The following is a 216,460-nucleotide window of genomic DNA, read 5'->3' as shown; positions in this document are numbered from 1 at the left end:
AAAAATTATCATGAACCAATGTTTCAAAAGTTCCTGTGTCCATTAACGAGGGTGTGTGGTAAACATTGGTCTACGGATTGTATATCACTACTTTTGTGAGAAGAGGGTTAACCTCCGATCAGTCAACTTATTTCTTTAAGCTTGAGGGGAACAGGCTGTCTTAATATCCCCGTGCACGGTAAGGGTCTATGATATGCGAGCGGATTCGGTGATTAATCATGCAAAATAAATAAGACTGCGTCTTGGCTCGAGATTCTGACCATTCAGCGGGCGCCTTCTATCGGGTCTTCGGTAACCCGTTTTTGTGTTACAAAAACAAGGCAGCCAAATCGACCAATCAACTGCTAAGTCCACATTTCTAATCGAAGTTATACGTCACAATTTCTAAAATCGTCTCCGATTGGCTGGCGCGTGGAGTCGCATAAAATATGCATGCTCACATTATATCAGACGTTGGTTACAGGGAGGGCTCAACGGTTAAACACCGCGGCATGATACTCAGACCATAGGGAACAGGGGTCTTGGTGCATTTTGACGAACCTTTAATTTGGTTTCAATTAGCCTAATAAAACGATAAATAATACGCAAAACAGTTCTTAATCGGCACTTAACTGTGGAATATTTTTATCTGACCATTATTCTATCTATATGCATTTCCACCAAATGTATTTACAATCTTTCCCTCATACTGCTAAAACTAAACATTTGTCATCATATCTTTCTTCGGGCTTTGAATGACTCCTTTGGTTTGGTGAAGATTAAATAGAAATACAAATGGATAACAAACAAACTAGACGCAAAGGCACTTCTGAGAAGTTCAAGCGCCTTAGATCGGAACGCCTGTCTTGCATGACGTGGACGGAGATTGCCACAGACCTGCCCGGGAGAAAGGACGAATTACCTGGGAAGTAAACTGTCAGACAAAATCACAAAATGTGACACACGTGGGAATCCTTCGCTATAGATATACAAACGCGTCGTTTCAAGAGAAGTTGGATAATTTATCGCCAACATTGGACGATATTGACTTCTGAGTCAACGGTATTCTGTAGGGTATATGGGTGCAGAATCACACGGTACAAAGACATTGGAGAAAAATAGGCCCATCTTGTCCGGATGTTACTACAAAGTTTGAAACTGAACCATGTTTACAGTATTATTTTTTTATTTTAAAACACCCGGATTCATCTGCGACCTATTTTCCATCTTCTTTTTGATGGCAGAAAAATTAAAATGCCATGAGATTCGGTTACCAACTACCTCCATAGACTGATTTCCAATCCTGTCCCCATTGTCCTTTGGACAGGTAGCTAGCAGTGAATCTTGAATGCACTAGGATGTAAAATCATGTATGCAAATTATATGCAGGACGTGCTAGGTCTGAATATCGCCTCCTGCATTCAAAATCACAACGGTAATGTTTGCGCGCAACCGGTCTATTGCTAAATGGCAATAGGCCACGAATGTGCAATTTCGGAGGTGATGAGCTTCGATTTTTGCTGAATTCGAAAGTGTCTTTGGCAAATATCAATAAAGAGAGGGAAATTACTGTGCAGAATTTGAAACATAATGCAGTTGAAATGCTTGAAAGATGCCTTCATGGAGACACTGGAGGTTTTGCGTACTTTTTGTGGTAAGACTAGGGTCATTATTTTTATAAGTTACATTGTGTTCAATTATCGTCCCCGCACAAAGATGAATAGTGATTAGAAAATAAACCATCGTGATGCGCGCGCAGACGTCATCCAATCAATGGCTTTAAATGCAGGTCCCCATATTTTTAGGCGGGGGGGGGGGGCGGAAACAGTCTACTACCTCCATGGACTTTTATACTGAAGTGAAAATCATCAGATCTTGACACTGCGTTCAAATGTGGAGTTGGAATGCTGAACTGACTTTACCAAGCATTGAATGTGTGCAGTGAAACGAGACATCCCTGTTTAATTAACGAGGAAAGAATCAGTGAGGCACGTCTGTGTTTCACCTGCACGATGCTACTCGGCCCGTCAAGTTAATTACCACCGCTTCAATGATACAATGAGAAACTGTCACTTGTTCAAACACCGCGCCGGCCCTGTCATGTCAATATTGAATTTGGAACCATTCCCCAAAAGGACGCTCGGAATGTCGTCACATTTATTTGCCTTATACAACCAAACTATTAATTATCTATTAAATTCCAATTTTCAGCAATTATTGACCGAGAAGCGATCGGACTCGGTATTTGTTTTAGTTGTAGTTTCTCCTTTTTTCTCGACAAATACAGACTTTGATTCTGTACATAATAAAATGAGTAGGCCTATACCGTTTGAAATCTATAGGCCTATGTTGACATCTTGTACAGGAATTTTAAATTGCCACTGAAGCCGAGGGCCTCAGCGCTGTATTTTGTTGGGAGGATTAAAACAAAAGAAAAGATCATTAATTCACAGAATGGCTTAGCACTAAGAGCCTCGGTTTCACTTTCAGTGCTAAGTTGGGATTCGTCTATGAGTGTGAGTAGGGGCACGGGGCAACCTCGTCCCCAGGGTGTCGAGCAGTACGCGCCCACCACTACCTGCTCTCTCACCCTGGTATTGGATCATTTGCATGTGCAAGATTTTTGAACACGTATGCAAATGAGGAACAGTCTGGTGCCTGGATATGCGTTACACATTAGCGTTTGTTTTTGTATGCGGTGTCTGGGGTAAAAACAGAGTCAATTCGTAGCAGCGCGAGCACGGCGTGAGTTACGAAAACACGACTTTTGAAATCAAACTGTTACGATCTTATCGAGACAACATGCAGTATATCATATTTCATATTAATATGAGCAAATTGGAAAGGAAATTAGTATTTTCGAGAAGGCGTGGACGAATGATCGCGAAAACACGTACTGCACGTTGTGAATAATAGCACCAAGTACACGATAAAAAAATCCATTACTAGCCAATTGCGGTATCCAATCAGGATACAGGATGAAAGTTTCCTATCCAGGGTTTACTATTGGAAACGCGGTTGGAAATAAAGTAAGCACTGGGGACGAGGTTGGGGCACGGGGTGGGGCAAAGGCTTCTAGCGGAGGGGGAGTCCCCGCTCCCTTATTTACGCCTTGTGATTCTCGTCAAGACACATCAATATTAAAAAAAAAAGTTCTGCCTTTTCATTAGTGGAGCAAATATCTACACTCTTTGTGTTATCACCTTCATCCGATTATAAATCCGTATACCCATTAAATGAAATGTACACCCATAGCATTTCAGTAAAGTGCGTGCTGCTTTCTATACAAATCTACAAAAAACACCTCCCATTACCTCAAAGATAATGCAATATAGTCTCCATTGAGTGCAATATTTGAACAGATTCCCTCCAGCGCTCCAGATATATCAAGGGTACAATTTACCCGATCCACCCACGCACGCACAAACAAACCCGCCATCCGTCCCTTTTGTTTGTTTTATACCTTTGATAAATGTCACGCAGCTCGAGCCCAATCTTAACCTTTTTCTTTGCTTCTGAGAGGAAAAGGGTAATGCCAACCCTGCCACCCATATTTTAATAAAGGGGGGGGGGGGCAGTGTTCGATGTTTCTGAGAATTATTGATTTTTGTCTAGAGTGTCTTGGTCTGGGTAGTTGTTCAAAAAAGGGATACATAGTTTGCTGTGGTTAATGAGTTTCAGATTCACATTTCTATGAACAGTGACTATTTTCCCTCGTTATTTTGAACCCTGAGTGACATTTACAATAGCATGAGCATGCAAATTGTGTTTGTCGGCTTTTTAACCAGAGTCAGAGCACAGCATACCATGCATTGATTGTACCAATAATGTCAGCTTTCAGAAAATAAATGACTAATATTTGACCCACATTTTATTGACTTGGGAACAAAATGATAGGCCAACTCTTTCTATTTGATATTTCAGCAAATAAGTCGCACTAGTATCTTTTACTGCAGACTGACTAGGGAAATTTCTCTAGTCAATTTTTAATAATCTGTATTTAAGAAAGACGACCATTTTTGGCCAAGGGCCATAATCAAATACAATATTTTACTTCAATGTACCATAATATTACTCCTGGGTGGCGACATTTAATCTTGGCTAGAAAGTTTCTGGCTAGACTGTAGCAAATTGTCTTGATTCCCAGTTGGGTTCGAGCACACAACAAAATTGGAAAAGGTTATTGATAGCTTCAATGATGTAATGTTATAATATCTGTCACATAACTCATGGGCTATTTTCTGTCCCACTTAAGCCATAATACATGCAATAATGAGTGTGCTTTTGTGAAGCATAGAACATTTTCCAAGAATAGAAATTAACAACACTTTCAAAACTACTCTATTTTTTTTTTGGGGGGGGGGACTTTCAAATGTCTCCTAGCTCTTCACAGTCATTAGCCCTGTTCATTAGGCTCTAAGACCAGTTTATGAAGCAGATTGAGATATATACCGTACTCTCACATAGTAATCCATTACAATTATAGTAAACTGCCTTGCCCAAGAACACAAGCACATGCATTAATCCATGTTTTGAATCCCTATACCATTGCGCGAGTAAGACACCCATAGCCATGGTTGCACTGTGGCGATTTTTCGGTGATCAAAAAGAAGATCGCCAAAAGATAAATTAATAATAAATCCATTTTACTCCCACTGAAAAATACATCAAATTGGTGTTTGCACATGAAACGTTCCATGGCATCCTTAAGAGTGTCCGTATTTCTAATTTCATTCATTTATTTATTACATTTCCAAGGTATGCCCAAACAGTTTAAAACTGGTTTCCATTTGGCCTTGCATACATTGCAAATGCAAAGTAACCACTTAAAGAGAAAAAAAATACATTGGTGACACATTCGACGAACTTTGATACTTACAAATACAAAGTACAGGGTGAGTAAAACTAAACGAAACCCAAATGTCGGGACTATTGTTTTATTGAAGCACTACATGTAGCACTTTCAAAATCTAGGACATGAAAGCCCAATTTTATAAGCTTTCTTTTAGTACAAGAATAATTCACATCACTCATGTACTTTTCAAGTTACGGAATTTTAAACACAACCACCGTTTAAAGGTTCTGTCCACGGATCACCAAAAAAAGGTGTGTGTTCTTTCAGCAAAACAAAAGCAATTCACACACATCCCTATGTGATTTGTTACTTGAAAAGTACATGAGTAATTTGAATGATTCTTGTACTAAAAGAAAGCTTATGAATTGGGCTTTCATATCCTAGATTTTGAAAATGCTACATGCAGAACTTCAATAAAACAATTAATCACCCTGTACAAGTTCTTTAGACATATTTACACAAATAAAGCTATATACACCAGTTCATTTTAAAAATGTAAGAATAAGGCATGAAATGCTGATAACGAGTTCGGCGAAAACGCCGCAAAAACCCTGCGGGAAAAAAACCCGGGGATTTCCCCGATCCGGCTCGAAATTACCGTGGCAACTATGTTAAAAGGTTTTGTTTTTGGAAGTGGGGAACTTATGAAAGTCACCAACTACCTTGTAATAGAAATTACTGAAGTGTTTGCTCCTTGAGGATAAAAAAAAAATCAATGACTTCAATCAAGCTCTGTCAAGATTGTGTTAGATTCTGAAAACGGGGTCTACCCGATGTTCCCCAATACCTATGCTCCCCAATACCTATGTTCCCCAAAATCCTCAGGGTTAGGGTTAGGGTTGAGGAACATAGATATTGGGGAACATAGGTGTTGGGGAACATAGTTATTGGGTAACATAGGTATGCACCCTCCGAAAACACCTAACTGGGTGTTTTACTGGGGTAAGACATTTATTTGGGAGAGGCAAGTGGGTGAAAATTTACTTGGGGCACTCTCACCTGGACATCCTGAATCTGGGTAATTGAATAGGCATTGAAGTTGGGGACACCTCAGGTGAGAGTGGCCCAGGTAAAATGTACACCCTTTCACTTAGTTGATAGTATTTCTGGATCTAGGTAACCCAAATGGAATGGGGTAAAAGGAGTGGATTGAGAAATAGTCAGGCTTTAATGTAATATATACTTTCATTGAAGAAAAACATTAAACAGTTTTAATTATTTATTTTCTGAAGGTTGCACTTTTTTTGGCATACTATGTATGATTGAGAACCTCGCACTATAAGGCTTTGGTAAAGTTCAGTATGGAGGGAGTCGAACCAACTTTCGCGAAGCCTCAACTACAGGCATGGAAATTGGCAAAACTGCAGACAATTCCATTGTTAAATCACAAGTCAACCAGAAGTCGATCACAAACCTATGACAGTTAGGTCAATCTACAAATGTAACACAATTCAAATTGCAAGCCATGGTCAGAAGTAACAGAGCATTAAAAAATGGCAATGCAATCTCTTTGTCACAATTAATTGTCGGTTTGCTTTGAGTTGTGACTGACTTGTGAATTACTTGTGATTTGACTTGTGACTAACTTGTGATTTGACTTGTGACAGGCGTGTGATTTGACTTGTGACTGACTTGTGATTTGAGTTGTGACTGACTTGTGATTTGATTTGTGATTTGACTTGTGACTAACTTGTGATTTGAGTTGTGATTGATTTGTGATTTTACTTGTGATTTGACTTGTGAATGACTTGTGACTAATTTGTGATCGACTTGTGACTAACTTGTGATTGACTTGTGATTTGACTTGTGACTGACTTGTGATTGACTTGTGATTTGACTTGTGATTTGACTTGTGATTTGACTTGTGATTTGACTTGTGATTGACTTGTGACTGACTTGTGATTGACTTGTGATTTGACTTGTGATTTGACTTGTGATTGACTTGAGACTGACTTGTGATTTGACATACGACTGACTTGTGATTTGAAATGTGACTGACTTGTGAGGACTTGACCTCAGTAAAGGGAATCACTCACCCTTAAATCACCATTAGACCACAGCTCTCAATACATGGTATGGACAGCCAGGTAAAACAAATTAAGCGAATGCCATGTGTAGACAAAAAATTGCAAACCATGGGGAACTCAATTAATAAAGCAGTCCATCCAAGGAGACTGGGTTTCAGCTGCTGTGACTGTTTTGATTATTTATCAAAACAACATTCAACTATAAATTAATGTCTAGGAGGCTAGCCATTATGTCAACATTGCAACATTCCACCCCCACATGTTCTGTCACTACAAGAAATCACACCACACATTATGACCATGCAGGATTATGAAATCAATGTCGCCAAGGATTTAGACTTTGCACAATGGAAGTCCATACCTCTATCAAGACATGGAGGAATAAGATAATGTGCACAGGTATTGAAAGAAATTGTGAATGATTGAGTCCACGTAAACATAGCGAGAGCCAAGGGAGAGTAAAGCAGAGACTTAATGTCGAGAATCGAAGGAAACTATTTTGAAATTTAAATGTGCTGTCGTCATTTTAAGACAAAACGATAGTGACAGACTGACCTTAAGAAATGTTGAAATAGTCAGCAACCTCCCCTTCTAAATTTAATTAATAAAATTTTAAAAATTAATATTTAACATTGATTTTTTTATTTTTTTTATTATTTATGCCATTATAAGCAAATTGAGTGCCTTTATTTTCAATTCTGTATAGTCTGGTTCCCAGACCAGAAAATTCCCTGACGACTCTTCATTGTATTGCAAGTTTGCAATTTATGATATAAACACAATGAAATTAACCATTAATTTGTAAAAATTACCATACTATCAATTCCATAATTTACAAATTCATCATATTCACAGTTTTTCTGAAAAGTACGACTATAGTGTAGGCCTACATAGTACAGCGGTTATCGCTCGATAGTCCGAAACTGAAGGTTCGATAGTCCGAATAGACGATAAAGTTCAATAGTCCGAATCGACAATACGGTTAAAATTGACAGCATTGAACCATAGATCACTTCGGACTTCTGAACTAGTGTGCTTTCGGATTAATGAGCCTTCGGACTATTGAACCTGGTTTTCATTTCGGACTATAGGCCTATCATGTTGCGGCCATCGTGATTTCCCCCACCCAAATCAACGTAACCAAAGCGAGGCTGGAAGGTGAAATAGTGCGGTTCCTTTTTGCACAAAAACCATTAGCATTCAGTACTGTTATTGGATACAGGGAACATGACTAAAATAGTGGCAGCATGATAAAGGTCTATTGAACCTTCGGACTAATCAACCTTATTCTAAATTCGGACTACCGAGCCTTCGGAAATATTAGGGCTAACGAACTTTCGGGCTAACGACCCTTCGGACTATCGCATGAAATGCTCGGATTTAACGAACCTTATGTGATTTTTAGACTGATGAATCCCTGGTTATCGGATCAATAAACCTTCCGGGACTATTGAACCTTCGGACTATTTAGCGGACCCCAAAGTACAGCATATCGTATTTTTAGGAACATGTCAATGACCACGTGAAATTTACAATTTAATGCAACAAACTTGCGTAACAAAAAAAATGCCTCAAAGATTAAAATTTAGTGTATACAGGATGCTTAATAGCCATGCTCGACAGCGTGTGAAGTGGGAGACTTCAACGGTAATTCACATCGACGGTGAGTTTCAATATTAAACCGCAGGCAGGTGCCTTGTCAACTTGTTAAACTGTAAAGGCTTGGCGAGCACAGGTGCGAAAACATAATTACCAAAAATGTGGCACGGCCACACAATCGGTGTACGGTATCATTTCGTATTCCCACTTTCGGTTGTTCAACCGTGGTTCGACCTGTTTTGAAGCAACCTCACAATATCCGGGTAGTACAGGAATGCCGTTTCAACTTTGTCCAAATCTAAAAAACCATTGTGATATGAGTAGTAGAAAAAAAGGAAATGTATCAATAAATAAAGGTTATCTCGCGTTCACATCCAAAAAAACCATTGATAACTTTGTTTAATTTTTTTTTTTAATATCTACTGGAAAATTACCTAATTGTATTCCTCAAACATAAAGTAATTTCATTTCAAATTAAGCAATGACAACCAATTGGATCATTATCAACAAGAAAGCAAAAAGTGCGATGTCCAGTAAAGCTGGATTCTTTTGGAAAATGTGTCAAAAAGGAACATTTCGGAGGTTTCTTCCCACACTCTTTTTCGCACTCAGTAGAAAAAAAGTGAACATTTAAGAAAACTGCTTGTAAAACTTGAACTGTGACCTCAAACTACTTAACCAGTGAAACACTCTCATTTAAAATGAGAATGCCTGACAGGTTTAACAAGTTTCTACAATCATCAAATCTATATCTCAGTCTGGGTATAGTCCATAGATGAAAAGACAATATGCCTTCTTAAAAATTCCAAGCTCTACCACGTCTTTACCAGGTCAGTGCTATAACAGTTTACCAGGCATATTCACCCGGGAGCCCCGATACCTTACAATCCATGCAGCAACATGAGATGAATCCATCCAGCAACATGAGATGTAATACCGCTTGCAATGATGCCACGCAGCACGAGCACGAGACCCTCTCGTCTTGTGATGCCTTGTTACATTCTAATGCCCCGGGGGAATTAACCGGAGAACTGATGTTGCGAAGCCTGCCGGCATCATGTGTTGGACAAAACAAACATCATCTGGTCTTCTGGGAATGACATTTGCAAACTCGTTTTTGTTTTTCTAAAATTACTGTGTGTCATTGAACCCGAACTAGTTGATTGGATGTGTTAAAGTCATGTGCGTGTTTGTAAAAAACTAATGATGAATCTAGTGGAAATGCTCTCTTGTTTTTTTAAAAGGGAAACTTTACCCCGTCCAATTGAAACTAATTATAAGGACATAACAAAAGTGAAATTCACTCGGTCAAATATATCAAGTTTTCACACGAGTTTTGATTTGCAGCGCGTCTGTTTCAACGTATTGCGACCTAAAAGTCCCTAGATTCACTCTGGAAAAGTTGCACTCATTTTCTTTGAAGATTCTAGAATTCATGTGATGCGACAGACTCACTTGTTCCCGCAACCCCCTTCCCCTCCTGCCCCACCCAGGCTCAGTGCCCCTGGGTGGGGATTTGTTATAAAGTGACAATCTCACCTCTAGAGGGCTCTGTAGGGTAAGGTAGCCCAGAGCCGTATATAGAGAGAGTTGCGACCACTTCAGACTGTTGAAGCATAATGGCCGTTCATCATGTGTACAGCGCAGCATGCGACTATTGAGTACGAATTATATATATGTACACTGATGCATAATCCGCCATTTTGGTTCCAAACAGTGCGACCCTTATGTCGCAACTCTCTATATATACGGCTATGAGGTAGCCTGGGCGGGGAGATAATTTTATTGAAAGGTGCAAAATCAAACAGTATTCTTGGAAGAGTACCATTCCAGTGGTTTCAATTTAGACCTTGGGCTTACAATTTTAATATTATCATTCAAGAGGGAAAAAAAGTTGTTTGCCTTTTAAAAATTATGTTTTTAGCTAATCAGATGGGTTTTTGTGTGAACCATAATAAAACTCATAATCTCGTGTGTTGGGAAAAACACAGATGGCTGCCATTATGACTAAAAGAATCCCCCAAAATTCGCCGTAAAATCTACGCAGTGACTCATTTCAGTTCTTGAAAACACTGGATTAACCCGATCCTCTATGACATGATTGACTGCCCTGCGGTCTATTTTTTCACCGAAACCTCACCGGCACAAAACGCCGAGTCCCCAAAATAGACACCGTCTTCTGTTAGTTGGTACACCGAGCACGGCCGGCCAAACATAGCACCTCCGCGACCCGCGTCTGTCATCAGATTTAATTACTCACCCTTCTCGTCAGCGGCACGCTTAAAGTGATGACCACGTGCTGACAATGCTATAGATCCTAACCAGTTCAGTTCGTTTTTGGGGGTTGTTGATTTATAAGTCTCTACTCTCCTGGAAGAAAAACTGTTATATTTCAGAAACCAAAAATGAAACAATGCAAGTTAAATTCTTCATGCAAACCATCCAACAATTATTCTACTCTTTGCAGGGGAGATGGAAGTTGGAATGAATTCTGCATCTAGACTTCATGATTTTAGTTATGCTGGACATGATGCGGGAGTCTGATATTTTCTAAATTTAAACTCTATTCTGTGAGTTGGCAATCACGGTTTCTTCTTTGATCACAGTTTGGATCTGTGTCGTACAACTGCATTTCAACTGAAGACAATAATTAGTTATCCCGCAAGCGCGAGTGGAACACGGAATAATGTAGTGCGTCTGTGTCCCACATATCACGAGGCCGAATTCCTTTTGGTTTACTTATTTGGAAAGGAGTAAATTATCTCAGCTTAATGTTTTGGCTTTGATATTCGTAAGGAAAAAAAATACTCTTAAATGTAGCAGAAAATATAATGCGGGTTCTGAGGTTAACATAATTGACCTCCTGTGCATGCACGCATCCCATAACAAAGGATTAAAGGCATATAGATCATTTGCATTTTACCCCTAAGGTAACCTATATACCGAATTATTATCAAACATATTACTTCCATTAAAGATAAAGTACTTGTACTAAACACCCCTTGAAATCATTCCGTCTGGCTTGCTGTCATTTAGAAGAAATCAAGAAATGTATTGGTGATTTCCAACGACCAGTCAATTGACTGATTTTTTTTTTAGAGATAAAGAGTGCTGCAGAAGAAATCGTGTTTCGTGATCAAAAGGTTGTGCATGGTTTTTCAGTGTTTCCTCGAAGAGTGTAGCATCCATCCACTGAGCTGAAAAGTTCAACGGGTTAGATTTTCAACATTCTTCTTTGGATTTTGGATGGTGTTATTATCGGAAAATGAACAAAATGCATGGAACGCAAATGATCATATGTCTTTTAATTGGAACCTGAAGCCACATTTATTATATGACATAATGTATGGCATCACTGAAGCCTTAACCTCGTTAACCATGATGTTTCTTTCAACACTTCGCAACTCTTCGTCAGTTTTCTCTTTAAGGTTCCGTTCAAAGCAATTTGGTTTACTTTTTTTCCCATGGATGCTAATAAACCACACTAATTGGAGAGGGGGTGGACTTATACAGCGAAGCAACAAATTAAAGGAATCACTGTCAGCTGTAAGAGAGTCTTTGGGAGATTGTTACATTAAAGCAACAAGAAGAGATGCCATGTCTTCTCTTTGAATATAATAGTAATACATATCTGTGTTTGAAATAATTTGCGGGAGTGTGGCCTAGTGGTCAGGGTTCGTGACACACTGCAGGATCAGCGAGTCAGGGGTTCGAATCCAGCCGTTGGTCATATGTTGTGTCCCTGGGCAAGCCACTTTACCCCCACTTGCCTCCTTCTACCCAGGTGTATAAATGGGTACCGGCATTTGCTGGGGAGTAACCTGCCATGGACTGGCATCCCATCCAGGGGGAGTAGAAATATTCTTAGTCGTTTCATGGAAAGGAAACTGGAGACAAACGCCGACCTGATGGGCCACATTGGCTCGTGACAGACTTGACTTTTACAATTGTGTTTGAAATAACACTTTTTTTAGGGTCGAACAAACTCAAGACAAACTACTTTGAAATAACAGTCTCTGATGATCAATCACAGTGTACTGGAAGAATATACATGTATATACTCCTCTCCAACCACCTTTAATTCGTTCCTCATCAACTTCACACAAAAGAAGTGCATCTTTGGTCCCCAATACATCATCAACTTGAATGGTTTCCATTGTTCACCCATCCAAGTATAAAAAATATAGGTCCACACACTTCTGGGAATTGGTCAACTTTAAATGCCTGTATAACTTATGGCATGAAAATCAGAGCTAAAGTTCTTGAAACGGCGTGACTTTTCACCAACATAAGCTAGCTTTTACAAAGACTACATAAAAACACATTTTTATTGGTTTGGTAAGGCAAATGCAAAGTTTAAGAAATGTGTCTTGGTCTTAAACCTTGCTTTTCTTCATTAGAAACCATCACAACTTCCCGTCTCAACCCAATCCTCATGCACCAAGCATCCTTATCAAATCCCCCCCGGTTGGACAAACCAGCTCTGATTGCCACACATAACGTATTTACAAAGAAATTCTGTCGCAGCCAGCTGTGAAGAAATTATGTGCCAAGGTGAAATCTAAATCTTGCTCCTAACCATCCCTGAATGAGTTACCGGCTTTTCGCAGACAAGGTTGCCGACTGATTATTAAGTTGTGTCTTTTTGCTTTTTGGGATGGCCAATAGCTGGAAATTATCACAGAGTCATATCACAGAGGTCGCGAGCTGCCTGTCGGTCATGACGGAAACGCAACTAACCAACCAACCATCATATAATTTGAGCATGGAAATACAACAACCCTTTGGTTTGCTTTTACTGGTGTAAAATGGGGATGAGTTTGAAGTTTGCAGGAGGATTGAACCATATAGAGCAAGGAACAGAGGTGAACACCCCACCCCCCTCTTTTGAGTTGGTCATTGTGTTACCAGAATCTCAGGAATTCTTTTGAGATATTTAGGGGGATGTGTTAGGTAACAATAGTCTAGGGTGTGTATAGGGTGTAGGGCGATTGGGGGTACCCCCCTGTCACATATCGTGCTGGGTATACTTTTCACGCTTCAAATATCGCCAAAGGGGGAAAAAAGAGAAAATCTCAGAAGATCTTGGCATAAATAAGGTGCATGGACAGAACTGCTTAGATTAGAACTTTTTTTCTCAACAACCACAATGGAGCATTCTTCATATAACTACAATTAAATACAAGCACACAAATTTAAGCACAATAAAAATTTAAAACGCTACACTTTGCTGTGGTTACATACAAAGCATATTGAATTGAAATTAAACTACGAATATAATATTACCAAGGCTGACATATGATCTAAAAGCCGAGTATTAGATAACAGCATGGCGTGCAAAATGCAATATATATATGTGCAACAATAAACGCGCAAGGTCTCAACAATTGCATAATATTCCATATGGTATCTCTTAGACTCTTTGCAGCATAAACTTGACATTTATACAAAAGTGAACATTTTTAGCTTACTAGCAACGTTGGCATGTTCCAGTAACATGTCAACATGAACAGAAATGTTCTGGCAGACTTTTTAATTTTTTTGTTCGAAGTTCAAAGTCTGAACAAGCGTTCAGAAAGGTTGAGGTAAAAATAAACAGAAGAAAAACACAAAGATGTCTAAAAAAAATGTAGACATGTCCGTGTGAAATAGACTAATCCGTTTTCGAACCAACCAATCATGATCATTAGCATTCCATTGCTTTTAAAAAATAATTTAGGCTTTTTCTCGACATAAAAACTACATTGGTTAATATAAATATATATATTGCAAAGCCTTTGAAGCTCAATGCGCCCCAGACTTCCTGTAGCATTTTATTATATTTTTTTTTTACAAAGTGTTAAAAAATCTTCAAAATGTGCAGATACAAAAGCTACTTTTGTTTAAATATGGAAAACAAGGGGATTTGAATAGACTAAAGTTACAACAAATCCACAAATTAAGGTAGTTGAACTTTCTTTTTTCTACACATAACTTCAAATACACAAAACTACAGATAACAGGAGCACATAGAATCAATTACTACTTATACAAGCTAAGCTTTTTAACTGCTCCGATAAAAATACCATGTTTTTAGTCTTGCATATTGTTTTCAGGCAATGTATACAACGGTATTCGAAAAGCAAAAATTCCCATCCCACGTAAAGTACTAGCTTCACCATGAGAATTTTGACCAACTTAGCCTTGGTCAACACAGATGATATAATTATCATTATAATGATTCATGTTAATGTACATTAAGGAGACATTTTTTGTCATTGGTTATACCTTAGGGAGACATCAGACATTAGGGAAACATTTCATTGTCGCCCTAATGTCACAACTCCTATTTAGAGGCAAAATTTTAATGTCGCAAATGGGCTAGATCGATTGGTCATGGTCCAAAACATAAATAGACCAAAAACTCGTGGGGGTAGAATAAGGGAAAATTGGGGTTGAGGGTCATTAAAGTTGGGGAAAAAATGTGCACAACCCCATGGGAATGTCCCCCTGAGGTACCATTTCTCGTAATCACAATTATGAATTATTAATATTGTTTTGGCAAAAATGTGTATGATTCTTTTGCAATTAGCCTCATTATTTATAACCAAACAAAAACACTTTCCGATTGTAGGGGTACAATAAAGCAAACTTTATTTTATCCACGTTAGTGTGTTTTGAAGAAAAAATACGACAAATAATTCAAATGTGAACTAATATTATAGTGATCATTGGAAAAAGCAAACATGCTTACAATAAATTAGGTTAATGCGATCATGGTTACGATGATCAATACATAAAACAAATTAATATTCTAACTTCAAACCCACAGTTATTCTGTGATAAGCAATCTTTGCAGTAACCTTTCTCACCCAAAAATATAATTCTAATGAAAATTTCAACAATATATCTTTCGATAATTGTTTTTTTTCCAATGATTTTCTCCAAGTTTGATTTACTCTCAGAAATTTATATTGTATCAGATAAAACACAGATTAATAAATAAATAACATTAGCAAGACCTTACTGTGAGGGTACATATTTCATCACTTTTTTCTTTAAATGTTTTGATTACATATAATAAATTAATCAAGCTCCAATTTTTTTCTGTTCAAAACAACAGACGTAAAGGTTATTATAATTATGTTGTAAACTTCATTTACATATCTTAAATACTGTATCAACAACTTCTTTTAAATTGGTAAGACAATAATGAGCACAGGCGGGTGATTGAATGAACAGAACAAACAAAAAAACAAAAAAACAAACAAACAAACAAAACAAAGCGAGGGAAGTCTATGGTAAACAAACCGGATGAAAAAAGAAGATAAGACTCACAATAATATAATATTATTCCTCGCTATTTCAAGTCAGGATTGCCAGACTGTTCATCAAAAAAAAAATTATATATATATATAACTATATAAAAACCTATAACAGTTTATTTCTCGTAGTTCATCTTTTTGTCAAATTACTTTGTGTTAACAAGGAATCTACTAATTACTACTAAATTAGAAACAAAGTATTTCCCCAAGGCTCTATGGGCTTATCTGTCTCATGATAGATAACCAACAAAACGAAAAAGACGATTCAAGGAAGCCTTATTGTATAAATGACCACCAACGTGGCGTGACTTACTTATCACATTCATCAAACTTAATTAGCCATCACAAGGGTGATAACAGAAATGTTATTTATGTACAAAGCGATAACTCATCCCTGGCTTTATTAAACATACGGCTACACGTGTTGTGAAGGGACTAATAAGTCAAGGGAAAACAACAGACTTGGAACAGAAGGTATGCTTTGGTACAAACAAACGAAATAGTGCAGTTATGTTTACCATGTCTAGTAAAATGGAAGTTATCAGGGAATAGTATACAAATAATGAGTGTTTGTGAGTGCAATGGTAAGAATAATTTCATGAGGTTACAGATGGAATGTTCCATTCCACGAGGCGATGGAACATTCCACCTGTCACCGAATGAAGTTATTCTTTCCATTGCACGAATGTGAAACATTCATTTAGACAACACCTGAATAAATCCTCGTCATCTGATTGGTCAGAGCCACCAATAGTGTGAACCTCTATTCACCGTGGAATAGAACTTCTATTTTTGAGGTGCGGCAGGGGCCGTTGGTTGGGATGAAGAATTCAATAACATGTGATCGACGAGCTACCAATCAGATGACGGAGATTTATTCAGGCGATGTGTAACCGGGACTGATGACTGAAGTGACAGGAACGCTCATTACAAGATCGTTAACATTAGAACCCTGTGCACCGCTGACGTCATTTGTGGAGGCGCAAGGGATCAGACAGAATCTATTCAAATCAAGTTAGGTGGTGAAGGTTCCGCTCAAAAATCATTAGACGGGGCAGCCGCTCAAACTTGCCCACTGAAGGAAGGGAAGGTGATTGAATAAGTAGTGACCGTGCGCCGGTCACGTTGGTACCCCGTGGCTGTTAAGAAAGAAATGAGGCGTTAGGGGAAGGGAGGGCAAGTTGGCGCATTGTGTGTTTGTTGGTCTCTACTCAAGCCTGACTTGTCTACAAAGAAATGCTTCTTCCTGAAGCTGCTGAACAGCAATCAAACCATAGGTTGCATCAGATTTGAAATAAGTCTACCATCAAATTGAGCTGTGGTGTGCAGAGGTTGGCATAATAAGGAGTGAAAAATTTTCCTTTCCAGACATGTCCCCATATGTATTAATTCAAAAAGACGTACGTAACATTTACATTTCCACAATGTTGAACACATCAACCTTTCAATTCCTTCAAGAATTTATGTTTGAAAACCAATTATGCTGCTGTGTACTGGTAAGGAATTTGTACTGTGATATTGTCAAAATGTTTTAAGTTGTTAATTGAATGTATAAAGTCTTTCTAGAGTTTATAATTATTTCATTTTTTTCTTGAACAAAGAAGTGGAATTTGACCATGTGACAACTGGAACAACAATTTACCAAGTGAGTTGGTTAAGTGGTCATCTGGTTTATAGTGCCGACGAAGACTTCCAAATCTTTTTGAATTTGTTTCTGATTCTTCAATCATTTTCTCTACACCTTACAAAGCCATAACGAGGACCCAAATGACATCGAAAACACAAGAGGACCATTACACTGCTGTCCACAGTGTTCATCGTTGACTCAACTCGTTTCACTCCGTGCCCACAGTAATCAGAGCCAAACTTGGGCTTTCTGATGGATGACAATGCCCAGGAAATTGGATTGTATCTGGCCGTGATGCGAAGAAGAGTAACGCGACAAGGTGCTCCATCACGACGACGTGCCGCAAACAAAAACCAACCACTGTAGATGAAAAAAGTCGCTGACGGTTCCTGCCGTGAAGGAAATCAAATTTGACTCTGTCCGGTAACTATTTCAGATGGATTAGCATGACAGTGTTCTATCACTTCTGAGGGAAAAAACAGACATGCAATAGTGGTAGAAGGGGTGTGGATATACAGGTCGTATACGGGAATTGGGTACCCGATTGAAAAAAAAAAAGCACGGGTGCCTGTTAAAGAAACCCAGCCCCACAATTCAAATCTTGGAAGTTGCCGTTCAGATTGTTCATAAAGGTCTGCACGATAATACTACCACATCGGTGCATCAATACAGCAAGATGCAAGTGTGTACACTGAGCTCAATATGTAGCATTGTGGTTTAAATTGCATTTTTGCAAACGTCATAATCGTGAATCTGTTTTGTTTTCCAATGAAGCCTGGTTTTCATTTTGAAAATTGATATTCAACACCATTGTCTGAGAAGTTACAAAGTATGTCAAATTTATTACGGGTACTCGATTCCATAATCTGGAACTGGTTCCTGACATCAGCGGTTGGCACTAGTTTCTGACAACAGCCCTATGTGGTAGGGCAAACCAACTCCGTACATCTCAAGCTACAACCTTTTTCATAGCGCAACTGTTTACTAAGCTAATTCAGGGCTGCTATAAGCAAAATGATTGTTTCCCAAATAAGGATAATTAGCGCAAGCAAGGGGAACTTTAACCTTGGCAATAATTCCACTTCAATTTCCAAAAATTAGATACATCAACTTAAACAAAATTATGTACACGAGTGCCAATGTCTTGGTATAGCAACTGTCACATTACAATGCAAGAATAACCAGCTTAAAGAAATAAGCACTGGGCTTGATTTTATTCCCCTTCGCAAATATGAGGAACCCTGACTACATCTACAAGGACCACACCATTCTCCTTAATCATGAGATGCAACGGTGAGTGGTATGGCACCCTGTCTCCCCACGGTCAACAACTGATCAGCTTACAGTTGAGTGCGTCACACAGACACTCAAGAAACTGTCTAGAATTCCAAATGTGTACTTTTATTTCTGGAAAGGAAAATGGCCAAGCTCAAACCAGAAAGCAATCCTAATTTGTGGTCACCCAAAACCGTCTGGATTTTGTGTCCCAACGTGCCTATAAATCTGAAATGTATTAAGTGGCGTGCACTTTTGCAACCCACCATTACCAACCAAGGATTGCTATTAATGCACCACTTTCCCTTCTGCACTTTCACGGATGGACCTTGCTTCAATTTCAGGAAACCGCAGCCCAATTTGATGACGCTCTTAAGCGCACAATCATCTGATATCAGCCTCCATCCATTCCATGGAGACTGTAAGCATAGACGCTCAGAAAAGAAACAACGTTTCTGCAAACTGTTAAGCAGGGTTCCAAAGTGGCTTGCAGTGGTATTAAAGCACCACTTTGATCCTAACAGTCAACCAAAAATTATACAAAAATTCTGATGTTTTGGTGATTTTTTTTCTTCTTTCCAGGTTTCAATAAAACCGGGCATCAGTACTAAACTCCAAATTTGTAAGTCCAAAATCAGTCACCACCATACAAATTTTCGTGTAACATATTTTTTTTTCTCACAAAGGCATTTGAAATGCTTGCTTCCACAGAGTGAAAGTGACGCAATACGTGAGTTTAAATATCAGCTTTAGTCCTTAAACCGAGTTTAAATTTTGTAAGCATAGCAGGCTCACTGCTGTGAGAAAGCATCATGTATTAGCTGCTAAAAAAGTACATGTTCATGACAGGTGTCAGTGATTATTTTTTTCCCTGAACCAAAAAATAAAACCCTCTGATGCTCAATGCAACAACCGTTTCTGAAAACCACATGTGCTCCTCCTAAAACCCCCTTCTCCGTTTAATCGGCTGAACGTCAGGAAAAATGGGACGTGAAAATTGAAGCGACGTGTTGGAAATCCTTGAGCTAAAAGTGCGAGATAGTGTGACTAACCAATGAGCTTAGAGACAAATCAAGAAAGGCTTGATAATGTAGGTATATGGGTCAGTAATAGGTAGCCTGATACAGGCAGCATAGCTAAGCTGGGGTAGTTGGGACCCCTGGTATCCAGGGTTCTGCAAATTCCACTGTCTTGCTCTGTGAATACATTCAACTTGTGTGTCGTAGTTTTGCGTTAAATTTCTTTCTCTCTGCTTCTTTAGCTTCTTTTTTGTTAGGCTTGATCTTCTTCATGTTTTTTTTTTAATGTAAATACAGGCACACTTGGAAGTTCTTGCTCTAAACTCAACCATTTCTTGTGACTGCCGAAGTATTATTTATTTATTTATTTTTAATATTTTCATGCCAGACTGGTTATGGCCATGTACAACGCTGCTTGAATTGACTCATATTTTCCAGCTTTCCTGCTTTTAATACAATCTGTTTTGACTGAAGCGTGAAGGCCGGCAATCTGCCATTATGAGCCTGAAATTGTGATCATCAGAACTTAGCAATGAAAACCTAAAAAAAAAAAATAATAATAATAAAATAAAAACATAAAAACTCTCCAGGGACGTCAAACAAATTGTCTACGTCAAAACAAGAGCGGGTGACATGCCTGGCAAATGCATTATGTATTGTAGTCTCTCCCCTGGATCGATGTGCAATTGTGCTTGAAATGGTAACCACAAACCGCTACCCTTTAAATAATAATTGTATTCGCACCGTCTGATGAACGCTTTCCTTGGCAGACTGCCGAATGACTGAAAATAGAAACTCGAGATGACAGCCCCACCTTGGGAGTCGGCAAATCGGAGGAAAACATGGCCAGTGAGTGTTCCATCATTAATTGCAACTCTGATTAAGAATTTGCAAAAGACAAAAACAAGTAGAATAGAGGTAAATTGTAAAAACAAAACTGAGAAATTTGATATCGCTATACAGAACTCAAAGAAACTTGTTGGAATTGGACAGTCTTCCAGCTCTATAGCTGTTTGAATGTTATGTCATGACAAGTTGCTGGAGTTCTGTGGCAACTGTTGTTGGAAAATGTGACCATTCTAGCTTATGATGAAGCCAATGGTTTTGCATTCTTTCTCCAAATATGCATCGAGGTTGTAATTATTATCATGGGCGTTGCCAGGATGTTTTCCGGGGGGGGGGGCAAAGCAATTTCCCCCAAAAATTCCTTAACTTTTTCATTATATTCTCAATTTTTCATTTTTTCGAGCGTGAGCAGGGGACCATTTGCCCTCCCCCATCAAATTAACAGCTATATGGCTTTGCACCTCTTTTTCCTTTCATTTTCGGGGGGGGGGGGGGGGGGGGGGCGGCCCCCCCCCCCCCGATTATTATCATTGTAATTAATTTCTGGTCATGAAACCAAGAATTCTTTACGCCATGAAGAAACCTTTGGAAACAAGCCACAGCTACAATCACAGCCACCATTTTCACATCAATTTCCTTCAATAGTCAAATTCGTTGAAGTCAAAAGCACACCACTTCTATTAGACCCCAAAAATGTAGACAGCTTAGTGGCCGATACAAGAGTTTTACTAATAGTTGAGTTGTAGTAGTCTCACATTTTTCAAGAGAGGGGGAGGGGGGGGGGGTGTGGGTCAGCTGAGGTGCTGAAGTCAACTAGAGACTCTCTATGTTAGACAAACCAAAGCCTGAGGCAATGCATTCAACATTTTCAATACTGTATGATATTTTTCGGGACACTTGAGCTTTCAAATTTCTGCCAGGAATATAGAAACAAGCACGAGTGCATATTAAGCTCTGGCCTGGTTTTGGAAAGTCTCACTTCATCTGCAAAATAGACGCACATGCACATGGATCGAAACAAAGCCGGTCTTCTGAAAATTTTCGGCAAGAGTGCATTTATATGACCACAGTATGGCATTTGGTCAATTTTTGGTCAATTTTTTGGGGCAGACAGACAGACCGACTGACACACCGACCAACCACCAAGTGACATGTAGAAGCTCCTGCCAGAGCTTAAAAAATGATGTTGGCTGGACAGAATGGGGATGGCTATCCAACCAAGCCACATGCCTTGTACCCAGCCCAATGCTTAATTTCAAACGTCAAACCACCTGACTGGCGATCTCACTCAAAATCGCAGTTCCAATCAACACTTGTCTGTGTGTTCGTTATTAAGTCAGGAATGACGACAACTCCAAAATATTATTGCTTGACACATTCACACGTGTAAGACTCCATCTCTCTCCCTCCCCACCCCTCCCCCCCCCCCCACCCCCAGGGAACAACAGAGTAGTGACGCACTGGATGTTACCTGATGGCTTTCTCACCATGGCCAGTTTAACACCTCCGCCAAACTGCCCAACCTGACTGAACCGTATTTATTATTCGAACGTCACCGGGGAGCAGGACAAATGTGTTAAGGAACTAAGGCCTGACGTGAATTCAGGAAAGGTCGCCAGGAGTTTGGACGGGAAAACCTTCAAGTGACTTTTGACACCTCGGCCTTGCTGTGTCGGGAGGGATGAATATAATTGGAAGTTTGCGCGAGGTGACGACTACAAACAAGCTATACTTCTTGTAGTTAATCAACATTGATAAAAATAGTTCAATCGAAGCAAATATTTATTGATTGGGCGGGGGTAGGGGTGAGCAACCTTGTTTTCTTGGGAGAAAAATTTTAATCAATTTCTCACAGTGCTTGTTACTAGATTTGATTCATCTATCATGATCACCTGACCAAAAATCCTGATCTAATTGGTCAATGCACGTTGTCACCGTCTGATTGATGGACAGAAAGGATCCATCGTTGGAGACATTCAGGCATGCAACTGGGAATTAAGAAAAAACGAGGAAATTTCTGACCACACACGACTTTGTACAGTGTTTTTCAATTTGTAATGGCATTCATGAGAAGTAAAAAACGAGGAAATCAGCGGATCCGAGGAAAATTACACACACGCAGTTGTGTTTTTATCATTTTTTCTGAGGACCCTAATTGTTCCCTTCTTTTGTTCCTATTATTTGGACTTCAACTTTTCTGGACATGTCCCATAAGGTTTCTACATGAAAACCTCCCGAGGACTTGGCTCGGTCCTCGGGGTTATTGATATCGCAGGTAACACACTGTCCCAAGTCCTCAGATGTAAACCATAACAAGATCACACAAACAGGTGCTGCCTTTGTTGTAAAAAAAGGTACTTGTGAATGAGGGAAATTGGTTATCAAGGAAGGTAGAGCAGTCGCGGTGCATAGCAGCCATACCATGTCAGATCTGTCACATTCAGTCACCATCCCTGGCACGAGATTAATTATTACTTACAAAACATAAAGAAATTATTACACAAGGCCCATTGAAATTTAAATGCTGTTCATAAAAACTGCTGATAAAACACTGCTGCGTTCTGCACCACATTGTGCAGTATGCGCGTGCCAATTTGCATATAAGGAGATGTTTAGCATTACGTGCGCGAGGCACATACCATAGATATATGGCCAGAGGGGTGTTTCACAAAACATGCAGTAAAATTGTTGAACAAAATCGTAGAAATTTGTATGAATTTTGACTTATTTTGACTTTTTGACCGAAAAGTATTTATGAATGGGAATAAATATGTGCTTGGGTGGTATTAAACAAGTACGCTTAAAACCGGCTAAGAGCCAGTGACCAGGCCCCTAGCTGGTTTAACCCCTTAACGCTGGTATTGTTCGGCCGCGGACAGCTGCACTTTGAGTGGAATGTGCAGGCATTTGGCCATTGTCTATGAATGAATGTGGCTATGCAGCGGGAATGCGGCTATGCAGCAGGAATGCAGCTATAGCAGTGCCCCGGCTTATTGGCTTTCATCGAGCTGCGTCTATAGCCGTCTTTAGCCGTCAGCCGGCGTGGAAGGGTTAATACCGGCCAAGCACATATGTATTCCCTAATTTAACATCATCAGACACAGTGCAAACAATCCTCCTACATTCTTTCATTCTATAACTTTCAAAGAGGAACTAGTCCATTGTAAAGTAATAGTAGCTGGGAAATACCTTACTAAATCCCCAAATAGTTTTGAAGAATCTGGGTTGGGAGCAGTTGACGTTCTAAGCTACAAACACAATCTTTGCAAAATAAGAATAACACCTTACAAACGATCATTCCTTTAAATCCACTAGTAGTCACATGATAGCAAGGTAAAGCTTGATATTATTAGAAAAATCTACAAAAATAGCATCAAATATATATATATCTTAGCTATCACTTACAAACATGAGACAGACATAAAATTGGCTACAATTACACAATTTTCCGACCTCTGTTTAAAATAGTCTTTGAATCCTGAGCTAGAAAACTATTCTCACTTTCTGCAAAGAACATCATTTTTAGAAGACACTCAGGAGAGCAGAGTCTCGGACGGATTTGCTTCACACGGGAGAAAAAAAGAAGAGGAAATATATGGAGCACCTGTGTTTACATCTTGAAAAAAAGTGAGAAATCTTAGCTTAATGATGCTGCTGTTGTGGTTGCCGGGATGAGTGGTTGCTAGGATACAGGGCTGCTAGGAGACGGAGTGGATTCAGGGCCCGCCCATCTGGGGGATGCTGGGAGAACTGAGGAGGTTGATGCGTTGCTTCTGTTTGCGCTGCTCTGTCATCTGTAAAAGGAAACGACGATTAGAAGCAACGTCAAAAAGTGGATTATGAACTCCAGTCGATGGTGCCACCTCTAGGGTTTTCATGAATATTTTTTCTTCTGGATGTGAATTAATATGTATCATTTTCACTTTGGCTTTGGAACATTGGAACAATACCAGGAAATTGTCTTGAATACGTCCATCTTTTTTACAATGGAGGTGGGGCCATTTTTTGTGCATGGCGTCAAATTGAAAGTAATCCCAATACCCCGACTGTTATTATACCGTGGAGAATAAGTCCAAATCCTCCAAAAACATGCATGCAACTGGGAATTTAGGGAAAAACGAGGACATTCCAAACCACTCAAGACTTTGTACAGTGTTTTTCAGTTTGTAATGGCATTCATGAGAAGTAAGAAACAAGGAAATCAGTGGATCCGAGGAAAACTTGCATGCCTGATTAACCCTCCTGCTGTCTGAACAGTCACAGACAGTCTAAAAATCAATCCTCTTCCCCTGCCATGCCTTTTACACAGGCTAGTCACCAACAGTCAGATCATATTTCCAGCAAGCACTGTGACTAGTCAAATTCAGTCAACAGACAAAAGCAGGCAAGTGGTAGGCACAGCTGGCTTATCAATCACCTACAGTCAAAGCATAGCTGTGTCATGTAACATAAACAGTCACAGCCAGTCAATCCTGCTTTATGTAGGCTGGAAGCTCTAAACTGTTAAAAACAGTCACTTGACTGATTTTGACTGAAAAGACAACTTTGCACAGAGTATGTTTGCATAGGAGGGGGGTTAACATGTGGAAAACACAGCCCCTGTTATTTGGCATACTGAAATTTTGATCTCAAATTTGTTTGCACCGAATGCTGGCTACTATTACTATGCTTTATTTCACATCATGATCTGTTACACGGTACCCTGGGGAGACATGTGCACTAGGGAACAATAGGGAACAAAAGATTGTATAATTCTCCACAGGGCAATTTCTATAGGTGAATACGTCTCCACAAGGTTATCAAGAAATAGATATATGGATTTTACTCAAAAACTAGGAATTTCCAAGGTGTGTTGATCCGTCGCAAATTGAAGTATTTTATGTAAGGGATATTAAGTCTGAATTTCAGCCCAGGAAATTAATTCTGGTTAAAATAAGAGCATTTTTAAACTACACTTTCAAACTCGATAACTTTAGTACACGAGAACAAAGAAATGACTCCACAAGGTTGCAAATTCCAGTGTGTGTGGCCCTTAATCGTGTTGATATCTTTGGATACTTTTGTTAGTTTTTTTGTTTAATTCCTCTGAAAAATTATATAACATTTGGCGAAATTACCTGGTCCTTGAGTTCTCTGAGCTGGCCAGACAGGACCTTGACTAGTGAGTTGGTGTTCTCTAGCTGATTCTGTAGGATTCTCATCTCATTCTGTTCACTCTCTCCCTCGTCAGAGTCTAGCGACATGGCTCGCATCCTGGGGAACCAATCCTGGTTCTTCTCCTGAATAGACAGAAAAAAACAACATCAGTTGGTCAATCAATCATCAGTTCTTAGCCCATCAGCACTTATAGTACATTGCACTGCACTGTACAGGGTGAGTAAAAACAAAAGAGGAAACCCAAATGTCAGGCATTGGCGGATCCAGGGGGGTGCTACGGGGGCGTGCGCCCCCCGGCAGTGACCAAAATTTTGTAAAATAAGGCCATTTTTCACTTGAATGAGCCGTTGTGCCCCCTCGGCACGAACCTCTCTGGATCCGCCACTGTCAGGTAATGAAGTTCTGCATGTAGCACTTTCAAAATCTAGGGTATGAAAGCCCAATTAATAAGCTTTCTTTTAGTTAAAGAATCATTTAAATCACTCATGTACTTTTCAAGATATGGAACTTTAAACACAAACACTGTTTGAAAGTTCTATCCACGGATCACCGAAACAACTCACATACATCCCTATGTAAAGTGTTTTCGTTTTGCTGAAAAGGACACTTAACTTTTTCTGTGATCAGTTGACAGAACTTTAAATTTGCAATTGTGTTCAAAATTCCGTAACTTAAAAAGTACATGAGTGATTTGAATGATTCTTGTACTAAACAGAAAGATTATAAGTTGGGCTTTCATATCCTAGATTTTGAAAGTGCTACATGCAGAACTTCATGAAATAATTGGTCCTGCCATTTGGGTTTTATTTTTTTGGTTCACCCTGTATTTACTCCTTGACTGTTCAATGACATGGAAAAAGGATTTTCAAGTTTCTGCTGGTCAGGTTTTGACTTTCAGACAAATAGAAATCACACCCATTTTCGATTGATCAAAATGAGAGAACAAAGCAACAAAAGGCAGCCATTTTGTACACAAAGTCATCTGCAAGATTTCTCATATGAAACAATGAACTAGAAATTCAAACCTTGCATTGGCGACAGAATGATTTTTTATTTTTAAAGATTATAAGGTTTCAGGTCTTTAGGAGGCCACAGTCCCTCGCTCATTTTGTAAAATGTTAATAGATGCCCCGAATGGAAACCAGGGTTCATGACTACCTAAAGCCGGTCCCACTTGTCTGTTCCCGGGATACATAATGTCCAATCAGTATTCCACCTCGCGTACATTACTGTCCCAGCAATTCCACTGAGACACGCAAGAAGTTAACCCATGGGGAAACACGGAACAAAAAAAAGATACTTCAAAAGACATTTGGTTTTTGCCCTGAGCAAGAGTACTTCATGACTAGAATGCTCAGATTCTAGTACGTTTATTCACTCCTAGCCACGGACAATTAGCATGCCATTCTACAACAAGTCTCTGCCGCAATAAAATTCAACTCACATTATTTAACATTATTTAACATTATTTAATAGTATTTCGAAACCGAAATATTATTGCACAGAAGTAGGGCAATATGTGAAATTAAGGGAGACATCCTCTGTTAGGGTTGAATCTCCTCTTTAGAATGACACCCTGATCATGTCATTACATTCACAGTTGACTGAGCAGTGACCAACTTTATGAAAGGGTCTGTTTAGAGAATTGCGCCACTTTTCATGGTGAATTTTTTTTTTATCCCACCTGCCTTGATTGGCAACCATAGCCTTTCACTCTGTGACAGATGACACCACAAAAACCACAATTGAAAAGTGATGCAATCTCGAAAGTTGCTGTTTGGGGATTTAAATTCTGGGGTTGGGTTTCTTTAAGGTTTTTTAAATTTTTTTTTTAGGGTACCCATGGTTTTTTTTAATCGGGTACCCCATTCCCGTACTACATGTACCTGTAAATGTACACCCCAACTGAAGGCCGACTTGCGGGGTCCCATTGAAGATTTATTTCCTAAACGTGATATACATCATTTTGTTCTCTTTAAAAATCCTGCTCTTTCCTGGCTGCCCAACAGCAATTTCGACGGCTGTTTTATATTTAAACAGGACTTAAGAATGCAACAAATTAAAAAATAAAGTTTACAAAACAGCTTTTAGACCGTTTTCGTTCATTAAAGTTTCATTACCTTGCAAAATGTTCACCTTTTTTCCTATGGATGTATCGCGTTTTGGAAAAAACTCTCCCATTGTTCCTATTGCTGCACTTCCTGGTACCCCATAAGGCTCATGGTAGGAACAGACAATAATCAATGACAAGAGAATTCCTGGATGACTTGTGATTAACTTTTTTATATATAGTCAAGTATAGTCAATGACCATAATGCGCATGCGTCAGATGGTGAAGGAATGGTTCTCGGACTTATCTTCCCTTTTAAAAAAAAAATCCTCCAGAGCCATGAATGAGAAGAAAAGGCTGCATTTCATTTTATCGATCATCAGGAGTTGATTAAACACACTTTAGGTAAGAAATTCAATTGTGGGGGCAAAAATGAAAATGTAAAATTCCCTCCAGGAATTGAGCCAGGAACCTCCAGCATTCAGGTCAGCGATTTAACGCACACACCACCGTCGTGGAATATATAAGCTGTAAGAACTTATTCCGAATCAGGTGACATATTTAGTTGTTCACGTGATATGTTTCACGCATGCGCATTATGGTCATTGATTATAATTACAGGCCGGCTGGCTGGTTTTAATCCAATAAAACAGTCGGTACTTCAATCCATGCTTTTGTTGTAAAATCTCTCTGATGCAAAATTCCTTCAAAAGTCAATGTCTTTTTTGGGGGGGGACATAATGTTATCAGACATTTCTCCCAGGGAAACAAGATGTAATTTTGCTCCCCCCCCCCCAAAAAAATTTCTTCTTGTGCCAAATGCCCTGAATAGAGACAACTTTATTTTGTACCTTGATCATGTTATAGACGTAGCTCTCTGGCCCAGTAAATTCCGTCGGGTCCTTCACTTTGACCAAGACGATGAAGTACAAGTAGTGCCACATGCTGTGCTCCTCTTTGTAGTGTTCCTCAAAAGAGACGGATTTGTTGTCGAAGGACGAGCGGTTCAGACCTGAACAGATGAGGTAAAATGGGAGGTCCAGGAGTCACATAAACAGGATTTTTGGGTTATCTTCATTCATTCAGAATTCTCTGGTGCTAGTGGGGCCCAATATACGGAAGAAGTCCAGTATTTGAGGCCCATTTATGGGGCTAGTCATTAGTCATTTTTTCCAAAGGTTACCCAACACATGTGAACTAATTATCTCCCGAAATAAACCAACAGCACAAGCGCAGGTGAAATTGTGCAAAGGCTTATAGCAGGGTACCAACAAAATCAAGAAAAGTTTTTATTTTGAACTATTATTGAAGTAAATGTTAAATTTTGATATTTTTATGGTAAAAACTTCCGTCTTCTTTTGATTAGATGAAAAATTGCAAAATACGAATCCGGTTTCCAGGTGCCCCATAGACTTGTGTGCATTCATCTGCTCTGTTTATCTCTCGTTACGTAATGTCCGTGACAGGGCTATTCAGAGCTCAGTGAATAAACCTGAAAATGTGTTTTTCAAATCTCATACACACCCATCATCTACTAATAGTCAAGGAGATTACAGACTAGGAGTTTTGGATCATTTCTCTGAATCATTCATTAGATATCATGGTTAATTGGCCCATAATGCTGGTGTTACTTCTCTAAATTTACCACTTTGCATGAGGTGCTATTGTTGTGGATTTTCATTGGGCGAGTGTGAGGACACAAATACATGCCTGTTGGCGGAACATGGGAAAGGTAATTAACCATATCAAGTTTGACTTCTTCAATTTTTGTTGTTGTTGCTCACTGCAAATGTCCAAAATCTGACCCTATCTACTTGAATTTCAGTGGATTAAATGGTCTTACACAGTATTTTTCTCAGGAGCAAGTTCAATTTCAGATCACTCCTTGACTAGTGGTCAACTGGAGATGCAACTTAAGCCTGCATGCTAACAGCAGCGATGATCAAAGGGTCATCACGAAACTTCTAGGTTTCTCGCTCCCTACTGTGCATTATGATGCGCGAGGCTATTGTAACAAGCAAACTAACCTCAGTAGGTCTGGTCCCTAACAGTTGACTGGTTCTCCTACGGTCAACTAACATGGGTTCAAGCGAATGTATAGCTGAATTGTGGTTAACGGCAGTTCTCACCCGAACTTGCTCTAGTTTGTATAGTGCTGCCAAAAACAGTAAGCAAGCCAATACGTGTCCCTTCCCCTACAGTTCACACAGGGAGCCAATGGGCTCCGGGCGCAAACAAGAGAGGGTGCTTTTTCACCACTTTTGAGAGCCCAGGGAACGGGACACACACAGCAGGCACATTCTCTTGTATTACATACATCCCAAGGACAGACACGCAGAGAGATAACAACTCATTCTTTGTTGTCCTCGAAGGTAGGAATGTGTGCTTAGTCTCAGGCGCGGTTCTACGAGGGGGCTGGGGGGGGGGCTGTAGCCCCCCCAAATTTTTGTCTAGCCCCCCCAAAATAAATTCCGTAAAAAAAAATTGCATTAGCAAAAAGAAGGATTGTGATGTACATGCGAATGGTCTCCCCCTAAAGAAGAAATAGCCGCGACAAGGGTGCATTAGTTAATATAGTGTGAATGATTTTAGGATTTTATTGGCGCTCCCCATTGAAAATATGGCATGAGCCCCCCCCCCCCCCCCCCCCCATTGATTTTCGGAGGCCTAAGTGTCAGGAAAAAATTACTTGTCTACATTTCAGCACGCCTCCCTGAAAAAATTCTGGATCCACCGTGCTAGCCCCCCCCCCCCCCAAATATTGGTTCTAGAACCGCGCCTGCTTAGTCTATGGGAGAGTGTTACATTATACGGACATATGCCTTGTCCTTAGACATAATGGTAAAGTACGACTGTGCGACTAGCTGGACTGGTTCTTGTGCGAATGGCATGAAGTACACATGATTATTTTCATTCTTAGTGTTCATAAAGTCATAGCGTTTTTGCATGAGCCTCAGGCGTCGTCGGTAATGAAGTCAAAGGTCTCTCCCGGTGGTCTCCCCCAACTCTCCCTTTCGTACAGTTGAGGGGGTACTTGTGCACTTAGCCCATAGAACACAAAGAGTTGCATCAACTACTAAATGACAAACAGGTGCACCAAGGGTTTTCTTACCACAGATGAAGCAGGTGTTTTTCAAGATCTCCTCCTTCTGCTGCTTCTCGCTCCTCAAGTCAGCAAAGGTGTCGATGATGACACCAAAGATGAGGTTGAGGACAATGATGATGACCACGATGAAGAACAAGAGGTCGTAGATGACTCGGGCCATGTATAATGGTTCCTTGTGAGGAAAACAAGACGACATAGAAAAGATTTGATTTCGACACTGTTTATTGAGAAAAAATCACAAGTAATATTGAGGAATGTACTGATGTCCTGAATATTGTTCTCCATCTAAACTCTGTATTTTCCTTTCTTAGCTTTTCCGGCAAATTTCATTGAAAACAGCTTTTGTTTTTGGTAGTATTTTCCCCCCTTTTTTCCCCCTATTTTTCCCCCACTTTTTCCAATAGGTTTTGTACACGCTTTCATTCTACAAGACACTTTCGGAACCTTTTAAAATACGATCACCTTTAAACCGTGCATAGTCATTAACCATCATCTGAAGATGTGACGTCATGACGTCACCGGGGGTCACGTGACATCAATTTAAAGGTTTATATTTTGCTAAATGAATTTCTTGTAGGTTTTCTATCCTGTTGGTACATTTGTAAACCTGTTATGCCTCTACTATTTTTTTCCTTTTGCCAAGTTTGGAAATAACATTCCTCAATAAAAAAAAATAATATGAAAATCCTTGCCTTTAACAAAAGTTCTGCTAGGATCGAAATGTTAGGCCGTCTGATATTGTTTGATTTATACAATATCTGAATGCAACAGCATCTCAAGATCTGCTTTTATGCAACTTAAGCATTGAGGCAGCCATGCTGGACATGTTCCCTGAAGCATGTTAAAGATCACTATGAAAAGGGTTGCCAAACAACAGGCACCAGTCTACTTGCTGACTACTGCTGTTGTTGGAGGACCAGTACCCCATCCTTCTCTTTGTACCTGTGACAGAAAAAAAAAATCAGTGCAGCACAAAACGAAGTCCACATTTCTTGGATGTTAACATCCATTTTCCTGTACCTTTGTTGATGGGCTTCTTAAGACGTCGCCGATACCCCCGCCGCTCCGCACACCAAAGTTGAGCGTGGTGATGATGCACATGATCAGTGTCTCGCAGGCTCGTTCCCTTTCAGTGCCAACTTCGATGCCATCATCACTTACTTCTGGTTGGAGGAGAAACAGAACATCAATGGAAATAAACATCAACAACTGTGAGATCCAAAGTGACATGGAACCTTTCTTGAATATATAGTTTCTTTGCTTTTTAACCACAAAAAAAAAAATCCAACTTTCGAAAAATCCAACCGAATACAGTACAGATAAACTTGTCCTACCTTTTGCTTGCAAGTGGCTGAGGTTGTTTTTCAGACAGTCTTCCATTTCAAGACCTGCTGGACAAGATTCTGGTGGCAATGGCATAGGTGGTGACGTACCTGTTGGTGAGGGGAATCATAAGGATTTGTTGTCTGAGGTTTTGACCATGTTGTTATTACAACTGATTTGACAGTAAATTTGAAAATAATAGCAGCTTATTGGTTGTATCTTGTCAAACTCTTGTCACTAAACACAAGTACATGTAGCAAATTACCTCACCTAAACTGACCTCAACTCACTTCGCAAATTCACCTTACCTCACCTCAACTCAAGCTCAGTAACTCACTGCATCTCAAATCAATCTGTAAACCACCTCACTTCTCCTCAACACAAGCTGAAAACTCACCTTACCTCAACACAAGCTGAAAACTCACCTTACCTCAACACAAGCCGCAAACTCACCTCAACACAAGCAGCAAATTCACCTTAACATCGCCTCATCTTTCCACAATCCCCAAACTCACCTCACCTAACCTGAATACATTCCGCAAAGCAAATTGACCTCACCTTACCCAAATGCAAACCACAAAAGCCCATCATCTCACCTCAGTACAATCCACAACTCACCTCACCTGACCTGACCTCAAGACAAGCTGAAAACTCACCTTACCTCACCTCAGCACAACCCACAAACTCACCTCACCTCACCACAACCCACAAACTCACCTCACCTCAGCACAAACCACAAACTCACCTCACCTCAGCACAACCCACAAACTCACCTCACCTCACCTCACCTCAGCACAAACCACAAACTTACCTCGCCTCACCTCAGCACGACCCACAAACTCACCTCACCTCACCTCAGCAAAAACCACAAACTCACCTCACCTCAACACAAGCCCCAAACTCACCTCACCTCAGCACAACCCACAAACTCATCTCACCTCAACACAAGCCACAAACTCACCTCACCTCAACACAAGCCACAAACTCACCTCACCTCAGCACAACCCACAAATTCACCTCACCTCACCACAAGCCACAAACTCACCTTACCTCAAAAAAGCTGCAAACTCACCTCACCTAACCTCAAAACAAGCTGTAAACTCACCTCACCTCATCTCACCTAACCTAACCTCAACCCAAGCTGCAAACTCACCTGTCTTGTTTGTGGCTGTGGCTGTGGCTATGGCCGGTCTGAGAGGGTTGACCTCGTACACGAAGTCATCCTGAAGGAAGAGATAGCCCACGATGGAGAAGAGGTAGACCAGAATCAGGGCTAGCAGTGCGGTGAAGGCAATGGAACGCCAGTTGCGCGTTACTGAGTGAATCACGTTGATTAACGTATCCTCTTGGTACACCACGTCCAACAACTGGTAAGGGAGAAGTCATGATGAAAATGTCAATTTTTCATTTACAATTAGGTTTCTATCTTCAAGTGTAGGAGGGTGGTAAAGCTTCATAAATCCTTTAACCATAACACCCTTGCCATTTTGGCTACAACTCTTACTAAACCCAACCAAATCTCTGGCTGAGCAAGAAACCAATGCCATATTATAAGATGGAATGTTTGCGTCAGGGTGATATATTTGATTTATATCACCCCGACGCAAAAATTCCATCTTATAATAGTTTATGCGGTACCCGCTGCTATGTACATCAGATTCGAACCAGCCAACCGATCCCGTTAGCTCAGTGGTCGAGTGGTAAGACATCTGCACTAGAAAGCAGGAGGTCGTGGGTTCGAGTCCCACCCGAGTGATATTTTCCAACTTTCACTCGGGAGGTAACACACTGAGTATACAGTGTTTAAACGTCACTGAAGGGCAAAACCAAATTTGATCAATGCCATATTGTTTGCACTTAAACAAAATGGGGACATGTCCCATGTACAGGTTCATCCCAACTTGTGATTGACGTCTGACCTCCGAGTGGATTACGAAAGACTTGGGGTTTAGTGTTAAAGAAATATATGTCTGGCTAGCTAGGTTGTACGACTACTGAAACGATAACAGATAGGGCTAAAAAGCTCACTACTTCAATACCACTTTGATTGAAATTGACTGGACAGAATTTAAGCCTCTGACCTCAAGTCTTCTGGTGACATTCCAACTTAGCTATCCCTATTTTTCCAGTCAAAACCAGTGTTGTAGTCAAGTACATCACAAATCCTTTCACAAGCCCTGTCACAAGTAAGTCACAAGTCTGTCACAAACCCAGTGGATGAACAATAACAAAGGAAGGCCTTTGTCACAGTTCATTTCAATAACTTGTGACTTGACCTGAAACTAGGTGACTTGTGATGGACTTGTGACAGACTTGTGATGGACTTGTGATTGACTTGTGATGGACTTGTGACAGACTTGTGACGGACTTGTGATGGACTTGTGATGGACTTGGGATTGACTTGTGATGGACTTGTGACACTTGTGACGGACTTGTGATGGACTTGGGATTGACTTGTGATGGACTTGGGATTGACTTGTGACGGACTTGTGACAGACTTGTAATGGACTTGTGATGGACTTGTGATGAACTTGTGATGGACTTGTGATGAACTTGTGATGGACTTGTGACAGACTTGTGATGGACTTGTAATGGACTTGGGATTGACTTGTGATGGACTTGTGATGGACTTGTGATGGACTTGTGATGGACTTGTGATGGACTTGTGATGGACTTGTGACAGACTTGTGACAGACTTGTGACAGACTTGTGACAGACTTGTGACAGACTTGTGATTCAAAAGAAATCTTATAAAATTTAAGCTTGGTCTTACCAGCAGACTGTAGAAGAACTCGTGGACGAAGAGTCCCAGGAAGCAGATGATGAGATACAGGATGTGGTACAGGACCTCCATGTCAGTGAATATCCCCCTCACTCCTTTGTACAACAGGCCGCAGTTACCCAGGAAGCTCAGGATGAATATGCATTTGGTGAAAATCTGGAAAAGAAAAAAAAGAGGGACAGGTTAAACAAGGCTATAAACTTTCCATTTTAGCATGGAAAAAAAAATCAATCTAACTTTCAGAAATTTTTGTTCATTTGAAGAAAAAAGCCGCATCCTCTCTGAGTGATCTCCGTTTGCTATTTCCCAGGTTTGAAGCATTGCTAATGTTGCTAGCATAGTGACTTAGGGTGAGATCCCTGGCTGTATGGCTTATACATGTTTATGGCATCTGACTAGCGCCCCTTGAACAAAGTGTTTGACTAAATGGGGAAGCGCCAGCCAGTGGCATAGCCAGGTGAGAGGAGGGGGCCCTTGGGGGCAGGTGCCCCCCCCCCATCTGAAATTGTAACTGTCTGGCCCAGGTCTGCAGATACTAAGCCGAGGTATTAATACAGTGCCTCTGGATTTTACTACAACTCACTGTGGTCACAGCAAGGAAGAGAAGCGTAGGCTCCACGCCGATGGAGAATATCATTCTGAGGATGGTGGCGAAGACGAGCGGTCGTATTCCCGACGGCCGACGTAACGTCACGATGGCTGCCAACGACGCGGCCATCAGTAACCAGACTAGCATGGACAGGCCATGGTCTAGCTCTGGTAGGGGACAAATGTCAAAGGATAAGGGTCATGGGGAGAGACATGGGCTGTTAGTTAATCAGCAATGAGCGCAACGACACTAAGGTTTTCAAAGCCTCATTTCCGTCTTTGCTTCAATTATCTCTTGTTATCAGAGTACCCAGAAACCTCTGATGCCGAAACCAGATGGAACAATTCTAAATTTTAGCCTCATAAGATATGATTTGATGTTCCTGAAGCGGAACACAGACCCATGCTGAGCCTCAGTCACCCAATTCAGAGGCCTAAAAATCTTCTGAAGCTAAAGAACCAAGCAAAGCTGGAGGCTTTTCATAATTTTTTTTTCTCTACGAAACAGCATGTTGTTTACCCCACTAGATCATTCACATTGTGGCCGCGTTTAAGGTGCGTGCTTCTGTTCCACAGAGATATGCGCAAGTAGACCCTGTTGTTTATTTATTGTTACTGATTTGAATATAACAAAAAAACACCCTACAGATTGCCCCTGAATGCAAAGAGTCTATAGTCCTCAATGTGCCCTAAAGAGCTTGGCCGTTACTCGTCAAAACTGCCCGAAATTTTCAAAACACTGTAGCTGATATTTCAACATGATGCACTAGAATTCTGATGACGGCCACATACAGAAAAACAGGTGATAAGGACTCTATCACAAGATAGTGTTTTCAATTTGTGAAGGCCTCTATTCCCTCTTTTTTCTAGACGAGGACATGACTGGGTTTACAAATGTTTTGAGCGCTCATTGGTAAAATCTCTGCTCACCAAGCCACTTGATGATAAATTTATAATTTTTGCTCCTTTATTTTTAAGGAGCAGCAGCTAAAAGACTTATACTGACAGAGGAATAAACTACCTGTAAATGAAACGGATTAAAATAGAATTGAATACAAACAACAGTAGCTTGCATCTCACCTGTTGTTCTGACGTCAAATGGATAGAAGAAGGCCACCAACAAGTTAACGATGAGTGCTAAGTTGAAACAAACCAGACTCCACTTGCTCATGTTGCTGCTTGCTAGGAACAGGATGGGCTGGGCTGTGCACGACCAAAAAAAAAAATATATATATAATAATAGATTTTGTGCACAAGTACTCCCTTAATCGGTTACAAAGCGAGATAGGTGGGACGCCAATACATTGATGCCGAATGCCCATCACTTTTTAGAATAATAATAATAATAATAATAATAATTTGGGAGGCTAATCATCCTTACTCGCAGCTGGTATACTGAATTGCGAAGGACGCGGCTACAACGTGGTCGGGCTGCTGGCACGTAAAGGCGCCTATGGCTGCCGGCCACATCGACCCATATATGACCACGGAGCACAGCCCGAGATCGAAAGTGTTTGATTTTTCCGGAGGGAGGAAAACCGGAGGGCCCGGAGAAAAACCCACGTGGCACAGGAGAGAACCAACGCACAACTCTACTCACATGCGATCCGCGGCCAGGATTCGAACCGTGGTCACCTTGGTGAGAGGTGAGCGCTTTACGCACAAGCCAACCATGCCAGCCATGCCACTAATAGAACTAAGCATGCATACTTTGCGCCATGCACCCATGCCCAGTGTGTGCTTGCAATATGGCTCTCTAGCGGAGCTCTCACGTGTGGTCACAAAACACCATCTACATGTTCCTGTTCATTTACAGGGTGAGTCAGAATGATCTGGACCCAAGTTCACCATTTTCTTTTGGCAAATAGAGTATATTGAGAAAAAACCGAGTGTTTCTTACAGGGTTCTAGCCAGGGTGAAATTATAGCGTAGGGGTAATTTTGGTTCGACGACTAATGCGAGCGCGGAGCGCGAAGCCCTTACGGCGTGGGGTCCGGGGCCCGCTTAAGGGCCCTGAAAAATTTTGGACTCTAGATGCTCTGTGGTGCAATCTGAGGCGATTCCCTGCCACTTTCCCCTGATTTGTTTTTTAGCAGAAGTGTTTACAATTATAAGAAATTTTGTTTTATTTGTTTCAAAGATTGATACTCTTGCTCCTGTAAAGTTTCTTCTGTTTTCAAATTTTAGATTATGTTTACAATGTATAAATTGTTCCAAGATCGATGCTTTCTGATGTTTAACCATTTTTAGTAATTCCTCAATGTTTTATAACAAATTGGGATTTACTTTGTCAATATTAAGTGCGAGAACAAATCGCATGAACATATTTCAAGAAGCCTTGTGTTGTGTAGCGTTGCCGTAGTAGCAGTAGTTCCGATTTTAAATTTGTAAATAAAACCAGCAGGGAGAGAAATTGTAAAACCATGGAGGTCTCAGACAGAAAAAGTCGTCGGCGATTGCAATTTCAATATGCTACAACACAATGTGTGGGAGAAATCTCATTTTTGTTATGTTAAAAAATATAATTGTAGATAATGACGATGAGAAATAATCACCGGGAATTGCTTCCTATCCCGGCCGCGGCCGGCCCCGGCGTGCGGGTGCGGGCTAGCGCCAGCCCACACCGGCTACGCCGGCGAACTACGCGACCAAATTTCCCCTCAGCATTTGAGAAAGCAACGCATTCGTGGAGCGCTAAAAAACTTGCTTTGTTGCAAGTACGTCCGTACGGAGCGCTGTATCTACGCAGCACAAAACAGCACGTGCTTATTGCTTTCATAGCGAATGCGTGTGGCGCAGCATCACGGTAGGGGTACCGTACGGGGTACGTGCGGTGGGATCGTTGTTCATTTTTCGCTGTGTCGTACGGCCAGTGCGCAATGCTCAAAGTCGCTGCGCTTGTATACGAACAAACGGCAGATATTTTTTTTTCGCAACCAAAATTTATAGCGTAGCGGTAGCGTAGCGGCGCGATTTAAGCGTAGCGCTTATTTCCGAAAGCGAGCGGGTGCTAGCGCTATTTGACCCTGGCTAGAACACTGGTTTCATATGAATGGTTATTACCTTGTCTTCTGCAGGAATTTTGAGTGTTTCAAATTAGTGGCTGTGGTGAGGAGTTATGCCATTTTTATTGAAATGGTTCATTTTCCAGTCTGCACACGGAATTGGTTTTTCCTTTTTTAAATGTGTCAATAACTTCAACTGAGTCAGTCACCATGACTAGGTTTTTATTTGTTATTACACTGCTTCACATCAGTACGTGATTTCCATCAATTTGTTGAACCATGGAACCGTGGTCAGAGTGTTTTTTAGCGTGTGTTCTTTGCTAGCAATTTTTCTTCAAAATGGTACAATGGATATACATGATACTTTCACCAAATGTGTCCAAAATACCAGCCCATAAAATATCTCATTTTGCACTTGTTTTGATAATTGCTACAAATATTTAATATTTTCTTAAATTTGGGGCCAGATCATTCTGTCTCACCCTAGTCCATTTATTCAAGAAGTTATCCCCTAAAACGCACTACCAATTACTTGTTATACCGCCCCAAACTGCCCAAGCACTTTATGGTTTTTGTGGATTTATCTGGATAGATAACTGAACAATGTATTCCAGTGTAACACAAATGCTAATGGGTTGAATGTGGAAATATGTTAATGGATAAGTCCAAGAAAAGGTTCCCTTTTTGTCCCATACATAACCATGTTTTCTTTAATTACATAATCATCGCAAAGACTAAAAACAAAAAACATTCTTGAGGGTATTCTCCTTGCAGGTGCCCAACAGAAGAATAAAGCACTGAAATCCATGAATATCTTAGAGGGTTTAACTTTTGTTATGTATGGGACATAGCGTGCACGAATTCCTGGACTTGCTCAAATATGTTTCTACATTTTTCATTAACTATCATATTTATGACAACTGAAAAATAATTATAGAAGAAAAGAAATAAAAAACAATCACCTCTGTTGTTTGACCACACAGGTCCAGTATTTAGATTTTTTCCATTATGCTATGTATTTTAACCTTACTACCATCTTTAAATGTCAAGTGAAATCCTTCACCGATTATTAATTGCAAAAGTTAACACAACCGTCCCTTAGAATGATTAGCCAACAGCCAGATAGACAGGCAGACCAAGCGACTGACCTCTGAGTTTTTTCTGCCACTTCATCTCCATGAACATATCCTCGGTCTTCTCAAAGAAGTCGGCCACTTTGCTGCCCTGGTCGTCCCTCTCGGCCTTCGTGAAGACCTTGATTTTGGTCTCGGCCGTCAGGTACTCACAGAGCTGGGGCACGGGGAAGACAATCTGCTCCATGGTCCGATCCTGCCTCACAATCTGTGGTCAGGAACAAGATTCATACTTACACTTCCATCACCTTCTTAAAATCTTGCATCTTGGGTCCATTAGTGTCAAAAACAGTGCTTTTATCATGGTGCTGCTTTATTGGCAGGACAAGTAGACTTTACTGCATTTCATACTGGATGCAAAAGTGAATGCATATTTATGACATCACGACAAGTATTCGCACTGCGAGTTCGCTGATTCACTGACTGTCACATCGTTGTGTCAAAGTTGAACAAATTTCAACTCCAACGCCTGTTGCTCACACGAAGATACTATGGCTTTGTACACACTCAGAGTAAGACCAGTTGCGCGTACTTTTTTAGCCCATACAGGATCTCAGAAATAATCTGCTAATTTCAATGTTTATCAAGCTATTGTTTGAGTTTAGAAAGATAAATTCAAAATGTATGGTACACTTTGTGTGATATTGAACTGTTTAATGTAGAAATAAGGTAAATCTCAGATTGTTGGTTTAATAGGAGTGTTTAATAGGGGGGTTTGAGTTGGGGAGAAATTGGTTGAGTGGGGGGAAGTGATGGAGAAAAGGAGGGGGCATGGGGGTGGGGCATGGGGGTGGGGCATGGGGGTGGGGCGTGGGGTGTGGGGGTGGGGCGTGGGGTGTGGGGGTGGGGCGTGGCAGGGGGTGGGGCGTGGGGGTGGCGTGCTGGTAGGGATAGGGTGGAGCTGAGTGATAAGGATATGGAGTCAAGCTTACCTCAATCTGTGCAGTATTCTTTGAGTTGTATTCAAGTGTCATGTCTGGGAGCTCTAAGATTGAGATGGGTGTGGGAGGCTGGGTGAGGGGTGTGGATGGGTGGGGCATGAAAGGGGAGGGGTTGAGGGTAAGGGGTCAGATTGCATGATTGTCTTACCTCAATCTGTGCGGTATGTTTGAAGTAGTATTCCAGTGCCCTATCCGTGTACTCTGAGTTAGGGCCAGTAGGTTTCAACAAGGACGCCAACTCCTTGTTGTGATGAGCAAGCTATGAACAGAACACACAAAAAATGGCCAATAATATTAATTTTTCCCCGAAGACAAACTTGAAATTTTAATTGCAAGAATAGTCTTGTTGTGTTGCAAGGAATTCTTCAATCGATTGTTTGACTATTACAAAAAGGATACAAGTCGCAAGCATCAGATGAAATTCTAATAAGCTTCTAGTTTTTTTCAGTTTAGGTCCTAAGCAGACAATACTGCTCAGCAAATTTGTACTGTAAGCAAAAATCGGCAGAGTACTATTCCACAGCAATATGCATCACATGATATTTTGGCTGGAAACCTGTTTATCTAAGCAAATTTCTTTCTGCGCTTAGCATGGACTGACCTGATGGGCCAAGATGTAGATGTTATGTCCGACCTCCCTAGGTGAGATGGCTTCATCGTCTTCTTCAATAATCAGTTCATCGTCATCATCCCTCTCCAAGTCTTCTTGTTGGTAGGCCTGCTTGATCACATCCACCTAGGGGTGGTGGGTGGGGCATTGGGGAGGGGGTGGGAGATATGAACAATATTCAAGGTAATGAAACAACAAAGTTAGCACAGTGGGAGCTACTCACGGGAGGCTAAGAAAGACACACGAATGGATATATGAAACTACAGTGGGACTTACAAAATTCTCCATTTTGCCAACTATCACTGACTAGAAGGTAATGGACACCGTTTGCAAACATTCAAATATGAAACTGTCAAAATAATTGCATGAATATTTATATGAGGCTTCAAATAAATCAGCATATTGTATGCTTTTGCAAAAAGTACCCGGATTACTGCAATATTATGTCAGTAAAAGTACCTGGATGAGGACACAGAGATGAAACTGGCCTATGGGGAAAAAAATTGGACTATAGGCTGAACAAAACTCCGTGTTAGAAATCTGGTCTGCGCTGCATTTACATATGTACAATACACTTTGTGCCTAATTCCTGGACACTTCCTCCTGTTTTATTTTAGATCCAAACAAAATTTTACCGTGAGAAAAATGTTCAGTGTTTTCATTAAATTATAAAGTCTGAATAAAGGTTAATGTAACGGCCTCATCAACAAAGAAGTTCACTTCTTATTCGAGTCGAGGAAAAGTCCAAGCAAGTGCACCATTCAACCATGATTCAACCAAACAACTCCACTATGAATGTACATAGGGCAAAAAAAATGGCATTATCGTCTTTTTCTTCCTATCACCGCCACTGAAATTGATCTTTTATGCTCTTAAATTTTGTATAACTATAACATTTTTAAGAAGAATAGAAGTAAATAAAATCTATTGTTCAGTATGAAACTTGAAAACAATATGGACAGTACATCTTTAAAACTTTTGTGTTGTGTTTAACTGCTTACCAACTGTTTAGGGCTCATGTTGAGTAGAATTCTCTCAGCATTCTCACTGTCATGTCTACTCTCCATGATGGCCAGCAATAGCTTGGAAGCATTGTTCTAAGAAACAAATGAAAGAAATCAATATCAGTGACTTGGATTTTTGGCATTTGGATCATAAAAACACAAATTCCCTTTCCTGTGATTCTACTAGTACCAAAAGAAGGCGAGTTGGGGAAGGGATAAAAAGGATTGAGAGGAAACAATTTTTTGTGGAACTATTTCAAGTTCAGGGGATACAATTTAGAAAGTGTGACTTTGAATAATCAATTCAATGTCTTTCTAAAAGGTTTGCTGAAAATAGCAATGTTGTGACGTTTTTAGGCTAAATTTCTTCGAAGTCTTTGCAAACAGTTTGCTCCAAATAACAATGTTCTGCTGTATCTCTTTATCTTTTTTGTTGTTGAAGGGTGACAAAAGAGAAGAGTGACAAAGCTTTTCTAGTTAATAGCTTCTACGTAAACTGACAGGTATTTAAAGGGAAGATACAACATTTGCAAACATAAAAAACCCCGAAATACTCAAATTATCATAAAATACCTTGCTGGATTGTTGGGGAATGACAGTCTAAAGCATCTTGTAAAATCCTGGCTGCTGGTATGCTGACATATTAAAGACTCATTGTATTTTTCCAAAGCTGATCTGTCGACCAGTGTTGGGAAAAAACTTTTTTTTTCAAAAACGGCTAATTTTTCATATTGAGTTGTTCCGCACTTTCTTTGCAATTGATTACACACCTTACAATTCCCCAAAGTCTATAAATTGCTCCGTTTCATCTTAAGAGGGGTCAGGGAACCAGACTACAAGAACATGATTTATTTTCTTGGTTTTTTTTCCAGCATCTACAAGCCCAAAACGTGAAACAAGTCACATAATAACAATATTTGCCATAACATACTAATCCTCCAAATCCATTTATTTCTGAAAATTGCAGCAAAAGCAAATGTTGTTCATTCCCTTTAATTTACACCATGAAGTTGATTTCAGTTTTTTCCTTTGTGCAACTGAAATGATGTCTTTGCAATTGAAACTTTAGAGTTACTGGTGAATAGTCGAGGACAGCCTTTCCATGAAAGAGAACTCTTCTCGGAGTAACTCAAAATGAAGATTTTTTTGTGGAAAAAAAAACCCTGTGATTTTACCTTGAGTTCTAGCACCAGGTCCATTCGGTTCTTGCCGAGGGGGTTGATGTCGTTCAGTATGAGCGCCGTGATGATATCTAGGCCATTGGATTCATGGTTCGCGATGGCATTCTGTTACAGAAAACACACAATACCCACAGGGAATTGACACATCTGTTTCTTGGGAATAATGTCAAATGGTGCAAAGTGGACTGGCGTTACATTAATGGACTTTGTTTCAAAACCACTGAACCGAATCCGACAAAAACTTCACACAAGAAAGAAAAATGATTGGGGTCATCAATTCTATAATTGGATTTGAAATTTTCATCAGAGGGTCAGGGTTCGAATCCAGCTGCTGGCCATATGTTGTGTCCTTGGGCAAGCCACGTCACCCCCACTTAAATACATAATCCTTAGAAAGATGCATCTGCACATGCCATAATTCCTTGCAAACATGAAATTCTCTATCCTTAGAACAGATTTTTTTCTGCAATAATTCAGTAGGGATTTTTCACTTTTGGTAAGAAGTGGCATGAAATTCAGCCCTGACAGAACCGTCTTCATGCTAACACACACTGGGACATATATTTTTTGGCAAGGTAGATATTTCATGAATGTCCAACATAAATTAACCCTTTAGTTACTGTAGCACCCAAAACCGCCCTGCCCATTACTCACTGTAGGGCCCAAAACCTTCCAAGTATTCAATGGTTTTATTGATTCTCCAGTGAATAAACACAATGTAATACAATGTAATACATGTGCTAATGGGTTAATTAGTGACATGTAGAGGCTGAGCTGTAAATAGAGGCTGAGCTGTAATTATTTAAACTCAATATTAGGTACTTAATATTTCAGGAAAATATACAAAATTCAGGCTTAGACTTGATCAGTATTTACTGCAATTTCAAAATCCAATTGGCTGAGGCAGGATTTGAACCCAAGACCTCCGAAACACATTTTTGATGCTTTACCAACTGAGCTATCCAGCCCTACGTTGGTTTTCTCCAAATAAGTCAATGACTTTGTTCACGGGACGCTAGTCAAAATTAGCAACTTGTCCAATTGGGAAAGCCGACAAAATGGGGCTGGGTAGCTCAGTTGGTAGAGCTCCAGTGTAGCATGAATTTAGGTTTTATGAAATACGGACTCATTGGTGGTATTGCGCATGCTCATGCATAGATAATTAGAAGAGGGACCGGTCACGTGAGAAGGTTTAACCAATAAAAGGGAAAAAGAGTCCGATTTTCATACGAGTCTGATTTTCATATGACATCGGTATAATAACCCTGAGGCCTAAGGTTCAAATGCCGCTCCAGTAAATTGGTGTGTCCAACGATATAAAATATTTGGCTGTTTTCTGTGGGATAGATCACCTGGTTTTCGTGGCAGGGCCCCTGGCAGTACTCTGTCAAACTCTCCAGCGTCTGGTTGATCAACGCCACGTTGTTCTCGTTGATGTACAGTCCCAGTAGGCCCAAGCCCCCCGTGGTGCTGCCGCAGATGCAGTCCAGGAACTGTAGCGTCTCGCAGACGAGGTTGTAGTTGGTCTTGTTGTTCTGGTGTCTTAGGTAACTCTGGGAAGGACAGAAGAATGGACAAAAAGAGGGAAGGCAAGGATTAGGAAGGAATGCTGAAAAAAAAGGATTTTTTGAGAAGATCTGAACAGAGTTGAAGTCAGTCAAATCAAATCCCATCACAAGTCAAATCTATGGGCTCCGTGCATGAATAAGAGAGGGCACTTTTTTTCACCATTTTCGAGAGCTCAGTGGAAGGGACACACTGTGTGCGCGTACATACTTGTTCCATAGTTGTGGGGACTACACACGAGTGGTCCAATGGTACTATGGGGACCGAAGACGCTGTGGGGACAGCAAAAAGTCCCCATAACTCGGTCTTAATTTGCCTGCCTGTACTGGTTTGCGCACTTATAGCGACGAGTATGCAAAACTAATCTTATTGTATTCTATATAGCGTCTCGCATGAGCATCAGGTATCACTGGCCATGCGGTTGAACGTCTCGCCCAGTGGTCTCCCCCAACTCTCCCATTCTTACCCTTGAGGGGGTACTTGCGCACTGAGCCCAAAGTCAAATTACAAGGTCACAAGAAACGGAGGACAAGAAAAAATTGATAAAGAAATCCTCGGTCACAGTTAATTTCGATAGCACATTTAGGTTGTTTGACTTGAGACTGAGTGACTTGGGATTGACTTGTACTTGACCTGTCATGACTTGGGAGGACATTGATTATTTCCCTTAAATTGAAACACAAGTAGTTGGTACTTTGGGGTTTCTATTGGTGGCGTAACAGTTTTGACACAGAGGAATGTGGTAGTGAAAGTAAGAGATTTATAGTTAAGAAGGATGAGTAGATGATATTGATAAATAAACGTGAGAGGAAGTTGGAATAGATGGCCCTTTTTTCATGTTTTTCAATGTTGCTCTATGTGTATAGATTAATTTACCTGAAAACCTACTGATGCTTATGAAAACTCATTACATATAAATTAAGAGTCCCAAGTGTGACATTTTTCTGAGTTCCTGTTACCTCAGAACTTTGCAATTTGCCCTTCAAATGTCGTTAAGAATAACGTCAAACTAATTTGTATGTTCGGTAAGTCATTTAGGGACAGGAAAAAAGTGGACCCCAAATTTAAAGAAAGACACATTTTTTTTGTTTTTTGTTTTCCCATTCAATATATTGTTGGAAAGCTAATAACTTAGAGATGCTGGCGAATTAAAAAAAAAGTTTCAAGATTTATTTTTTTGGGTTTCTTGCCCCCACAACAAAGACAGTACAATTTGAAAATTTAAATTTTATTTTCATTTTGTTGTTCTAAAATGGGGTTTAAAAAATGAACAATTTACAAAGATACTCTTTGAGTCAGTGTTTCAATTGAAAAAAGGGTAAATTGCTACTGATATATTTGGTGTTTCTGCAGTATAAAGAAGGCAGCACTATATATCCAGGAATGCAGTGGTTACATTACAAATAGAAATATCACTTATGTGAAGAGATAACGTTAGGAATGTACAGACAACATTAGGAATGTAGAGATGGCAGTAGATAGTATGTGAACAAATAAAACAAGTCACTGGAGATACAGAGACAGCTCATCTCAAAGAAGGGTGCAGAATGTAATAAATAATCTATGAGAATTTAAAATAAAATCTAAAAAAGAAAAGAAAAGAGTTCAACATTTCACAAATTAGTAGTATGCATGCAACATATAAACTCTAGACATTCACATGTTGTCCATCTCTATCCAATCTGGGGTTGAACCTCGAATGTGGCATGTCAATGTGTTATAAAGTCTTAAAGAAGCAACAGATCACAGTTTGCACGTGTGCTTACAAGAACATCTTAGAAATACAGGAAATTCAAAATACAGATGATGTGCACACATGAAATACAATAGAGCAGAGCATCATAACAACAAAAAGTTGAAAGTGCTTGTTGACAAATGCTTCGTGCAAGTCAAAGAATGTGGATCTTGAGCACTCATAAAGCAGAAACATTTTCTTTTAACTGAAAAAACAACAGCAGACTTTCAAATAAGATACGGATATCTGAAACTCCTGACGATTCTTTCCACACCACTACTTTCAATGTCGAAGGTGAAACACAATAAAATGACATGCCGAACAAAAATCAACATTTCTGGAGCAGAAATGAAATGGTTTGGGGTTCTAACAAAGGAGGAGTTAGAGTGCCTTGGTGACTCAAGATGCACATGTGGACTTAAAAAAAAAAGGACACGAGCATTCACAATCAGCAACAAGTTCTTCTTATGAAGAATGTAGATGCAGTGACTTGGGTGGTATCAAGTTCTTCACAGTAGGCAGTCTGAGAGCCAAGTCACAGGAGGCAATTTTCACAGGCAACATTGAGGCAAAACAAATGTGCATTTTTTCGAAAGTTTATGGAAATTCCACGGAAAAATCAGAGGGAATCGAAATTTGCCTGAAGTTTTCTTGGAGATTGCTTGCAACAATTTGCCGGATTTTGCCTTAAGTGGCATGGCCTTAATGGTCAATTTTAACTTGTATATGACAACAATGGGGACTCACAGCAACAAAATAAGGGTGTTATTTTTTTGTTTTAATTCAAAATAGTTTACAGAGAAGGATGTCTTTTTCTTTTTAAGTAACACATCCTCTCATGTATATGAAAACATTGTAATGTTCCATTCATTGTGATGACATCATCAGTGGCCATTGTCACACCGCCCTCAATAAACCATGCATAAGAGCCACTAGAACTTCGAACACTAATTTCTTTTAATGTAACTGTTCTGCTGGTGGTGATAGGGGATTGGGATATATGCAACGATCATGACTGTGAAAGTTTGTCTACTGAAAGTTTGCCTACTGATATGAGCAAATAAAACAAGGAGGTGTCAACAGTTAAATGGTAGTCACCATGAACCGAGCTTACAAATAAATATTTCTTTGTCAAAATTTTTCAAGCAAGGTTTCGTAGCAGGTAGGTCTGGCCATATATTGTTAAAATTTATTTTAATTATTGGTTTATTGTTGTTCCATTTCATCACACATAATACAAATGATATATGTGATAAAAAATTGAGGGACCCCAGGTAAATATTTGTAGAGCATGAAACCTCAACAACTTGATACCCCGCTTCTCAATTCAGGGAGAATTCAAACCCAATTTTCAAATTCTGGCTGGAGCCCTAATTGCAAAGCTTTCTGTTAGTCTTGATACAAGACTGGAATTTTTTTTAGGTTTCCCTGATTCAGTCAGTCCCTGGATAGTGCAATCAAGCTGAAGCAGCTATAGGGGGCACGAGAATTAAACCTTGAAGATGGAAAAAAGTCGATCGAACAAAAAAAACAGAACGAACAAACTCAAAAGTGGTAACATTGTCCCTTGAAAGGTTGTGCCAAGTCTGTTTCTGATCAGGTCCACTGAGTTTCGGGACCCAACAAGCTGACACCTTGGACATTTGGACAGGATAGCTTATTTTTTCAATTTTTTTTTCATTTTACAAGGTTTAATTCTCAGGAACCAGTGACCGTCAAGATTCAATTATCTGTAACCGAAAAAACAAGAAAAGATAATAACTTCAAATTTTCTGTGTAATCATTCAACAAGTCAAAATGCGCACAATATCAGTCAAAACTCTATAGCTCATCTCTTTCGACCGTACTCCACGAACTTATCAATCACCCCTTGTACATTGCTTAAAAACGGTTGTAAGTTGTCTAGCCAGGGGGCAGATGAAAGACTGAATTCAGGGAGTGAGCATTGAGAAGTTGCTGATGCTGCAGCTTAATAAATCAGTGTGTTTTATATGGCATGGGATTGAGTTCATTGTTTTCTCTTTGCGTTTGGCCAACAGAGATAACAAGGACCAGCCAAAGGCGTGCGTTAAAATACCCAGATTAACCCTCCCTAGGTATTTTTGCAAGGATGTAACCTCAATCCTGCAAAATCCTCCAATTGCCTCCATGTGAAAATTGCATACAGCCTCAATCCTGCAAAATCCTCCGTAATTTCTTGAATATTGTTCTTGGAGGAGTGATCACTTCCTTAATCCGGCAAAATCTCTAGCAATCACTGTCAAAATTTGGAGGCAGAGCCAGTGACATCCTGGAGCAGTGCGGAGTATTTCAAGTATAATTTAGGCCTAAATCTATGCATAAACCACACAAGGTCCGGCCCAAGACATTGACACAGTGCATCCTCCAAAATCAGCCTCACATTTTTGCCTTATCATTGCCTCAATCCTGCAAAATCCTCCATTTTGCAAAGAGGATTTTGGAGGATTTTGGAAGGTTAAGGTTAACACAACTAAACCTTGAAATGTGTAGGACAAAAAGGGGTCATCCTACTGTCTTAAACCACAGAACAATTAGTGCTATGTATGGTATGACTTCAACCTAGTGCAAGGACAAGTATCATCTACAACACGACTAACTCCCAAAAACTACATGTGCTGAAAAGATGACTGGGGGAATGGATTAAACGATCACATATATACACCAAGTCTGTGGGATGGGGTACTCGGACTCTAGAACTGCTGACATAGAGTATGGCGAAGAGAGTTGCAGAGGAGAGGGTGTCTATGGGGGAGGGGGGGGGGGGGTGTGTGAAAAGGTATTTTTTTCACAAACCGAAGTTCCCGATGTCTTGACAACCACATGCTGCTGCTGCCGAAGCCAGTTCTGCAGTGGGGTATACACAATTATGACAACACTTGTTGGGCAGGATTTTCAATACACGAACGTAACAAACAGGACCACACATCCTTCGGGCCTGATCTGAACAGTTCGACTTGAAGCTGATACATATACTTACTGCCGGATCTTTTATCAGACAAGTCAGTTAAATTATTGAAACGGATGTTGTTCAGCTAAAAAAAAAAAGTACATTGAATGAATCTTTTCCTGCAAACATATTATGGAAGAAAACATCATGCATTTAATGTGGTCTTCCAAAAAATATTGTTTTCATTATGTTCTGATGATGTACAAAGATTAAATACTTTTGGAATAAACAGCTGGTCATTCTTCCATTTCTTACTTGTCGGGGACTTAATTTTTTTCAGTTGCGCCTCAGCATGAAAAAAAACAAGATGCAATTTGCCTTTCTGAAAGATCTGTCTTATTTGAGGGTGTAATTGTTCTTTTTCAGCCACTCTCAATCCATTCATGTACTTTTAGTGATGAACGAATCTCCGTCTTAACAAGATGACCCCGGGCAAAGCCCGCTGGTTGTGTGGTACAATGTCTTGACTAGTAAGCTGGGGTCATAGGTTCGAGTCCTGCCTGATCAACTTAACAAATTTTCTCATAATCTCTAGGAATGTACTGATCATCTCGTGTTTATAGCATTTCATCAGGGAAGGGTAAATACAAAAATAAAGAAATAAACAAAATTGAAAAAAAAAAAAACTCAAAAACCCCAAAAACCAAAATTAAGAATTAAAATATCCAGAGGGATTCAGGATTATGTTTCTCTACTTGTTTTAACACTGCCAGTCCCTCTCAGCCAAGTGTAGCAATGCCACAGCTGCGATAGAGGGCGCTATCAACAAGACAATCAAATCCAGTGTTGGGAATCTCGGCACTCAGACCCAAGACATTCCCAGCATACCTCATGTGTACTTTGTTAATGCTAATACATGCACACGAGGAATGCTCAGAATGTCTCAGGTCTGCTTGCCAAAGTTCCGTCGACTGGATTTGATGCATTTTATTGATGAAGTCAGAAATTGTAAAAGGCAGCATCTGCTCTTTGGACAACGCTGTACCATTTTTCTTTTTTTTCCCCTTCAATTTTTTTTCTGGAAGGTAACAGTATACACATTATGACAATGAACCAAACCAAAACAAACTGTTATCACAACATCTTCAACTAAAATCAGACAAGGGTATCAACAGTACACGTACATCCAAAGACCATCCACGAGGCGTTTCTGTTAAATGTGCCACATTATCACTTCACCATGCAAAACCTCTGATCTACTTTTGTTCTTCAACTACCAAAACTTTCGCAGGCTACGCAAGCTGAATAGTCCACCAAATGTGATTCTGTTGCCGGTGAGTAGTACATCTAGACATGTGGACCAGTGATATTAAAATAATACTGTTCGATGACGGTGATGAGGATTTATGTTACATGGTGCGAAATCTGCTTCTCACACAGCTACACGTTCTTGTGATTTGTATGTGCACTTGGTAACATAAATCTCATGTAGCAGTGACCTCACAACATGACGGAATATCTAACCATCGTCATCAAATACCTAGCCTACATGTATGGGTAAAATAAAAACCATGCATCTATAATTCTACGTACTGCGACATGATACCACTGTAAGACATCATCTCATCCACAGTAATACACTGTGCCTATTATGTGTGTCATTTATGTCATGTATGTCAGTGTTAATGACTACAGCCTGATCATGTGAATTACATGTGATTTTGTGCTTGTTACATGCATTTGACTTTCAACAATGGATGATACCCTAGATCAGTTAATAACCACCCTAATGTACAACATGCCTGCGCTTGCCCATTGTAGATCAAAAATATAGTGGAGGGCATGTGGCTTACATTTGTCATTCTGTGATTAGCAAATATGTGCCTGGCATACGACATGCGTGTGATCGACATGAGACATGTATATGACCATGGGAAATGCATGTAAGGAACATGTGCAATGCATGTGACTGATAGGTGTTATGCATGTGACCCACATGTCCTATGCATGAGACTAAAATTGAAAAAAAAAAGCGGTTCAAGACAACACATTTTGGACAGCGTTAACATATCTAGCATCTGATGCGCATGTGACTGACATGTGATGGTCATGTGACTGACGTGTGATGGTCATGTGACTGACGTGTGAGGCGTATGTGACTGACATGTGAGATGCATGTGACTGACACGTGTGACACATGTGACTGACATATGAGATGCATGTGACGGATATGTGTTACACATGTGACTACTAAGTGTAATGTGTGTGACTGACATGTGAGATTCATGTGAATGACATATCATACGCATGTGACTGACATGTGAGACACATGTGACTGACATATGAGATGCATGTGACTGATATGTGTTACACATGTGACTGCTAAGTGTAATGTGTGTGTGACTGACATGTGAGATTCATGTGACTGACATGTGAGAAGCATGTGACCAACGTGTGCCATGCATGTGACTAACATATGACACACATGGTTCAATGCATGTGACGTGCATGTGATCACCTACCTGCAGCTCCCTGTTGTGGTTCTCACACAGCAGCTGTAGGAACCTCAGGATGGGCTGCATGATGGCAATCTCCATGCTCATCGCCTTCTCCTCCTCCTTAGCCTTCTCGGCTCCGCCCAGCACCTCAAAACCTGGCATGATGCCAGTGGGGTCGTCGTCGCGACCCTTGCGGACTGCCGCAAAGGCTTTGCTGGTGTGCAGGGCAGCATCTGCTAACTGATCCTTCAGCTCGTCGCTGATTGAGCCGTTGGGGACGCGTCCAGCTGAAAACACATTTCAAAATCATCAAAAGTCATAATTAATTAACCGCTTACTGATCTCCAAGACAAAAAGCGGCCAAAACTGAAATGCCTGTTGTCACAGACGATATGCATTTTCAAATCTCTGTTTTTTACAACATATATAAAGAAAAAAAATAATGTTAGAGCACTGGTATGGTGCTGCAGAGGTCATAGATTAAAATCTTGCTCCAGTTAATTTCTTAATTGTTCTACCTCATATTAGGGCCAGATTTTTGAACCTAGTCCATTACCTTATGTGTTTTTTTGTGATGAATAATTAAAAAGGCATAGGTTTTAAAACTTTGATCATCCAGTTATTTAAGGGAATATACAACATTTGCAAACATCGAAAAACAAAACTACCACATTATTATGAAATACCTTACTGGACTGTTAGTGTATGACAGTCTAAAGCATCCTGTAAAATCACGACACCTGGTGTGCTGTCATTTTCAAGAAAAGTGTTATTTTTGTATTTATTATTTTTAGTTTTTTCTTCGCAACTGATTACTACCCTGTGAACAACGGTACAAGCCAGCTAGACTGGTTCCCTAACCTTACAATTACCCAATGTCTAAAAAGTGTTCCGTTTAATCTTAACTGGGGTCAGGGAACCAGACCACAAGAAAATTGCAAGTTCATTCACAAGTCCACTAAGGCCCTTTCTAGACGCCGTGCTACTGCCGCGCCAAACTTAATTGAAAAAAAACCAAAAGTCAAAATAATTGAGTTCGGCATGGCAGTAGCACGGCGTCTAGAGCGGGCCTAACAAGTTACAAGAGATTGAATAATAACAACAGAATGCCTTTGTTACAGTTTTCTTGAATAGCTTGTGACTTGTCTTAGGACTGGATGACTTGTGACAAAACTGTTCCCCCCCACCCCCCAGGAGAAGTAGCACCCACCCCTCCTCATGCGGCCAATGTTAGCCGTCTCCTTGGGTGCTGCCGTTCCTTCCTCCGTGGGCTTGTTGCCCATTCCTTCGCCGGTGTTGACTGTCACCGTGGCCTTGATCTCGGCCTGGGCCTCTCGCATCCGATCAAAGAAGACCTTGAAGAACTTCTCCGAGTTCTTGTCGGACATCAGGCAGTTGATGATGGATTTCTGCAAGATGACACAGTTATTAAATTTTTTTTAAAAGGAAATTGAAGATGAAGGCAAAGAAACTTTATTTTAGAAGAGACAGAGGGAACTTTTTACAACTTAAAATAGAAAAATCAAAATAGAACATGAACAAGTTTGAGTTCAGAGAGCTGACTAAGTTTTGACCTTGTGAGAATGACATTACGTAACTCCAATCAGATACCACAAGAATCGCCTCCATAACAAGTTATGGAGGGATATTTTTTGGGAGGGGAGGGGCTTGTATGAAGTTTTGATATTCTGGGGGGAGAGTGTGAGGAATATCAAAAGTTTTAAGAAATTTCTCCACAAATTTTGGAGTTGCACAATCGTGAATGTAAGAGGCCATTGACATTTTTTTTGCAGGAAATAGGTGTAAAGGAACATTTGACAAATGTTTGGTGCCACAAAATGTGCAATTTGAAGAAAACTTTATTGATTCTAAGAACTTTTTTCTGTCGATTTTGGGGTGGAGAATGACAGGAAGATCGACACAACGGTTAAATGTTGTGGTTTGAGTTGAAGAAGGAGGGGGTGTTTTGATATTTTGTATGCTGCTTTGAGGCTTCTGTAAAGCAGGTAGGTAAGCCACACTGATATATTGCTGCGCCTCCAGACAGACTGACTATCCTACCTGTATGTTGGTGTTACCCCCTTCCAGCAGTGCAATCCCCAGCTCCACACTCTCCAGGAAGACCCGATTGCTGCTGTTCTTGATGACCAGGTCAATCACCAGGGATGAGGCACCTTCCTTGTCCAGCTGACATTGCACCTGTCGGGGAAAGGATACACGGCAAGCCTAGACAAGCTGGTCCCAGTGCACACACACAATTTGATTTAATCGATTCAGAGTGGCTATTTACTGGGAGTGTTTTCATGCATCTGGGCCCAATTTCATGGCGCTGCTAAGCACGCAATTTAGGCCATCAGCCTGGGGGTTTGGTCAGTATCAAATCAGGGCATAAATGATTATAGTGCGCATGCGCAAGGTACACTGCCCCTAGAGTGGTAACAAGCATTTTGATGAACATTTTGAAAAAAGGGTGATAACACCTAAAAAGCTGCCACCGCTGCAATGCTATCACATATTTTCCAACTCTGGAGGTGTATACCTTGCCAAAAACCGCTATGACGATTATTCCCCTCATTTGATACCAGTTGCCAAAATTTTGGACCGAGGCTGATGGCCTAATTCTCTACAAACAGAGCCTCTGTCTATTTCATGGAGATCGTAAGCAGTAAAAGCACACCAAAAGGCACGCTTACCTAAGAGGGAAAAGTTGGTTGAAATCAGTGACGAAACAACAGAAATCTCCATGTGCAGGTAAACCGTTAGCAGATCCACGCTATGAGCTTAACCCTTTAGCACTTGTATTAAATTGCATTACATTGTATTTACTCCTCCATAATACCACAGAGTGCTGGGGCAGTTTGGGGCGGTATGAGGAGTAACAGTCAAGGCGGTTTGGGGCGGTGCAAGGGCAAATGGGTTGCGTTTAGCACATCCATGCCATGAGCTTAAGGTTAGCACAACTTTTCTGCTGTTAAGCAGTGTCATGGAATTGGCCCCAGGTCTACACAATGGACCAAATTCAGCCCATTATGGGGTAATCCTATACAATAGCACTGCCCGACTCTCTTCACCAGCCTACAACCTGTCTAGTTAACAACCTGCTGAACCCAGTTACAGAGCCTAGAGTGAACCGGCCTTTCATCTTCTTCACAAATGTCCCTCACCTCAGCCAGTGTCATTTCAGCCCTGCTGAGCACCACGGAGCCGGGGCCGGAACTGGTCACGTTGGTTTGACCTCTGCCGCTTGGCGACGACCCCTCGTGCTTCATGCGTAGGTGAGACTTGCCGTAGTAACGCAGGAGGAGACATTGTCGCAGGTCCTCTCCCTGGCAACATAAACAAACAGTGATGTTTATTTGAAACGTTGAACAAAGAAATTGACTAGAGCGGGGCTTGAACCTGCAACCTCCGGATTACCGTTCCGGTGCTCTACCAACTGAGCTATCCAGCCCTATGTTGGCGGTTCCCCAATTCACCGATATCTTTGTTCCAGTAATGTTATTTGATAAGATTAAAAGGTTTCCACTGTAAAGTCAGCAAGAAGAGTAAGTTTGTAGTCGCACCGTGTGACAAGAAATCTCTTTTCCAAGTTTGTGGGGTTTTGAAAAAAAACCCAGGAAACTCAACCATTCAGACAGTATGATCTGCCCATTGTCTCCAGACAATGGGCAGAGCATACTGTCTGACATATTGAGTTTTAACCTGTTTATTTCATTGCCGCACAAACTTACTAGAGAGATGTTATGTCACATGGTACAACCGCAGACTTATTCTTTCTGCAATGTTGTTTGATTAAAATCTTCAGACTTGTTCAGCCCAATTCCATGCACACAAAAGGCCGCAGTCTCAAATTCAGGCAAAACAAAAATAGACCATTCTCGATCTGTGAATAAAAAGCAGAAAATTGCTGTACTTCTTGGAGATACAAGAATACATTTGGGTGTTGAAAATGTTTTGGAAGTTCACTACATAAGGCACTGTCAAAACACTTATTTCAATTCCCACTCCACTCCACCCCAAATGTATGAGAACAATTCTTTTTTAAATTGATTGCAAACATTGCTTAAATGTACAACACTTCACACAGCACACAAAGCAATCAAAAGAAACATTAATGTGAATTACTAGCACTTAACACACACTGCCAGTCTCCCATAGCCTCTTGAAAATGGGAGTTCAAATAACAACTGTTACACGCCACAAAACAATGGGATTTGATTTTGTGGCCTAAGGCTGTAAAAAGTGCTCAAAATTCTTCTTAAGTCATGTTTTGAGTTGTGGTGATTTAGAATGGGGTAAGCAAATTGATGTTTTCAGTGACATATCTAGGAAAGGTCAACGTGTTCTTGTCCTTATTCTAACATCAATTAAAATGCAAACAGATGGGGCATAAGCATGTTGCCTATTACACTGCTCACAAATGGAAAGTCTATTGAAGGAAATACCAGAGTTGATAACGTCAAGCCAATCACAAATAACGACAGTCAAATGACAATATAATCACAAGTCAATCGCACATTGATTACAAGCCGATCACAAGTCTGTCACAACTCAATCACAAGTTGATGACAAGTTGATCACAAGGATTTCAAGTAACTGAAGGATGCCTTGGTCACAATTCAATTGAGCCTCATCAAGACTTTTGACAAGACTTGCGATTGGTTCGTAACATAGAGCCATATTTAACTACAAAGCGCTAACTCCTCATTCTTACACACGGGGATAATCTGAAGTCGTCCTGGGCGCAGACATTTTGAATTAATGTGCGTGTTCGTAAAACATAACAAAATTAGATGGAGTGTATGAAATTGTACTCTAAATGCAATGCGCAAGAACAGCATAGGCAAACAACTTAAGTGCGTCATGACGGTTAAAAAACGTCACGGCAAAAATCATCTGCAGCAGATATGCAGCAGATATGCAGCAGAGCAAAATGAAACGCTCATTTACTGATTGTACATTTTGGTTTGGGGCGTATCGGCTTTGATAACGCAACTGTTTGGAATACAAACGCAGACATGTAAATAGCTGTACAAAAGCTGGATAAAATTTCGAGTTTTCTATAGGTTTGTGTACAAACGTGGATGCGCCCAGCAGGCATCACTTTGTACATCGAGTCAGCACTCTAGTAATTTAGTATGGCTCTATGGTTTGTAATGACTTGATCAAAACACTGTGAAATACTCATCAACAATAGACCATTATCATGTTGCGGCCATCTTGATTTTTTCCCATTCGAATCAACGTTACCAAAAAGAGGTTGGAAGGAAAAAATAGTCTGGTTCCTTTTTGCACACACAAAAATTGTCATTCAGTACTGTTATTGGATACTGGAAACATGACTAAAATGGTGGCAGCATGATAAAGGTCTATACTTCAGCGTCAGAGCAAAACACAGATCACTTTGCAATGCAAACAACAGCAAACACAGTGCTAGATCCATATACATGTAATAACTGACCTCAAATATTATAAAGGTGACACCCCTTGCCAATAAATCCCCTCCCCCAATTACCCCCCCCCAAACAAAAAAATCAAAAGAAAATCAGCAAAAATCTAATTGACTACACACAATGCTCGAACTATCAACAACAAAAAAGGCAAAGGACATGTATTCACTCAACGAAGCAGAAACATGCAAAAAAAAAAAGGCAGCACAACAATACACCTCCCCTCTTCATGCTGAAGGGGAGAGAGAAAGGGGGGGGGGTGGGGAGAGAGGAACAGCACTGCATGCTGGGACAGCCCAGTCTTACCCTAGCCGCATCTTCCACTTGTTTCTTAGTCATGTTCTGCGTGTTGACCTCCTGGGCCTGACGATGAGCCAGATTGTTTATGGGTGAGATGAAAACATGGTGGGAAAATGGGACAGGCATGCGGTGTTAAAGAGTTGGGGAGGACACTGTTAAGGGATTGGACCAGATGACCCATAACCTTTGACATGAGGTCAAATTTGAAGCTATCTCACCGAAGCACCATTTTGGAAGAAAAAAAAACAGGGTTTGCTTAAACTAATAACATATGGTGTTCAGCTAGCGCTTTCCACCAAAGGTAGGTCTGAAAGGGCTTTGAAATTACATGTATCACCCCTGGTCATCAGGCCATGAGACCACTTTTCTACAGCCGAAATCAACGCAATCTGGTCTCTACCCTCACAGGTACCCAGTTATACTCCTGGGTGGAGAGAGGCAATTGTAGTAAAGTGTCTTGCCCAAGGACACAAGCACCATGTTCCCTGTCAGGGTTCAAACCCATACCATGTCATAAGGGTGGAACATGGTAACCACTGAACCACGGCTCTCCACAGTGGCCTTTGAATGTCATGCCCTTTGTAGTTAAGAGGGGATTGTTCATTTAAATTTTTTGGTAGTAATCATTAGATGACTAGTGGTGTGCATTTACGGGTGGTACGGGTACCCTATAGTAGTAAAACACGGGTACCCAGGTACCGGTCAAAGAAACCCAACCCCAAAATTCAAATCCCGGAAGTTGTCTAAAGAGCTTTATAGCTTTACAGTGTAAACTGCAACTTTCGCAAACGTTGTATGTCGTGCGTTACAATGCACATAAACGTGAAATCTGTTTTGGTTTTTCATGTATCCCGGTTTGTATTTTGAAAATTCGCCACAAATAGCATTCAAAACCTTTTTCATTTTCTGAGAATTACTACGTAATTTGTAAATTTGTTTTCGGGTACCCGATCCCATATCTGGAACATCATCATCGATCGGGTACCCGGGTACCTGGTTCCAATGCACACACCCTTATAGGTGACCTATTTAGATATTTTTGAGTATGGCTAGTCATTAAAAGAAGGACTTGGGATGACCAAGCAAGTTAAATTTTTGGATCAAGGTGAGTAATACTGCTGCAGGCAGAGTGGAACGTTGCTACGTGAAATTAAAAGAAAAAAAATCTTGACTTTAATGTATCTAAAGACTGTTAAGACTAGTAATGACCAATTAGAAAAATAAACAAAACAAAATAAAGGGAAAATATCTTCAGCAACTCAGCTGCACTAAACCACGTCAGCTGCACGAAACAACTGCATCAAAATGAAGCACTGCAGATTTCATTGGAATAAATAAAAGTGCCACACCTTCTCTTCCTAATTAAAATATGGTCAATCATTTGAAGGAAAAAGCAGTCAATCCTTTTTGCACTTTTGGAAAGTATGAGATCTGTTGCACAAAACAAAACCGCATGGGTTTGCTCAACAGAAGTTGAAATGAAAGACGTAAAAAACTGCACAGCAATTCAGCAGGACGTGTCACTGAATGGAAGGGCGCAATTCAAGATCACTGAAATATGAAGAAAACGAACAAATCTGGCTTTTTGACACTTTGGTGTGAAACAAATCGGCTGACTTGTTAGAAAAATCAACACCGTGTTGTGACCATGACTTTTTACAAAACAAAATCAGAAAAAAACGAATATATTGTCACGTTAGAACAGTTGAAAGTTCTTTTCCCTGACTTTCTGTACGGGTTGATCTCTAATGACAGACACTTTGGGGGAAATGTCCACTGTGAGTGGAGGGATCCCTGTATTTTACCTTCTCGGAGTAATCTATATCCACAGTCATCATTTCCTTGAGTGTTTGCAGCACTTTGATGCAGAGTTTCTCCTCTTTTTCCTCCAGGAGTTTCTCCGTGTGCTTGATCAACCTGTCGGGAAAACACAAGAAAAATTGGGCTTCCATGAGACAAACCAAACGGAATGTAATAGAATGTAACTTGAAACAATTTTGCAAGGGGAACCGATTGTACAGGCGATCTAATCAACTTCAGAGTGAACGAAGACAATTGACATGAGTAGGGATCAAAATGTAATTGTTTTTCTCAAATAAATTTCTAAAATGGAGAAAATCATCCTTCCTTTTTTTGGTCATATATATTCATTTCAAGTTATGTTCAAAAGCTTCTGATTTTGACAGAACACATGAAAGTTAACGATTCTCCCCAAGTTTATTTATTTATTGGGGGGGGGGGGGGTTGTTGTTCAAGCTCTGCCCAGAAGTTTCTGGCTTTTGACAAAACACTTCACTTATATCGATCCTCTCAAAACCACAGGAGGATCTATGATAAACCACTAGTGTTTCTTTGTTTTCTGGAAAAGCAGAGACCAAACTCACTTGCTGATGAAGCCTCCACTTTCACACTTCTGTCTTGCCTCTGTGCCGGGAGGGAAAAGCAGCTCTGGTCTGTGCAGCACGTCGACCAGGACAGAGAGCTCAGCTTGGACTAACGGTCTCAGCTGGTCCTCAAGAAGGGAAACAATGTCCTGGGGAAATCAGCAGAGAGACAAGTGCGTCTTCAAAATGGGCAGAACAGCAATAGTACAGAATTGAGCTGCTTTGAGCATAATGAGAACACATTATGAGTCATCTCATTAAATTGTTGTGGAAAAGTTGTCGGAAGTTGACCTCAATAGGCCCATTGCATTGGGTATTTTCACTTCCTTCATCATATTTCTGACAGGCTTTCAAGCAGACCCAGGTGAAAAAGTAGAACAGTAGGATAACAATTTAAAAAAAAACATAGGACAAAACTAGGGCCTTTGAGGACAAAAATCAGGATAAAAGTAGTACTTTTGTAGGCTTTCAGGAGTAGTTTTCGTTGATACTCACCCATGTCCAAAATGCCTTTGGCATATTGAGCACTCACAACACTTGTGCTCCATCCTCAACTAAGCTCTTGGAAGTACAGTTGCAGTACTGCTGCGCCCAAGCCCTTCATTGTATGATTTACATATATGACAGTGTGTAACACTGTTATGAAAAATATTTAATGAGATTTCATTTTTCGGACTTGTGGGACAAGAAAGTAGGAAAGAGTAGGAATTTAAAAAAAGTAGGAGCAAGGTAAACAAAAAGTAGGAAAAGTAGGAATACTTGGAAGCCTGTAATTTAACTACTCTGCCATGTGTCTTACCTGCAATCCTTCAATGATGCTGCGATAGTCTCTGGATATAGCCACCATGGAGTCCCTCCTGCGGTTAGGGTTATGGCTCAGCCAGTGCCGTGTGTGCTTCATCACCATGATGGACTTGGAGAAGAGAGTGTTGACCTGGCTGTCGAGATCCACCGGGATGGCAATGCCGCGATTCTTGGCTAAAAACCATGACAGAATCATTTACAATGACAACCTAACAGTACTGTAGTCACGTCCTTACCCTAAGTCCTTCAAGTACACTAGAAAATGAGATGGTACAGAAATACTTCAAGAAAAAAGGTAGTGTGGTCTTTAGTACTTGGGCTTCTGATTGCAGTCAAGAATCTGATCATTCGGATAAACAGGAATGCTGAAATGTCCAAGCTTTTGCAAAATTATTGGGACTTGAGCTCGCACTTCTTGAAAACCTGTGGCAAACTCTGGCAAGACTGCTCTGCAGTGTTGTAGTCGAGTCCATCACAAGTCTTTTCTTATTGTCCAGTCACAAGTAACAGGATGAACAATGACAAAGGAATGCTTTTGTTACAGTTCATTTGAATAGCTAGTGACTGGACTCGAGACTGAGGGACTTGTGATGGACTTGAATACAATACTGCTGCTCTATATCTCATGATAAAGAGCACTCACTTGTATTATATATGTCTTTGAAATGTTAGAGATATTTGGCAAATTTAAAAAGTTCACATTGGAGAAACTGCTTGTTTTTATATGTTATGATGGCAAAGTATATTTGACGACTTAACTATCCTATCAGCTGCAAGGCACACTGAAATAGTCTTTAAACTACTAACACAACAGTCTATGCACAATCTTGGATCTTGGATTGAATTCCTCCTAAATGCTCTGTGCGGAGTTTTAACTGGACTTTAAACAAAGGGGTCATGAAAATGTTTCAGCTGTTGTCAAAAAATAGACAAAATGAATGATTAAGAGTTAGTTTAGCAAAACGTGAATTTTAAACTGTGACCCGTGGAACACCAGCACCGGCTTTCTACGAAATGAGTATCCAGTCCGTTGCTGACGGTAATCTGACTTTTTCAATGTTCTTACCATATCCCCTTGTGAGCAACTTGGGCAGGGATCATGCCCAAAGTCACAAGCTAACAAAGTCAGCACACCTGGAAATTGCGAATTGGCAAATACAAAGCTTCTATTTGGCAGGGTATGTGGGCCTACCTATATCGGTCAGCGTTTTGATGCAGTTCTCCACGTGGTACTTCTGATGTCCTGTCAGCCAGTCACACTGCGACACCCTGAAGGCTCCCTGAAGAAGCCTGACGAAGACAGGCTGTCTGGTCTGCAATTGATACAAGGATTCAATTCATGAAAGCTGGATACCAACTGTTGGACACAACACCCAATACAAGAAATCCTCTTGCAATCATCTTCTGGCTGAAAGGTGGGGTTCGTTCTTGGAGCCAAGGCAAACATAAGTTTGTAATGTAGTGTCAAATTTTCAGAGCCGGTCAGAGTCGCCAAAAGTGTGACCCTGCAATGGAACTTCCATTTACCGTGGAATAGAACTTCTATTTTTGCTGTGCTGCCCCACCGTGCGTTGGGACGTGTAATTCAATGTCACGTGATCAACGACCAAACAATCAGATAACTGGTCTTTATTCAGGCGTTGTATAATACACAAAATATTTGGCTTTTTTTGGCACTTGATTCTAAAACAATTGGTTTACAAGAGAGGGGGAGGTAAGACAACATCTGTCGAAAACTATTCCCCAGTTGCAAGTACCTGCACTGTTGTGCTCTGCTCGGCAAACGGTGAGCTGAAGAACATGGTGATGATGTTCATGACCGTCTCCGTCACGTACTTCTCCAGCATGTGGTCTGCATGCTTGCGGTCGTGGGTCGCATTACACACCTTAGGATGACAAAAAAATGCAGTGAGTTATCTACAGATCAAATATGGAACTTTGCCAATTAACTACGCCCACAGCTTTTGAAGCATCACTGTTTATCTTCTGATACAAATATTGACCGTTTCTGAGTGGTATAGAAAGATTAGCCTCTCCCGTGGCACAGCTGAGGGAATATAAAACATAGCAAGGTACATGGATGCAGAAGAGTTTAACAGCATGAGTTAACGTAGTCAACATTTGTTCCAACTGTTTCATAACCCCTCACAAACAAATTCTCAAAGAGTTTTATGGATATCACTGCTTACTGAGAAGTGGCTTGCCTGCACATGTGTGTGTTCACCAATTGCTCACGCAAATAATGCCGCAAGGCCTGTTTTTGGTGGGTTCTGCTTTCATACGTAACACAGCTTTGTGTGTCTGTTTGCCTGCATCTGTGGATCGCGTACCCAGTACTACTGTGCATACCTGTGCAATATTCATCCCTTGTAATAAGTGGTCTCCAAAACAAGTTTGAACTTTTCATTAGACTTTTAGTCAAATCTATCACAAATCCATCACAAGCTCATCACAAGCCCATCACCAGTCTGGTCAAAAGTAAATCATAAGTCCAGTCACAAGTGAATTGCAAGTTCGGTAATAAGTAATGCACAGGTCCAGTCGCAAGTAAAAGCGTATGGACAATTACTTCATCACAGTTTATTTGGATCACAAGTCCGGTCACAGGTAAATCACAAGTCCAGTCACAAGTGGATGGACAATAACTTTATCACAGTCTAATTGAATAGCTTGTGATTTGAGTTTGGACTGGAGGACTTGTGATGGACTTGTGATGGACTTGTGATAGACTTGTGAGGACTTTGTGAGGACTTGAGAGGACTTGTGAGGACTTGTGAGGACTTGTGAGGACTTGTGAGGACTTGTGAGGACTTGTGAGGACTTGTGAGGACTTGTGAGGACTTGTGATGGACTTGTGAGGACTTGTGGGGACTTGTGATTGGACTTCTGCTACAACGGACTTGTGAGGACTTGTGAGGACTTGTGAGGACTTGTGAGGACTTGGGATTGGACTACTGCTACAACGGACTTGTGAAGACTTGTGAGGACTTGTGAGGACTTGGGATTGGACTCTGCTACAACACTGCTTACCATGGCCATGTCCACCAGGAAGTTTTCAAAGAGATTCCAGACGTGATTGCTGGTGTAGATTTCCTTCATCTCCACCTCGGTGTCTACGTAGCAGTGGTTCAGGAAGTTGATGTAGGCATTCTTCACCTATGAATAAAAGTGACAATGAATGACAACTTTAAGAACTTGAAAATTGATAACAAGATTATTAAAAATTATGAAATTTTTGAGGGTTATTATTCCTGTTAATGAACCCTTAAGGAGACATAAGTTATGCCTTAGGGAGACACCGGACATTAAGGAGACATTTCAACGTCTCCCTAATGTCACAGCTCCTATTTAGAAGCAAAATGTTGCCTTCGCAAATATGCTAGATCGATTGCTCATGGTCCGAAACATAAATATATCGAAATTAATGGGGGTAGGATAAGGGAAAATTGGGGTAAAGGCCAAAAAAAAAAATATTCGGTCTCTGGTCAGACCAAAGTTCCGGAATTGACGCGGCCACGCGGATTTGTTTTTTTTTCTTCAAGCTTGGATTGTACAGACAAGATGGGTACTATTTTGCTTTTTTGGTGTCCTCATGTACATTGGTGTCCTCCATAATTTGCCTTGGTGCTTTCGCTCATTTGCCTTGGTGCAATTTCCCATTCCTTGGTGCTCTTTGGCAAAAAAAACTTGAGGAGGTGCTGAAATAGAGGGCGCTGTTGGAGCTACCGCGGAACATTTTGGAGAAAAAAAAAGATCGACGCGCATGATTAAAATCGACGCGCGCGCTGACCAGAGACCGACTTATTTTTTTTTTTGGCCTTAGGGGTCATTAAGGTTAGGGGTCATTAAAGTTGGGAATGGGAATGTCTCCCTGTTAAAGGTACCATTTCCCATAATGCTTAATATTAATGTTACAAGTAAATGTCTGATCCCACAAAATCTACAAATGTAATTAATCCTGGGAAAAAACCTCCAGTACACAGCACTAAAAACTGTGTGCATCACTACAATGGCTCGGCTGTGATCAATGAGTTAATGGTGTATAAACTAAAATTTGAAGATTGGGAATTTCGAATTAATTTTAAGAAAATTTGGTTGAGAAATCCTGGAGGAACTTATCTCTTGAGTTAGCATGGTGGCAGCAGAGGGAGTTATCAACTGGATGAATCAAATCTAGTCTTGGGAAGTTTGGCACTGCGACCCAAGAAATTCCAAGCATGCCTCATGCACGCATATTAGCTTGAATACAACACGTTTGAGGTATGCTCAGTATTTTTCTCAAAGACAGAATTTGATTCATATTGTTGACAGTGCCCACAGTGGATTACTGCACCGGTGCTTTCCAAGGACCAGACTAGCTGCATAAAGGGGAACAAAGTCGAAATCCAGGCATAGACCAAGACCACCCACCTCAGGCAAGCAGTCTTCGTGGGTGGCCACTCTGACGATATCGTCCAGCGGTAGCAGGGAGTGACACTTGATCTCTGTGTAGACGTTCTTGCCCTCGGTACAGCAGGCCAGTAGGTAGACCAGGTTGATGTGGTACTGGGAGGGACTGGAGGCGTCCATGCGTTCCCGCTCATTGCGCATCATGTTGATGAACATCTGGAAGGAGGCTTTGTCGTTGTAGAAGAGGAGGACGTCTTCTCCCGCATTGACAAGCTGGAAAACAAATATTCAAGATGATCTTGATTACTTATAACTACTTTTTATCAATTCAATCACGCAGGAGAAACTGACTAGGTTGACCCTTCAAGCTTGTCACTTAGGAATGGCTGACTTGTGATTAATTAGTTATAGTTTCGCTTTAGAAACAGATTTGAAACGATTTCTGACACGTGGGTAGTTTTAATCAATTGAAGCTTAATTATACGCCAACACCTAGTCGAATCTTTCAAAAATAGAGTGATGAAATGGGGAGCAAGAACGACTCTATCGTATCTGGTGTAGACCAACCTTGCACGTGATCTTTATTGAGTGGAGTAAATTTTCCGGCAAAAGTTTGTGTTCTATACATACGCACGGAAAGTTGGTTTTGCGTGTTTCTTTTCTAACGACTGTTTAATCAAGCAGTGAAAACAAACATGAAACAGTCATCAAATTGGTAGTTTGATGCGTCTTGCTTAAGATGGGTTTAGTGAAATCGTGTTAGGACGCGTCTTAGCTAAGATCGATCTTAGAGCGGGGACTCGTCTTACGTCCTAAGATGAGTTGCAACATAAGACGACTTTTCGTGAAATCGGCCCCTGACCTAAGAATTTCTAAAAATGTTGAAGTTCCCAAGCCTGCACTTATCTTGTTGATAGCATCCCCAACTTCCGCAACGGTTTGACTGTACTTGCCAGGGACAGGGCCCGGCTGCATTAGGGAAACAAAGATTCAAATCCAGTCTGGGCCCTAAGACTAGGTAACCCTCAACTCACCTCAGCCATCACCATATCCTGCGTTTTCCTGATGTACTGACCGTCCGCCTTGACGATAGTCTGCAGGAACTTGAGGTACTGGACGTGTCTGCCGTGGGTGGCGATGCAGTGGACAAAATGCTGGACCACCTGCTCCGTGACCTCGCTACACAGCTGGACGTTGTCCATGTAGATGTGGCACATTGTCTGAGCCTCCAACAGCTGGTAATAATAGAAAAGAACAGGTGTCAATTCCATGGAGCTAAGAAACACAAAAATTTGCAGTTTCAGATATATTGGGCCAAGGCGCGGTAATGGAAAGACACAAATACTATGGGTTAGATAAGGGTCACAATGCACAGAGAAATAAGACACTTTGATTGCCATTCCCCCATACACCAAGGGCCAGTCACACAGCACAGCTTAACAGTTAGCAGAAATGTTGCGCTAAATTAAGCATATTTCACGGCGTGAATGGAGATTTTGATCATTACATCAATATTATAAAACCATATTCTGTCCCTTAAGTTTGTACATTCTTTGTGCATACTGCTTAAGGCAGAGGCTCTTTTAGCAATGCCATGAAATTGGACCTGCATTTTGTCAAAGTTTCCATTGGTGTACTTACTCCAGGTGTCAGGAAGAGGTCAATGTGTTTGTGAAGCAACACCTGATTGGAGGGATTTGCCCAGCAGAAGTTCTGGAGGAACTCGTGAGCCAATCGCATCAGCTCGTTCATGCGGGTATCGGTGTTCTGTTGAGCAATGAACAAAAAGTGCTCCAATGAAAAAACACAGGACAAAACAACACGCTCATAATTTGATATCATGCCTGTAATAAATGTGAACGAAAACCTCTATTGTTGAACAAGTAAATTCTCTCTACAGTGCCAGTGGCAATTTTGTAAATTTACATTCCTTTGAAACCAATCAACTTTAAAAGTTGGGATTTTTTTGCGATCTACCAATAATCAAAAAGTGATAAAGGGCCTCTAAAGTGTTGGCTTTTAAAGGTGTGAAACATTTCTAGATTGTGAGTCTGAATAAAAAAAATGCACCAATAGGAAACCAGAACGCTTCACATAATAGTTATTTAGGATCAAATATATTGTATAAACATACATGAGAAAAACTGATAATCTTCAGTAAAACAAATATCAAATTTTACTGTTTGTCTTAGTTCTGCGTACCTTCTCATACGGGATTTGTAACAACTCCAGGACCACCGTGAATGCACCCATGTTCCTCAGCAGTCGCTGCTCATGTTTGCGGTTCTTGCGGGTACCGCTTCCCTCCGACACACACAGCTTGCTGAGTCTCATCAGAATCTGCAGGAGAAATGGAACGATGTGAAGGATTGCTGTTCTGACTGGTATTACAGGTCTCTTATTGCCTTGACTGTGCTCAGGCTTCAAATCTTCATGTAATTCTAACAAAAAATCAAACCTAATATTTGAAATTTGAATAAAGACATTGACTGCAGCGGGGTTTGAACCTGCGACCTCCGGATTGCCATTCTGGTGCTTTACCAACTGAGCTGTTCAGCCCTATATGTTGGTGGCTCCCCATTTTGACAATGTCTTTGTTCAGGGGAACCGCCAACATGGGTAACGTTTAATTACAAATTTAAAATTATTCATTGCTCAAGCAGACTGGAATTAATTAGTAATTTACTTGCTTTCATTTCTCTACACAAGTTCCAAAAATCAAGATTTTACCTCACTCTCAATCCAACTGCAACCAATCCAACTGCAGCCAACCCAACTGCGACCACCCCAACTGCGACCACCCCAACTGCGACCGCCCCAACTGCGACCGCCCCAACTGCGACCGCCCCAACTGCGACCACCCCAACTGCAACCAACCCTACTGCAGCCGACCCCAACTGCAACCACCCCAACTGCAACCAATCCAACTGCAGCCAACCCAACTGCAGCCAACCCAACTGCCACCACCCCAACTGCGACCACCCCAACTGCGACCGCCCCAACTGCAACCACCCCAACTGCAACCAACCCTACTGCAGCCGACCCCAACTGCAACCACCCCTACTGCAACCAATCCAACTTTAGCCAGCCCAACTGCAGCCAACCCAACTGCAGCCAACCCAACTGCAGCCAACCCAACTGCGCCCGCCCCAACTGCAACCACCCTAACTGCGACCTAGTCTGCACGACTTCAACTTTACTGCAACCAACCCATACTGACCAGTTGTATACTCTTGTAGTTGCCAGCACTGGTAGAATCCAGTGGAGGTCCCAAGTCAAGGTCAATTGACGATCCTTCACTTGCACCCAACGATCCTGGAAACTGAAAAAAAAAAATATAACAAATCATCAACATTTCACATTCAAGGCACTTTCTTTGTTCGACGTCACCTCAACCTCATTTTGCAAAAAACCTGAAAACTCACAACCACAAGTTGAAAGCATAAGTAGAAATAATGAACCTGTGAAACCTTGATACCACCTCCCTATAACATGCAAACCACAAGCTGCAAGAAAAAGAAAAGGTGTAAGTGTGGGTTTGTTTATGGTGTAAATCAAGGACACACAAGTGAAACATCCATCCTTGTGTAATTGTGATTTCCAATCACAAGTTGCTGAACCATGTTTTGAATTGGGCCTGAATTCAGCGTCCGATACACGTTCTCACTAGCCGATTGCAGCTACGCGACGTCGCGCACTGAACTGACAATTTATAGCAACCGCGGGTGCGTGTGCATCGTGCCAATGCTTGAGCGCGCTTCGCCAAATAACAAAACAAACTACTAATTTAAATTTCCTACGGTACTTCTTAAGAAGCACCGTTGGAAAGGCCTTCTTTTGTTGATTTCTTCAAAATGACAGCTTGCCAGAGAGAATAATTTCACAGGGAGTTTAGTCCCCTCACTATCTTTCAACCAAGAATGTTTTTCAACAATAATATGCCAGTTACTTTCCGGATAGCTGCAAATGATGGACTCTGGCTTTAACACGAGGCTTGATATCCTATGAATGTTAGCACAAACCACTTAACTTCAGCAAAGTTGTGGAGATTGGAAAAGAGATGCAAAGGTGCGTGAGGTAAATATTTCTGAATAAAGAGGACGTGGAACTGGCATTCACGTTCAACATGAAAAAAAGATCAAAGTGACATTTTTCAGTTGAAGGAAGAAAAAAACAACCTGTCAACAACCTTTACGTGCAAGATATAATTGTAGCTTGTTTGTTTTTTTCAATATAAATAAGAAAAAATATTCAACACTTTTGACAAGAAAAGCTTCCCAGATTTAATACCAAAACGACCACAGAAAAGATGTGAAGATATAATCCCATAAAATAGAATCGCTCATGTGCATCAAAGAAAGAGAAAATCATCGTAACGGAAAATTCAATTCAAGGCTGCCCGAATATACTGCATAGTTGAATATTCGATCATCAACCGAATATTCAAATAGCTTTTTGTCGGTTTGAATATTTGAAAACAAAAAAAACTACGCCACACACACGACTGTGATGTTATTTTATCGTAAAGTTGCAGTGCTTTTTTTGTCGACGGTACTTTGTTGTCGAACGGTGGTTCTTTGTTCACATCCTTTTAGCAGGTTAAAGCCCTTTTACGGTTATAAAATACCAACTGCAAAACACTCCAACGCCAAATTGTAACTAGCACACTCTTCGTGCAACTTTTTACCGGCACAGCGCGCAGTTGCAGATGGCAGTTTCGAATATCCAAATAATCAGTCAAACGCAGTTTTGAGTAATCGAATACTAAATTATTCGAAAATGGACAGCCCTAATTCCTTCAACAGAAAAATCAAAATCATGCCAAATTTCATGAGAAGATGCCCAAGATTAAACCGGCCAAGTTGAGTCGGTAACCAACCTCCTGGGTACCAGTAGAAAGCACCAGGCTACCGTATGACGACAGGCCAGAAGTCAAGGGAAAAGAAGGCAACTGGTGGGAGCCAGTTTGTGAGGGGAGAAATGAATTATGCATTAGGAGAGATGAATTATGCATTTGGAGAGGTGAATTATTCATTCGCTGAAGGTGGCAGTGGGCTCCACCAGTAGAGGGCGCTTTCTGGCAAACTCAAGACTGCTCTCATTCCCTTCAAACACGGCTTACAAAAAGTGTACAAACCCCGTGCATATTGTTATTCTGCAAAAAGCCAGTTCGGTATTTCAATGACCCGAGGTCATTCGCGATAACATCGCTGACGTGATGTTACCCGATGTTACGCGCACGCCCATTCTGCTGGTAATTTACACGCAAGCGTTGTGGGCCTACGTTCATGCTTCTTTGAAACGTTTGATAACGCTGAATGACCTGTGACCCAAATCGCTGTGCACATGAAATACCGAACTGGCTTATTCTCAATTTAGCGTGTTGAATACATGACCCCCTGGATTAGGAGCGTGCTCTTACAATTCAGCAATTTCACCAATAGACGGCTACCTTGAAATCAGCACATTGCAAAAGGAGTTGCAAGTCTATTTCAGCATTAGGTGCCGATGTGGGTCTCAATAATTTCTAAATTCTAGAAAGCAATTCATCTCTAACAATTCATCAATATTTCATTCACAAAAAAGGAGCAAATTTCCTTGCTCTATACTTATAAGATCAAAAGTGTTTAGAGGATGAATAACAATAACAGTGACCAACATTTTGTCAAATAAGGTCATATTTCACTGGCCCCCCCCCCCCCCCCCCCCCCCCCCCCCCCCCCCCCCCCCCCCCGCACAGCCTCAGCCCCCTGGCACTAAACTCTCTGGATCCGCCCTTGAATAAACAAATGCTTATGTCGCAGTTCATTTGAGTAATTTGTCACTTGACTCAGGACTAGATGACTAGAGATTCATTTGTGATGGACCTGTGAGGACTTGACTACCAATCTGGGCCCAATTTAACGGCGCTGCTAAGCACACGATTTTCTGCTAACAGAGCCTCTGTCTATTTCATGGAGACCATAAGCATAAGCACAGCAAAAGGCATGCTTACCTCAGAGGAAAATTTTGCTTAACTTAGTGACGTAACAATAGAAATCTCCATGCACGTGCGACCGTTAGCACACACACGCTGTGAAATAGTGCTTAAGGTTAGCAAATTTTTCTGCTATGCTAAACACAACTTTTCTGCTAACTGTTAAGTAGCGCCGTGAAATTGGGCCCATATACTAAGCACAACCATAAAATATACCTAACAGCTGAGAACTTACTTTCTTGGCTCCCTTGGATTTACTCTTGCTTTTCTCCTTGTCCTTTCCTTGGTCATATTTGCTCTTGTAGACCCAGAGCTCTGATTTCTCCACCAGGAGTCTCAGACCATCCAGGTCCGTCTTGATCTGCTTGTAGTTCTCCACGTCATTGGACGTGACCAAGAGCTGAACCTATTGTGGAGGACGTCAGATGAATTTAATATCACAGTTGCTATCTGCTTTGCTCTAAATGTTAAAAACAAGTTTTGGCTCACCATCTCAATGCTTTTCTTGCTGCGGTTCAAGAATGGCGCCTACTCAAATTATTGAGTACATGAAAAGTTTGCTGTTTCAAAAAGGCTCATCTAGATGAGAAGAAAACTTAAATCATTTTGGCTTCATGGCTGAACGTTTTCAAAGATTCAACCAAGCCCAAATGACTGAAGTTCAGCCAAAGCCCAAATGACTGAAGTATCTAAAGGAGTCGTTTCGAAACTATAGACAAATACATCAATGTTGAACTTTAAGCCAGTTCAACATTGATGAATTTGTCAATAATTTTGAAATGACTCCTTTAGATTTCATTCTGCATTCCCCCCACGGATTCCCATAAATAGATGGGTCGATCCATTGGGCCCTACTCACTGGGCACATTGGCAACAAAACGTGCATCTCTCCAGTCAATGCCCCACTGCTTGTTCCAGACGCATATGTGCGATACACAAGTGCACGCATTTCCTACTTTCCTCAGACATTCATAAATACTATAATAATAGACAGTAAACCCATTCCTATTGGTCGACAGCTCGTCACGTGGGTGGTTTTAGACATTTGATAAAACACCGACTGGTTTTAAACACTTCGCACAGTACGCGCGCGCCGATCTCCATATAAGGAGAGTTTGAGTACTATTCACGCAAGGCGCATACCACAAACATTGCTAGAGCGGCGTTTAAAAAAACATTAGGTGAAATTTATAATTTTTGACTTAATTTGACTTTTTGACCGAAAGGTATTTATGAATGGGAATAAACATGTGCTTGGCTGGTATTAAACAAATATGTTTAAAACAGGCTAGGGGCCTGGTTGCTGATAATGGCCTACATCTGTGTACTTGTTTAAAACTGGCCAAGCACATATTTATTCCCTTATCAGTCACTGCCATGATTGGTCACTACAGGCCTTTTGATGGAATCTTACACAATGAAAAATAAATCTTTTCACCCACACAATATTTGCATTAAGATGTCAACCTGAGTGAAACTGAGTGAAAAGCAACTTACAATGTGCTTTCTACTGCTTTTAAAAACTGACAAAGTGAAACCTGTCCTTCAGACTCATCTTGAAGGATCTAGCCATATTTGTGGGGTGCTATGGTCCAATGGTTATGGTGTTCGAAACACGTGCCGCGGTACATGGGCTCGAACCCTGACGGGGAACACGGTGCTTGTTTTCTTGGGCAAGGCACTTTACCACAATTGCCTCTCTCAACCCAGGAGTATAAATGGGTACCAGGGAAGGTAGGGACCAAATTGCGCTGATCTCGATCTGCTGCAAAAAAATAGTCTCATTCCGGATGAACAGGGATAATAATTGTGAAGCGCTTTAAAAACTTAGGTATAAACTACTATATAAGCGCCACATTATTACATTATCATTATCATTGATGATCCCACCTGTTTGAAGGCTTGTAGCACCTCCTGACGCTGGCTGAAGTGCCTAAAGAGCAGCTGCAAGGCTCCAGACACCAGGGGAGGGTAATCATGCATGGTCAGATGCAGGAGAACACGGAGGAAGGTCCTGCCTCCTTGAGAGTCTAGATCCAGATCAATGCCGTCTGTTTGACCCTCAAAGATGCCTTCAGCTTGATCACCTGTCAAAAAAACCCCACAAATCTTCTGGGTTAGATCAATGCCTAACTTCAAAATGTGTACTAAAATGCATATAGGATCATTCGCTGTTCATGCATTTTGTTCGTTTCCAATAATGACACCACTCAAAATCCAAAGAAGAATGTTCCAAACCAAACCTGAACTTTCAGCTCAGTGGATATTACACTTTTCAAGAAAACAGTGAAAAACCATGCACAACCTTTATTTCCAAAGATCAGTCACTTTTCAACATTCTGTATTTAAAACTTAAGCACAAAAATTATTATCTTAATATTATAATCTTTAATTATGGAATACAGTGGAACGTCGTTATACCAAACACCGCTATACATTTGTATACCAAACATTCGGCCATACCTAACATCGTTCTTGGGTCCCGATTTTGAAAAATGTTAACAGAAGAGTGACAAGTGGTTATTATTTCCCCAAGGAATAAATAGAAGGGGAAAGCCACCCATTGCTGTAGGTAGTAAGCTCAAAAAGTGTGTAAGTACAAAATTCAATGGTCGGCACGTGTATAAAGTCATCTTTCAGCAAGTACCAGGGCATGCAGGGTGAAGTTCTAAAGGGCGCTATTTATTGAAAAGTGATACCGGAGCACAGACAGCTTAAAATCGCTATACCGAATGATTGCTATTACGAACAATTCTGTGGATCCTGCGATGTTCGTTATAGCGGCGTTCCACTGTACACTTGATGCACGCAAGTGAAAAGGAAAAGGAATTGTTTGACTATAGCAGGAAGTGACTATGCCCCTGTCAAATCAATATCTTCCCATTCTTCAAGACGCAATTTGATTTCTTGTTTGACAATGGAATTTTTGCTCACTTGAATTGATCCAAGTAAACTAAAACTTTTATAATTGGCCCCTTGTCTGTAGGCCTTGAACAATTTTTCAGTTGAACAGCCTATCACAACTACACATCTTTCATAAATAGGTAAATGTGCCCAATTAGATGAACGTCTAAAAAAAAAAAAAATTAATGTCGAATTTTCAAGTTATGAATATACGCAAACACAGCTTCATATGGTTGATCATATGAATATTTATCTGAAGGTGGTCCAGTCATGAATATGCACATATTAAGGTTTGCTCCAACAGCTTCCAGGTTGATCATATGAACATTCATCTGAAAATGGTCAAGTCATGAATATGCAAATGTACCAATAGCTTCCAGGTTGATGCCAGGGCTTTCGCTGCCGTCCACACTTTGCCTGGAGTGGTGGATTTCATCAGTGGAATCCTTGCTCTCGTCAAAGTCTCTCTTAAAGATGGATAAGAGGCAGGAGATGCGATAGTCCAGACGCACATTCAGGATAAACTAAAGATGAAACAGAACACAAAGAGTGTTTAAGAAGTTTACAGTAGGGTAGAATTTTATCCAAGTGAAAATAAATGTTAGTAAGAGAAATAATAGACCTAAGACATAATGATGTCATGCTTTGTTTACATGTGCGCTTTCCTATGGGAGCCAGGTAGAGATGCCAGCAAATCGTGCCCATCTGGCTCTCAAATGAGTTGATACTTAATATTCATTGCTTGCATTTAGACTTGGAATTCAACGACGATTTTGTGCATTAAGTGTGCACTCGGATCGTATACGAGGGGCGAACTTTTTGCTGCATCATGTACTTTTTTTAATTTGATGACCGTTACAGGGATTTTCCAAAACTCTGCGTGGTCCCCATTCAGCTCCGCCTGTTAACAGTGCTATTTGGATGCATAACTTTGAAGATTCCAGGTCAACATTAGTCAATGTTTTCTTACAGAAATATCAAACTGTATATCATAACTGTATGGTATATGAAGTGATTTATTCAAAAATTTGATCGGAACATTAAAGTCTGAAACGAAGCCGAGCTTTGAAAAAGGTTTAATTTTAGTCGCGGTTACTGCCTGACCTACAATTTAGATGTGAGCGTCAGGAATAATTGTCAGGTTTGGGAACCAGACTGACTTAATGTACCTGCAGAATCTGGATGATCTTGAGTTTGGTTTCCATGACGAGCTCGTCCTGTTTGTTGTGGTTGTCCAGACCCCCACCCGAGCTGGCCACGCTGGGTCCCGAGGAGTGGTGGGTCAGCGGGGAGTGGGGCAGGCCGCTACCCAGGACCATGTTGGTCATGACGGCCCCCACGCCGTGGATGGAACGGAACACACCGCCCTTGCCTGTAAAATCAACAGCTGGATATCAGCAATAGCAACGATGGGATGTGTACAATTTCAAATAAAGAAATAAACTGCTCATAGAAACAGATCAGTGATGTAGACAAGTTCCATTCTGATTGTATACTGAAATAGAAAGTGGTATAGTAACCAAATATTGACTGCTCCAAGTGTTACTGCAAAGGCCCCTACCGAGATGCACTTTGACCTTTCCCTAGACTTTCCTCATGCAGAGTTGCCACACCTCTTTGTTGGCAACTTTCAAATTCGTTCAGTAAAACACTGGTACTATTACTTTAACAATGCTTGCTGTTGAACCTTTGAGAAAAATTTCAGTGTCATGAAATTTTTTAAAAAAGGTGGCGTCCGGAAATTGGCCACAAATTTGGCCGACTGTTCCCTAACATGGCGCACTTGAACAACTCTCGGAAAATCCCACGTTAACATTTAAGAATTTCTTTAAAAGTTGATAAAATCTGATAAATCGTTATTATCACCACTCACATACCCAACTACAAGTTTGTCAGAATTCCCTTATTTTTGGGCGCATTTCAAAAAGGGTTCACTGTGCACTTCGAAATAAAATCGGAAAATCACGCCAAAAGAGAATTTCTCTGGAACTTTGTGGCGGGTATGTTAACTCAAGATTTCTGAACAGGAATGTTTAGAGCTTCAAGAAATTGAGGTAAAAGTATTGCTCTAGTGAGGCACTAGAGGCGATAAATCAAAGTGCGCCATGTTAGGGGCCATGCCACGTTACGTAAGGGTACATCAACACTATAGTAAACCTAGCCTCCTGAAGTGATCCATGGAGTGTTCTGTTGCCCACAGTGAAGCAAAGGGTCAATAGAATGCTCCATTGATAACAATGGGAGGTTACTTTTACTACACCATGAGTTCAAGCATTCAATATTTATTTTGCTAGCCCTCACCCAAAAATTATGTTTCTTATATATTTGCAATTTCATGTTAAGTAAATCAAAATCTAATTCTAAACCAGAAACCCAAGTACTCAGACCACAGCCTAGTTTGTCAGGCTTAATTTCTACTACCTATACTATTTATGATATTTAAGCTTATAAACATCTCACCCACAAATTCTGTATCTTGAATGGCCGAGAACGAGTCACATGCTATTCGCTATTTTTGCTTTCTTTGTACTCAGCCAAAAAATACTTTATCCGTGGTAACCAACCAAAGTTCTATACCCATAGCAACCAAAGTACTATACCTGTAACAACCAAAGTACTATACGCATAACAACCCGTATTGTAAACCCGCAAATGCAGATGTGCATGTTGCGTGTTGTGCGTATTGTTCCCAAGAGCTAGCGCTACAGAGCTGGGTTCAAACTGTTCGTGAAGGAGTAGTTTGGAAAAGTGCAAGTAAATTTTCAACTAATTCTGTATTCAAATAGAAGTACATTTTAATTGCATTTTAATTGCAGTTGCAGTTATTGCTTAAATCAAGCAGAATCTGTGGGAGAGGTATTATAAAACAAATATTGACTGCTTGATCTCGTGGCATAGTAAAAATAGCCCCCCCCCCCTCAGTGATCCATGGAGCATTCTATTTTCCCTTGGTTTCGTCTCGGGAAAAATAGAATGCTTCATGGATCACCTTGGGAGGCTAGTTTTACTACACCACTCGAAGCCGTCAATATTTGTACAATCCGTTCGACTTGACAGTGGACTAAAGTACAACAACGACCAACACAAATCACGTAACAGTTCACGCAAGACACATGCATGGGCTTTCCAGAACCCAACAAATTTCTATCCAACACAAAGTCTTTCATACACAGAAATTTTACAGTCCCTGAAAAGTGTCTGGACGTTGTTACCATTTCACATGCATGCAAGCATGCACACATTTCTAGGGAGTTCCCATTCTTTTGATCCAACTTAAACACAAAACAACTTCTCAAGTTTTTCCGAAATAAACTGCAGCGGTTCATATCAGATACAGAGAGCATGTCACGCATTTCACAATTTGTTTGTTTTGGTGTTTCTACAGCTGCTGCAAGACGCGCTGTATGACACACATGTCATCATCCGTGTGACCAATGGGTGGGGTTTAACGGATCAATCATTTAAGACTACTGATTGCCACTAATTACGCGACAATCTTGGATAAGCTTTGTACAACTGTGGCTGTTTGGATTGATTAAAAACATGACACGCAGGCTTCAACCCCTACAGAAGTTACATTTTGAAAACTATTTTCATCTCTTCCCACCATGCAGACATCAAATATGCACAAAAATACAAGTTACTTTCAAAGCAAGTTTCATTCCATTGTCATTGTGTACCATTGCAGGATTCATGCATGTTGTCTTAGACTAAAAGTACAACCACAGAGCAACTTCTGTCTCAAGGAAGAAAAAAAAGGCCTCTGATTTCTACGACTGTTTCATCATAATACGTGCATTCCTTCAAACGTAACCACATTCTGATGGATGAAAATTCTTACCTAGGACTGATTTAGCTTCTGCGTAAAATTATTAAAGTTGAGGCAAAAATTGACATTAATAAAAAATTACATCAAAAAAATTGTCCTTATTAGGTAGGATAGATCATTTGTCATCCGTGCAATTTTTTCGTTTGAAAGCAGCAAAAGTGTTCAAAATTTTAAGACGGGTGCTTAAAAACCCAACCTGGAGACGCTTTAGCTCAGTGAATGCTGTATATTCCGAGAAAACAATATTCTAGGATCTTGGTTTCAATTCAAAATTTGCCGAGTATAATGTTTTGAATTGTGCACGAAATCAGCATCCGGGACACGTTCTCATTCAGCCGATTGCTGCTACGCGATGTCACACACTGAACCAATGAATACCAGCAAATCTCGCGTGAGTGTGTGTCGTGTCAATACTTGCGTGCACCCATTCAAGGATTTGCCCAATTACAAACAAACTACTAACGGAAATTTCCAAAAATGCGTCACTTGACGCATCTTTTTGAAATGGAATGTTTTCTTGAAAATGACAGCATGCCAGGGAGTTTAGTGTCCTTATACTATCTACAAACCAAGCAAGCTTTTCGACAATAATTTGGTCAGTTACTTTTTGGTAGCTGCAAATGATCTACTCTACCTTTAATCAAAGTAACTATCACTACGGCGTGATAAAAATGAACAGTATTTTCGGAAGGTTTGTTTAATTTTGGGTCATTCTATAAATTTGGAGACTCACTCAAAGAGTCCACTTTTTCCCTGTTACATCTGAAATCTAAGATTTTATGATTCTGATGTACTCCTTAATGCAGTCGTTCTCTAAGAGTGATTATGAATAGCAGACTACCTACCCAACAAATAAAAAATCATTTGAAGTTATACTTAATTATGTACTTAAATGGCAAACTACAAAGTACCAAGGTAACAGGGACAGGACGAATGTCACTCTTTGGACACCAAATTTATAGAAGGGCCCATAAAGAACATCATTAGTTGAAAATCAAAATTAACAAGCACCGAAAGGAAGATTTACACTCGCAATGAAATTCTCTGAGAAGAAATTCTGATAAACAGGAGGATTTTTTTGATGCAGAGAGAAGCAAAACATGCACTCAAAAAAAAAATGATAGATAAGGCCAAAAAAAAAAAGTCTCCGGTTTCTGGTATGGAGCTTGCCCCAAAAGTGGTGCAGCGACGCGGCTTTTTTTTTTTTACCTGTTTTTTTATTTTTTTGGCTTCAAATGTCGGCTGATGACTGCAAATGGTGCCCGACTAAACTTAGTGCAAATATATGGGAGTCCAGAGAGGCCACATAAAGCTTATTCTCGATCATAACCCCATCTAAAAACACGTTAAAATTGTGCAGCAGCAGGATTCCAGTCAAACCAGTGAGTTTGGCAGTTTTGAGACATCATCTTGTATTGAAAAAAAACTTTTTCATTTTGCCGACACGCATGGCTGCGGCGACGCGCGCGCATACCAGAAACCGGAGACTTTTTTTTTTTGGCCTAAGCTAAGGATAGATTACAGTTCGGGCGATTCCTAATATAGTGCGCCACCAAGAGGTTGCCACGGAGAGTCCATTTTTTGCAGTGCATTGTGGGAGACCGTCAACACATTTGCAGCATGGGACACTCAAAATTGTTAGTTTGTCCGGTCAGTAGGTTTGTAAGTTGGGTGCCGTCGCCTCGTGGTCTGGAGCATTGAATTTGTTGTCTGGAGCATTGAATTCGTGGTCTGCAGGTATTTCTGCAGTTTGTGGGTTCGAGTCCAGCCTGGGGTTATAATGCGTGTGCCCCTGGCAAGGCACTTTGTCACTCATTGCTTCTCCCCATACAGAAGTAAATGGGTACCAGTGAGGCAGAGGGCAGAGATGGTTATTGTGATTGATTCTAGCCGCTTTGCGCCAAAATGGCAGCATCGAGCTGAATACTCCCCAGGGAGCTGAGATGGTATTTGGTATGTTTAATTGGCCCAATGAGCAGGGGAAATAATGATGTAAAGTGCTTTGATCCTAGTAAGAGATATAAGAACCCGTTATTATTACTATTTTAAAAAAAAATTCAACATGGTGGTTTTTTTTGTGAGGCGGCAGAATGCTATGCCCCAATCTATCAAAAATTTCCTCAAGTTGTCTACTGACATTCGTTCAAATCGTGGCAAGTCGGCCATGTTTTTGTCAATTGTAAACTTGAAAATAGACTCTCCTTGGCAAACTCTTGGTGGCGCACTGCAAAGGGAATCGCCCGTATTGTCACTTTGCTTCAAGAGGATCAGTTTTACAGGCTAAACTAAAAAGATCTAATCAAGCACAAAGTTGTCAGTTCAAGAAAATAGAAAAGAAGGAAATAAATCTCTACGCTCGAAAACTTCCTATGCCAGGATTCTTCTTAGAATTCTATGAGTAAATACAAACAAACAAACAAAAAATATGGCAAACACATTGTGTGTTGCAATGCTATTCAAAAAGCAGCACCATCAATGTTGACTGAATCAAAACACACATTTGAAAAATTCCACATGACAAAAAGAGACACTGACTGCAAACTAACAAACCAAGTTACTGAAAACATAAACAGACAATCAATGAAACGACGACAAAGATTTACAAACTAACTAGCAATGTCATTAGTAAAATATCATCTCAAAAACCTTCACTGCCAGGCCACTATTGGCTCTGTGCATATCACGGCCCTTTACTGGTGAAAACAAGAAAGCTGCTGTAAAATAAGGGCATTTCAGCAGTGTTTCCGTACATGCAACCTGACAGGCCCAGATTATCCAATAGGAGGCACTGTGCCTAGAGCCTGTAAAAAAATTGAGGGCCTATGAGAATACCACAGTGTGTCAGTCCCAACCGGCTTTTAGAACTTCTTTGCTGGTACCCACCACCCTAGGGCACTGGGAAGGGCTAATCTTTTTCACACAATTCTGTGAAGGAAGCACAGGTGTTGCAAAGCATTGTGGGTAGCTTGCTGCCTTAATTAAAAGACATACATTCAGCGCGCACGTGTCACACACACACACGGAAGTTTTGACCCGTGTTGTTGTTCAAACAAATTCTATCCAATGTGGGCTCGGAGAAATTACGACATGTATCCTTAAGATATGCCCTTCCCCAACCTCGTCCCCAGTGCTTACTTTATTTCCAACGTTGTTTCCAATAGTAAACCCTGGATAAGAAACTTCCTTCCTGCATCCTGATTCGATACCGCAATTGGCTAGAAATGGATTTATATCGTGTATTTGGTGTTGTTATTCACAACGTGCAGTACGTGTTTTCGCGATCATTCGTCCACGCCTTCTCAAAAATATTCATTTCCTTTCCAGTTTGTTAATATTAATATGAAATGTGATACTGCATGTTGTCTCGTTAAGATCGTAACAGTTTAATTAGAATGAAATCATGTTTTCGTAACTCACGCCATGCTCGCACTGCGACGAATTGATTCTGTTTTTACCCCAGACACCGCATACAAAAACAAACGCAAATGTAACGCACAGGCAGGCACCAGACTACTCCTAATTTGCATACGTGTTCAAAAATTTTGCACATGCAAATGATCCAATACCAGGGTGAGAGAGCAGGTAGTGGTGGGCGCGTACTGCTCGACACCCTGGGGACGAGGTTGGCCCTTCCCAGCACCCTGTTTAAGGGCAGTATATATGAGCGACTTAGAGCTACCAGTTTGGCCTGGCTTGCTTAGTACAGCTTAGCATCAACATGAATTTGGTGCTGGTGCCTAGTGTGGAGTAAGGCCTACGGAACACTGGTGCCTAGGGCCTACGGAAGACTTAATCCCCCCCTGTGCAACCCTACACCCCATGCAGGAATGACGGATGGCAATGTGAGGACTGCTCAATTGAACTAGTGAGGGGACACATCATGTGCACACACTGTAATGGTGTGCACATTGACCAATCAGAGTTAGGCATGCCTCCTACTCAATTGTGATATTGTGACGAGATGGGGGTAGCGACTGGGAACAAGTCTATTTCTTGAGGTAATTGTTTTGCCGAGCAATAGGCCCGCTAATAGAAAACAACGTAAATTGATGAGAATTGTTCTCTTGTATTGTTTTATTAGAAGTGTACAGAGTTGAGACTTGTATAGCAGTGTATAAGAAACTTGATTCACAGAGTAACTGAACTGAGTGCGCACATGGTTGGAGTTTGTCTGCTGTGTCGGGTTACAGAAAGATCCACTCCGTGTAGAAAGTCTTATCGGACAAACCAACTACTGTTCGGCCAGTTCCGCAGTAGTTAAGTCAAGGAGCAGGGATCACTGCACAGGATCTTGCGCTGTGAGGCTATTGACATTGCGTGTAGATATTAGAGTGCTTTATTCAGAGCAACCAGCTTATAATTTAGAACTAACACTGCCTAATTAAATAATTATTCAGTTTAAAATTCAGTTCAGTCTTTTTGAAAGTAAACCATTATATTACAGTTCTGTGTAACTTCAATTTGAAATCAGTTGGGCACACTATGTTTTGTACTCAAGTTAGCTTGAAAACTGGTACACTATCGCAAAGAGCTATTTGGATCTTGTAGTCTGCAAACCGCCCCCAACAGTTCCTGCATGGAGTCGATATCTCATTCACCAGATTGTCTATACACTACTCTGTACAAATCCCTGATTGTAGACAGACATGTCCACAACTGTGAAAGTATTAATGCATTAGTGTTAGTAATGGTACACAACGTTAATCAAAAATCGGCACACTTGGGATTTTGGTTATACTCAAAACTGAAAAAGAAATGACTGGAAATTAGGGAGAATTACAACAGGGTTTTAACAATGTGGAGGCTCAATTTTGGCCAAAGGTACAAAATAAAGTTATAAAAAAAGGGGCGGCATACAAGTACATCAAGGTACCATGACACTATGATCCGGTTATTTATGGATACAGATTTTGTGGATTCTGCAGACTGTTGACTTGTAACTAGAAATAATACCACATTTCTGTCCGTTTTCCATTTTTTTCAAATCAATCGCCGTTATGTCAAAATAACATTTTCAAACTGTGCCGGACACTATGAAACAGTCAACTTTATTTAAAAAAAAAAAATTCATGAAAGTGTATTTCAAATTTATTGCTTATACGAAAACCCTTGTTTATAAGCTGATATTCTAACAATTACGACATTAGAAAAAGCCCTGAAACTTGGGTGAAAAAAACAAAACAATTCATATTTGAAAAAAAAAAAAATGGTACCAACCTCTGGGGAAAACTTAACCATCGCCACTGGGGCCCAACAAGGCAGGCACTGTAAACCACAAACATGGCTAACACTGAGAACGTAGAGGGCAGCATGCAAAGGGTTTATAGGAGAGGACAAAATAAAAAGACACAGCGCAGAGGAAAGAAGGAGGGATGCGAACCGTGTACCATACCTTGTTTAGGAGGCTCTGCAGGTAATAAGAGAGAGAGAGTGAAGTGGGAATGAAAATGAGAGTTAGGGTGCCGGTTAGAAAGGACATTGGATTTTTTATTTTTGTTTTAATGGGGTCGAGACCACTGATCTCTATTACCAACGTGGATAGCCAGTAACAGCTGCTTGCCACTGATTGGCCCATTAGGTCGGATGCTGCCGAGCTGCTGTTTTAGTTCACCCGGTGTCATGCTGCGTACTGTGGAGAGTACCCTCCACGCAGGCAATGTACTGCAAAGTGCACTCCATTTTGCTTAATTTTTTAAATACTCTGATATTTGTTGGTAATTTTTTTTCTTCGTATTTCACAAGTTCCTCATTCAAACATAGCCAAATGAAGTGGTGAGAGCCCTCTTCAAATACTGACCCTGAAAATCCTAGCCAAACCCCATCCCTCTGACAAGAACCCCTTGTTTTGTGGTAAAAAACAAAATCCTTATAGTGGGTCTCGCCAGCCTCATTGCAGGGATTGGATAACCAATCATTCCATCAACAAGACTAGTCAGCAAGTTCAAGTGATGGCTGTTTGCAGTCGTCTCACCACTATACAACCTAAATTTGACAGACAGCAAATAGTTGAGTGAATTTGGGGCTTATTATAGCGTATAATGCAAAATGCAATACGGTCATGGAACCGTGTGTGGAAAATGCCATGCTAACGCCGATGGTTAAGACGTGTACCGTGTGGCCTGTGAGGCAGTTTGGGTGAACTACAATGGTAGACGCATGGTGTAACCCTGACCGCCTATCCAAGTCGGCACTAGAGATCAGTGGTTGAGACCAGAATTGCGGTCAAGCCAATAACCATGAGATGTAATGGAGCCATGCTTTGCTTTCCAGGTACGGATGAAGAACACTACCTAGCTCGTATCATAAAGCACACTTGAATTTGAAAACAAAGTGTGATGTTACTACATCTCATGGCTGTTACAAGTTAATCACAAGTCAAATCACAAGTCAGGTCACAAAATCTCATGAACAATGTCAACAGGAATATTTCTGTCACAATTCATCTTCACAAGACTGGATGATGAAATGAAGTTGGATGCAGCTAGGGTGGTAGTCGAGTTATTTGTGATAGAGAATGCGATTACATCACAAGTCCAGTCACAGGTGACAGGTGGGGAACAATAACAAAGGAATGCATTTGTCACAGTTCATTTCAATGGCTTGTCACTTGACATGAAACTGGACGACTATTGTGATTGACTTGCAATGACTTGTAAGGACCTGACTACGCCGCTGGCATTGGCCAACCCACTCTGTGAATATCACGCAACATGTTCCAGTTACATATTACACGTCAGCTTAAGCACAAGGGCTTGGTCATCCATTATGGAAACTTTGGATATTGAACTTTTTGCGACTTCTTAAAAATTGCAGTTGAGCTGTGACACAAAGGGAGAACAATTGCCTTAACCAGTTCACGCTGGGATTATTTTGACAAGAACGGAACGAGGAGCGGGTTTACTTTTCACTCAACCTCATGCCAGGCGGGTTGAAGCTATCACCCTCGAGCAGCGCACTCATATTTGCGGCCTCGCATGCTGCGTGTTTATCCGTCATTTGTTCTGAGTACCGCAAAAACCTTTGTGTGTGTATACACTTCATCTTGCGCGAACTGGTTAAAACACTGATACCAAATAAGCAACATGTTTGCTGATCTAAAAAAAAAAATTAAAAATGAATCCTGAAATAATTCAGAATTGTTTTTAATGATTTTTCTAATTTATACAGCTCTTGACAAGTACACTGAAAACAATTATACTTTGTGCAAGGCAATGTTCACAGAGTGGGAAGACCATTGGGGGGGGGACCAAAAACACTTGGGAAATGGTATGCATGTTTAAACACAACTCTAGAACATAAATCTGTATTAAAATCCTTAACTTGTTTGCAACATCTAAATCTTGTTTTGGATTTGTTTGTTTTGGTCAAACAAATTCAGTTTAAGTAACTGTAGCATCCCAACTTTCAATCAGTGTATTTGCTTTGCATATAATTGAGCATGAGTACTTAAAATTGGCAATCTTTGGTAATTTTAAGTGCATCACAAGGTTTCAAAAAAAATTCTTTATTGGCAGTTTTTGAAGTAATGCGTTCTGCATGATGAATTCAAGTCAACCATCATGTCTTAACCTTTGGCATATGAGTCACCAATGAAAAGCAGAAATTCTTACGTTTTCAATGTTTGCAGGATATCTAGGCAGGGTTTATAATCTTTTTAGAACTGAAAAGTTTGCAAATTAAAAGGCAGTGAATTTGCACATGCTTGGACAGAAATTCAATGCTTGCATTTTTTTTTCATGCAAAATTTTAGACATGCATTTATACAATTTGTTAATATTTTTTTTTATTTCAACATCGAAAATTAGTAGAAATAGTGCAGTTCCAATTAAAAAGAGTCCCTAATAAGATATACTTCTGAATTATTTTGTGCAAGTTATTTAACTATTCCATAAAAAGGGGATAATGTTTGGGGTTCAAATATGAAGATTAACAGAATACTCCACGAGTGAACTAATTCACAAATCTATAAACACATCACAATATTGCACGTGACAGGATTCATGGAATAACTAAAATATATGGGGAAGGTGCATTAAAATAATTCTACAACAATCTGGGCTGGGTAAACAACAAAGCAAACAGAGGGCCATGAAATTGTTTTTAAAAAATGGCAAAGTTTGGAAAATTAGGTAGTCGAGGCTTAACTTCTGTCCTCGTTGAAAAAGTGTTTTGCCTTTTAAAAAAAATATCTTTGTGAATATAAAAAAAAAAAAGAACTAAATAATAGTTTTGAAGCTGCAAATGAATTCCAAAATCTTCCCCCCAACAAAAAAGAAAAAAAAACACAACAAATCATACTTTTGAAGGTGCATACAATTCCTAATATCTCCCCTCCCCCCACAAAAAAAAGCCAAACTTGATTTCAGTAAAAAATGTATAATTTCCGTATTTGTCAAGTCTTCCTTGGCAAAGTTTATCCACCAATAAAAACAAGGAAGAAACTGTTAAAAATTAAAAGGCCCATAAAACCAGCAAAGACAGGTTCAAATGCTCCAACACAATTAATCATCAGTGCCACCCAACTTCAAACCTGTGAGTGACCTCTTGACCGAACCTCTGACCTCTTAACCTTGACCTCTGACCTTGGCACTGACCTATATCAGCCTTGGGGTCCAGTTTGCCCAGGGGCAGTCCCGTGGCCGGCGTGCAGTCCAGGATGGACAGCAGGGTCTTGGTCAGGCGCAGCAGCTCGCTGAAGCTGTAGAAGCCGAAGTAGATCAGGTGCTTGGCTAGGTTCACCACCTGTCAATGATCAGACAAAAAGAAAGAAAACAAGGCAAGCCTAAATTAACGTTAGTCCCAGAACACATAACATTCTACCAATTTCTTAAAAGGGCCCATGCAATGTATTTTGTTAATGCAATCCTTGAAAATGCACCTACCGGTATGTGTCCCATTTAACCTTATTTTCAATTATTGATCAGGGGTATTTTGGTGCCTTTGTGGTTTTTAAGCTAATGCAAATTTCCATATTCATGAGCAAAAGTGGGATGTCATTTCAGCAGAAATCTCAATGTTACAGTGATTTCAGTGCCACAATTTGCCAGAATTTTGGATATTTTGCTGTTGTAAATCTTTTTTTTCTTTGATGATTCTTTGTTGTGTAAGTCCATGGTAGTAAGTCAATGAGCACATGCTTGGGTTGACAATTTGAACACAAAACCCCTAAACTGAACAGTGTCTTCCTGGAATGACATCACAGCAACAGCGCCCTCATTTGCCCGGAAAAGCATGGCAAATTTTGAATATTTGTGCAGAAGTGCAATTTTCAATAAAACTTAACCAAAAAGGGATGTCAAATAGTTTTTATACATTTAAGAGGCGAAGAAAGTTGCACAGAATATGTTTCTAAGAAATTGCAGGAATCCTTAAAGAATGACTAAAAGTTCCAGAATAAGCTGTAGCGATTATGTGATGGAAATAAAAAATCCACTTTTGCCATTTTGTCAGTAAGGTACAAGACTACAAACTGGTGTAAGTGCAAGTGTAAATGGTACGTCTTCTGGACCCATCTTTGATTAGGCTTGGATCTCCTTATGAAGTTAATTTCAACACAGGTAGGCCAGACGACAGTGTGAAAAGGCCTCATGGGTGAGCTGTTTTAAAATCAAATGTTGACAGCTTTCACTCATGGGACAGTAAAACCTCAGTTGTCTGTGCAGTGTTATACTTGTCCAAAGGGAAGACTCTGTGCCTACCTCAAAGGTCAGCTTGTTCTGTTCCTTGTCAGTGAACGACCAGGACGCCGACACAACATTGCACAGGTAGTCCTCCACAAACTTGATGGTCAGAGAAAACTTGGGCTGGGCGTCCTCCTTGCCTGCATGGGTGAGGTTGTTGGCCCCGTCGTAACTGAGAAGGAAAAATGATTTAAAATAACGCCAGGTGGATAAAGAACCAACTTATTTGTCAGGTTTTAATAAAGTTTTAAAGGCAATATACACCATTTGCGTTTGCTGTAATTTTCTAAAATGGATAGTTTTTGGGGTTAGTATTTTACAGCAAATATTGTTACTCTGACCTTTTTAAAGTTTTGTGTTCATAGACGCTGGGAGATATCAAGGAAAGAAATGTTGTTCTTGTAGTCTTGTTCTCTGACCCTACTTCAGACGAAAAGGAGCAATTTTTAGACGTCGGGGAATGGTCAGGTAAGGGACCAGACTAGCTGGCTTGCACCCAAGCACGGATGTGAAACTGATTGCAAACAAAATGTTGACTAACGCTGAAAGCTAGATCCACCCTTGGGCACTGAAGAAACATCTTGTTTCAGAGATGAAGAATAAAAAATCCGGACGATCCTACCCAACCCCTACGCCCACTGCAATTACAATCGAGGTCACTGGGGAAAAAAAACTAAAATCCACTCACTCATCGATGGTGATCTGCGTAGGGATCTCAGACCACAGCCTTGCGTACTTGACGGGCGTCACTTGCTCCTGAGGATCCCGGTCCACGTGCATGTGCAGCATGAGTCGCGTGAAGGACGCGCGCAGGTCATAGGGCAAGGACTCGTCAGACATACAGCGATGGATCAGATCGATGTCCAGCTGCGGACCGATCTGATTGATGGCTAGGTACTGCCGATCAAGGCACATCTGGGAGAACAAGTCTAGTTGGTATCTGAAGGGGGAAAACAAATCCACGTCAGAAAATTTGTCTCCTCATGAAAGAAAAAATGTCATGAAGCAATTTGATTTTGTGTCACACGTAGCTGTATCTAAAAACCATAACGGACTAATTGCATACCTGTCGTAATTTCTAAAAAAGAAAATTAGGCCATCAGCCTCGGTCCAAAATTTTGGCCACCGGTATCAAATGAGGGGAATAATCGTCATAGCGATTTTTGGCAAGGTATTCACCTCCAGAGTTGGAAAATATGTGATAGCATTGCAGCGGTGGCAGCTTTTTGGGTGTTTTCACCTTTTTTTTCAAAATGTCCATCAAAATGCTTGTTACCACTCTAGGGGCGGCATACCTTGCGCATGCGCACTATAATCATTTATGCCCTGATTTGATACTGACCAAACCCCAGGCTGATGGCCTAAATGAAGACAAATGGAAGATTGGGAGTGTCAAACTGTTAATACGCATGCTTGAAATTTCCAAGAAATGTTGTGGATGGAGAGAAATTCATAACCATACTGATGATGGTGTTCTCAACAGCCAGGTCAAAATGAAACTTGAAGAACATCTTCTTCAAGAACTAATAAATCTGTTGATGTAAATATCACTGACCTCTCACAACAAGGCCATGAAGCAACAAATGTGATTCTTTGGTAAACTTTGAAAAAAAAATGATAAGCTCGGAGAGGAACCACCAAGGCTCAATTTCATGGGAAGCTCAACAGGTAGCGGTCAAATTGCCAGAGCAATAGTCAGGCAGATTGGTGCACAACATGATGGAATTTGATGATAAAAGCATGAAACTTGGCACACAGTCAGAGTATGTCATGGAAAAGATAATTGGCAATAGGGCCATCGCAGATTTGTCCTTTGGAAAAAATATCATAGAATAACATGCAATGGCCGCCATTTTGAAAATTTGAAAATTTCCGGTAATCCTATGATATTTTTTTCAAAAGACAAATCTGCGATGGCCCTATAGCCAAATATCTTTCCCATGACATACTCAGACTGTCAGCCAAATTCCATGCCTTTATCATCAAACTGAACAATCTTATCACCAAACTGATGTACTACAAAGACATAATACTTGCACATGCATATAGCTTTTCACTGAACACTGTCAAGTAATTATTTTTTCTCTGATGTGAGTTTGCTCTGTTGTGCCTACTTCCTTCAATCCTCACAAAATCGGCGGAGGCTGTTTACACAGAAAACCATGTACTAACACAATATGATAAAATTGCTCTCCTAGCCATACCTGTAGTATTTGAGAACGTTGGCGTCCTCTTTGACATTTTCCGTGGCCCCCATGGCCAACTCTCGGATGCTCTTGGATTTGGTTCCGTTCTTCCAGAACAAGACAACCTCTTCCTCTTCCTCGATGGTGTAGACTGGTTCCGTGGTGCCGTCGTCGGCTTCAACCTCCATCTCAACTTCCATCTGTGTTCTCACCAATCTGAGTGGTAAACAATTTATTTATTTGACATTGGAATATATTGCTTTTATTAGACACAGGGTTTGGGGGAAAATGAACAAATCCATGAAAATTTGGCAGAGGGTTTGAGGGTCAACTAGGGCCCATAGCAACGTAGGGTATATGGTATATGTGTGTATTTGCCTAAAGGCACCCCTTAAATGTAGGTTTATTTTGTTGCTTATGAACTTTTATAGGTACAAACCTTGAGGATTCCAGAATTCACAAGGGATTCTTTAAAAATCCCCAAATCAGGAATAATCCTGACATTACAATTCTGAAAAATTTCACCCCTGTCAATAGAATTTAAAAAGTGCACAATTAAGATCAAACTGAAAATACGGGCTTGCCCATCTTCAATGGCCACCATTTTCAGCCTACATTTATATATTGGCTCGCCATGCACAGAGTAGATAAAATAAATCTTGAATAATTGACTGGAACGCCGGGTTGTACAATTAACACTTACTGATGCTGTTGAGTAGTGCTGAATGCTTGGCAAATTTGAGTGTCAGTGAGAAATACTGGGATATCTGCTTGCTTTTAATGGACTCCATGCAAGCATTTTCAATGGCAAGTAATAGAAAATCGCTAAGCACTACTTTCCTTTGACTAGCAAATTTCTGTGAAATTAGCCATTGGGATATAAAGGTTATACACAACATTTGTTTTTGCTGTAATTTTCAGAAATGGATGGATTTGGGGGTTAGTATTTTTTAGCAAATATGTGTTAAAAGTTTTGTGTTCATAGATGCTGGGAACACCAAGAAAAAATGCTGTTTTTGTAGTCTGGTTCCATGACCTTACTTCAGACGAAACGTAGCAATTTATAGACGTCATGAAATTGTCAGGACAGGGAACCGGACTAGCTGGCTTACACTGGTTCACGGATGTGTGACCGATTGCAAACAAAATGTGGACTAACTAAATTGGTAAATTGGGGGCAGTATTTGGAAAAAGTCACCTTTTTTTCTAAACGATGATCAGCTGACAATCGTTGGAAATTGATACGAAAATTCCACTTTTCTTGAAAATGACTGCACACCAGATGCTATGATTTCACAGGATATTACCTTTAACTACTCAAGAGTTCTTAATCATCTTCAGTTCGAACTTTTTTCTAGTCAGTTTGAATTGTTTGTCGTGGGCTACACCAAAGCAAAGTGTTAGTTCGTACTTTGTTTCGATGAGTATGTCCGAGTTTCTCTCGACGAGTACTGATTTGCAGATGAGCTCCTGGGTGACAGGAATAGCCTGGTTGTTGGACACACACAGATCAGACAGATACTCCAGAAATCTGAGGTGGAAAAAGAGACAATAAAGGGGAAAAATAGCGTCATGGAATAATTACAATTATGAGGTTTATACCGGTAAGGGACCTGGTTGCTGACTAGGGAGAATGCAAATTTAAACAGGCGATAATTTGAGGTTTTCCTTGAGGTTTTCTTAAGGTTTTCCTTGAGGTTTTCCAGAAGTTTTCCTTAAGGTTTTCCATGAAGTTTTCCTTCAGGTTTTCCTTCAGGTTTTCCTTGAGGTTTTCCCTGAGGTTTTCCCTGAGATTTTCCTTGAGATTTTCCATGAGGTTTTCCTTGAGGTTTTCCTTGAGGTTTTCCTTGAGGTTTTCCTTGAGGTTTTCCTTGAGGTTTTCCATGAGGTTTTCCTTGAGGTTTTCCATGACGTTTTCCAGGGTTCCTCAAAGTTCAACCTCAAGTTTCCTCTACTTATAAGTTTGAATTCTTCCCTTATCTGCAACCTGAGAATTAATTGAATACTTCAGCTTAAGAATAAAACACAGAGATAACAGCAGAATGATGTTGTCCTGATTGAAGATCTATGCTTATTGGTAACTGATTTTGAACTAGTCTCATTGGCATGGGCATTGCCAGGATGGGGCAAGGGGTGGGGGGCACTTTCCACAAGCTCTCCAAAAAGAAGTAGGATGATAAAATTACACTGGTGAAGGACAAAATCCAATATCCGAAAATTACAACTGATCAGTACTCCATCAACAATCAAATTCTGACAAAAACGCCACACATTGAAAAGTCTGCAAAAAAGGACACGACATTTCTTATTGATTACCTACCTACACTCCCCGTTCTTGCGGACCAGGTTGACAAAAGTCTCAATCTCAGTGGCCGTGATGTGCTTCTCTAGGAGTTTACGATTGTTGTGAAGGAGCGCAGTGATAGTGTCCTCTGCTAAGACATCATAGCCGATCTGCTTCTGCATGAAGCCAAACTGCTTGGCTATGTACTCCTAGGGTCAAACCAACAGCACCGGCTCAATCCATAATTGTTACATTAAATAGTCATTTCTTAAAACAAGTGCAACACAGACGCATGAAGTATAAGTTGCATATGAGAGTACAAAGGTTTAGAGGCATCTGGGGTGCAGAATCACCGCATGGATTTCTCACTAATTTAATTTGTGTTACTCTGATGTTAATTGAATCAAATTTCAAAATTTATGTTATAAAACCAATATTGACTGCTTTCACTTTGGAACAGTTTATAGCTTCTGAGGTGCTCAACGGAATGGTCCATTTTCCTGCGGTGACAGTTTACAATGGGGGGGGGGGGGTAGTTTTACTGTACCAGGTGTAACAGCAGACAATAATCCACTTTCACGATTAATGTAAAATGTTTTGTTTAAAACTTCATTTCATTCATGTTGCACATAAAATATGTAAAGCTCGGGATCTTTCACTGAAGGTGAGTGCACAAAAATCTAAATATCAATATAATCTAGAAGGTACATAGGATCTTTTGATTTTTTGTACATTTTGTTTCCGTTTGAAGCAATAAAATTGCTCAAAATCTTAAGACCAGTGCCTAACAACTAACTTGTTGTAGTTTCAGCTTGGTGGATACTATACGATTTGAGAAAACAGAGAAAGCGTATGCACATTTTTTGGGGTCTCGCATCTGCAATCTGTTATTAACGTACGTCAAAAACTGAGCCCGTGGGCACATTTTCTTAAACCACCTTCAATGATTGTTTTCTCCCAAACGATACCATTTCAGGTGGAAAAATTTCACAGGGTATTTGGTACCAGTCTTATCTTCACATCGAGGAAGGACTTTCTCTTTTAATTGGTAGGTACGTTTCTTTCTGGGTAATTGCAAATTTTTCTACATGCCGACAAAGCATTTGAATATTTGGAATATCCAGTGATGGTGTATAACCACCCAAGGATTAAGCAAACTTGGAATCCTCCACAGACACTGTACAAACCTGGTTTTTCCTGTAGGCCTGTTGTGACAGCCTGAGAATGCGATAGCATATTCGGCAGATGTGGCGGTACGGGGCGTGGCGGGGGTCCGCAAGCTCTTCCATCTTCAGCATGGCACCATCTCCGTTGTCGGTGAAAGGTGCTTTCAGGATTTTGAAGATCTGTCAAGGAAAGAAAATTAATAACTAAAAAATGGTGACAAAGTACGAGTGGTTGTAAGATATTGGTAGGAGACGACAAGGGCGGATCCGGGGGGGGGGGGGGGGGCCAACAAGGGCCATGCCCCCCCCCCAAAAAAACCCCAATTTTTTTTTTTTTTAAAGTGACGCCACAATAAAGGCAGGCACTGCGTACATCATGGTCTTTTTCTCAAAAAGATTTGGTTAAAGTGGCCAGAAATTGCTTCAGATCACACCACAGAGCATCTAGAAACCAATTTTTTTGGGGGCCCTTAAACGGGCCCCGAACCCCACAGCTGTTATTTTTGGGACCCACTTTTGAGGGGGACAAAAATGTTTTTAGCCCCCCTCCCCAAAAAAATTGTGTTTTGGATCCTCCCTTGGAAGACAATGTAGTGGTCAACCTAATTCAAATAACTACCTGCGTACCAATAGGGTGCTGCTATAAGCATAACGCATGAGTATACAGGAAAAGTGGACCAATCAAACTAAAGGGGTGGCATCACAGCCAAGATGCCCAGCATCCAATAAGATATCAGAAGCACGAGGTCGTTGTTGGTCCTCATATCAACGTGTGTTATGAGGTCAGGCCTCCGGTCTACATCTACGATTCCTACCGAGGGGCCACAGCTTGGCGTTGGTCAACTCTGATTAGCGCAAGCCACTCATTTATCGGACTGTTATTTACCTGTTTGAGAATATCCTGTTCCCTCATGAGTTTCTGCCGGTCCCTGTCGGGGTTCTGAACCACCACGTTCAGGGCGTCCCCACCGTTGTTGGGCAAGATGGACACAAAGTACACCAAGTCTGTCAACAGCTGGGTGACAAACCTTAGGGTCAGGAGAAAAGAGATGATTTTTTTTTTTAAACAGAGAAGCCATTGTTACTGTTTAAAAGAACTGTTCCTAATTTTTTTTTTGTTGAGCAGCATATGCATGTTCCTCTTTGAAAGTTAGTGTTCATTTCCAATGAGCAAAGACCTTTTGGAAGACTACCAACATCGGCTAGATAACTTAGTTGTTACATATGAAATCTGGACTCCTATGCAATCTGATCTATTTTACCTTATATGGATTCTAACCCTTACACGTGACCTGTCACTGTCCTAATTATCTTCACTTAAAGGCGGTATACAACATTTGCAAAAATCGAAAAACAAAACTACCAAATTATTATGAAATACCTTACTGGACTGTAAGTGAGTAATAGTCTCAAGCATCCTGTGAAATCATGGCACCTGGTCTGCTGTCGTTTTCAAGAAAAGTGGAATACTTGTATCAATTTCCAATGATGGTCGGCCGACCATCGTTGGGGGGGGGGGAAAATTGACTGTTTTCAAATACTGCCCCCAATTTACAAAATTTAGTTAGTCCACATTTTGTTCGCAATTGGTTACACATCCGTGAATGAGTGCAAGCCAGCTAGTCTGGTTCCCTGAACTGATAATTCCCTGACGTCTAGATAACATTGCTCCATTTCATCTGAAGTAGGGTCAGGGAACTGGACTACAAGAACAGGATTACTTTTCTTGGTTTTTACAGTATCCATGAACACACAACCTTAAACAGGTCAGTGTAACAATATTTGGTAAAAAGTTAGAAAGTAAATATTGTATAGTACATCTAAACATGCGCATTAAAACCGATGAGTCCGTAGTTCATAAAATCCAATCTTCACACTACACCGGTGCAATGTACTGAATGTAGCATGTTTGAAACTCGCTCTCGTCAATTTCTTTTTCCAACCTACTACAGATTTCACAAGAACCTAGTCATTTTCTTGTTCAAAACATCCAATTCCTCAGGTCCACTGACTATTACCTCCTCTCATTCTGTGTGATAGAGCTCTTCTCCAGCTTGGAAGCGATGGCAGACAGCACTTTGTTGGCATCGTTGGCAAAGTCTAGATCCCGGACTTCTGTCGGGGAGACTGGGATGATGGCAAAGGCTTCGCGATCCTCCCGAATCTGAGCGGTACCAACCTGAATAGGTGAAAAAGTTGGAAAATGCACTAAAGACTTTGCTATGAATAAAAAGTTACCATTTGACACTAACCCCTTCAATAATTTTGCTTGGAACTAGGAACAACTATAGGAACCCAATTGGGTAGGAACCACTTAAAACTTTGAAGTCATGAAACCATTGAAGTTACACTTTCTAGGCTGTACCTTCCTAAAGCATGCAAAGCTCCAACATTGCATTGTCAATTTTCGAATAGTTTAGCATTCGCTTACTCGAAACTGTGTTTGACCAAATATTCAGATATTTTGAACTGCCGGCTCATATATATACATGTATATTGCTCAGATATCATCTTAAAGCTACAGTCCATCATTTGCAGCTATCCAAAAAGTAACTGACGTAATTATTGTTGAAAAACATACTCGGTTGAAAGATAGTATGGGGACTAAACTCCCTGTGAATTTATTCTTTCTGGCAAGCTGTCATTTTGAAGAAATCAACAAAAGAAGGCCGTAGCTGCAATCGTCTCGTCGAGAACATGTCTCGGACGCTGAATTCAGGCCTAATTCAAAACATGATTCAGCAACTTTTGATTTGAAATTGAGATCCTAGAATGCTGTGTTTCTCGGAACATACAGCTGTAGCTGAGCTGAAAATTCATCAGGTAAGTTATTCAGCACCCTTCTTTAGATTTTAAACACTTTTGTTGCTTCAAACGAACAAAATGCAGCAATTACAAATGATGGACTCTACCTTTTAGTACTTTCATATTAAAGTATTAGCGATATAGATATTTATTCATGTTTATATGATGTCGTATTCCAGCATTCTTGTGTGATGGTAAAAAGAAATCGATGAATGAATTGTTGCACCCTTAAAAAAAAAAAATGGCGGTGTAAACCTTGAGCATGACTGGCTTATCTTCTCCTTTGTCCAGCGGTATGGAAGTACTATGCACCCAGGTGTTGGTACACAGGTGACGCAACCTCACATAGGAATTCCTGCACAACAAAAAACAGAATGACAGAAAAATTCATGAATATTGTCTCATTTTTTAGAAATTTGGAACAAAGGGTTTTCACCGCAGGGTGCAGGAAGTGTGAGCCTTTTGTGGACTTGCCCACGTCCACACAAGGTTTCTCCCTCTGTGGAAAACAGGTTTGAGGCATTTTGGGTTAAGGTTATCTGTCGCAAAATGAAGAGGAACCCATTTTGGGTTAAAACAGTGTTCACAATGCGAGTAAAATTATTTGTTATCTCCAAATTTTCTAAACTACACGAATACAGAGGAATGTCCACAGTAGGTATGGAATATAAGTGTGTGTTTGTTTACGAGTTGATCGCCCGCGAAGTGGGTGACAGGCAGCAAAACTGTCTCCCAAATGAAGCAGGCGAGGCCGAGCCTCATCTGAGATTAATGATACCCCAGAGGACTTGAGACTAGGTACTGTGTATTTCTGTCCACAACCCAGTGGAATATGTGCAGAGATGAAACTGGCATATGGCAAAAAAATCGGAAAATATGCCGAAGAAAAATACGTGTCCGAAATCTGGGCTGCACTGCATACACACATGTACATGCATGTACAATACACTTCATCCTCAATTTCCGGACACCTACTCCTGCTTTATTTTCGATTCAAACAAAATTTTACGATGAAAAAAATGTTCAGTGTTTTCATTGCATAAAATGCCCGAATTACGGTTAGAGTAATGGAGTCATCAATAAAGAAGTTCACTTCTTACTTGAGAAAGTCTAGGGAAAAGTCTGAAAGACAAGGCACCGTTCATGGTGCTTCAATCATGTCCATTCAACCACACAACTCCACTACTCCACTTGCATTCATCATGTTCATACGTGGGGAAAAATCAGGTATTATCGTCTTTCTCTTCTAACAAATGCCAGTGAAATGTTTCGCTAATGCTCTCTTCGCTATCCTCGAGATAATCATCACGATTTTTAAAGCATTGTATTTTGTATAACTAAATTTGAAACCCCCGAAAATCACACAACATAATGATTTTATCCACTGGATCGTTCACAAGGTACCCGTTCCCGACCGGCCATGTGCTAGCAGACGGTACGGTGCGGTACGTACGCTGGTATCATTGCGTACAGTACATGCACGCACGTGCGACACAGTGATTTTTCCATGTCGCCTGTCAAAGTTTAACCTTTTGTCCAGCCGGAGAAGGCTCGGATCAGTGTTATGCCCTGTGTTTCTACCGTTGAAACACTCCAATAACGACTGGTGAAAGAGATTAAAACTACGTTCGCGATGATTTTAACGTGCCATTTCCATCGACTTTTCTTCGAAATTATGATTGAAATAAAATGACATTTTGTGAGAAAAAATCCTTACACAAAATCAAATTTTGTGGGACACACTGTAAAAAAATCGTAAATTTCGTTGGAAAATTCAAAAAGTCGGTTTTCCGATTAAAATCGGAAAAGTTTCATCTCTGTATGTGAAGAAAAAGTCCAGACAATAGGAACAAAAGAATACAACAAAACAGTACATTGGTCGTATAGTCCAACAACAACAACAACCAACAAATGTCCGCAAGGCCATCCAGTTTTCATTGAAACTGTTGTTTCTGGAGGGTTGTACCTTGGCACCATGGAGTCTCCGCCTTGCAACGTCGTGGGGTCCAGTTCAAATATGGAGGCAATGTCATTGCCGTGGATGATAGGGACCATCTGGTACACGGTGCCGCCATGGGGACCGCGAAGCTTCTCCCTGGTGTGATCCTTAGTGTTGTCATTGTCCACCTAAGGAATATTAATGAATGAAAATTAATATATATGTGATGCGATCAAGCTAAATGAGTCGTTTGTCGACCCCGGTCAAAATTTTTTTTATTACAGATTTGAAAAGAGCACAATCTCAGTATTACTGCTGTGAAAACCGCATGCTGATACCATTTTTAGTTAAAAAAATTATGGAAGTCGGGTCACCAAGAAATGTGATGAAGTGATATGATGAAGTGGCCCTATTTTGGCCTGTATCTCATGTAGCTTGATCGCATCACATATGTTGTCATCCTTATGTTGTCATCCTTATGACGATTAATATATTATTCATAAATACCTGGGACAATTTACTTATTCCTATTGGTTGATAGCCTATCACATGCTTGATTTTAAACTGCCATTTTAACACCACTCAGTGATTAAATGGCGGAGTTTAGAACAGGTCGTGAGACTCCATGTTCTGTGCCACATGCCCGTAAGTATGTCAGCTACAATTGACTACGTGCGAGACATTGATGTAATATCTATTTTATGTTGAGCATGTCTCGAGCACCATAGAAATGGCAGGAACATAAAGTAAAATGGCAGAACAAAATTGTTGAAGTTTTTCAACTTTTTGGCCTTTTAATGGTTTTTTACCCAAAAAAATGTAGGCCTGAACTTCGGCTTGGGCCATTATCGGCAACCAGGCCCCTAGAACTGTTTCAGACCGCACATTAAAAACTGCTACGTCACACCATTATACACTTAATAATGTACAATTGTTATGGTTCATTTAAGTTACCGAAGTCACTGACAGTTACAACAAGGCAATTAGTTATGAAACACATCTGTAGAAAAAAAAAAGGAGAAAGTCTTCACTGGAATAGGAATAGATCCTTGCCTCTAAGAACTAAAGGGGGACAATTTGAAGTAAATGTGGATAAATCCTTACCTCTGCAGCCATGTACTGGCCTGTAGCGAGGTGTTTGAATCTGAAGAGACTGTTCCAATGGCCTGCCCCTCCACGGCACGGATCATGCTGAACCACCTAACCAATCAAAACAGATCACGCAAATAAAAGTCAACATTTCCTGCCTTATTTGTGCTTCGCTTTGCATTATCTGTAAACATCTGTAATCTGTAAACACTGATTCCGCACTCAGAAAATTACACATCAGCTCCAAAAATGCAAATAATTTCACAAAGAAAACACTTCATTCATTCTTCTTAAACTTAATGAAAATTGAATTTCGTCTATATTACATCTATTCTTCTTCATTAAATGAAAATATACATTTATCAAAATTGACAATTACTGATGACACACTGTTTTGTGATCAAAACATAAAGAATGATGACAAATTTCAAAGTGAAATTTTCGTGAAAAGCAAGCAGCTCACACAAATTATACAGGGTGAGTCCAAAAAAAAAAATGTTGGGACTATTGTTTTAGTGAAGTTCTGCGTGTAGCACTTTCAAAATCTAGGATATGAAAGCACAATTCATAAGCTTTCTTTTACTACAAGAATAATTCAAATCACTCATGTACTTTTCAAGTTACTGAATTTTAAATACAACCACCGTTTTAAAGTTCTGTCCATGGATCACAAAAAAAGGTCTTCATTCTTTAAGCAAAATGAAAACAATTCACACACATCCCTATGTCATTTGTTTTCGTTTTGCTGAAAGAATGAAGACCTTTTTTTGTGATCCATGGACAGAACTTTAAAACGGTGGTTTTGAAAGTGCTACATGCAGAACTTCACAAAAACACGACAGTTGGGTTTCGTTGTTTTTTTTTAATACCCACCCTGTACTTTAAAAAATATATATTCCATAGCAACTGTAACATATAGAGGAATATCAACCCAGCTGAGCCCTTTTGGAATGGAACTTCAACATCATCTTGCTGGAATGCAGGTGACGCTCTGCAATCAATCTCAGCCACACCTTGCTGTCAATTTCAACTAGTCTCAGTTCAAGGATCAGATAACGGGGTGACCTTTGCTTTTCTCCTAGTCTTGGAATTAGAGTATCTGGTTTTTTCCCTCTAAAATGCAGCCAGTTCCTAGCAAGTGTGGTCAAGTCACGGCGGAAGTAGAGGGCAGTATCAACAAGATGAGTCCATTTTGGTACTGCGCTTGCCAAGGATCGGTTTCATTATAAACCCTCCTATGCAAACACACATTCTGTACCAAGTTGTCCTTTCAGTCAAAATCAATCAAGTGACTGTTTTCAACAGTTCAGAGATATATCTCAGCCTACCAAAAAAACCCAGGATTGACTGGCTGTGAGTGTTTATGTAACTTGATATAGCTATGCTTTGACTGTAGGTGATTGATATAAGCCAGCTGTACCCACAACTTGCCTGCTTTTGTCTGACTGAATTTGACTAGTCACAGTGCTTGCTTGAAATATGATCTGACTGTTGGTGACTAGCCTGAGTGATAGGCATGACAGGGAAGGAGATGGTTATTTTTTGACTGTCTGTGACTGTTCACACAGCAGGAGGGTTTAAACAATAAATCCAACTTCAGTCTTGGAATAAAAATATATGGATAAAATGGATTAAAAATATATTTCACAGTGATATCTTTTACCATTAACCCTGCTCCACCCAACAAGATCCAGCTGAGGTTGATTTCTGTTTCAAATCCGAGCCATGACCAAGACACATTTGTTTCTTTTAGCGATGGGATTTTTTTATTTACTTTTTTAGTCAGTACGGTGTCTAGAATATACACGGATTGGGTTCAGGAAATATTTCAAGGGAGATGACACACAAAAAAGAAAATCAAATAATACAATAATTTTCACTTTTTTGTGATGCCAAATCTTTATAATTTTATGATTTGACCACTTCATTCAAGGATTCACTCTCCAAATGACAAACCAAAGAGACGGGAAAGGATTCCAGCTTCACATTTCACATCCATTTAGCAGTTGAAGATTGTCGACTGTCTTCGCTCATCACCACGGCAGTATCTCATTACCCAGACTCTAAAGACGCTAAACCAATTTACTGATCCTCTCACATGTCATTTTGCACTGGCTGTAACTCCATACTGCCAGTAATTACCAAAGGGGCTTGTCGAGTGAGGAGGGACGTGCAATCTCAAGATTGAATGCGCTGTCATAGTGAAAAGCCCTTTGTGTGGATCATGACTTATGGTCTTTACGAATGCACAAATCCAATCAATGTCCCGCTAAGCTAATGATGAATAGCAGAATGAGGAAATTTTGTTTAAAAGGCTTCGGCCACTTTATATCAAGAAGGCAAGAAAACATTTACTTTTCGCTTTCAATTTGTTTCAGTTTGATGGCCAACAAGATATTCAGAAATTCTCCTTCAGTAGTGGGCGATGGGAAGTGGCATTAGGTGGGTGTGGGTGGAAGATATGGAGCATTTTAAATAAAGTAAAGGTTAAAAATCTTTAATATTTTTTTTCTAGAAGCCACAACCTTCCTGGAAACAACTTTGTTTACAAATGCTGAATACAGTCTCCAAACAAACCACTTCCCGCAAAACCCCCAATTTTAAAACCTGAAAAAAAAGGCCACTCGTAAGAGCAACTCTCATCTAAAATCCAAAATAGGGGCAAATTACAGCATTTGCTTTTGCTGTAATTTTCAGAAATGGATGGATTTGGGGGTTAGTATTTTATAGCACATATTGTTTGACTTGTTTAAAGTTTTAAGTTCATGGATGCCGGAAAAACAAAGAAAAATTGCTGCTCTTGTAGTCTGGTTCCCTGACCCTACTTCAGATGAAACGGAGCAATTTACAGACGTCGGGCAATTGTCAGGTCGGGGAACCAGACTAGCTGGCTTGCACCCGTTCACGGATGTGTAATCGATTACAAACAAAATGCGGACTAACTAAATTTGATAAATTGTGGGCAGTATTTGGAAAAAGTCAGTCGTTGGAAATTGATACAAAAATTCCACTTTTCTTCAAAATGACAGCACACCAGGTGCCATGATGTCGCAGAATGCTTAAGACTATTATTCACTTACAGTCAAGTAAGGTATTTCATAATATTTGGTAGTTTTGCATTTTGATTTTTGAAAATGTTGTAGTAGTACATTTAACAACATGCCAATACCAACATACAAGACTTGCTACCGGTACCTGCATTTTTATACTCTGTCCCATTCATTGCCCTCAAAACCATGTATGCCATTAGTTGATAATGATTGGAGAATTGTAATGAGCTATGCTAGTCTGACAAAGGCTACTGCTCCAATTAAGGGTGTGTCTCCTAATTATAGGGAATGTTGCTGAGTATGCGGGCAGAGACATAGGCCTACTGGGAGAATGGGGAGAACTAGAAATTTGACAGCCTTATTAAAGCCAGAGTCCATCATTTGCAGCTATCCAAAAAGTAACTGGCGTAATTATTGTTGAAAAACATCCTTGGTTGAAAGGTAGTAAGGGGACTAAACTCCCTGTGAAATTATTCCTTCTGGCAAGCTGTCATTTTGAAGAAATCAACAAAAGCAGGCCTTTCCAACGGTGCTTCTTAAGAAGCGCCGTAGGAAATTCAAATTAGCAGCTTGTTTTGTTATTCGGCGAAGCGCGCGCAAGCATTAGCACGACGCGCACGCGCGCGCGGTTGCTAAAATTCGTCGGATCAGTGCGTGACATCGCGTAGCTGCAATCAGCTCAGTGAGAACGTGTATCAGACGCTGAATTCAGGCCCAATTTAAAACATGATTCAGCAACTTTTGATTGGAAATCAAATCCTAGAATGTTGTTTTTCTCGAAATATACAGCTGAAGCTGAGCATGAAGCTTCATCAGGTTAGTTGTTCAGCACCCTTCCTTAGATCTTGAGCACTTTTGTTGCGTCACACAAACAAAATGCACAAGTTACAAATGATGGACCATACCTTTAAGATGCACCATGCAACCTTACAGGTAAATCATATTGCTCAAGCCTATGAAGTGGCCGTGCATACATTTTGGAGCGCCATGGTCCAGTAGTTAAGATGTTTGACCCGTGTGCCATGGTACGTACACAGATGTACACATGCCTGACAGGGAACATGGTGCTTGTGTCCTTGGGCGAGACACTTTACTACAATTGCCTCTCTCCACCAAGGAGTATAAATGGGTACCTGTGAGGGTAGAGACCAGATTGCGCTGATCTAGGCTGCAGCAAAGTGGTCTCATGGCCTGATGAACAGGGGTAATAACTATGAAGCACTTTGAGACCTACATTGTAGCTTCGGTGGAAAGCGCTACATAAGCGCCACATACACATTATTCTTAATTATTATAAAGGCTTTTAATTCAACAGAGTGACCAAAATTTTTGCATAATCATGACAGAAGTTTTAGTTGGTTGATTTTTCGGTCCTTTTGTGTTTGTGTCAAAAGTAACTTTTTTTTTAACATTCTTCCTTCTTGAAAGAAAATTCATCAAAAGTGAAAAGGAAAAAAATACATCTATGATTGAAAGTACAACCAATGTGGCGGACATGACTGTGACAAAACTAATGATTACTACCGGTAAATGTACCTCCATTGCTTGGCTTGACAAACAACATTAAACTGAGAAGACAGGTTTCAGTGCCAGGAGCCATGTGTCATTTGCTCACAAGCCCATAAATGAAACTATACACAGCTGCCGGGATTGCAAAAACCTACAGGTGAAGATTTCAACATTAGTTCTTGTGTCCTTCCGGCGGATCACATTCAGCAAGATCATTATCAGAGGAATCTAACAGGACTCACGTCACCGGAAATGTTGAAGAATATCAGCGGCCGCTCGCAAATGCAGTGAAACTGAACAAGATCTCTGATGCTATCTCGATGGAATGTCAAGACAGTGTTGCAGTTTCATCTATTGGGGGGGGGGGGTACTGGGTAGGTTTAAATGTAAGCATTAGGCAATTCAATATACAATTTCCGTTTGTAAAAAGAAAAAGAAAGCAGGAATTACTTTCTCATTAATGTTAGAAACAAATGAACAGCTGATGAAATTACACAGATACAATGTATGTACATGTATATGTACACATGCATGTGCATAGTGTCAACGTATTGCTTTATGTTTAAAAGAAAAAAGTAAAAAAAATAATAAGTTAATTACTATGAAAATGAGGCTTCTAGCAGAATTTGAAACGTGACCAAATTTGCATTAATTTGAAAAGCAAGACTTCAAGTTTTTGAAATTTTTACGCTTTTACTAACAGTCCATTTGCAGACATCCAGACAATATTGGGATGAAAGCCATGAGTTTGTTCTTTATATGTGACCAAAGAAAATGAATTATATTTGATGAATTTCAGTCACAGAAAAATGAGAAAATAATAATTCTATTTGGCAAAATGCTAATACAAGTCAGGTGACTAGTGTCAGGTGAACTTCTCATCACTACATTCACTACAACAGAGATACTTTTTTGATATATACTGTAAGAACAATTTTCTGACAGTATTTCTTTATGCACTTTCTTAAATCATCAATGTGGTGATTGTATGTGAATAATAATAAATGTGTATTTATAAAGCGCACGTATCCACCAGAATTGGTGCTCAAGGCGCTACATGTACATTAATGTTACCCTACTCATTGGGCCAATGAAACATTCCAAATACCATCTCAGCTCCCTGGGGAGTATACCGCTGGATGCTGCCATTTCGGCGCAAAGCAGTTAAAATCAATCACAATAACCATCTCTGCCCTCACAGGTACCCATTAACTCCTGGGTGGGGAGAAGCAATGAGTGACAAAGTGCCTTGCCCAAGGGCACACACACCATAACCCCAGGCTGGACTCCAACCCACAACCTGCAGAATTACCCGCAGACCACAACTTCAATGCTCCAGACCACAGCACTCCACACCACGATTACAATGCTCCAGTTTGAAGTCGATGTTTGAGAACCCTCCCCCTTCCACAGCAGTTTTCACAGAAACAGTGGGCGGCACAAACTCAAGGCCATGCCATCCCCCAAGCCATCCCCCAAGCCATCCCCCAACGGAAAATAACACCCACTTGAGGGGCTTTAGGGTCTGTTGTGACGGCTGGCCCGTGCGTCATCCACGACTCTGATGGCATTTTGGATAGCGAATTCCATAGGGGAAATACAATCTGCGGTTGCCTGTAATTTACCTCAGGGAATTTCACTTGTTTATTTTTTGCTTAAGTTTTGAACGCGTACATACAGTTATTCATTTCCGAGGGACATTTTGACTTTCTGACGGTGGAAGACATCAATACAAGACTGAATAAGAAACTCTTGAGTAATCCAGCTTGAGTTGCTATGATATTGATGATGCAAACTGTTTTTATTTCCGAAGATATAGCACTAAACAGTGGCGTAGCAAGATTTTTTGGGGGGGGGAGGGGTTACACATTTCTTGAAAAGGGCACTTGCACATCCGTGCTGAAATGTAGACCCGTTTTTTTTTCTCCGGACACTTGGCCTCCGTAAAATCAAATAGTGTGTTGTTGGGGGGGGGGGGGCCCTGGTACCACCGGTCGATGGCGGTGCTGTTCAAAACTGACAATTATGCACACTAACGGACAATATATGGTGCTGTTACATACATAACAGGGCGATACATGTGTGAATTTTTTTTTTAAAGGCACCCAGAACGGCAGATGGCACTAAAAAGGTCACAACTTCTTTTTTAAAAAGGGCACTCCCAATGCTCAGAAAAAAGGCACTTGTTAAAAAAAGGGCACTCTTTATAAAATATTGGGTGGGGGTAATTGCTGGTGAAAAAAGGGCATTTGAATGGAAAAGGGCAGTCTTTACAAAATATTTGGGGGGGGCATGGTAAATACCCCCCCCCCCAGTTTTTTTAATCCTATCAAAAATGCAATTTGCTATTTCCCCCCCCCCCCCCCCCCCCCCGGAATATAAAGTGAAGATTCTGCTACATTGGCATACGCCATTACACGCACAAATATTATTCAATGAGCACCAAAGTTGACTCTAAAAAATCTAAATGGAATGAGTCACGTGGGAAACACTTAACTTCCGGATTTGTTATGTCTAAAGAGTAATTAAACAAGTCTGTAGTAACCCAACGGTTAGTCGGTTACACAGACAGGTACCCGGTTCTAAAAATACCCATCTGGCTATTAGATTATAACTTTTTTAGTATTAGTATTTATTAGCAGAAGCTGGAAAAAACCGCTCCACTGTTGATCTCCTTGCCAGAATCCTATTTCTTTTTGTATCTGGGCCATTTTATAAATTTGGGACCCTTCCACTTTTTTTGGGCCCGTACCTGTTACATCTGAGGATTTTATAGTTCTGATACACTCCTTAATGCAGTTGTCCACTAAGAGTGATTATGAACAGCAAACTACCTACCCAACCAATAAATAATTGATTAAAGTCATTCTTAATTCAACTTGAAAGGCAAATTACAAAGTACCAAGGAAACTGGGAACAGGAATGTCACACTTTGCACCCTTAATAAATCCCTAACCCCTTAGGGCCTTTCTGCTAGGTAGGAACCATCCTCAATTCCCTCCAAATGTTTGCACTCATGTTCAAATGAAGGATACCCAGCACCTCAATCCGTCAAAACCGTCAGACAGTCCTGCCTCAAAAATGCATTCAGCCTCAATCCTCCAAAATCCTCCTCTTCTTCAAACACCATTCATCCTCAAACCTCCAAAATCCACATGTTTCTCAATCACCATTCATCCTTTATCCTCCAAAATATCTGCCATGAAGATTTTGGAGGATTTGAGGGTTAGGGGTGAGCTAATTTTCAGAATGATCCATGTTTAATTGCAAGTTATTTAATTGTTACATCCTTTCACCTTCATGGCAAATTTCATGAACACAACTACAGAACTTTGTCTCCTCTGCTCATCCCACTAATTTTGTTTTGGACGGAGAATACTGTAAACGAAAACTACTAATTCCTATTTTTTCCACCCCTATTTACCAACCCCCCCCCTAACTTCTACCAGTGACACGTGTGTGTGACTAACTTGCACCAAGGAAATTACAGTGCTTTGTACGGTGTACGTGAGTGCCAGGCACTGGGGTGCTGTCCGCTGACATTTTAGAAACCACTATGGATTGATTTCCACAATAAAAATCCTTCAACTCTCGGAACTCTCAATCTTAATCACATGATCAAACCAAGCTGTAAAGAAATGGTTCTGGGTCAGCACGTGCCCCTGAAATAAAAAAAGAGGGCTGCACCTCTCTTTAGTATATCCTCCCTGACATTTCAGTTGAATATTTTTTTTGGGGGGGGGGGGGGGCTGTGGAATTGCGGGGCAGGAAGAGTTCTATGAGGGGAAAACACTTGATCTCCAGAAAAGTACACTGACTCTTAATGAGCTGCGGAACAGCGTAAAGAATCCGCTGAATGATAGGTAAGGAATGCAGCTGGTGCTGTCGAAGGGGGCAAGGGGGGGGGGGGATGGAGGGAGATGAGGGGAGAAGGGGGGGGGGGGTGTTGGAAAGTTTGGGGGTAATGGAAAAGGGGGGGGGGAATGGAGTCCCTTGACTTGTGATCATTTGCATTTACCCCAGCAATTTATTAAAAAGCTTAATTGGATTCAAGATCGTACTGTACTAAACACCTCTTGAAATTATTCCATCTGGCTTGCTGTCATTTAGAAGAAATCAAGAAATGCAGGTGATTTCCAACGATCAGTCGATTGAACGATTTTTGGAATACAGAGTTAAACTGACGAGGTGATGTTTTGTGATAAAAAAAAATTGAGCATGATTTTTAACTGTTTTCTCTAAAACTGTAGTATCCACTGAGCTGAAACTTCAACAGGTTAGGTTTTGAACATTCTTCTTTGGATTTTGAGTGGTGTTATTATTGGAAACATACAAAATGCATGAACAACAAATGATCCTATATGCAAAATGTTCCATAAAATGCATGCTGCACTTTAAGCTCCATCTCTGAAGAGAAAGCTTTGGGATTCCAAACCATGACATATTGTGAAGTTATCACGAGAATGTTGTCCTGAATGTGATCTGTCTAAATGTCATAGAAACAAGTGCATGCATTTTTTTGTCTGGTGTAAATGTCTGACCAACTGATGTTTATTTTTATATGTCTAATCCATTACTGGTATGAAGATGCCAGAGGATCGTAAAAGTGATAAAAAAGTACGCATAGACCTGAGACCTCTCTTCAAAAAAAAATTTTTTTACTTCCTATCCACTTATATACAAAATTGTTTCACAGTTAGGGCTGTGCATCAGAACTGGGTGTCCGAGTTCCCGACTGCTGATGTCGGAAAAGTTGGAGCAAGGTAAAACTAATAGGAAAAGTAAATGGTTAGTGAATAACTTTTTTGCACCAAAATGACAGAACTGAGTTGTTTACTTCCAAGAGCGCTGAAACGGTCCAAGGAATGTTTGATGGGATCGATCAACTGGTGTAATAAAAAAGTGAAGAACTTCAAATGATCTTGTTAAAAAAAACTCTCTAATACACAGTAGTGTTGTGCATTTCCCATTATTGGATCTTGGATTTGATAGAACAGTCCAATATTTGAACACTGATATTGAGGTAAAACTCTTTTATGAAAATTATGTATGTACTGTTTTGAGATAGTTTGCTAGCTGAATTGACAGATTTAAGGGATACAAATTAGCGCTAATATTCCTCAAGGAAATTCTAAAATCGTGCGTGTGAAGCGTGTGTCCACATTTGAAAAACAAAATTACATTGTGGACTTTTGGGCATTTTCTGGAGAAGGCTCACATTTTGGAATATTCTATTTGGTGAAAGGCTACACGGATGATGATGGAGTATTCGGATTTAATATTGGGTAATGCCCTCACCGAGGTATTTTATAAACACTGTATACTCGGTGTTTTCTCACAATCACTCGGGGTAACACTGAATATACAGCGTTTATAAAATACGTCGGTGAAGGGCAAAACCCAATATTGAATTTACATCACCCCGACGCAAAATCCATCTTATGAATAGAGCATTCAGATGTTTGGTATACTTGGCACAGCACTATGTAGCAATTTCGTGTAACACACAGGTCCCTGACATTTCTCCAAAAATCGTATCACACAGGTGGCTTCCTGTAAAGCTTCGTTCCTCACTTTTGTGACTCCCAAAAATCTTTCATCAACTATGCTTTCCTCAGGGGAGCATGATGTACAGAATCACCCCTAGCCCCTCCCCACCCCCCCCCCCCCCTTCCCCTCACGACATGCATTGATCATGTTGATGAGATCTAAACCCTTCCACAATGCCGAAACATTCAACTTCCTGTGAGCGCAAAGGCCTAGGGTGACGCTCTGGCGTTATCAGGCGATTGCAAGCCTTTAACCTTTTGCTCGGGCCAACTAGGTTTTTTTTTTCAATCGGGTGCTGGGCACCCTGATCCCTTGGGATTCGCTGGCATCGTGCCAGTGCACATGTGGTTTTTCTCATCAGTTTCATCTAGGAATCAGGTGACTCCACCTATCTTAGCACCCTGGTTTGTGCTTTGGATCTTGTGCATTCTATCAAAATGCTTATCTTCTACCTTGGCTTTTGCCCTTTGCCTGGCATAAGCTTTCATTCATTGTACACCCAGTGCTTCCTTTAACCTAACCCTGCTGAATCCAACAGGATCCAACTATGTCATATACCCGATGGAGCATGTTGGATTGAGCAGTCAACCCCTGGTGTACATTCCTGATGCAAAATGTTGGATTCAGCAGACAACTGAAAATGAGGCACAGTGGATTGAGCAGGAAACTCCGGTTGGACTCTGTTTGGATTTAGCAAGGTAGTCCTGAGGAACTACTAGGGGAATAGGGTTGGGGCTTGTGAGAAGAACAAAACATCACAAGCTTGCTCAGATGGGACTTGAACCACAACCTCCGGCTTGCAGGTGCAGAGTTCTTAACCACTCAACCACTGAACTTGCTGGGGTTGGCTGGCTGGTTTAATCTGATATAGCACCAGGTAAAACAATCAGTTACCATTGATGGAGTTTTTTACATTGGAGAGTTCTAAAGTTTGTGGGTTTTTGTCCATACAATCTCTGGAACAGTACTGAGTAAAAAAAACCTACGATTATGGTGGTCAATAGCAAAACTCAATATTACTTTACTAAGCCCCCCCCCCCTAAAAAAAAGCACCACAAAACACAAAATGCAAATATTCTGATAAACATTTTTTTTCTCTGATGAAATCCATGTGGCAGGCGAAGAGAAGATATACCTTAAGTCCAATGAGAAAATCAATGGGCAAATTCCTCACTGACAGTTGAAATATGTGAATCCTCAAATAGTTCTTCTAACATCTTAATTAATGATGTCAAAACAGATTCCTCCTGAAAATTCCACTATCCTCTGTCCAGAAATAAAATTCCCCTCAAAAAGTTGTGCCAATTACAAATGGTATCACTTCTCAAATAGAAACCACATTCTGTCGTCAAAATTAAATTCAGATAGTTGAACTGTATCAAGTCAGTCCTATCCAGTCAATTCATTGATTTTGCACCGACACTGACATACATGTAACAGTAGTGCTTTAACCATCCTGCTGTCTCAACAGTCACAGACAGTCAAAAAATCAATCCTCTTCCCCTGCCATGCCTTTTACACAGGCTAATCACCAACAGTCAGATCATATTTTCCGCAAGCACTGTGACTAGTCAAATTCAGTCAACGGACAAAAGCAGGCAAGAAGTATGCACAGCTGGCATATCAATCAACTTACAGTCACAGCCAGTTAATCCTGCTTTATGTACATGTAGCCTGGGAGCTCTTAACTGTTGAAAACAGTCACTCGATTGATTTTGACTGAAAGGACAGCTTTGAACAGAATGAATGTTTGCAAAGGAGGGTTAAGTTTTCATACCAACATTTGGGGGACCAGGTTGGCGTAGCGGCACTTTCCTTGCCTTCCACCTCTGTGACCCCGGTTCGAATCCCGCCTGGGATGGGTGTATTGGGTGTGTCAGTCCCTACCTGATTCCATTCATTTTCCCCTGGAAGGTCATTCCAGGGTTTTCCTCTGAATGTAAGTAATTTCCATGCAAATCCCACTGGACACCACTGGAAATAACTGGGGTTTTTTTCAAGGGCTATCCCGACCAATTGTCAAATAATAAATTCTAAATAAAATAAATAAATAAACGGTGAATTAATAGCTTGAACTCTGACCTCAGTTTCCCACAATGCCTTGGAGCTGGTGGCAGCGGTGGCAGACACCCGTCCCGTTGTCCTCAGGAAGATGTAGCTCTTCTTCTTGTACTCGTCACATGTGAGGAATTTCTCTTGCTCAGCATGGAAGAGTCGCACAACATCACCCTGTCCACCAAAAAATAAAAAAAGTATACTAAAAATAAATATATAACATAAAATAAATAAATAAATAAATAAATAAATAAATAATTTGATTCTCTACATATCACACACATCATGATCAAGTGATCATTTTGTCCATTTTGTGATAGTTTTCCCCAAACCCATAGACTTTGTACACAATTTTCTACACTGAACTTGGATAATTGTATGTCGCAAGGCATGATTACCTAAATTTGGAGCTACAGAAAAAAAGGGGGGAAAAAGCCATATGTTCTGTTTATAGAAACACAGACCTACAATCTGTTGTATAATTGCATTTTACCCACAACTGAATTGATTGTACATTGTACTGTCCGCTTCCATTGGAAATAAAGGTACCGGTACATTAAATACCCAGTATTCACGCAAGTCTCTTACATTATCAAAGAACAAAAAAACAGATAAGTGATTAAAATCAGTGATATCAATCATTCATCTAGCAAATAATGCAGCAGCTTTGCCTTTCTCAATTTGCGCCCATGAAAGGCACCTTCATTTCAGGAATCATAAACTATGAAATTGAATTTCCTACAACACACATTGATATAAATATTTTTTTAATTTCGGTTCCACTCAACCATAGATGCATTTTCACAAAAAAATAATCATTATTCATTTAAAGGGAAAAGAAGAAAATGAAGGAAAATGAACGGTTGGCGCCATGCAACTCCACTTGATTGATTCACATAGGTGCAACTAACATTGTATTTTTTTATCACTGTTTATATCTCTTGGTAATTTGATAGTTTCCATCTGTAAAATGAATTTTCGAGCATTGGTAAAAAAAAATGAGGTATGATGCAACTTTTCTCAAAAAAATCAACCGTCACACATATCACTTCTGTATTAATTAAAATAATATACATTATTTTATTTGTTTATTTCTGTTTGTTTGTTTATTTGTTTGGTTTGTTTACTTATATAGTTATTTTTTTGGCCTCACACAATAAAATCCAGACCCACAAAGACAAACGGATTTCAGTGTGATGCTGCTTTTTGAGCTTCATTTGCAATCAATAAGACCAAGCAAAAAAAAATCCAGTTTCTCATCTTGGCCCGCTTCCTTTATTTCCAGGCCGCCTCCATTTAAAAAAAAAATCAATCAGTTGCAATATCTAGTATTTTATGTTCTTCTGGCAAAATTTTAGCTATGCATGCAAGTTTAGAATCTGTTTTAAGGCATTACTTGCAATTCAGTATTTTATGTTCTTCTGGCAAAATTGTAGCTTTGTATGTAAGCTTAGAATCTGTTTTAAGGCATTACGACTCATTTGGACACAAAAGTATCAGCAAAAGTTTAACAAAAATGGAAGAATCCATCTTGGAAAATCTGCATAAAAAGAAAAGGAAAAAAAGGGCCTCTTCCTCCTTTTTTCACAAAGCCCGGACGAGAAACTGTTTTATAATCTTTTACTTGGCCAAAATGAAGAATTTTTGTGTGTGTTCATTCTGACCACAATGGTGCACCATAGAACAGGTATTCTTTCCGTGGAAAGTGAAAGGAAACGAACAGTTCACAGGCTGTGTGTAATCTGCGTGGGAGTGAATCCTTTTCAAACTAGGGAATTTCCCCTGTTTGCTTTAATCTTGCAAATCTTCTCAAAAACTGCATCAACCTAATACACCCGAGGGATATACTTGGACAGGATTGGGCTGCTTTCCTGTATTTTCCGGTTATTCTTTAAGATTTGGCTCAATTTGAATTGTCACTCGAGGGATATATTGCAGATACACGTACGCAGGAAGAATGACTAGTACAAGATGCTAGAATACAGAAATGCACAATCTGGGAGGGATGCTGAAATTATTCGCGGAAATCTTTTGGCAAATTTTCAAAATAATAGAAATATTGGATCATTTGCTTTACATGCATTTTTTTTTTTCTTTTTTAACAATACCACCACTCAAAATCCAAAGAAGAATGTTTAAACCAAACCTGTTGGAAGTTTCAGCTCAGTGAAAATGACACCATTAGAGACAACAGTGAAAAACACCATGCAAAACCTTTAGATCACACTGACAATACGTGATTTTCTTCAAATGTATATTCCAGAATTCAGTCAATTGACTGATCGTTGGAAATCATCTACATTTCTTGACTTTTTTTTCGGAATGACAGCAAGCCAGATGGAATAATTTCAATCTTTTATACAAATAAGTTTTATTGATAATAATTTGGTAGGTTACTTTTGGGATACATGCAAATGATTCTATGTACCAAGGAAGCTGCAATGTCAATATGGATTAATTTTTAATTATTATGTCATTCAACCCAGTGCCAATAACTGCTTCTTTTGTGTAAAACCTTTAGCCTTAACCCTCCTCAATCCTGCAAAATCAACCGGGTGGTTTTGTTCCTCCATTTGGAGAATTGAGGCTGAACGCAAGTTGAAGTTTTGTAGGATTTTGGAGGATTGAGGGCACATGGTAATTTAGTCCAGGCTGATTTTGCTGAATGTCTTTATGAACAGCAGCAGGATTTGGAGGATTGAGGATGAATGCATTGTGAGAGGTACATGTAGGGCTGTTGGAGGATTTTGAAGGATTGAGGCAGTGGGTATCCTTCATTTGAACATGATTGCAACAGTTTGGAGGATTTTGAAGGATTGAGGATGGTTCCTAGCAAAAAGGGCCTAGGGGTTAGGGTTAAATCAAAAATCCTTCTCACCCCTTTCAGAACCTCATCCAGGTTTTCCTTGTGTTCCATGAACAGGGAGACCTTCCAACAGGTGTTACAGTTGACAGAATTCACCTGAAGATAAGAAAATAATCAACTGTCACAAAGGGAATATACATCATTGGCTTTTGCTTCAATTTTCAGAAATGAACTATTTAAGGGCTTAGTCTAATAGATCAAATATTGTAACACTGACATGTTTGAAGTTTTGTGTTCGAAAATGCTGGAAAAACCAAGAAAAACAAAAATGTTCAAGTAGTCTGGTTCCCTGACTCCACTAAATATAAAATGGATCAAAATACAGATGCCGGAAAATTGTAAGCTACTGTATTAGGAAACCAGTCTAGCTGGCCTGCACCCGTTCATGAACATTTAAACAATAGCAAACGAAATTTGGACTGAAAAAAAAATGGTAAATTTGGAGCAGTAGTTGAAAAATAGTTAGGTTTTCCTACGGTGGTCGGCCGACCACCGTTGAAAATTTCTACAAAAATACCATTTTCTTGAAAATGACTTGACACCAGGTGCCATAATTTTACAGGATGCTTTAGACTGTCATTTACCAACATCCTAGTAAGGTATTTCGTAAAAACTTGGTAGTTTTGCTTTTCGATGTTTGCAAATGTTGTATATTCCCTTCAAGTGTTTCTTAAAATTCTCAATATTAGAAATAATTGCGGGAACAATGCACGTACCGGTATTTCACAAATTTTTGCTTTTACACATTTATATCCACCCTAACTGTCCCAAATCCATCATAATCCACACCCTGGTTTTGGTGAACTTTGGCGAATACGGTACATAATACAACGCCTGAATAAATCCCTGTTGTCTGATTGGTTGGTCGTTGATTGCATGTCATTGAACTATTCCTCATAACCCACGGCCCGTGTCTCATGTAATCAGAGGAAAATTTCAAGGCTATAATTAGGGAAAAATAATTCCTGTCTTGTTCTGTATCAATTTTAAAATTTAAAATTTGACATCTCATTTGGCACTACTATGAAGGCATAAAACAAGAACTTTGCTTCAAAAAAATCCAAATTTCAGGGCAATTTGAATTTTATACAAGTTAAACATTTATGGCAAATTGTTTTTTTCCATCAATGTGATTAATTGCATGTGAATCCTGGATATTGCATTCAGATCATAATAAGATGCGTTTCCACAGTATAAACCACATAAACCACACACCCTCTCAGTAAGAACACTGATGATTTTGACATTTACATTTTCTTCACATGTTCTTGTACAAGTACAATTGTATGATACTTGAGACAGACGATTACATAATGTGTCACTAGACCAGTGAGGAAGGCTACATGTACATGTCAATGAGGTTCTTAAGTGCATGTGAGGCCGAAAATCAATTTGTGCAGTTTTTGATGTGCTAGTGGGCGTTGCTTTTAAACATCTGATTTTTTTGCTCCATTCAGGATGCACTATGCTTTAACACATACATGAGGCTACATGTGGATTTTCATATTAAGATTATATTTTAACAAGAACAGGGCTAATCCTTAACATTCAAGACTGATGGTACTGGGCTTAACACTTGCATGCAAGTGTTTTGAATAAGGTACATTTAAGAAGACATCCAAAATCAACATACTTGTAGTTGTGCTGTCTTGCATATATACGGCTGTCCCAAATATTCAAACACTCGATCATCAACCAAATTTTCGAATAGCTTTTTACCGGTTCTAATATTCAAGAGAGAAAAAAATTACCCACATACGCACACGACTGTGATGGTATTTTCATCGTAAAGTTGCGTTGCTTTATTGTCCGATGCCACTTTTCTGTCTACCATAACTTTTTGTCGACTTTTAAAGCCCTTTTAAATACTAACAGCAAACACTTGGGCGGCCCACAATATCATTCGCTGCGCCACATGCAAAAAAATTTGGCGTGCTTTGCATGAACTTTTGATCGGCGCGGCACATAGTTGATCAGTGAGTTACGAATATTCGGTCAAACAGTTTTGAATAATTGAATTCTTAATTATTCGAAAATGGACAGCCTTAACAAACCCCCAGGCTAACTATATAACAAAACACATTTGACTGTTTGGTAGATTATACTGCAGCAATACATGTATTTGAACCTCGGGAAAAATAGGGGAAAAGTGTCCTGACAACTCCCAAAAGTGTAATCTCTACAGAAACTGGAAACAAGAGGAGAAACAAATTGGAAATCCTATTGAAGTAGGAAAACTATCCTGACTGATACTGTAAAGCAGTGTAAGATCAACATTGAAGCCACGTACTACATGTACACAGTGCTGAAGTTTTTCCCTTCATGAGTCACCCAAAATGGATACTAAGCTGATCTCATCGTAACTTACAGTCTGTTTGTAATACCACTTTCACATTTCATATGAAAGTGAGATAATAGTGATCAAATAATACGGTGAAACCACACATTCTTGAGTCACGTGGAAGTGAGATAATAGTGATCAACTACATTTTCTTGATGTCATTCAGTCTGCTTTACTCTCACTTCCGTTGAAGTACAGTTGGCCGCGACAATGTTGTATTTTTTATGTATTTATGTATTTTTATTTTGTTTTGAGGCTCGTTATTGTGGTTGTAACCAAAAACTGGTGCCCTTTCACACTGGTTTCGTTATTTGGCAACTTGGGTAGTGCACTAAAATAATGCATTACTGCTTTACGGATTATGCCTTCAAAAACTATGAGAAAGATCGAATCAGGTGGTTATGACCAGCAAAATTGCCAATTTATCCAAATATTGCCAAAGATTAAAATGAGTGAGGCCGAGTCTTAAAGCCAGAGTCCATCATTTGCAGCTATCCGAAAGTAACTGACGTTATTATTGTTGAAAAACATACTTGGTTGAAAGATAGTAAGGGGACTAAACTCCCTGTGAATTATTCTTTCTGGCAAGCTGTCATTTTGAAGTAATCAACGAAGGAAGGCCTTTCCAACAGTGCTTCATAAGACGCACCGTAGGAAATTTAAATTAGTAGTTCGTTTTGTTATTTGGCGAAGCGCACGCAAGCATATTGGCACGACGCACGCGCGGTTGCTATAATTCGTCGGATCAGTGCGAGACATCGCGTAGCTGCAATCGGCTCAGTGAGAACGTGTCTCAGACGCTGAATTCAGGCCCAATTCAAAACATGATTCAGCAACTTTTGATTTGAAATTGAGATCCTAGAATGCTGTTTTCCTCGGAATATACAGCTGAAGCTGAGCTGAAACTTCATTAGGTTAATTGTTCAGTACCCTTCTTTAGATTTTGAGCACTTTTGTTGCTTCAAACGAACAAAATGCACAAATTACCAATGATGGGCTATATCTTTAAGTACAAGTTGAAACCTGAAGTCTACACATCAAGGCAAAGTCATTTCCATAAGAAACTATACATGTACAATTTAATTTTCCCTGTTGCGACTTTTTAATTAGATGACCTTTGTTAGTATTTAAGTATTTGGAGAAATATATGCAGTCTTTTGTTCAAAAGCATGTCAAGCATATTTCCAAAGAATCCACCTGCCTTGAGGAATCCTGGCATGAATACTTCGTTATCTTAGAATCTTGTCTGATTAGGCTGACATTTGGGTATTGCAACAGATAAAAACAACTGACTGATTTTTTTTCTGGTAAGCAGAAAATACACCACATGCAGAAAATGTGCCGCATGCACCCCCCTCCCCCCCCCTCCCCCCCCTGTGGATCTTCCTGTGTAATAACATGACTATTGAAGTTGTCATCACCACCCTGGGGATATAACTGAGTAAAAAGATATTCAACCAGTTTCTCGTACCCGCACGCTTCCTCTTCCCCTCCTGCCACCTTTTTTCCTAGTTATTTTAAAATCATTCATTTGCAATATATCTGAATTTTTCATTTGCTTCCAGCAAAATTGAAGCTATGATTGCAAGTTCAAAATCTGGTTGAAAGTGTGACTGCTCCTTGGACACAAAAATATCAGCAAAGGGTCAAGAAAATGGAAGAATCCAACTACTATCTTAGAAAATCCGCCTTATTAAGGAAAAAAAAGGCCGCCTACTACCTTTTTTTTCAAGAAAGCCAAGACGAGAAACAAATTTCTTTTTACTTGTCTAATGGCCTGTAGATTGTCATCTCAGTCTTCCTTGTGGAGATTTCCAAATGATTCCAGGCACTCATTTCGAATGTTAAAGGTAGGGTAGATCATTTGTCATTTGTGCATTTATTTTTTCATTTAAAGCAACAAAAGTGCCCAAAATCTAAAGGCGGATGCTTAACAACTAACCTGATGAAGTTTTAGCTCAGTGAATGCTGTATATTCCCAGAAAACTATATTATAGGATCTCGATTTCAATTCAAAAGTTGCCGAGTCATGTTTTGAATGGCGCCCGAAATCAGCATCCAGGACACGTTCTCATTCGGCAGATTGCATGTCACGCACTGAACCGACGCTTAATGGCAACCCTGCACGTGTATACGTTTTGAAAGGGTTTTGCAAAAAGATTTATCATCGCTGACAATCACTATATTCCGGTAAGACTTTCTCCAAGCCACTCAGAAACTGCATCAGGAAAGTGATGCAGTGCTAGATTATGCTACACAGTCCTAGAGGTGGTTTTGGGTTTTTTGGGGTTTTTTTTGCATTACCAAAGCTTCCTTTGAGGCGCTCATTTGATGTAAAAACACCAAAAAAAGGCAAGCTCAGTACCCAATAAGAACACAAATATTGTAAAGTTATCAGATGAACATTATAAACAGTCAAGACAACATGACATCTACATGTAGGGATTGCTTCACTTTACCTATAAAAAATGAACCTTTACATTTACTTTTCCCCCAAAACTAAAATACTTCTTTGGTTTTATTGTAAATTTTTTGCCTTGATGGCACTCAATGTCCGCCTATCTTTCTTCCCCCCCCCCCAAAAAAATCCCACTCCCTACAAATTTTTTTTTCATTACCATTATTGCTTCGTCCTTCGGATGGGACGTAAAGCCGTAGGTCCCGTGTGTTGTGTAATGCATGTTAAAGAACCCAGTAACACTTATCGCTAAGAGAAGGGGTTTGCCCCGGTGTTTCTGGCAGTGGCTGCAATGTGCGCCGCAGCACCTTGTAAACCATTATAAGGGGAGAATGGGTCTCATATTTCTCATAAACTTTATTTACCTTTCTTACACGTCTCATAATTTGCGCCAGGAGTGTCATATTGACAGATATGGCGCAGTATAAATGTTCACTATTATATTATTATTATTATTATTAAAAAAAACTACCCCTTACCTTTAATATAAATTACGCTCATTGAAAAGGAAAACAGTATGTAGAAATGCCCAGCAAAACAAAGAAATAATGCCAAAATAAATTTGAGCCCACTCCCTAAATTCTCAGTCTTGAACCACCTCCGATGAGAAATATTATGAGTAACAATGCTTGAGATTCAGAGTGTAGTACATACCTCCTTACAACCAGGGTTGTCGATGAGTTCATAGTTGCTGGCATGCAGCGGCTGGCCAGCATTGACTGGGTTCAACACAACTTTGTCGCCAACTACAACCTGAATTTGAAACATAAAGTAACAATGATAAACATATGGGACCCTCAAGCACAAAAGAAACAGTCACTTGGGCCAAGCTTTGAAAACTGGGATTTTGGGCTCATGGGAAAGGACATTGAATAAGCTTTCCAATGATGCACAGGGTGAGTCAGAAAGATCTGGACCCACATTAAAGAAAACATTAAACGTATGTAGCAATTATCACAACAAGTGCAAATGAGATAAGTTATAGGCTGGTGGGCACACGCTAAAAAACACTCTGACCATGGTTCCATGGTTCAACAAATTTATTGACAGACTCAGTTGAAGTTGAATTGACTCAGTTGTCAGTTGAATTGACACATTTAAAAAAGGCAAACCAATTCCGTGTGCAGACTGGAAAATGAGCCACTTCAATGAAAATACAAAATAGCATAACTCCACACCACCGCCAATTGTTTGAAAAATTCAAAATTCCAGTGGAAGACAAGGTAATAACCATTCATATGAAACACTCTCAGTTATTTTCTCAATCTACTCTATTTGCCACCAAAAAATAATGAACTTGGGTCCAGATCATTCTGACTCACCCTGTATAGAATATGGGGAGCGGACAAAATCCGACAGAGTTATAATATTTTCAGTTCTAATTTTTTGGGGGCCTCTGAAGGAAAACGAAATCAAGAAAATTTGTCATGAAAGTTTCCCAAATGAACTCCCTGGGAAATTTACAGATTAACTTCATTGAAAGTGTGTAACACTAACGAGGCCCCCTTTAATGGAGAAACCATTGTGCATGCTATTGTACAAATCAATTGCCCTGTGACAGATTATCTGAACAATACCTAGCACAACGCTTCCACCACTGAAGGAGGCCTTCATGATAGAAGTGATAAGGTGCCCCAATTGGTCCATTCCAAACCATCTTTGTGGACCCCATTGTGTCTGTTACAGTGTCAATCTACTGTAATGCAATTTCCTTGCAAAATAAAAATTGTTTGGGCCGATTGCAAAGTAACTTACATTATCGCCAGCTGATCTGAGCTTGTAGAAGGGTACGATGTAGAACCAGGAGCCCTCGTTGCCTGAGGAGTCTAGGGTGACTCTCATGGCGTTCTTCTCCAACAAGGCTGGTAGTCTCTTGTTGACTGTCATGTATTTATGACTCTTGATGTGCAGCAACTGCCAGATGGAAGCACACAGAAGGAGAATGAACCTGTTAGACCTTGTACAAAGTTGGCTTTTCGAGGACTAGTATTTTGCCATCATTCATGTGTTTCTCTGGTTATTACCTCCGTCAAGGAGGTTCTGTTTTCATCGGAGTTGGTTAGTTTGTCGGTTGGTTGGTTTGTTGGTCGGTTGGTTTGTCTGTTAACAAGATAACTCAAAAAGTTATGGACAGATTTGCATGAAATTTATTTTAGGGGTGGTCCTTGGTACAAGTACAAATCGATTAGATTTTGGAAGTGATCCGGATCTGGGTCTGGATCCAGGATTTTTTAAAAGGATTCTTCACCATTTATGCGAGTATTTCTGTTGGGTGTACTGACAATATGGCCAAGAATTGTTTAGCCTTGGCGGAGGTTTGCGCCCTTTGAGTGCTTTCTAGTTCTCTCTTGTTTCCCGCTCCGTTATTTAGTACAAATTGAGTGGTGGAGAAGGTTGTCTTCGTGATAATGGAGACGAGATGTTGCTATCGCTCTATTTGTGCAAAATAATGGATAGGCGGAACAATAGCGTGAAAATCACAGGTTGAGGTTAATATTAGAATAACCCCGAACCAGATTTGTAAATGTTGTCTTTCAAAAAAAGCCCCACATTTGGGACCATTGTTTGTAATTCTTTGGGACCATTGTTTGTAATTCTTCAATTGAGCATTTTTTAATACTTCTTTAATCAGGGATTAAGTGGTCTCTGACATTTTTGCCTGAACATAAGGTACAAAGGAAAAGTTTGCACACAGGTATCGTGCCAATATGTTTAATTTACAATTTGAAAAAAAAACACCTGAAATCGGGTAATTGCAGGATGACTGATTGAATATACACAAAAGTAACCCCCAGAGATCATGTTTTTGTTCAATATTTTTTTTATCACACGACTTTTAAATCTCTATACCCACAAAAAAAAATAATCAAGTTCCAATCTACGACAAAACCTAATATTAAAATGAAATAAACAGAGAAAAATATATAACTAACTCTGACTTTCAAATTATAATTGAACATAATTAAACACCTCTCCAGATGTTCTGAAAAAAAAATATCAAACTGTATTGGAATAAAATTACATTAAAAAGGACTGAACTGCAAAACAAATGACATAATAGCAATTGACAGTTCTAAATCAAATTTTGCTTTTCAAATGTCAACAAATTTACAAATGTGCATTACCTGGATGACGTTGCCATAGACAATGACACTGCCCATTAACTTCTTGTTCTCTGTCTCGTTCTGCTTCTTCTCCATCTCAGCTGCATGCTGTGGGGCCAAGACACAGAAAGAGTCACAGTCAAATTACAGACGAAAAACATGAGACATTCTGGCGAAATGAAACAGAACTGGGCACAGGCCCGTAGAGGAGGAAAATGCAAATGTTTTTTTTTTTTTTTAGATTTTCAAATTTATTGATATAATTCTTTGATGTGTCTACTACACGCATTTTATATAAGTTGTATAAAAATTGTGGAATCAAAGTGTTTTTAAGGAAAAACAATCGGCATCTTTCATTTTCATGACTACAAAACAGTTGAAACTTTATAAATAAAGGCCTTTTTCTCAGTATTTTACTTTTTTTGATACTGTATGTCGATAAATGCAAACTTTAAACAGCCATAACATGTCCGATTCAAGTGCTACATAGAGTTTTGTCAGGAGAATGTTATCTTTTTCCTATAAATACCTGCAAACCCTTGAGACCTCTGCCCATTTCTGTCTCGTTTTGCAAGAACGCCTCGCATACACGTTTATGTATATGATGCACGGCAATTCTACTGGAACTTACATAAACTGGGGGGGGGGGGGGGAAGATGAACTTTACCAACAGTCAGATACTGTGTAGAATAAATCTAGTCATGAATGGCTCCAGTGCAGAGAAAAGGCCATTTCTTTTTATGGTCATATTTTAATCCGACATATACCATAAACCCTACGTTGCTTTAGGGCCCTCGGCAGTCCTCAAACCCTCTGCCGATTAGTTCGAGGACTTTTCCTTTCCTCTCAATCTCACCCCCAGTGTTGGAGTATTGGAGGGGGCACAGATGAAGGAAAGAGAGGTAAAAGAGAGGGGAAAAAAATCCCCCATACAGGTGTAAAATGACAAAAATGTCTCACTTGCCACTGTAGGCCTACACTAATGTCCAATGGTTAGATATTCTATGAGAGGGTTTCATGGTCTTGTTGGACTAAAGTATCCTAAATCGGCCAAAATCCACCAATTTTGTCAGGCAAAGAATGTTGGTGTCCTGAGTCCATCAGAATCCACCAGTGAGTCCATCGGATCCGCTAATGCAGTAATATACCTTGTACACACCAAACATATAGCCAAGGAGTTAAACTGTTGAGATCCTGAATCCATCAAAGTCCCACAACTGCTCGATATGGAGGTATCCTGAATCCATCAAAATCCCGCAGTACCGTTAGGCTTACTTGTCCTGAATCCATCAATAATGTTTCAATATGGAGGTATTGTGAATCTGCCGAAATCCTCCGAAACAGGGGTGTGGGTTTTGATGGATTCAGGTAAAAAATAACCAAAGCAACAGCTGCAAAACAGCCTACATGTATGTGTGGACATGTACATGTATTTGTTTGTTGCACTGTACCGGTATGTGTGTAAAATAATAACCTCAAGAATGATTGAACTTGCAATGAACTCCTAAATAGCTTCTTTTTTAAATTCAGTCAAGTGCAAAAGTTTTCTTTACTTTTCCAAATTGACCTACCGGTACCTGTACATGTACACACAGAAACATAATTAAAACACCCCATTTCCTTTTCATCCCTTTTATTTAAAGAAAGTAACTAATTCTCAATAGTGATTTTTTTATTTCAGTTCTAGAAAGGAATCTAAATTTACAAAGGTAACTAGTGCATTAAAGCTATAGTCCATCATTTGCAGCCATCCCAAAAAGTAACTGGCGTATTATTGTTGAAAAACATACTTGGTTGAAAGATAGTAAGTGGACTAAACTCCCTGTGAAATTAATCTTTCTGGCAAGCTATCATTTTGAAGTAATCAACGAAAGAAGGCCTTTCCAACGGTGCGTCTTAAGAGGCACCGTAGGAAAATTTAAATTAGTAGTTCGTTTTCTTATTCGGCGCAGCGCGCGCAAACATTGGCACGACGTACAGGCGCGCGCGGTTGCTATAATTTGTCGGATCAGTGCGCGACATCGCGTATATACAATGTAGCTGCAATTCAAAACATTCCAAAACATGATTCAGAAACTTTTGATTTGATATTGAGATCCTAGAATGCTGTTTTTCTCGGAATACAGCTGAAGCTGAACTGAAACTTCATCAGGTTAGTTGTTCAGTATCCTTCATTAAATTTTGAACACTTTTGTTGCTTCAAACGAACAAAATGCATAAATTACAAATGATGGACTATATCTTTAAGTATGTAGATTTTAAAATGTGGATTTGCAAAACAAATACCGGTAGGCTATGTACATGTCAGCGTAATAAAACGCAAAGTATTAATACATGTATCATATGTAATTTCTCTGTAGACATGTATAACAGCCGAGGCAACAACTGACAATGACATAATCAAATTAACAGCGCTGTCATCAGTGAAGCGTAAGAGTCTAATGACATTAAGTGCCAACGTCGGTGACAGAAAATCAATGTTTCCAGCGGCATCTTTTTGTCTGCTATTTATATTCTAATGTAATTTTGTTCAACAGAATTAAATTGTGTGGTTTTTTTCTTAGGCCAAAAAAAAAAAGTCTCCAGTTTCTGGTATGCGCGCGCGTCGCCGTAGCCATGCGCGTCGGCAAAATGAAAAAGGTTTTTTTTCAATGAAAGATGATGACTCAAAACGGCCAAACTCACTGGTTTGACTGGAATTCTGCTGCTGCACAATTTTAACGTGTTTTTGGATGCTTTATATGGCCTCTCTGGACTCCCATATATTTGCACTAAGTTTAGTCGGGCACCATTTGCAGTCATCAGCCGACATTTGAGGCAAAAAAAATCAGGTAAAAAAAAAAAAAAGCCGCGTCGCCGCACCACTTTTTGGGCAAGCTCCATAGCAGAAACCGGAGACTTTTTTTTGGCCTTATGTATTATTTTATAAATTGTTTTGATTACATGCGTGTACATGGGTTGGGTCATTTTTCCCTCCATATGCAATGCATTCTTACAAAATGTATGTGTGTGGCTGTAGTACCGATAGTATTTCAAATAAGAAATATATTACATTACATGAAAACTCCACAGTAACGGTATGTTGCTCTTTGTGCATTATAATGTAGCCAAATAAACAAGTAGGCCTACATGTAAGTTGTTCTTGGGTTGGCTGCAACTTGCGCAAGTTTTTACTTGTGTTTGTACACCAGGCTAGCAAAACAAACTAGATATTAGCAGTGTGTGTTTTTATTTTATTTTGTTTACAGTTAATGTTTTTGTTTTGTTTGTGTTTAACTACATGTTAATTGTATTGTTTCTGATGTGGAATTTGTTTTATTATTGTTGTTGGTTTTTTTTTTGGGGGGGGGGGTGTTTTCATAAAAAGAATTCGGGCTTTTACCTATGGCTCGTTTAATGTAAATCTTGTACAAAAATTTCTCACTAACATACACAGTTACCTACATGTATGTGCTACAAGATAAACCAGGCAGTTCACATAATCCGTGTTAAAGGTGAAACATTTGCCAACATTAACAAGCTCGATAGAAAATATCTCGGAAGCTGCGGGCAACGAATCGGTGTTTTAAAAAAGCAGGTTTTTGACCCCAGTGACCCCATGATGACCTTTGAACCCATTTTGGTCAAGTGACATGTTGGGGCTGGGCTACTGATACTTTTGACGAAGTTTGGTTGAAATCGGTCAAAACATGTAGCAATAGACAATGTCAACGGAGAGACATGATGATTTGTTGTGCTGCTATCCCGCAGCTGAAAAATGAAACTATCAAATAATTATGAAATATACCTTACTTGACTGTAAGTTAATAATTTTAATATAATCTAAAGCCTTGTGTATGCTGTCATTTCCAAGAAAAGTTGAATTTGGATCATTTTCCAACAACGGTCAGCCGACCATCTTTGGAGAAAAACTGCCTTTTTTTCCCAAATACTGCCCCCAATTTACCAATTTAGTTAGTCAACATTTTTTTTTGCAATTGGTTACACATCCGTGAACGGTTGCAAGCCAGCTTGTCTGGTTCCCTCAGAACCTGATAATTCCACAAAGTCTATAAATTGCTACGTTTCAGCTGAAGTAGGGTCAGGGAACCAGACTACAAGAAAAGCATTCATTTTTTTTCGTGGTTTCTCCAGCATCCATGAACACAAAACTTTTAATAAACAGGTCAGTGGAATGATATTTGCTATAAAACACTAACCCCCAAATCCATCCATTTCTGAATATTACAGCAAAAGCAAATAACACCTTTCCAACAAAAGACTACGGTCATCAATTTATCAGGCTCCACTGATCTTAAATCTACAGAAGAAAAGTCTACATCGATTGAATTACTGGGCCCTTACACACGATCAGCTTTACCAGGAATTGCTCATTTTTAACAACATTTTGGACAATTCCTCCTGACAATGGAAAACCACATGAGGTTATTAATGATGCATGACTTGAAATTCAGCACACGTGAATAACTGGTTCTCAATAAGAAACACCTACACAAGTTTGAAGCTTACATACATGTAAAGGTTATTTTACAAATTTAGGGTCCAACGTGTGACATTTTTCCTGTCCCTGTTAGATGTATCTTGGTACTTTGTAATTTGCCATTCAAGTATCGGTTGCATTAAGAATGACTTCAAACACTGTTTTTTTTAATTTTGCCTCTGAAGTTCTTGTTAAGATCGCAACGTCAGGCCGCCTTATTTTTTTAGATTTTATATTTCAGGTCAATTCAATTAGGAAGCAGTTTGCAGCAGTCTTCTTCATTTTCAATTTTTTTTTTATGTGTTGGGTAGGTTATTTGCTTTTCATAATCACTCTTGGAGGATTCTGCATTGAGGAATCATAATTATATGAACATCTACATGTATGTCAGAGGTAACAGGGGTAGGAAAAAGGTGGACCCTAAATTTATAAAATTGCATGTCCCACTAGAAATATGGATGCATAAAAAAATAGAATAAATATACGTTTTCTTTTCTGAGAAAAAATTAAGGAACAATTTCATGAATTTAGTCTTGCCCACAGAGTTTATGCACACCATGATAGTACTTTTATTCTCCTGAAATTGGTACTCGGCTTTTTAATGAATAAAAACAACAAAGATGGCCTCTAAGATGGCTGTTGAGCAAAAGGTCTAGTGTTAACTGCAGTATAACCAATCATAATCTACCAATGCTAATATTTACAATCTAACGAATCTTCCGTTTGCACGAGGAAATATGAAAAGAATGTCTGAGAGGCTTTGCAAAGATAAATTTAGAATGACAAAATAAACAGTAAAGTACTGCTGCTGCCAGTGCCAGACATACATGTATACATGTAAGACTGGAAAAGTCTAGAAACATTTATCCGTGTGTACACTTATGAATGTAACATTGCAAAAGATGGCAAATTGGAATTTGGAAAACTCTCAAGGAAAAATAAGACATAAATCAAAGTAAAAGTAAAATTTATAAAAGCCTTGAATGTACATGTTTCAATTACAAATGTAGGTTGCAGTCAAACCTCGTCCCCAGTGCTTACTTTATTTCCAACCTCGTTTCCAATAGTAAGCCCTGAAAAGGAAACTTTCTTCCTGTATCCTGATTCGATACCGCAATAGGCTAGTAATAGATTTATATCGTGTACTTGGTGTTGTTATTTCCAACGTGCATTACCTGTTTTCACAATCATTGTAATAATAACGTCCACGCCTTCTCAAAAATACCGTACTCCTTTCTGGTTTGCTCATCATTATGAAATGTGATACTGCATAGTGGCAGAATAATATTGTAACATTTTAACTTCGAAAACAATCATGTTTTCGTAACTCACGGCGCAACGAATTGTATGTACATGTATGTATTTAGCTACTAACATTCCCACACTTTTTGTTCTCAAAACTGAAGTTGAAGATTTTTTTTTCAGTCTTGTGTACAATACATGTATGAGCACATTTGCTAATTAATGTATACACGAGTAAATGAAAAACGTAATATTTGTTGGTACCCTAGCTGCATCAAATATTTGTTCAAAAGCTTTGTCCGATTTTTTTTTGAAAATCAGAAGAAAGAAAAAAAAAGGCCAGGGTCTCTTTTTGGGTAAATGGGGCCTACGGCACTATACAACCAATAATTATACACTGTATCACACTGTCTAATGTAAATGTATCCCAAGTGGACTTTATCTTTCCATCAATAAATGAACAATACTGTACATAATTACTGTGTACCAGGACATAAACTTCATGACTGATACTTCAGTCAGTTTGTACTGTAACTGTTTAGTAATGATCGCCAACCCATGCCACATGATTCAGTAATACTACAAATAGGGCAAAGTCCTTATGGGGATGGACTGTCTGTTGTTATTATTTTTTTATCACTGCGTGATAGTTGGGTTGGGCTGTGTTTGTTTTGCGTCAAATTTGCGCGTAAGGCTGCACGACATGATGTCAACTGAACTCCATGGGCCTAATTTGGAATACATGTACCAGAACCTGTGAATGTGGGGGAAATTATATATACATTGTACTTGCTACCTTAAATTCAAGTCTAAAAACAATACAATCTGCAGGTTGCTGATTCAACCATAGAGCAAGGAACAGAACCGTATGAATAGAACACTGAGCATGCATACATGTACGTGTTCAATGGCAATGAACACAAGTACTTGTAATTGTACTGAGTGTTTATTCATATTTTTTGTACATTACAATGCAGAAGGAAGTGTTGTCTATAGATACTATGTAGTTGAAAGCTATGTTAAATAAATGTTGCAAAGCCAACCTTTCACACATCTGTATGACCATTTCCTATAATTACCGGGGTATGTATTCATTTTTTAGTTGGCAATGCACTTGTATCAATTGGTTATGTGCATGTGCATAGTCCGGGTACTGTACCGGTACCTACTGAAGTAACACACAGATACCTGGGTACCTGTAAAAGAAACCCAACCCAAACATTCAAATCCCGGAAATTGTCTGAAGGGCTTTATAAATTTACAGTGTAAACTGCAACTTTCGCGAGCATCAATCTGCTGCGCGTTAAAATGCACATAAAATCTGGTTTGGTTTTCCATGTAGCCTGGTTTTCATTTTGAAAATTCCCCCCAGATGGTATTCAAACATTTCTTCTTTTTTTTGTCTGAGAAGTTACTTAGTAATTTGTAAAGTTGGTTGTGGGTCCCGTAATCTGGAACCGGTTCCTGACTTCAGTGGTCGGGTGCTCGGATACCCGATTCCAGTGCAAATGCAACCCTAGTATTGAAAATGTTTTTTTCCCTGAAAATTTAGCTGACCTCTCTCTTTTTATATTTCAGGGTATATTCAATTTGTGAGAAGGACAATGCAACGCAGAATCAATAATTCAATCAGAATCTCTTGGGGAAATGTCCAGTAAACGAATGAATGTGTGATATTTAGTCAATTTTTGCCACGGGAAACTGCTGAGGAAATCAAGGACCAATATAACAGAATTAACGTCATAAAAACCTGGGCCGGGATAAATGTATCCGTGCATGCAGATGGCGCAGTAAATAGGGAAAAGGTTGGAACACCAGTCTCTGTGAAACCCACATGTCAACCTGGAAAATATGGAAACTACCCAGCCATATCGGCACGCACACCTGTAACACAGATTAATATCTTCACGAGGAACCCAGATAAGGAAATTACCTCCAGGTGAACGGGTGGGGGAAGGGGGGAGGGGGAAATGGGTTTGGGTTCACTGACACTAGGGACTGCGCTGGTTGGTTGTTTAAGGGGGGAGTGAGAGAGTAATTTGGTGATATTTCAGGGGATTAACAGAAATGACTTTAGCTTCCTACATCAAGTTTGAGAGAAAAAGGTTGTTCTGCAAGACCATGGGGAACTTGAATTGCTGGCTTTTTTCCTGTAGATGGCCTCAGTGGTTTGTCCAAGACCCCCCTCCCCCCTCCCTCCCAGATCGCTCAACAGACTGTAGGCCTTTGTTGAGGAGTTATGATTTCTTTTTTTCAAAACTGTGAACGAGTCAGTGTAACAAATCTGTAAATACTAACCCCAAAATCCATCTATTTCTGAAAATTACAGCAAAAGCAAATGTTGTATAGTACCTTTAAATTTGCCAAGCAATAAAATTTGATGGGCAGTGCTTTCTGCTCACTTGTTACATCAAAATGGGCACTAGTCACAAGAAATGATAAGATTCCGTTTCGCTCGTACCCCCCGCCCTGCAAACAGGATGCTGGTAAGGGCTGACGTCATTTGAGCTCTCATTGGATAGATTTTGCGTGACCTGTGACGTAGAACGCGTCACACAAACTAGCTTCCGGTGCCCATTATGCGTAGCGCGCGCTAGCTCCATGCGAAGGTCAATCTGTACTTCCTTCACAAGATTCTGTGAAGCTCATCAGCCCTTACCAGCGCCCTGTTTGCAGGGCGGGGGGTACGAGCGAAAATCTTCCGTCTGTTATCTCACCTGCAGCTTCTTGAGCAGGACTGCATCCGTGGCAGAGGAAACATTGGGCTTAGCCGACTTCCAGAATTGTTTCTGGGCTGTGTAGCGGTTCATCGGACATATCTTGAACAAGCAATCTGAACCGGAGCAAAAAAAAGTTAATCATTAAATTTGGTATATTTGTGCTCTCTGAAAACTCCATGAGATGTATTAAAACAATTACTATACTGAAGTCCAAATTTGGAAGTGAACTATTATTATTATTATTCATGGTTTATTTATTTCATTTAAAAGATACATGGCAGCCCGAAGGCTGAATTATGGTCATTTTACAATTGTTAAAAACATTAAAGTTAAAACAAAATCGACAATGAACAATGATCCTAAAAGCTAAAATCAGACTGGTACATTGTATATAAATACGGTAGATGCACATAAAAACACTACAAAATGTACTTTAAATATGCTCTGAGCCTATGTTTAAATACTTTTCATAATTAGAACACTCCTAATTCAAAAAATGAAATTGTATTAATCCTTCACGTGGTTAACATTTTCTTTGCTCGAAGCTGGAAAACAGCAGTTCTTTACATGTACATTGTATGTGGCGAACACTCGAAAAAGCACACATTTATCCATCAAACGTCATTTTTTTGTCCTTAGAAAGATATGCTGCTATACCATTAGAGTGAAACGCTGCTATAATGAACACCGCTGTAACAAACATTTGGCTATAATGAATATCCCCGTTGGGTCCCGAAATATTAAATTCTATCATAATGCACAATCACTATAACGAACAACCACAATAAGGAACATATTTTATGGACCCCATGGTGTTCATTATAGTGGCGTTCTGTACATGTATGTCTAAAATGGAAAGAAAAAATTAGACTGCTAGACAAATTACTCTATTACATCACAAAGACTATATCATCTGATCTGACACAAAATAATCAAGAAAGAATTGCCTTAAGCGATGACCTTCCAAGCGACAGACAAGGAAGTTGGAATGATGAGTTTCCTATTATCAGAAAGATCACCTAGGCAAGGTATACAGGTACCGACCGGTACATGTCATAAATGCACAGACTTTCAACCCAAACCTTCCCAAATCCTCCAAGATCCTCCTTCCAAAATGAAGGATTTTGCAGGATTGAGGCTACATGGCAAAAATGTGTGGCTTATTTTGGAAGATGCACTGTGGCAAGGTCTTAGGCCGGATCTTGTGATTTTTATGCTCAACCGTACTATACATAAATTTAGGCCCAGAATATACTTGAAATCCTCCGCACTGCTCCAGGATGTCACTGGCTCTGCCTCAACATATTGACAGTGATTGCTGAAGGATTTTGCAGGATTGAAGCAGTGGTCACCCCTCCAAGGACCACATTCAAGAATTAATGGAGGATTTAGCAGGATTGAGGTTGCATCCTAGCAAAAATGCCTGGGGGGTTAGGGTTAATAAGTATCCCTCCTGCTGTCTGAACAGTCACAGACAGTCAAAAAGTCAATCCTCTTCCCAAGCCATGCCTTTTACACAGGCTAGTCACCAACAGTCAGATCGTATTTCAAGCAAGCACTGTGACTAGTCAAATTCAGCCAACAGACAAAAGCAGACAAGTGGTAGGCACAGCTGGCTTGTTAATCACCTATAGTCAAAGTCATAGCTGTATCAAGTAACATCCGGTCAATCCTGCTTTATGTCGGCTGGGAGCTCTTAACTGTTGAAAACAGTCACTTGATTGATTTTAACTGAGAGGACAATTTTGCACAGAGTATATGTTTGCATAGGAGGGTTCCTCACTTAATGTTTTATACATATGGGTCATTCCACCGGGTTGAGGAACAATGTGTGACATATGACCATATTAAGAAAAATATGAATGCCTTGCTAGCAGTTGCTCTACATAATATTTGTTGTTGGGTGTTTCACGACTGCAGAAAGTTTGAAATGATTTCAATGTATTTTGCCAAAAATATGAGCAAAAAATGTCATTTTGTGTTACGTCCAAATGTGACATTTGTACCTTTTTTTTTTAAATTTCTGCGAAACGTCACCCAAATTCACTTTGCGTACTTCTTAATATACATGCAACACAATAAGAAAAGCTTTTGTCACGGTAGTCAGGTATCAAATGGAGCAGAAATGATAACTTGGTTGTGTGGATGTAACATTGACACGGTGTAAAACCCAAATGTCACACTTCCATTGAGTGATTTTTACACCGTTACATCCACACTTGAGGTATTGTTTCTGCTATATTTGAACCCTGACTATACCAAAACAAAAGCTTTTATTGGTGCTCACATGTAGGTGTCCAGTTGTAAATATGCAATGTCAGTTTGGGTAATATTTTACATACGTGTAAAAAATGGCAAAAAAAGAATATTTGGATGTAACATTGACACGGTGTCAATGTTACATCCGAATTAATACATTTTTGCTCATATTTTTGTCAGAGTACTTTCAAATGATTTCAAACTTTCTCAAGTATTGAAACACCTTAAGACAAATATTATGTTGAGCAATTGTTTAGAATGCATTGATACTTTTAATAACCAAATATATGGATGTAACATGCACTGCTTCCCAACCCATACATGTACATGGATGTTAACTCATGAGGATGTGTGTGTGTGAAACAATATACTCTTGCTTGGTTGAGTTACATTTTTCTGTTATGTCAGTCTACGTTTATGTGCAAATGTATGAGAACCTTTTAAACACCTTCAACTATCTGAAAGTTTTGAAATAAAATGGAGGGTTACTTCCACTTTCGGCTTTGGTAGTCAATGAATTTCTGTCCTCAATGGTTGAGAGTCAAAAAAGAAACCTGCTTTGCAAACATGTATTTCAGTGATATACAAATTTATGTATATTACAAGAACATACATGTACATGCATAGAACATTACTTCCTGAAAACGTTTCTATTAACATGGTAGTGGCAATCGTTACGACAGCCGTAACGCAATATTCATCTGGGGTGTTGGACTGGTTGTTTCATGTGCCAGTGTATTTTCTTGTGTTGCATGTTGTCAATACCTTAAGTTTGGAGACTCTCATGAAATACACAATACTGAGAGTCACAAATTGTCTTACTAGTAACTGACCATACTTCTCAATTCACTGCTCATCACATCCACAGTGTCCTGTTCGCACACAATTTAAAGAAACAAGGACTTCCTGCATCCTGCAAAATCCTTGAAAACCTGCCAGTGGATTTTAAAGTGTAAGGGTTAAAGTATCAAACCACAGTTAAGCCAATGGGCAATTCCACGGTTACTCACGTTACATTTCGTAACGTGAGTAACCGATTTTGTGCGTCTTGTTTATCATACATAACAAATTTTTCTGGATGTCATCTTTGGTGCTTAGGTAGGTCTACTGTAGGTCTACTCTATCTACCATGGGGATAACAGTTATTAAACCTTTTCAGTAAGGTAATTACAGCCCAGGGAAACTCAAAAGTACATGTACATCAAAAATGTAACGTGAGTAACCGTGGAATTGCCCCAATGGTGCTCATATTGTGGGGACATAATCACAAGTCAATTTTGAATTCTGGCAGGAACAGTCTGTTTTTTCAAGGATTTTTTCCCCCTCACATTTTACCAGAACCCAAACATTTTAGCTTTCATACATGCACATGTACGTACATTCTCTGTTGTGAAAACTTTCAAATGAAACTGAATGAAACGGGGATTGGCGTGCAGAACATATTACATACATGGGAAATTCGTGTTACGGGCCCCTCTTTAGTTTCGATCAACTTAGAGTCAAGGGTGTTTTTTTTATCATACAAAAATGACCTTTTCAACCTAAAGCAGACTTCTCTCAATTCTAATGACACCCTTTTAACAATTTTGAACAGTTTCTTGGGGTAAAAATGTTCGTACATGTTTTATGGTTGGTGCCGTGCGATTCAGCGTGCCTTGGGTGTTCACAGTACATAGTGGTAATCGCCATCTTTATCGATTTTCGTGTTGTGTTTATAAGTCATTTGTGTTGTGTTTCATTTTACATCCAAATTTCCTTAACAAATTCAAAACCCTTCCCTCTATCTATGACATACATACATGTACATGTATGTTCTTAATGTTACCAACTAGTTTGGTAAGTCAAATAAATTAAAAGTGGACTTTGTTCTTTTTATAGGGAACCGGGCTTGTGACTACACGATCACCATTATATGATCTCTATCAGACAACTTTTCAAATGAAAGCTCAAATTCCGACACTAACCTCTGAATTTCTTGGGTGGGTTGTTGAGATCACCAAAGTCCGGCTGTACTACACACCTGTCGTCCACAAGGCTGAAATGTTAAGAAAACATAAATTAAGTCAAAAATTTTATGTAAGACAAAAAGCTAAAGAATTACTATTCAACTATTCTGTTGTACATGTACTGCTTATAGTTTGGCATGTTCACGATTCTGAAAGAAACATTGTAGAGTGTCGTGGTCCAATAGTTACAGTGTTCAACCCACATGTAGTTGGGTTCGAACCATGAATGGAGAACATGGTTTTGAAGTCCTTGAGCAAGACACTTTACTACAATTGCCTCTCTCTACCCAGGAGTATAAATGGAAAGAAAATTGCAACCCCGCTTATTGGTCAAAATCTAGAGGCCAAGATGCGATTGTATTGCATAATTAATCAGCAAATCTGTTCAAAAATTATAGACCATGGCTTTCACCATGGTCTATTATATATAGACTAGTTGAAATGGGGTAATAATTTTCTTTTGTGAAGCACAGTTTGAGACCTATCGTCTTACCCGAGGGTACTGATGAACCCATTGACGCTTCCCTCGGCATACAGAGACACAATGTCTCCAAAGTGTAGAAAGCTTGCCGACATCTCGCTCATGTCTGCTCGACTTGCTTCGCAAAACTTAATGCCACATCAACGGTACCATTGTCAAGTTACTGTTAAAAAGGGAAAGTGATTAATAAGAAAGATTACAACCACAAAAAAATGACGAGTAGATTACATTTTCCTTTCCGATTCATGACTTTTTTCTTAAAAGGGAAGTAACGTTCAAGAACCATTCGGTTGTCAACTGACACATTCACGCATGGATGATTCATAATGCAATGATCAACTTCCATTAATTAAAACAGCAACAGCAAAACATGTAATAATATTAATAGTGTGTACCAATTTCCCACGAGTATTTTCGATATATTTTCAATCATAACCACAATGGGTGGTGGACTACCAAAAAAATTGATTTAAAATTTATCTATTTAATGTTGAGAAAAATATTTGAAAGAATTCCATACCTGGACATCACTTGACACCCTGTGCACAAACCCTACATGTATGTGACTGGTCTGAAAAACTCCAAGTGTTTTCTCAGTAAATGCTTCATTTTTTTCCCCTGCTAAATTTTAGGACATGCCATCGCTTTCTGATGGCTGATAGGTCACTGCAGGGAAAAATTAGTGATGTCCATAATGGCATTCTTTCCAAATTGTTAAAAGAATCTGCTTAATTAAATAGTAATACAGTCGTTTTCCTAGTTCCAGATAACAAACATCATTCAGGCTGCTTTCGGCTCAACTAATCCACGATCGAATTCAAGTGACATTGGTTAAAAAGTTTACCTGGAGTGATGGAGATACTCCAAAATATTTTTCCGAATTTATACTCTTTTCATTTTGACTTTGTGACGTCAAAAGTACCGATGCCATTTTTCCTAGTTCCGGATCGGTTTAATCAGTTCTGAATCAAGAAAATCAATTTTCTGCCAGAACCACCCCGAATCAAGCACATTTTCAGATAAATTATTCATTTTTTTCAAAAAACAGTTCATTCAAGAAGATTCCAGCAAATTTTAAAAAGAGAATGAACAGAAATGATTTTGAAACTTTTGTTTGCAGTGCGCAAGGGAACGAACACGCACGGACCGAAAACCTTTAACCCATCACAGAATACGTCACATAAAATCGATTACCGCGAGTGGAGTTTGGTTGTAAGTGCACGCGCGATCCGGAACTAGGCACAAACATACGGTCATTCATTGATGAATTTTCATATTAGAGCTTACTCTACAGCTTACTTTGATCATCAACAAACATTAGATGCAAGATTTTATCAACTGTAACATACGAACAAAATATTCAAAATCACACGGTCCGAGTAATGTACCAAGGAGAACATTTATCGTCGATTCGCAGCTCCCGTGATTTTCTACAAACCGTCCAAACATGTCAAAGTGCAAGTCGGAAATCTAGCCAACGTTCCATTTCTAGAGATTTTATCGAAAAGATCTTTGTGTATCAAGAAGCTTACATTTTCCTTTTCAAAATGCACTTCGTCTGAAAAAATAGTATTGGAGACCAATTCAAAAGGGGCATGTTTTTATTTGAAGCTATCCAGAACTAGGAAAAATCCGGAACTAGGAAAACACTGTACTATGTTGTGCTGCATTGTTATGTGGGACAGTCTGTGCAGCACAAAATCCCCATTCATTCCTCGTGTTCACAGACATAGACATAATGCAAACTGCCCCACAGTTCAACGGCAACGCATCGTATATCGTCAGTCCACCTAAAACGACGAGGATATGTTTTGACGCACTCGCATTCAATTTGCGTTGGACAACACGCGCGCGTTGCAAGCGTTATCTGCGTCAATTATGTCGACTCGAGGATACATTCTAAGACAAGATAAGTATGCGGTAGCACCATGTGAATAAATCTCTTTTGTGAGTAGGCCTATGTTAGCTCTACTAAGTGGAGCGTTGAACTATTGTCTAGGGTACCCTCCGTACGGAGGGTACCGTAGTTCAACGCTCCACTCAGTAGAGCTAGGCCTATGTGTGGTTCTGAAAAGAACCTGAGGATACAATGAAGATGGAAAGATTTCCATATACGAAGTTCACTAATTTTCCTCTGTATTGACTAACAAGCCCCCAGATAGCAATTTCATGTCATCAAAGTCAATTTGAGCAGTGAGAAAATACATGCATTTTCTTAGAAAACACTTCGAATTTTTCAGTCCAATCTCATAGGGTTTGTACACGGGGTGTTGAGTGAACTTCGTATATGGAAATCTTTCCATGAAGATACACAGTCATGACAGTTCTGATCTATCCGTAAAAAGAGTCCATTGAATATTCTAGTTCAACAACCTCAGCTGCTAGTGCTAGTGCTAGTGCTTCTTGCTAGCTTAGTCATGTTATTGTTAACAGTTAGTCCTCACAATTCCAAACACTCCTTCTCTTTAACTTAAGTATTTACAAACCACCTGACCACCTGGCACCTGCGAATAAGTAAAGCAGTCAAGCCTGGCCAGCTATTTCTGATATTTCGTACGCATAGCCATAGCATAGTTGTAACGTTTAAAGCTTACCGAATGTTGTTGCCTTGTGCGGAAATCCAAGCACTTATCCCGCTTACAAGAACGAAAACACAGTGTACTATCTGGATATGCGACACAAAAACATTAAAATCCCATAGAGATTGTGTACGTTCACGTTAAATCTGAACTGTCAACTACACATTGCATTTGCACACTGCTGCCGCGCCGGGCCTACCCGCTGATATACTGTATGGAAGGTACAGCAGTATTTCACAACCGCAATAACTGGAACTTATGATAATTTATGCTGTTGGGTCACTAGTTCAGGGGTCAGCGCGTCACTGGATATGAATTATGCAGTATCATGAGGAGCGCGCCTAGCCGGCCTCCACGCGTCGTGCATGAGTGATTGAGTTGCCGTGTCAGACTCGGAGGCGATAAGATGACTGGTTGGCCAAAAATCTTTGGAGACGACAGTGATCAATGATCATAAATGGTGATTGGCCAGATCAGACTAGCTCTGGTTTCTGTTCTTTCTCACTCTCCATGCTCTGAGAAAAAAATGGCCATACTGTATGTAATGTAACTTTTACACTAGAGCATATCTGTAGGAAATATCCATTCCTTTGAAATGTATAAAAAAAAAAATGCGAAATCCCTTTTTGGTAAAAACAAAAATTTTGCAAAGTGCACTTTTAAAAACATTAATAAACGTTTAAAATGTTTTTCATGTTTTTCCTGCTGACAACCGCCGCGAAGGCGCTGTTGCTGAGCCGAGGATCAGGAGCACACTCTTCATGTTAGGGTTTTCTCTTGAAATTATACGCCAATAAATCTGCTTATTGAAAACATTTGTGCATAAGTTTTTTTTTCATTGTCTTACTGTCATAGACTGAAACAACAATGAACAACTGAGAGCAGCTAGCTCCCGGTGACTAATATGCTGAAGCATGAAAATTAATTTTTTGCCTTGAATGAAATCACAATATTCACAGTATTGATAGCATGAATATGGAAATTCATTACTTTGCATAATAATGCGCGATTATCAATGATAATGGTAAAAACTTCACCTTCATCATTGTTCTAAGTGGCTCGAAGCAGCCTTTATCAAAAGTCGTCCAACGTACGCGAACCGAAACAAAAAGTGTATACTTTTCGTCCGCCAGCTAAAACCTCGATCCTTTTTAGGTAGCAAACGTGAGTAGATATTATTAAAACGTAAACTCTGCTTTTCTGTCATAGAATAAAATTGTAGGAAGGCAGTGACATCATGGTAAAGCATACAAATGGAACTTTCGAAAACGTTCGATCTGCTTTTCTGACAGCACAGAAAAGCAGTCTGGTCCACCCGTCTCTGTCAAACTTACATGTTGCATAATTCATATAAAACAGTGACGCAATATGACCTGCGCCCCGATCCGCCCATAATTATTATATGTTTCCGTTTAGTGGTTTTGATATTGCCGCTAAATGCGGAAGTGGCTCGGTCAACAATCTCTGCTATAATCCGCCATACAGCGGAAGGATATTCAACCAAAATTCACTCAAACATCATGTTACTTTTCTTCTATCACACTGTGAAAAAGAAAATAGTTTTGAAATATATTATAATGAAATTAAAGCTTTATAGAAATAAATGTTGACTATTGTGGCTTGTTTACTGACTAAAAAATACTTTGTTGGCTCTATTTCTTTTAGGGCCATATTTAAAGGACCTGCCGATGTTGACGAGCGTCCTCTTGCGGCTGAGTTTCAACAACTTTAACGAAACCCAGACTCAACAAGGTAATCATTTGCGAGAAGTGGTTTGGGTACCAGACCTTTAAGTTCAGAAGCAGACGACACTGCAGCAACCTCAACCAACATGGGGCTGCACGCAAATGAAAAAGGTCTAGCAAAATGTTTAGTTTTTATCACGATATGTACGCTACTTATCTCTGCCGATACAGATTCAAAAGTTTCTAGTGATTCCAAGAGTTGTGGTGCCGAAGAAGATGGGGAAAAATCCGGGAAAGACTGTGGTTGCTCTGCTCTCAATCGACAAAAAAATGAAGATGAAGACGTCGGCAGCGCCTCGAAGAAATACACTGCTGAGTTTAATAACGGAAATCAAGAAGAGAACGAGCAATCCGCAACGAATCAATTTGTTCGGACTAACCAAATGGCTTTTGTGAAAGGTGGAACATTTACCATGGGAACAGATGAGCCAGTCATTTATGCAGACGGTGAAAGTCCTGCCAGACTCGTTACTTTGACATCTTTTTATTTTGATGCGTACGAAACGAGTAATGCCGAGTTTGACTTGTTTGTGAGAAAGACGGGTTATGTTACAGAGGTAAACAATTGTTGGTAATCCTTACTTTTATGACCCCTTTCCTATATAAGGTTAAAAGACTCACCAAAACAGCTGACTAAATGACACTCAAAAGTGACATTCTGATATTAATTGACAATTTGAACATTTGGCAATGACACCTCTTGAATATCAGCAGGTTTGATTTTGTAGAAAGAGGGCAGGGTTTTGATTTATGAGGGGTTAAAGACGACGATGACAAACAGAAAATAAATTTAAAAAGCAAGATGGTGAACTGCAAAAAAAGGTAGGAAAGTCACATTTTCTTTGAAAGTACTTTCAAAATTATAACTAACATGAGTTTGTCTGAAGAAAAAGGACTTCTTTAGCCTGCAAAAGTCACTTTGGTACTGGACAGTCATCTGCAAAAGTCAGTTTTGAACAGAACTCGTACAAAATAGAGGTGTCCTAAAAGTAAGGATTACCCAATTGTTGATGGCATATTCAACAATCATGCACATTTTAATTATCGATTCAACTTTAAAGGGTTTCTCATCCTGAAATTGTGGTATTATGCATTTGCAGTGACTTTGTGTTACTAAACTTACTTATTGTCATTAATATGAGTACATTATTTTTTTGGAAATCAAAGTTGAAAGTAGAAGTTAAGTGAAGGCAAATTGTTCTTATTCCTCCATGATTGAATATATGTAGGCTACCATTTTTATGAAATCAAACAGTGGCATTTCGTTTTAAAAATTGTAACTGTTGCTAAATAGTGACAGTTCTAGTGCTTTTTTTTCCACACTCTTATTCTGCGACCCTTGCTGTATTTCCATCGCTGATCATACAGGTAATATGCATAGAAATCTTGCAAACAATAGATTTGTATTAATAATAGTCTGATAAATTGTGCAGATATGATGCAGGCAAATACATTTTTTTCATAATTTGGAAGATAATTATTTTAAATGTGGAAAGAGTTTCTTTGAGCGGGTTATTTTTGCAGTTGGATGCAATTCTCCAATAGTACAGCAAAATTTTTGTTTGAAGATTTACATTCATTATTTGTTCAATTACAGGCAGAACAATTTGGAGATTCTTTTGTGCTCGAGAGCAGAATTAGTGAAGAAGTGAAGAAGGACATCAGTCAGGCTGTGAGTTGAACTTGGGATAAAGTCTTATGATAGGGAAGTAGTGTCGTATTAAAGTCTGGTCGTAAGGAAATCACAAGTCCAGTCACAAGTTACAGAAATGAACCACAACAAAGGCATGCCTTATTTGCCTTTGTCACAGTTCATTTGAATAGCTTGTGACTTAACTTAGGACTGGATGACTTGTGATGACTTGACTAGTCTGAAAATTTGGGACTCTCAATACTGTGTATGAGAGTCCCAAAACCTAAGGTATTGAAAACATGCAATGCAAGAAAATAGACTGGCACATGAAACAACCAGTCCAACAACTCTTCAGTACTGCATCAATCAACTGTGCGAAAAGAAAGCAACTGGCACGTCTGGTTTCTATACATTTCTCCATAGTCAGCCACCAGACTAATGACAATGAATGAGGAGGTCAATCTTTTCAAACAGTTGGACGATGGTTGGACATGTACCAGTCTAGTCTTTAGTCTTTAGGGGGAGAGAGGGTTATTATTTCCAGCAAAGCATGGTGCATAGAAACATTTGAGATTTCATATTTTATTTTTTTGACAACAGATCTAGACATTTGGTTGAATAGTTTGTATTCATTTTAGGTTGCCGCTGCTCCGTGGTGGTTACCAGTGAAAGGTGCTGACTGGCGGCATCCGGAAGGACCAGACACCGACATAAATGACAGGTACATCCAGCGATATATGGAGGTCTCTTGGGGAATAATGAGACTGTGGGGTGATGCAACCATGGAACTATTCTTTTGTAATGGCTCTGATATGCTCCGACTGAAGCATTATCCCAACTACTGTTTGCATCGTTCCAACTACTGTTGGCATCGTCCCAACTACTGTTGGCATCGTCCCAACTACTGTTGGCATCGTCCCAACTACTGTTGGCATCGTCCCAACTACTGTTGGCATCGTCCCAACTACAGTTGGCATCGTCCCAACTACTGTTGGCATCGTCCCAACTACAGTTTGCATCGTTCCAACTACTGTTGGTATCGTTCCAACTACTGTTGGCATCGTCCCAACTACAGTTGGGATCGTCCCAACTACAGTTGGGTCCATTGCTATAGTTGGGGCTAATTAACAGCTTCATGCAGGAACCAAGCTTTGGTTTGTGGGTTGATATTAATGAAACATATATAAAGGATCATTAGTATCTTACAAATAACGATAGTTTCTGCATACCTGTACCACATTATATGTGGGCGCCGACATCCGGGATTTTTTTTCATTAGCTTATCTAGCTCCCAGACCTATGTTCTTGAAACTCAATGGTTCTTGAGTCTGGAGTGCTGAATGGTAACACATAGCAACCAATGAAAACTGGTGTGCAAATGAATAGATGTTTTCATCGGATGACGTCAGCCCGCCCCCTATATTCCCTGATAAATCCATATAACAATACAGTGCTTGGGCAGGGTGGTGCTACCTGCAGGTGGTAACAGGCAGGGCTGTTCGGGGCGGTGAGTGGTCACCAAGAGCTGTTTATGCATGGCGTCCTGTGTAAGCGTTGAGCTGAGTTAGTGCTTTCTGTCCTTGCTCCCCTATACTTGGCATACACAGAATGGACCACCCTGTCATCCACATCTCCTGGAATGATGCCAGCGAGTTTTGCCGCTGGGCCGGGAAGAGGTTACCTACGGAGGCTGAATGGGAGTATGCTGCTAGGGGAGGACTCAAGGGAAGGTAGGCAGTGGCGCACCCAAGGGGGGGGGGGGACACCTCGGGGGGCTTGAGCCCCCCCCCCCCCCCAAGAGGATGTCAATTTTTTTTTTAGTCCCACAATTTGGCCTTGGTGATATGTATGTGGCCTATTTTCGAGTAGTATAATAGGGGTGTAAGTGGTGCCACCACTTTCTGCGGCCAAAAATTTGGGCAAAATTTTTTGAACAAATTTTAACTTCTAAAATAAATTGTGAGCCCCCCCCCCCAAAAGCCAAATCCTCGGTGCGCCACTGAAGGTAGGCTTGATGTAATCATTCACCCAAACCCTCCTGAATCCTTCAAAAGCCACCAATCATTTGCAGGATTCGGGAGGGAAAAATCCAGCCACTAAATGACTGCTACTGCATGAGGAACTATGCTCCCTGAAAGTTACGGTACAACGAATGTATAATTTGGTTTCCTGCACAGTGTATTATTTTAGAGACTTCGGTATTGCATCTCATCTTACAAAATGCCTAGGAAGGAAGGAAACCCTAGCTTTCCCATGACTTTCTGAATCACTGCTATACGGTTTTGCGGTAGATTGAATTTCACTTCAGACTTGTACAGTGCCTGATTTGATTTGTTTCTTGATTTGACTTAAATCTTGTCCCCAGACTCCACCCATGGGGTAACAAAGAACTGCCTAAAGGGGAGCACCGGATGAACATATGGCAGGGGGAGTTTCCTATCACCAACACGGCTGAAGATGGCTACGAAGGCACATGTCCAGTGAGAACTATTGTCATTGTCATTGTCACAGTCATTGTCCTTGTCCTGGGCATTGACATTGACATTGGTCTTGTCATTGTCTAGTCCGAGTATCACCCGTTGTTCAAAGTCTGATATATCTAAGCATGCAAATTTATGCTGACTTGGGGTGTAGCACGGCGCAAAGCTGTGCCAATTGTCCCTTATTTATTACTGGGGTCAGTGTCCTGAACACTTGTGTTTGACAAAAGAGAAATACAGGATGATGCTCGACGAAGGGTAGGGTTCAAGTTAATAAAAGGTACATTTACTTACTGATGATGGCAAACTCTTGGCAGGTTACGGCCTTTGCGCCGAATGGTTACGGACTCTACAACACAGTTGGTAATGTGTGGGAATGGACATCAGACTGGTGGACGAACAGACACAGTGCGGAACCACAGGAAAACCCAGTGAGTTAGCACAATTTGTGTAAATCAACCGATCTTTGTTTTTTTACGCAATCGCTTACTTAAAGATATACATAGTTGGGATGCTTTCAAAATGGTGTAAAAAATCCAACATGGAACAGTTGATGAAAAAAAAATTCAAAAACTTTGGTTATATGCAGGATACTTGTAATTTGTGACTTTTGATCATCAGATGTACTGAGAGTTATTAAACTTTGGCCCTCACAATGCCAGTCCACTATTTTTTCTTTCTCTTTAATTTTCAGAAAGGTCCCGATAATGGCACGGACAAAGTGAAGAAAGGTGGTTCCTACATGTGTCACAAGGTGGGCAACCTCTTCCTTAACCCTCACCCTTGAACACTTTTACTAGAAAGTATCCTGAATCTGCCAAAATCCATCTATTGTGTCATGCACAAACATTTTGGTGTTGGTGACTGCTCTGAATATGGAGGCATCCTGAATCCATCAAAATCCTGCAGTACCGCTAGGCTTACTATCCTGAATCCATGAAATCCCCGTTTTCAACATGGAGGTATCCTGAATCCGCCAAAATACTCCAAAACAGGGGTATTGATTTTGATGGATTCAGGTACGTTAGGGTAAATGCACTCTACTGTGTCATTTACATGTAGGGAGTAGACATCACGCTTTGATATATACAAATAATGAATATTTATGAGTGCAATGGCAAGAATAATTTCATGAGGTGACAGATGGAATGTTCCATTCCACAAGGCCAACATTCATCATTTGTTTTATACAACACTGAATAAATCCTCGTCATCTCATATGTCAGAGCCACCAATCGTGTGACCGTGCACTGGAACTTCTATTTACCGTGAAAAATAAAGGTCTTTTGTGGTGCGGCCGGGCCGTGGGTTAGGACGAGTAATTCAATGACATGTGATCAATGACCCACCAATCAGATGACGGGGATTTATTCAGGCATTGTATACAAACACATGTTTTCCTTTCTGTATTTCTATTTTTCCTTTCTTTTTTTTTATTCTAGTCCTACTGCTACCGATACCGCTGTGCAGCAAGAAGCCAGAATAGCGTAGACAGTTCAGCAGCAAACCTTGGATTTAGATGTGCGGCTGATAAACTGCCAGAGGGTGTGGAGTGCACAAACTGTTGAATTGCCAGGGGGGTACGTTCAACATTAAAAAAGTGCCTTCTGGAATCAAGTACTTTTCAGGCTTGTAGAAACAATAGCCTTAAACAAAGTTTTAAAGCAACAGTCTGATAATGTTAAACAGCTTAGCAAAAATTAAAAGTGCTAAGCAAAATCTTGTGATAATTAATTTCAAACCAGTTGCAAGAATGATGCATAACACAACATCATAACTTGTAGGTAATATTTTGTTGAAATCATTTCTGTGGAAATCATTTCTGTGCCCATTGATTACATTTTTGTGTGTTTTGCCAGGAAGTGAAATCAAGTTGTTCGCAACTGACATGTGACATCAATTGGAAATTATCATGGCAGTCTAACATATTGGAAAAATCAGTCAGTGTTTTTCTAAAGGCTTTAGCATGAAATGCAAACCATGTTTAGTCCTAAACCTCCTAAATCCTTCAAAAGTCGCCAGGTTTTGAGATTTGGGAGGATTTTGGGATTTGTAGGATGTGGGGGGATTTTGTAGGATTTGGGGTGGATTTAGTCCTAAACCTCCTAAATCCTTCAAAAGTCGCCAGGTTTTGAGATTTGGGAGGATTTGGGGATTTTGTAGGATATGGGGGGATTTTGTACGATATGGGGGGATTTTGTAGTTTGGGGGGGATTTTGTAGGATTTGGGGTGGATTTTATAGGATCTGGGAAGGTAGAGTGCCCAGCTTCGGTTACTTTACACTGGGCTTTACACTGAGTGATTTACTAGGAACCTTCCTCACTCTTGCAAACTCCAACACCGCATGGTAAACTGTACTCAGAAACTGTTGGACTCTGATTATTGGTGGTATGCCTAACCAAGCATAATCAGATTACTAGTGTCAACTGTCAAGCATAATCAGTTTACTAGTGCAGTACTCTAACAGATTCAAACAAGCCCTGGTGTTGGTGTTTGACTGGATTGGGATTGTGAGGGTTAATTTAAAGAATGTATCGCTGGTTTTCTGAAAAGTGGTTGATTTTGAAAGGTTCAGAAAAGCCCAAGCAAATATGCCTGAATAGGTTTTTTTTTTAAATAAAATGAAGCAAAAAGTGAGATTGGTATTTAAAGTATTATTAGGCATTCTTTACTATGGTACACTGCAGGATGAACCTGGGGAAAAAAAACCTTTATACACTTTAGAAAAAAACCTTACAAGGCAAATGTATTATACACACACATAAATAATAATAATAATAATAAACAATCATCATCGACTGTAAACATAGGAACCTGGTTTGCGTCTCGTATCTCAAAAAACTATCTATAAAATCATCTCCACAATTATTACACTTTGAAAATTGAAACACAAAAATTAAAATTTACGACTATAAAGTACAATACACTGATAATCCTTTCATTTAAAAAAAGACATGGAACATTTTCATAGGTCAAAAACTTGAAAGTATACTTTAGTGTCGATTGGTGCATTTCAGCACCCCCTCCCCTTGTAATCTGTGTTTTGGAACTTCAAGATGCTCGGTGATTTTGCTTTAAACAGAAACCATACTGAGGGTTTGTTTTATTGGTTTTGCAGGTAAAATCTAAAAACTTAACATGATTTACTTTTTAAATTCTTAATCCATGTGCAATTCATTTAAACTTAAATGTAACAATCAATGGGACTGTACATTTTGTTTTTTTAAATGCAAGTTTTTTTAAAAATCCTTCAGAATCAGGATCCAAGTGTCTTTTTTGCTCTTGTTCAACAAAAACCTTGTTTTATTCCCGAATTTACGTAATATTACAAAAGTGACTTCACTGTTAGTTTAATCACAGACCATTTACAATGGTCCGTGGTTTAATGGCAGTAAACTCTGTTACCTTTTTTCGCATAAACTCAGAAGTTGTCCCCATATTTTAGTCATGCCGAACATAACTGCAAGATCATCTTTTTCCCCCAGTACTTTATCATTTCTGATTACATTCCACGAAATCTTCAATAAATTTGATTGGTATCCAAAAACATGAACTTTAGTTCTTTCCACGCAGTAGTTTTCCTCTTAGTTTTTTTCTCTCCACTTTTAGTAATTATTTCCCTTTTCTCAAGTGGGTGACAAGAGACAGAGTTTAACTAAGAATCAAATCAATACCATCAGTGTGGTCCCCCTTTTTTTTTTTTAGTGATGTTTGACATCAATAAAAGTCCAGTGTGTAATCTCTGTGACAATTGTCAACAGGAGCCTGCTGTTGAAAGTTGGTCTGTTGCATCGTGTATTGTTGTATTGGAAAAAGTGAGGAGATAATGTGACCCGTCGCCACAGATTAGCTGAAAGTCAGAAATTGCCATTTTACAGTAGTACATTGGGGCAAAGCCAAAATTTGAAGGGGTTTTGTTGATTGTTTGTTTCCAGGTGAACCTTAATCTGAAAGTCCTGTGCTCCAATTTTTTTTCATTCAAACATCTTTGAAACCTATTTTCAGCCCGTTTTGTTAGTTGACTGTGCATTCACTGTAACACAACTGCAGGATTTTTCAATGCCATTTTCTCGAGAATCAGCTTTACAACTTCAAGTATTCGGTGGTCTGTATTTCCGTTACTAAACTCAGTATCCTTGGCCCAATTTCACGGCGCTGCTTAACAATAACAGTCAGCAGAAAAGTTGTGCTTTGCATAGCAGAAAAATATGCTTACCTTAAGCACTATTTCACGGCGTGGACGTGTTAACGGTCGCGCGTGCATGGAGATTTCTATTGTTACGTCACTAAGTTAAGCAAATTTTTCCTCTGAAGTAAGCATGCCTTTTGCTGTGCTTATGCTTACAGTCTCCATGAAATAGACAGAGCCTCTGTTAGCAGAATCGTGTGCTTAGCAGCGCCGTGAAATTGGGCGCTGCAATGTTCTGCAGAATCTAAATAAATAAATATCTCAATTCTTAAAAAGTCAAACTTAAAGCTCATTTTGTGATGACAAGTCACATTTTTGATTCTCCAATTTGCAAAGTAACTCCTCATTCCATTTTCTTCCCGACTCCCGAAAAACCCATCTATTTCCTGCTACAACCAATTAATTAAGATTTTTTGCAGGTGTAATTATAAAACCAAAACATCACTTAGCAAACTAATGCGCTTAGCCAAAATCAAGTTGGAACTGATCACAAGCAATTATACATTGCAGTGCACTTTTGGTTGGTAACCTTTCATAGCTGAGCAAATCTGTTGTGTGATTGGGAAATTCTGTGCTTACCAGATCCATGTAATTGGCTCCGGAACAAATTTGTTAAAAATCCCTTGCTGGTCAACACTGTAGCCCTTGTTTAATAGGGGTGTGCATTTACGGTAAGTACAGGAATGGGGTACCCGATTGAAGAAAAAAAAACACGGTTGTCCTGGTACCTGTTACAGAAACCCAAACCCAAAATTCGCATCTTGGAAGTTGCTGTTCGTATTGTTCATAAAGGTTCGCACTGTAATGCTACCACATCGGTGCGTCAATACAGCAAGAAACAAGCGTGTACAGTGAGATTTATAGCTTTACAGTGCAAGCTGCAACTTTCAGGAGGATCATTAACTTGAAATTTGTTTTGTTTTTCCCCATGAAGCCTCGTATTCATTTTGAAAATTCCCCACAAATGACATTCAATACCTTTCTTTTACATTGTCTGAGAAGTTACTAAGTAATTTGTAAAGTTGGTTAAGGGTACCCAATCCCCCTAATCTGGAACCAGATCCAGACATCGGCGGTTGAGTAATCGGGTACCAGTTCCAATGCACAGCCCGATTGTTTAAGCAACACAGGCGAGCTATACTTCTCTAATTTTAAAACGATGCCCCAGTTTCTGCCAAGCTCAATATTGGTTTGGACAATCAAACTCAAGCCTCGTTAATCAGGAAGAATAAACAAGGATTGAAACAGACAAGTACAACTTATTAAAAAGAGCAGGGATTTACAACTTCAGAACAGTCTACCGCCAAATACACTACCAACAAATTTGAAAGATTTGCCTCTTTATCAACATTTTCATACATGGTTCAAGGTTTTTTTTACCCCACCAAAAACACAAAAGTGGTCCTTTTTCTTCTCTCACGTTCGGGCATGCAACTGGGAATTTAGAAGAAAAAAAAACGAGGCAACTCCAAACCAAACTAGAGTTTGTACAGTGTTTTTCAATTAGTAATGGCATTCATGAGAAGTAAAAAACCGAGGAAATCAGCGGATCCGAGGAAAAGTTGCATGCCTGCACGATGACTGAATAACAGCCATTTAGTAATTGCCAGATTTTGGGGATATATTCTGTACATGTATGTTAACCACAATGTGTGGCCACTCATTAACACTTAAACCATGCACGCTCATATCTGAATTTCCAATAGTCATACGACACCTACTACTGCCCGTAAAATAAATACCAATTCATTAAACCTCTGGATTATTTTTTTTTTGGTTGAAACTGTACAATTATGTTAGTAAAGGCATACACAGGTTAATTGTAGCACATGTTTTTGTTTGTTTTAAGTTTCTAAATACTGAACCGGCAGTATATATGCAATAAATCTTTGTACACATGTATCATAAGCAAATGCAATTGAGTTCATGAAAAAATTCTAACCACTTTTTTTTTTCTTCTTCTTAAAAATTCCACTCCATATCTGAAGTCGCCATCATGACCGGAGGAATTTTATAGTCAATTTGGTGGGGCCAGCCCACAATTCGTCCAATTTCTTTGTAATTTCATATCACTTCATTTAGACTGAAATTGCTCCTTAAAATTCATTTACAACTTTAACAATTAAAAAAAAAATTATGTTTATAAAACATCCACTAATAAATTACAACTTGACGTTCTCCCGTAGCACACCGGTAAAAAGAAACAAATTCCTCTCAAAAAAATTACACCTATCCTTTTGAAAAAAAATTATAATGTACAATAATTTAAAACATTTAAAATGAGTATTGGCCGTTGTTCCAACTGATTGCCACATTTTACCAAATGATTAAAAAAAGCCAAAAGTTGTCTAGACAGGCAACATGTTAATATCAAAGTGACATGAAGTGGATGTTCAATCAATTTTGTCGCAGCCCAACACCTGTTCGGTAGCTTCAAACACTGCACCATTTCGGCTCAGGCCAGGGACGCGACAGGCAAAGTATGGACCTATCCAACACACTATAACCGAGCATTCACGTAGGCCTCCTTCAAGGGCAAAAGCATTGTGCGTGCAATTGTACAAAGCCACGGCCCCACGACGGAATCTCTAAACAATATCTGGCACGCTGCTTTTCACCATTGAAGGGGCCCTACGTGAGTGTCAGAGCGACTGAGTGGTCGATGGAGTAGTTGGAAACAGAGACTGGATTAGCTTTGTATACACAATAATGTTTTTTTTTCTCTACACAATGGAAAACAAAGTAATGCATCAATGTTCTCAGATGCTGAAATTCGGTTTCCTGGCAAAAAGAAATCAGAAACGGACTGCAAGAAACATCCAGCGATCTCTGTCTGTTCAGCAACCAACTAAACTCCCGTTAGTGTGTGTTATCCGCCGACGAGCAGCAGGTGTGTCCTGAAGAACTCCACTTATGGCGCTTTTCGACTGCTTACGAGAGCTCCTTGGGAGAGAGAGTACGCACGAATAATGTCTGATTTAAATGTGCGCTAACGTCTAGCATTCTCACTTGAGCGGTAAGGGTAGGTGTAGGGCCCCAGTGTCTCTCCTGTGGTGATATCAGTGGTCCCTCCATACTCTCTCTTGGTCATCAGTGAGGGGGTACTTGTGCACGGAGACTACACTCCCCCTGAAGTACAAACATTTAATTTGACTCGCTATTGTCAAAAACCACCAACTCGTCTGTTTCATCTCCGCAGCCACGTTCTGTAGCGAGGCACAGTCGTTTAACTCAATTATGCCAAGGAATTTTCTCCAAGAGTTCAACTGTCTTTTCTAGTTTTATTTTTATACATGCATCCAAGGCAGTTTTTTTTTTGCACGGTGTCATTAAAAACTTTGGACAAAATGCATAAAAAAAAGATAAATCCTGTCCAACGGTAAGAATTTGCCGCAGATGTTTTTAAGTACCGGTAGTGCCACCCGCACTTTGCACCTCCAGACCTTCACCACAGATCTCAGTAATCAGTCAATCTGTGTTCTCTTTTTAACATAACGTGATTGCCTTCTGTGGTCACCCATCCTGTGTTATTCAAACGGCACTTGATTCGTTGTCGCTCCCCAAATCAGCGATTCAAAACTGAAGTACGTTCACTCGAACCACAAGACATTTCGTCATCTTGCAACAGCGACATAACGATCCAACTCGGCGCGAATTCAAATCTGTGACGTCACCATCAAGTTTTTCATGCTAGGAGTCCGCAAACCTGGAAGGCATTTCAACTCCGGCGAAAGTCACTACAATTTTTTCACGACTTCAAATCTGCTGCACATTCGCAAGACGTACAACTGTGAATTGCCTGTAGACCAAGTCCCACACGCAACGTCTGGAGGTTAACACAAAGTCTCGGCAATATTTCTGGTCTCTTTTTTTGTTTTGTTTTGTTAACACCTATAGCCCTCCTGTTCCGGTGAAGAAGGGGAATGCACCAAACTGGCTGTTGATGGGAGTCTTCGGGGAGGGGCAGTACATGAAGTCGTCGGTCTGGAAGCGGGCCCGGTTCATGGAGGGCTCCGAGTGACTGCGATGCACTTTGGGAAGGAGACGGGCTAAGCCTTCTAATGAGGCCAAGATCTTTTTTGGGGGGGGGGGAAGAGAGAAAGAAAAACATATTATAAAAGGGCCACTTCATTTTTATTTTGGAGGGGGAAGTCTTTGGCTTGGCCAAAACTCAATAAATATTTTTCCGATATGAATTTTTTTTTGTTTTTTTAAAGCAAATGAACTATTCTTGTCAAATATGGTATCAATAGTTGCGATGTATTTTTTTGTTTTTAAGTATTTCTTTTTTAAAAGCTGTGAAAAAGAAGGCGCTTTGAGGGTTCAGCTTTTTTTGGGACACTGTGTAGTGTGTGTGTGAGAGAGATTCTACCATATTTCTGCTGTGCTCTGCGATATTATTTGGCGTGTTTTTCAACACCAACAACATCCTGTGTTAGGTTATCCCTCCGACGCAGAAAGCCCTTTTACTAACACACTTACAGTAAGAGGTCCCCCGGGGACCCAAATATTTAGCGCCACGGTTTGAGGCTACACAACACTGTATCCACATGAACACAATTTTGCCATGTCTGTGGACTAAGGAGGTGTATTGTATACATAGTCTGTGGTCAAGCCGTGCACTGTCTACCCGCAAGTGACCTTGTTTGTGCACGTGTATATGGTGGGTCCCCGGGTGGGCAGAAATTGCGTCGGAGTTGTTTTGTGCGCGTGTATATGGTGGGTCCCAGGATGGGCAGAAATTGCATCGGTCCTTAGCCCAGGTTGTTAGGCTCAGATATGCCTGACCCGGGGTCACACACTAAAGGTGACTGCATATATCCGTAGGGGGTGTCTCTGGCTAGGATTAGATGGAAGATCACCAGAATTGGTTTGAAATTTGTTTTTAAATTAAGGTAATTAACCAAATTGGGTCCCCAAAAGGACTAGTTTCTGCGTCGGAGGGTTAAAAGGTCCATAGCAGAGCAACCTCAAAAGATTGTGAGGGAGCATGATACGGTAAAGTTTACGCAAAGAAGGGCTTTCTGCAGGCCGAAATTAAACAAGTGCGGATGCACGGTAGAATAATCACTCACGGTACTTTTACAAAATTAGGTCAAATGCAAAGGCGGCCTACGTCTGAGACGAGACGAAAGTTTTCAAAACCCTTCCTAATCTGAAAGAGAATTGAGGCAGTGATTGGACTGTTGTCTTTTTTTTTTACCTGTGGGAATAGTGGTCTCTCATCTCTGTTCATCTTACAGCAATCTACGATAAGTCTCTTCAGCGCTTTGGGCGTGTCGTTCCTTGCCTTGCTTGGTTCCGGTGACAGGTAGCCACGCCCGACCATCCAGATAATCTGAATAAGAAAGAAAAGGGGGGAAGAACAAAAAAGTGGTTTTAACATGAACTGCAGTTAATACATTCATCCATTCAATCATGACTTGTATTAGTGTCATAGCCTCTCGTGTCTATGTTAATTTGAAATCTGCTTGGTATTCTGATCTGTAGAACAGTCCAAAAATATCAAACTTGATTCATTGATCCTGCAGCCTTCTTACTAATTTCTTAGAGTTGTGGAATCATCAGTGCATTGAAGCCACACTAAGTTTCAATAACAACTTTAAAAACTCTTTGATTTTTTTTTGCTAGTGTTAAAGCTAAACCCACACATCGGATTGTTTTGCACTGTTTATACAGTGAATTTATACATGAATCACACATTAATTAATTTTTTTTAATTGTTTTTTCAATCCAAGTTGACATTCTTTGCTGATTTCACACCAATTAGAAAAGTCTGACAAAACTCTGGAGTTTTTGAAGCCGTGACTGCAAATTTAAAAATATTTTGAAAAAATCTCTGGTCAGTGTGTGCACCTAGCTTACATCACCGCATAAATATGTTCAAACAAAAAGCTGTAGTATGCTCTGCAGTTTGCCCACGGATTTCCCAGCGTGCCCGGGATACCAACCTGGTCCTTGTTGTTGATGTTGGAGTAAGGCAACTGACCGGAGACCAGCTCAAACAGCACCACTCCGAAGGCGTAGACGTCCGACTGGAAGGAGTAAGGGTTGGGATCTCTCATTCTGATAACCTCTGGGGCCTAAAAAACAAACAGCAATGACAAACAAATGAATGCATTGAAACATAACCCAGTTTCCATACCAATCATTGGACCAATCTCCCAACAACAAGTCATCTATTAAATCTCGGGTCAAGTGACAAGCTCTTGATATGATCTGTGGCAAAGGCATTCCTCTCGCATTGTTTATGTCCTCTCTTACATGTGGGCCATCTTGTGATTACTTTTGTGATTTGAAAGGTAATGCCATGGTGCATCCAGGCAGGGGGGGGGGGGGGTTGAAGCACCACCAACATACCCCAAATTTAACCAGATTAGCCCCCCTCCCCCACCTCCCTCCCCCCATGACTTCCAAAATTGTGGTTCGGCTCCTGTGATACCTTGTTAATTGGAGTTTCCTGTTAAAGATCAATCAGTGACCTGAACCGAAAAATATATTAAAAAAACACCTCTTTGTGTCTACTTCATGACCACTCAAGAGCTGTGCGTAGGACACACTCAACGAACACACAAATATGAGCATATACAGTGCACAGTAGTCACAATTAATTTTCATCTGAAAGTGCACAAGCCCATAGAATGACTTTGCGCAAGGCATATGATGAAAATGCATTTAACTATCTCTGTGCACAGAGTCCACACTGTATTATTGATAATAATGTGCTTATATAGTGCTTTATACCAACAATCTCAAAGCACTTCACAATTATTACCCCTGTTCATCAGGCCATGAGACCAGTTTTTGCAGCAGCTCGAGATCAGCGCATTCTTGTCTCTACCTTCACAGGTACCCATTTACACTCCTGGGTGGAGAGAGGCAATTGTAGTAAAGTGTCTTGCCCAAGGGCACAAGCACCGTGTTACTTGTCAGGGCTCCAACCCACACACGTGAGTCGAACACCGTAACCATTGGACCACAGCGCTCCCGATTCCTCCCCTTCTCCTCCACCTTCCCCCGCCCCTTCTCCTCCACCTTCCCCCGCCCCTTCCCCGCCCCTTCCCCCGCCCCTCCCCCCGCCCCCTTTTTCTTACCATCCACAGGATAGAGCCAGTGGGTTGTTCACAGAGCTGAGAACCACTCCATCTTGATTTGACCGTGGCCAGACCAAAATCTCCAATCTTCACCGTCAGATCATCGTGCAAGAAAATGTCTGGGTGGCACGGTCAAGGAATTTTTTCAAATTATTAATTTTGTTACTGCTGAGGTAGTAATGCATGCAAGTAGTCCATTCCAAATCGCAATTTGTTCACTTTCTTGCTACTTTGGACATAAACTGTCCAGTTTGTAGGTGTGACATCATTTTCAACTTAATGGAATAGTCCATCATTTGTAATTTGTGCATTTTGTTTGTTTGAAGCAACAAAAGTGCTCAATATCTGAAGAAGGATGCTGAACAACCAATCTCATGAAGTTTCAGCTTAGCTTCAGCTGCATTTTTCGAGAAAAACAACATTGTAGGATCTCGATTTCAAATCAAAAGTTGCTGAATCATGTTTTGAATTGGGCATAAATCCAGCGTCTGAGACACGTTCTCACTTGCCGATTGCAGCTATGCGATGTCGCGCACTGATCCGACGAATTATAGCAACCGTGCGCAGGTGTGCGTCGTGCCAATAGGGCACGCGCTTCGCCGATTAACAAAACGAACTACTAATTTAAATTTCCTCAAGGTGCTTCTTAAGAAGCACCGTTGGAAAGGCTTTCTTTCGTTGATTTCTTCAAAATGACAGCTTGCCAGAAAGAATAATTCCACAGGAAGTTTAGTCCCGTTACTATCTTTCAACCAAGTATGTTTTGCAACAATAATTACGCCAGTCACTTTTTGGACAGCTGCAAATGATGGACTCTGGTTTTAACCACGTGCCACTGCACACTGAGTAGCACTGTAACCATTGGAACTGGGAGTAGTGCACGTGCGCATGTATAACGCAGTCACTTTGAACCAGATTAAGTACCCTCATAAACAACTGAACTTGTCTTTAGCAATCAGGGTATAGATCATTTCCAAAGGATACTATTTGACTTCATATCTCGATGGATGATGTTCTTGGCGTGAAGGTAACTGCAACAAAGACGAAAAGTGGGGTCAAGTTAGTACCACAAAATGAATCAGTGCCGCAAAATGATTCTACCGCAAACTTTTAAATGGAAACAGGTGCTTTTCTACTGAAATCTCAATGAGTATACAGTCGACTCTCATTAGTACAAACTCTGTTAATACAAAATTCTGGTTATAACAAACATAAAGCCTTGGTCCCGACTGTGCATTTATGTGCACAATGAATGGGACTGATGTTCCTCTCAATACAAAATTCTGATATAACAAACAATTTGGCGAGTTTGTTATAACGAGATTCGACTGTAATTTGAATGACCTGAAGTAGTAATTGACCTATCGCCATTTGCGAGTTAGCCACGCCCCTAGACAACCCTATGGAATTTGTGTACACTAAGTTTTGTTTGTCTCAGATGTTGCGCGTTCCGCGTCCATTTGTATATAATTGGACAATATTTCACAAGCTGCGTTGACGCGATTCTACCACGATAGGTCAATTCACTTGTTCCTAGATCTTAAGGGCAAGCGTACTGTCTTCTGACTGACCCAGTCACTGACTGAATAAATGTGTCATTGAGTAGAAACAATGTCCTAAGCTAAGAATTTCGTTTGCACCTTGATGAGGCACGCCTAGTCTTTCATGCAAGGTCTTACCCTTCAAGATGAGCAATTAACACCCTGTAATAAAATTGACATCGGCCTTGGTTTCCAGCAAAGGTGAGAAACAATTTCATCACACTGTATGACAAAATTTGGAGACCCTGAAACTATCAAAATCTGTACAGGGGTTGCCATTGGGCAATTCCAACTTGGGCAAATTCCAACTTGGGCAATTCCAATGTAAAGTGCATGACAGAGCTTTTCAGAGCTCAATGAATAAACCTGAAAATGTAATTTTTGAATATTACACATCCATCATCTAGTAGTGGTCAAAGAGATTACAAACTAGGAGTTTTGGATCATTTCTCAGAATCATTCATTTGATATCACGATTAATTTGCTCCGTCGTGGACACTAAACTTCATTTCATAATGATGGAATTGCCTAATAACAAAAGAACAGGCTTTAAAAACGGATGTATGAGAATATGTGCAGAGTGCAATGAGGTTTTTTTTGGGGGGGGGGTGTAAGAGTGTTTCAGCCTCTCCAGACTTACTCCATGCCTTGCGCCGTCTGCCGGGCGATATTGATCAGGTTGTACATCTCAAACTTGGTCTCCTGGACGTGCAGGTGCTTGTAGAGGCTGGAGCCCTCGCACCACTGGGTCACGATGGACAGCTGGGGCTTGGAGGTGCAGCCCATGAACAGGAGGATGTTGGCGTGCCGGGTCTTACGCAGGACGGCCACCTCGTTCTTGAAGGCCTGGAGTTGGGAGGCCGTGGGGTCCGTCACGTTCAACCGCTTGACGGCTACGGGACCTGGGCAGTTTGGGATAGAGAATAATATTTAGTGCACATAGCCACCAGTGCTCAAGGCACTACATCTTTATTACCCCTGCTCACTGCACTCATATAAATTCTATTCTCATTTCATAAAAAGACTATCTCAGTTTCCTATGGGATATACAGCTCGTTGCTACCATAAGGGTGCAAAGCAGCTAATATCAACCACAATCCACCATCTCTGCGTTGTGACAAAGCCTCTTGCCCAAGGACACACGCACCACAGCCCCAGGCTGGACTCGAACCCTCAATCTGCAGAATTATACATAGATCTTTAGTTTTATCATCCAGAACACAAGGCCACAGCACTCCACAGTGATGAAAAATCTTCAGAACTAAATATATTTTGAAAAGGGTCTTCGGAACTCAAGAAAGTAAGGTTCCTAGCTCATCCAGCCAGACGTAAGGCCATGTGACTAACTCTGTGAGCGGTCCGCAGCTGTACAATTACATGCAGGTGCACTTTATACTCACCATGCCAGTGGCCCTTGAAGACCGTTCCAAACGATCCCGATCCTATCCGTGGACCCATCAGAATCTCATCAGTAGGGATCTCCCAGTCATCGTTAGAATCCCGTCTTTGCCTCTGTGGGATGTCCACCAGAGAAAAAGCATTCACATCCAAAAATTTCATATCATAATTGCACCATTTCAGAGTGACACCAAACCAAAAAGAAAGTTGGAGCGACTCAAGTTGAGCCAAATAAAATTTGGTTCCAGAATGGGGAACTATGTATCAATTTTTCATTGACTGGAACCTGGAGATATTCTGAATGACGGCAGCAGTCAATCTTTCTGGAGTAGTCGATCTTAATTGTTTCAAATGTCAAAGTGAATTCTAATCCTCAGAATAACACAACACAACACAAGGCTGAAATGAGTGTTACATTCCTCGCTACACTACACACGAAGTAATTTATCATTACAAATATGGTCCACAAAATATTCAGCTCCAGTTGTTGTTGTTGTTGTTGTGCACTCATGCTGAGGTTCCTTTCTCTCAAAGTGGCAAAAGGCACCAATTGTGTGCTCTGAGAATTGTGCACAATTCAATCGAAAATGGTGTACACTGTGTGGTATTGGAAAGTTCCTGAACTGGTGGGGTTTTTTTTTGGGGGGGGGGGAGGGGTTGTAACCGTTTGACAGAACAATCCCACTTCTGGGTGCCAGTATCATTAAAACCATTTCTACGGATGGCGTGTCATCATTATGTAAATGAAGTAGCATACATGTAATGTGTAATAACATAAACCAGAAAATTCATACCGGCCCCAATCCTCAACAAAAAAACATACAAATAGAAGAGTTGGGTTTAGCAGTCTGTCTACTGAAAAAAGTATGCCTGATTACTCTTATGTTCATTTTAGTTTTCCTCCTTTTCTGATTTTGCCAGCAAAAATGAAAAATTGGCGTTTCGCATCCACCCCCTCCCATTCCACTTCCCCATGAAACTCACAGGCTTCCTGATTTTGGTGTCTTCAGCTGAGCTGGTGGAGCTAGGCGGGCCTCTGTTCTTCCACCGATCCCGGTGTGTGGGAGAGGCTTGGTTGTTGGAGACGATCTTATTGGGACTGTGGACCACTGAGTTGGGTAGACTGGAGGCTAGACTGGCCATTGCTGTATTGGAGGGGGAAGAAGGTGGGACACAAGACAGGGAACACAATTTCAGAAATTTAGAAGGGGTTCTGGACAAAACGAAGCAGTTATCAGTTTCACATTGGCATATCCCTTTTCATGCCTTGAGCGGTAAATAAGGAGAGCATTCGTGTCAAGACAACAAGATGCTAACTCATCAGAAACTCAGAGTAGTAACCGAGTCAAATAGCAAGTCAATCACAAGTCAATCGCAAGTTCTTCGTCACACTTCAGTTGAACAGCTTGACCACTATTTTCAGCAGTGGCAACTTGTGATTGACTCGCGATTGACTCCTGAGTCAAAGACAAAAGAATGATGCAATATATGAACGATATCAAGAGAGAAAAAATGCCGGGAGCTATCGGGGGGGGGGGGGGGTGATGAAATCGGTGACAAGCAGTTAGATAGTCTAATGACAAAATGCAGAAACATTGGAACAAACAGAAGAAACAAACTGAGGAATCTTCTTTACATAACGGCCTAAACACTGGCAGAAATGCCATGGAGCTTTAACCACAATATCACAGACCTGTCAACGTTTGTATTCTGTGTCTATTATCTAAAGGCATTGATGGAGATGTCTGTCAGTAGCACACTGCTCCCCATATGTTTTCAATGCCGGCACCCAATTATACTCCTGTTTAGTCCTAGCCCACAACTGGATTATTACATGTTCGCTTAATGCAGAATAGTCCCTCCTTGAAAAGCACATCGCTACATAAAAAGATGATTCAACCCAAAACTTTGGAATTGAGGCACTTTTACCTGAGAAATTCCTGGCATACCGGTACCTCCTACATGCACATAAATAATAGTAGGCTTGAGGAATGCTCAGAATTTTCTTGGTACTTGAGCCAACATTCCCAAGACTGGAATAGACCTAAGAGATAATGACCGCACAGTTTGTTTACATACATGTGCAGCCTCGACTCCATGGGCGCGTGCGCGTTCCTTCACTAACCCCTGGCCGTGATGTACATGTAAACGATGCTGACTTGCTATTCAAAGCATATTGCGCACGCATTTCGAAGATTGCACGCCGGGTGCACCCATAATGCGCTTGCGTGCTTTGCACGTCACGTCACGTATGAAAATTGTTTGTTATTCAAAACTCGCGATGCCTGTACGATAGGGATTATGGTAGCCTCGTTTTTCGCTTAAAAAACCCTGTATCTTCGGTTATAAAGGGACGAAAGGGGTACGTACATTTAATACAAATCTTTGCTTAATAACGCAGCATCCAAACCTTATGTTTGAAAGGATTGATTCTTCAAAATCACAACTTTCAATATTTTAAAGATGGCGTCGGCGCATAAAACGGATAAACTGCAGCCTAATTATATGTGCCATATTTTGATACATTTTAATGAGACAAATCCAGGGGTTGAGATCGCGCAAGGCATGATGGGAAACAACATGGCACAGCAAGATCTCGTACCCATGGGAATGAGGTTGATACATGTGCGCTTTCCTATGGGAGCTTGGTGGATGTAGTCCCCACCTGGCCCTAATTTGAAAGCGCACATGTAACCAATGCAAGACGTCATTATGTCTTGGGTTTATTGATTCATCTTGTTGATAACGCTCTCTACAAAAAACATGCAAGCTGCATGGTGCAACATGAATATTCATTAGTCTCCTGATCCTTAACCAATCAGACTGCTCCGTCCAAATCTGGTAGCAAGTGCCATACATTGTGTAGAAAGTCGAGAACAGATTATGCAAGTCACTAATAGACCCTTCTCATAGACAGCCATCTTCGAAGGAAAATTACAACTGCCTGTTCAACGCCATCAGGTCCTTGTGCGCGCAGTGTGCAAAATGTTCTAAAACACGCGCACATGTTGCTCAAAATTCTTTTAAAATACGGCGCTGCCGTTGCGCATCACAAAAAGTTGACGCCCAAAATGCCGATCCACGTGTCAATCTGTAGGAAGTGACGTCATTTTGGAGAGACCTATTGGTATCGACCTACACGCATATTGGGGCCGAGGATGCACAAAGCGTCCCTGCAAATTAGTGCCATACCACACACTTTCCGTATACCCTGGAATCATATGCTGCATCTGTCCACCCCCGTGCGCGGTGGGCGAACTGCCCCCAATTACCGACAGCCAATTACCAATAAATCGCGCATGTGTCATGGCAAGCTGTAGCCCTGTAACTGGATGTGGCTTCAGCTAAACTCGACAATTCTGCTCGACTTTTTGCAAATTTGTCAACACCAATCCTGCTAAAACCAGACACCTGTGCAATAATGAAAGACTAAGACAAATGGGGACAAAATGACGCAAGATTTTAGGACATACATGTATACACGGACAGACAGTACTGATACAGAAAAAACTCATGAATTGCAGAGACAGACAGTTGTAGACAAACAAAACCAGTGGTGACAGACAGAGTGACACAGACCCACAGAGGGATGGACCATGATGCTACAGATGGGAAAGTCTGAAACATGACAAGACAAGCTAAAAAGGAAGATTGACAGAGTAAGTAAAATGAGAGCAGAAATGAGATTGACAGAAACAAAATATTCAAAACACACTTTCTAGATATCCAGATAATAATGGAAGAAAGAATAAAAAGAGGGAAATTATCTACATTCTACAAATCTTAAACAGTATTATCTGTCCTTCATTTGGTGTAAACACTTCCAAATGTCTCAAACTGTTGTTAATTTAAATCATGGACATTCCAACTCGCACATTTTGAAACCGAGAGAATTTCGAAATCAACCCTCACAGTTTGTTTAATACCCAGCTGATTAGTTTAGTACAGTGCAACTACGTATATTAATAATAGTCCACATCTAACCTGTATACATTCACAGCCCTTTTGTGATTTTTTTGTTCGGATATGTTAAAGCGTGAAGCGAAGCATGATAAGACTCACCAGGTAGTGCACTGGTTGGGCTGTAATCAAAGACAGTATCGCGCCCAGCGCTCAGAATGGTAGGCGTGAAGCTAATTTGGCGCGGCCGGGCCACACTCACTGCAGGGCTTACTGCGTGCGTGTGTCTGGCTCCAAGATCTAGGAGTGGGGAAGGTGAAGGGAAGGGATTAGGGGGGAGGTGAAGGGCATAGACGAGGAGGGGACGGGGTAGGATAGGAATGGATTGGAAGGAATACATTGGGAATGTTTAGGAAGGAAAAGTGTAGGGAAGGCATGGATATGGAAGGAAAAGGATGGATAAGGAAGAATGAATTGGGAATGAATAGGTAGGACAGGGAATGTGAGAAATGTATAGGGAAGAGAAAGGGTTGGGAACGGATGGATAGGGAAGGAAAAGGATGGATATGGAAGGATGAATTGGGAATGAATAGGTAGGACAGGGAATGGAAGGAATGTATAGGGAAGGGAAAGGGTTGGGAATGGATGGATATGGAAAGAAAAGGATGGATAAGGAAGGATGAATTGGGAATGAATAGGCAGGACAGGGAATGTGAGGAATGCATAGGGAAGGGAAAGGGTTGGGAACAGATGGATAGGGAAGGAAAAGGATGGATAAGGAAGGATGAATTGGGAACGAATAGGCAGGACAGGGAATGGAAGGAATGTATAGGGAAGGAAAAAGGATGAGAAGTGATGGATAGGGATGGAAAGGGTATGGAAAGGGTTGCGAAGAAAAGGACAAGCGGAATGGGAGGAAATGGAAGGGAGGGGAAGGGATGGATATGGAAGGAAAAAGATGGATTTGGAGGGTTGAATTGGAAATGAATAGGAAAGGAAAAGGGTTGGATAGGGAATGGAAGGGATCGATAAGGGTGGGAAAAAAGGTAGGACAAGGAATGGAAGGGATGAATCGAAGAGAGAAAGGGTAGCAAAGGAAAAGGGAAGGTATGGATAAGGAACACAAAGGGTTAGGCAAAGGGTTTAGAGAAGGAAAGGGCAAGGAAGGGGATGGGAAGGGTTTTCATGGAAGGAAAAAGGTGGATAAGGAAGGATGAATTGGGATTTATAAGGAAGGAAAAATGTTGTAAAGGAAATGGAGGGATTAATAGTGAAGGAAAACAGAGGAGGGATGAATAGGAAACAAAAACAGTAGGGATGGGTATTGAAGGAAAGGATAGGGAAGGGAATGGAAAAGATGGAATAGGGATGGGAAGGAAAGGAAAGGATTTAAAGGAATACACGGGGATGGATAGGAAAGGGCATGGACAAATTTATAGAGCAGGAAAGGATTGGGAAAGGAATTAAAGTAATGGATAGGGATTGGTAGGGAAGGGAATAAATAGGAATGATATGGATGGGGATTGAAGGAATGGATAGGGAAGGAACGGATACGAGAAGGGAAAGGATATGGATAGGAAAGGGAATTGAAGGAATGGAAAGGGAAGGAATAGAGATGGGCAAGAGAAGTAAAGCAGAGGTAAAAAAGTGCCAAAAAGAGGGGAGGAAAATGACAAGAACAATCAGGCACCACAACAAGTAAATGGGGAAGCGGGCAGAGGTCCATGAGAAAAGGTTGAGATGTGAGACATTGATTAAGTGCATGGGGTACCAACAAGTAATGGTTTTACAAAACAGAGTTATGAGAGTATCTTTAAGATTAAGGACAGAATGACAATGAAAGAGGCAGTTTTTTTATGGAGCAACAACAACAGAAATAGGGGGACAGGATGTTGTAAGATATGATGCAGAGTTTTGAGTAAACCACATGTCATATTTCAAGTGAGGGCACAAGAGAGCAACGACAAAGGAATGCCTTTGTGAGGGTTTATTTGGATAGTCTGTCTCTTGACCTGGAACAGGGTGACTTGTGGTTGACATCTGATTGATGTGTGGTGACTTGATTTCAACTCTTGGTATCAGTTTTGGGGACAAGAACAATCACACGTCATCTAATCTCAAGTCAAATGACAATCTAGTCTCAAATCAGGCGACAATCTCGTCTCAAAAAAATGTGACAATCTAGTCTCAAATCAAGCGACAATCTAGTCTTTAATAAAGTGACAATCCGGTCTCAAATCAAGTGACAATCCAGTCTCAAATCAAGTGACAATCGAGTCTCAAATCAAGTGACAATCTAGTCTCTACTCAAGTGACAATCTAGTCTCAAATCAAGTGACAGTCTAGTCTCGAATCAAGTGACAGTCTAGTCTCGAATCAAGTGACAGTCTAGTCTCAAATCAAGTGACAGTCTAGTCTCAAATCAAGTGACAGTCTAGTCTCAAATCAAGTGACAGTCTAGACTCGAATCAAGTGAAAAGCTTTTCAAATGAACTTTGGCACAGGCATTCATTTGTCATTGTCCATCCCTGCATGTTACTTGTGACCTGACTTTTGATTTGACTTCTGATTGACTTCTAACTTTGATTGACTTGATCAACATAGCAAATGTGTTTCGATGACAATGTTGACGATGCAGATGACAAAAATGACAATGATGGAGGTGAAAAGTGGTGACATATAAATGACAATTGTAATGATTGAATTCGATGATAACTGAGCTAAAGGTGACAAAGGCCATTGTGATGATTATAATCAAAATCATAATCAGAACCTTAGTCACAATGACAATCACAATCATGTTCTGACACGGATCATAATGAACACCATTAACATGATGAATGCAATGTATGACTACATCAGCAAATCAGTACTAAAAAGTAAAAACGTACGATGATAATGATGTTGACAATGTGATAACAATCTTTAAGACTACATGTATAACAATAAGCGTGATGAAAGATGATGAAGCAATGAAATAACAAAAGAATTGTTACAAAAAATAAACTTGTATTCAAGGTTCAATGTAACTTCAAGGCAGAAATCAAAGAAACATGGCGACGAAGAATTGCTTTGAAATGAAGCAACCAAATTGGAGGGAAAGATACACTGATGAACAACAAGCGAGTTGGAAAATGAGATCTCACAACACTGGTGTGGATTAAAATAAATGGGTTAAACATTCACAACATTATTTTATAATGATCCTGGTCAGTCAGTGAATTAGTATTACTGAATGTAAGTTAGGAAAATAAAACGGGCACCCTGCATATACAAATGAAATACCAGCATCATGCAAATTTGACAATTTGTTTTGGAATGAGTGGATTTAACTCAGTAACGGAGAGAGTGGAGAAAACGACGTACTGGAAATGAGAAATAATTTACTTTACTGAAAAGTCAACAGTTTTGCATCCAACGTTCTGTAAGCTGTAATATTTTCTTATTTCTTCCAGGTGGATTTTGTGAAACTTTTCATGATGGAATTTCAATAAATTTCTTTTTTATGCCTTTAAATGCCAAAAGTTATAAATGAAACTACTAGCAGCAATGCTTCTAACTCTACTTGGATTTCACGCAATTTTAACAAGCTGAAAATGCAATCCAAGGGTTCAGCAAAACTCTCAGGAAAATAAAGACTGTCATGCTCAAACTTTGCGTTTCGGAAACAGAACATACCAGTCAAAAACTTAAAATACACAAAAATTAAGAACAATTGATGTTTTTTTTTCTTCTCAAACATTCAATGGATTTCTACTTCAAGCTGTTATGATATAGGTTAAGGCAAACAGAATTGGGTTTTTTTTTCAGAAGGAAGTGGGTCGAATGGGGAGGAGACGTCCCATGCGAAGAGGGTTGGGGTGGGTTTAGGAATGCGCTCGGCCCGGCTATGCAAGCTAGCTAGCATGTTATTTTTGGAGGGTGGTGTTCGGCGGTGATTTGTAAGTTAAAGCTGCCCATAACCATTCAGCCCAATTACAGTTCAAGGCCTAATTGATGGAACTGCTAAGCAGAGAAAATGATTGCTTAGCCAAAAATGGGTTACCAGCCAAAATGCCATGTGACGTTACACTGCTGCGACCGGTTCCCCGCATATTTCTGCTTACAACATAATTTTGCTAAGCACTATTTCCTGCTTGGCACTCCATCAAATCGGGCCCTTGTGCTCTGTTACTGCTTACATGCAAAGGGACATTCTCTCACTCAAAGCAAATGCTGTTAATCTTCCTAAAACCTCCTTTACTAAAAAAATCATCTATTGTGTCCATTGATTGAACAGAAAGCTAAAAGATAACTATTTGTCTCCGTTTTTAACCAACAAAACAAAATTGGTGTGCTATGCTAAATATGCCCTCACGCTAAATGAAATATCACTGTGCCAAGGACTGGTCGATCCCTGAGGAGGCAAATGTAGTTGCTTTTTAAAAGAGGACAGGAGAACTGATTCTTACCTGCTGGATTTTGTTTAAACACAAACTTTGAGTCGCTGAACGCCTGCAGGAAGAAAGGGGCGAACACAAACAGGTTATACAAAAACTTCATTTTTGACAAGGAACTTTCAAGGAACTTTCAAGGAACTTTCAAGGAACATGTCAAGGAACATTCAAACCATTTTAAAAAAAATTCTCAAAAACAGTCCATACAGGAAACATAAACACACCAAAAAAATTTAATCAAACAAAAAAAACAGGAATATTACCATTTCTTTCCAGATGCTTGATGAAAAATGGGAGGATTTTTTTCAGGTTTCGTATTTTTTTATGGGTACAAAATGAAAGCATTTTTCTAGTCTAGCAGAAACGAGCTTTGACTCCATGGGCTGCGTGCACGTTTCTTCACTACTCCCCGGTCGTGCAGAATATGAAAACAATGCTGACTGACTATTCAGAGCGCACTGCGTGCATATTTGGAAGGCCAGACGTACCATATGCAACGGCGTTATCGCCTGCACGTCAAGTACAAACTTTTTTCCCAAGACTGCGCGACGCCTCTACAACAATGAAAGTCTGGAAGTCTTGTTTTTCTCGCTAAATACCTGTATTTTGTGTTGTAAAAGGGACGACAGGCGTACGCACATTATCAATTCTACCAACGCGATGTCGAAATCTCATCTTTGAAAGATTGACTCTGCCCAAAAAAACTGCAAACTCAGCAAATATTTACTGTGTTTAGCAACTTTTCGTGCTCTACGAAAATTGGGCCTTGGTCTCCAGTTCACAAAAATCCTGCTCTACTAAAGGCATTCACTTTTTTTGTAGACCGCCACACTCACCTCGTTAGAGATTGCATTGACGGCGTTGAAGCTGACGTTAGGTGCTGAGGTGGACCGTTCTCTGGGTAGCGTTGCCTTGGGGGGATCTGTTGTGATGGGCGTGGAGGGAGACTCCGGCTCTTCGCCGTACGGATCTTCGTCCTCGTCGACATTCTTCATTAGAAGCCTTGAGATGAGGAAAGGGAAAAAAAGAAAAACAATTCTGAAAGGAGATTTCTTAGCCTGCTGAATTCTTTTTAAGGTAAATTCACCTATCAAAACCTATTAAGCCCGGTTCATACTTTACACGAAAGCATGTGCGAAGCGAAATTCATGTCGTCAACAATGGTGGACGCGTTTCAAATGTATTGTTGACGTCACGAATTTCGCTTCGCTTTCGCTTTCGCGTGAAGTATGAACCGGGCTTTACCCTCAAGTGTAATTCGGCTGGAAACCATGCCCAATTCAACAACATGCAACACTTGTCAAAGTGAGAAGCCTGCCCAGCGTTGCAAGATCTAACTTCCCACGCAAAACTGCCTCAAACGCCTGTGGTTGCCGACTAGCACAGGATAAAACATTAGCCCTAACCTTCCCAAATCCTCCAAAATCCTCTTTGCAAAATGGAGGATTTTGCAGGATTGAGGCTACATGGCAAATGTGTGCTGCTGATTTCAGAGGATGCAATGTGTCAAGGTCTTGGGCCGGACATTGTGTTGTTTATGCTCAGCTGTGCAGAAATGTGGACCTAGATCATACTTGAAATCCTCCGCACTGCTCCAGGATGTCACTGGCTGTGCCTCAACATAATGACAGTGATTGCCAGAGGATTTTGCAGGATTGAGGCAGTGGTCACTCCTCCAAGGACCACATAAGTTGTAGCGCAAGTGGCCATTTGCGTAAAGTTTTGTGAAATAGGCTGCAGGGGGTTAACGTCATTCCTCATGTATGAAGGACTCGTAAAAAAAACCGCTTACATTTTATACAGGTTCTCAGCGACGCACAGCGTGGGCACTTTGCTGGCACATCGCTGGTGGAACTTGTAGCCGCAGGTCTGACACCGGAAACCGTGGAATAATAACTTGTGACAGTTGTCGCAGAACATTAGCGTGAAGAATGTCTTCCTGACCTGTGAGTCAAATGGGCAAAAAAATTGATAAAACACTCATTTCCAACGCAGATCCGCACAAACTCACAAGACAATACACTACCACAAAAGTTAAGTACCTAAATATAACAAATTATGGTAAATTATACATAAAAATGTGCAAGTGTTTTTTGGAACTGGATTGTTCACCGATTAATCTCCTTTGTTTGTCCGGCTTTGAGACATTACAAAATGACAAAAACTGTGAAGGACAAAAAAATACTTACAAAATTGTGGGATATGCTCCGTGCTGTGGGATATTGTTCAGACACCTCAACGCAAACCTGTCATAGAAAAGGGGGTTAAAAAAGTAATTTCTTAAAAATTGTTACAATTTTTAAGATCTAACTTTAAAGGTTTAACCAAAAGGTTTTGCAATACTAAAATGCATTATTTCTGTTGTTTTCCCCAAATACTGTCCACGGTGGATTTATCCAAGATAATGACAAACACAGTTCCGGACAACAAATGAGACAAGGGAAAACTGGCATGAAAATGATAAAAACGGTTGTGAATGTATATTTTGAATTGAAGGGTCAGATGTTGTATCACTTCAGGGACAGGTTGATCCAAGGTAATCCTCTGATAAACCATGTTATAGTCCAGTTTAGAACACCTCAACCACAGATTCTGTATCTTGCTTGGCCGAGAGCGAGTCACACGGTTAACAGCAACCTTGTCCCCAGGGGTAACTTTCTTTTCAACCTCATATCCATCAGTAACCCCTGGACGGGAAACTTGCTTCCTGTATCCTGAGTCGATACAGCAATGGCAAGCAGTGGATTTATATACATGTACGTGTTTCATAATGAACGTGTTTTAATATGAATTTCTTTCCATACAAGTGTGCACAGCACATGTGGTATTCTGTGGTATTTGGTACTTGACCCCCAAACAGCCCTTTGGGGGTAAGGGTTAAAGTTCATTATAAATGCGTAAGTCCACCGCTTCGAAAAAACATCTTCCCAGTTAGTGGAAGCATACTGCTCGACACCATGGGAACGAGGTTGGGTTAACAGTAGCCTTGGTCCAAGCCTGGATTCAGAATTTTTTTTCATCTTATGCAGCTGGTCTCAGACAAGCATAGAGGGCGCTATCAACAAGATGTATCCATGCCACTCTGTGAAAAATCAGGTCCAGTCTGGCACTGGGACTGGCGGTTATACATCATACACGCATTTATAGCATGCGAGGCATGCTCAGAATTTCTCGGGTCACAGTGCCAACGTTCCCAAGACAGGATTTGATTCATCTTGTTGACAAACCCCTCTACCGATGCAGTGACTTGACTGCACTTGCCAGAAATGGGGGACCAGCAAGAGAAACAACATCCACCAGTCTTGAACCAAGCTTCGGTTTACAGTTAAAAACTCACTTCTTCCCCAGCTAGGTACATCATGTCCGTGTCCCACGCTACTGGATGCCTGGGCTGGCGTTTGTAGACATTGCACATTTCCACCGTCAGTTCTCTCACCTTCATGGCTTTGGCCAAGGCGTCTCGCAACGTCGTACCTGGCTTGCAAAGTACCTACAAATGGGAACGATAATGAGCGATCAGATTGGGGTTGGTGAAGAAGAGGGGGTCGTAAAGGAGGATTTTGAAGTATTGAGGACCTTTGAAAACCAAAGCACTGGAGGATTTTGCAGGGCTGAGGACATAACAGGATTTTTGCCTCCGGAGGATAATGGAAGATCTAGGTTAGCAGGTCCTAATTCAATGCTGGATGAAATTGGACGCTTGAGGCTCTGGCTGGTTGCCAGGAAAAAAAATGATTATGGAGGATTCAGGATATCACTTGCTTTATGCATGAATACTTGGGCAGGCATCCAGCATATGGGATCTGTGCACAAGTACCGGTACCTTTTCAAAGGCCAGAAAAGGAGAGTTGGGGGAGACCAAGACTGGTTCCTGTTCCATCCACTGTGTACATGTATTTCGAATGATCTAAAGTTATTGGGGGCAGGGATTAGTCTAGGAGACCATCGCAAGTTAAATTTGAAAGTATTCGTGCGCCGACGATGCCTGAGAATCACGCGAAGATGCTGTGGCTAATAGCTGCGGCACATTCAGGAAGTTGTGCGTACTTCGCACGCGAACCAGTACACGGGGCTCTCAAATGTGGTAAAAACGTGCCCTCTTTTGTTGGCGCACAGAGCCCATACCACTGTTTATTGTACAGCCTCTTTCCTCAAACTATTTAGGGCCTTGGCATTGCCAATCCACAATACAGGATAACAATGGAGGACTTCAATAAATTACACGGGCTAATGAACTCATAAGTGCATTAAAATCCGATTATGTAATAACATACAGCAAAACCCAGTGGAAGATTTCAAATGATCCAGGCTGAGGCCTCCAGCGATCAAAATCGGTTGAATTTGAAGGATTCACGTGCTCAGAGGTTTGAACTCTTTGCATTGGAGGACATTGAAGGATTTGGGCAGCTTCTGGACAAGAGAGCTTATGGAGTTAGGGTTAAATAAAATACTCTTGTGAGGAGGTGATCTGAATAAATTTCTGAACAAATGAGAAAGTTAAACAAACTACATGTACATGTAACTTTAATTAAAATTCCAGAGTTGGACATTCAGTCAAACAAGGAAATCTCACTCACTGATGTTCTCTGCTTGTTGGGCAAGGAAGCCCGCACGTACTTGCTGACAGGCGGCGACGTCGGGATCTCCTTGGCAACGTAGGCATCGTCGCCGACGTGGGTCCGGACAGCGCCCTCTAGTGGCCTGTAAGGACCATGCGCGAAGGGCCCGTCTGTAGCAGTGAGCGTCTTGAGGGAGTGCGGGTAATGCGGGCCGGGCTCAGGGGTGTACGGGGAGGGGACCGGTGAGGGCGACTGCCGGCCATTGCTCATGCAGTCCTGCAGCTCCTGCTTGCGCACCTGTAGCTCATTCAGCTTTTCCGTCAGCTCTTCATACTCCTACATGTACATTGGGTCCAAAAAAAGGAAGTAGAAAGATTGTTTAAATGCTGTTGAAGGCAAAACCTTCACAAAAAACCTAGAGTTACTTCATGTACGCTCATCTGTATATTTCTCCTGAGGTATTGGCAGTATCTATATATATAAGAGAGAGTTTAACTCGGCCTCCCAGACGATGTTTGCTCATGAAAGGATCCGAGACCGCGGGCTCACGCGGCGCCAGAATCGCTCCACGTCCGTGGAAAAATGCGGAGGGTGTCTTCCGCCAGGTTGGACACTTCGTGTCGTCCTGATTTTCCCGTACGGACCGGCGATCCGTTTCGTCGATTTTTCGTGACTGCGTTTTGCGCAGGAATTTGCCGTCGTGTGCGCTTTCACGTTGACTGCCTGGCCGCCCCCTGTGCTGGCTTTTCTGCGTGTCTAGACTGTGCGAGGTCAGCGGCTTCAACGTAGGGGTTCCGTTTACGTGTTCTACTCGGCCGTTCTGCAAAAGCGTTCACCAAATGGTGGATGGGGTGACCTTGGTAAAATATTTTTTCTCCATGGTGCGTGGCCACCAAGTGTCCCTATTCTTTCATATGCTTCGCTTGCCGCCCCTGCGCTGAGTGCAACGAATACTCAGAATGACTACACATTAGTATGCCTTGCGCGGTCTGACCAATCGAAAGTCTACACTGCGTAGTATTTCCGGGCTATGCAAAACTGTCGATGGCAACGCGTACTGCAGCCTGCTCCACACCCTGGAAACGAGGTTGGGTCTACGGTGCTCGCTATTTGAAGCGCAAACATGTGACGTCGCGTGATAGAGTGCTGTTGCTTCCATAATGTGTTTACAGCTCCATGCTTCCACTACCAAGGCTGAGCGTTGTGAGTTCGCTGCCCGCCACGTATAATTCAGTGTCGTGTTATAATTTCGGGGGCCTGTTTGGGGTCAACGAAGGATCGATGCATTCACAAAAAAATCTACGAAAGTGTCCGACCCGGCGGAAGACACCCACAATTTTCCACGGACCTGGAGCCATTTTGGTGTCGCGGGAGACCGCGGTCTCGGATCCTTTCAGGAGCAAACATTTCTCGGAGGCCGAGTAAAACTTGCTCTTATAAAGATGGTTGAACCAACTTCAATAAAAGCTAAATCGCTTTTTCCTCGAAGACGGTCTCGCAAATTGTAAGAAGTTCAAGTTTACGTTTGTTGAAGAGTTCAATACTGAAACTTAATTATAACCTTCCTCCATGATCGTTTGTAATTTTATGGTAACACTCAACATTTTCATTTCAAATGACACCTTTACGTTTTATTGCATTATGATTTATTGTCAAAACTGTACAATCAGCCTTCGCCTGTGTACTACGGTAACCTTTTCACTGCGTTTTCCAAATGCGACTGCCTTACAAAATGCCAATTTAACAGACCAACGGGAACATTTACAGACAGTTGCCATGGTACATAATTATCATGTGCGTAAATCGACGGGGGACAGGGGAACCCCCCCCCCCCATTTTAAAGCGGGGGATATTGTTTGGTTCCCCCCACCACACTTTTTCTTCCCCGAATAAAAATTGTAGCCTACAACAATGATTCTATTGCTCAGAATACATGTAGCTGATTCAATTACTCCAAACTCAAAACTTTACAACATGATCTTTTGCTGAAATTGGTTTTAGTGGTCAGAAATTGCCTCGCATCACACCACAGAAATTGCTTTTCTATAACTGCATGTCTCCTTAACTATATCCCCATTTACATTTAACTCCCCAAATTTTCATCCCCAACACTACGCCCTACCCGATCTATGATCGGGTAAATCAGCTTGTCTGTCATATTCATGCAAATATTTTGATCATGACCCTGACAGATCTTTTACAAGATCCACTTGGATGTCTTGGATCTTTGTAAAATGTGCAAAAAGCTCCTTGTGGAATCTGAAGGAACCGGAAGTGTAAGGATATTTTTAAACGACAGGACGTCAGTTTGTTATTCATGCTAGTGTGTCGTACATTGGAAAAAAGTAAGGTATGGGGGTTAGCTTTTTATGTGTGCGGTCACAATATTGGCAACCAAAAGTGGGACATTAGAGATCTGAAGCAAGATGAAAGCTGAATGCTGTTAGTTTTCTCTTCAATTGTTTTGAGAAACATCCCTTTAACCCTAACTCCCTAGCATGATTTACTAGCAACCATACCCATCCTGGCAAATTCCAACCCCATATGGAAAACTGCACCCACATATTTCTGACCGATTCTGGAGGCGTGCCAACCCAATGTAAACCCAATGTCAGTTTAGGGGTACTGTACCCATCCCGACAGATTCCAACAAAATATGCCGTTGGGGTTTGATGGGTTGAGTTCTGTTAGGGTTAAGTGGAAAACAATATTGAAAATACTTACTAAAAGGTAAAAAATTTAAATCTGCTTCCGGTTTCCCTACCTACCCTATTCTAAGAGCCCCTACCCTATTTTTTTTTTTAATGGGAAAAATGAGAAAAAAAACACCCAAAACCATCAATTCTACCTTTTACCCTTGACTACACGCAGACACCTCCATATGATCGTACACACACAAAAATGGCCAAAAAAAAAACTCCCTACCTACCTACCCTATTTTCGAATGTCACGTTATCGGAGGCAGAACTTTTTTTTTTTGGTCTTATAAGAATTTTTTTTTTTTCACCCCCTCATATGAGAAACAAAATCATGGTAATTAAAATGTAAGTTTCACTTTTGTTATCACTGCGTACCAAGTGGTGATATCGCAATTTAAAAAAAAGGAGGAGTTCACGATATAAATTGATAAATAGCTCCAGACATACAGTATCACAAAGAAAAGGTCCATTAGTCATACAAATGTTTGCATGCAAGATTCAAATTACACGTACAGCTAGTCTGGTTTCCTGGCCTGACAATTCCCAATGTGTAACCGATTGCAAACAAAATGTGGACTAAATAAATTTGGTCAATTGGGGTAGTATTTGAGAGAGAAAAAAAATGTTGTTTTTTTTACCCAAAATTCCACTTTTCTTGAAAATGACAGCATACCAGGCACATGGGATGCTTGAGACTATTATTCACGTATAGTCAAGTCCGATATTTCATAATAATTTGGTAGTTTCATTTTTTAATGTTTTGCAAATGTTGTACAATTGACCTATAGCAGTTTGCGAGTTAGCCACGCCCCTTAGACAACCCTATGGAATTTTTGTTTTAAATTGCGCATTCCGCGTCCATTTGCAAATGTTGTACAATTGACCTATCACTGTTTGCGAGTTAGCCACGTCCCTTAGACAACCCTATGGAATTTTTGTTTGGATTTGCGCATTCTGCGTCCATTTGAATATCGTGCAATCGGACAATATTTCGTAAGCTGCGTTGGCGGGATTCTACCACCATAGGTTAATTACAAATGTTGCTGACAGAGAAACTACATTTGTACATGTACCAATCATAACTGGCTATAGCAAGAAGTAAAAGTGAACGTCACACCAAAGGATTAACTGATTCCTGGAATTTGGTTGTAACCCTTTTTTTTTTCATTCTGTACCTATCCTTTCAGAGAAAATGTAAGATCAGTTCTTTCCGATATTTTCAACACACTATGGTAGGCCCTATAACCTGCCATTAACATACATGTAAAACTATCTCCATCCAGTCAAACTCCAACACCAGGGTTTGTTGGAATCTGTTGGACTGTGTATTGCACTGATTAACTGATTATGCTTCACATGGGGTTTGGCATACGACCAATAATCAGAGTCCAACCTGCCAACAGTGTTTGGGTACAGTTTACCACATAGTGTTGGAATTTGCAGGGACTGAGGAAGGTTCCTAGTATTCATAAAATACATTTAAAAATGTACCGGTACTCTATAACACCAATGGTTGCAATAGATAACTTCCATTGGACTATGCAACATAACCTTTGCTCAGAACAATGCTACAGATACTTGTACATTGTATACAGAGTATGTTAATTACACAGCACAGGAAATAGCCCTAACTTGGCACATCCATACAATATCCAACCCTAATTTTCTCCAACGGAAACAGTATATCCTAGTCCTACCTCAGAATTTTGTAACTGCGAGGGTCAAATTGTACACTGTCAGGTGACAATCGGGGATTTTCTATTGTTTTTTCTCATCATCAATCGTTTGTTTATACTTTTTGCAACAGCTCCCACTGGTTTTGTACACGTTTTCTGATCGAGGTCGTCCTTGATTGAACTCCTGTCCTCCATTACTCGATTATGCTTCACATGTGTGTCCTCGATTTTCACCATAAACATGCGCATGTACATGTATGTATACATGTACTGTATCTTTGCATTTGGGTTATTCTATATGGGGTCCTTTCATCCACTTTTTCTCTGTCCGTGGTACATCTTATGTACGGTGCATATGATTTTATAATGCTGGATACACTGCAGTCGTTCTCTGGGAGTGATAATGAATAGCAAACTACCTCCCCAACAAATAAAAAAATCCTTTGAAGTCATTCTTAGCCCTAAACTTCCTCAATCTTCCAAAGTCCTTGCGGATTGAGGATGAATGCAACATACAATTTTTGAAGATTTTGGAGGATTGAGGGCACACGGACATCGCTTGATTTTGGAGGATTGAGGCTGAATGGTGTTTGAAGACGAGGAGGCTTTTGGATGATTGCGGCTGAATGTATTCTGAGAGGCAGGGCTGTTGGAGGATTTTGAAGGATGGAGGCAGTGGGTATCCTTAATTGGAACATGCACAATTTGGGAGGATTTTGGAGGATTGAGGATGGTTCCTAGCAAAAAGGGCCTAGGGGTTGGGGTTAATAATGCTTGAATGGCAAATTACAATGTTCAGAGGTAACAGGAACAAGAAAAATGTCATGTTTTGGATCAAGGTACCGGTACATGTACATGTAGCTTGCTAGTCATAATCTCTCTTGGAGGACGACTGCATGAAGGAGTGCATCAGAATTATCAAATCACTGATGTCAGATGTAACAGGGACCCAAAAAAGGACGACCATTTGCATGCTGCAGCCAGTTGAAAAAAAAGTATTGCATATATGACATTTCAAATTTCTTGTACGCTGTACATGTGAATATAATCACATAGTGTGAGCCCAGGTATACCGGTAGCTGCCTTATAATTTTTGGTTTCTAAATATGATCCTGGAGACCCCCCCCCCAAAAAAAAAGACCTGAAAAGCTAAATGGCAAGTTGCATCATGTTCATGAGCCTATTATTACAATCCGTCCTCAAACTTTTCTTTTTTTTAATCCTGCTGTCAAATGAAATTGAATCTACTTTAGCAAGGCACCCGGGGATGAAAAAGAATAAAAAAGGGCTAAAGGACTTGGTGATACCCGATCGTCAGGCCTCAACAATGGCGACGGGCACGGTGCCCAGTATGTAACGCTAGAAGGCAGAAAAAGGGTTTTGAGGCAGGCCGAGGTATCGACGGCTGACACAATCAGTGAAAGGACACCGCTATTTACACACACCACACACAGGCTGCGCACAGAGAGAGGACTGCACAATGGTATGACTGATACCGGGAATATGATGAGCAACCTTTCATCTTTTGGCATACATGACTGCCCTGGATGCGGGGTGGCCAGAAACTATCAACTCCGCAAAGACAGCGAGAGCGCGAGAGAGAGAGAGAGAGAGAGTGAAAGAGAAGGGGAAAAAATAACTGGGGTTACTGCCCGGGTTTTTTGTGCGTGAGTGACCCGCGACGACGTGGAACAAACCGCAAGGAATGCCGCGTCTGGGACGAAGGGGGTCGTGATAATTACAGTGGCCGGTGCTAAATGACGGCTCAGAGTTTTTTGGGAGGTTGCCAAGAGAAACATGGTTCGGCCTGTACGCTGGAGAACTGTAGCAATATACAACCCATGAGTGACAGTTGATGACTTGGGCTGCAAAAACAAATACCGCGGAATGGGAACTACATATGTGTATGCTAAGTTCCTAAGTAATGTTACATCTGTAACCAAGGTTTTTAAAACAAATGACATATTGGGATACAGACATGTAATGTTTGACCTGTCATTTTTTTGTCAGAATACTGAGTCAACATAGGTACGGTAGTAAGCAATGATATGGATTGATGGAGGAAAGGCTTTCTGGATATTTTCAGAGCAAAGAGAATGCCGAGTGAGTCAAAAACAGAATTGGGAGGCAATTGCATTGTGACTTTTGGGGCATTTCTTGTCAAAGAAATGGTTCTGAACTTTTGACGGGACATCGACTTTCACCATAAAAAAAAATAAAAAAATTCTATTCGATACTGCAAACACATCATTTGAAATATGGGTGCCTTGGGTAAAATGAAAATGTTGCGATCAGGCTGCACAAAATGAAGATATGAATGATGTGACACATGATACATACCTCAACGAAGATGGAAGGGGGGTTGGGGCCGGAAGGGAACTTTGCCAAAAGTTCCTGAATGTTCTTCTTGGTCAGCTCGATGAAATGTTGCACATGATTGAGCTGGGGAAACAGAAAGAAAACATGCATTTGAATTACATACAAGTATCCCTAAACATTGCTCGATCCAAAGTCCTCTGTGTGCTTTTGGAGGACTGAAAGGGGACGAACCTGTGTTCACAGGAACAGAGTGCCCATCTCTCTTTCATTAGCGATTGGGTCAAACTCATATGCTGCTGTGGGGGTATCGCCACACCTCCTCCACAGCGAGTCTGTTACCTTCCCAGCATGGAATAATGCCGGTACCCATTTATCACCTGGGCTGAGAGGAGTAATTGAGGTAAAGCGCCTTACTCAAAGGCACAACAGGCATGGCCACGGCTGGGCTCGAACCCACAACCTCACATCATGAATCCTGTGCTCTACCCCTAGACCACAAACGTGCCCATGAAGGATTGAGGCTGAATGCAACTGAGGCTGCTGGAGGATTTTGAAAGATTGAGGCAGTGGGTATCCTTAACTTTGAACATAAAATGCAAAACTTTGGAGCATCTTGGAGGATTAAAGATGCATCCCAGCAAAGAGGGCCTAGGGGTTTTGGAATCAAGATATGACATTTGAAGGGCTGGGCAGCAAAGTTATCGGTTCCTGCTCAAAATTGTATGCAGTACGTACACAAGTGCTCAAATTTTAGGTGAAAATCTACTAGACTACAGTGTTTGTAGGTGAAAATTGACGAGGGCAAGTTTCTTCTCACAAGCCGTTGACCAAAAGTGATAAAGTACTTATAAAGTTAAGTTTGGGAAAATAAAAAAAATATAAAACATGTAGACTGTATTTTTTAATTACTGTTAATCAAATCCTTAAGCCAAAGTCAGGGAAAAAAAGTAGTATTCAGACATGCACATACATGTACCGGTACATGTACATGTATACATTATGTTGGTTGTGTGCAAAGTGATATGTCTATGGAAAGTCGTGGCGATATTCTGAGAAATTAGTTTTGAATACTGGAAATGTGCAGCGTATGCTACATGTACAAGCGATGTAAAATTGAAATCCGAGAATTTTTTTTTAAACCCTAACCCTCCCAAATCCTCCAAAATCCTCTTTGCAAAATGGAGGATTTTGCAGGATTGAGGCTACATGGCAAAAGTGTGTTGCTGATTTCGGAGGATGCACTGTGTCAAGGTCTAGGGAGTTGAGCTTAATATTCATTAACAATGACTGACAATCACTGAGATTACAATGTACCGGTATGCGCAAGAAAAAGTGGCACTGCATGCAGGATATTGTATTATTTCCCGGCATTGTAAGCACACACGTATACATGAAATGTGCAATGTTCACCAACAACTGAATGAGTAAGCACATTCTTATCACAAATGGAAGTCACCACTTACACGTAGTTCTGATTTTTCAGTACAATATCTATAACCCAGATCTTCCATAAATGTCGTACGGCTGCAGAAATTCAAAAACAGCTGCACAGAGTTTATCAAGATCGTGACATTTTTGGGGACGGGACCGAATGTCGGAATGTTGATCTCTAACACAGACAGCGGTGGTCTTCATCAAGGGCTGATTACTTGTAATTACCCTCATATCTCGTGAATATTTAATGAGCCAATAGGCTGATCTCATTGGTCAATATTCCGATATGAATCAAGGAAGTAAAAATAGCTGTCGTGTCCTGGATTTCTGCACTTTACTACTGTGATTCCAGGGTCAGCTATGGCGATAATACTATCTGGATTGAACAAAAACTGCTAGTTTGGTTCCAGTCTCACTATTCTCACGTTAAAAATGTCTTACACTGGTGTACATGGAACAGACAAGACAATGACATGACCACTGAACCCCAAACAAAATCAAAACAAAACCAAACAAATGCAACAAAACACAATAAAGACACAACAATGATTTTGGATTTTTGTAAGCGATACTGGTACATCGTAAATGTACAATGTACGTACACAATTATTTTTAAACAATGTTGTAAGTGCCTCCTTACTGCAAACATACATTCTGTGCCAAGTTGTCCTTTCAGTTCAAAACCAATCAAGTGACTGTTTTGAACAGTTAAGAGTTCCCAGCCTACATTACGCAGGATTGACTGGCTGGGACTGTCTGCTTTGACTGTAGGTGATAGATAAGCCAGCTGTGCCTACCCCTTGCCTGCTTTTGTCTGTTGACTGAATTGACTAGTCAGAGTGCTTGCTTAAAATATGGTCTGACTGTTGGCGACTAGCCTGTGTAAAAGCATGACGGGAAGAGGATTGATCTTTTCTTTTCTTTTATTTACATGTATTATTATTATTATTAATCATTTCTGGTAATGAAACCAAGGATTCCTCAAAAGCGCCCAAGGCAATGTAGCTCGCAAGACTGAAGAAACCTGTGGAGAGAAGACAATGAGAAGAAGTTACAGTTTTAGAGGTGGGAGGAAAAGCCCAGAAGAATATTCTGGGGAAAACCCATGGAATCAGGCAGGGACTGAAAACCCAATCCACATATTGGCCCAGGCGGGATTCGAACCCGGGTCACAGCGGTGGAAGGCGAGGAAAGTACCGCTACGCCAACCTGACTCCCCAACGCCAACATGAGTCACTATTTGTGACTGTTCAAGTAGCAGGAGGGTTAAGATGAAGAAAAACAAATGCTTGTATTATGCCCGGTTCATACTTCAGGCGAAAGCGAAGCAAAATTGGTGACGTCAACAATATGTTCGTCCATCACTGTTGACAACATGAATTTCCCTCTTCACACTTGCTTTTACGAGAAGTATACCGGTACATGGATTCTTCAAACTTTTAAAAAGAACAATACATTGGAAGAATTAACCAACTCACAATCTTAAAATGGTCACGTAAAGTCCCTGCCTGATTACAAATACAAAATGATATCTGAGTTGGGCGAAAACCCAATAGTGAATCTACATCTACAATGTACCCAATGGAAAATCAATGATTCAAATTAAGTTGGCCAGCGAGCTTTGACAAGCTTGGTTGTCATGTTGGTAAGACATCTGCACCAGTAAGCAGGAGGTCTTGAGTTTGAGTCCCACCCTAGTGAAAGTGCAAGTCCTCTTACAACAATTTATGTACAGTGCTTCTGAAATAAGTTGGTGAAGAAGGGCAAATAGCCAGTATTGAAAAAAAGGGTAACCATTGACATCTGTAGGCAAGCAACAGCATGCACAAACTGGATTAATAGTGTCATGCCATCAGTGATGAATTTATGAGATCTCTATGGACTGACGGGTATGGCCTTGTGATTGACTTCCCCAGTAGAAGTTAGGACCTAAGTAGGTCAGTTCACCAGCTGTGCATGTGTGTGTGGGGAGGATGTGTGGGGGGATATTTGGGGGAGGGGGTGTGGACTGAGGACTGTGGAGCGAGCGTATTGTCTGTTCAGACTGAAGTAGGTCAGTTTGCTATCTGTGCGCCAGGGGTGAGGGGAGGGGGAATTGGATGAGGAGACTACCGGTACGTGCGTATTATCTGTCCCTCCGCCCCACTGCCCATTTGGATTTTGGAACTGCCCAGTAGCATACATGTACATGTACATGTATACACACGTACATGTACTGTACATGTACACAGAACACACGTGTTTATCCAAATCAGGTCCTTGATAAATTTATCCTTACATGTACGTACTTCCAAGCACGATTCCATTATTAGTAGCAGATATGGGATTATATTTAGGCTTCCAGCATGCTCCCCCTGGCATACCTGAACTTGTATAGTATGACAGAATGCGTTTGTGTGTCATTCAAATGGTTAGCTGGGATTGTTGGAGGGTGATCAGCAATGCTCGGAATGCTCCTCATTTAGCAATCGCCTCCCAAAAATACAACAATAATGCAGTGAGCTACATGTACGTGTACGCATTAAATTCTTACAAATAACTTGTGTACATATCGGTACCGTACGTGTACGTACCAGTACGTAAGCACATTTTTTCTCCATATCTAGAGCTGGCTATTATGAACACATTCCAATCATGCTATTTTTCTTTTTAATAAAAAGGGACTTCAGAATGTTTCTTTCTAGGAAAACAAACTCTGTCGAATTCGTTCACTGGTCATTGATCAATTGATGCAGAAAATGATTGTGAAATAGCTGTGGTTGGGATTTCTTGGGGGAAAAAAAACTTTTTACAACTTTTCTCTATCCCTAAAAGTCAATTACATCAGAAATTCTGATTTTCAGTTTTGTAATATCAGCCTAACAGTGTTGAAGGAACAGAAAACAAACTATAATTTCTTATTTCCTACCAAATAATCTGAAGTCTGAATTAATCTTAAACCACAACTATAACTGTATTTTAACACACAATCATCTTTACCTGTAAATCAATCAATTTGAAGGTATTTATGACTTTGTTTTTCAAAGATTACATGTTCTTTTTAAGTTTTATGATAATCCCTACAATTCTTAACTAGGTTAAAGCATCCATGGTTAAAGCAAAGCACCCTTTTCTTATTTATAGAAATAATTATCGCTTGACATACATTAAAATTAAGTACACTACATGTACACTGTACATATCGGTACATGTCAGTACAAGCACATTGTACATACATGTACCGGTATGTATACATGCCCTCTTGTCCATCAATAATGGTACAAAAGGAAGTTGCACCCACGTTGTCATGAAAATTTTAATTTAAAAACTAATAAATCTTATCACGCTTTATACAGCATAAACCACAAAATGCCATTAAGAGTATAAACAGGACATTGTGGTTTTTGCCTTGGCCTTTTACACACGGTACACATGGGCGGCAAAGAAAGGTGCATACATGTACAAAATGTGCAATAAAACCCAAGAAACTACAAAACTGCTCTGGTAGATTTGAAGAAAACAATCCTATTATTGCTGCACATTCCAAGCCCAAACTGAAAGTATGCAAGGAATGGCTGTTGTAGTGTACAGTACATGCCTTTTTAGTAGTGCACTGTAAAGGGGCTTGACCTATGGCTGAATGGGCTGAACAATAGAAAGGTATGCGAGGTATTTCAGATAAGGCATTCCCAGCCAAAGGCTTAAAAAGGGTTCACCTGTTTGCGCATACCTCAAGACAGTAAAAAAGTGAAGCGTTTTTGATCAAGGTTCCCAGCACTTATGAATTTACCAAGTTCCCTGAGTTTTCCCTGAGTTTTTTCCCTCTAATATTTCCCTGCAAAATGTTCAAAATTCCATGAGAAATGTTTTCACTTTAACAATGTATTATCAGAGATACTGATAATACATGTATCTAGGCAACTTGTTGAGAAGCAATGGCCTCCCTTCTCCTCTTATAAAGCCGTCCTTTCCTCACCTTAACCTTAACTCCCTAGCATGATTTACTAGGAACCATACCCATCCTGGCAAATTCCAACACCATATGGGAAACTGCACACACATATTTCTGACTTTGATTCTGGAGGTGTGCCAGCCCAATGTAAAAGACTGTCAGTTTAGGGGTACTGTACCCATCCTGACAGATTCCAACAAAATATGCTGTTGGGGCTTGATGGAAATTGGCAAAAACCTTTCCCTCCTCGGCCACTTTCTTCATTCCCTGCATTTTCCCTGATTCTTAGTGTCTTTCCTTGTGTTTCCTGACTGGACAAATGGACACTCATAATCAAGGTTTTCCCTGATATCCAGGGTGGCTGGGTACTCTGTCAATAGCTGCAGTCCAGAACATGCCGTACTTTTTAGGCCCCAAGTCTCATTTTTTGATGTGAATTCATTTTTTTTTTCAGGAATATGTGATGCGATCAAGCTAAATGAGCCATTTGTCGACCCTGGTCATTTTTTTTTTACAGTTCTGAAAAGAGCCCAATCTCAGCATTACTGATGTGAATACTGCATTACTGATGTGAATACATGCTGACACCATCTTTAGTTAAAAAATTATGGAAGTCGGAACACTTACATGTATGAAGTGATTTGATTAAGTGGCCCTATTTTGGCCTGAATCTCCAAATGAAAGTTCCCGACAAACGACTCATTTAGCTTGATCGCATCACATGTATGTAGGTCACAAAACGAGGATGTTGTAAAAAATAAAAAGCGGAAAAGCCAACAATTAGGAGCAACATGCATCAGGAATATGATTATCTCAAAACATAGAGTGGTTTTGTACAAGGCATAACAATATCAAATTATCAATGCCCCGTAACCATTTTGTCCTTAATTTACCAAAATGGTATGTTACAAATTCAAATCTGCATTGTCTTTGTACATGTACACTTAATTAAAAAATAAATCAGACAAAAAAAGGATCACCAGTAGACAAGGGTGAGATTTGAGGAAAATGGAAAATCCAAGAAATAATTGGCAGAGGGTTTGAGGATCGCTGAGGGCCCCAGAGCAACGCAGGGTCGATCAGTTGTATCTGCCTCAAGGAATCAATTTCTTTTGTACTAGTACCGGTATGTAACGTTTCACATTTACTGTAAAACCTTCAAAATTCCAGATTTCAAGAGGGATTCTGTTGAAATCCTGACCAAAACTGTGACAAATCTGGACATATCCTGACAAATCTCACCCCTGCGACACATTTTTTTCTTGGTTAGGTTAAGGGCACAATGATGCTTATCAAAGTACCGTTCAGGGGCTACACACCCACCAAACTATGAAGCAATGAACAACACATTATCCACTTGCAGAATGCAGAATTAACCCTGAAGAACCAATCCAAGACACCAATTATTTTTTTCCCGAGCCTTCTTTCAGCTTTACCTTTGTATTATTGATAACACCAAAGATTTTTTTTTGGGGGGGAGGGAGGTTGGGGTTTGACATTTACGTTATTCAGCATGAGATATCATCTAACCTGGTTTCTCAGAAGATGCACAAGATATTCGCGACACTGTGCGCTGCTTGCCCTATTTATGGATCAGTGACAAAAACCACCGAAGTGAGTCACAAAACTGCATACCAGCTCACGAGATATACTGTACAATGTACCAGAACCATAGTACATGTACATACCGGTACACGTGTACATGTAGTAGCTTATACATACATGTACATGTACATTGTAGGTAGGCACTAATTTATTTGTTTTTCAAATCCAACTCGATAGAATTAAATATACACCTTGGATTCAAGATTTATTTGAGAGGAGGGATGCAGAGTGTGAAGAAAGAAGGACGAGTTTATGCACATGATGTATCAAATGATTGGTACATTTGTTTTTATCATAAATTATACTAACACAATTTACAGCCAAATGCCTCATTACATGATCCCACATGTATTCCGCTGTAAAATATTGTTGAGTCTTGGTACCAAACACTGACTAGTCTAGTCACAGACTCCCGTGTTAGAATTTACCCTATTGTGATCTGTGTTATATCAAATAAATCGAACTTAAAGTCAAAATTCTTCATTTTATTATAGTCATCAATTCGATTTTAGAATGTTGCAGATTGTTATCTTTGCTTTCACCAAGACTCAACATGTAAAATATTGTTCAGGTCTTACAATGAATTGATTTTATAACTTTAGTCAAGTGGGTGATACACAGATTTTTATAAATTTTATTGAAAATGCTATCCAGTGGACTATCCAGTGGACTATCCAGTCATCAAGGGCAATAGATAGACTCGGTGAAAGCAAAGATTACAATCTGTAACATTCTAGAATTGATGACTATAATAAAATGAAGAATTTTGACCTCAAGTTCGGTTTATTTGATAACGCAGATCACAATAGGGTAAATTCTAACACGGGAGTCTGTGACTAGACTAGTCAGTGTTTGGTACCAAGACTCAACATGAAAAGTGAACGTGAACTGGCGAGACTTGCATGCTCTATTAATTTTAAAGGGCAATGTTAACCAAGCACACACACATCTACAGCAATGTGCATAGATCTACGTTCTTTGAAAAGAGACAGCTCCTTTAACCCAGACTCATCACAGTCCCACCTGCATGAAATCTGCCCCATGTCCTTGATTGTATTTCCAGGCCACTACCTGACCGAAACCCCTCCACTCTACATGGGCCATGGACAGGTATCAGGTGTTATTAAAGGCACATGATCACTTGCATTTATCCAAAAAAGTAACCTACATGTAGCAAGTTATTAGCAAAAGGCATATTAATTTTAGGTTTTGCCCTTCACTAGGATGCAACCTCAATCCTGCAAAATCCTCCAACTGCCTCCATGTAAAAAAAATTGCATACAGCCTCAATCCTGCAAAATCCTCCCACTGCCTCCATGTAAAAATTACATACTGCCTCAATCCTGCAAAATCCTCCAACTGCCTCCATGTAAAAATTGCATGTAGCCTCCATCCCACACAATCATCCATTATTTCTTGAATGTGGTCCTTGGAGGGCTGACCACTGCCTCAATCCTGCAAAATCCTCTGGCTATCACTGTCAATATGTTGAGGCAGAGTCAGTGACACCCTGGAGCAGTGTGCATCCTTCCAAATTAGCCACACATTTTTGCCATACATGTAGCCATAATCCCACAAAATCCTCCGTTTTACAAAGAGAATTTGGGAGGATTTTGGAAGGTTAGGATTCAAGATCATATACTGGTACTAAACAGTGTTTGACTGGGGGCAGTATTTGAAGGGGGAAAAAAAGAAGTTTTCCAAAGATGGTTGGCCAACAATTGTTTGAAATTGATACACAAATTCCACTTTTCTTGAAAATGACATCAGCCACACCAGGTGCCATGATTTCACAGGATGCCCGAGACTATTATTCACTTTACAGTCAAGTAAGGTATTTCCTAATAATTTAGTAGTTTTGTTTTTTGATATTTGCAAATGTTGTAGATTGCCTTTAAGCAGGCCAGGCAGGTTACAATCACAGGAAGAAAAAACCCTAGGGCCGTCCCTGCCAGCTAGCCAGCCAACCAGTCACTTTACTCAGTACATGTATGAACCAGGACAGCAATGAAATCAGCTGATCTGCAGCAGAGCTGGAGATTCACATGTTCCTGGTTATCATGTTAACAGCACCTGGCACGAATTGGTACTGTGACATTAACAAAAAAAATTTGCCAGGGACAGGAGAGTTTAGGTAAACACTATCAGCTGTCTTGTACTGGGGATAGTGGCCCAATGCAATAGAGACGGCATGGTTTGGATTAGTTGTGTTGTGGCTGCTGTCTAGACATGGATAGGGTTATACACACATGTGACTGTGTCCTCAAGAAGAGGACACTCAGGTAATTAACACATGAGGGGCCTTACCCCCAGCCTGATGAACATGTACAGTACTGTGTACGCTACATCTGTTATATCACCAGCTGCATGCACATGTAGACGCAGTATCTACCGGTACACATGACAAATGAAGCAAATTAAGGTTGTATCATAGTATGCTGATTGCAGTACTAGGCAATGATGGGCCATTGTGTTTCACTAACACAAATTACTAACTTACTGGTCCATTCCCCATGACAAGTCAGCCGCTAGTTTTGCTATTTTACCAAGAGTGCACGGGAGGATTCACGCACAGGGTGAATACGCATACGCAGTGGACTATCGCATGGGTTACCTGTGCCGCAGTCTACTACACATGCGCTTGACAAAGCAATCATTCCTTGGGCGAAAAATTGTCAACTTCCAATACCAAGGGGAGCTATTATCGACTGTCCAACACCAAACCGTGTTATATTTGAATACTAAAAATGATGCAAATGACCTCAACAAAAACAATGCAAACCACAGGTCTTCTTGCATTACACAATGTTCTGCACACGTACATGCACATGTCGAAAAAATTCCTTACATGTAATAATTCAATGTACCGGTAGGCTCTCCAATTTCACGAGACTGGTAAGCAAAAGAAAAATTTGCTCCAGCCAATTTGTGCAGTGAGAATTAAACAAGTTTACAATTTGTCCCTAGCAATATGAACAGTTATGAACCTTAAAGGGAATATACATGTACAACATTTGCAAACATCGAAAAATAAAACTATCAAGTTTTTGCGAAATACCTTAACAGGATGTTGGTAAATGACAGTCTAAAGCATCCTGTAAAATTATGGCACCTGGTATACTGTCATTTTCAAGAAAAGTGGTATTTTTGTATCAATTTCCAACGCTGATCGGCCGATCAGCGTTGGAAACAACTGGCTTTTTTTCAAATACTGGCCCCAATTGACCATTGCACTTGTTTGCAATCGATTACAAACCTATAAACGGGTACGAGCCAGCTAGACTGGTTCCCTGACCTTACAATTCCCCCAATGTATGTAAACTGCTCTGTTTCTTCTTATATGGAGTCAGGGAACCAGACTACAGGAAAATGATCGTTTTTCTTGGTTTTTATAGCATTTTCGAACCCAAAACCTCCAAAAAGTTAGTGTAACTATATTTGCTTTATATTTCCAACCCCCCAATTCCACCCATTTCTGAAAATTACAGCAAAAGCAAATGATGTATATTCCCTTTAACCTGTTTCTGCCAAGTAGATTTTATTTGTGCTCAGCAATTTTCTTAAATTAGCCCTAGATACTGGCACAGTACTTGTACTGGTTATGAGCATGAACCAGACACGCACTGAGACCAGAAATTTCATGGAGACTACAATTTTGGGAAAAGTCATCAATGTGGGGGAATCTCATTTTCAAAAGAATTCCTGCAAACTTTGAAACCTGTGAAACCTTTTTTTTGCTTGACTAAAAATAAATATGGAAAATGAACATTATGCAAGTCTTTCTATAATGTTTGGGTTCTACATACTTCCTTCTTGTCCCTGTTACAAACTGACTATGACATTTCTGGAATCACTACAACATTAATACAACATTTGCTTTCGCTGTAATTTTCAGAAATGTATGGATTTGAGGAATTAGAATGTTCCTGTAGTCTGGTCCCTGACCCCACTTAAGATGAAACAGAGCAATTTATAGGCATTGGGGAATTGTAAGCTCAGGGAACCAGTCTAGCTGGCTTGTACCTGTTCATAGGTGTGCAATCGATTGCAAAAAAAATGCAGACTAACTAAATATGGTCAATTGGAGGCAGTATTTGACGGCAGATGAGCATTGGAAATTGATACAAAAATACCACTTTTCTTGAAAATGACAGCACACCAGGTGCCATGATTTTACAGGATGCGTTAGACTGTCATTCACTAACAGTCTAATAAGGTATTTCATAATAATTTGGTAGTTTTGTTTTTTGATGCTTGCAAATGTTGTACAAAATATTCCCTTGTAATAGCCTACATTTGTCCTGATTATGAATAGCAAACTATCGTACCTACCGATACATTGTACCCAACAAGTATAAAATCACTTGAAGTCATTCTTAATTAATGATCTTTGAATGGCAAATTACAAAGTTCAGTGGTAACGGGAACAGGAACAATGTTACACTTTTGACCCTAAATTTATAGAATGACTCATATGGTCACTTTAAAAAGAGCACAAAAGGTTTAGCTTGGGATCCCAGCAAAACCAGGTCTGCTGAAAAGGAAGCTGAAAAGTTGTGCTCATGGCTTTTCAACAGCATTGGGCAGTTCCTGGTTTTATGAGTATTCACTCGCTCACATTACAATAAACAGGTACGTACATGTACCACTGGTGTTCATTGCCTGAATGGCTAACTATGCATAAGTGCATACACATATAATTCACTACCTATTACCAATATGCACCTGAGAATGAATCACGCAGTGATGTAATTGTAAAGTACATTGTACAGGGTAAGTTGTGCAATCGCCAAAACCTGAACAATGCAATACTCCAGCTGGAAAGCTCTACAAGTCTCTCCACAACGCCAAAGTATCACCAGCTGATGAAAAAAACAATCCCACCCCCCTCCCCTTGAACAATGTAATACATGTACTTCAGTTGGAAAGTTCAATCCTCAACACTAAAAGTGACAGTGAAAAAATATTCCCCCAAAAAGCAAATGACAAAAACTTGGATAACAACATTACTTGATACAATTTAGTTCTAGTTTTCTCCATCATACAGAAACACTACTGGACACTGAAAAATAATCCCCCAAAAAGCAAACAACAAAAATTTGGATAACAACATTACTCGACAAAAATTTAGTAAGCTTTTCTGAAACTTCAACACATTATTACTACATAAAGGAACACCACTGCAAAACTGACATTGTTACAACAACAACACATACATGTAACCTGGAATTCTATATGTACCAGGAAATAACAAGTCACGGCAGACAGTGCCACCAATGCGGAACAACTCAAATTGGGTTCGCACATTTCCCTGTTCCTAACATTTTTGACACCCTTCAATATTTTCCAGGGGCAAACCAAATACATGTATAAGACAAACAGAACATCATACAATGTAGGTCACAAGTAAGTGTACATGGCATGCATGCACATTAATTCTCAATTATGCAAAGATAATGCCGGATAATGATGTGGATTAGTATACATCATACAATGAAGATCACGGCATGCAAAATTAGAAGTTGTGAAACGAACACATGGTTTTAAGATTACTTCAACTGGTTTAACAAAAAAAAAGCTGGCAAATGCATGTTTTGCACAGATAATGCCGGTCTAGGTTTTTTTTTATCTACCCGATGTTCCTCAATACCTATGTTCCCCAATACTGATGTTCCCCGAAATCCTTAGGGTAAGGGTTAGGGTTGGGGTTAGGGTTAGGGTAAAGATTTCGGGGAACATCGGTATTGGGGAACATAGGTATTGGGGAATATAGACTGTACATGTACATTTATGAACCCGTTTTTTGACTGCATGAACTTCAATGTACAACATGCATTCACATGGGACACTCTTGCATTTTGGAACTGTATCATTCATAACAAAACCTCTGACAAGTACATGTAGGTAGAATGCCTGTTTTATTACTTAATTTAAAGGCCTTCGCTGTACTGCACACATACACAATTGCATAAAAACCTGAAGGTTTTAACACTTCAAAATATAGGACACCATTGTGTAATGCACCAATCTGAATTACACAACTCCTGAACAAATCCGCATGATCGGATTGGTGGGTCATTGATCACATACATTGTATCATTGACTGAAATTCGTCCCAACCTATGGCCCGGCCGCACTGCAAAAATATAAGTTCTATTCCACGGTCAAAAAAGTTCCATTGCACAGTCACACTATTGGAGGCTCTGAGCAATCAGATGATGAAGATATATTCAGGTGTTGTATAAAATAATGAATGTTTCAAATAATGAATGCAATAGAATTATTCCAACCATTGTACTCGTAAACATTCATTATTTGTATACTTATAGAATAGAAGATAGAATTCCTGAACCCTAACCTTCCCAAATCTTCCAAAGCACTCTTTGCAAAATGGAGGATTTTGCAGGATTGAGGCTACATGGCAAAAACATGTGGCTGAACGTGTGGCTGGACACTGTGTTGTTTATGCTCAATTAATGTAGGTCTAGATTATACTTGAAATCCTTCGCACTGCTCCAGGATGTCACTGGCTCTGCCTCAACATATTGACAGTGATTGCTGGAGGATTTTGCAGGATTGAGGCAGTTGTCACCCCTCCAAGAACCACATTGAAGATATAACAGAAGATTTTGGAGGATGAAAGCTGTATGCATTTTTGACCTGCAGGCAGGCTGAGGATTTTGCAAGATTGAGGTTGCATCCTAGCAAAAATGCCCAGGTACATGTAGTTAGGGGTTTATTGTGTCTGCATGATTAGAACACAGATAATCTTGTTCCATTGGCAATGGGAAACATTTTTAAAAATTCCCATAAAACAATTGCACATTATAAACCACAGTAACACCAATTACAATGTTGAGTTATGTTGACAAAATTCACACATATCCATCCCTTTAACTTCATCTGCTGACCCACGGCACATACAATTCTAGTGCTACGTGCATGCTCACAAGGGTAATATGTTTTCTCACAAGTCAATTCACGATAAGGATGACATTACTAGTGTGGCAGCATGTGGCACCCTGTGTGACCTCAGCTGATGTTAGCAACAATGTCACAACACCTCATGATTCACTGGGCGTTGCCATTATAACTTGCACATCACTTCTTCTTTTTTTATATTGGGGCCAATTACGAAAGGGCTTATTTTTGGAAATAGTGCAGTGAACCCAAATCTCCACAGGCTGAAAACAGGGGCTTTTTTTCCAAAAGAGGGCAACAATATGGGCGTGCTGTGTGCAGAATAAAAGTCTGTCAAGATTCTGTTTTGTAATTTTAGTTTTTATTTCCTTGTCATTAGGCAGAATGTGACTGAACCAAAGTGACGACCCAAGTTTTGTTGTAAATATCTGTAGGTCGTGAAAAGGGGAATTTTTGTTAATAATCTATTACCTTTATGCGCAACAGTGAAATAAAATTTGTAGAAACATAAAATATGCAATCTTTTAGAGATCAACGTGTACATGCAAACTGTACCACGCAAACTAAACTTGTGTTTTTCAGTAAATTCCTGATCTATACATGTGTACATGTAGCTGCAGAAAAGTGCAAAAATCAAGGGCTTTTTGTTGTGTTTTTTATCCAGTTTTACACTTTTTTTCATTTTATTTTAATATGTTCTTAAGGTGTCTTTCCCAACAGTTCAATGCAGCACACAATTCATGATTGAGCTCAGGTCAAAATATTATCATTCTGACTTGCCAACATTTTTGTGGATTTATTTACTGTCAGAATAATAGCCGAGACTAGCCTTATGATGAATATTTCAGCCAATTAATTAAGTTACTTAATGGAAGTGTTTTTTTCCTGTTCATATTATTACACATAAATTTATATTTTTAAGAATGCAATTAACCCTCGTAATCTAGGATACGACAGCTGAACTATTCAAATTTAAAATGATGAGATTGCAGTCAGCTTTTTCACAAAACCGTACAACTTTCAGAGTGCATAAGAGAAGTTCCTGACTTGAGTCAATAATAATATGCCAACATATTTTGCATCACAAATCTTGCATAATAAGACCTCTTCGGATGCCAGCTGTGACTAACAAATTGAACTAGAAGATGCAGTAGAGTAGTTTTATGTACATGTAATGTACATGTACGTGTAGCAAGTGCAGACCATGTACATTCTAAATCGCTCTACTGCAAGACAACAGGACATAAATCTGATAGGCGGTGATAAATGTGCAAAAATCCAGGTCCCCTCTTAACAACATAAATAAGCATGCACAAATGCATGTAGCCACGGGCATGTTTTGTATATTTACAAGTAGTCATTGTATGCAAGTCACTTATGCATAATAGCCTTTCATGTGCAGGTCGGCACTATGCAGTCAAGCTAATAAATTCAAATGTCCTTCACAGACCTGAATGTAGGGAGCTGGGGGAGGAGAAAAAAAAGGGAAAATATTCTCGGCAAAACCCAGAGCAGGCAGAATGTGTAATCATAATCATGAACAGGTCTAGCTGGTGGTACAATGTGATGACAGGCCAAAGAAGGAAATGCTAGGGCAGATATGTAAATGAAGACCGCTGTCACTACATGGTATTATAGGGAAATCCAGGGTCGGCCCCAGCACAGAGTGCCCAGGTATAGGGAAAATACCCGGGCTTATGGCCACAGACAGGGAACATGAACTAGCCTGGACAGAGAGATAAATATGCGCGTATGTACTGTGTGAGAGCGTTTGAGTGCTGTAGTGTACTAGGGGGTGGTGATGTGATATAGGCAGATTAGCATTTCTTGAACTGTAGGTGTCGACAAGCCACCTCATTTGTAGCGGGCCTGGATAAATCAATCCGCATTTATGTAAAATGTTTCAGGTTTTTGTTTGCAGGGTGGAAACAGACAGCAGGTCTTCTTCTTTTTTGGGGCATTTGGCAAGAGGACTGTTTCAATGCTGAGCTAATGAAAGAATGCACTGGCTTTTTTTTTCAACCTATTTTGCAGTCTGCAATAACTGGTCAATGTCCGACAATATCAATGTTGCTTGAAAACGATGGTTTCGCTTTAATATCAATGTTAATGATTGCACAAATTCAGAAATTTGAGCTGCCATCATTACATAATACATTACGGTACATTACATGTGTTTTTTATGTGTTCATTGTAAAATGCACAACTGTCAACAATATATACATGATGTACAAGCTTTACACATTTCTGTTAATTTTGAGCAACGTACATGCACATGTACTGTGCATTTGACAGGTACATGTACATATACGTAGATTCTTTTTGGAATACATGTGTGTATACACAATGCAAATTTCATACTTTGTTCGTTGGTGTATTCTTTATAGTATGTAAATTTAAATTATGCGCTTGAAGTGTTATTCCTTCAGTTCCTGATATTTCCACAATACTCAATGAAACTGCACTTTGAAGATCTACATGTACAATGCACCGGTATACTAATATCGTATGTGATGTACATGTATGTAAAGCCCAATCACAGTTGTAAGACATGTACATGATTATTGTACCACAGTGGGCGTGTTCATCTATTCAAACCGTGGACAAAAAAATCCAGAGAACAAAAGAGAACAATATCGTCCACGATTCCCAGCATACATCCGCGATTGAGGTCGTGTACAAAACCTATGGGAGTCTTCCTAAAAAGTTACAAACAGAAGAGGGACAATAGGACGTCCACGATTGACGGTGTGAACGCACTTGTGTGTACGTGTGTATAAATATGCATGAATGTTTATATTGCACATGAACATACATGTAAATATGTACATTGTAGGATAAATAAAACCTGCATAGATCTACATGTATTTACAGTCTTACTGGTAATGCCCCATCACATTTAATTAAATTCGAATGCACCCTGCCACAAGCAGTAATTGCAAGTTTTATGAAACCAAACTGCTTGGTTACATCATGTACATGTACGTATGTATGCTCACTGAAGGCTAAACAACCAATTTCATGAAACATGCATTGGATTTATGCAACAGATTTGTTGTGCAACAGTGCAAGTTTAGAATTGATTACTTGTACACAAAAAACTTGGTACAGCTACCGGCACACAATCATTTTAACTTGGGAGGACTATCACAATTTTTTTACAATGGCCGTAAAATTTGGGTTAATAACAATAAATCATGTTCAAAGCTTGTTGAATAAGCCAGGTACAGTCTTCTGTTTTTAAGAGATGGCAAATTCTCCATTGTAGGTTCCAGTGCTTAAAGCAAGGATTGTAGAATGACTTAGAAAAGCCAATAATTACAACTTTTTGTTGTAATTATTGGCCTTGTCAAAAACATTGACAAATTGGGCAAAGCATGGATACCTAGAGCTACTTGTATAACTGAAAATCTCAATAAATTTGTCGGTGCTCAGCTGAGATTGAGGAGGTAGGTATAAACAAATCGGGACACGTGTTCACTGTACACTCACCAGGCTGGAAAAACCATTGTGCACCCTACTGTACAAAGCAACCGCCCTGTGACGGATTATTTAACAATAGCTAGCACAATGCTTTCGCCATTGAAGGGGGCCTCCATGATACAATTGCTAGCGTGCCTGGATCGTTCTTGTGTACCTTTCCCCACCTTTATCTGGAGCAGTGAGTTCAACCCTCTTTTGGAGTTAAAACATGTCAAATACAGCACCTTTACATGTAAAACCTCAGATAAACTAAGTCTGTCTAGACCTACATGTAGATATCCATATTATCTGATTAAAGGCCTGTTCAATGCTTCATCCCAGGTCTCCCTAAAATGGTATGTTTTCATTACAACCTGAACCAGAAATATATTGCCTGGGAACACTACATCATGGGAAAACAAACACAGAGATTCAGGATCAAAGTTCACAGGAATGAGAGGCAAACAGCAATTAGACATGCATGTACTACATATTATACACAATGTAGCCATAACACTGACAGATGCGTACATGTACATGATGTACATGTAGTTCAAGCAGGCGAGGCGGTGAAGCCACCGCGTCTTCTCTAAAGCACGAGCCGAAAGAGAAAACACAAGCAAAAGGTCCAGAGCTGGCTGGGCCATATCATACATGTACCACCCCTTCAAACTATTCAAATCTTGCCTTGATCCTCCAAAATCCACTATTGTGCAGGAACCCAAATGGTGTACATTACTAAAGTTCCCAAGGGGCATCAAATGGTAGTGGCTGGGGTTATGGAGTCTGTGCATAAACAGCAGATGGTGTTTTTGTTTACCATTTTCAAAAGTTCCAGTGCGGGACACACCACATTCATGTACATGTACTGCGTCGCGTGAGTGTGGCGTAAAGTACACACAACTAAGTTTATTGTAAGTCCACACAACTAAGTTTATTGTAAGTCAGCACGGACCAGCTGCACCTTGGCGTCAACGTCAGGCGTCAATGGTTTTCATTTGAACGTCCGTTCCATTGGTCTCCCCAACTTTCTCTTGAAGGGGTAGATGTATACGTACTTGTGCACAAAATCCATACCGTCCTCGATCCTGTGAAATCATCTAAAGCCTCCACTAGTTTTGGAAGAACTACTTGGTTCATTAGATCATATATACAGTCATATTCCAGATTTTTCCTAGTTCAGGATCGATTCAAATAAAAACCTACCTCTTTTGGATTAGTCTCCAATAATTTTTTTCTGACGAAGTGAATATTGAAAAGGAAAATGTAAGCTTCTTGATACACCAAGATCTTTTCAACAAAATCTTTAGAAGAGGAATTTTGGCCAGATTTCCGACTCGCACTTTGACATGTTTGGACGGTTTGTACAAAATCGTGGGAGCTGCGAATTGATGAAAAATTTTCTTTGTACATCACTCGTACCGTGTGATTTCAAATATTTTGTTCATACACTACAGTCGTATTTACTCTTCCATCGAATGTTTGTTAAATCAAAATAAGTTGCAGAGTCTCTAATTTTTGAAAATTCACCAACGAATGACCGTGTGTTTTTGCCTGGTTCCGTATCGTGTGTGCACTAAAGACCCAACTACACGCGCGTTAATCAATTTTGTGTGACGTATTCTGTGCTGTGTCAAATGTTTTCGGTCTGTGCATGATTCCGTGCCTGATTTCGTGCCATTGCGCTGCTGCAGACAAACGTTTCAAAATCATTTACATTTTCTCTTTTTTGAATTTGCTGAAATTCTCTTGAATTTTTTTTTTTTGAAAATTAAATAATACTTTATCAGAAATGTGCTTGATTCGGGGTTTTCTGGCTGAAAATTGATTTTCTCGCGTGATTTTCTTTTTTTGCGTGAAGCAGTGTTTGATCGATTCGGAACTGATTGAACCGATCCGGAACTAGGAAAATGGGCATTGGTACTTTTGACGTCGCAAAGTAAAATTAAAAGGAGCTTAAATTTGGAAAATTATTGTGTAGTATCTCCATCACTCAAGGTAAACTTTTTAATCAATGTCACTTGAATTCCTGCATAAATTCCAGACAATCGTTAAGGGACCAGGGGTGGGAACAAGTCTTGGTAATCTACATGTATATGCACCCGCGCAGCAACGATTTTGCACTCAATCTTGAAAGATGCTGTCTACAATCAGACAATGTTAAGGAATGGATGCGTATATGGTTTTGCGCGGACATCCAGGAACTTCTGAAATCTCCTTATCGCGTTCCAGGACCATTTTTCATAACTGAGTGATTCTCGAGGCTGGAGCGCTGAATTAAACACATGGCAACGGACAACACCCCTTATACAAACAAACGGCAGCTCTCGGAAAAGAACCGGAATTTTCACTTTCTAGTGAAACTGTAAGTTAATCTCGGTAGTGGTACCACCATCTCAATTTTTTTTATCTCTACGGCAGTTTTGGGGTGAAGTCTGATAGTTTAGCTGGGCTGTGGCCAAGTAGAAGCAAAAGATGCGATACCCGCTCTGACCTTACTATCGCCCGATCATGTCCAAATGAAAAGGCGATTTGTAACAGTTGGGGTCTGATGTTAGACTAGTAGTATTATAGTAATTCCGCACTATAGCATGACTAGTCTGCACACATACATGTAGTACTACTAATTAGTTATTTGAAGTAGATTTCCCTATCATGTCAATGTGATAAGTATTACATTGTGTAAGTGGGGATTCTAATGACGTTAAGCATACTGCCATGGCTAGTTTATGTATGACTGGCATGCCAGGATGTTCTGAATGCCATTTTGAACTGGTTTCAACATTAGGAAAGAATGTAGTAGTACTACTAGTATCCTGACGCCACTTCTTTGGTTGTGTACTAAGTCTATGGAGAGTTCAGTGCATTTTCAAAGTATTTTCGAACAAAATTGAAAATGTTTCTCAGTCCCAGATTCATGTCTTTTCAACATTTTTGCAATGACTGACCTTCATTGACTGAGATATTACAAATGTATATATGACAAAAAAAGTGGCATCAGGATGCAACATCCTTTCCCAACAGGGCATAATTTATTTTAGACCGTAAACGCGGCACCAACAACAACGCCGCGCTCCTGAAACACTCGAAATATATCGTTTTTTAATACGCCATTGTTATGTTTCGTGGATCTTAAAGGGACACTAGGTCCTGGAACAGCTTGATTGGGCTACAAAACGCGCTTTGAACGAGATGTTGATAATCGGAAATAACATTTAAAAGTAGGATATAAACATCCACACAACTATCCTTTCAAAACTGGGCGTTTTTGTGTTATTCCTGTATTATGCATGCGAGAACGAATTTCGGGGTCCACTTTTGCGACCCCATAAATTCGAGCTGTTTGGATGCTAGTTGTGATTTCATTCGTACGCGTAAAGTGTTCGCCTTTTGCAGACGTTGAAGAAACCACAATTTTTTGCATTGGTGATTGGTCACCGCGCGCTATTCCCAAGACACACAACGTGTAAAGCATACACTGAGACGACACGAAAAACGTATTTGTACTCCGTCATGTCCGATGTAAACAAGCTGGCTTTTTTCGTCTTTTCTTGGGAACGGTACGACATTAGGTTGGTTTCCTTTCAACCAGATGTTTGAAATAGGCTAACTAAACAATCCAAAACATACAATTTGCAGAGATTTCAGGACCTAGAGCCCCTTTAAGTACTAACTTACATGTATGAAGCTTTCTGTGCATTCACACAAGCGTAGGATCTGGCATTGCCAAGAAATTTTAGGGGAAAAAACAAGCTCAACACAACCAATGCTAACAACTTTTGATTTTCTGAAAGGTCACACACGGAATGCTGAAACTCTGAGTCCTGACTGTATGCGAAATGGTAGGAGCCCTCCGGGTACCCATATAATCCGGTCCTACTAAACTGCGTCAACAAGCGTCAACAAGCATCAACGGTCGTCAACAAGCATCAACAAATTTTGTATATGGTTTTGTACAGAGCCATACTACGCATGCGCGAAGTGTACAGCGCCATCCAAACAAGATGACGGCCAACACTAATCGACAAATTCGTCGTACATTTCGCGTTAAAAAAAAACAAGTTTTAAAATAATTCTAACTTTAATTGATATGCAGAAGATGTTCTTTATTGCTTTTTTCTACCATATAAAGCTACTTTTAATGTTGAAAAGCATGTACAAAATTTGTTGATGCTTGTTGACGACCGTTGACGCTTGTTGACGCTTGTTGACGCAGTTTAGTAGGACCCATATAATCACGTGCGACGGAGCAAACGGGTACCCGCAGTGCTCCTATCATTTCGCGCATAGAGGACTCACGAGTACCAGCGTTCCGTATGTGAAAATCAAAAGTTGTTCGCATTAGTTGTGTAACTGTTAAGCTTGTTTTTCCCCTCAAATTTCTTGGCAGTGCCAGATCATGCAGATCCTACGCTCAAGTGAATTCACAGAAAGCTTCAAGTAAAAAGTGCTGTAGTCTTCAATTGTGAAGTTAGCACTCAATTGGAAGAAGAAGAAGAAGAAGAACCAGAACCCCTACTTAACATCCACCAAAAATAACTTGTCGCGTAATGGCGTATTAAAAACCGATGTAGGAGCAACTATAGAATGCAGGGCCACGCCGAAGCAAGGTTTTTTATTTTGCCTGGAGGCGTGGATGGAATAGGAGTAATAGATATGCAAACCTGCAAAAAAGTGCTAAGTACAGCGAAGGAATGCACTGCACTTGTCTTCAAAGCTTCTCATGAAGGATCGGAAGGGAGGGCGTGCTTGTAAATGTGTTGGGGGCACTGTCTGGAGCGGCGGAGGCGCGGAGTCTTGGAGTCGCAGAATCGCGGAGACGCGGGGCACTGGAGTGGCGGAGGCGCGGAGTCGCGGAGTCGCAGAGACGCGTACCGATAGAGGGCGCAATTCTCGGCGGAATCTTTTTGAGAACGAAGCATCCATATCCATTTTAAATGGGCGGGCCAATTAGGAAGGGGGGGGGGGAGGGCGACGGGGCACTGTCTGGAGTCGCGGAGGCGCGGAGTCGGGGAGTCGCAGAGTCACTTTAATTGGGCGGGCCAATTAGGAAGGGGGGGGGAGGGCGACGGGGCACTGTCTGGAGGCGCGGAGTCGGGGAGTCGCAGAGTCACTTTAATTGGGCGGGCCAATTAGGAAGGGGGGGGGGGAGGGCGACGGGGCACTGTCTGGAGTCGCGGAGTCGCGGAGTCGCAGAGTCGCTTTAATTGGGCGGGCCAATTAGGAAGGGGGGGAGGGCGACGGGGCACTGTCTCTCAGTGGTGGAGGCGCGGAGTCGCGGAGTCGCAGAGATGCGCACCGATAGAGGGCGCAATTTTCTGCGGCTCCACGACTCCACGATCGATTTTCAGAGGTAGGTCGACTGCGGTTCCACGCCTCCACGCAGCCGTACGGAGGCGCGGATGTAGAGTAAAGTGGCCCTGCATTCTATAGTTGTACCCCGATATATTTCAAGTGTTTCTACGCAACTCAGGAGCATGGCGTTGTTATTGATGCCACGTTTATGGGTCTAAATTTATTTATGAACATGATGAAATCATTTATCATGTCATGCATGTGACAATGGAACAAGCTTCCCAAATCTAATGTAGAGGCTTGCAACCCTTCTAAGTTTAAGCAGATTCTACCTAATGGATCTCCACACTCCATCCACAAGTGCAACCAACAATGTGCCCTAGTCTTCAACAATATGAAGTTGCACAGAACTTGGAAGAAGAATTCAAGAAAAAGATGTGCAGATGACGGTTGTTTAGTAACTTAGAGGAATAAAAATGCAATTTCTGTTTGTCTATCATTTTACCTATCCAACCCCTAGGTTTTATTAATAATGTTTTAACGTCAAAGGTTCGCAATCATGGCAATGGAAAAACTGTGTCACCGATCATGCAATGATGCATGCCGCGCCGGGCCAGTGCCACAATATCTCAATTAAAAAAATCGTGTTGTCAATGTCAGTGGCTGAAGCCAGTACTTCCCCCATTTAATTCACGTGTTTAAGACAGCCTCGTTTTTACCAGCTTTTGCAAAAAATATCTTCAGTTAGTGAGTTACCTCCTCCATCGAATAACCGGGTACCAGGGTCTCCAGTCCATCGTGTCCGTTGTCTATCGTCAATGAATCTGGACTTGGGAATCCTTCGTGTTGACCGTCCAGCGCCATCTTGCTTGTCTTCATCTGTGGTTGGTCACGTGACATGTTCTGTCACAGTTATATAACGCATGCGCACTAAGATTGCAAGGGCATTTAAAGACTTGATTATTACTACGTGCACAAATCTGCGACTATTTATACACACATCACGGTTGCAATTTCAAGTTGTGTCTTTTCAATTTTGGTCTTTTTGTTTTCCAATATGCATTTCAGGTTACTTAAAGGAGATGCCATTTAAAAAAGGACGAATTCTCGAATAAAAAGGCAAACTTTATCCCTGCAAGAAAGGATAGAGGGCGCTATTCACTGTATGTAGACTTTGGGTCAGCAGTGAGTGCACAAAGAGAACGTTGTGAAAGTAATATAGTAATACAATGAAATTTAATAGCAGTTTATTTAAAATACTAGATTTTCAGCGGTATACCTGTCGGAATATTACAGTTTTCATTCATTAAAATGGAGGCTTCACCCTCTTCAGGTAAAGCTATCCCCATAGTTGTACGGGTTCAATTCAGGATGGTAGAGGGCGCTGTGTAACTCACCTTCCCTCGTTTTTCGCCGGTGTGACAGGTAATTCTGTCCCCCCTGGTAAATGTGTCCCCCCGGACACATTTACCGGTTCGTGACCCGGTAAATGTGTCCGGGGGAACACTTTTACCTAGGTAGATTTGTCCCCCTCCAGGTAAAAATGTCCCCTTGCCCAACGGTGCAAGTGTCCCCCTGGTAAATGTGTCCCCATGCAGCTGTGCAGTATGTACTGAGAGCAGCAGCGTGTTGCGCGCGCCAGTACATGCTGCTAGCCTGCAAGATTTGTGGCAGCGATTATATCACATCGTGTACATATTCATCTAACAGGAAATTTCGTTACGCGCTATGATGGGAACACATACCAATCCAAGTAGGCGTTGTATCAATGAGACGAGGGCCATCGCCACTATGCATCCCGCTGTATTGTATTGCGGTAGGATCGCGATAGATTTCACCGTATTTCCGAATCGAAACATTGTGTTCACATATCATCTAACAGACCAAATTAAATACTTTTATGATGAAGGGCAGACTAAAAGTCCAAAATGTATATACCTTGTGGAGTGAATTCATAAAAACAATAAAGATCGAGAACTGGCCTTCCGGGTTTCAAAAGAGGGGGACAAACAAACCTGGGGGACGGAATTACCTGGAGGAGGACAGAATTAACGGGCTGGGGAGGACACTTTTACCTAGGTAATTCTGTCCCCCCGGACAGTTTTACCGGGGGACAGAATTACCTTCCACACCGGCATCGTCAAGTCCCGCGCCCGCATTTTTTTCTTCTTCGGCTATTAAAGTCATTTACCTACATACGCATGCGTGGGACATGTCACATGAGTCCATTTTCTTTCTCAAAAAATGTGTTTAATCAAGTCCTTTAGGTAGGCTAGGCGCGGACATCCTGGATTTTTTCATTGGCTTATCTAGCTCCCAGACCTATGTTCTTGAAACTCAATGGTTCTTGAGTCTGAAGTGCAGAACGGTGACACACAGCAACAGATGAAAACTGGTGTGCAAATGAATACATGTAGATGTTTTCATCGGATGACGTCACTCCGTCCCAATCTTAACTGATCGATAAAATAAATCTCAACTTTTTAATCCTGATTCATAGCTCTGGATTACTTTTTTTTTAAGGAAAGTTAAGTCCAAGAACCATTCCTTTAAAAAATAATTGCGTGCCAAGTACAATATCGTGCTCGGGACAGTGGGTACGAGGGCATGGCTCCCGTATAAGACCTGTGTTTTAGTCGAGACCTGGAAGTCCGAGACCAAGACCAAAACCTAGAGGTCCCAGACCGAGGCCCCAAGACCTCACGTTTAAATTTACATCAAAGTAAAGTGAAAAGAAAAGAATATGGCGCCTACTGAAATAGCCTAGTGGCTAAGCTGTCTGACAGCGGACCCAATCTAGTTGGTGTCATTCTTTGGTTTTCAGCGCACGCGGTTTTGTCATTTAGTTTAAGAGATTTATTTTCCCGTCGTCAATTACCATCAACAGCTAGCTCAATCGGTTAGCTCACTCACAAGTAGCCTACTCATCCGGGCCGAGACTGTCCGCAAAGTCCATGTAGCGCTAGCATCTTCGTAAATGTACATAGGGTTCTTTTGCTGTCTCGGCAGCAAGGCTTAGGTTGCCACCTCGTTTCCTCCGTTTGTGGTGCTTGACTTTCGCGTTATATGGATGGACGGGGAAGGAGGCGTGATGGGCCGGGTGCCGAGACCCGGAAGAGTTCTATATTGGAAGTCGATAAGGGCCTCACTGATTAAGTGAGAGTCATAAATTATGTCCGACTCCTGAAGACTTGGCCATCGCCACATAACTTTTTGTTTTATTTTTTTTCTATCCCAGGACAATTGCAAGAATGATTAATTTGTTTTATTGAGAGCTTGTACTGTAATCAATCGAATATAATTTAAAAAATTGCTCGAAAGTACAAAAATAATGCATATTACATAAGAAATCAAGTAAGATTTGAGGCTTTGCATGGTGGAGATACTAAATAATGAAAGGTTTGCGGAAATCAAATTAAACAAAAAAATCAAATTAGCTATAATGTCTTGAACGAAAGAAAATATGCAGCCTGCTTCACTTTTTGTGAAATGTAATCAATGCAAATAAATAAAGACTTGGCCCCGACGACACGGAATGCCTAAAATGTTGATCAACTCGCCCTTTTTGAGGAAAAAAAGACTTAAAAACAACAGGGGGAAAGGGAAAAGTGGAGAGTTGGAGCATTGAGGGAAGCAACCACAAGTCATGTTGCAAAGAGCTGCTCCAAAACACAACCACTACCCCCTTCCCTTTACCTATTTCACGCATTCAAGCACGCCATCTGTTATCTACTGTAGACAGCAATACCGCCCCAGGAACAACTTTGCCATTTATCACCATCCCCACCCCTCCATCACCCATATTCCCGAAAAAGGCACAAGTTCGCAAACAAGTAGGCCTACAGAACTTGTGCCCGAAACCCTATTCATTTCTACAAAATACCTAACCCCTTTGTTTTGGAAGATCTACTAATTCACCATTGCTCATTAGGCTACACCCCTTTTATCCACATTCTCTGATCTAGACAACACACTTCCAATGCTATAAACGATACAAAACAGTCAATTCCACCACCTAGCGGGTGTCGCGCGAAGTGCGGCATCCCAGTAGTGACAATAAAAACTTAAATGTTCCTGTCTGATCAGGAGAATTCGTGGGTGATAGCGGTTCGTCGTGAAAAAAAACGCCCTCACCCGCCGCAGCGGGTTATCGCAACAATCGTCGTGGCCCAAGACTAAAATAAATGCGATAAAATCGTGCGTCGCGCGCAAATCGTCACAACTAAATTTGGTATCAAAATGTTGCTAAAAAAACCTGTGCTACAAGGAAATGTAGGAATTAAGGCGGAAATCGGCGGCGATTTATATGCCCATTTCCCACGTTGCTGGAAACAACTTTTGAATTTGAAGTTAATTTTGATACAGCTTGGCAATTCAAACGGAATGCGACTGGCCACACAACACAGTCACTGCACCGGTGGTCGTGGCAGTGGCAGTAGACGTTGAAGGAGCATCGTCTCCATCAGATATTTTGGGAGATGTATAGGAACTGATGACACCTGTAAGACCGTATGGGGAAATTAAAGTGGAAGCATTTATGGAAAGGAATGGAACAGCAGATCACTGAAGTGCAGAGTGTGTGCAATATAGGGCCTACGGGAAAAAAATAAACGGTTACGTTGTGACTACCGTAACGCCATTTTCAACTACTATCATTTTGAGTAATTCAAATCGTTGCGAATCTATATCTATTATCATTTTTATGGGGCTAAATCAAATCCTACTTTTTATTGTACTTGATTTTCTTAGTGATCTGTGACTTTGAATGATTTTTTTTTATGAAAGGGAAATAAAGTCTGGGAACCATTCGGTTGCTATTCTGGTTCCAAGCAGAGCAAAAGATCCTGACGATGTTCTCAGGTCGGGGAACCAGACGGTCGACTGCCTGAACAATAGCCATCATGAGCGAAAAATTCAATATTTTATATTTTTAAAGCCGGCACCATTTAAAAAAATCATGAATTAAGAAGGTTCATCATCATGATGATATTTATATCTACGACATAGTAGGGGAAGTCACCACCATGTGATTATCAGTCGCAAGGCAACCTCTTGAGTATTATGTATAACATTGCGAGCAATGCTATCGCGGAGAAGTTAGGCCTACATGAAACAGAAAATAAGGTTTGGGTCCTTTGCTAAGCCCTTTTTTATGCATCTAGCTTTTGTATCAACAACGAGATCTCTACTTGCAAAATTAAGTACAATTTGCTTAAGACACAACTCCGTGCATAGACAACAGTGATAAATGCCCATACTTCAAAATTCTTTTAAAAATACTCAGAACTCTCACAGAGGTGTTCAGGCTGCACAGAAAAATGATGATCAACAAGTCATCTTTCATTTTCTTTTCATTACTTTTGGTGGGTTGACCGATGACTTTTCGAGAAATTCTCACTCAAAGAAGACGACCCTTAAAACGAGTGATGTTTCCTAAAGAGGAAAAGTAGCCACCTTAAAAACGGATCCCTTCACAACATGGCTAAATGGCCGGCGCCACTTTCGGGCCCGATTGCATCCAACATGCTCTGAATTGGGAGCCCCAAGTCCAAGCCAGAGGTGTATTGCCATATCTCTTCAATTCCCCAATTCCATGGCATCTCAGAACTCTCTAATAAAGAAGAATTTGAGTAAGTAAATTGTATTCATGAGCTCGGCGGACGGACATTTGGCCTATTTACTGGTGGGCACTCAACAAGAGCAACGCGACCAGTGAAAACAAATCGCACTGCAACGTAATGTGCCAAATTCCCTGTCAGCGCTAATGGCTTCGAATCCAGTCAAAGCTGCGAATGCACACAAAATGGCTCGGTACTGTCTTTTTCAATGAAAAAAAATGACATTTAAAATTGTGCATGAGAAATGCCCCGCCTGATTTTATTGCCGTATTAAATTGGTTGAGCCCGTCAACAAGAACCATAATGTATCGCTGCTATCATAATGGCTCATCAATCACAGCGATGCATGATGTGGTGCTGTCGTCAGTCATTAGGCTCATAAACGTCACTCGCTATATGATGCATAATACACCAAACTCCGGCGATAGTCCAACGAAAAAATAAGCATATAAATCACGTAATTTAATTCCAATAACATTTTCTCTATGCATTTTAACGTGATTATATTTGGTGTGCAATATTACATTCAATGCAGAGTGTTTTAACACTTTTGCCAGAGAGGTGTTGATTTGGTTCCAAATATTATCTTGGTTGTTTGATTCTTGTTTAAAACTTGAGTTGTACACGGAATATTAAAATAAAATCCAAATTTTACGGATCAATGTGTGTTACAGATATGAACTTGAACACTGCCAGTGTGGTTGCATCTAACAGAGTGATTTACTGGCTTACCTTCGATACCCTATTTGCACTCGTACAGTCATGAATTACATACCGACCCTTTTTATTACCTTTTTTTTAAATACACCTTGTATAAATGCTTGCATTTTTTCCATAGAAACGAGAAGGATATTATTGTATTGTGTTCGGATATGGTTTAAGGGTCACTCGAAATTGCTCTGACCTTTATTCTTAAAACTGCAATTATAAAACTTGTGATCATTCTGGGAATGTTTACAGGGCTGAGATTGTAAGTTTGGTGTACGGTGAACAATGGAAGGCAAAGATAAACATCAGTAGAAGTTGTACTTTGATCTCAAAAACTTGGCCCTAGTATTCAAGAAACGGATCTGCAGATAACAACACAAATCCAGGGTAAATTTTCATATAACCTTACAGCAACCTGTTTCTGTAGTCCTCAAAGTCCCATTCCCAGTTTTCTGCTTGTTAGTTGCCAACAACATTTTAATTCATACACCCGCCAAATCACCATTCATCATGTACAACAGCTGGCTAATTAATGACTAACCATCATGACATAGCATTATACAAACACCGTTTGTTGACTTTGACCCTGTTTATTTTGTTGGGGGAAAATGTCCGGGTGATTTGGTGAATCGTGTGCGACGGTAAAATATTTTGATTTAAGAGCGCATGCTCCTGTCAAATGTAACTTAGATATAGGTTTTAAGAGTTAGATTAGCAGCAAACTGCGGTTATATTGTGGTTTGACAATTATAGGAAGATTGTTTTTATGAACATCGGCCGTACCCGGGATTTATTCATAAATTCATGCACTCCGATACAAATAAAATAAACTGGTAAACGGGCAAAATTCCGATAAGAAGCCACATATATATAGAGATTCTTCTTAATGATAACCTAGTCACTGATACAAACGTAATACCGTCAAGCTGCCAAAACCTCCGACCCTAAAAATATCATGCGAACGTTTTGCCTTTCGTGTTTCAGACTCCAAAGGTTTAGGCTTTTTCAGTCTCTGCTATGGTCCATATGTGGATACTGCAGCCGATACAAATGGCGACAATGAAAACCACGTTGAGTAATAACAAGGACCAGGCAAAGTGTGGCGTCTTGTTTTCGTTTCGTAAACGCTTCCCAACTACATTTTCCCAAATGTTGATGACGTACTCGTTAACTTTCTTGATATTGTGACGGAGTCCCCTGCCTATGCCTCGCCTTAGTGCAACTTTTACCCCGTGAAATTGTTCGTAGAGTGGACACAGTCCTGGTTGTACGCCTACCCGCTTCATCACTAGGCCTACAAAGACATCGTCCCACTGCAAAAACCGCACGTGTACCGACTCGCGGTAGACAGATATAGCAACATCGCCAGACATGGCGTAGCACGCACCGTTCAAAAATGGCGCGTACGTGGGCTCTGGGTACATGTCGTACGGCGTGTACCATTTGGACTCCCTGCTCCTGTGTGGCTTCGGGTCAGCTCGTAGGTTTCCCTCGGCAAAGCTCGTTCTGGGCATTTCTATCAACCGAACGACCAGATTGTAGATATTGAGTGTCATGTCGGAGTCTACACTCAACACGTAACTAGCTTGGCGGCAGAACAGGGCCACCCATTTCAACCCCATGATTGTCTTGTGGGTCATGTTGTGGTAGGCATCGATAAAATCTTCTTGAATGAAATCACGGTGGTCGTTGTCTTCATCTCTCAATTTGCTATTGGCCACCGAGTCTGTGGTCTGCCCAACCAGGAACATCGTTAGAGTCCGTCGCCCTAAGACCTGCTTAACGCCTCCCCAGGTTCGTCGGATCTGTTCCCGGTCGTAAGTCTCATTTGGCCGGCACTTGACGAGAATAACCAGGAACAATTGGCCTTTGGTGTCGTTTCTCCTGAAACACGCGTCCTTGTTTGCAATCGTGAAGTTGAAAGGGTGAGGGTTGATCACTTCATCGCTGAATAGTGGACCAGTGGTTATGTTGGCCCAGTCTGGAATTTCATCGGAAATCCTTTCCCATTCTTCTTCGGTTTGGCGTATGCTTGAAATATTTAAAGACGCCTCTTCTAGGTCATCTATGCTCGGTACTGTAGGCTTTTCAGTGGTTGGTGGGTAGGCATCGGGGCCGACCACAGAATAGCCCACCAGTAAGCACACGACAAAAACGTACACGAGTACGATTGTGTAAAACATCCGTAATAGTGAGTATGTCCGAATCATGCACATTGTGCAGACTTGTCGGTTTGATGTATTTGCCGACTATATCTTGCCCACTCGGCCGTCGAATATTCAATCGAGCTAGGTTGCCCTTATGGACTGTGCAGTGTACACAGTGTGTAAGCAGAGCTCAGCCTAGTCCATTTTGCAGTCACCACCATCTCATGTCTGCTGATCGAATGAACTTGGTTCTGTGCCAGTGCTGTCGCCTCTTATGCGCGGCCTCTCGATACGCCGATGTATACACCGGTCATAAAAGTTCCTTCACCGTCATTATACAAAAAAGATCGTTTTGTAATCTATGACCATTACAATTATCATACATGAATACCAAGATAGGCCTGATGGTTTACATACAGTTGGACAGCGACACGCGTCAATGAACAATATGCACTGTTTTACATCGTCAATTTACGGTATAAAAATTATGAATTACAAATTTGTTAGTACTCATCCTATCCCTATGGAACTTCGCAGACATATGTACGGAAGTTCCCCTTCCCGAGTCGATGACTGTGCAATGCATGTCACGCCTCCCATGGAATGACGTCACTGTAACGAGCAGTTCAGGACGTGCAGTGGTTCGCTGATGGTTCGTGCTGTACACGTTAATTAATGACGATGGTCAAAAGTCGACGTATAACTTGCAAGAACACCATTATGCATGGTTAAGTATTATATGAAGCCTCCGCATTTCACTCACGATGCCAGTCCCGAGTAATTGGAGTCTTCTTCACAGGAATTACAGTATGAGGTCCATGGCTGACTGCAGTGTTTCAGTATCTTGTATCCTGTCTACGAATCAGAAGTCGTTATTAATATAATAAGGAGTACCATGAGCAAAAGGAAGTACATGTGTTCATGTTGCAACAGGGGACTCGGCTCTCCGAGTCTTCGTGTTGTAGTTGTGTCCAAAAGAGAGCATTGACCTCTGAGTGCTTCAGTATCCGTCTGCATTCTGCACATATCGATGAATCACAACAGGACACACGTAGTCTTCACACTGGTACCCTAACGTCATTGCTATCCCTTCCGCACCACTGGGATGTACACCGAACACACAACAAACCGCTGAACTTCTGAATAAAGGCTATCTATATGGTCAGATAATGACTTGTCTTTGGACCTTATTCACGAGAAAGCCATTTTGGACGGGCTCCCTGAATGTATTTTATTAATTGTGAACTGTTGAATGAGATGGTGCCAGACTATTATACATTCTAGCCTCACTTTCATTTTTTGTGTGACTTAAACATTAGGGTATGTTGAATCACAAATTATTCATCAGAGCAGACTGGTATAATGTGTAATTAACTTTATGTCATTGCTTTCATTTCTCTTCGCAAGTTCCAAAAATGAAGATTTTCCTCACTTTAAATTCAATATGGCCGACTCGTGAATAAGACGGTACTCGCCATGCAGGCTGCAGATATCTAACGAATCAAACCAGGCCCGCAACCTTTAGCCCACACTAGTCTAATTTTCTCGTCATTATACTGTGTACGGTTTTCCTCAGTGTGTATATACTGCTCTGGGAACACGACGCTCCCATGAAGTGCTAGCTGTTACTACCCTAGGCAACTCTTTCGCTACACCACAAAATAATGTCATGAGTATTGATTTACTGCACCAGGTCGGAAAGTTCCCATGATCGCAGGAAGACGATGATAATGCAGAATCAGAAACAAAACCCTGTCTGGCATTAATTATGATAAATACTCATGTGGCAATGGCGCGACACGCTTCCAAGTCACGGGCAACTAAACACTGTCATAATTTGATCTGTATAATTTGCCTTTATATACAAAGCAGCTTGCACTGCAACGCGCATGACAGGACACCATCACAATTAAAGGGTCCACGAGATGATTTTTTTTCTTCTCAGGAACACATTTTTGTGTGTGCACCTTTCTACTCCTCTTAAATGTATGAAAACTATTTGACGTCCCTTTTTGGGGGTTAATTTTAATGAAAAGTGCACCTCATTAAACATTTACAATTATTGTCCATTTTTCCGGACAACTGCAGGCGCTGTTGATGTCATTTCAGGAAGACACTGCTTAGTTTAGGGGTTTTCTGTTCAAATTGTGAACCAAAAAAATTGCTCATTGAAAACAGAGAAAAGTTTGCTCATTGGCTTACTTCCATGTACTGACACAAGAACGAAATTTACCGTACAGCAAAATATCCAAAATTCTGGCAACTTTTGGTGCTGAAATAGCTGTAACATTGAGGTTTCTGCCTGAAATGACATCACACTTTTGCGCATGAATATGGACATTTGCATAAAAATACCCTTGAAAATGGCAATACGAACATTGAAACTAAGGTTGAATGGGACACAAAGGTGCATTAACAAGGATTACATTAAAACAATTACATTGCATGGGCGCTTTAAAGATGTTTAAATTCTTCCGCCAAATTAGCGAACACTCCCCGCTAATTCTACCGTTGCAAAGAATTTCCCGTACATAGTAGCGTAGTTTGCTTGCGCCGTGAACACGGAATCCCAGTCATGTTCGCAGAATTCCTTGATTAAAGTAGGGTCGTGAAATTCAGCCCTTTTTCTGAAGAAAAAAAATATACATACCAATCTGTTATTCGTCTTAAAAACCCGTTTCCACGGGCAGTTTCTTGTTACTAAATTTAATTTTAAAAAAGTTCATTCGCAGCCGGATATTATGTGCCAAAAGGGCACGGCACTTTTCACTTTCCCCCCCAAAAGCTGAGAATGCCATTGGTAAATAAAACAACCCAAACCTACTGTTTAATTAGGCCGCGGTTCTGAACAAACCATCTGTAAACAATGTATGTTGAAATGCACTTTACTAATTAAAGGACCTATAGCTTTCATACATTTCATTGGAATGGATAAGCCTATTCGGAACAACAAAAAACGGTTTCAACGTACGTGAAATTCATGTGATGATCCTTTTAAACAGTATAATTTGTGAAAATCCGTCATTTGTAAAATCGTAATTAAATCAATACAATAAATTCTCCCCAGGTCTCCCTTTAGCTTTGCAGCCTTTCCTTAATAAAAGTACACTTCACTCGAACAAACCTCCTGCGTTGATGACAAACACTTGTGCTTCCATGTCTTGGCCCACTCGAAATCATGACAACAATTTCCGACAGTAAAAGAGAAAATAATAATTGGAGAGTGTGATTAATTTGAAAGAATGAGTCGGTGGAATGAACAAACACAAAACTCCCGGAGGAATTGCCGGGGGGAATGTTTCTTATGAACATTCCACGTGTGAATGCACACGAATGATGGTTTTCATATTAACTTTTGCTCGCATGGTAATTTATGTCCGTCAGTGTGGCAATCTGTATGTCCGTACTATACGCCATAGCACATAGGTAGGCCTATATACCTCTACTACTAGTGGAGTATGGGAATTTGAAACCATCACACACAAAAACATATTGTATTCGTTTATACATGAAAATGGTGCCTTTTGAAAGTAATACCTACAAATGCAAAAACGACCGTGACGACTGATAATATTAATCATTTTCTGCGATAAGGTTTACTGATCAAATATCATTAGCTTCTTGGGTTGTGGCTGGACTGTGTAGAACCAATGTGCTTGTAATGTTTACACAAACGGAGACTATAAACCATGAAAAAAACGTGAGGTCAGAATAATTCGCGGCGACGTTGGTTAACGGTATTTGACCCGTCCATAATTCCCACCTTTCTGGATAGAGCCTGAAAGTTGACCCCTGGTGGCGCGCTTCCGGACCCCTCGAATTGGAAAATCGTGTAGAAGCCGAAGTTTTATTATTTTATAGAAGCCGAAATTATTTTTGGTACATTGATTTCTTAAGAAAATCACCCTCGGAAAAGGCCTTTGTAAAATTGTTAATATCATCTCAATTTATGGAAACTGAAAAATCGCATGTTGTGGAAGAGAAATATCGTGCTAAAAATTGACCTCTCACTTCCGAAAATCTAAAATACATGTGGAATAGTCTATAGAGGAACTCTGTGAACTCGTACAAAGATGAAAAATTATGAAACAAATGTTTTGGTAAAAAGTGAAACTTAAATGGGAGACTAAAACGAAGGTTGGGACATGCCAAGGGTTGCGGAGGTGTCTGGAAGCTCAAAGACAAAGGCAGTGAATAACTCGTTCCAGGCCGATTCTACTTTTAACCTTGGGACAATATACAGTAAACCCTGGCGCGTAACTAACTTGCTGTGTTCTGATTCGTCCCCGCAATGCGCGAGTAATGAATATATTTCTTGTACTTGGTGATTCTATTTCTGACGTGTATTAGGTCCGCGTTTATAATGATGTCCAGTTACCCCCTACAAACTATTCCCCTTTTTAATCATCGTTCTTGCATGAATACTGTACTTTGGTTTAGGTGAGATTATCCAATTTTGTGCCCTGAAATTAAATCATGATTTCAGATCTGCTGAAGCCACAAAGAATTGCTTTAGTCATGGTCTAGTATGTGCCCTAGACAACAGTGAAACACCACATTTATTTCAAAATAACGGATACTACTGCTCGACACCATGGGGACGAGGTTGTGTAAAACGTGCATATACATTCACTAGCTGGTCCCTGCCCCATGAAGTTGGGGAACGGTAGCTAGTTTGCGCAGTATGGTTTTTATTTTTGAAAATGTTTACAGCTTTGTGCCACGATGGATGGTAGTTGGACACATGGCTATCAAAAAACTTAATCTTACACCATGCAGTAGGCAACTTCGCCAGAGTCTGCCCATTAGTGGTAGCCTTGTTGCCATTTTGCAATAGGATGGTTCCCCCTTACATTAGCATATAATTTGCATACATTTATCCTCCCAATGTATTCCAAATCTTCTGCCTACTACCAGTCCCTACATTCAAAGTCCGAGGGACAATAATAGCGGGAAGGCGGGAACCAGTCTAAATAATTCACGAGGGCGATCTACAGCTACTGAGGGCGCCCTTGTGAAGCCCCGTAAAACGTTTCATTCAGGCCCTTTAAATTTTATAAGGGGGCATGCAACGAAGTTTTCTAAGGAACACATTTTCGGCAACTTTTTAAAATCCCTTTAAATGTACATTGCATGGGCCATGTATTTCGTTGGTTTGGGGGGGGGGGGAGAAGGGTTAAACGATTTGTGGGATCAAGGGCGGATCCAGAACACAATTTTTGGGGGGGCCAAAAAAAAATTTGGTCCTCCAAAAAAGTGGGTCAAAAAAATTACGGCGTGGGGTTCGGGGCCCGCTTAAGGGCCCCGAAACATTTTTGGATTCTAGATGCTCTGTGGTGCGATCTGAGGCAATTTCTGACCACTTTAACCAATGTTTTTTTGAGGAAAAGATGGTGGTGTACTCATTGCCTGCCTTTTTTGCGATGTCACATAAAAAAAAAAAATTGGTTTCGTTTTTTTGGGGGGGGGGGGGGGCCATGGCCCCCTTTGGCCCCCCCTGGATCCGCCCTTGTGTGGGATACAACTAGCTTGAGTAACTCCAGCTGACATGCTCATATTCATGTGAATGAATATGAGCATGTCAGCTGGAGTTACTCAAGCTAGGATACAACCACAACCCTTAACATTATCACTCCAAATGCAGATCTGGCACACCTTTGCAAAAGACAAAAGAAATTGTGTGGGGCTGAGGATGTAATTAACATTTTCAATCCATTTTTTTATCAACAAAAGAAAACACACACACACACACATGTTAATGTGTTAACCATAAATCTTTAAAACTTGCACGTAATACAGTATGGTTAAGGTTGAGTATGTAGATCATTTGCGGCTATCCGAAAAGTAACTGACCAAATTATTATTAAAAAGCTTACTTGGTTTAAAGATAGTAATGGTGAAAAACTCCCTGTGAAATTATTCTTTCTGGCATGCTCTCATTTTGAAGAAAACAATACAGGTGTGTGAGTGACCACTGATAAAAATAGCTCAAAACAGCTGAAAAAGGTGTAAAAAAGCTGAACTTTGGAAATCTCCTATACTTTTGTACACAGAAAGTGAGGGAAAAAAGCTGAAATCCAAAACACAAAAGCTGAAATCAGCTTTAAAGCTGAGATTTCACACCCCTGACAATAATAGGGGGTCATTTCCAAAGATGCGTCAAGTTCCGTCAGCTGATGCATTTTTGGAAATTTCCATCAGTAATAGGTTTGTAATTCGGCGAATCCGTGAACGGGTGTGCACAAACATTGACATGACTCACACCGGTGCGCGGTTGCTATTATTCGTAGGTTCAGTGCATGATATCGCATAGCTGCAATCGGCTGAATGAGAACGTGTCCCAGATGATAATTCGGGCACAGTTGAAAATATGACTTTTGAATGGAAATGTTTGAATGGAAATCTAGATCCTAGAATATTGAAATTTACAGCATTGACACAGCTAAAACTGCATCAGGTTAACTGTTCAGCACAACGAGACAAACGCACAAACAAGTGATCTACTCTACCTTTAAAAAAATAGAAACAAATCAGTCAGCTTAAGTAATTTCTATTCATTCGTGCAAGAAAATTTCTGATTATACTTATAAAGTAAAATCTTGTCAGACTTTTTCATTTATATTTGTTTACAAATTCTGTGGGTAGGTCTCTGTACTTTATGCATTTTATCATCAGGTTCATCTGTTTCTTCTCTCAAACGATAATCATTTTTAAAGCAAAGCTTGATTTCCTGTAATGAACACTTGTTCTTTGTCATTTTTTTTGTGGGGGGGAGGGGGTTTCCAATATCCTTAACCGATTCGTCCCAGAAGCTTTTCGGTATTCAGAACGGATGACAGATAACCAGGCAGAGAGCGAGGCCAGAAATATATGTCAGCAACCCGCTCGCAGCAAGCCAGGCTGGAAATATGAAAGTGCTGTCTGATCGTGATGGCTTTGAAAGTTACAACCATTTATCGTTTTGACTTATTGGCACGATATTTTGACTGCTGTGATGTGGGATATGCCGTTTTTTAACTCCGCGGGGTGCTACATGTACATGTATGCGCCCCTCAGGTGTTAAAAACGGCAGTCAACAATTATTAGAAGAATTGTGAAATCAAAGACTAAATTATGGAGTACCAAATGTCTTCTGAAAAATTGCTCTGATGGCTATCCTTGCAGCCTCAGTCAGCTCATTCGCTCCAAGTCCAGCAAAATTTTGAGTAAGCATTGGGACAGTCTGACAGGGCACAAACATGGACTTTGCCCGACAGTACTGGTACCAATTACAGGCCTCATCATTGTCGGGAGCGTTGGGATTAGCCTGAGAGTCAAAGACAAAGACAGATTTGTTGCAGTGGACGGCGCGCTGCAGGCACAACCCTATTGCCCCATGTACGTTACTGTGATCTTGGACAAGGTTACCTATGGCAAAAATGCCGCTCTGCTGTTCCAAGTTGGACGATTTCCCATTGATACTAGAATCCTGACAGTCAAAAGAGATGTTTGATGCTGGACTTGTAGAAACGACAGGCTTCTGGGTCCATCCAAACATGGGTGCACCCCAATTCAGGTTACTGTTGGCATGAGGAATGGAGTGGGAGTGCCCTTCAAAGGGACGTACGATATGGCTTCTCTCCATGGTGTAGATCTTAGTTGGGACCCCGTATTGGTTGCTCATCA

At 40.4% G+C, this 216,460-nt stretch overlaps 4 protein-coding genes and 1 non-coding gene across 9 annotated transcripts; 1 reads left to right on the top strand and 4 right to left on the bottom strand.

Annotated features, from left to right (window-relative positions):
* Nucleotides 1-23,482: 23,482 nt before the first annotated feature.
* Nucleotides 23,483-138,210, bottom strand: LOC119726694 (inositol 1,4,5-trisphosphate receptor). Of its 4 annotated transcripts, XM_038198490.1 has the most exons (59): nt 138,020-138,210; nt 135,438-135,588; nt 134,903-134,973; nt 130,677-130,792; nt 122,259-122,345; nt 120,889-121,047; nt 119,788-119,886; nt 114,347-114,430; nt 111,496-111,642; nt 99,320-99,415; nt 98,243-98,403; nt 96,532-96,631; nt 95,490-95,650; nt 94,358-94,499; nt 93,493-93,651; nt 92,342-92,514; nt 91,433-91,552; nt 90,040-90,237; nt 88,524-88,775; nt 87,854-88,007; nt 86,750-86,897; nt 83,548-83,562; nt 75,496-75,698; nt 74,694-74,850; nt 73,313-73,509; nt 71,658-71,828; nt 68,666-68,767; nt 67,648-67,785; nt 67,087-67,212; nt 66,480-66,680; nt 65,467-65,718; nt 64,087-64,212; nt 62,814-62,942; nt 62,249-62,369; nt 61,052-61,230; nt 60,253-60,401; nt 59,674-59,785; nt 57,875-57,931; nt 55,283-55,444; nt 54,180-54,317; nt 53,329-53,527; nt 52,143-52,405; nt 49,527-49,577; nt 44,764-44,964; nt 43,406-43,516; nt 42,228-42,323; nt 41,218-41,352; nt 40,765-40,875; nt 39,691-39,883; nt 36,618-36,740; nt 35,533-35,705; nt 34,941-35,105; nt 33,321-33,534; nt 32,179-32,277; nt 31,865-32,007; nt 30,851-31,016; nt 28,590-28,750; nt 25,649-25,810; nt 23,483-24,325 (listed from the first exon to the last, which is right to left on the bottom strand). In XM_038198490.1, exons 2-59 carry the CDS (start codon nt 135,527-135,529, stop codon nt 24,248-24,250), a joined length of 8,298 nt encoding a protein of 2,765 aa, XP_038054418.1. In that variant the 5' UTR covers nt 135,530-135,588; nt 138,020-138,210; the 3' UTR covers nt 23,483-24,247. The 4 variants fall into 4 exon arrangements, with proteins under 4 accessions (XP_038054418.1, XP_038054420.1, XP_038054421.1 ...); XM_038198492.1 differs by lacking the exon at nt 49,527-49,577; XM_038198493.1 differs by lacking the exon at nt 57,875-57,931.
* Trnat-ggu lies at nt 55,497-55,569 on the bottom strand. The gene has a single exon. It is a non-coding gene; the product is annotated as a tRNA-Thr (tRNA).
* A 1,558-nt stretch (nt 138,211-139,768) lies between the features above and the next one.
* Nucleotides 139,769-147,621, top strand: LOC119726693 (formylglycine-generating enzyme-like). Its single transcript, XM_038198488.1, has 8 exons — nt 139,769-140,306; nt 141,347-141,421; nt 142,021-142,103; nt 142,990-143,112; nt 143,748-143,862; nt 144,180-144,293; nt 144,557-144,616; nt 145,305-147,621. The coding sequence occupies exons 1-8, from the start codon at nt 139,836-139,838 to the stop codon at nt 145,428-145,430; spliced, it is 1,167 nt and encodes a 388-aa protein (XP_038054416.1). The 5' UTR covers nt 139,769-139,835; the 3' UTR covers nt 145,431-147,621.
* A 702-nt stretch (nt 147,622-148,323) lies between these two features.
* On the bottom strand, nt 148,324-201,640 carry LOC119726692 (serine/threonine-protein kinase B-raf-like). Of its 2 annotated transcripts, XM_038198486.1 has the most exons (18): nt 201,602-201,640; nt 201,079-201,201; nt 177,696-177,797; nt 170,999-171,316; nt 169,759-169,911; nt 168,611-168,667; nt 168,214-168,365; nt 167,258-167,423; nt 166,437-166,479; nt 162,148-162,285; nt 159,070-159,230; nt 158,088-158,199; nt 157,328-157,589; nt 156,131-156,177; nt 155,147-155,265; nt 154,004-154,135; nt 153,256-153,390; nt 148,324-152,126 (listed from the first exon to the last, which is right to left on the bottom strand). In XM_038198486.1, exons 1-18 carry the CDS (start codon nt 201,623-201,625, stop codon nt 151,944-151,946), a joined length of 2,427 nt encoding a protein of 808 aa, XP_038054414.1. In that variant the 5' UTR covers nt 201,626-201,640; the 3' UTR covers nt 148,324-151,943. The 2 variants fall into 2 exon arrangements, with proteins under 2 accessions (XP_038054414.1, XP_038054415.1); XM_038198487.1 differs by lacking the exon at nt 162,148-162,285.
* Nucleotides 201,641-206,136: 4,496 nt separating this feature from the next.
* Nucleotides 206,137-209,885, bottom strand: LOC119726691 (beta-1,3-galactosyltransferase 1-like). The gene has a single exon (XM_038198485.1). It carries the CDS (start codon nt 208,862-208,864, stop codon nt 207,644-207,646), a length of 1,221 nt encoding a protein of 406 aa, XP_038054413.1. The 5' UTR covers nt 208,865-209,885; the 3' UTR covers nt 206,137-207,643.
* Nucleotides 209,886-216,460: the final 6,575 nt, after the last annotated feature.

The sequence above is a fragment of the Patiria miniata genome, unplaced genomic scaffold (genome assembly GCF_015706575.1).
Source record: "Patiria miniata isolate m_02_andy unplaced genomic scaffold, ASM1570657v1 HiC_scaffold_2, whole genome shotgun sequence".
Taxonomy (NCBI): domain Eukaryota; kingdom Metazoa; phylum Echinodermata; class Asteroidea; order Valvatida; family Asterinidae; genus Patiria; species Patiria miniata.
This window is presented reverse-complemented; position numbering and strand designations above follow the sequence as displayed.

Excerpts from the sequence above, each read along its gene's own strand:
- LOC119726694 (XM_038198490.1), bottom strand. The coding sequence starts at position 135,529 with ATGAGCGAGATGTCGGCAAGCTTTCTACACTTTGGAGACATTGTGTCT. Across the intron at positions 71,829-73,312 it reads TGCTACAAGCCTTCAAACAG|GTTCAGCTCTTGGTCACGTC; the intron begins GTGGGATCATCA and ends CCTCCACAATAG. Across the intron at positions 33,535-34,940 it reads AGTTCTTCTACAGTCTGCTG|TTGTTGGACGTGGTGTACCA; the intron begins GTAAGACCAAGC and ends CTCCCTTACCAG.
- LOC119726693 (XM_038198488.1), top strand. The coding sequence starts at position 139,836 with ATGGGGCTGCACGCAAATGAAAAAGGTCTAGCAAAATGTTTAGTTTTT. Across the intron at positions 141,422-142,020 it reads AGAAGGACATCAGTCAGGCT|GTTGCCGCTGCTCCGTGGTG; the intron begins GTGAGTTGAACT and ends TATTCATTTTAG. Across the intron at positions 143,863-144,179 it reads GCTACGAAGGCACATGTCCA|GTTACGGCCTTTGCGCCGAA; the intron begins GTGAGAACTATT and ends AACTCTTGGCAG.
- LOC119726692 (XM_038198486.1), bottom strand. The coding sequence starts at position 201,625 with ATGAAAACTGTAATATTCCGACAG. Across the intron at positions 177,798-201,078 it reads CCGGTTATTCGATGGAGGAG|CTCAATCATGTGCAACATTT; the intron begins GTAACTCACTAA and ends CTGTTTCCCCAG. Across the intron at positions 169,912-170,998 it reads CCAACAAGCAGAGAACATCA|GTACTTTGCAAGCCAGGTAC; the intron begins GTGAGTGAGATT and ends TCCCATTTGTAG.
- LOC119726691 (XM_038198485.1), bottom strand. The coding sequence starts at position 208,864 with ATGTGCATGATTCGGACATACTCACTATTACGGATGTTTTACACAATC.